The sequence below is a fragment of the Mytilus trossulus genome, chromosome 10 (assembly GCF_036588685.1).
Source record: "Mytilus trossulus isolate FHL-02 chromosome 10, PNRI_Mtr1.1.1.hap1, whole genome shotgun sequence".
NCBI classification, from domain to species: Eukaryota; Metazoa; Mollusca; class Bivalvia; order Mytilida; family Mytilidae; genus Mytilus; species Mytilus trossulus.
The window spans coordinates 73,980,999-74,252,508 of NC_086382.1; the positions used below are offsets into that span (position 1 = coordinate 73,980,999).

Here is a 271,510-nt window from a genome sequence, read left to right on the forward strand (position 1 = left end):
GGAGCGCTTCAAAATGCATATTCATCTAATCCTGTCAAATAACATGCATTACACACACAAAAATGTGAAACCCTTTTCGTTGTGTTCGTATTGCCTATTTCTGAGTTTTTACAGTGTTTGGTAGGCAGTGTGTCTTTTTATTTTTAACATGTTTATTTGTGTCTCTCTTCGACTTTGAATTTGATTCTACTTTTGTAATCGTACGCTTTTTCTAATAAGACCTCTTCTGAAGAACTTTCGTTTCGGTTTGCAGTAAAAAAACTTATAAAATATAATTTTGATTTTAACATCGTCTGAAAAGTCTAAACAATAAACTATTCAGTTATGTTCAGTCTTTCTGTCAATGTCATCCTGATCCACAGCCGTAAATTCAGTACTGTAAAGACAAATCAATGGTCGTTAATTCATTACTGTTCAGTGGCAAAACAAAAAGTACTGAACTTATCTTTATTAACGAAAAAGTACTAAAAAAAACAATGATAACTGTAAAGTTTTTCAAGAGCTGTTCAGATATGAATTGGTTTAATAATGATTATCAATACAAAACGTTTAACAATTTGATTGAAGTAGAACATTTAAATACACCATACTCGTCCTTATAATATTGTGTCGCAAAATACCTGGTCAAAACTACCAGTAAAGAGCAAGTAATGATTAAGTGTTTATTGCCAATGGTCTGATAATAAACTCATCATATATAGAGATACCAGGACTAAATTTGGTTTATACGCCAGACGCGCGTTTCGTCTACAAAAGACTGATCAGTGACACTTGCATCCAAAAAAAGTTAAAAAAAAAAAAAAGAACAAATAAAGTACGAAGTAAAAGAGCATTGACGACCAACATTCTTAAAAGTTTTGCCAAATCCAGCTAAGGTAATCTATGTCTGATATAGAAATTAAAGCCTAAGTTTTTGTCTACCGAAGGCAGGTGGTTCTCTCGAGGCATTCCTTATTCCTCTACTTATAAAAACTGACTGCCACGAAATAGCACCATTGTTTTGAAAGTAGTTATAAACATCAACCAATTTTGTTGATTACGACCTGCATGTATGTTTATAAATAAGATTGCATACAGGTTATAGACCGTTTAAGTGATGAATACATTGACAAAACAGCTGTAAAATGGTTTAGTCTCTTAGAAAACATACAGTTTGACAGTAATAAAAGTTGTTGCAAAGTCTAACTTTAATTGTGTTTTAATCTTAATGACCTACTAATGTTTCAGTTTATAATCAAACAAAACATACAATCTGCACAACACTGATCAATTATTTTTACTTGTCGATTTTTATAAAAATGGTAAACATGTTTTAAGTCATAACTCGGTCGTTTCTACTTCGATGTCTCACACCAACACCAATACATAATACTTTAATGTTACATAATTGGGAACTTTATTGTATATTTCTCTGGAGTGTGAAGTTGCTGTATCTTTGGTACGATTCCAAAATGCAATTTGACCATAATGTAATTGTTTTTGTCAAAACTTCACTGAGAGTATGTGAATGGTGTTAGAAGGCATTTTAGACCTGCAACCTATTGCTTGGTTAGAAGCTTGTTTTCAGTGATGGAAAGATTTCTGTTTACAATAAAAGCATTAAAAACATTGTTATCTTGTACATAATATAATGTCTTGTTATCTATGAAATAAGAATTTTTATTTCGTTTTTAAAGTCATCGTTGATGTCGTTTTCACTGGTAGAATTTAAAAAGGGAAAGTGAGTACTAAAACAGTTGAACCCAACAGGTCAGAAACCTCATAAGTGTCATATTTCCTGTATACCTTAGTTTCTGCGAGTATTTGATATCATATTGTTGCTGGTCTTTGTTTAAAGTAAATAACATGTACATTGGGTACCATTCAATATTTGTTGGTGTGTATATGTTGTTTGTCATTCGCAATCATCCTACGTAGTTCTGTTCTTTATATACTTTTGGAATTTTATAACTTGTCTATGCTGAATCGTGTACATCGAAAATGTTCATGTAACATCATAATGTATTCAATTTTTTGTAATAATTTGCAATGAAATAAAGGATTTTTTTTTAAATTTTCAAGTGGACACTTAATAATAATATATATTTTACACGATGAAGTATCAATTAAATATAAACGTCACTTTGAATAAAATTACACTTGGTATATATATTTAATGAACTATAATAGGACTTTCATGTATACTGTAATTATATTTGACATTTGTGTCACTGCCATGACGGAAGTCACCTTTCCGATTTTGGCATTAGAAGATTCCGTGCTACGTGTAAGTTTCTATTTAAAACGATGTGTTGATTGTCTTCTTTAAACTGTGCATGCAGCAGATTGATAATGTAAAATTGTTTTCCTTTGATTGGGAAATTCAAATATTTATTTTTTGTTTTAATATTCTCTTTATTGTAATTGTACGCATTGCAGAATTAACTTATTGACAAATTTGATTTTTTTTTAAAATCGACGAAATATTCATTGTCAACCATGCATTTGAATGAAAAAAAACACATAGCCCTCTTTAGAAGCGTTAAAATTCATTAGCTTTGTAACATAATCAATTAAATTTGATTAAATTGTGTATCTTGATTATCACTTTTAAAGTTAAAGATCACAGAATGTATAACGTACTGGTAGTTGTTATAGTTCTTCTAGACAACTTTGCAAGTGGAAATAGAGAAGTTGTTGGTAGGGGCTACAATATAGTATTAGGAAATCCGGATGGAGTTAATCCGTTGTCAGGAGGGTCTGATCCAGGAATACTTGAAAAAAAGATACTGGAGACTGAGGGAGAGCTCGATTCCCAAGCTGTCATTTCCGACCTGGCAGACAGTTGTAAAATGTCAGAGTCAGTAGAATGGTATCATGATAGGAAGTCATACCAAACTAAACTTCAGCATTCTATTGAGACTTCAGGTAAGAAACTACATATATAATATGTATAGTAGAATTGTTAACTAGAAGTTCAACATTGCACCTACATAAAAAAATATTCTTATATGGATGCATTAAAAACAAACATTTTTCATAAGAGCCAGACTCGTTAAATTAACTTGACTAGAATGGTTTATAGTATAAATATGCTTAAACAGCCCTAATCTGAGAAGACGTATGCTTTTGTTGTTTTCTCAACATAGCTAAAATAAATATATTAATCAAGCTTTTCCTAAATGGAAATATGTTGATAATTCTTCATTTTGAATTTGCATTCCAGTTTAATTGTAGTATGCTTATTAAGATGCTTAGAATACAGGGGTGATGTTGGGACTTCCAAAACATCATGTCATCACAAGACTTTTTCTTAGATGCGTGATTTTTTATTTTTGTTCCTAGTGTCTTTTTGTTGTTGGAATGTACAAGTACCCGGCCACGTGCACTTGTATTTTTGTCCATATAATGAGTTAAGCCTTTTACAACTGTTTTTTTTTAATAGTTCTTTATTATATTATATTGTTATACCACTTTTCCAGGTTAGGTGAGGGTTGAGATCCTGCTAACTTATTTAACCCCGCCACATTATATATGTATGTTCCTGTCCCAAGTCATGAGCCTGTAATTCGGTGGTTGTCGTTTTTGTCGAGCCTTCGACTTTAGTCGAAAAAGCGAGACTAAGCGATCCTACTTTCCGTCGGCGTCGTCGTCGGCGGCGTCCACAAATATTCACTCTGTGGTTATAGTTTTTGAAATTTTAATAACTTTCTTAAACTATACTGGATTTCTACCAAACTTGGACAGAAGCTTCTTTATGATTATAAGATAGTATCCAGAAGTAAATTTTGTAAAAATAAAATTCCATTTTTTCCATATTTTACTTATAAATGGACTTAGTTTTTTCTGCAGGGAAACATTACATTCACTCTGTGGTTAAAGTTTTTAGAATTTTAATAACTTTCTTAAACTATCCTTGTTCTGTACCAAACTTGGACAGATGCTTTTTTTATGATCATAAGATAGTATCCAGAGGTAAATTTTGTAAAAAAATAAATCCATTTTTCGGTATTTTACTTTTAAATGGACTTAGTTTTTCTTGGGGGAAACATTATATTTACTCTGTGGTTAAAGTTTTTAAAATTTTAATAACTTTCTTAAACTATCCTGTGTTTGTACTAAACTTGGACAGAAGGTTATTTATGATCATAAGATAGTATCCAGAAGTAAATTTTGTAAAACAATAACTTCATTTTTTCTGTAGTTTACTTTTAAATAGACTTAGATTTTCTTCCAGTTAACATTACATACAGTCTGCTGTTAAAGTTTTCAAAACATTTATTAGATTCATTAACTATCCTAGATTTTTACCAAACTTGGACAGAAGTTTCTTACAATCAAAAGTTAGTACCAAGAGGAATACTTTTATTGATTTTTTTCCTCATTTTTGTTGAGCCTGCGATTTACAGCAAAAGTAGGCGAGACACTGGGTTCCGCGGAACCCTTACAAATTTTTTCATGTGTTACATTTTTGATTTTCGTTCATTTGTTTATATAAATAGGGCCGTTAGTTTTCTCGTTGTAATTGTTTTACAATGTCATGTCGGGGCCTTTTGTGGCTGAATATGCGGTTTGGGCTTTGCTCGTTGTTGAAGGCCGTACGGTGACCTATTGGAGTTAATTTATGTGTCATCTTTTGGAGAGTTCCCTCATTGGCAATCATACCACGTCTTCTTTTTTTTATATTTGAACATGGATTAAAAATTACCATGTAGAAATGTATGCCTGTACACAATAGTAGTTACATGGTTTTATCATGAAATTGAAAGTGGAATCTTCAATTTGGTAGTGTGACACATCATTAACATGCCGCAACAATATAAGATCTGCCGGATTATTATATCATCTTTAACTAATTTAGTGTAACTTTAAAAGCTTTGCATTATATCTATAAATGTGTCGGCCATCCTCAAGCAGAATATAGTCGTATCGAGGAGCTAATATATCATGGAGGTGAGCTGACGGAAACTTTTCTTGGTTTTAAACTCATCATAATGCATGATGAATAATTTTTATCTTTATATGCTTTATGTAGATACTGTTGCGTTTGTCTTTATTTCTCATTGTTCACAATATACAGAAAAGAACATTCATTTCATCTTTGTCAATTTTTTTTTAACAGGAACTGGTAATTTTGCTCTTAAAAGATTTGCCTTCGTTGGAAGCACACGTAAGTTTAAGTTGATATTTGACTACATTGTCATACGTCGAACAAGTCTGTTAATTGTGAATAAAAACAGATTATAAAGTGACGTTGTAACACCACGTTCTCTAATACGTACAACATCGAGCATTAACACATTTCAAATGATTAAAAAATTACAATAATCATATAGTACCTAAAACAGATGTAATCATATGATAATTACGAAATCTGATTTGCCCCCGGGAGTCAAGTGGACGGATATCTGATTTAGACATCTGAAACCAATTCCTGAAAAGACTATGACAGATTCCAAATAATTTTGTAATTATCAATGAAATTATGCTTTCTACAAACACAGTTTACAATGGAGAACAGACAGTGACACGAATGTTTGAAAGTCGAAATTCTTTCAAGTAGCAATAAACATTCGTCCTGCCAGTACTGAAATTTAAGTCAATTATATGATTAAAACAACAGAGAAACATAACAAAAAATGAGTGTTTCAAAAACAAACGCCAACATACTGATGATACATAGAAACATACTATTTGATAACAACTGCCATATTCCTAACTTGATACAGTAAAGACTATTGCAGTTAATTGTTTAATCGACGACACACATCATCAAATCAAAAGTGAAATAACATGTCCGATTCAATTAAAAACTAATTTTGCAGTCTGTAACATAATTTTCATCCCTAAATTTAATAATGAAAACATTGGTGTTCTGATTTCCCCTTTCTCTCTTTTTACCAGACTATCGTTACCTTTCTCAGCACACATTCGCTGAATATAATGTTGTACAGGAAAGAGCGGAGACTTGCAGCTACGGTAAAGAACGCTATGCTATGGATGTTGTTGACTGTAAACATTTTACTGTAGGAGACCCGTTTGCAGCAGCTGTGTGCGACCTTAGTCCTACTTATAAAAAGAATGAATACATAGATTTCTTAAACACATGGGGAACGGTGTGTATAAATGATTTAAGTCGCCAGCATATTTTTTCATATCGGTCACTTATTTCAATTTTGTTTTATCTGATGATTAGCTGATGTATAAACTCTGCTATTGACCAACAAACAAATAAACTTCGGAATGTATGTTAGTATGACAGTTACTCAGCTATGTTTACACATATCTAAACTAGAGAGAAACCCGTAATGTTAGGTTGATATGAATCTTAGCAACAATCATTTGTCAAAATCATATGTAGGTCTTTCTGGGTTCTGATAATTTATAGTCATAGATAGTAGCTTTCGCCCTAAGCATACCCATATAACTAGTTATATATTTATAATTAGTCTAGGTTAAATATTCACGATTGAACCGGAAACAAAAATTAATAATGATAACACTTAATTACAAATTATTACAATTATTATTTAAAACTAATCACAATTTTTGCTCCAAGGACAGACTAATTGATCTAGACTTGACAATATAAACTACATAACCTGCCAAATCTACTTTAATGACTCAAAATAAAATTTGTCAATTCTAAATTCCGTACTCAAATTTTAACAATGACACTCATGAACAGCGGTATACTACTGTTGCCTTTATGGTAACAGAATGAAGTGCTCATTTTGTTTTAAGGGTTACTAAAGGCTTTCTGAAAAAATAAAATATGACCCTAAACTATCTTTTATCATATGAATATTTAGAGAGTCCGATAATTGTATTGACACCGACCACCTGCTATATCTGGTCATGTATCATTCTCTTAACATTCCATAAATTTAATCAACTTTAAAAGTTTTAACATAATAATCTAAAGGATATATTACGTTAGAGCTCTGTTAGCTTCCAAAGCATTTGATTGGTGTAAATTTTTCGTGACAAAATTTTCCATAAAAACATCATTGTTAGGCTTTTTTTCGTACATTTGAAACATTGTACAACAAAGCAATATGATGTTCCTTAAAAAAGGTTAAGGACATCAGTGAGTCTTTGTTTACTTTAAGACAATAAATGTTTTCATTGTAGTATTTTTTGTGCTTAATAGTTAAGGTTTAACAGATATCTAATATTTGTAAGAATGTCATGGAAACAATATTGATTACCTCTTGGGTTTTTTGTTTGTTTGCCATTTCATTATGGACTTTTCTTTTGAATTTTCCACGGAGTAAAGTATTATTTTTATTTTACTTTTTATAGCATGTCATAATAGAAGCAGAAATGGGAACCAAAACTATCAAACGGTCACAGGTCAAGGACGTTGATTTGTTTGTATACCTACTGGACAAGGTATGTACAGTTTGTACTTCTATGTTAAGCGTTAATTACAAAACGTATAATCAATTTTGAATGGGTTACTGCAATACTGAATTATTTTTCGTAACTCTTTTTTGATAAATCAGGAACATTGCAATTAATTATAATATAAAAGAAATCTAACATAAGAAAAACCATGTCAAAATAAATACTGAACCAAATGAATAAAATAGTAACTGAAATCAAAATTAAGGGTAAATTTGTCATACTTCCTTATTTACTTTTGTTTCCATCTGAATAAAACAGACCTGTATGAATTGTACCAAATAAAAGCAGAGCATAGTTAATCACCATCAATTTAATTACAGCACATTAAACTCAATAACGGTTTTACCTATTGTTTCAAAAGACGAATACTACAAGCAAATCAGGTGATGCTTGAACTTTTGGTGGGCATTACGTCCGCGTTGAAAGAAGTATTTTATGATAATCATAATGATGTGATTGTTATTTTACTTAAGTGATATATATGAGGTTTTTTATATCGTTTTTGTTTTAGAAGCCCCTTATTTTATTATATAAAAAAAAGTTTTGGATTTTAAAATATTTTGGTCACAAGCATCATTGAAGAAACATTTATCACATGTATGGTGCATTGAATTGACGGTGTAAATGTTGTTGTACAACTTATGAGTGAAAACAAACGTCTAGATTCTTTCATACAAAATGGTTGAAATTATTTGCATGTCTTGTAGATATTTGAATTGTGTTTGAATCAAAGCTGAAATTTCTTTAAAAAAAATTTAAGCATTGTCATTTGAATTTATTTGATTTTTTTTGTATCTAATTTTGCCATTTTTTGTTTTTTGTTTTTTATTTTGTTCTAATAGATTTACGAGAATTGACCAGTAGTTAGTACTGCTGCTTGTTTTAATTATGTTATTTGAACACAATGATATACCATTTATTTTTTTCAGTTATTCAAAATACACAATAAAAAAAACTATGAAATACATTTCATGAATTTTTTTGTAGGTTCCAGAATCAATCATGGAAAAAGACTATACAAGGGTGGTTAAATTTGACGTTTTTGCAAGCAGTCCCCATTATAAAACCAGCTTTGGAAATGAAACAGACACACTTATTGTTGGCACGAAGGACGAACCAGAACCTATCGGATTACGAATGATGAGTATCGATACTATATTCCAGAATAAGTTTTGGAGCAACATGGATAACCTGATCCTAAGAAATATCTGCAGTGAAAATACTAGCATCGATGATGTACTATCAAAAAGATCATTTATAATTCAAGCGCAAAACGATCTGGTGAGCGGCATGATGGCTCCGTTAAAAAGTAAGTTATTCTAAAATGATGTAGAATCTGAAAATGATTTATTTGGACAGTTTCACCATAAGCTCACATAGCAAAAAAGTCAATTATACAACATAAAACTATTTTAATTTCCTTCTTTAATTTTCATGTATAAAAAGATTCAGCCTAAATTTTTATCCAAATATATGGGAACAAAAACAAACTGTATTGCGATACATAATAAGTGATGTTTGAACTGATTGAAAATTAAATCAATGCTTGTAATTATATTTCTGTTTTCTGAAATAAGATAGAATCGTTAATGAATTTAACTAAAACAACTATACGGTAATAAACATTCCATAACATTACACAATATTTACCTTATGCTCCTCACATACAGCTTTAGTGCCCAGACTTTTTAAAATAATATTGTTTTGGTTGTCTTGTTGTTTAAGAGCAGGTTCTTGTATCCATGTTTTGGTCTATGTCTATTTATAAGCATTATCTGTAATAGTTCGTAACCCTTCATTATTTACAAATAATGAAAATAGTTACCTAAAAAGCGTTATATGTTCTTTACATTTATTAGTAAATTAATATTTTTTGTATATCCATTTACTTTGTTAAGATCTTACGCATAATAGTTATATTTAGACATCTATAATACTTTTATTCAGGTAATTTAGCAGTTAACTCAGAATGGCCGAGAGGAACGTATGGTTTTGTACAGGTTAAGAAAGACAATTCCGGGATCTGTCCTAGAGGAGTCAGCAGAGAAGGATATGTGCAATGGGCTACTGAAAACAGGGACTCAAAAAACAAGTTTTCGGATCAGAATCATTTTTCAGGTAATTTTTATCTTTAAGAAGGGTACATTCTTTAGAATTCATTTTTTCAAATGATTGAATCGGCTGTAATCAGATTTGTATGTTTTATCTGTTCTTTTATAGGGTTCATTCATTACCTCTTATATTTGAATAGACGTTTTTCTTGGCATAATTGAGGATGCACTTTATATGGGTTTTTTTCAGTTATTGGTTGTTCTGTCGATAATTAAACTCATCGTATATACAAGGCTTTAAAGGTTGTACGCCGCATGGAAGTTACGTCTACACTAGACTCATCAGTAACGTTCGAATCAACAAATATCAAAAACCAAAATTAAGTACGAATATCATGTAAAACATGTTGTTCAATATTCTGAAATAAGCTCCACCTTCATTAGAATATCGTCAATACTTAATTTATAATTATGATAATTCATGTCAACACAGACAAGCTGACTGCTAGGCAACAACCCGATATGAATTTGTAGGTCTCATATTTTGTACAATACATCATATTTTCCTTTGCCTTTGCGGATCAATGTTTTAAATGACAGTCTCTCTTAACATATTTATAATTCATTTCATCTTAAAATCAAAATCAGAAGTTAATGTTTTCAAGTTAAAGATTATTGATTTGTAGGCCGTTCATATCTTACATGTTTATTATTTTATTAATAGATATAAAAAGATGTCGGTATGAGTGCTAATAGAAAAAACTTTCATACAAATCACAATTTGTAAAAGTACACCATCAAATGTCAAAGTACGACCTTCAACTAAGAGCATTAGCTCACACTGAACAGCAAGTTATAAAGAACCCCAAAAAGATTAGAATAAAACCCTTCGAATTGGAAAAACTAACGCCTTACTCTATTTAAAAACCGAAAAAAAAACATATCAACAAACGACAACCAATAAACATCAGATACCTGAATTAAGACAGGTGCTAACAAATGCAGCAGGTTTAAAAGTGTTAAGATGAGCCAACATTCACTCAAATCTGAAACAATAGTGTAACATCACAAAATTGAAAGACACAGTATAAAAAACAATTGAAATGGCTTAACTCAACCAAAAGACATATGAACAAAAACAAGTGAACATACACTTTAAAATAGATAAATTTGATCTATGACGAATTAAGGGTGAATACAAAATAAATTAAAAAAAATCGATGAGATGTTAAATAATTAAAGGGCATACGATACAGTTACAGGGGAGGTATTGACGTTGCTAACGTAAAATGTTATTTTCGCGACGTCAAACTGTGACATATCGGGAAAAGATGCATTTTTCGACTGATTTTTATCATTCAAACTGATTTAATTTGAAACGAGTTCATGGACCCCTATTTTTCAAAACAGCAATTTGTGTCATTTTGCAGGGAGATTATGTGACCCAAATTTTATAAAACTGTAAATAGAGTTTTGTTTTTTTTTAATTTTGATAAATATGCAGTAAAAAAATACGTTTTTTCATCAATTCATGAACATTTGATATTTCAAAATAAAAAAATGCATATTTTTTTAGGATATTTATAAAATACAGAAATTACCGATTATTTAACAAAAAAACAATTTGTGTTTAACTTTTATAACAAAAAAATGTCTTTCTTTCGAAAAAGCAATTACGGCCACAAATCTGAATTTTGAGCAAATATACAAAATTTCGACCTCATTTTACTCACTCAAAAAGTAGCACATGAAGGTATATTTTTTATTACATATTTGATTTAATCAGGTAAAATATAGTCTCTATGCAAATTTTCATGAACTTGTAAATACAGGATCAAAACTGTATCGTATGCCCTTATGGAATGACTGTAATATTTTTTCTGACTATGAAGAAATAACGTTTAAATGTGGTGCACAGTGAATAAAGCGCGTAGCGGGCTATTTAACAGTGTGTACAACATTTTTTCTGTTGATTCGAATTGAGTGACAAAATAATACAGTTATTTCTTAGAATATAATTCTTAGTTCCATTTAAAACCGGCGTAAATCATAAAAAAAACGTTGATGACATCACGGTCAAATATGTCTATGGGCTGTTCAACTAAACAACGTCAGCCAATCAGAAAAAACTCTTACCGAAATGACATGAATCATAACATAAACATCATATGCGACGGAAAAAACTATTATGCAAATACTTGGGACAAAAATAATATTAGAGAAACAGAGTGTTGTTTTTTTTTTGTTTATTCAAAAGAAACCAAATAAATGTAGTCATGTTAATTAATTAGAATTCTAGACAGGTCATTGAGTCATTTTAAATCAAAACTGAAGCACTTCTTATTTTCAATCTATATTCAAATTCACATTGCAGCAGCTTCGTGTATTGTCCTGAGTTTGCCACATTTTGATTTATTTTACAAAAAAGGATATGACATTGATATCCTTTTTGAAAACCGGAGTTCTGTAAATAGTACATAAATATTTTTTGGTTGTAGACCTCTTTGAATGTATTTGTTATCTTTACAAAAAATTTATAAATGTTGAAACACTTTTATCGACAATGTATATCTATCGATTCGTGATCATCCAATACGTGTTGTAAGGACATATGTTTAAATCGTAAAACTAACAGTATAACACAAGACTTTAGTGCGATATGATATCTTTTATGATTTTAACTGCTGGAATAACAAACACAAGTGCTTAATGCTACTTTTTGTAAATTTATTGTGTAAAAGTGTTACTGAAGTAAATGTGTATGAAACTCGGAAGCTTTTTATACTAAACGCTTTTACAAATTGACTAAAATTACTGAAAGAAGCGTTCATTTTGCTAAGAAAATAAGAACACAATTTCTACCAAATCTTTCTTTTATTTGCATTTGCACTTTATTGGTGAAGCTCATGTCATAATGAATGTTACATTTCATTTTCAAATGAAGATAAATTTCAGAATGACGCGAAATAAATGTAAGCCAATCGAAAATAACGTATTTAAGGTGGTATGGGTGTCTTCCTCCATCTTGGATTGTGAAAAACAGGTCCATATTTTCTATCAAGTTAGCAAAATGTGTTGCAGGAATGCAGATATTTAAAATGGTTGTCATTTAAAAGAACCACTTTATAAGAATATAACTTAACAAATATTATTTTTTTTGCAAATGTTGATTAGTTTTTGGTTGATTTAAAAAAAAAATGGCATTACAAGGGGAGGTTACTCTAAAACAGTGCATTTTCTGAAGGATTCTATATGAAATTTTCCTATTTTGTATTTTAACCGGGAAAAAACGTTCGGTGACCCTATCTTTTGTTTTGATATTCTCAAAGCATTGTCTGAAAGCTATCTTTATCTTAAATATTTTACAATTCTTTTATATTGTTTAGTTTTTAATCACAAAATGGTGTTTTTTCCCGTATAATCCATACTAAATCTGTCATTTTGTCACGTCCTGAAGCTTGAGAAAACGCACGGTGACCTATCATTTTATTATATTTTTCAACATATATCATTAGATACTAAGTTTTGGCAAAGTATGAACAAATTCTATTATTTTTATTTTAGACTCCAATACCATCTTAAATGAAATATATATGTAATGCATTTTTTTGTTTTTAACTTATGTTTCGTAGATTAATCATTTTACTCAAAATGATCACACCATAAATATCGGCATATGATATAATCATAACAAATTTTGAATGTATGTTTTACCTGCAGGTTATGAAAGTCGTCTGCTGCTAAAATTCTGTGGTAGATACGATGTATCACCTACAAGGTATGAGCTGGAGTGGCCACGTGGTAACTATTGTCTTTTCAAACAAGGAGAATGTCCATCAGGTATGCTGAATTGTTCAGAGCATTTAGGGAGTTCAACTCAGAAACATTTATTTTTAGAATAAAAAGCAAAAGGCGCAATGAATAATACTTTTTAAAACATTATATAATTCCTTCCAGCAAAATTTGTGAGGAAGGATTTTTCGCACTTAAAATAATCAAATCGACTGTTTGTTTAAAAAAAAAGTAGGAAAATGTGTTATACTCTCACACCACTTTAGTCTAATTGGGAATGTTTACAAATTAATACTACCGAAGAAATTTTGTGAGAATTAGCGAATTTTTTTTATACATTGCGGAGAAGTACGTTAATATGATTCAATGTTCTATTTGAAATTGTTGTCTGTAAAGTTTCTATTTTCTTTTTAAAGAATACTCTGTCTTGATATTGTAAAAATAATGAAACGCCATACAGTTATATCGGCTATCTGAGGCCCCAACTTGACAAGTATAAAACACATTCAATTGAGAAAAAACAAACAGAATGATTTTAAACATAATATCATTAAAACACATATTACAGACATGAACCAACAACAACCACGAAATCACATTGGCATTGGACAGTCACTTTTGAAATATGACGCGGGCAAACATGTTTGGGAACGTACTAGGTTTAGTAGCATAGTATTTCTATCTCTCAAACATGTCAAAGGGTAGCAAAGGCAATCAAACACATTTTACCTTTAAAAGTCACCAGAACTATTTGTTCAAAAATTTCCTAATATAAAGGCGTAAATTAATTAACACATTATATATTCCATTATTTGACAATTATAAATGTGATTCTAGTCTAATTCAAAGAAAAAGTAAAGATATTTCTATAAACACTAGGGGCAGACAACTCCTATCTCTATGTATATCTTCATCATTGCGTATCCTAAATGGCAGAACAATGGGTGATTTAATGGGTGCACACACTTGCTTCCAACCTTTAGGAAGTAGTGTTGTCGATTATTTTTTAGCATCTGAGGAACTCTTACCAAATTTCACATATTTTCACACTCATAATTATTTACCTGATTTGTCAGATCATTGTCAGATCTCATGCATGTTAAAATGCAACACAAAAATTTATGAAAGAAACTTAAATCTAGCTTTAATGCCAGATAAATATATATGGGATGAAAACTCAGTCTCAGCATTTCAAGATGCCATAAATTCAAATGAAATCAAAAATTTTATTAGACAGTATAAAGATAAAAGTTATGACCAAGATTCAATTGATAATGCCGCAGAAGATTTAAATAAGATTTTCCTAAAAGCTGCAGATTTATCATTAAAGAAAATTATTAGAAAACCAAAAAAAAAGCAAGAAGAAGAAAATTAAAAAGAATAGAGAATGGCAAGATCAAGATATAATAAATTTAAAACAAAATTTATATCGAAAATACAAATTAATGCAAAATCATAACACAGATCCTTATGTACGAGGTCCTTTTTTAAATGCCTGAAATCGTATCGAAAACAAAGAAGAGCAAAAATAAGAAAATTCAAACAAGACATCATGAATAAACTCGATAATTTGTATGATCAAAATCCCAAAGCCTATTGGCAACTACTAGATAAAATTAAAAATATCTCAAATAATAGTCAAAACAAATCTGAGAATACTATTGACCCATCTGAATGGCAGGAATACTTTCAAAAATTAAATAAGAATGAACAATATAGTGATGATTTGATTAAGAAGAAACTTGAATCATTTCAAAATGAAAATGTTTTTAATGAACTTGACTACTTAATAACACCTGAGGAAATAGAAAAAGCAATAAAAAATCTGAAGAATTCTAAATCGAGTGGATTCAGCATGATCTCGAATGAAATGATAAAATATAGCCAAACTGTTTGTATCCGTCTCATACAAAAACTCTTTAATTTAGTATTTTCAAGTAGTATTTACCCAAAGTTATGGGGCCAAGGCTTTATCACCCCCCTTCACAAGTCTGGATCTAATCATGATCCATCAAACTACAGGGGCATTACTATTGCTGATAACATAGGCAAGTTATTTAATTCAATTCTAAATAACAGGTTGACAAAATTTTTAAAAACTAGAAATATAATTAGAAGTGAGCAAATTGGTTTTACTAAAGGATGTCGCACAACTGACCATATGTATGTGTTAAAAACCATCATTCAAAAATTTGTGAAAAATAATTCGAAGCCTCTGTATGCATGCTTTGTAGATTTTAAGCGTGCATTTGATTCAGTTTCACATCTCCACCTTTTTTATAAACTTAAATGTATAGGTGTTGGAACAAAATTTTATGACATTATAAAATGTATGTATGAAAACACAGAAACTTGTGTAAAAATAGACCAACACAGGACAAACCTTTTTAAATCAAATATAGGAGTAAGACAAGGGGATAATCTCAGTCCCTGTCTCTTTAATATATATTTAAATGATTTGCCAACCTATTTTGACCAAACATGTGATCCAATCCCATTAAATACACATCCCTTAAATATTTTAATGTATGCTGATGATGTAGTTCTTTTATCATCATCAGAGCAAGGACTTCAAAATTGTGTTAACAAATTAAATAAATTTACAGTTGATTATAAAATGACAGTTAACACAAAAAAGACCAAGGTTATTGTATTTAACAAATCAGAAAGACTTAAAAATATTAAAATATCATTAGGAAACCAGACTTTAGAATGTGTACAAAACTACACATACTTAGGTATAAATTTTTCATCATCTGGGAGTTTCCAAAAAGCAAAGAAAGAACTTTATAACAAAGGAATGAAAGCATATTTCAAATTAAGGAAGACCTTTTCAGTGGAAAGCCCAAAACCTAGTACTTTACTACACATCTATAACCATACAATCCGACCAATCTTGTTGTATGGATCTGAAATTTGGGGTTATATACCACATAAGTAACAAACACATTTGGATAACTTTATATCAAAAGAAACTGATTATCTTGTACTAGAGAAAATTCATACTAAGCTTTGTAAATTTTCACTTGGAGTTAACATAAAAACATCAAATATGGCATGTAGAGGAGAACTAGGTTCACTCCCTACACTGTATTATGTAATAATGAATATGATAAAATATTGGATCCATCTTATGAAAGATATTGAACCTATAAATATTATTCTAAGGGAAGCCATAAATCTGTCTCATTCTATGGACAAACATAACCAGGAATCTTGGATAGGAAGTATTAAACATATATTTAAATTTCTAGACTTAGAATATCTATTTGTTAACCAGTCAAACTTTAAACAAAACCATATTCTAAAAAAGGTAAAAACATCTTTAACTATTAAATTTAAAGAAAGCTGGTTAGCTAGTTTAGAAAGCAATTCTGGGAAGTGTACTAATTTACAATCTGGCAATAAATTAAGAACTTACAGAAAATTATATTTTTATGTTTGAACCATATTTAAAAATGAATTAAAAAAAAGACCGGCAAATAATCACAAAATTTAGAACTAGCTGTCATGATCTTGAAATCGAAAGAGGGAGGTATTTTGGGATTAAAGCTGAAGACAGAAAGTGTAAGCTATGTAAGAACGCAGTTGAAGACGAACTACATTTTCTTTTAAAATGTCCTGTTCTAAAAGATACTCGATCTCAACATCTATCTAATTTAAATTCCAAATTCAAAAATTTTTCAAGATTATCTGATGAAATGAAATTTGTTTGGATTCTTTCATCTGAAGATTTGTTTGTAACTTCAAACTTATCTAATTTATTGCACTCCCTTTTTGAAGAAAGAAAGAAAATTATAGAAAATATTGTTTAAAAAAAAATAGATAATAAATAAATAGAAGAAAAATATAGATAGATATATAATTATAGGAAATAAAATTGATCAGGAGTTGTCTCCCATAGACGTAGTACTATAAAGAATTATGTTATTTCTCCAGGTCACAGTGGCACCCATAACAACTATGTTTTGTCAATAACTTGGTTTATATCAGGTTAATTAGTGTAAATGTGTATTCATGTGTTGTTTTTGTTTTTTTGTTGTCTAAATGTACTTTAATCATTCTAATCATTTTCTGTGCTTTATTTTGTAATTCATTCATTTGATTGTATAGCTCAAATTTTGGGCACCATGATTGGTTAATAAAAAATTATCGTATCTTATCTTATCTTATGGATATATAGTCATACAATTTGTGTCTTTTCGTAATTTTTGTTAACAATGTTGAAGCATTTTTCTTTTCGATCAAATAATGTATCCCTTCTATATTATTCGCCATTCGAATATTGTAGGATTCTATATAAAATTCAGTTTTGATTTTAAATTAAAATTAAAATTGTGATATGAATATCAGATTGTCCCTTGTGTGTACAAAAAAATATTTATTTATATTTAGATCTTCGTTAATATGATTCCTATTTTTCAGGGTTTAGTGAAGGTTCTGTGGCTTTGGCTTTAGTCCCCACTCGTGAGTCATTCACCGGTTCCTACTACCCTGATGGGATATATCATTCTCCAGATGTAACATTGTTCTTCTGCTGCAGGTAACTAAGTTATCATATGGTTTTTGGTGTGGTCGATTTCTATTTTACTCATTTATAAGATATCTTCCTCTATTCTCTTGTTGCTATTTTAAGAATATTATTCCTTTTAAGACATAAAAATGTATTGCTTAGCTAGCATTAAATTCAATACAATTGCCATATAATGTAGTATCAATAAAGTATGACATGCGGTTTTCAACTTTTAAATTATTGAATATTCAAGTCCATGATTTACAATTTAAGGTCAAGTTACAGTAAATGGGCTATGTCACAGATTTCAGTAAAATTTGGCATACAACTCTGGCTCGATGAACTTCAAGTGAAAATTTTCAGTTGCAGTTCAACGAGCCAAGGTTGTATGCAAATTGTTAGCAAAATCTGCGACATAGCCCATTTTCTGTTCCTTGACCTTAAGGTCTCAACTTTATAGTTATATTTTTATTGATATAAATGTCTTTTGAATATGTGAGTCTTTGTTTACTCCTTGGTGTGATTGTAATCGTCTTCAATTCGTCCTGTTTATCTACATCACGAAAAGTCTCCTACTGAGATATATCGGGAACGCATCAATTACAGTATATGCTAATGCATATGGGAGTTTTGGATTATCAATGCTCTTCAACTTTTTACTTGTTTGGCATAATAAATATTTTGATATGAGCATCACTGATAAGTCTTATGTAGATGAATCGCGCGTCTGGTGTTCTAAAAAGTAAAAACACAAAAGTACTGAACTCAGAGGAAAATTCGAAAAGGAAAATCAAAAATCAAAAGGCAAAATCAAAAGTCCAAACACATCAAACGAATGGATAACAACTGTCATACTTTCTAATTATAATCCTGGTACCTTTGATAAATATAAAATACACAAAATTTAAAAATCAATAAATACATTTATGATGTTAGTTGTGACTGAGGGATGTGTTATTAGTTTTTGGAGAACCCCATGCGTTATTCCAATCATATGCATTCAGTAAAGACAACCGGTGTATAACACTTTAATCACCATCAATTGGCAAATCTGGGTTAATACAATTGATGACATGAACATTTTTTACCCAACACAGACATACAAAGGAGTGAATGATCATCAGCGTAAATGTTTATCTTTTATAAACGGGACATCCTACCGATACTTTCATAAAACATCAGCTGTGGAAATATTAATTTTCATTTTTATAAAACATCAGATGGGGTATGTTCAGTTTCCTTTTTTTTAATGAGCTATCCGTAGTGTGTTTTTTTTTCATAGTAGATACACGACTAAAGTTAATATTTTTCTGTGCTGAATTGTTGGAATCGAGATTAATTTTTTTGTGGTTGTTATTTTGTAATGCTGAATGGTAGGACTTTCATAAAAGTGTATTATATAAAAGTCGATATGTAGTATATACAATCAATAATAATACCTGACTTTACTAGAGAGAATGTAACAGACAACCAGTCGTGATACAGATTAACCCGTGTCGGAACATAATGATTTGTTGTTTTTTTAATTTCAGAAATGACAGTGACGTAAACCAGTCAATTTTCCTTCCAAGAGACAGACCTTTTTATTTACTACGTAACGACGGCTCCACGGGATGCCAACAAGTTTCCGGTATGACGTCACAAAAAGAGTACATAACTTGGGACACAAATAATTTGGTGAAACCGTATACCAGTAGTAACCAGTATTTGAAAGGTGCACACCCTAAAGTAGACCAGACAGATGATAGGGATATTACAATGCACTTTTGTTATTATTTTGTGTAACCATTTGAACAGAGGCATTTTGAAATTGTAGAATTTTGAAATATATTAGACTTAGCAGTAGTTTTTTTTTGTTGTGGTAGTGCTTAACTGAAATTTGGGACACGATTCCTGTATTTATAATTATATAAATACATTACCTGTATGTTTCATTATAATACACAATGTTGATTGGCTAACAGTTATCTCGCATTATTCTTAAATTAACTTTCATTTCAAAATGAAAATTAACATCCATGAAGACACGAGCGTTAAAATAAAATGCACAGGTAAATAAAATGAGACTTTAAAGAAATCGTGAATTTCATATATAATGAATTCACCATAGATACAAGGATTAAAATTTTATATTTACGCCAGACCCGCGTTTCAACTTGTATACACCAACTATTCAAAATACTATGATTGCCGCTTTACGTTCTAAAGAGATCATTGAACCGTCTTATACCTTCGATTATTATTGTTTTAGAAAAAAAATCATCTATATTGGTATAGTGAGGTTACTCAGATGTAATTTTGGCTGTTTTAATGTTTAATGCAACCAGTGCCTCTTCAGGCTATGCTACCATTAGGTGAAGACCAGCAACAATGTGCAATACAATTAGTCAGATTTGTCATCTTTTACTATGGTGGTGCAGTTTTGTGAAATTCTATCATACATGTTTGAGGTCTCTCTACTCGAACCGTTACAATATAACCCTCAATCCTTCAAACTTATAAAGTCATATTACATCTATCTTAAAGTCGTGATTACAATTATATGGGCGGATATATTTCTTATATCCTTCAGTCGTGATAAGCCCTTTGTGGGGTCAAATAACCTCTAATCGTAGTTGTGATGACAATTGAAATAGGCGGCCATATTGCTTCTATCCTAAAGTCGTTATCAACACTTTGTGAGTAGAGTAAGAACCTGTACATTAAAGTCGTGATGATAAATCAAATGAGCGGATTTATTGCTTCTATCATACCGTTATTAGTAACATGTCATGTGTGGACAGAGAACCAATACATTGTAGTTGTGTTCCAAATTAAATGGTCGAACATATTAATTACAGTCATGATAAACCTTTTTAACTGGAAAGAGAACCTTGATCTTGTAGTCATGATCTGAATTATGTGGGTTGATATAATGCTTCTACCTTGTATTCGTTATAAGAATCTGGTGTACATGTATTTCAATGCGATCATATTTTATATATCTATTCAAATAAAGATTTCTTTTCTGTGTTATGTTTGTCGTATGTTTGATGGTTACAATTGTTACTTATAAAAATATTAGATCACATTACCGGCCATGAACACATATCAAGATATGCTTACTCCGTAAACTCACAGATCTTACCGTCTGTAATAAATCTATTAGCTATTTCAAACATAATTTAGTTTAAGATATTTGGTTTTGCAATTGGAATTTAAAATAATAAGTTGGTAACTGGTATATTACATAACAATATTTGGTTATTTCGTTATACACAACTTGTATTTAAAAGTTTACTTGCAAACAGATATTTCTAAACAAAACTCTTATCAAAGAAAACAGTGTCTAAATAAAAACAATTTAACAACCAGTTTTTTCTTTGAGATAAACAAATATTTTAATTTCTGCAAATTGAAGTTGTCCAGTGCCTACGATGTTCAGCTTAACGCAACGACCAAATGTTTTCCCTTCCACGTTAAATACCAGGTGCTCGCCGTCTTTGCCTGGTCCATCGTGATGAGCACATACAGTCATGTTATAAATAGCGTTACCAATACTAACGTCAAGATCATGTAGTCTATATCCTACATATAATAGAAAAAGGAAACACATTGCAGTAAGTTGATAGATTGATATAATTGCCTACATTTGTTTTTTCCTTTACAAAAAACACAGCAAAGTATACCTAACATATATGTAACAGCTGTTACCTCAAACCTTGGACGTAGAGTCAAACAGACTATTATCCATCCAGGTTACTTTCTTTTATAAAGTTAACGTTTCTCTCATTTTAATTTTGTTTTGACAATGATTTATTTTGGAATGGCGACAATGCATTTTGATATATTGGGTCAACATCTTGTTTATATATATATTTTTTAGGAAAATATAATTTGATTGAACACACTAACTGACGGATTAAATGACAAAACGATGACGTAATGGTTCCTTTTTTTGTTTCCGAAGAACACGATAATGTGGGTGAAGTGCAAAAGATTCCCGTTAAGGATGTACACCTCTGAGGAGCCAAAAATTTCTAGAATTAAACTTTTTTTCTTACCCTGTTTTTTGGGTTCATATGACTGTAAAAAAATAATTGGTGAAGAAAAAAACATATGGTGGTGCACTTCTTTCTTTGCTACGGCCCTTTGAAAGTACCCAATTTTGATGATTTTCTCATTTTTCATCAGTTTTTACCTATTTTGGGCTATAATCATGAAAAAAATCACATTTCCACAATTAAACTTTTTGTCATACTTTCAATAAAGATAAAGGGGACCAATCTGAATAAATTTGAATTACAAAAACTATAGGTAGGTGTTAATATAAGAAAGTTTTATCATATTTTGATGCTTTTTTGTGCCAAATTTACCATGTTGTCAATTTTGTAAATTTGTGATTTTTCTCCGTTTTAAGTACAAATTGCATATTTTTTCAACTTCTTTGTTATAAATGTTTGAAAACATACATATCTAAGACATTTGAAAAAAAAGGGATGTGCGATGTACATGTTTCTGGTAAAATAATTTTTTGTATCCCTCACCCATTTTCTCGAAATTTTGGCTAAAAATACTGACTTGATTGGTAATAAAATTTGAAAAATTGATTACTCAAAAACTACTCATTGGAAATACCCAATTTTTTCAAATAGTTGAGTTTGATTATAACATTTTTTAAATTCATTCATATTTTCCACTTGTACCACATGTTTTAGACATAATTCCAGAACGAGATTTCAACGAGACTGAACGAGACTGAAATGTCAGAAGAATACATCCTTAAAACAAACCAATTTGAATACTTTTAACTGTTTTCATTTGACTTGAAAATAACTTGAAATCTAAAATTGCAATTTCATATTGTTTTAAACAAATTTAAAGTAAAACATAACAAAGAGCATATCTAAGGGGAAACATTTGTGCTGTTTTGTTCTTTCATTATTGTGCGGGATAGGGGCGTTTCGTTCTGCAATAAGGTGTAAAAGTATTATCAAATACGATGCATTGTATTTCAGGATTTGATAAGTTTCCAAAGTTAACGTAGGTTTTCGAACCACATTAACGCTAAAATATTGTAGTCTTCATAACTGCACTTATTTATTTCATATTTGTCGTCGAAAGTTTGTCAATACGAAATGATTAAGGACTGGTAGAAAAACTAACTCAGAAATATAATCTCTATCTATTGTTAATATTTAAAAAAAAACAAAAAAAACTACGGTTATTTCTATCCCTTTTTTCCTAAGAATTGTTTTGGCGCATCTTTTTTGTTTTTAGTTCTCTTCAACTTTGTTTTTAATTTTGACAGTTTTGGTGTTCTTATTAGAGTACCACTAATGCTTTGCATGTAAATAAACGCACGTAAGACTATACAATATTTTTCAGTATCTTTTTGTTTTTATAATAAGTTGTTATACTTAACTTAATTTTGTTTTCATTGTTCCTTTTAACACAAACCTTATGAATGGCATGTCATTTTGCTTCCATGTAATATAAATACTGGTATGACAATTACAGAATGATAAAATTCCTACATACCTTCAAAATTTGTATTGAATACATCGATTTGTTTAATGACATAAACATCATTGAGGTCAACTAACCAATACGGCGTATCTCGGGTATTTGTGTGTACGTATGTACTAATGTCATCATCGACAGCATTAGAAGATGGATGACCACTGTGCTCGTCGTCTGCTTGTGTACTCTTATCATACGCAACATTCGAAACATTCATAACCTTATAGTTTTCACAACCTGCAAAATTATTAATTCCTCATTTATCGTTTAGCATTTTATATGTGATTTATTGTCATTGTAATTTCATTTGTAAATCGTTCTAGTGTGTTGTAACTCATGATAGAGAAGAAATAATTGACTTTCAAACAAAATGAACATTGTTTACGAGTGAGTGCAGCAGCGAACAATATGAAATAGCATTTTTTTATGGGGGGAATGTGATATCTTTAACTGCAGTTAAGTACTAGTATATCCAAAGATGGCGGACAATGTATCTAGTCAGTTTTCTTTTTCTATTTCAATTTTGATGGCATTAATATTGTCTGCTCACATGTCAAAATCGTTATATTTTCAAAGGGAAGGACAATTAGTTATACTTTTGATCTTTCTCTTTCTCTTTCTCTTTTGTCCTTACATTAAGATGACAACACATTGTCACATATTAACAAACTAAACAGTATCCTAATTTAGCATTCACTAGTGAGTAGAAGATGAATTCATTTGACACTGCATCAATAAATTAGATATAAGACTTATTTAAAACAAATTATTCCGGTTTAATTGATTAAATGTTAACAAACGATATCATTACACTTCCAATCTCAATCTAAACGTTCAAATGCGTAATAAGTCAGACTATTTATTTAGCAATTGTAATATTCCTTTTAACAGCTTTAAAAGGGTATGATTGGAAAAAGATAAACAAAAATTATTAACAAAGACTCTGAAGTAAATTCAGAGAGAGGGAATTCCTTTGAACCTGATAATCCCAACCACGAGTTGGTTGACCGTTATGGAACAACCGTTTCACAGATTAATCGGATATGTTCCTTATGTCGTAACTACAGTACCTGTCCCTTTTCATGAATGTGACGTAACGAATTAGACTATTTGTAATAACATAAGCAAAACGACGGGTGCCACATGGACCTGCTTACCCTTCCTGAAATCACCCCAAGTTTTTGGTGGGGTTCGTGTTGTTAAGTCTTTAGTTTTCTAGGTTGTGTTTTCTGTACTATTGTTTGTTTGTTTGTCTTTTTATTTTTGGACTTTGCGTTGTCAGTTTGTTTTCAATCTATGAGTGTGACTGTCCCTCTTGTGTCTCTCGTCCCACTTTGTTGACTATATCAACTTATGGAACATGGATATGAGAAGATTAAATAATACGCATGCTTATTGAGATGTTCACGATACTTTGATATGAATACATAAATAAGGTGAAAGCAGATAGACAAGTTTATATTCTATACTTACTATCTTTTATGCAAAATAGCCTTCCGTTCTTTAGACGTTCACACACTTCTCCTTCTTTGCAACGATTTCCAATGCATGTGTCATAAAAAGGATCCTGTGACGTAAAATATAACATAATTTTACGCAAAAACATGCCATTTTCTTTAAGATATTTAAGGCTGGGTTTTTTTATTTTAAAAACTGCTATAAATATGGATAACAATTTCTATGTATTATGAATAATATTAATAAACAATCTTCATTTATTTGCTTTAAAATATTGCAAATAAAGAGCCTTATGTTTCACAACAAGTAAAATTTCAAAACCTTTTAGCAAAAAGTTTTCTGCAACTATTTTACTCTTCAATGTCCTTTAACTCCATTATTTATTGGCTTTTTTATTTTTCGTTTTAACAGTCACTGATGATTTTGTTATCGTAAAGGCGCGTCTGGCATTCAAATTGAAGAGCTGGTATCTATGATTAGTAGCACCAACCCGACTAAATAAAGGCAACAGTAGTAAACCGCTGTTCGAAACTCATAAATCGGTAGAAAAAAACAAGTCCGGGTTAAAACGCATCAAATATAAGAGGAAAACAATGGCATATTAAAATGTAACACACACAGAAACGAACTAAGCATTAGACAAAATCCGATGAGAATAACAAATTTAACATCCGGGGATGATTGAGACTGCACAAGAAATGTCAGCGATACCTGTTCAACATTGTGTAACACCTTATTTGGTGACCTTCTTTGCATAGATTGATAGATTTTATACAGGTATAAGGCTTTCCAATAAGTTTTTGAACATTTGAACATTTTATCTGTTGTATCGGTTTGGTTAAGGTGTTTAGTGTACAAACTATACCATGGATCAACGCATTTGCTTCAACTCTCTATCGTTAACAATTTTTAGGGTTTTGTGTGAACTTAATTATTCATTTGGAAACGTTCACTTAACATTTTATTGGGGATATCTGTTATGTATCGGATATTATCCCTTGATGATCCGTTTATTTTGAGGTTGACATACATAATAGTGATCGACTTACGGAACAGGTGCGTTGTTTGTTCATATTGCTTTATATTTGCCTCACCACAATCCTTTATAATTTGGTTATATTATTCTACAATTCTGTTCAGTTAATCGTGACTTAAGCAAAATGAATACTTGGTGATCTTTCATGAAATGTAAGCATTAACTTATGATAGCACGTTTGGATTTCTGATAAATTAAGTCTGGCATATAAGAATCATCTGGTTTATTTGAAATGAAACAAAACAAAACATCTAATTAAAGTCAATACAATAGATGACTTGGAATTTTCCATATCACAGTATGAAACGATATTGGATGGATTATAGTAGTCTTAGTTTTTGCTGCATCTCTCCGTACTCTATAAAAGTATACTGATTCGACAGGTTGGAATGAAGTACAGAGCAGACAAAGGCTGTTTAAATTGAAATTAGATTCCGACCAAGATAACATTTTTGAAATTAGGGTTTGACATGGGATTTGAACAGCATAACAATAGCTTCTCTGTTATGTGGATTTAACTGAATTCGAAAATCTAAACTACGAATCAATGTATGTATTGTATAGGCGTAACACGATTAGATCTGCACACTCCTCCGGAGAACCATAGATGGCACCTAGTTTTAAATAAGAGATTATTTTTTTTTGTATCTTTTATCTCTCATTTCATCCATTTCTTCATATATATGTTTGCTTACGATATAAAGAATGTTGTTTAAGGAAACCACACTACTTTGACAACAGACTTTCACAAGCTTTATGGTCGCTTTAGAATAGCATCAAATGTAATTTACAAAATATGTTCAGTTGAAACATGTAAGTGTTTGATATATCATTTGAGAAGGCACAAATCCCTTACAGTCATTTGAATTCTTTATAAGTCTTCATTCGCTTGAAAAATTAGAAATATTTACATTGGGTATGTTAAACAAATTTATTTGATAATACTTGTAGATATTTTCAAGGATTTCTTGTTTTAGTCATATATTTCAAATATTTAATACATTCCATGTATTAGTCGTCACTGTTTAGGAACACGTTGTTGGGTCTCAATGCTCTTCAACTTTGTACATATTTGGTTTATAAATATTTTGATTTGAGCGTCACTGATGAGTCTTATGTAGTCAAAAAGGCGCGTCTGGCGTACTAAATTATAATCCTGGTACAATTGATAACTATGTTTACAGATAAAATTTAAAAAAAAAAGATTTCACAATGTTTCTCTATATAAATGTACTTTATGGAAATTTGTGAATTTTTAGTAATGAAAATGATTATTCAGATCTTGAATTTGCAATACATATGTTGCAGTTGCTGTTTTGAATCTCCCAATACACAACAAACATGTGTTATAGGCAATGATATTCAATTAAATATAGATCGAGTGTAATACGATATTTATCCACTGGAGACAGTAAGATTTTAAAATTTAAAACGCAAGGCTCGCCGAGCGTTTTAAATATTTAGAATGTAACTGTCGAGAATGGATAAATATCGTGTTTCACGAGATTTGGTGGTAGAATCTGTTTCTCTAATGATTTACAAACAATATGCAGGCAAACGTATTCCTTCTATTCGAATGATCTGCAAAAAGATGTGTTCTTTCTTCATATGTGTGTGACGTCATCGGGCATGGTCGCCTTTTTTCATGTCATCATAATAGGACATTCAGAGGAAAGCAAGAAATTTCGACGTCATAATATGATTTTAGCCAATGAAAAACTGAGATAAAAAAAAACACACGTTGATTAATTTTACAATGGGTGAAGAAAGGGATAAATTGACGAAGAATTAGAGAAGCAGTATTACAATATTATCAAGGTTTGAAACAACCCATACGAATTTCAAAACAATATATATATCCTTTTGAAATTGGTTAAAAAGGAAAGTGACTATAAAATTAAACATTTGTTTGACATATCTCTGAGTATAAGTTAATTAATTTAGCACTTTTGTTGGTTTATTACAAAACGGTCTTACCCTTTTGTAGCGATCTACTTTCACGTACACACAACTGTCGTCATTGTGGAAATCACTATCAACACCAGACAATGGTTTAAAATTAAGTTCACATTTCAAATGAACTATGATATAGTTGTAAGAATTGCATATTGGTCTCTGTATACATTTGTTGAAGCAACCCCGTGGTGATATTTTATCAAAAGTACGAAAAACATGTCCTTCAAGTCTAGTTTGCAATTTCTCTGGTTTTATGCGAAATATTCCTGCATCTGCTGTACCATTGTTAGCAAATGCATTTGATATTACAAATAATGATAGGAATGTCATAAGATGTATGCATATGCACGGGTTATGTTCTTCTCATATATGTTATGATGGTATGATACTAAACCCCTTACGGGAAGGATTGTGCCTGATGTTCATATGATGAAATCATAATCTTTCAGTCAGTTTAATTGAAGTCTGGAGCTGGCATGTCAGTTAACTGCTAGTAGTCTGTTGTTATTTATGTATTATTGTCATTTTGTTTATTTTCTTTGGTTACATCTTCTGACATCAGACTCGGACTTCTCTTGAACTGAATTTTAATGTGCGTATTGTTATGCTTTTACTTTTCTACACTGGTTAGAGGTATAGGGGGAGGGTTGAGATCTCACAAACATGTTTAACCCCGCCGCATTTTTGCGCCTGTCCCAAGTCAGGAGCCTCTGGCCTTTGTTAGTCTTGTATTATTTAAATTTTAGTTTCTTGTGTACAATTTGGAAATTAGTATGGCGTTCATTATCACTGAACTAGTATATATTTGTTTAGGGGCCAGCTGAAGGACGCCTCCGGGTGCGGGAATTTCTCGCTACATTGAAGACCTGTTGGTGACCTTCTGCTGTTGTGTTTTTTTATTTTGGTCGGGTTGTTGTCTCTTTGACACATTCCCCATTTCCATTCTCAATTTTATATGTTGAAAATCATTTTCATTTTGCGATGAAAAGGATAATGATGCCTAGTATTATACCTCAGTAAATATAAACCTAGATTTTAAAGGCTGATATTTCATAGTTGAATTCCAATGAATATTAAATACCAATATTGATCACATTCGTATAAATCAACTAGGTTTTGAGTGAAATGTAATACTCATTTTCAATTACTTTGTTTTCTTTGATGTGTCATGTGGATTATTATTCGTTTGTCTTTTTATTTTTTACCCATGGCGTTGTCAGTTTATTTTCATTCAATGAAATTGCCTGTTTATTTGACATGCTCTCGCTGTTAAATCTTTGTCATTTTTTGTTATTCTTGTTGGCGTATTTTGTTAGATTTTATTGGATGTTGGTTTTGACTATTTCATTTATTGACGCTTTATATTAATATTCAATGTTTTCACACATTGTGGATGCTGGATACAAATAATTGTCACCTCACTCACACAGTAACTTTCTACAACTGTCACAGAAGTGCAAGATGAAAAGGTTTAACCCACTAATTATTCTGGATAAGATCTAAAACAATTAATTCATATTTCTGCAAAAAAATAAGTCGTCCTTTTACATGCTAACAGATATAATTTGTGTATAAGGATTCAACTTGTTCTCTCATAGTTGTTAACACACAGCAGACTCTGTTGGAACAGCAAAAACTTTTATTTCTGCAAATTGCAGCCGTCCACTGCCTACGATATTCAGCTTGACGTACCGACCAACTGCTTTATTCTCCAGGTTAAATACTATATGTTCGCCATTCGTACCTGGTCCATCGTAATGTGCACATACAACCATGTCATACTGAGTTTTGCCAACACTAATGTCAAGGTTTTGTAGATAAGATCCTGTGAAAAGGAAAACAGCTTATTTTAATTAAAGTGTAATTACAATGATAACAAATGTCCCCTTAAATAAGTTTTCCGATGGACAGTCGTTTTATTGGACCTGCTGTTCATCAATGATGTATTATGAGGAGGGTTTTGTCCTGCACATTCGGTTCATCAAAAGAAAAATTTCCTTTAATGTTCTTTACCGTTGTAGTAATAGCTTTTATGCGTTTAAATACGACAATGTTTCAATCAAATATTTCATAGATATTCATTTTAATGTAACATATTCTTTATTGTTGTATTCGAATTGTCGTACATATTCTTTTTTCCTTTTTAAAGTCACCTTTTCGATATACCCGGCTCTCAAAACTTGAAGCTAGTTTGAAATATGTTTATTGTTCTAGTACATAACAAAACAAAATTTTAGTTTCTTGTGTACAATTTGGAAATTAGTATGGCGTTCATTATCGCTGGACTAGTATATATTTGTTTAGGGGCCAGCTGAAGGACGCCTCCGGGTGCGGGAATTTCTCGCTACATTGAAGACCTGTTGGTGACCTTCTACTATTGTTTTTTATTTGGTCGGATTGTTGTCTCTTTGACACATTCCCCATTTCCATTCTCAATTTTATTACTGACGCTATTATCATTTCACAGATGACGGATATGTTTTTATAACAACAAATCCGTCCTCTTGTCCGACCTGCTAAATTCGACGTATCATCACGTTTGTATTCACATGGGCAACAAGAATAGTGTCACATGTGGAGCAGGATCTGCTTTTCGATGTTGTGTTTTGTATATTGCTATTAGTACTTTTTTGTTTTTTGTTTTCTGTCAGGGAATTGTCAATTAGTTTTTGACTAATGAGTTTGAATGGTTCTCTCATATTTTTTGCATCTCTCTGACTATAAATATCATTTCGACGCGTACTTAGTAAAATGTTTTATATACAAAACGACATATTAAATTATATTACGGATTACAAATGTGTCGAGGTTTGTGATTGGATAACAACACAGAGATGTCAGTATATATTCAGGAAACTGCCGGGGTATATACGACGTTTTTATCCCTAATTGGAACCTCAAAAACGTCATCATAACACCGGTTACTATGTGACGTAATCATAAGCTATCAGACTGTCAGAAGCTCACAGAGGAAAAAAAATGACGTGTTTCAGTCAATAATACATGTTTAATATAAAATCACGCAATTTACACTTTTAATACTCAAATTTTTTCAAAACGTTTTCATTCTTTAACATTTGGGCACATGCTCTAAATATAGTATCAACAATTGTACTTTTGCGTATAGAGGTATGAGCTGGAAAATCTCAAGATTAATACTTGCCTCCAGATATGTAATTAAAAATGTCAATTTGATGTATGGTGTAATAGTCTCCGAGGTCTACCTCCCAGTACGGCGAATCTGCTGTATTTGTATGTGTGAACGTAGTTAAGTCATCGTCGACAGCGTTCGAGGGAATATGATTAGTGTCCTGCCAGCTCTGCTCCGCTGTCTTACCAAATGCAACGTTTTTAAAGTTATGGTTCTGACAACCTGTACAAACAAATTATTTCAGTATATAATTGGAATAAAGGGTATAACGCAAATTGTGTTGATTTTTTTTATCAAATGATAATTGCTTTCTATGTTTACAATACCTTTTCTGATCACACCGGATTGTTCATGTAGCATGAATTTCCTGCCTATCCACGCATGAGTGTTTTATCTTTTTATCTATTTTCTTCGTACAAAATTCTGTTGAATCCTTGCTCATGATAAAATGACAAACAGGAGTACACAAAACACAACAAAGAAAACGAGAGACTGCGCCAAAATGAAGGAATATCAATCAAGCAGATACTGTTTAACATGTTCATCCGTCAAATAGCTCATTGGTTCTGGTTACGACATATTCATCGTTATCTGTTAAACAAAGATTCCATAACAGTCACCCAACTCGATACTGCGTCCACACTTTTGCGAAGGGATGATTTAGATTTCACGACTTGGAACTCTTGATTCAATAAACAGTATGTCACTATCAAGAAAACCATTAGTGAAAATACATGATCAAGAATATCGTATCAACTGGGTCATTTTTTGTTTTCAAGCTACACTTGTCAATATCTGAATGCATTCAAAATATGAGTTGGATTTAATTGTAAACTGTATCCGTTGTATTCTTAATTTAAGGATCGATGGGGAAAAGGTGTGTATCATAGTCAGTAAAACAAAATAGCTCTTAATATTGCAGAAACTTGGCAATGGAAATCTTAATCAAACCATAAGAATATTGCAGACTGAATAATTCAACGTGTGTTTGGTGGACTACTTCACGACAGAATATTCCCATTTCAGTCGTTTGTAAATGACCACCGGTGATCAATTCATTAAACCCCAGCAACGTCAGCTGCTTACAAATCTTCAATTTAAATTAAGTTCTCTAAAATTTGCTGAGCACAACTATATTTTGCACAATTGCAAATGTTTAAAGAGTTATAACTATCTATTAATGAGTGCTATTTTATAAATGTATATGATTTAACAGAGCAAGATAGTGAGATCATAGTGTGTATAATATTTATTTCAAATATGAAAAAGGGATATTAACCCGCTTTGTGACTGTGTTTTAAAATATACTTGAAAACGAGGAACTTGCTTTCAATATCTCAAATTGCACTAGCGGAACTGCTAAAGCATGAATTGATACCTCATTATTATTCAAGACCTTTAAAAAGTAAAATCACAAAAATACTGAACTTAGAAGGAAATCAATTCGGAAAGTCCACAATCACATGGCAAAATCAAATAACAAAACGCATCAAAAACGAAAGGACAAGAACTGTCATATTCCTGACTTAGTACAGGCATTTTCAAATGTAGAAAATGGTGGATTAAAGATACAACCAAAAATAAAGATGTATGTTATTCTTCATCAAATTCTAGATACATTGGCGCCAAATGTATTCGATGTATTATGATAATATACTTACTATCTTGAACGCAAATATTTGTTCCGTCTCTCAAAGTTTCACAAACTTCTCCTTCTTCACAATTATTTTGAAGGCATGTGTCATATAGAGAATCCTGAAATCAATAGAAGTTATATTTCATGTAAATAAACTCATCATAAATACCAAGACTAAATTGTGTATTAAACATTTTCATTATTTTACTTATAAGATAATTGCTTTTTGGTTGTTCGATATGATCACATTATCGCCGTCATTAATTAAACGCAATCTATAAACTATCATAACATCAAAATATCATCTTTTCATAAGACGTTTAAGTTTGTCAGATATTCGTAGTCACATTTACCAGATTTGAAAATTAAAGCAGAAAAAGACGACCAAGTACTGCAATTCATATTGCATTACACAATTCTCGATTAAGTTGCAATAGGATTACAGAAAAATAGACAAATTGGAGAATTCATTCCAGATCAATAATCATAACACTTTAATTTAATTTAAGAAATTAAGTTAATGGATTGTTTTCTGTTTTATAAAAACTAATTCATCATTTTAGAATTAGACAAAAGATAAAAAAAAAAAAAAAAAAGATAAAAGCAAATCGATAAAATCTTCTCATATTTAAGGGTCCGACGCCTGATAAACTTACATCTAATGCTTTTATTTAATGTCTTTAATTTAGGTATACAAGGCTTATAACGGAATATTAATGCTTAAATATCTAGATTAACTGTGGCTAAACAGTTGACAACATTTGAAAACAAAAAAAAAACACCCGCTTAGTTTGTAGACATTCACATTTATGTTTAGGACAGCTTTTAATTTACTTGTGTATTCAGAGGTTGACATACGATAACTCCATTGAATACAATAGAGCCTTTGCAATAGTTCAAACTCTCAGTAATAGTTGTAGAAAATAAATAAAACAGGAAAATATACACTCTGCAACTTTTACAAAATTATAAAAAGAATAAAACAACGATACTTTTTATTTTTAGTTAACAAGGTACTTGATTAATTCACAAAAGTACAAAATGTAGTCAGACGTATACATGCTCTTTTGTGTAATAGAAAAAACTTAACGACAAACTGTATAAATTCAATGAAAAGGGCGTAATAACAGCTTGATGAATAGCACAACGAAAAAACATATAAAATACTTAAATACTAAAATACTAAAATACTAAGACAAACAATACTGAATAGTACTAGCCTTTTTATAAAGCATGATATTCTATCAAATATCTATCCATATTGTTGATACGAAAATGTGTGTTTAAAAATATATTGTTTTTTTTTGTCATGACTACTAACATTTTATCAGTTGGTATAATTAAATAAAATAGATAAACAAATAAAAAGACTAAAAAAAGACAATTTATGATTATTATTCATTACAGGTTTTTAGAGAGGGTCTGGCAATGAAAGCGAAACCAAATTCAAAGATAGTAGGTTAAAATGAGAATTCATTCACAATGAAATATTTTATGTAGGGTAGAATAGTGATGTAAATATATGATATAGCATTCATAGATTTTTGTTCAACTGCACAGACAGAAAAATGATAAACATGTACCAAATGTTTGTTTAGAAATATATTCTATGCTCAGTAGTGATATACTATAATTTCAAGCTTGCTGTGCATTTGAACTAATATTTAAGTGATTTTTTTGTAGGTTTTGAATAATATACCCTTTCTATTATGCTTTATTTGATTATCGTGTTTATCGGTTCTTTATAAAAGAGAGACGTGACATGCTAGATTGACATTTATATCATAAGTCGAAGACAAATAAACAACGCAATGGTTAAAAAAGAAAACCAAAAGAACCACATACTAAACAAAGTACACACAACACAAAATAGAAAATTAAAGACTGAGCATCGCGAACCCTACAAAAAATGTGGAAGTTTGCACATGTTAAAAAATTGAAAACAACACGTTTAATAATTTCTTGCGTCCGCAGCGCTTTTCTGGATTTGCCTTCATCAGGAACGCTCAAAGCCAAACATTTGAAATCCGAAGATGTATAAGTACCGAAACTGTTAGAGAACGATATGTCAAAAATAACCAAAATAAATAGCCAAATTTATCTAAAGCCAACTTTTCTTAAGCAAGTTTAAACCTTCGTTTCTTAATAATTTCAAAATTTATAAACGAACAATTTTAATAAAGTGTGTTAAATCATGTCAGTACCGAAGTACTGACTACTGAGGTGATGATACCATCGGGGACTGATAGTCCACCAGCAGAGGTATCGACCCAGTGTTAAACCTGTGATTTTATGATAATCAGTCGAAACGTTTACGGTTTATATCATTTTTTTATAAGGCTGGTTAAGGAAATTTTCGTCGTCATAACAATAACATAAACCTATTGAATGAAGTTTACAACGAGACAAATTTCCAAAAGCAAAGTTTAAACTGGCATAAGGAAATAAATAAGCCCAAAGAAAACCATGGACTCAGACCAAAGATAGTAGCAGAATTATACTATCTCATGTATAATGATTCATCAGCTATCATACCTCAAGTAACCATTTCAGACTAAGTAGTGTATGAACCTAGAGCATCGCAGAGCTATCTTAAACATTTAAAGGGGAAAGTGAAGTAAAAATTGAACCGATCAACGTAAACAACTATCACGATGTCAAAACTCATTAGTTTAGTTTAGTTTAGTTTAAAATACAAATCCGGGATATAAACTAAAACAGAGGGAAACTCATCAAATATAAGAAGAGAACTACGACACAACAGAAACACAACGCTTAAGTGTAACACTTGGTACATGCCATCTTAAGTAAAACATGGGGGTTGAACCTAGTTTTGCGGCTAGCCACACCACGTGTGTTTATGGCAATGTTAAATATAACATTAAAAATGACAACATTCCAGGTCAGGACTACAGTACAAATAAATGCAAGAGCATTAAGGACAAATAAAAATAAATATAATAGGACATTTCGACAGGCAAATATTTATCAAAGGTACCAGGGTTATAATTCATCACTCCATACGTGCGTTTCGTCTACATAAGACTCCACAGTGACGCTCATTTCAATAAAGTAAAGAAACAAAGTTTAAAGCACCATTCACAGTTTTACGAAATAGCAGATGGTGCATAGATGTAGATTCATGTTACTGTAGTCTTCTTTTTTCTATGTTAAAGTTTATACTATTTAACCGTGTGTCAGAGTCTGTTTCATTTCATTCTGTCGTAAAATTATTCTGTTATCAATATGATACCACATATTTGCTCTCGTTGAATTAGAAATATTTGAGATGTTTTATTTCAATGTTTCACCAGCTGTTTATAAAAACATTTTCATTATTTTATGTAAGCTAAGCATGCCTTACCCCTCTAAATTGATCTATTTCTACATAGACATATCCGTCTTTATTATGGAAATCAGCTACCGACATTGGTTTCACATTAAGTTCACATGTTAACATGGCTCTGTTATAATTATAGGAGTGACACTTCGGTCTTCGTATACATTTATTAAAGCACAACCTTGGTGATATCTTTTCAAAAATGCGAAATACCAATCCATCGAGCCTAGTGTTCAATGTGTCCGGTTCTATGCGGAAGATGCCTGTTCTACTTTCTTCTGCAGATACATTTGACAAAATAAACACGAACGCCCAGGTCATCATATCTATGTTAATGTTTATGATCATTTTCCTTCTTCCTTCAAGCAGTCTATCAAAGTAAAGTTTGAACCAGTTTTGTTATCCAAGACTTTAAAGCACTTATACTTCATAAATGAACACCCGTGACTAATAGATAGTTTCGTTTATTTGATCACGTAAGAATCAATAGTTTTGTCAAGCATACAAAATGATAATTTATCATATTACATAGTTCAAAATGACAAATCGATCAAAAAAAGTTTTACAAAAAGGGGAATACGATCGTGACGAAGGAGTAATAAAAAAATATTAAAGAAAAACGGATAGCTTCTTGACCTACAGAACAAGTTTGGAAAGACTAGAAAAATATGTACCGAAGGATTCAGCACTTCGAACCATTTCAAGTAATATATGGAATTATTTGCGTCTTTAATAAAATTAACGGTACCAATTTTCTTGCACCAGATATTTAATACTCGACTGAATTTAGTGCAAAAAGAACATCGTCTGTACCGTTTCAAAAAATTTAAAGATGTTTTAATTTCAATTGATGTATGTGCTTCTGGTTTTGCCACTTGATACATCACTATGAGTTAGTGGCTCGTAGAGTTTAAGTTGATTTTAAATTTGAAATCTGCATACTTAAATTTATGGCTTTAATTGAAACGTGCAGATCTTTTAATTCTACTAAAAAACTTTTTGAATAAAAAAAAATCCGCTTATTATTAGTGAGGTTGTATCGTTTTAATACTTTTGATATCTTAGTTAAATTAATTATCTGTAAATTGTTTCGGGATTTAAATTTCTAATTGTTTGTTCAATAATACATATTGGTTTATTTTTTATTTACATCAATATTTGCTTGAGCTTACAATTTCATAGTTTACTATTTAAGTTTTGATAGCATATGAAAATAAAATGTGTTATGATTTTCAATGAAGCAACTACCCACCAAAGTTCAAAATACGTTTATGTTAAAAATGTAGGCAAACAATTTGTCTTCAGCAATAAGAAAAACCAATATCGTTTAGTCGGTTATAACAGACCCGGGCATAAACTATGTGAAACAATTCAATTGGAAAAAGAAACAGCCTTGATTATAAAACAAACAATTTACGAAGAGCAAATATTAAAGAAATGGACCAATAACAACGACTTTACAATAGACTCATGTGTGTGACAGGCACAGAAGGGTATGGCGGGGTTAATATATTTGTGAGCATATAATCCTACCCCTAAATTTGGACAGTAGTACACAGCACAACATAAAAACTAACTGTAAAAGTCAAAAGATAGATACGTGGTAAAATAAAACTAACATAAAACTATTGAACTTTGCTCTTGTAATGGGCTCTCCAAAAATAACGTTTGAATCATTACACATCCAAAAAGTAAAATTACAAAAATATTGAACTCTCATGAAAATTCAATAAGGAAAGCCCTTTATCAAATGGCAAATTCAAAAGCTCAAAAACATCAAAGGAATGGATAACAAACGTCATATTCCTGTCTGTGTATAGGCATTTAGAAAATGATGGATTAAACCTGGTTTGTTTTCAAGCTAGCTTAACCTCTTACGTGTATGACAATCGCATCAAATTCAAATTATATTGACAACGATGTGTGAACAAAAGAAACAGACGTAGTAGGTAAAAATGTCAAAATTGGGGTACAGCAGTCAACATTGTGTTATAATCTTTAAAAAAAAAAAACAGTCAACAAAGAAGCACAAAATGGCCTTTAGACCAAGTATATAAGAATAAGCTGGTTTTTATGAGCTAAAAGAATGATAACAGTTTCGACAGGATGTATGATAATATATATAAAAGTATATTCAATAATGATCTATATTTGCAAACCCAAAATCAATATTAATACCAATAAAACAGTATTTTATTACTGTGTTAAGTTGAGAATCTTCATATTGCACTGCCTTTTACTCTGGGCGATCTACCTATTAATTAATTGCAAATGGACGTTTAAGACGTATGGTAAGTTCGGATCCAATAGAAATTTATTGACGATCATCTGCATCCAAGCTATTTTCATCTAATTGTTACATTAATTTACTTTAAGTTGCAAATCCAAGAATAATTCTAATTAATTAGTTTTTAAGAAAACAGGTTTTCGGAATATCATCTAGTTCTAAAAGGACTCTACACGCAAATAATCTGCGTACATAATTGCACCAAAAGTCATTTTAAAAACGAGGAATCTTTGCTGTCATTTTCAATCCAATTAATCAAAGTAATCAAAAATACATCTTTTCACAAAAATGTTTTCGCGAAAACTGACATGTTAGTGACGTCATTTGCTCTCCTGTAACGATAGTGTTTGCCTTCAACCAAGCAAAAATGAATCGATCAATAACTTATAAAAAATAAAATATGTAACTGTACACTTTCGTTTTCTGATATTTTAAATGAAAAATAAATGTAAACTTTTAAAACAAAAAGTTGACTATATAAAACCTTGTGCTACCTGTGTCAAAACAGAAACATTAGAATATGCATACAAATTGATAATTTTACTGATATCTTATATATCGAAACGTTTCAGCATAGTCGTTGTAATTGGAGAAACATTGTAAACAATATCAAAAATGTGCGAATGAATAATTATGCATCTGCAATATGTAACATATATTTACTTGTTTTTGGTAAACATGAATTCTATAATTTGCACTCAATAGATTTGGCAACATTAGTCTTGTTGATACATCGGATAGTTATAGCTGTATGCTGAATTGTAATTCTAATTATAAAATAGATAGTATTTAAGATTTTATAACGTATGAAAATTGTGAAAAAAATATCTTTAAAGTCACTAAAACCAACAAATAATTCATTTAAGTCTTCGAGATTTAAATAATTTTTCCTATGAAGATCTTTTGTTTGAAGATACTTGGAATATTTCTAGACGTTTTCATGTATATATTATGAAAATTATGAAACCGTTTTATAAACTACAGTATAGAAGTCTGAAATACTTTTTGGGATCTGATCAGGTATCATCGCAGGGATATATTTAGACGTATGTTTTCAAAAGAAATATATGTATCCGTTATTGATAACAAACAGGCTTATAATTTTGTACGTCAAACCCCCGTGTCTATTCAGTGGCACTTGAATATAATTATTAGAAAGTCAGATCATATACAAAAGTGAAATACAGACGTATAGGTATTCAATAAATTACAATGGTCGGTGTTGTGTATCAGTGATCACCTACATTAACGTATCAATTGAGGAACGTTTTTCATAGATTTATTCAAGTAGTTAACATGATTCATAATCATTTTATTTATTTTGCATTTGTTGATGTTTTTATTGATTTGTAAGAGTGTTTAAAAGTTATTTATCACATAATTTTGGATTATGTTTAACAGTGAATAATGTTAACGGTATCGTTTGTGTGAAATATTTATGCAAATGTGATACATATAGCTCCCTTGATAATTCATTTCTGTTTTACAAAAGATGTCAATCGTCACAGATTATAAACTGAATAAAGGAATACCAATACCAATTCTCTGTTAACATCAAAGTGAAAAGATTGAAGCTTGGCACGCAGTCGAGGATTGTTTCCGTATTGTTATAATTTGATAACTATCATAAAATATTAAGAAACAAATGGTATTTCACTTAGTTGCTATTATGTTTTCCATGGTCACATTGATTCTGTATGTTATTACAATATTTAAATGCAATGTTGCACAAATTACAGTGGAAAGGTTTAGTCTGCGGTTTATATATTTTCATTGTCTCTTTCAAATCCATTTTTTCTTCTTCAGATTTACCCATCCCATATAAAGGCAACAGTAGTACATCCCTGTTCAATAGTTGTAAATCGATATTGCTCAAATCAGGGTATAACCAAAATAAATCGAGGGAAACACAGCAACTGTAAAAGGAAAACAACACAACACCGGAACCAATGACGTGCAACAAAAACAAACAACAATGCAACATACATAGAAACGAACTATTTGATGACACCTGCCATATGCTACAAATGTATTTTCGGGGGATATATTTTGTTAAAAACTAGCCCGACAATAAAACATTCTACACCGTAGAACAAGTGATCTGTGTATGTTATTGCCAACAAACTGGTTTAATTTGGAGGTAGAATTTTCCAGTATTTCCAGGTTGTCGGCATTCCAATGGAAACCAACTGTGCACATGTTTTGGCCAACATTTGTATGTTCGTTTTTAGTCGGAGTAGCCTTTAGACTTACTTAAACAAGAAGATCACAGAAGCTAGATCATTAACATAAACATACATTTATACTGATGGTGTTCTGGATTCGATTTTCATTAACAAACTTAAATTGGTGCGTTCCATGGGTATAGAGATAAGAGATAAAATAATCAACAGATACAGCTTCTCTGGTCTTATTTATATATATTTACCCCGAATTTAAAAATTAGTGGTAATCGCAGTACCAGAATGTATGACAAATACGACGGTTTCAATTTTGAAAATATGAATGTTCACCTTTGAAGTAATATAACAACTTTATCATCAGTTAGTCTAATGGATTATACATTACTCAACTCACTCATACGGTATACAAAGCTGGCTTGTGTAACTGTTACTCAGCCTCAAACAATCAACGAGCCGAGTTTTTTTCAAGGAACATCTCGTTCTTTTTCCCAAGAAGTTAATTTGAAAGTAACCTAACCTTATAGATAAATATTCAGTTTCTACCTCATCAATAATAAAAGATGGTCATGAGTTATAGATTCTATGTGCAGCAGTTGCGTATCTTTTTATTCTTTTTTTACAGTGTTCCCTGTATTTGTCTTCGTGCTATTATGTTTTGATTAAGAGAACTTTTGGAATGGCACGGTATTCATGCATCCAGCGCACGGGCTTGAACGTTCCTGATGTAGATCGGTTTGGCTGGGATGTGATTCTGACGCAAAAGAAAGACACAATAGAATCAAGTTTAACACACCATATGCTTCGAAACGTACCTTTTTTGAGTCAGGAATTTGACAATTGTTTTTCACTCGTTCCGATAACTTTTGATGTTGTCATATGTTTGTTATTAGATACAAAATGATTATGTGTATTCATTTTAATGTATCAGTTGATACGGTAAAAGACCTTTAACTTACTGTTTAGATGTCAAGTCAGGCATGTGTTCTTAAGATAAAACATATTTGTGTGTGGTCTTATATATGTAGTAATAAATGATTAAATTATCGTCTGGTATGATTTATTGACCGTTCATGACATTATGGTCACACTTCCTGATGAGTCTTATGTAGACGAAACGCGCGCCTGGCGTACAAAATTTTAATCCTGGTACCTTTCTATATTCCTATATTAATTGATCATGTGTGCCTAATTATGTATTTGCCATTACGTATTGATAAGAATGTCTATCTTTTGTTTTAAGTATTAGTCCTTTAAAATTTAGTATTACTTATTATGGGGTTTTGTTCCGTTTATAAGAATATAATTATATGATGTGTAAGGCCAACATACATGAACATATACCGCCTGTAACATCATAAGGTCACGCCCCTCCAAGAAGGTGCTAAGGTTTTAAGACCTGCAACAAACATCTCTCCTTTCTACTAATCTCACGAAATGTTTGATTCAAATGAAACTTAAAATCCAGAGACCGCTTCGAACGCATGAACTTCGAAAATATTGTTACATATTGACCTCAAAACATAGTTTTATACTTTTATTGATTATTACACCGTTTAAAACTGTCCTTCAAAAAGTAGTACTCCGGAAAAAATGTTATATTTTTCACTTGCATAGACATTAGCTTGGTGGATATTTTGAATCCAAATGCGATCATGTTTGGCAAGTTTGACGTTTATTGTGTGTGAAGCCAATTCGAAGCTATCCCCACCTCCGGTCCACAAACGTACCAGCTCTTTGCCATTCTGAACTAACTGCAAATGAATCCCATTGTGTGGGTCTCCCATCAAACTGGCTGATAAACTATAAATTCCGCTAACTGGTACTTCAAATATTCCGGAGGTAGAATCGTATGCGTTGCCCGTGTTTGTTAATATAGTATCGTAACGTATGATTTGCTGTGCCCCAACGGTAATACTATGGTTTAGCAGTGCTGTAAACGCAACAACCTGACTAGGATGTCCTGAAATGTAGATTACACTTAGATTATACTTTTTCGCAAAACAAGAAATTCTATCTTTATACTCGAGACAAATTTAGTTTAAAGTTTTAAAATAAGACCTCGCTGATAAAACTCGTTGAGATCGTAGAATGTTTCATTCTTCGACATAGTCGTAGAATATATGTGTCTCTTTTTTTATATAGATTAGACCGTTGGTTTTCCCGTTTGAATGGTTTTACACTAGTAATGTTGGGGCCCTTTATAGCTTGTTATTTTTTTTGTTGATTTTTTCAACTTGGTACCAAAACCCAAACTGAATTACCATCCAAAGTTTTCAATCAGCAATCACAGAATAAGATTATATTAGCACGTTGTAGTACACACGTATCATCTAATAACAAATAAAGATTGCAAGCTGGATAAGCATATCATATACATTAAACAGAAGATCTTACCTGAGAGACGGAGGCTTTTCAATTCATTGGTTAAATTCATTATCTGTGAAAAGATAAAAAAAATCTATTCAAAATGATAATTCAAAATAGTGCATTTGTAAGAGCCATAAAGAATATGTTAACAATAACGGTACCAATTAATGAAACTACCGGTTTAAAGAGGTGAAAATACGGAATAGTCACAACTATACGTAGACAAAATAAACCACTATAAATGAAGTGAATTCATTTCGTATCGCTGACTAAAAAAAAATAACAATGGCTTATTTTGAATATCTTTTTGTTGTTTATTGATAGTACACAACTTTTAAAACAGTTGTACAGTCAGTCATAAAGATGTGCACATTTCGTTCGAACGCATTCTTTTTGTAGTTAATATAATAAAGACTTCTATGTTGTGATTTTATTTTCAGTTTAGGGTGAAGGTTGGTCGGCGCTGTTGTTCAGTGGTTGTCGTTTGAAGGTGTGGTTTATAAGTCTTTCTCGTCTCTGGTTTTTTTTAAATAGATTAGACCGTTGGATTTCCTGTTTGGATGGTTTAACTTTTTATTTGCGGGGCCCTTTATAGCTTGCTGTACGGTGTGCGCCAATGCTATGTATTGACGGCCGTATTGTGACATAGGCGGATATCAGGGGGCCTGTGCCCCCTTTCACAGGAAAAATTAGGTTAATTATATAGGGAATAACTGAAGCATATCTGGAGCCCCCTCCTTATGGAAAGTTCTGTATTGCTGTAGAGCATATTTAACACTTTTGCACAGAAATCACGTCAAACTTATATGTTGGCATTGCAAACGGTCGTGTTGTTCACATGCCAGGGGCGGATCCAACAATTTTTTGAAAGGAGGCTCCAGCCAATGATAACGCGCGGTCCAACCATATATCCCCATTCAAGGGCATTGGTCGTAAACAAAGGGGGTTCAACCCCTTTCCAACCTGTAGTAGTGATGTTTTTAAGTTTGTTTTCATATTATTTTCAATTAGTTTTAATTTTATGAGCTAAGTCCGACTGTTTTTCAAGTTTCGTTCTTGTCATTCCTATATATTCCTCTTATGTGTTCTGTCCCAAGCCATAATTATGTCCCATAATCTAGTAACTTTCAGACGTTAATGAACATTAAACTCAATATATAACTAATGGAAGACATCAAATCAAACATGGAGTTCCAGTGCATTGGTCGAATAGCCTTATATTTAACGAATGGTACTTTTTTTCTCTCTCACCATTTTGATCTATCGTACACTATCTGTTTTATCATTGTCATGATTATATTAGAATCCTATTTTAAAAACAGAAAAGAAATCATTGTGTCGTACCTGAGCATCTTTTTCATTTAGACGGTTTGTAAGCTGTGCTATTTTCTGATCCTTTGTGGATGACTGCACTATCAAAGTTTGAATTTGAACATCAATTTGATGTAAACGAGATTCCACGTAATCACCATCGTTTACAAGCAATCTTTTTTCCAAATTTGAACAATTTACCACATAAAAGAGTTGATAAACCAACAGCACTTTCAATAAACAAGCAGATAAATGTATGTGTTCCATGTTTGTTCTCCGATTTCAGTATTTAGTCAACATTTGATCTACGATGCACAATATTGATAAGAACGTGCCCTTACTTCAGTCTTATATATTCTTATCGAAATATTTGAGAATAAATCATTTGATTAAGAATTGACATTATAGTATTTATAAAACAAATGTTTGTTTCACATGTAGAAACAGTCTCTTTAAAAGAGAGGCTTGATGCCTCTGTGTTTTTGTTGATTGTATTTCTGTTTGTATCCATCTGATCCGCAAAGTCTTTTTCGTCTGATTTCTATAGTTCGTTCTTATGTTGTACTGTTACACCATTATCCAAGGTTTAAAGGGGAGGGTTGGGATCCTGCTAACATGTTTAATCCCGTCACATTCTGTATGTATTTGCATGTCCTAAGCCAGGCGTCTGTAATTCAGTGGTTGTCGTTTGTTTGTGTATTACATATTTGTTTTTCGTTCATGTTTTGTACATATATATGCCTGTTAGCTTTCTCCTTTGGCTTGTATCACATTTGTCATTTCAGGGCCTTTATAGTCGACTATGCGGCATGGGCTTTGATCATTGCTGAAAGCCATTAAGTTACCTACAGTTGTTTACTTCTGTGTCATTTGTTCACTTGTGGAAACACATCTTCTTTTTTATATTGAAGATTTTTATCACTTCGTCTACGTGACATTTAAAATTCAATTCAAGAGAAGTCCGAGTCTGATGTCAGAAGGTGTAACCAAAGAAAATAAACAAAATGACAATAATACATAAATAATAACAGACTACTAGCAGTTAACTGACATGCCAGCTCCAGACTTCAATTAAACTGATTGAAAGATTATGATTTCATCATATAAATATTAGGCACAATCCTTCCTGTTAGGGGTTTAGTATCATACCATCATAAAATATATGAAAAGAACATAACCCGTGTCATGCCAACAACTGTTTTTTGAATAAATGTGTTTAGTTCCGATGCAAAGACCCTATAAGTGAATCAGTATTAACGCCAAAATGAGCAATCTTTAATGACCTGACATTAGTATCGTAACTATCTATAACCCTTCTTGATAAGTCTATTTAAAGTTTTTCTTAGTTTCTGAGGTGAATGCTGACATTTTTGTGCTTTATAAAGAATATTTCCATAAAAAAATGGATGTGAAATACCTGAACGTATAAGAAGTCTGCATGTTGAGCTATATTTACGAATGATGTCCTTAAACCGATGATAAAATTTAGTAAATGTTTTGACTTGTTTGTGATATCGAAAACCCTGGTGTAATGTTTCAGTAATACATAAATTTCTCTCGTTAAAATCTAAAACATTGTTACATACACGAGCGAATCGTACAAGTTGAGATATATAAACACCGTAAGATGGTGACAATGGAACGTCACCATCTAAAAATGGATACTAGTAATTAACGATAGGAAATGAAAAATAAGTCTCTTTTATCATACATTTTGGTATTAAGCTTTCCGTTAGTGGTATAGATATCAAGATCGAGGAAAGGGCAGTGGTCATTGTTAGTATTAGCTTTTTTAAAAGTCAGTTCAACAGGATAAATTTCTTTAGTATACATACTGAAGTCGTCATTATTGAGAGCCAAAATATCATCCAAATATCTAAAAGTATTATCAAATTTGTTTATGAGATGTTGTTTCGATGGGTTTTTGCTGATTTTTGTCATAATTTGTAATTCATAGCTACACAAAAACAGGTCCGCAATAAGTGGTGTACAGTTAGTCCCCATTGTAATTCCGATAACCTGACGATATACGGAATCTCCAAAGCGAACAAAAATGTTATCTAGTAAAAATTCAAGGGCATATATAGTATCAAGCATGTCCACTTGACACAGTTTGTTTGTTTATTGTTACTAAAAAATGACCTTAAAGAGTTTGAACATATATATTCACATTCTGACTTTTAAAATGTCCATTTCATTAGGTGGGTGATTTTTTTTCTTAATGAGAATGTGAGGCAATGTAGTATACAGGGTAGAAAAATCAAAACTTTGAACAGATTCAAAATCACCAATATAAGCATGCAATTTATTAAAGTACTTCCAACGAGAACGAGTTCTTGACACTCCAAAAGTAATTAATTCCACTATTTTCGAAGGCCTTATTTGAACAATTTATTATCAGGTTTTTGATTGTACCAAGTGAACTGGTAAGAAGAAGACAATTTAGTAGTGGAACAATGGCTTGAAGACGAAATAAATCTATATTTGTAAGGTGTTTGGTGTAGCATCGGAAGCCAATACATAGAAGGGACTTTCATTGTATTCGGTTCTGCGTGTAAAGCGGTAGCTAAAAGTTTATGTTTGTTACAGATGTCGTTTTCTGAAAATTGAATCAGTTGGAATGTTGGTGAATTGGTAATTTCTTTTTTCAGAACCTCAATGAATAATTTACGTCAAACAATAATAATATTATTAGCAGCTTTATCGGCCGGGACAAAAACAAATTCCTTGGCTAGTTCTTTTAGTTTATGTTTGATTCGAGAAATAGGTTTATTGTGGTTATTGTTAATAATAAAATGTTCTTCAAAATGTTGAATACGTATATCAACTAACGGAGTGAGTCGTGGATGATATTACGACACTCATTCCAATTAATAGCTGACGGGGGACGATATTTAGGTCCTTTACTGAGGAATGATTTTAACTCTCGGTCTTGAACGATGTTAAGATCTCCTGTTATAACATGGGAAATGGGTCCATAAATGTATGCGTAATTATACCACCATTACATGAAGTAGGTGTATTTTCACTGAGATTTAAAACATCTTTACACAATTGGTTATAATTAACTACAAATTTCCGGGTAGATTTCTTGTAAATAAAACAAATAAGAGGGAGCTCAGTATTGTCAAAATATCCAGGAATTAGAAGGTTCAATACCATGTTTCAAAGCACTGGGTCACGTGATTGAACCAACATGAAGTGTTTTTTCGTTCCACATAATTTCTTCGAGTTTGGATAGTTTTACTTGTGATATGGAATTTATCTTTCGCAAAACGTAAATATCTTGACTTTAGTATACAGTTTTGTGTAAAATTTGAATATTTTGGAGGTGTCTAATGCACATTTTATAAGAACTTATTAATATTTTCTTTGTTCATTGAGACCTTGGCTCGAATATACCCAGGGGCGAAACTTTACAGATAAAACAGTTCACAACGCCTTGAATGAAGTTGGACTTTGTACCTATGTGAAATGTGTAAAATCAACTAACTGTATAGTAAATTTGACCTATGACCTCTGTAAAAATGTCTCTCATCGAAACCGGTAAACTTATAGAGGAACCCGCAAAATAATTGAGACTGGACAAGATGGCACTAATAATATGGATCTACTTAATATGATCCTAAAAGTTGTAACTAACATTGATTCCAGAGTTCAAGGAATGGAAACGAAACTTGACAAACGTATAGATGACCTTCACCAATCTATGCTGTCAGTGTCTGCAAGAGTAAGAACTTTGGAAACTAAGACAAGTGAAATCAACGTTCAGCTTGCTGATTGTCAGGCGAGTTGTCAAGGCGTAAGCAACCTTTTTGATGACATTCAAACTCGATCCGAACAAATTTTGAGAAAAGTTATTCACCACAATGGAAGAATTACTCATCTAGAACAAAGTCCCAAAGAACAACTAGAGCTTCCTCTCAATGAAATTAATAAACTTAAAGATTCGATCTTAGATCTACAATGTAAGTCAATGAAAAACAATTTGATTTTTAAAGGTTTAGCCTTTGCAAAATATGAAAATTGTGAACAAAAGCTGCAGAACTTCTTGTACGAAGAACTTGATATACAACACCCTATTGAGTTTGGAAATGTCCATAGATTTGGAAAGAGAAGCCTAAATAGAGCACGACCAATCATAGTTCGGTTTCTGTATCATCGTGACCTAGAACACGTTCTTAAAAATGCGAACAAGTTACGAGGTAAACCTTTCGGAATACAGGAACAGTTCCCTGCTGAAATAGAAGAAGAACGAAAAAGGCTTTATCCTATTATGAAATTGGCAAAACAGGACGGAAAACTTGTCAAAATGTTTCGAGACAAGTTATATATCGATGGGAAACTGTTTATTCCAAGATCAAATACAGAAAACCCCACTCCGCAAAACCAAGAACCAGTACCAATAGAAATACAGCGCGAAGGTAGCGGAGAGAACACTGGATACAGGGACGTTCTGATGACTCCATCCAATGATACACAGAATGGACGATACAAACGACAGCGTGCAGGGTCTAGTCCTGAGACACCTCATTAGAAATGCCAAGGAGAATATACATTTATCAGTGTAGACGAATCAGAAAAAGACAATGATCCATCTGTTAATAACATTAATATAAATAACCATAATAATGATACATGTCAAACTAAAGATAATAATGTTTTGAATATTATAGGTCTAAATTGTTGTGGAATTAAGAAGAGATTAAAATATGAAGAATTTGAAAAACTAATAAGAAAAAATGACATAATTTGTTTAGTAGAAACCAAAACTGATGATATTGACACAATTAAGTTAACAGGATAGGAATTTCATATGAAAAATAGAAAAGCTATAGCTAAAACTCGATCTGGGGGTATCATTCTTGGCTACAAAAAAGAAATAGCAAGTAAAATAAAACCTTTATTTACACATTGTAAATACGTGCTTTGGTTTAAAGTCTCATCTGACCTCTTAAATTTAGATCAAGATATTGTTATAGGTATAGTATATATACCCCCTGAATATACTGCATTTTCTTCACATGATGCATTTAGTCAACTTGAGGACGAGTATACAAATTTCTCAAAAAATTACAAATTCGTAGCCTTAATTGGAGACTTTAACGGACGAACGGCCAACGACGATGATTTTTTACATTCAAAAGAAACGCATGGAAACAATGCGGCGAATTTTGTAGAAAACGATGTTTTAACGCTTGACTTATTGAATATACCACGAAAAAGAAATAGTTTAGACCCTATTAGAAACAGGTACGGAAACAAAATTTTAGATTTTTGCAAAGGAAATAACTTGTTTATTGTAAATGGTAGAATAGGTGAAGACAGAATGACAGGACAGTTAACATGTAAAAATGCTAGCATTGTAGATTATTGTATAAGTTCTACAAGTTTATTGAAATATTTTAGAAATTTTTGTGTACTTGATTTTAGTCATTTTTATTCAGATGTTCATTGTGCACTAGCAATTTCATTGTCGGGGTTATCCCTGAAAAATGTAGAGGAAACGGGGGAGAATCGTAATCGTCAAATATTTTCTGAAAAAATTAAGAAATGGGATAATGAAAAATGTCATGAATTTAAAGATCAGATTGAACAAGGCAAAGTTGAAGAATTAAAGATACTATTAGACGAAGTAGAAAGTGGACATCTAGATTTTAGTAAAAAGTACTCGTCAGTTGATAAAACAAAAATCAATACCTTACTTGACCATTTATGTTCAATATTTTGTAAATCTGCGAAATCCACATTCGGGACATGTAAATTTTCGAATTCTAAGAAAAAAGGTAAAAAGAAACTTGGAAAATTGAAAAAAGAATGGTTTAATGACGACTGTCACTTTGAGAGACAAAATTTCAGAAAACGTAATAGAAAATTCAAAACATGTAGAACAGATCAAAATTTTCAAGACTTGAAACAAGCTGAAAAAAAGATATAAAAAGTTATGGATCAAGCTATTCTTGATCACAAAAGAAATTTGTCAAAGAAAATTAAAAATTTTAAATCAAATAATTCACAAGAATTCTGGAAACTATTAAAAAGTGGGAAAAACCGGGAGCAACCCGACATTCCCATGGAAAAACTTTTTGAATTTTTTAAATCTTTAAACGAGGAACCAAATGACAAACAAGACATTTACATACCATACATTGACCCTTACGATATTAATCGTCTGAACGAAAGTATAAATAAAAACATTTCAAAAGACGAGATTAAAAAATGTATTAAAAAACTAAAAAACAATAAAGCCGCGGGAGAAGATTTGATTGTAAATGAATATATCAAGTCAACAGAAACTATATTTTTAGATATTTACAAACAACTATTTAATATCATTTTTGTAACAGGTGTTGTCCCAGATGGTTGGCTGATTGGAAATATTAAACCGTTTTTCAAAAACAAAGGTGACAAAATAGACCCAAAAAATTATAGACCAATTACAATTTTAAGCTGCCTCGGGAAACTCTTTACTGCAATTTTGAGTGAGCGATTAACTAAGTTCTCAGACGAATTTCTTATCTTGAACGAAAATCAATGTGGATTTCGTAAGGGCTATTCAACAATCGATAATTTGTTTATAATTTTTAACTTTTTTGAAATTCTAAAAAACAAAAAGAAAAAAATGTTTTGCGCTTTTATTGATTTTGTAAAAGCTTTCGATAAAGTTTGGCGGGATGGACTATGGTACAAGTTGCTAGTGAATAATATGAATGGTAACATGTATAATATAATTGTAAATATGTATAACGGTACAAAGTCTTGTATTTCTTATAATGATTGTAAGTCAGAATTTTTCCCGTGTAGTAACGGGGTACGCCAAGGGGAAAATTTATCACCATTTCTTTTCGCCTTATTTATGAACGATCTCGACTCATATTTATCAAACTGTAACTTAGATGGTCTCCAAACGATAACTAACGAAATTGAAATCAAACTTAATACATATTTGAAATTATTTGTAATTTTGTATGCTGATGATACTGTGCTAATGGCAGAATCAGCTGCAGATCTTCAAAGGCAACTTGACTCATTTCAAGATTACTGTACTTTATGGAAACTGAAAGTAAATTTATGCAGATAAAAGTAAAATCATGATATTTTCTAAAGGAACACTTCCAAGAAACCTACATTTCAATTTGAAGGGAACAGAATTAGAAATAGTGAATAGTATTAATTATCTAGGAATAGACTTAGCTAGAAGTGGGAATTTTAAGAAAGAGAAACAGTCCATAGCTAATAAAGCTACGAAGGCTTTCTACGAGGTTCTAAAATTAGGCAGAAACCACGGGCTTTCAATCAAAACGCAACTAGAATTATTCGATAAGATGATAAAGCCTATTTTATTATATGGGTGCGAAGTATGGGGTTTTAGCAATAATGAAATAATCGAAAAAGTCCACCTAAAATTTTGCAAATAGCTTTTACATTTAAAATCTTCTACACCATCGTATATGATATATGGCGAACTTGGAAGATATCCTCTAGAAATTGATATAAAAAATAGAATGATATCATTCTGGGGTAAAATTCTTTCTGGAAAGGAGTCAAAATTGTCAAAAGTTGTCTATAACTTATGTTTTCAATTGTCATTTGTAAATGGAGATAAATTTTTATGGTTAGATTACATAAAAAATATTTTGAATGAATGTGGCTTAACATATATTTGGAATTCACAAACGTTTATTAATTTGAATTGGCTACGTCTTACAGTTGGTAGAAACCTTAAAGATCAATTTGAACAGAATTGGCACTTACTGTTAGAAGAATCACCAAAAGCTATAAATTACAAAGTATTTAAAGATAGTTTTAGTTCTGAAGCTTATTTAGATATTTTAGATAACAAAAATCTAGTAGAATTTTGCAGATTTAGAACGACTAATCATAAATTACCCATTGAAGCTGGTAGATGGCTAAACACCAGCAGACAAAATAGAAACTGTACTCTGTGTAAAAACAATGAACTCGGGGATGAATTTCACTTTATTTTGGAATGCAAATTTTTTGAACAGGAGAGGAAAAATTACATTGAAAAGTATAGCTACACAAAGCCAAATATTTTAAAATATAAGTTATTAATGTCATCAAAAAAGAAGGTTAAGTTGAGTAAACTCTGCAAATTTATCAAAATTATAAATAAATCTGTGTGAACTCCTGGCTTTATCTAGTGTGACCCCACCCTATTAATTATTTTTGTAACATGTCTTTTACTAAATGTATTTATTGAATATTGTATATATTGTAAATATTGTACATAATATTGTGTATTTCTCTATACCTTGTCAAAATGATGGTTTATTGAGAATAAAGATATATATACAAAAGCAAAAATCTACACAAACACATATGACATCATCTGACAGTGAAAATAATTGTCAGCAATGTTAATATACTATTTTCATAAATTTGGGTTATTGTTTCAAACCTCTTAATCAAATCAGAATTTGTTTTTGTAGCTTGGGCGTTAAACATGTGGCATTGAATTGCAATATTTCCTACAAAAGGTCAGCAGTTTTTCTCAGGTTTCCTTTATCAATCAAAACTGACCATCAACATTATAGACAGTAGTGCTGAAAGTGGACTTAATCTCGAACAATCAATCAATTCCTATTGTGACATACATCTTCAAACCAAAATCTATTACTTTATTACAAGCTTAAATTCATCAGTTTTCTTATTGTAAAGTTGTTTTTTCAGTAGCAACATACCATCTGCCTCATTCTATGGCACTTACATATATGACTTAAAAAATATTAATACATTATATTTTGGCCTCTTTGACAGTGATGAACTCCTGTTGCAACAAGAGTGCACACGCTGAAATGTCTCGCCTTCTTTACAAATCATTGATACTATGTTGATAGTCCTAAGTATGAAGCTTTATTAAAAACTGTCACATAAACTAAACATTTACCATGATAACTAAACAAAGACCAATGAACCATGAAAATGAGGTCAAGGTCAGATGAACCATGCCAGGCAGACACTTACAGCTAACAATGCTTCCATACAACAAATATAGTTGACCTATTACTTATAGTTTAAGAAAAATAGACCAAAACACAAAAACTTGACACTGAGCAATGAACCATGAAAATGAGGTCGAGGTCAAATAACACCTGTGCGACTGACATATAGATCATAAAATATTTCCATACACCAAATATAGTTGACCTATGGCATATAGAATTAGATAAAAAGACCAAAAACTCAAAAACTTAACTTTGACCACTGAACCATGAAAATGAGGTCAAGGTCAGATGACATCTGCCGCTAGACATGTACACCTTACAATCATTCCATACAACAAATATAGAAGATCTATTGCATAAAGTATGAGAAAAACAGACCAAAACACAAAAATCTAACTATAACCACTGAACCATGAAAATGAGGTCAAGGTCAGATGACATCTGCCAGTTGGACATGTACACCTTACATACACTGAATATACTAGCCCTATTGCTTATAGTATCTGAGATATGGACTTGACCACCAGAACTTAACCTTCTTCACTGATCCATGAAATGAGGTCGAGGTCAAGTGAAAACTGTCTGACAGGCATGAGGACTTTGCAAGGTACGCACATACCAAATGAGAGAATTTAACATTACAAAAAAAAAAAAAAAATTCAAGTAGTCACTGAACCATGAAATTGAGGTCAAGGACATTGGACATGTGACTGACGGAAAGTTCGTAACATGAGTCATCTATAAACAAAGTATGAAGCATCCAGGTCTTCTACCTTCTAAAATATAAAGCTTTTAAGTTAGCTAACGCCGCCGCCAGATCACTATCCCTATGTCGAGCTTTCTGTAACAAAAGTTTCAGGCTCAACAAAAACTGCTCCCCCGCCATTAATAGAAGTACGATTTGACAATACATAGAAGGATATCAGGATCAATAGAGTACAGAAAAAATTTGTGTTCTTACCATGCTTATACACTGGATGATTTATTTGACTGAACCGTTTTTTCCCTTGCATGGGATACTTTCTAGTAGTGGTAAACAACTGTGTCAGGTTTCATTCCCAAAATCCAAGATTATTGAGAGTTAGAGAGCATAAATGATTTTGTAAATATGAAGAGTTCAGAGCTTCTAATAATTTGAAGTTTTTTTAGCCAGTTGTGTCTTTTAATTTGTACAAACAAGCTTTCAGTAACTTCAAGTACTCTCAAGTCATATTTCCGTGTTAAGGATGTATTCTTCTGACGTTTCAGTCTCGTTGAAGTCTCGTTCTGCAATTATGTCTAAAACATGTGATACAAGTGGAAAATATGTATGAATTTAAAAAATGTTATAATCAAACTCAACTCTGTGAAAAAATTGGGTATTTCCAGTGAGTAATCAATTTTTCAAATTTTATTACCAATCAAGTCAGTCTTTTTAGACAAAATTTCGAGAAAATGGGTGAGGGATACAAAAAATTATTTTACCAGAAACATGTACATCCCACATCCCTTTTTTCTTTTTAAATTTCTTAGATATGTATGTTTTTAATCATTTATAACAAAGAAGTTGAAAAAATATGCAATTTGTACTTAAAACGGAGAAAAATCAGAAATTGACAAAATTGACAACATGGTAAATTTGGCACAAAAAAGCATCAAAATATGATAAAACTTTCTTATATTAACACCTACCTATAGTTTTTATAATTGAAATTTATTCAGATTGATCCCCTTTATCTTTATTGAAAGTATGACAAAAAGTTTAATTGTGGAAATGTGATTTTTTTCATGATTTTAGCCCAAAAATAGGTAAAAACTGATGAAAAATGGGAAAAAAAGAAGTGCACCACCATATGATTTTTTCTTCACCAATTATTTTTTTACAGTCATATGAACCCAAAAAACAGGTTTAGAAAAAAAGTTTAATTCTAGAATTTTTTGGCTCCTCAGAGGTGTACATCCTTAATCTGACCTGTTTGTAATGCATTTTTGTTATTTATTTTTAAATTAATGTTTACTTATTTAATTTGCGTTATATCTTGTCTCACTATTTTAAGTTATACATGTATACCACCTTTGATAATTAGTATTTAGTATGACAATACATTTTCACTTCTGTTGTAATACTATAAACAACAAATTTATATATTTTGTAAAATATTTCCTTACTCATTGTGCTCCTTACTACAAAATTATTTTTATCTACCTATGTTATTTTTTTATTTAACAGCATTTAGTCCAGATCTTTCCAATTTTGTTTTACATCTCGACACCCTTATTTGTTATTTTTTTTATTCACATTGTGTCAAATATCAAATTTTAGTGTTTAGTGTATATAAAAAAGAAGATATGGTATGATTGCCAATGAGACAACTGTCCACAAGAGACCAAAATGACACAAACATTAACAACTATAGGTCACTGTACGGCCTTCAACAATGAGCACAGCCCATACCGCATAGTCAGCTATAGAAGGCCCCGATAAGACAATGTAAAAACAATTCAAATGAGAAAACTAACGGCCTTATTTATATAAAAAAAAAAGAACAAAAAGCAAATATGTAACACATAAACAAAGGACAACCAGTGAATTACAGGCTCCAGACTTGAGACAGACACATACATGCATAATGTGGCGAGTTTAAACATTTTAGCAGAATCCCCCCACCTTAACCTGGAACAGTACAACATAAGAACGAACAATAAAAAAAATCAGTTGAAAAAGGCTGAACTAATCAGATGGACAAAAATACAAGTGGACGTAGCCAGGTACTTGTACATCCCGACACAAAAAGACACAATGAACAGATCTGAAAGTACTAGCAGTTATCTAATAAAAAAAAATCATGCATCTAAGACTAAATTATTTAGTGTAGAGTTACTTGGTTTTTGTCTTTTGATTTATTTAAACCATTTCAATTGATATTTTATAGTATGTCTTTCTATGTTGTGATGTTATAGTTATTTTAGATTCAGGTGAAGGCTGGTGCATGTTCAAACGTTAAAACCCACTGTATTTGTCAGGAATTTGAACCTGTTTTTCAGTGGTTGTTAGTTTTTGATAATGCAATAGAAGAATTTGGTGAAACAGAAAATCAATATTTATTGGTCAAATCGAATTAAACTAGAAATTACATTGTTTACATCTCTAGAACATCTTGGAGAATTTTTCACTATTGGAAAATGTCACCAAATAGCAAGAACAATATCAGTCAATATAAGAGACATATCTAGAATACCAGTCCGACTAAAAATCTTAACTGGAACCTACATTCTTCAGGAAAAGGGCTGTGTTCAATAAAGCTATACCAGATGGTACCTGCATGATTTGCAAAAAGAACGAAGAAACTATGAATCATTTCCTGTTGATTTGTGAAGAACTAGAATGCATACGAAAACATCTTATGTTAGAAATAATAAACATTAGTAGTAAGCTATTTGCCAAACATAAAGTAGATGCTGCAGTTCATATTACAACAGTAATAGTCAACCCATATGTTTATTGCACACGGTTGAATTCTCAAGCTCTTATATCAGACATTGATACTCAACTAGAACCATTATGCAGAAGCTTGTGCTATAAATTACATGCTAGAAGATATCAGTTACTGGACATTTCAAAAGAGTCAAAAACTGTTAAAAAATATTCCTTGTTGAGGACTGATTGCACCTTGGTACTTCCCTGTTTCCCTTAAATTTTTTCATACTTATGGATAAATTATTTTCAAACAGTATAAATTATCTCATCTAGTTTTTTTTTTTTTAATAAGTATAAACATTTTAACTTTTTCAAAATCCTTGAGATTCTCAATTTATAGCAGGTAAGAGACAGCGTGCTTAGATGACATTAATAGACTTAAAAGCAGATGAATCTTTCTTTTTTTGTGTGTGTGTAAATAAACCTTGACAATTTGTTTTATTGGTGGAGGATTGTGATATAACTGTAAATAATTCAATGTGTGACCGTTTTTGTTTTTTTATATATATTGGTGGATAGTTTTCATACTCCTATTTGTGGAGGTGTGCCTAAATTGGCAGAAGATAGAAAATACAGATACAGATACTGTACACAAGTGTTTCTTGTTTCTTGATTTTTATAAAGATTAGACAGTTGGTTTTTCCTGTTTGAATGGTTTTGCACTTTTCATATTTGGGTACCTATATAGCTTCCTTTTTAGTGTGAGATAAGGCTCCGTGTTGAAGACCCTACTTTGACCTATAATGATTTACCTTTACAAATTGTGAGTTGGATGAAGGGTTGTCTCATTGGCACTTATACCACATCTTCTTATATCTACAAATACATTTATTTAATACCCAAATCCAATGATTTTGAAAGTTAAAATAGTGGAAATAATTTGTGACCGACAGACATAATCAATACAGGGAGGGTTATCACCCTGATTACTATAGGCTTTTATCTGACTTATTTGCTGGGCCTTATTAAATAATAAAATATTTTTTTACAAGATTTTAATAACCAAAATTTTAAAGCTGCTTTCATCATAAAATTAATACCTTCATATATTCAGCCATTAACACAACATTTTACATTTATAAGGAACAAAAATTTATAAAAAATAAGATATAAAAATCCAAGCTGCTAAAATGCTACCTTAGTAATTCCTGATTATGAATAGAAAATAAAAACATGATCTTACATACAAAATATTTGCCAATTCAAATGATCTTTAACAAAATAAGTACATTACAACATTTCTATATTATTTGATCAATGCTGATGTGGTGTCTTCATTTCAACAAACTGTGTATACTACTGTTTATTAAGAATTGTCTGAGATCTACATCACTACTTTCTACAAGCTAAGGACATCATATAGGGACTATGAACCCTGTTTTTCACAACCATTGTGTCAGCACCATTGGTTCTGGGAGATAATCTCTCATTCGTCTAGTTTTCTCTTTGGTTTCTTAGGATTTCTGGATCTACTCTTAGCTTTACACAGAGGACAGATTGGAGCATTACGATGGATTTGCTGATGACAAGATAAACAAGCCTAGAGAAAAGAAAATAATGTAATGTTTGTGAGGTTCTGTCATGAAGAATAACAATTTAAAAAAATAAATAATAATAACAATTTATACTCCTACAAATAGAGTTAAGAAGTACAGTCAAACCTGAGTAAACCAGACCCTGAATAAATCGGTTTCCTGTCCATTCCCGCCGAAAACTAAAGACCAATTTTTTCCCCTTCAAAGTCTTTGTTAAAATACCCTTTGTAAACCAGACCCTGTGTATTCCAAATTCCTGTCTTATTATGCAGTCTCAATACTCTTAATTACATTAATTTTAACCTGTCAAAACCGGGTTGTCTTATTAATTTCGAGATCCATATGCAATCAAAACATATTTGTTTATACAATATGGCTTTACAGGATAATCAATTAGTCAGGTGTTAAACTATTAGTTTAAAATCGTACAGTAGTGAGCTGTATTTCAGAATTGAATGCTTCTTTTAGTAACTTCATTGGGGTGTAAAAGCGTTGACCGAAGTACATTTGTATGGAGCATGGAGGCGCTTCATTCTAAAAATGTGCGCATGGGCAACGCTTTTACAACCCTATGAAGTTCAGTATTTTTGTGATTTTACTTTTAAATGCTAATTATTTTGTGTACAGATCTGTATTTGATACTTTGGTTATATCATCTTCTGTATGTTACTTTTCTATCTAGTTCAAGTTTTCATCTATTGGATTTTTAAATTTAGATTCCATAACTTGATATCTTGTAGTGCATTTAACAATACTAGTTCTACTGAACCATTGAAAAATAAATGGGGAATGTGTCTATTGGACACAGATAATGCTGCTTGCATCATATAAAATTTCAAAGGGACATAAAGCAAGAATGGTAAAAGTGATGCTACCCAAATTTGTATTTGATCTGCGTTTTAGTAAGGAGCATTGTGTACAAGTTTCCTAAACTTTGGTTGAGGCATACTAAATTAGAGAATGAAATGGAAAAATACAGTAATTTTCTATTTGTAAAGGGGCATAACTTTAGATGGTAAAATTGACACCACCATAATTCAGGTTTGATGTATGTGTTGTGGTAGTAAGCATTTTGTTTAAGATTCACATTATTTGGTTGGACAAACTTAAGTTATGAGAATGGAAACATTTGGAAAATTGGGAAAAGGTAATTATAACTTACAAAGTTAAGCCAACCAAATTCACACTTGATCTGTGTTTTGTGGTTATTAGGTAATTGCTTATAAGAATTAGTATCATTTCATTTTGTGTAGGCAAATTTAAGTTAAGAGAATGGAAATCAATTTCAACAGATGAACAAGTGTAAAACTTAATGCCCCCTCCACTACTGGGTGTAGCATAAAAATTGTAGTCTTTTCAGTGATACTCAGGCCAAAATGTTTGAAAATTAATTGAATTCCAACTATTTGCACTCCAGGAGAAAATCTCATTGTAACCTTCTGAAGGCATGGAAGGTATGATTTTTACAGTTATACATGTATCAATGTGGCCTGGTGACAAGGTGAGCACAAGCAGAAAGTTTTTACAATGTGGAACAACTACATTTTATGTGCTCCATTTATTAAGGTTTCATTTTTATATTAGAATATATAAGGGGGGCCCCTTTTTGGGAAAAAATTTGGTTGCTTATATAGGGAATCACTGAAGCGTGATTGGAGCGGGCCCCCTCTTAGGCAGTCAGTGGGCCCCAACTTATGAAAATTTCTGGATCCGCCACTGTAATTAACAAGTTAAAGCATGAAATGCAAAGAATTTATTATGTTATAATTTTATACAGAATTAATAAGATTGTTTTGTGTGGCATTTAAAACTAATACATTTGTATTATAAAGTGAAAGAAACTTAAAAGGTTTACCGTATGCATATTAAGATATTTATTTTATGATAATTGATTGTACTATATAAGAATTTTATTTCTTATTATTTCAGGGTTGTTTTCAATTTGAATATTTACATCAATAAAAAATCTTCGACTCATGCAACTTGTTTAATTTGACAAAATTGACAACACAAACCTTCATTGGAGGAGGTTGCTGTCTAAAAGGCTGTCTCTCTGTAGGTTTGTTCCGTGGTACAGGTATTGGTTGAGTATTGGGTGCTGGAATGTTCAATGGTTGAGGAATGTTAGGTTCAGGAGGGGCTTCTGTGTTCCATTCTGTACTCTGCTTTTCAAAAAATCTGTAATCACAAAAATTTATCATTATTCTGAATTCATTTAAATTTTGTTTTCATCACTATCAAGAAAAACAATGTCCACTCTTTGTAGTATTTCTATTTGTATCCATCTGATGAGTTACACCTTTTTCAACTGATTTTTTTAGTACGTTCTTATGTTGTAATGATACACCACTGTCCCAGATTAGGGGAGGGTTGGGATCCAGCTAACATGTTTAACCCCACCACAATCTGTATGTATCTGCCTGTCCCAAGTCAGGAGCCTATAATTAAGTGGTTCCTGTTTGTTGATGTGTTACATATTTGTTTTTTAATAATTTTTGTACATAAATTAGGCCGTTAGTTTTCTCATTTGAATTGTTTTACATTTGTCATTTTGGGGCCTTTTATAGCTGACTCTGCAGTATGGGCTTTGCTCATTGTTGAAGGCAGTATGGTGAGTTGGTGACCTGTAGTTGTTAATTTCTGTGTAATTTTGGTCCTAGTGGAGATTTGTCTAATTAGCAATTATACCACATCTTCTTTTTTATATTTACATTGTTGTTGGGTTATATAGAGCAATTTTTCAAATAAATGAAGTAACAGTAAATGCCCAATATGTTTTCAATCTGATTTAAATTAAGAGTTTTATTAAGAATTTTAGTACAGTTCTAAAGTCCTGAAAGTTATATATATATATGAAAATGACTAACTCTGGAGTAAGTTTCTCTTCATCCTCATTCAGACTTGGTAATTTCTCCATTCCCATCAGATTTCTCATGTGGTCTATATCATCTTTTAAGGGTTTAAATTCTTCATACATTTTCTTAGCATTATCTAGACATCTATTCCTGTCTTCTTCAGATTGTTTGATTGTGGTCTCCATCTTAAATTAGACATTCATTATAAGATATTCATCAATACATGTCATACATGCAAAAGTACATAAAGTATTATGAAATTGATAAAATCACCCAAAATAACTTGGGGTAAATATCTTAATTTTGTTCATAAATTCAGTGTTTACAAGTTTTTTTCGTATCATCTGACTATAACATATATATATATAAATTTGTTAACTATCAACATGATCATTGACTTATTAAATTCTTGGATAAGTTATTATATATATTTATTTTTTACAACAAAACTTATATGGCTTTGAAAGGCAGATTTTTTTCATTCACTGATCACTTCAGATCTTCAAGCATCTTTTCATCACAAATACTGATGAAGAATGCTGAATTGTTTCCTAAATGATTCTGACATTCTATCTTTTTTAATCTTAGGTATTTATTTACCAGATTAATATCAGCATGTATGAGTCTGAGTTCCTCAACATGTGCCATTTTCTCCTGTAACAAGAGATCCATTTCCTGTTTATATTCCTCCAATCTTTTCTCCTCTGTTTCTGACCCATCTATCTCATGTCTTAGCTTCCCACGGATCTTCTCTAACTGAACTGTTCTACTTCTACAAACATAGTATTTAAAACAACAGTTAATTGAGAACTTCCCATGGATCTTCTCTAACTGAACTGTCCTACTTCTACAAACATAGTATCCAAAAGAACTTTTAACTGAGAACATTTTCAAACAGGTCTTATAGAACACTTGTTACAATCATGACAACTGATAAAATAATTATCTAACTGATCAATAAATCCAGATGAATTCTACACTATTAACTCAAGTTCATTTTTTTACCTTTAATTTTGTACAAGTTACGATGTACATGTATTTAAAACTGAGAGCATGTATCTACATAACAAATTTATATTGTCACCACCGGTACTCGATCCCCGGTCACCTGCTTGACAGTCAGTGTGTTAACCCACTGAGCCAAAGAATCGATTCCCTAGCTCAGTTGATTAAGACTGGCTGTATATGTTCTACCTGTACTAAGGAGAAGCAACCCTGCTACACTATTCCCCCACCACAAGAGTCATCTGTCATATCTTTATATACAGTCAGAGCTCAGACACAAACAAGTCTATTTTTGTTTTTGACTTAAATAAGTCGAAACATGTATTTATTATAAAATGTAGTTTCAATTTTAGACTTATTTAAGTCAGAAAATGACAGACTTGTTTAGGTCTATTTATGTTGGTGAAAAAACTTAATGTTACTTTGTGGCCAAACTACACCACCTATGTCAGCAAAAACCTGTATGAGAGTTCACAAGGACTTGAGCTATCTATATTTAATTATGTAATTGGACATCCTTACTAAACACAGATGTTTTACCTCATTAAGTGTGATTCCAGGTGGTAGCATTGTAAGGTCAATTAACATTATCTCCGATTTTTTAGACTCTCATTCATATTTTTCTTTAAAAGACAAAGCATTGGCTTTCAATGTTATCATTATTTGATTTAGATGCATGACCTCCTTATAAATATGCGTGGGTCTTGAAGTTAACCAATTTTGATCACTTATCGACTTGTAGGAGTCGATATTTGCAACTTTTTGATTCTGGCCAATTATTTCTTGTTTATCAATATTGGACTTATTCAAGTCGTATTTTGTCTTACATTAAAGGGAGACAAATCCTTAAACTTACAAATTTAGACCTCTATGAGTCAAAAGCAGATTCAGACTTATTTATGTCTGAGCTCTGACTGATATATGACTCTTAACAACACAGACCCTGGCTATACTCCAGATAAACATCGTGGATTTTTTAGTTTGGCACCAAATGTAACCAGAGAGCATGTATCTACTCTAAAAATTCATATTGTCGCCACGGCCATGTCGCCACCAGGATTCGAACCCTGGTTGCCTGCGTGACAGTCAGTGTGTTAACTCACTGAGCCAAAGAATCGATTCCCTAGCTCAGTTAATTAAGCCTGGCTTTAAATGTTCTACCTGTACTAAGGAGAGGCAACCCTGCTACACATCTAATGAGAAATCCTATACTCCTGTAGATCAAGATATGAGCAATGTACTGAAGCTTTAGCGTGAATCCGGGTCCGTTAGCGCCCATTCACGTTCTCACTCACTCTTGTGCGCCCCCTTTCACATTCGCACCCTACATGTTCGCACCCAAAAACCAGTCGCACCCTACATGTTTGCGCCCAATTTTAATTGGTTTTGTGTTGTAATAAAGTTTTGGCAAGTGTATTCTTATAAGTATAATTGTTGTCATTGTCTCAAAATAAAGTGAGACAACATTTTTTTTTGTGTTGAATAAATCTTAATTATATTTTGGATAGTGTATTGTTAAAATAAAAATAATAATCCTTTCTAAATAAAGTGGAATTCAATTCTGTCAATGTTTTATTTTGTGTTGAAAAACTCTTAATCATGTTTTGGTTAGTTTATTGCTATAACTTTGTTTCATTGGCGTGTTTCAAAATGAAGTGAGATTCTGACTACATTTTTTTTTTTGTGTGTTGAATAGATTTTATCATGTTTTGGTCATAATAGTGTATTGCTATATTTCATTGTTTCAGATCAAAGGGACCAAACTGTTAAAACAATTATCTTTTGTGTTTTTCATTTAAAATCTTCAATGTTCCACTCATACCAATCTATAAATACATTCAGTATTTACACCAAAGCAATTTAAAACAACAATCATGATTTTCAAATTATTCAACTGGGATTTGAATTAAAATTGGGCGCAAACGTGTAGAGTGCAAACGGACCTTGGATACGAACGTGCGAGGTGCGAACGTGTAGGGTACGAAAGTGTATTGGGCGCGAACAGACCTGATACCCTATAGCATAGGGGTTCTTCCATCAGACCTATTTGATATAAAACCACACTCCATAGTTGCTCCAGGGATCTCCATGGATGAAAATTGAACGATGGAGGAACTTTCACAATCAGAAACCGTATCTTCGCCGTCCAGTGTAGCGCGATCGAAATTATTTCATCCCTCCACATAAGGATAGGTTAACATGCTAATTCATTGCTTATTTAAATTATATTTATTGGAATTTTCATTATAAATATCTATATACAGTTTATGTTTATGTATATATATATATATATATATAAGTAAAAATATTTTCAATAATTGCCGTTTGTAACCTTTCAAAGGCCAAGCCCTCGTGTCCCCTCCCTTTACCTTAGTCGAGAATGACCAATAGCTATCACGAAGGTCCCCATGTAGTTTTCTTGCTATTTTTTGTAATTGTTAAAAATCATGTGTGGAGCTTATTTTTCACGGACACTGTCAAATTCAGAAGTCATGAACCCATTGCCAGTATGGCTGTTTTGCAGCAAAGACAAAAAGTCGTATTGGTTACGTAAAAGGTTAAAAGATTTGTAAAGCAAATGTTGTCAAATGAAAAGGTTTTAATGACTTTATCTAGCAAATCGATGCTATGCAACATGCATCTTTCAAGTCGAAATAGAAACCGGAAACGCGGATGCATCAATTTGATTGTAAACTACGAAATGAATTCGGAATTACGATACAATATTTCTTAATGGGAAATATTAAAAGTTTTTACTTTTTAACTTTTTAAGTAATTCTATATTATCGTTACAATACAGCAGTACTCGAGTTATTTATGATGGAAATAATAATTACTGTTTTATGTTTTATTTTGTACTTCTTAAAAAGGGGGATGCTGATTGCGTAAGTCAAAATAAAAGCACGTGTTCGACTTGTTAACCTTTGTATTTGGATTATTAATTTATTTATTTAATCTGAATTATCATAGGCATTTGCAGAAACTTTGTTGAATAATTCGACAAATGAATCGTTTAATCTTCAGATAATATTCTCCTGTCAGGTTTGTTGATCTACCTGTACAAGCTCAGGTACAAGTGATTAGCGGTCTTAATCCATATATATCCCTCCGGTGTTAGAACTGTATTGGATTATTCTTTTAAAAAAAGCCTGAGGGTTATGCAATTACATGCATTTGATTATAATTTGCTAAAAAAAATGGCGTCAGGCTATAAAAACAATTACAGTTTTGAATGATGGCGGAAAACAATTGAACGATGGCGTGAGTCATTTGACGATGGCGCAAGACATTTGAACGATGGCGGGGCGCCATCGTCAAACAGGCCATGGAGATCCCTGGTTGCTCTTTGAAGTATTCCTTTATTCTTGTTGGTAGAGCTATTGGTTATTGTGCTAGAGGTAGATTGGTAGACCCGACTGGTACAGTGGTAATTTTTAAGGACAAAATAATTTATATGGGGACGAAGTCCCCAATAACAGTAGAAAATTCAATAAAAAAAAAAAATACGGGAAAATTTCCCGAATTTTTCATTGTACTAATGAACTCAAAATCGTTCAAATCTTTTTTTGTCGCCTTTTTGAAATCCCAGACAGGCGCAGAAATCTACAATGTACTTCCTTTTTCCGGTCTCGTTTGAATGAAACTTTTAGTATTTAATATATATTTATCGGTCTAGTATAAAATAGGAAGGAACGCAATACCAATTTCATTTTTAATAATTGTTTGATATGAAATAAACATACCCTGATGAAAGCATTTCTTTGTTTACATTGAACATGACGTCATAACTAAAATAACGTCACAACTAAATCCATAACAACAGAACCAAAGTCGGGAACGTTACGGTATTTCCGTTTCTTTTAATTTAAACATGTTTGAATTGAAATAAAAACTAATTTATACAAACTTCGTCCCCATTCACAGGTTATGCCTGCCTCATATTAATGCTCTCCAGTTAGTTAACATGCAAGGTCTGAAAGAGTGGATTTAACTGTGCAAAAACTGCCCCCTGTGATATTTAAACGTGATTTGCATTACAAAAAGTCTTGTTAAGGGTTTAATGTATAAAAATATACCTAAGTTCCTTCACATTTTCCAATTTATTCAAAAGTTCGATTTCTTTTTCTTCCATTGTTTATAGCTTTCGGAGTTAGTAAAAAGCTTATTATTTCACAGTAAACTTAGTGTTTTACAAACGTACTGATGATCTATTATAAAATTAAACAGAAAACCGGAGAGAAACGTTTAAAATTCCGGATTCATTGAAATATTAATATTATTGGAAACTCTCCCAACTTTTTGATTCATTTAACTTATATAGTAGTCAAAGAAATAATCTACTACTGCCTACTGGAGTAAAGTTTTCTGTCAATCTCTTATTTTCCCTAATAATTTCCAAAGAAATAAACTTATTGTTGCCCCCCCCCCCTTTCCCCCCCTTTATATCTTTTTTTTTTTTCATTAATTTTCAAATGCAATATCCAACACAAAATATTCATTTAAAAATATTAAAAACTTAGGAAAATTTAAATAATGGTCATTTGCCATACTTCTTTACAAAAACAAAATTTTTGACCAGGAAAACATTTCTCATCTTATAGTGGAGTGACAAAGTCGATGAATTTTCAACTTTAATGGACCACCCTACCTGCAGGCTAAATTATACATTTTTGTATAGAGAAATGATTAAAGTTTAATGTTTGTCTGGTCGTAGAATCGAAATATGGTGCATTTATTTGTAATTTGAGGTTAAAGTGCAGTGGTCGATTTTTTCACCGACGGTACATTTATTTCACACGGGGCTATGAACAATCAAAAAAATAATATCACATTTGCTTTAACAAACAAAATTTAATTCCTAAATGAAGCAATAAACTGTATCAATTTACTTTCCAAAAAAAATAATTAAAAAAAAAAATGGCGATTTTAAAGAAAATTCAGATCAGCAACAGTATTTACACACAAGATAAACATGTGTATGACCTTTAATTGGTATTTTTTTTCTTCACATATACATTTTACGATGTATTTCGTTTTTTTCAAATTAAAAGAGAGTAAATTATGCTTCTGGTATGGTATATGCAATTTGTCAGTGGCAAATATTTCACCAAAGGTATGTGAATGAGATCGAAACAATTAATTCCAATGCGTCATTGTTATGTGTTCTCCATTAAAAATACATATTGTACGGATAGAAAAACAAACTTTCCCTTATTGCAGGACAGCTATGCATACATGAAACCCATAAAACAAATAAAAAGTGGTCAGTCAAAAGTGGCAAGCAAAACATACACAAAAACAAAGAACCAAAAAAATAAACAGGTCCAAATAATCGCATACTCGAAGTGATATTAACCACAAAGAAACCAACTGTAATCATTTTGTTAAAAATATTGTCATGAATATATACAGCTTTACATGATTCACTCAGACGCCATTTTCATCGTCATCTTCTTCACTAATTTGAATGTGAGTAAGATAGTTTCTACAACTCTCAGAACCTTCACACGAACAAAAAGTTGTACAACCTAGATTTTGCTGGTTGCAGACACAATTTTTATCGCAAGCCTTTTTAGCCTTGCATGTGCATATAAGGTCTTGAAGGAAATCTGCTGACATAGGTCCTTCAAACAAAATCGGTAGTAAACCATTTTTACCCTCTTGCCAACCAGAGTTTTTGGGCTGTCTGGTTGCTGGTTTTGCAATGTGTGAATGCACCCAAACTTGCGTCTGTAACATTGCACGGATGATGTGTTGTAAAAAGGACGCCTCACATGGGGGTAATCTAACAAGATTCATATCTTTTGTTGTGTCAAATTTCACCCTTAACTTGTTCAGGTCTTTATGTGAATCACTGAATTTCCTCTTCGGATCGTATAACAAAGCAACAAATTTGCGTCCATCATGAATGGCGGATTCGTGATCTCCCGTTGAAAAACCTATCTGAAGGGATTGGAAATTGTCTGCACTTTTCTGCAAAAGTTTGTACATAGACTTCTTTCCGAAACCAAAAAAAGAAAAAGTCGTATCGCATCCTGTGAGGGCATGTGTGGCTGGCAGTAAATTACAGATTGAGGGTTCAAGTGAGCGACATATTTCGTGAACAGGTAGAAAACACCTTCCATCTTTCAAATTTGATACTGACCCAGTTTGGAACCACATCTCCTCTGTATTTTTAAGTTTAGGAAAATAGTGGACACAGAGCACTAACACATCAGTATCAGATGACTTTATAATAATACGACCTTTTCTATCATTTGACAAAATATTGGCATCTGCATACACCGAATGAAAAATCATTCGTGTATCTGCTTCTTCCTGTGTGCTGTATAAGTCAGTACAATTTGACAGGCCATCATAAAAAAATCTCTTGACAACTTCTGGGTTTTCAAAAACACCCGCGAGAAACAATTCGGTACCTCCCTCTAAAGGAGACTGTCCAAAATACCGTTCGCAATACTCACCAAGTAATCTGATAAGTGACTGTTTATTTTCTGGATTGCAAAGGATCTTTTTCCAGTCCGGAATTGCTCTTCTTTCAATAACCTGATAAACCTTTTGAGCTCCAAATGACAAGGTTCGACGCAATCTTTCTGCTGCTTTGAATGAATGTTTTACATTGTAGCGATCAAAAACATCGACCACTGTTCCAGCATTTAAAAGTCAGAAGCATTGTTACATAGTTTCGTAGCAGATCAACAAATGTGTTGCATTTCTTGACATTCATACATTGAATAATTCCCATACCATCACGTATCAAAACTGTATTTGCTGTGTCATAATACGGAAGGTTGAAGGAAGAGCAGATTTCCTCTTCAAGTAGGTGAATTATATCTGATTTGCAACACTTACGCATGGTACCATCATCGTGGAAAAGTGCTGAAGGTATTGAACCAATAGGATATGCCAAGATCTTGTCTACTGTAACATCTTCTCGAACATCAGCCAGGGCTAAAGTGCGACGAAATATCATCCCTGGGTTTATATGGGCTTTCACAAAGTCACCTGTTTTATATTTGAGTTTTGAAGTCTTAGTCATATCCTCAAATGTCTTTAGTGGAGACTTCGAAATAGGAATGTAGAAAACACGCTTTTGCCACGTTCAAGAGATTTAAGAAGAAATCTTGAACGTCTTTTGAGACTTGCATCCCTGTAGAAATATTGATCAAGTATTTTGAATGATCGGTGATGTTAAATGGATCAGTCATGTTTGAATGCACATAACTAACCAAATCAGACACATTTTGTTCGTCGCGATTCATTGCTGTTGGTTTGTTTTCTTCGTGCTCACCTTATGTGTCGGTCGATAATCCAGATCTTGCTCTCATTTCAGCACTGAAATGCGCAAGAATATGCTTTGTAAGCATCCATCGAAGTAATGCAGGTTTTTTTCTTGTCAATCCTACAATGCCGCCACAACCTTTGGAATCTTTAATGATAGTTGTTTTCTGTGGCCATCTCACTCCAGATACCATTAAAGGTTCCAGGCTTTTGTCTGACTGCAAACTCACCTGACAAAAAGGAGGACTTAACCGTTTCTGGTAAATTTAACATATCCAAAACGTAGGCTGGAGTCCACCTAGCATAGTTTGTCCGGTGTGTTAGTTATGAAGAAGTATGGCAACATTGCAGACACTGATTTCAAATGTAAAAGTCACAAACCATCCCGTTCAGCTCTTATATTCTGTAACAATATTTCAACTGCACGAAGAAACATAGCCTAAAATGCAAAGGTAGGTGATATACTACAATAATGACTTTTTGTGTTCTGAATTCTTCAAACAAAGGTAAAATATGTTCTTTAAAAACATTGAAGAACTCCTCAATATCTTCAGTGCTTTGTGGTGTGCATGGGACAGCAAATGAGCTATGACAGCCAAGGAACACCTTCCACACATTTGGTTGAATCGTTTTCATACGGTTTTCATCTCTACACCAATTAAGAATCATTATGCCTTAAACAAAAGAACCATAAGAGCCTCATATGCCAATGTTAATCCTCGAACACCACGATTAAACTGTTTACCAACTAGCATTTAATCAACTGTATTTGAAGCATAAATTCCAGAGTCTACAAGTAAGTCAGAGAGCCCAGCTGATGCCCATAACTTACCAACTGTTGCTATTAAACAGGAAAGCCCGTGAAACCCACCGAGTCTTATTATATGGGAGTGAAAAACATCCGGCATAGACCATTTCACCTGTTGGGCGACAGCATATAATTGCTGATCAAAAGTTTGTACAGCGTATTGTTGACCAGCACGGTTTGACATATCTAAACATTGTTTCATGGTGGTATATACTGTTGCCATTTCGCTAGGTTTGGCGTCAATGACCGAAGCATAGGCTACAAACGTAAATTCATATTTTGATTCAGATAATCTTTTGTTCAAAATGGGACAATTTTTTCATTACTTTCTACAGAAATAGGAATAGGATCAATGCTGGCCGGTCTCGACAGTATTCGAAGGAATACCCAAGACATGTCAGCAACATCTAGTTTTGAATCAATAAAGCTCGTCACAATCCTAACGTTCTTTTGGCTTGTCGTAAGGTAAGCATGCCATAAGTTTGGTATTAGAATCATCCAACGTCAGAGATCTTTCTGGTCCACGTTTTACCGGAATGGAACTAATACTTGCGTTGGTTGTGTCATTTTGATACTGAAAGACAGCTCTAGCTGTTGAGTGAAAGGTATTCTTACCATCTATAGTTTCAGCATAAATATCAATATTATAAGCCCCCTCCAGAATAATATGACCACCTTCTTCAAAAGTAATAATTGATTAGGTAAATATGATGTGTCTTGGATTCTGCCTATTTCAAAATTTGCTATACTAGTCCGATATCTTCGTACTTCTGAGTATGATGAACAAAAGCCATGTGAATTTAGATTTTCAATCAGGTTTTTGGAACCAAACTCATGGTGGAGTTGTGATGCCAAACCAAGATGAAATGGGGTGAAAATGCCTTTATTCAATGAAACAATACATTCGGCTATTGAAAGGACTTTACCCATCACATCGACAGGAAGGTCAGAAACATTACCCTCTCCATTGTATGACTTATCATCAATAATCCACAACAAAAACTTTGTTAATAAGCAAGGAGTGTGCTGTGTAGAATAATACAACGATATTTCAGATGGTGTTGGGTAACTCTCATTTGATATATCTAAGGACTGCAATTGTCTACGGATTATTGAAGCGGCTGCATGTTAAGTCTGGTCTTCATTTACATGTCCTATTTCAACTTCAGCTTTAATTTCCGAAAGTTTTAACTCACATTTTAATTGGCTAGCTGCTTGAATGGCTTCGGCAATTGATATAGATTCTTTTATTTTATGATTCCAAGCTCTTCATCTCAGATTCTAACCTAGGAATCTTATACTTGGGATTACTAGATTTCCAGGTCTTACACTTATGCTGGTGTTCTCTATGTTTTAGAATTTTTTCATGACATGTATGAGGACTCTTACTGTACTTTATTTCCTACTCTTGGAGAAGATTTCCTATTAAACAGAAAATTTAAATCTTTTATAAGAAAATGATGAGAAAAAATAAGAAGATGTGATATGATTATCAATGAGACAACTCTCAACCAGAAACCACGTGACGTAGAAGATAATAAATTTAGATCACCATATGGCCTTCACCAATGAGCAAAAACCATACCACACAGTAATTAATCTATGAAAGTCCCCAAAATGACATGAGCAAAACAATTCAAACGAAAAAAAAACTAACATTCTTTCATTTTTTTTACATAAATAAGGCCGTTAGTTTTCTCGTTTGAATTGTTTTACATTGTCTTATCAGGGCCTTTTACAGCTGACTATGCAGTATGGGCTTTGCTCATTGTTGAAGGCCGTACGGTGATCTATAGTTGTTAATGTTTGTGTCATTTTGGTCTTTTGTGGATAGTTGTCTCATTGGCAATCATACCACATCTTCTTTTTCATATTAACAGTCTAATTTATGTACAAAACAATAGACCGAAAACAAATCAAATTAAGATATAAAGCAACAAACAACAACCACTTTCAATTATAAGCTCCTTACTTTGGACAGCACATATAGAATCACTTTCAATTATAAGCTCCTTACTTTGGACAGCACATATAGAATCACTTTCAATTATAAGCTCCTTACTTTGGACAGCACATATAGAATCACTTTCAATTATAAGCTCCTTACTTTGGACAGCACATATAGAATCACTTTCAATTATAAGCTCCTTACTTTGGACAGCACATATAGAATCACTTTCAATTATAAGCTCCTTACTTTGGACAGCACATACAGAATCACTTTCAATTATAAGCTACTGACACTGGACAGCACATATAGAATCACCTCATTTTAGTTTTAAATGTGATCTGGCTTTTAGAAAAATCCATTTTATTAAAATACTGCATCTACATTAATCGAATACTAAAGGGCCATGTGTGAAATAAAATACAACAAATGTGAACATCTTTATTTTATATTATCACAGATAAAATGGAAAGAATTAAATAAGTATAAAGTTTTATAATAATAAATTTTATATTTTTACATCTGTTAACTTATTGTCTATTACAGCTTCCATATGACTATTTATAGAATTTGGGTACACATGCACTTGTTTAGCAATACTGGCATAGTAGACCTGGCCCTGCTGGAACGGAAGTAAATTATCTTGAGAAGTCCTCTGTGGTGATGGTGAGGGTGGAGGTTCAGATTCAACACTCTCCTGTTTGACTATTTCTGTAAAATAATATTGATCATAAATATAACATAACTCTAGAAGCAATATGTTGTATGCCTCTGCATATGGATAATAAATATAATAAGTCAATGACAACAATAGAAAATCATTATCCTGTTAAACCTGCAACAGGATTGCTTCCCTTAGAACATGTGGTAGATACTTAGTCAGCGGTAAGCAGTTGAACTAAGAAAGCACTTCTTTAGCTCAGTTGGTTAACGCTCTGCTTTGTACCACAGAGGTCCTGGGTTGGATTCCCTGGGAGACAAAAATGATTTTGTATGTAGAATCATGCTCTCCTTTTACATTGGCTCCCAACTGAAAAACACACGGTAGTTTAAGAGGAATTCTAGCTAGGGTAATGTGTGTGAGAGTCATACTTGTATGATGACGCTTGAGTTTGGGGAAGTGTGACAGGATTGCTTCCCTTAGAACATGTGTTAGATACTTAGTATGACGTAAGCCGGTGAGCCAAGGAAGTACCTCTTTAGCTCAGTCGGTTAACACGCTGCCTTGTACCACAGAGGTCCTGGATTCAATTCCCAGTGGAGACAAAGATGATTTTGTATGTAAAATCATGCTCTCCGATTACATACTTCTTATACAAATTAAATGTAAATCATAAAATAATATAATGCTACAATCTTCATCTTCACCAATGTCATTGTTTTCTAATCTATAGTAATAAATATGCAATTTCCATTGACAGTTTTATTCTTAAATTCACAACAAGTCCTATATATTCCTAGTGTATGGTTTGGTTCTGGTTTGTTTAAGCAAGTTCAAGGGTTTTTCACATTTTTTCATCTGTGAATTTATATATAATAAACTCATCATATATACCAGGCTTAAAATTTTGTTCCTTGAAGCAGAATGTGTTTATATATGACTCATCAGTGACTCTTGAACCCCAAAAAGATATAAAGTAAGAAGTTGAAGAGTTGACAATGTAGGGTCAAGTTGAAAGACAAGATATAATGATGCCAGGTGAATAACACTTAAAAAGGAAATAATTTGAAATATGAAAAAAACCTGAATAATTCAATACAAAAACCAGTAAATTTCCGATGTACTCATATATCTTTATCAAATCTGTAACTCAAAGTAGAAATAAAGAGCCTCCTTAGACTGGCTTAAAGCACCAACCTGTGTTCTCTTTATATTGACATAAAGTAACTTTAGGTAAAGGCAGGTGACCTGCAGTTATTGCCATCACATCAATCTCTATAGAGCCGTGACCATTGGCAATATTTAGTAAACCTACAAAACAAATGAAAGCTTTTTATTATATTTATAATTTTAAACAAAAACTTTTTCATTTCTTCATAATCAGATAAGAAAAAAATCTTCTCAACAATAAATTAATCAGGAAAACAAAAACAATATACATGCACCTGTTTATAATGATCCTGATGGCAAACTGTTCTTCAATGTCAAACAGAAAATTAAAGCACATTTTTATAAGTTTTGAATATGAACCCTGCTATGTACTAGAACAACCCCCATATGCTGATCAGGATTTTTAAGATCTTTTAAAGGTTTAATGAACAAGAAACCAGTTCTCGGAAAGGCATGTTATCCTACTCTCACACATTATTCTGACAAAGCTGACCATTCTTTGCTCTTACTCCTAAAAGCCACCTGCTCTTAAAGCTAACAACCAGCCACATGATGTATATATATAGATTCTACCACTGCATCGTGTGTAATACGATATTTATCCACTCGAGACAGTAAAATTTTCAAATTAAAAGTCCGAGCCACCTCGGCGAGAACTTTAAAATTGATAATTTAACTGTCGAGAGTGGATAAATATCGTATTACACTAGATTTGGTGGTGAAATCTGTTTCTCTAATGAATTTCTAAGATTATGCAGGCAACCTTATTCCTTCTTTTTGAATAATCTGCAAAAAGATGTGTTCTTTCTATGTGAAGTCGTCAGGCATGGTCGCCTTTATTCATGCCATCACAATAGGAAATTCAGAGGAAAGCAAGAAAAATCGATGTCACAATCCGATTTTAACCAATGAAGTACTGAGATCAAACAAACCACACGTTGATTAAATTTTTTTTATACAATGGGTGCAGAAAGGGATAAATTGACGAAGAATTAGAGAAACTTTTATAACACATTCACAGTATACATGTCCATCTATAAACTTAAATCAACCTATATTAATACATTTATCAGGAAACACAGGCTTGAAATTTATAGTCAAGTGTTCTTCCCACAAATTTCATATAGGATCCTGTAGAAATTAGAAGTTTGTGATATAACTGTTTTTACTCCCACCCAAGATTGGATGAACAAATAAAATGGCAATTGTCCTCCCTATACTTTTGACCTTGCATCTATTTACACATATAATTTTCAATGAATATGAAGAATACAGTGTTTTTCAGCATACCTGCACTTTTACCAGACACTGCCCAGAATGAGTCATCATCCACTCTATATAGTACTCTGTCCTCAGTATAATTGGAGTACATTGATGTTACTTCTATTTTCATACAGGACAGGACACTCATTTGACAGTGTTTATTGTCTCCCTGTGGTGTTACTGTAACTCTCACATGATACTGAGTCTTAAATACAAAGAAATCATGAAATATACTGTTTATATAGAAACTACTGAATCATATGAGTAATGCATTTAATATGTAAGATAAGTACACAAAAAGTCTGCAATCATTTTGCACATGCCATAGAGGAAATGAGTTGGCTATGAAAAATTTTAACCACAAAATTAATCAACACTAAAAGTCTATTAAATAAAAAGGAACACATATTAAACATAATATAATCTCAACTTAAGTATAAGTTGCAGTGGCGGATCCAGGGGGGTTCCGGGGGTTGGAACTCTCCTTTTTTTGGACGATAAGTGCATTTGAATGGGAGCATATAGCTGGAACCCCTCCTTTACTCCAGGTTGGGAACCCCCCTTTTTAAAATGGCTGGAACCGCCTATGAGTTGACAACATATTTGCCTGTGAACTATTCTAGATATCAAATAAAACAAAAGTCAGAGGACTATATATATCCTAGATTTTTGACTTCAATTTGTATGATGCTCAATGTATACTACAATTTTTTTGATATAAACCATATGAGGTAAATAATTTAATATCTTACCCTAAAGTTATCTATTTGGCATGTGTAGCTGAATGTCCTTTGTTTCTGTTCTAGAGAGCAGATATAGTTGACATGGAAGAAGACAGGAAGTGACATCACACTTTCTGTATTACACTTCAGTTCCCAAAGGTAGGACACACGTTGACTTTTATACACGTTCTAAAATAAATAATAATGTTTTGTGTGTAATGTTTTTAAAATTTCTACTTTTCACTTCAATTACTACATAGATCTAATAATCGTATTGTTTCATAGTTTCTATAAAATAAACATGAGATGTGGTGTATCATGGTTATTGTCATCAAAATAAATATTGTATATTTGATAGTTCTTATAATTACAACTTTAAAATGCTTTCTAAGTGAAAGTAGTAGATTGGTTTACAAATTAATTGCAATGTTCCAGGGAACATCAGTCTTATAAAATGCTATTAAATAAACAACATTACACCAATGTCATAAATTAATTATTATCTAATAAATCTGACTGTAATCATCATGTCTTGTAAAATTAGAATCTGTTGAAGATTATTTAGGAATCCTTCCGTAACTTTTTGATATCCATCCATTAATTTCTGATCAACCTTGGTAAGGCATATAAATTCTATTAATATTCACCCATTTCTGATCTGGCTTGCTGAGACATATAAATTCTACATCTTTGTTAGTTGTAGATGCTGTTGGATCCTGTAGAGTGAAACTACTATCAGAATGTCCTTCCAGAGCTATCTGTAGATATTTCCTGTTGAACAAAAATTATATGCATGCCAAAAAACGTTTTCGAATTTATGGTTATTATTTTCTATTTGAGGATCACCTAAAGATAAGTACTATGGTTAGCCAGCTGGCAAAACCTTTGTTTTGTGATTAATGGTATTGTGTGCTTGTTATTCAAATTGTTGTAGTTCATGTTTTCACAGTTCATGAATAAAGAAAAATATTTTGAAATGACGAAGCCATCAAATCAAATTGTAACTTCTCATGCTTTAATATTCTCTTGTCATCAAAATACAACCACCGAATGTGATGTTTAATTTATACACACTTTAACAACCACTGAATGTGATGTTTAATTTATACCCACTTTAACAACCAGGATATATTACCTTTTGTTGGCTGTATGCACTTTGTGTGAAGCGAGCAGAGGTGAAACAAATGTTACACCTGTAAGTAATGGCTGAGGAAAACTGTCACAGGCTATTTTAATCTACAAAGAAAAGAAAAAAAGAAAAAGCAATGAGAAAGTATTTTCATTCATAGGGTACCAGCTTCATTAATAAAAGTCATGAAAATTCACTAAAAGCATTTATATCTTTCTAGAATGTTGTATTTTGAACTGTATGAAAAGATTGATTTTATAACTGAGGAGGAGTAATGATCTCTCCATAATCACCAATCATAAACCGTTGGGACTTGTCTGATTGAATTACCTAGATAAACTTACTAGTAATACAAAATACAATGTTTGCATTTATAACTTCATCTTCACAGGACCAATAATGCTAGATTATAAAATGTGGTTCCTGTTCATAGTGATGTAGAAGTACAGTACATGTATGAATTAATTTAACAAAAAATACACCACACACTTTGCATATTTTTCTTCATTAAATTTTTCACATTTAAAATAGCATGGTTTAAAATTTTGAAATAATTATCATGTAAAGTAAAGGAGATGACAAGAACATACCATAAAATCAATACTTTCATTTTCAATAATATCATGATAGAGTGTGAACTGAAATTTCAATGATTTGTCTTTTGTACTTTCATCAATGGTAAGAAATTTGCTACCATCAGATGTTTTAACTTGTAGGTCAGAGGAGGTCACAACTTCTAATTGCTGTCCAGTTTCTAGATTAAGATTGCTATTTTCTATGTTGAGTTCCACCTCATTTTCTATACCCATTATCAATTTATCTGAAAAAGACCAATGACAAGTAACATTAACAATATATAAACATGATAAAGCATATCTTCCCCATTTCTCCCATTCATAGTTATAAACATTATAACTCTCCAGTTATCAAATACATATTTGTAAAACATCAAAATAATTTGTTAAGCAGATTCCTTTAGTATTATATGCAATTATTTTCTTTTATTCCAAAGTTAAAAGTTGTGATATTTCACTGTACCTCTACAAGTAGGGTTAATCTGACATAGAGGTTGGTGGTAAGATGAGGTAAAACTGGTCTGTACATCCAATGTCTTTATCAAATCTAGGTTTCCAATCTTCACCCAAAACTGATTTGTTCTAAACACTCCCACCTTTTCAATCTGAAAATAAAACAACAATTCATTTTTCAATATCAGATCATATAAATGTTTTATGATTAAGACGAATTTTTTAATAATTCTAAATGTTAATAGATCATGATCTATGAAAATTGTTTGGTAGTAAACCTGTGCCATCGGATTAGAAGAGTTTTATAATTAGTATTGATTTCAAAAGGTTTGTTGAATCTAAAGCAGAACATATACTTTAAAGGCAAGATTTGTAATGAGAATTGTACCTTCTTTGACAAAACAATGACATTCTCTCCAGGTTTCAGAATTATATCTTGTCCAGAAATACACAATGCATAATCCTCCTTCTTTACAGCTGGTTGTTTGGTAACTGTCTTACTACCAGCACTATCTACCCTTCTAAGTAAATCTTTAGACTGAAAACAAGACACCCCACACAGTACAGGACTTTTAAGACTCCCTTCAATGTTCTCTTGTAACGGTATCATATTAGCAGTAGGTTTAGATATAGGTCTACAGTTTGCTACATTTTCTGTCAGACTTGTGTCGCTGGCTTGTCGACTGACTACTGGCTTAGTATTCTGACTAGATTTGACTTGAGTGAATGACAGACATATTTTATCACATGATACATCACATGGTCCTTTGTTTTTAATTTTTAACTCCACTTCTACCACATGGTTTATATAAACTTCAGGTTTTGTAAATGACATTTCCTCCACTGTAATCAATGGACTTGCTTTCAGGGGACTAGTTTCTATAAAAGAAAAAAATCGAACATGTCTTACCATTATATAATTAAAACAGAATTTATCACTTCAAAAAAATAATATGCATATTGCTTTTGCTGTAAGTGTAACAAAAAATTTGTTCCGGCGTGACATTTGTTCCACGGGAACAAATTTCATAGGAAATATGTTCCACCGGAACTTATGTCACAGAAAATATGTTCCAGCACTATAAAATTTGTTCCAGAACTAATTTTTTAACCAAGTGTGAAATAAGTTCCAGAACAAAAATTACAGCACCATGACAATGTATATGTTTTGTTATCTTTTATGTGGTATTCCACCTCCTTGTTTCCTGTTGATCTGTCATGGGTGTTCTAATCATACATGTACTTAGCTATGGTCATTGCACATTTTTAAGAGAGTGTGTTTTTTGTTTCTCTATGTCTTTAAATATAATTGATCAGTCACTTTGTCCTTTTTGAAAACGTACAAATGTTCATCTTTAACTATTATAATATTTTTTTTCCTGAATGACTTTTATTATTATTTCTTATTCTACTCTTTCCTGGTTCATAAGTGTCATTTTTAGTATTATTAATTGAGTATGTTATTAACTTTTGCTTTACTCCACGTACATGATCCAAATTGGATGTTTAAACTTTTTCTATATTACCTTATGATGGCTTATCAATTAAGTACATGTTTTTTATAATGACTTTAAACTCACTGATGACAAGTGCTCAGTATAAAAGAAAACTTGTTTAACCAGGGGAACATATTTCATAGACAAGGAACTTATTTCACCAGGTGAGGAACAAATCTCACGAACATGGAACTTATTTCACTAGATAAGGAACAAATTTCACCAACCCAGAACTTATTTCACCAGGTAAAGTGTGGAACTTATTGCATAGAGATGGAACAAATTATATAGAAATTGTCTGTGAAAAAAGTTCTCCCAGAACATATTTCCTGTGACATTAGTTCCCCTGGAACTTTTTTCACAGGAACAAATTTTGGCTCACATAAGCTTGTTCTTAGTTTTTTGGTCTTTTATGATTGAACTACATGTACTAACACAATATTATTTTTGCACTTCATAAAATCATACCAATGAGACAACTCTCTACCATACTAAATGACATGAAAGTTTTAATTCTATTCTAAATTTAAACTTCATAGATAATCTGCTGTGATTCTGAATGTAAGTTGCTCAATTTTAATGATGTCAGAAATGTAGGCATGAATGGGCAATGGTAGAAATATAACTCCAGCAAAATAAATATACCAGTATAAAATGTACAGAGATGATGATAATGAAAGTCTCTATTTTCACAAAGTAGCATTTATTCAATACTGAATGCCTGATATTTCCTGTTCCGTACACAAACATTATATGCACAATATCAAATTACACCTATTTGCATTGTAATTTTATACCTGTACTGTTTTTGGCTTCTTCATATAACCTTTCCAAGTACTGTCGTCTATCTGCCTCTGGTAATGTTAAACTACTTGCTATGTATACTGCTGTTTGTAAAAATGTTTTTTTGTCAAGGTTAATAATCTCTACACCAATTTCAATAGTTTTTTCTCATTTCAGAACAAAACAGCAGGGTTTTTTAATCAGGCAACCAAAATAAACTGCATTTCCATAGCTGCTGCCAAGTTTAATGACATATATATTTCATTAATTTTTCCAAATGCTGTGGACTCATTATCATTCTTTGGATACCCATTATCGTGTTTTTTTAGGGTAAAGGTGAACAACGAATTCAAATGTTCAATGCATATCATATTTTTCAATAGGCTTTGCATAAAGCAATTGGCAAAACCACAAAATCAGATATCCCCCCAATATTCAAGTTTACAGCAATCCACAAAAATTGATGACCACAAAAATAAATGAATCCACAGTAATTTGAGTAAGGATGCAGTCATTAAAAGTTATTTCATTAAAAGTTATTTCAGCTCTGAAATGCACCAAGAGAAAAACTGAGAACAAAAGGATATTTATGTTTGTTTTTGAGCTTCTCTTGACATCTAGCTAGATCAAGTCTGGTACCCTCGCTCAACTGTGACCATCCCTCTTGATGGTAGCTCTTCACAGCCTCTGATAAATAATTTTCAGCTTTCTCTGGATGACCCATTCTCCTAGGAATTCAAACAAGATGTTATTTATGCTTATTTATATATATATATTAAAATATCTCCTTTGAATTAAAAAAAAGATGCATTTACATTTACTCTAATATACATGATATTTAAAGATTATCATTGATCATTTAAACGAGATTGATTTTCTCGCTTGACCGGGGACTGCAAAAGCAAGATAAGCAATCGAGTTGAGAAGACCAATGATAATCTGTTTATCACTATTTTACCTATGACAATGTTGTCAATTTCATTAGCAACGCCACATGTTTCCTTAGTTTTTGGCGATAATTTTCCATCGCAAGTGAGAAGCAGGATATGAAAAATTATCACAAAAAAAAATCAATAAAAAATAAAAAGCATTAAAAGTAATTATCAATACCTAACAAGCCAATACATTTCATTTGAATTGGAAAATTTGTTTGAATCTGTCTGTGTTATTTAAAAGAAAATTATGTTACACTATATTCTTTATTCTTTACTTAAAATAAAATCTTTCTAATAAATTTTTTTTTGTATTAAAAATAGTTTATTCATTGTCTGGAAAACTTTTTACAACAAATATATGTGTGAAATTACAGAGCATTCACAGAAACTGAAAATTAAATTTTATAAAAATGATTTCTTTCATCAGAGGGCATACAATCTGTCTGTAAGGACTTACATATAAAACAAAGCTAAATCTTTGGTTATAAGACGAGCACATCTGTATCTGCCGATATGTTTAAATGTTCCCATTGCTTGCTCTAACAGTTCCTGTAATAAGTACAACAAATATTTGATGTTCTTTTTCAAAATATCCAAAATCCACATTATTAGCTCACCTGGCCCAAAGGGCCAAGTGAGCTTTTCCCATCACTTTGCGTCCGGCGTCCGTCGTCCGTCGTCGTTGTTAACTTTTACAAAAATCTTCTCCTCTGAAACTACTGGGCCAAATCAAACCAAACTTGGCCACAATCATCATTGGGGTATCTAGTTCAAAAAATGTGTGGCGTGACCCGGTCAACCAACCAAGATGGCCACAAAGGCTAAAAATAGAACATAGGGGTAAAATGCAGTTTTTGGCTTATAACTCAAAAACCAAAACCTTTTGAGGAAATTTGACATGAGATAAAAATGTTTATCAGGTCAAGATCTATCTGCCCTGAAATTTTCAGATGAATCAGTCAATTGGTTGTTGGGTTGCTGCTCCTGAATTGGTAATTTTAAGGAAATTTTGCTGTTTTTGGTTTCTATCTTGAATATTATTATAGATAGAGATAAACTGTAAACAGCAATAATGTTCAACAAAGTATTATCTACAAATAAGTCAACATGACCGAAATGGTCACTTGACCCGTTTAGGAGTTATTGCCCTTTATAGTCAATTTTTAACCATTTTTTTCGTAAATCTTAGTTATCTTTACAAAAATCTTCTCCTCTGAAACTACAGGGCCAAATTAATCCAAACTTGGCAACAATCATCTTTGGGGTATCTAGTTTTAAAAATGTGTGGCGTGACCAGGTCAACCAACCAAGATGGCCACAAAGGCTAAAAATAGAACATAGGGGTAAAATGCAGTTTTTGGCTTATAACTCAAAACCAAAGCATTTAGAGCAATCTGACTTGGGGTGAATTTGTTTATCAGATCAATATCTATCTGCCCTGTAATTGGAAGATGAATCTGACAACCTGTTGTTGGGTTGCTGCCCGTGAATCGGTAATTTTAAGGAAATTTTGCTGTTTTTGGTTATTATCTTGAATATTATTATAGATAAAGATAAACTGTAAACAGCAATAATGTTCAGCAAAGTAGGATCTATAAATAAGTCAACATGACCGAAATGGTCAATTGACCCCCTAAGGAGTTATTGTCCTTTATAGTCAATTTTTAGGAAATTTTGCTGTTTTTGGTTATTATCTTGAATATTATTATAGATAAAGATAAACTGTAAACAGCAATAATGTTCAGCAAAGTAGGATCTATAAATAAGTCAACATGACCGAAATGGTCAATTGACCCCCTAAGGAGTTATTGTCCTTTATAGTCAATTTTTAGGAAATTTTGCTGTTTTTGGTTATTATCTTGAATATTATTATAGATAAAGATAAACTGTAAACAGCAATAATGTTCAGCAAAGTAGGATCTATAAATAAGTCAACATGACCGAAATGGTCAATTGACCCCCTAAGGAGTTATTGTCCTTTATAGTCAATTTTTAACAATTTTCATAAAATTTGTAAATTTTTAATTAACATTTCCACTGATACTACTGGGCCAATTTCATTATAGATAGAGATAATTGTAAGCAGCAAGACTGTTTAGTAAAGTAAGATTTAAAAACACATCACCATCAACAAAACACAATTTTGTCATGAATTCATCTGCTTCCTTTGTTTAATATTCACATATACCAAGGTGAGCGACACAGGCTCTTTAGAGCCTCTAGTTTGTAAATAAGATGAGAGCTCTTTTTTATCTCAAAGTTATCATTCTGCTACATTTTCTTTGCAATAAAAGGCGAAATTACTTGAATGAAAACTTTCAACCATTTTCTAACTTTTAGCAGATTAGACACAATATGAAAAAGACTATTTTGAAAATCAGAAAAAGAAATACATAATTTTCTTTTAAGGTCATTTTTTTTCACTAGACAGACAATGTATAATATAAACACTGTAGAATTTTCTTTAGAAAAGTATTATGAAACATATCGTTATATTTTCTGTATGTTCATTAAAGAGAACGCTATTTCAGACTATCACTCCAAGTCTATACTAAATAATTCCTATGCACTAAGACAAATAATCTAAGTTCTAAAATTTTAAAATTCTGAAAATTGTTGACAATGTAATGGAATTTGATGTGACTGTCATACAAGTGAGAGGTTTAGCTAGCTAAAAAACCAGGTTCAATCCACCATTTTCTACATTAGAAAATGCCTGTTCAAGTAAGGAATATGACAGTTGTTATCCATTCATTTGATGTGTTTGGACTTTTGATTTTGGACTTTCCTTTTTGAACTTTCCTCGGAGTTCAGTATTTTTGTGTTTTTACTTTTTTCTACACACTTGTTGTAAAGCTATTGCAAATATTACCAAATAAATTTTCTGGAATGAGTCCTTTGATGAAAGAGCCTCCCTCAGTTTATCCCTAGGTCTTGGCTGGTTGTTTACATTAACTGGATAAAAAACACAAAATGGATATTCAATAACATAAAAATGAAATTTTTTAAGCGAAGATAATTTTTCTTTATGCAATAAAATTAAAATGCACGGTTTATGAATTGCTGACTTTAAGCATTTAAAAAATCATTTCACTCCTGTACTGCCATTTTCATGTCATATAACAGATGGGTTGTTTTAAATGGATGTCAGTACACCTTGTTAATATAGATGGAGCAATTATTTCAACAAATTATAGAATGCATTTAATATTACGATTCTTTTTTTTTCAGTATCTTTCCATATTATTTTTCTTGCATTCAAATTAACATCTAAATAAATCTTAAAAAAATATACCTGCATCATTTTCTTCCGCTATTCCCATTCCGGAGGTTAAGTCTAACACCATTGTCAACTGTTCTGACCTAGGCTGTACATCATCCTCGGGCATCAAACCACATAGTTCTCCCAAACTGTACAGCTATCAAATAAAATAATAAAAGTATGGTTTGGTGATCTAATATGGTTTTCTTTTCTTTCCATGCTTTCTGTCTTATCTGAATCTGAAGTCTATGAAAGCTGTATGAGAACAGGATTTATATTCAAATCGGACTTTAAATCAATTCAATAACTGTGGATTCGTTATTATTCTTTAGATACCAATTTTTGTTGGTTTCGTAGGTACAGGTGAACCTATCCATGAAAATGTTTCGCCACAAAAATAAATAAATCCACAGTAAATGATGATTACTTTTTCGGGAATCCTAGAAAGAAAGCTATCCTTTTTTTTAGGAATTCTAGATTTAGTTTTTGTTTTTGATTAACACCCCTTCTTAACACTCCTATGTTTAAATTAAATCCTGAATTTTCTCTAGCATTGAACCACCGTTGAGCTCTGTATAAATAGAACCCTTACCTTTTTCCTAGCATGATCCCAAAGTGTAGCTCTGTACAAATAGAACAGTTCTGGATTGTACAAGTCCTCGTATTTCTCACAGGTCTGTAGAACTTCTAAAGCACTTACAAATGACCAACAATCTAAGGCTCCAGGAATGACACTTATCTAAAAAATTAAAGAAAATTAAAATGATTAAGGAATGGTTTATCTAAATATGAAAAAAATTGTGCATCATTTATCTACATTTTACATATTACATATTTTTAGTAATAAAAGTATATAAATAAATTTGGTGTTTTTACTGTCTTCTGATTGGTTAAAAGAATTAGCTTTATTTTCACAATGTTATCAATTTTTATGGCGACACACCCACTCTAACGTTGTGTATTCATATGCAAACATCTGTGTACGTTGTTATTCAAATTAATATATATCTTTGAGCCTCATTTTTTATAGAAATTTATTTAAAATGAATGGCAATAATTTATTTTGAATTTATTGAACCATAAAATTAATTTTTTACTCTTCACATTTAACATAATCCGCTTCGCATTATTCAATGTGAAGAGTCAAAAATTAATTTATGGTTCAATAAATTCAAAATAAATAACAGCCATTCATTAAGTGTTCCTATCATTATAAAAAAAAAACAATTGAACAATTCAAGCAGGATTTCACAGAATCTATCTAAATTCACAAAAAAAGATATGTATGTATTTTTATACAAGCGGGGAATGAAAACCATAAAATCTAAGAAACAGACAAAGACAAAAGGTTAACATTTCATACCTTAAGTTTCATGACTTCCAGAACAGTGTTATACAGGAACTCCATGGCTCTTCTGGACACCTCTGATGGCTTCCCTAATAAGAACAACAATGCACATTGTCTAGAGAATAAATAATTCCTAAACTCTATCAGACTAGCCTTATTGTCTTTTATTTGGTCTCGCCTGTCACGGTTGATAGCTTTCTGTAGAGAGATACCAGCCCACGATTTACACTCTAAGAAGTTATTTGTCAGCCAGGGTACAGCAGCTGTGAAAATTATAAAACAGTCTACAATAATAATATGTTTATGCAATCAATTCATTATATCATGGGTGATCTATATTAGTTGATTTGAATTTAATACTTTTGTTCAAGGCAAGGTAGTCCTAAAATCTAAAAACAATCAATAAAATTGAGAATGGAAATGGGGAATGTGTCAAAGAGACAACAACCCAATATAAAGCAGACAACAGCAGAAGGTCTTCAACAGGTGTTCAATGTAGCGAGAAATTCCCTCACCTGGAGACATCCTTCAGCTGTCCCCTAAACAAATATATATACTAGTTCAGTGATAATGAACGCCATACTAAACTCAAAATTGTCCACAAGAAACTAAAATTAAAAATAATACAAGGCTAGCAAAGGCCAGAGACTCCTGACCTGGGACAGGCGCAAAAATGCGGTGGGGTTAAACATGTTTATGAGATCTCAAACCTCCCCCTATACCTCTAGCCAATGCAGAAAAGTAAACGCATAACAATATGCACATTAAAATTCAGTTCAAGAGAAGTCTGAGTCTGATGTCAGAAGATTTAACCAAAGAAAATAAACAAAATTGAATTCCAGTCATTGGTATTCATGATTTTACCCAAGACACACTTTTGTTCCTATCGGTAGTTTCAATAACTGACAAATTGGATCTTATGTTTATCTTTTTTGTAGGGTGTCTGTTGAAATGGATAGAAATTATTCCATCATAGTGTGCATACAGAAAAAAAGACAGTTTTATAGTATATTACAATTTGAATGTAAACTTACTGCCTGATACTTTAGTAATAACAAACTGACTAAACAAAGCATCTAACTCATCATACTGTATCATAGCATCATCATACAGACCTAACATCTCAAACATGAAGGCAAGCTCCTCCTGAAAATACATTATAATTTATTTTTAATATTTATAAACATAAAGAAGGAATGTAAAATATTTACAAAAATAGCTTCCCCAAAAATCAGAACTTAGATAGAAATATGATAGACCTTGGAATTAGCTTAATTAATTCTTAGATCTAATTAACCACAGAAACATAAAGTGCTCCTCCAAAAGTAAAATAACCATCTGCGAAAAGAGAACATGATACAGAATATAGTAAAATGGTTTTGCAGTCAAGCTTGAAGGAGGATTTCATTTGGCATACAAATATTGTGTCAAGTACAACTATTTTCATAAATCTTGTATTATATAGAAAGTAAGCATTACTTAATACGTTTTGCCACTATTTTAGCAATATAAAACCGGTTAAATAGCAGTAACTACTAATGAACTAATCAAATGTATGAGAAAAAACAAAATGTTGACTTTATTTCATAACACTAGATTGGCAACTGTCAAATTTTCTGGGAACAATGTGATGTTATCACAAATATGTAAGCACAATATTTAGCGTGCACAACACCTGTATTAGAAAGAACTGTATAAATCCCCATCCAGGTTCATTCCTCCTCTCCCTCATCAGTCTCATGTTCTCCTCATATTTAGATAGATGTCGATTATAAGCTTGTAATAATAGGTTTCTCAGCCTCTGTAACAAGGCTGTCCAGCTCTCCTGGCCTTTTTGTTCCTGTTTCAATGGATCTGTGATAGCAATACATCTGTAAATATTGTCAAATCAGAACATTAAATTGCTCTTTCAAAATTTCCATTAGGGAGCCTCCATAGAGGAAACACGGGTTGATCCCTACAAATAGTGACAGTTGGTAGGTATGGAGTTATATATATCTAACAGTTTTGAAGCAACATTTGCTTGCAACTCTGCACTTGTGAAATAATTGATAAATTAGGTCTCAAACTTTAAGACCTATCTTAGATTTCATAATAAAACCTTAAATCTTATAGTATGAATACCAAAGGAGTAGGTTTTTTGGCCCCAAAATATAGCAGTTTTAGAAAATTGTGAAAATGTAATCGTTACGATATTTATTGGAAAGTAAAATGCATCCACTACATAAATATGGGCTGTTTTTGACAATACAATGCACATATATCGGGTACTAGCATCATTAAGTCATGCTAAATTATTGAAATCTTCTCAATTTGATCATTTTAGCTAAATTTTAGACGGTTTCCGTCTTAAATGAAAGTGGCCGCATTCATGTTCATTCATAATATTGAAATGCAAGTTGTATTTGATGATGATACATAATATATATAAAGGTTTAGGATGAACACAGATGCGGCCACTTTCATTTTTGACAAAAACCATCTGAAAAGTGACTTTTTTTTGCATATTTGATAGATTTTTCATATTTAAGCTTGAATCGGAGCGTTTTTAATGATTTAATCAGTTAAAATCTTTCACACAAAATAATTGAATCATTTGAAATAGACACTTAACTGTTTAAAAAGTGTCTTAAATCTTTCGTTAGATGAACTTGAAAATTGAGGCCGAAATCAGCCCTTACCGGACCTACTCCTTTAAGCTGATATATTGTACATAACATTCAAAATATAAACTAATCAGTTTCAATGATATTCAAACTAAGAAACTGGGTCCTAATAACTACACAGTGTTTATTTCTTGTACTGATTTGTACTTTAAAAATACTAAATAGATATACAATATTTAGTTGATGTTGCCATGCACTTATTTGTAGCATGTTTTCAAAACTTTTTGGAACACCTTTGATTGCTATTTCAGAAAAGTTAAAACAGAGGTGGTGCATTTATTCATGATGTATAATCCCATGACAAGTCCAACCAGATGCTCCGCAGGGCGCAGCTTTATACGACCGCAGAGGTTGAACCCTGAACGGTTGGGGCAAGTATGGACACAACATTCAAGCTGGATTCAGCTCTAAATTTGGATTGTGATTAAATAGTTGACACAGCATACGTTTCTGACACAGAATGAATGTGGTCTAATGAACTTAAAATTTTTGTTTTGCCTTTGAGCAATTCACTATGCTGTTGAATATTAATCCTCTCAAAAAAATGTTTGAAGAAATTTTATTTTTATTTATTAAATTTCAAATGAGAAAAATTTAACCCCCCCCCCCCAATTTTTTTTTTCACACCCCCTATCCTTTATTCCAAAACTAATCTCAATTCAAATTTCTAATTGAGTTTGCAACAATAATTACTCATTTAAATACATCATAAAATATTAAAATGTTAAAAAGTGCTTGTTATCACTGAATGGTAAAGATTGTTTTAATTTATCAGTTGGTAGTAAAAGTGAATATACATTGTATATTGAATAAAACAATGATTTAAGTTTATTCAACTACCTATTCTGGACAAAGAAAGATACTATGCAATTGAAAATCTCTTGCTATTGCACAATACTGTGCAATTGAAGATTTCTTGTTATTGCTGAGTACTGTGCAATTGAAAATTTCTTGCTATTGCACAATACTTAATATAATAATTTTAGATCCTGATTTGGACCAACTTGAAGACTGGGCCAATAATCAAAAATCTAAGTACATGTTTGGATTCAACATATCAAAGAGCCCCAAGAATTCAATTTTTGTTAAAATCAAACAAAGTTTAATTTTGGACCCTTTGGACCTTAATGTAGACCAATTTGAAAACAGGACCAAAAATTAAGAATCTACATACAGTTAGATTTGGCATATCAAAGAACCCCTTTTATTCAATTTTTGATGAAATCAAACAAAGTTTAATTTTGGACCCCGATTTGGACCAACTTGAAAACTGGGCCAATAATAAAAAATCTAAGTACATTTTTAGATTCAGCATATCAAAGAACACTAAAGTTTTAATTTTTGTCAAAATCAACCTAAGTTTAATTTTGGACCCTTTGGACCTTAATGTAGACCAATTTGAAAAAGGGACCAAAAATAAAGAATCTAAGTACACAGTTAGACTCGGCATATCAAAGAACCCCAATAATTCAATTTTTGATGAAATCAAACAAAGTTTAATTTTGGACCCTTTGGGCCCCTTATTCCAAAACTGTTGTTGGGACCAAACCTCCCAGAATCAATACCAACCTTCCTTTTGAGGTCATAAACCTTTTGTTTAAATTTCATAGATTTCTATTTACTTTTACTAAAGTTATGGTGCGAAAACCAAGAAAAATGCTTATTTGAACCCCTTTTTGGCCCCTAATTCCTAAACTGTTAGGACCAAAACTCCCAAAATCAATCCCAACCTTCCTTTTGAGGTCATTAACCTTGTGTCAAAATTTCATAGATTTCTATTTACTTAAACTTAAGTTACAGTGCGAAAAAACAAGAAAATGCTTATTTGGGACCTTTTTGGCCCCTAATTCCTAAAATGTAGGGATCAAAACTCCCAAAATCAATCCAAGCCTTCCTTTTGTGGTCATAAACCTTGTGTTAAAATTTCATAGATTTCTATTCACTTTTACTAAAGTTAGAGTGCAATAACTAAAAGTATTCGGACGACGACGACGACGCCAACGTGATAGCAATATACGACGAAATTTTTTTCAAATTTTGCGGTCGTATAAAAACAAAGGAACTTAAATGCTGCTCTTCATCTTAAAGCTAGAACACAGCACAGAGGAACTGGACTTTAAATAATGATTTTCATCTTCAAGCATGGACACAGCATAAAGGAACAAAGTGCTAATTGTTATCATAAAGTTAAAATCAGTTACACACTACATGTACCTATCTGGTTGTTTGCCACAGAAATCATTTTTGACCTTGTCTATGACAGATGACCTTGGAAGTAGTTTAGTTTTAGCTTTAGAATCATCGTTACTGACAACTACAATCAGCCAATCAGGAATGTTATTGTTTTTCAGTGCAGTATGCCATTCTGTTAGTTCTTCTTTGGCTGTCTGTTTGTAGGTTTCTAAATCCTAACAAAATATAAAAAATATCTTAAAGAACTAATCAACATTGTAACGATATCTGTAAAAGATTGTCAACAATTATTTCCAATTGACAATGGCACTTTAACTGTTCATTTCAACTTATTAAGAAAGCAGGAGCAAAAAATCATTTTCAATTATCTATACAAGTATTGAAGTCATAGAAAATTCATCATTATCAATTCCAGTTGAAAGAAATTTTTAGGGAAAAGCTGCTGTATTTTGCTGATATTATTAGCAGAGAAAGAATAGTTACATTCTATGCATTTTTGTTTAATAAACAAAAGCCGTACAGTGACCTATAGTTGTTAATCTGTCATTTTGGTCTCTTGTGGACAGTTGTCTCATTGGTAATCATACCACTTCTTCATTTTTATAAATGCTATTAAATTGTACAGACAATGACAGAGTTATGCTGAAACAGATAATATCAAATCAACAGTAAAGTTTTTTTTAAAGAAATTGTGGCAAATATTACAACATACAGAATCTACCCAGAAGACATGGAAATAAGGTCTGCTGACTAATGTTTTGTCTGTTTCTTTTGGTAGTATATCTTCATCATAAGGTACAAAACTGGCTTCAATGTGTACTGTCTTTGGTGGTCTACCGTATGACCTATAAAAATTCAAATGTTTTAAAAAACATATTTTATTATCAACACTATCTCAACAAGGTTATTATAATATATATATCAAAGTGAATAGCTGGTTCATATTTAAACATGTCAAGTGTTTCAGAGTTTTCTCATGGAAATATAATGCTACATTTATATTGCTCTAATGTGATCCTGAAATGATGTCCTTATAGATAGTGATGCTTTAAGTTCTACAAACAGGATGGTACTTCATAATTTTCTGTTCATCAGAATACTATATGAAATTTATATGGAGACCACTGTTAGGTTAACAATTTTTTAAATAAATAAAAATGCTGGCATCTTTTTATTATAAATTTATGTATTTCAGATTAAGTGTCTTAGCTAACACATTTAGTACTGCTGCCTGCTGGTATACATAAGTATCATGGAGGAGACCTGTATCATCTGTCTATACATGTAGGCTGTGTCTGGTCACTGATATGATTTAAATGATACATTTGTACTTGAACATTATAACTTCTAATTTCTAATTAAATTCACTAACTTTAATGTATGTAATATATTACCTTCTCCATTCTGTAGTCTCCTTTGGCAATGTTTGTACTAGAGTTGGATGTAATGATGAGAATATTGTCTGATCACCATGACCTGAAAAAAAATTCTTTTGATCATAAATGTTAGTATTGCATTGTTCATGTAGGAAAAATGTTTAAAATGCCAACATCCTGAAATGCTATACTTTATATAGCCATAATAGGATTGAGTTTTCTTCCTTGATAAAGGTCCCATGATGAAATATCTTTTACACATGATATACATTGATAAAGGTGTTTACATCTTTGTCTACTTTATTCATTTTTTTGTTTTTTTTGTTTTGAGCAAGTTTCTGATTTGGCTGACAGCAGAATCCTAAAAGAAATTAAGCTTCACATCCCAATACATGTAAAAATTATAGGAGATATTTCACAAATTTGACCTACCGAAAATAAGACTATTCAATGAATTTGTAATAATATAAGTACAAATGTACCATGACGGATGCCGCATGTAGAGCAGGATCTGCATACCCTTCTGGAGCACCTGAGATCAACCACAGGTTTTGGTGAGGTTTGTGTTGCTAAGTTTTTAGTTTTCTATTTTGTGTCTTGTGTACTATCATTTGTTCGGTTTTTTTTCCTAATTTTTTACACAGGTGCTTGAGGACAGGATCCTGTATGAGCCCCATATAGTCCCTCCCACTTTTTTTTTTTTTTTTTTTAATCATTTATCTCAGATTTTTCGATATATATCACTTATTTGTACCATATATATACTAATATACCATATTTATACTCTAAATATGCATGTTTAATATCAACGTGAATCTCGACTATAGAGCGAAGCGAAAGGTTGCCAACTTCGTTTAAAAAAATTGGGGCAATGGTCAGGAAAAATTGTTTTAAAATCTAATAAAATATCTCTTACCGGTCTAGTCAACGAGTACTTGCTGTTCCCATATAATTATCCTTATTGAATATCAATATCCAGACATAATATATTACTGTTTAAACACTTTTAAATAGTTTTTTCGCTGGCGGTGTTGCAGTTTTTTTGTCCATTCAACTTCGATCAACGGAAGTTACAAAACAACAACATCTGTGTGGTCTTCAGCTCAAGAAGGATAACTCCACCTGAAAACGCAGGAAATTAGATGAGTTCCGGGGTAGAAAAAGTCAGAGATTTTCGAAATGTACACATTCGAAATTCTCGTATGTTTTCTTTTCCTGCATTTACCCCGAACTCATCTAATTTCCCGCGTTTTCAGGTGGAGTTATCCTTCTTGAGCTGAAGACCACACAGATGTCGTTGTTTTGTAACTTCCGTTGATCGAAGTTGAATGGACAAAAAAAATGCAACACCGCCAGCGAAAAAACTAATTAAAAGTGTTTAAACAGTAATATATTATGTCTGGATATTGATATTCAATAAGGATAATTATATGGGAACAGCAAGTACTCGTTGACTAGACCGGTAAGAGACATTTTATTAGATTTTAAAACAATTTTTCCTGACCATTGCCCCAATTTTTTGAAACGAAGTTGGCAACCTTTCGCTTCGCTCTATAGTCGAGATTCACGTTGATAGTAAACATGCATATTTAGAGTATAAATATGGTACATTAGTATATATATATGGTACAAATAAGTGATATATATCGAAAAGTCTGAGATAATGATAAAAAAAAAAAAAAAAAAAAGGGGGGAGGGACTATATGGGGCTCATACAGGATCCTGTCCTCAAGCACCTGTGATTTTTTAGCCATGCCCATGGTGTTGTCAGTTTATTTAATTTTCAATCTACATGTATGAGTTTGACTGTCCCTCTGGAATCTTTCGCCCCTCTTGTATCAATACCAACCACACTATCTATAAGAGTTTAAAGGCAACATTCAAGATGTTTGGTTGCTGTCTAACTGACTAGCATCTATATTTCATCTCCCTTTATTCTTTATATTATAAGTGCGTACAATGGGAGGCAACTCTCATTGTACCTAATTGATAACACCTTGTAAGAGATTGCTTCCCTTTGATACTTCATCCGGGTTTATATAACCATGTGGGTTTAAGCGAAAGAGCATGTTCCAGGCCACTTTATTATGTAATTGATATAAAACATTTTTTTTTTTCTTTTTCTTTTTATTGTTAATTTTTTCTAATTACTTTTATTATTACCCACATTGGGGTTCAGGTGCTTCATATTGACATTTTGTTCATTGTAGCTTATTGATACCATGCTTGGTATAACTATATATGCATTACTATAATAAAGCACCTTTCGCCAAACACTATTAGTTGTCAATTAAAGGCAAAGCTGACAACATAAAATCTTAGTTTTATCTAAACGATTATCTGATTAGATGCCATGCATTTGTTATTTTTCTAAGATTTGCATATTAAAACTGACATGTTACGATTGGCTTTGCTTCCATTAAATATGTAGTATTAATGATGATCTAAATCTATATCTAAACTGTCAAAATCCAACCCAGTACAAATTTAACCGGAAGTTGATTAATAGTATTTAAAAAGTAGAATATATCCGGTCTGGATATGCATATTTTCCGACAGGTTTTATTAAAAAAAAATATTTAAGATTTCGTTTAAGCTTTTAAGTTATTATTTAATCTAAACTGCCTTTTTTTTACCAAGGCTTGGTCAATAAAACTCAATAAAACAGTGAAGCATGATAAGAAAAAACAATAATAAACACTAAACCAAACGCTTTTATTTGTTTTAAAATATCAAATCAAATAGTTCACTGAGTTCCATATTACATGTATAATCTGAGACTACTGCAACACAGAGATTGGTCAATACCGATTTATTATAGTAGTCTCAGGTATAATTTAGTATATACTTCATCTTAATAACAACAGGTTTCAGATATGTTCTTGCTTTTTTGTATAAGTATATTTTATTTTACTTATATAATTATAGAATATCATCGTAAACAGTTAGGTTTAAGATATGTTTTTTGCTTTATTTGTACAAGGATTTTTCAGTATACGGTCACTAAAAATACCAATTAATAATCCTTGACTGTTCTAATACAATTAAAGCCTCTCCTGCCAATCCACAAGTACCTTTGTTTGTGTGTGACTGTTCATTTTGGTGTGATTTTCGCAGTCGGTATTCAAACTAAGTCGATTTCATTGAAAAATCAGAGGCAAGTGTTTGAGATATTGATAACTAAACGTAACAGGTATATTTACAGGATAAAACAATATGTGCATGATAGTCGAAAATATAATCTAATTGATAAACACTTTATTTGTTCTTAGTTTAGTTCGTGTATTGTCGACAAAGGTAGTGATCTTTGATAACACATGTCTCTTTGTAAGATAACATGATAAGGATATAAACAATAGAACGAACTAGCCAAGATCAGGTATGTTATCAGTGGAACATGCCACACTAGATAAGCTAAAGCCGAACATTTAATTTTTGCTTGATACCTCGGTCGGCTCATGCTTTATTTGGAATTTAAAAGTATTTATCATATGTTCGTAACTGTCGGAGATGCACCCACCACCATTACGGTGAGTAAGTTTGAGTCCATATTATAAAATATCAACACATGTATTATAGACTATTTTAAGGTTAGATTAAATTATCTTATTTCGTGGTACTTAAAGACCTAGACTGAGATACTAATATTTTGTGTGTAATTATGTTGTAACGTTTACTTATATTCATTTATTGTATGTTCATTGAATCTCATTTATGTGGAATTAAAGATATGAATGAATTAATAAACCATTACATGTGTCTTATATTTTGGCGTATAAAAACATATCCGTCAGAACAAGCACGTTACGCAAATTCATAAAAAAATATTTGTAGGATGCCTACAAACTCTTGGGTAACCGCTGTACGTCTCTTATTCAGTACATGCATTTGTAGTTATATTTTGTGATATGAAAGTAATATAATTTTTGGAAACTATTTCAAATTAAGGATTACATCTTCGAATTCCTCGTACAGAGTTATGGTTCATTCAACCTATGCCAACATTTTGAAATTTAGGTATAAAATTGTTTGAAAAAATGTTGGCATAGGTTAAATAATGTGTTGCAGATTAAGTGTTACAAAAACATAAATTAATAAGGGGCTAATCAATTTACAACCAGTTTAAACCTACCGTTAAAGTATAAAGGTTTTACAAGTACAACACAAGTGAAAATGTTGTTATAATTGTGTGTGTTGAGGATCTCTTTTTCATATAGGAACTAGTTAAAAATTAATATAATGAAATGATGAGGAAAAAGAAGAATTTTATGGAATTTTATTAAAGAAGCAAGCATCTTGTCATATTAAATATGTATCAGTATCATTTTCATAAATACATGTAACATAAAATATATGATCAAAATATTAAATTTTATATGAAATAGTTTTTTTCAAATACAATGGCATACTACATTACATTGTATTGATACTCGTGTATTTAATAAGCACTGAATCATGTAAAGCATGTACATGTATAAATTACATAAACAAACGACAACTACTGTACATAGAATTAGAGAAAAAAAAATACTATTATGATTGTCTCAAAAGTCATACTATAATATATGATGCTGCATCTGCACAATCAACTGGCGTCATGTTATCCTTTGGTCTCTTGTGCAAGTTTCACAAAGATATCTCAGGAGTAAGACATGTCATAGAATGATTTTAAGTAAGGACTACACAAGCGGTTTCTAATGATGGTCTTAGGATAGTCACAAGTTTGTTTGTATAAATAACACTCATTTTTTAGTAGTTTTGCAAATTATTTCATTATCATCATTTTATCAACAAAATAATGAGAAAAAAAAATGATCATAAAAATTTGCACCAATAAAATAGCTTTTTATCTCTTTTTTTCTCAAGTATTGTTATATCTAAGTGTTTAATTTCAGGAAGATAGTATTTTTTTTTCATTTTTCCATTTTTTTATTTTTTTCAACACAATTTTGCTAGTATCAAGGGTTTTATTTAACAAATGTGTCCTTTTAGAAAACGAAATATTCCATTTTTACTACAACACAATTTTCCAAATACTTTATTTTTGTTTCTGAAATTTCAAAGAGTATTTTCAATGCTTAAATATACTGACTGTATTTTACCTTTAATTAATTAATAATTGCTATAACAACACCTATTGTATTTTGTTTGTAGGCATAGATTGAATATGTTTTTTATCAAATGTTGGCATAGGTTGAAGACACCAGAGTTATGATGCTTTGCCCAGCTTTTATAATTTTTTCATATTCTAATAAGTTTCGGATTTTCGGCCACGAGCACCAGTGAGGGAACATTTCTTGCACATCTTGTACGAATATCCACTGGAATATCGTCCAATTTCATTAATATCAGTGCCGTGCAAAATATATGCGGATATTTTGAATAAAAGATTGACAAATTGGTTAGAACAAAATGACATGTTAGCAGAAGAGCAAAATGGATTTAGACGTAACCGAAGCTGTTTGGATCATTTATATATACTTACAACAATTATTAAAAATAGAAAGTTACAAAGGAAAGATTCGTTCGTGTGCTTTGTGGATGCGAAGAAGCTAGGCTTTTGATAATGTTAATCGGGACATGTTGTGGTACTCTCGGCTAAGCTGATGAAAATGGGTATTAACGGAACGTTTCTAAAAGCAATTCAGTCTCTTTACGATGCGACACAAAGTGCTGTTAAATTAGGAAACAACTTGACAGATATTTTCCCGGTTCAATACGGTGTGAAACAAGGCTGTAAAATGTCTCCTACTTTGTATTCTATATATGTTAACGATCTTGCGGAGGATATTCGCTCGCTTAATGCTGGTGTAGATATTGGTGACTTAAATGTGTCTATTCTTCTTTACGCTGACGATGTTGCGTTGATAGCTCCAAATGAGCAGAATTTACAAAAGATGTTGGACTGTTTAAACACCTAGTGTAGGAAATGGAGAATGACTCTAAATACAGAAAAAACGAAAGTTATTCATTACCGTAATAAAAACATTGCTAGATCTGCCGTTGAATTTAAATGCGGAGATATTTCAGTTAATTGTATTCCATCCTACAGATATTTGGGACTACATTTGAATGATTTTTTTGGATTATAAACATACAGTACGAGAAATTACTAAATCAGCAAGCAGAGCACTTTCAGCCTTATATGCTAAATTTATTTCGTGTGGTGGAATGACTTATGATGTGTTTACGAAATTATATAGGTCGGTAGTTGAGCCTGTTCTATACTATGGTTCTGGAATATGGGGACATACAAATTGGAGAGAGGTACAAGTTATACAGAACAAAGCATGTCGGTTATTCTTAGGAAGTGCTTCAAATGCGTCAAATATAGCCATTCAATGTGATATGGGACTTACAAGTACGAAATCAGCAGAAATTTTGGAAACTTTTCGTCTATTTCTTAGAGTGAGCAAAGCTTATGATACAAGACTTACGTATAAGGTTCATATGTGGAGTAAGGATTGTTCTAGGTCATGGGATAAAAATTGTATAAAGAAAGCACAAATTGTAGGTATTGAAAATGTTATTAATGATACTTTTTCCATTAAATATAAACTGCAAGATATCAAATCTAAACTATGTGAAAAAGATAAAAATGAGTGGGTTGAAAAATTGTTTAATGACAGAAATCAATGTAATGGTAATAAATTACGTATTTATAGAGAGTATAAACATGTTTTAGAATTTAGTTCTTATGTAAAATTAGTTCGTAACAGGCAGCATAGACGTGTTTTGTCAAATTTTAGAAGTGGCTGTTTACCACTGGCAGTTGAAACGGGTAGATACACCAAGCCAAAAATTCCCTTTAAATGAGCGCACTTGTATATTTTGTACAGATAACTGTGTAGAAGATGAAAAACATTTTTATTAGGGTGCGATTTTTATGCAGATTTTAGATATGATTTCATGAAAAAATCTGGTGATATTTGTGATTCTTTTAACGATCTTGATTTACAGGAAAAATTTATTTTTTTAATGTCAAATGATGCTATTCAACCATTTTTAGCTTTATATCAAATGTTTTATCGAAGAAGGTATTGTGTATAGTAATATTTTAGTACATTAGTATTAATTGTTTTATAATATGTGTGATATTTTTAAAGTGTCTCATAAGTCAGTAGTTTGGCTGGGTACCAATATTTTAATTGTAATATTTAATAATTTTTAATTGCATATTATGTAATTATATGTATTCATTGTGTTTTATATTGGTATGTGACACTATAATAAATTATTCTGATTCTGATTCTGATTCTGATATGTACGAAGAAGATAAGAGACGTTAATATATCAAATGAAGCAAAGACGAAACAGAAGCAAATAACATTAGATTGATTCAGTTGGATTTTACTGACAAAACATTTAATTGATGAATATTGATTGATTGATTGATATAAAATTGAACAATTAATGTCTCTAAATAGATATACATTATCATCTTAACATCACAAAAGTTAATCTGAAATTGAAACTGCATGTGAAAATGTTCTATTCACATCATTTCATTTCTGTTTAAAAACGAATAGAAAGTTGGGAAGAAACATAAGTCCGTAGGAGAAATAAATATAAACACAAATATAATAAAACACTTTTACATAATAAATATTTGTTTAAAATTCTAACCACGTCAAAAGCTTCTATTTTTTTTTTTAACAAATTCAAATATTACTCGATAAAAAAATGACATGATAATTGTGTCTAGTACTACATATTTCTAATTATATAAGGAAGATGTCCATTACCCTCGGGCCACCCGAACAATTACTTCCTTTCCGTCCTCAAATATGGACATCGTTAGTTTTATAAGAATATGTGAACATGGACTAAAGATTTAGAATATCACCATACAATTATTGGAACCATTCTAATTGGATAGGTACATTATATAGGTCTACTATTATTAATGAAAGGCTTACATTGTGGGCTAATGAAAATGACATTTTAACTGATGCTCAGTTTGGGCTTCGACCCGGTCATGGCACAACTGATGCTATTTTTGCTTTACAATCAATTATTACTAAATATTTGGGACTGAAGAAAAAACTTTATTGCTGTTTTATAGATTATAAAAGTGCTTTTTATAACTTGAATAGAAATTTTTTATATTATAAGCTTGCCAAATGTGGTATTAGTGGTAAGCTTTTTTCAATTATTAAATCTTTATATGACAATTCTATGAGCTGTGTAAAATTTAAAGGTGAATTTTCTGACATTTTTTCTGTAGAAAAAGGAGTATTGCAAGGGGAACCATTATCACCTATACTATTCTCAATGTTTTTAAATGATTTTGAAAATGAGTTTATCAATAGCTTATGTTTACCAGTAGACATAAAAGAACTTTCATTGTTTTTATTGATGTATGCAGATGACACTGTTATATTTTCTGAAACTATTGATGGGTTGCAAAATATGTTGAATTCATTACAAAATTATTGTAAAAAGTGGAAACTTATTGTAAACACAAGCAAAACTAAGGTGGTTGTTTTCAGAAACGGGGGTAAATTAAGAAGCGATGAAAAATGGTTTTATAATGGTGAAATTATTGAAGTTGCTGATCATTATTTGTATCTGGGTGTTATGTTATATTACAATGCAAAGTTTAATCAAACTCAGTTAAATATTGCTGCCAAAGGCAGAAAATGTTTATCAATGTTGTATGGTAAATAAAACATATGTGTTTAAATGTACAAACAAAATTGTATTATTTGATGTCTATGTATCACCTGTTTTATTATATGGAAGTGAAATATGGGGTTTTCATAATGCATCTGATATAGAAAAACTTCATATAGAATTTTGTAAAAGCATTTTGACTGTTAAAAAATCCACTGCTACCGCAATGGTTTATTCTGAGTTGGGAAGATTTCCTTTATTGATATCTCGGAAATTGAAAATATTAAAATATTGGGTTCGTCTATTACGGACGAGAAATTGTATTCTTAGTGCTATATAAAATGATATGTATGACGAGTGTGAATCAGGCAATAAGTCATCATGGGTTAATAATGTTAAATGTATGTTACTTAGCCTAGGTTTTGGACATGTGTGGTATGCACAGAATGTTGTATGCGAAGACGCATTCATTATTGTATTCAAACAAAGGCTTATTGACCATTTTATTCAAGAAAGAAATATGTTTTTCGATTCATCATCAAAATGTACTATCTATAAACACCTTGTGGATAATGCTCAATTGCAGTTTTACTTGACAAAAAAATTAAGTCCATAATGTATTAGATTTTTAACTAAGTATAGAATGTGTTCACACAAATTAAATATTGAATATGGTAGATTCATTAAAAAAGCAAGAAATGAAAGATTATGTATCTTATGTAACCAGGGTGACATCGAGGATGAGTTTCATTTTATTTTAAAATGTCCAAAATATGACATTATTAGAAAAATGTATATAAAAAGGTATTATTATACAAATGCATCTGTTTTTAAATTAGTTCAATTATTGTCAACAAAGAATGTATCAGAGTTATCTAATTTAGGAAAATATCTGAAATACGCCACAGATATAAAATTTTCATGACATTCTTCTGAACGAATTATACAATGTAGTCTTGCCTCCGATTGTATTTAAAATGTTCTGTTATGATATACATGTACATATTTATGATATACCTATAAGCTGTATTGCTTTTGGTTTGAAATAAACTTACAACAATGAAAATTTAGAACAAAGTAAAAATTGTAATTGTTGTCTTTGGTTTCAACGTGAGCAGGAACAGATATTCTCCTCCCAGGGGTAAGTTTAAACAAATATCAATTATCATGTACATTTTTCCTCTGAAGATATTCCTTTTTGAAATCTATATAACTATGCAACATTACTATACAAATCCTTGACAATTTTCATTATTATTCTATCCGATCTACTCGATTTAATTTTTTAATTAAAAAACAGTAGTATCGTATTTCACCACAAAAAAAATCAGCGGTTACCATGGTAACTGCTATGATAGAGACACTGCATGGAACCCGTTTTGGTTCTCCTATTTTATTTGTAACTATGTTGAGATTTTCCATTAAAGAACTTCATGATGTCTCTCTCTCTTTCAGTTGTTTACAACCGTTGCAATACTGTTGAAAGCAGGAACTCACGTAAATCATTTACAAGTTAACCAACTATTGGGTACTACCCCTATACATTTACGGAGGTTTACTTACACGGATGGAAGTATATTATATTAGTACCATGAAAACAAATTAGTCATGGATGTTTTCAAAATATGCACATGTACCAACAGACGAAAACTTGTATTCACCCTCATGTTTGCATCAGCACTCATTTATACCATGCAAAATCAAGGTACGTAAACTCATTTCTTCTGATATCGACTTTATTAAGTTAACTGACTACCTCTATCGATTTCATGTAATTTCTATGAATGTCCTATGCCCTTTCAGTGAAAGATGTGTTTTTAATAACTACTATATATACCTGAAAATATTTTAACACACAAAATTGTTCAATTTTAGATAAACAGAAATTTTATTTCTATCTAATGAAACAGTGATCATCTGATTTTTCACCAATACGGAGTATAGCGAAATCTATTTTGTAAAATTATCCTATTATACAAGATTTTTGTCCTTCCCCCTATCGACTTTTATCTTCATTCATAGTTTTACGAAAAACATTTACTCAACAATTAAATACGCATCCGGGTGCGGGATTTTCTCGCTACATTGAAGACCTGTTGGTGACCTTCTGCTGTTGTTTTTTATTTGGTCGGGTTGTTGTCTCTTTGACACATTCCCCATTTCCATGATTATGCTTGATTTTCATATGAAGTCATAATCTTTCAATCAGTTTAATTGAGGTCTAAAGATGGCATGTCAGTAACTGCTAGTAGTACTTTGTTAATTTATTTATCATTGTTATAATGCTATGTTGCTTGGTTGCCTTTTATGTCATCGGACTCGGACTTGTTTTTAACTGAGTTTTACTGTTGGTTTTGCTGTGTGTTTCTTTATTCTGAATTGTCTAGAGGTATAAGGGAAGGGTGATCGCACAGAACACGTTTAACTTCGCCTTATTTTTGCGCCTGTCCTAAGTCAGAAGCCTCTTTTATGTTTTTAAATTTTAGTTTATATATATGTTTTGGAGTTTAGTATATATAACATCCATTGTCACTGAACTAGTACACATTTTTATTTATGGGCCAGTTGAGGCCCGTCTCCGGGAGAGGTATTTTCTCTTCTGCATTGAAGTCCCATTAGTGGCATTCGGCTGCATGTTTTTTCACTGCTATTTGGTCGGGATGTCGTTTTTTTTAACATATTACTTATTTCTATTCTCAATTGTATTATTCTACATTTTACACTTTTGTTTCAGGATACAATATATTTTCTCGCAACACGATGGAAAATTTACAAACCAGCACTAATGTGGAGAATACAGTTCTAAATATGTCTATACACAGTTATACTGACACATATACCAATCAGAATACAAAAAGGATTTCAGCACAAGGTCCTAGAGACATTTTATTATTCGGTTATCAACGAGGAGAAACAACGTTTGTGGGACATATTCTCGGGTGTAGAAAGGACACGTTCTACTTTTACGAGCCTTTCTGGTCAATATCGAAACAAAAATATTTCACGAAATCTCAGAAGTGTGACACACACAAAGATGTATGTAGGTAGGTAGTATAAAACAGCGACAAGATGAAATATCAATAAACATTTGTTTATGGGTCAACTGAAGATCGTCTCCGGGTACGGAATTTTCTCGCTATGATGAAGACCCATGGGTAACTTGAGTTGTTTTCTGCTCTTTGGTCGGGTTTTTGTCTCTTTGGCAGATTCCCGATTTCATTCTCAATTTTATGACAAACAAATGACAACAAAGCTAAGCAACACTAAGAATAACCAAATACCACCGCAAATACTGACAGAAAAAATATTAAGTTTTTTTAATTTTATAGAAAATAAGAACTCTAGTTGTGTTCCTACTTTTTCGATCATCGGTTGCTGTGTCACATTGGCGTTTATCCCATGTCTTTGTAATATTGATATCTTTAGTATGCTTAATGTAATAAAAAATGTAGAAATTTTACCGTCAAGGCAATTTAATAAACTTGACATAATCGTAGATAGAAATTATGTCTTAAAAAAACATGGTAAAACAAATAAATATATCATTTGTTTAAACTTTGGTTCAAAATTATGAAAAATTCATATTCACCACATATCATTTTGTTTATATTCCAGAAACTATGACAACAACACACTTAACATTTCTAGACTGGTTAGCTCATTGTATGCCTGTGATTCCGATACAATAGGAAAACTTGTATCAAGTGTCCAATCAGAACATTCCTGTACAAGGAACAGGGAAAAGTTCAAGAGCAAGGATGTCCAAAAACTACATAATATCTGCAAACAAGCTAAGTATAGAGTTACGAAAATGCTGAGAATAAGTGCGGAATTTATTGAAAATCTTCTTCAAATAAATCCTAAATTACAAATTGTATATTTGTATCGTGATCCAAGAGCAATTATATCTTCAAGATTGAAAAGTAAGGCCAGACCAATTAAAGATTTAGTGACTGCAGTGTGTAACAAGATGGACATAGATAGTAGTACGGTTATTCAAATAGCGAACAAATATCCACAAAATGTTATTTTAGTATCTGCAGAAAGTATTGCAAAGGATCCGGTTAATATTTCACGTAAACTGTTTGAATTTTTGGACCTTAAATTCACAAAATCGGATGAAAATCAAATAAATAGTTTATCAAACTGGAATAGCAAGCGTAAAAAGATGAGAGAGGGAAATTTCAACCCGTATAAAAATAACGGATACGCCTCGTCAATGAAATGGCGGACAGTTTTATCACGTGATATCAAAGCCATTGCTGACAGTCTATGTCAATCTGTGTATCAACGTCTTGGATATCTAAATATGACATCAGCAGAATATTTCCGAAATATCAATGAAACTAACATCTTTCTGCCTAAAAAAATAAAGGAATTCTCTTTGCATTAACAAAGTACGCCGGCTTGTGTGTGAAAATTGTTAGGGCCCAAAAACACTTATAACAGTTTTTATCGTTTTTTTGTTCATTTTTCCTTTGATCTTTTTTTGTGATAATTTTCATATCATGCTTCTCGCTTGATATGGAAAAAATATCGCTAGAAACTAAGGAGGCCACGTGGCGTTGCTAACGAAATTGACATTGAAATTGACAACGTCGTCATAGGAAAAATAGCGATAAACAGATTATCATTGGTCATCTCAACTCGATTGCTTTTCTCACTGTACCAACTCAAGCGAGAAAATCAATCTCGTTGAGATAATCAACGATAATCTATAAATATACATCGCTTTAGTTAAAAAAAAATACATATTATGTTACTTGATTTTTTATCCTTATTCAGATGGGAGAGAAATATTTTTATATTGTCCACATTAAATATGGCAGATTGCACTGCAAACTTCAATTCATCAAAGTTACAATCATGATGCAGTTGTACAATATTATATCGAAAGCAGTTAAGAAATGTTTTTTTTTCTCTTCAATTTAAGAAATAATATATATGATGTATGCCATTTAGATGTTGAACACTACTATTTATCGATGAACAGGAATCTTTTAGATGTAACGCTTTAAAAAGAAACACACATATCATGACTGTTCAAAAACGTATCATAGATAACAGGATTTTTTTTTTACACTAGACGTGCATTTCGTCTTTAAAAGACTCCTCAGAGATGCCCGAATCAAACAATAAAAAAAGCCAAATAAAGTACGAAATTGAAGAGCACTAAGGACCCACAAAAACAAAATAACCAAATACAACTTAGATAATCTATTACTGGACTAGAAAACCTTTTAGTATTTAGAAAAATCAAAGTTTTGTAATTTATATATGTATATGACCATATCACAAGTGGCATAGAACCTATGGTTTTAGATAATTCATCAACGATACCAGGATTGACATTTTCTTTAAAATTTTACTTTATCCAACGGAGACATCTGTGACCAATACATATACTCCTCGATGTCTCAAGTAAATCAAAATACCACAATTTTAACGACATGCAGTTTCAGTATTTTTTGTGTGCTTGTTTTTTCTGATGCTGCATTTATTTTTCTTTTATCATTTATAGTTTTGTTTTAAATTTTCATTCATTTCTTTGTGTAAATGATTATAATTTGTTTCTTAAAACATGAAGACACCTTAAACTGGCCACTCATATTTGACATCCGATTAGTTTAACTTTTATATTTAGTTTAATTCGATTGGATGACTACCTATTCTAATGTTACTTGCACTAAATTGTTTTAAAAATTAATACAGCAGACTAACTTTTATGTCATGATTCCCGTGATTTAATATTGATTCCTGTATACAAGGAAGCTTTTGAATCAAAATGTCCTGATCAAGTGATTAACACGAACCACTCTTCTCTCAAAGAACGTTTCCTCCTTTTTCTAACAAAAAAATTCATCGGAAGATACCAAGACCTTGCTGATAATTATTCAGTATAGACTTCGAAATTAATACACGATGGTCTTGAAGTATAGGTTCTAGGTAGACGTTGTTTATTGTATTTGTCTTTGTAAATATTATTTTAACTGTTTAGTCAATATTGGTTATATCCATTTGACGCGGCTACGCGGTATTTATACATCTCGTCATTGTGTGATTGTGCTATGGTGAAATTTGTTTATACTTGTCTTTCCCTTTTGCTAACATGCTTGGTCTATATGCCTTTTTGTATTTCTTTGTTAACATATTTGTTTGTTTTAATATATAAGTTAAGATTATATCACAATGTTGACTGCATGATGAACTCCTATTTTTGACATTTTTACCTACTAGTGTAATGTATGTTTGTTTCGTTCACACATCGTTGTCAATATAATGGAATTTTATGCGACTGTCATACAATTGAGGGGTTTAGCTATCTATAAAACCAGGTTTAATCCACCATTTTCTACATAAAGAAGATGCCTGTACCAAGTCAGGAGTATGATAGATGATATCCGTTCGTTTGATATGTCTGATCTTTTTATTTTGTTATTTAATTAGGAACTTTCCGTTTGAATTTTCCTCGGAGTTCCATATTTTTGTTATTTTCTTTCTTTTTTTTAACGTTAACACGCCATAAGTGGTAACCAGTATGGAATATATATATCTAAACATATATGTTAAATAAGAGACCAGGAATATATGATTTGCTTGTCACAGTCCTTTCCAATCCCTCATTTTATGCTGTTGTCGTTTTTTGTATTTTAACTTAGTACTTTTCTTGTCTTTCGTTTTTGCTTATGTGCTTTGTTTATACGTTATTTTGTTTTTCTTTGTTAACATATTTGTTTGTTTTTATAGTGATTAAGAGTATAACACAATGTTTACTGCTTAAACTCTACTTTGGACATTTTTACCTTTTGTATATGTTTGTATTGTTTAAACATTGATTTCAGTATAATGAAATTGTATGCGACTGTCATACAGATGAGATGTTAAGCTAGCCATAAAAGCAGGTTGAAACCATATTTTTTACCAGGTAAGAAATATGACAAAATAAGCTTTTGATTTTAACATTTGATATGGGACTTTTCGAATTGAATTTTTCTTGCAGATCGGTATTTACTTCCTATCATATAACGTCATTGAATGCAACTTATTATCGTATAGTAATTAATGGTACCATGATTATAAGCTGTAACACCAGACACGCGTTTCGTCAACAACAGACTCACCAGTGACGCTCATTTCAAAATATTTTTAAGGCCAAACAAGTACAAAGTTGTAGAGCATTGAGGATACGAAATTCCAAAAAAATGTGACAAATACGGCTAAGTTAATCTATGACTGGGATGAGAAAATCCTTAGTTCAAAGTTTTGTAAACAGAAAATTTATAAAATGACCACATTATTGATATTCACAGCAGGTGTTACTGGTGGTACAAGGGAGTGCATTTTGAAGCATTTTAGTCCAACATATTTTAAAAAGGTTCCGTCAGTTTTCTCTGTGTGATACTTTATGTTATTCCATATTGATAACATTTTAGTAGGTTTGTCTATTTGTTATTCTCATCGGATTTTGTCTAATGCTTAGTCCGTTTTTATGTGTGTTACATTTTAATTTTGTGTCGTTGTTCTCCTCTTATTCAATGCGTTTCCCTCAGTTTTAGTTTGTTACCCCAACTTTGTTTTTTGTCCATAGATTTGCGAGTTTTGAACAGCGGTATACTACTGTTGCCTTTATTTATTTCTATATGAATGGGATTTTGAGTAAATAAGCATATTCACCTGCATAAAAAGTATATTGATCCCGCAAAATGTCGAGAGCTTTTACCTGTATAATTTTGGTAAAAAAACGTTTGATGAACAATTGGTTTTGGTAAATATTTTCCATAACATTCATTTCTCTCGGAATATGGAATAAAACATTTACTGTCTTTTGTTTCGGTAAATATGTGGTTTAATTGACCTTTGAAAAATGATATTCTCTTAGGCCGTTGGCCTCAGTGAATATCAGTTTTTCAAAAGTCACACCACACATTTACCTCATTAAAAGACAGTAATTGTACAATATTCGGATATTTACATCTAAACAAAATGGTCTGGGTTATCTTTCGTTCTGGTAATTAACCTTTGTTTTGTTAAAACGTTTTAATTTGATTGTGAAAAAGAATTAAACTCGTTATGTTTTTTTAATTTTTTTCATGTATTTCGAATCTGAAATTATTTCATGAAACAAATACTTTTTTTTTATTATATCAAAATAATGAAATCATTAATAGTTTTAATCTATAAAACTCGTTCCGTACACATAAATCTGTTTTGCCTTTATACAATATACACATTTTGCACAACTTAGATTTAGTCCTGGTATCTATGATGAGTTTATTGAAAACAATTATTTTTCATTGCCAACAAATATTTCAAATTAAGGTTGTGTTACATAATGTTAAAATATAAGAGTTATATTCATACACTTTCATGTTTGTTACAAAAACAACATGTATTCTTGTAATCGTAATCGTTTTCAAAGAATAGAAACTACAGTTATATTTTCAGATATATGAATGCATCTAAAATATGAACTATGAAAGTCTATCTTTCCGTCTTGTGCTCAGCTTTGGTTTTGGCCTTGTCTCTCCATCCACAGAGGCCTTTGGATTTCGCCTTGCCTCTTCATCTTCAAAAGCCTTTAATGATAAAATACATAAATTTTGTAGTTAAGATTAAAGTCAATCAAAATTTTCGACTACACATTTAGCGATTTTCTTTTCATATATCGTTACGTTTTATTGAGTGTGAAGTGCAGTTTTCATATTTGTGTGTGCAAGAATAATCATGTCATGCAATTGTGCAGTATAAGACAAACTAATTTTGTCCATAAAAGAATTTTTCTTCAAATATCAATTTTATGATTTCATATTCTCCGACCAAAACGAGTAAAATGTAAGGAAAGATGTGTCTTTAAATGTAGTGCACAAGACGCTAAGGCTAGTTAAAAGGCACGACTGTAAAGCACAGTAAATAGTGCAAAGAGAAGTTGTGCAAAATCTTGTATCATCTCAAAACCAGGAAAATATACAACTTACTAGTATCATAATCGTATGTACATATTTCCCGATAACTAATTTATCATAAATATTAAGTAATAAGTATAAGTCAAATAAGCATACCTTGATAGTAGTGACATCTTTGTGGTACAGTACAAAAACCACTTTATTGACTGTGGGTACATGCTGTAGCTGATGTTGAAACATACCGTACATTTGTGTCATATTTTGTTGGTAAGTGGTACTGTTTTGGAATGCCTGTAAAGGATTCTGGAAATACTGTCCAACAGCCTTAAACATCTCATTAGCGACCTCACCTGGTGGATAATTTAACCTTCCAGTACCAACAGAAGGAAACGATATTGATGTACATCCACGCTGTGTTGCTGCCACCATGCAGTTATTTATAAACTTACTAAGTGTCTGTAAAATAAAATTCATATCAAATTAAATGCAGCAAGAATGTCATTATTATAGAGGACTGTTTACATATCTATCAAAGTGAGGATTTCTGAAAATAGAAAAAGGGGGTTTAATGGCAAGACAAAGTTAAAAGGGATACTTGTAAAAGGTTTATGCATAATTATCATATAAACGCCATGCGAGGAACGCCCCTACCCCCTACTAGGTCTACCTTTTCAAATTTTCATCAAAGGTCACGTTTAAACAAAAAGTCTCTGTGTAGTGATATTTGATTGATTTTTTAGTGATTTTTTTTATGATAAAAAAGACTGAGCTGAACCATTTGTGTTAATTTAGAAAGCAGGGGAACACGGAATAAATGTGTTAAAACTATGGAGTTATTTAATGTATTCAAAGTCTTAAATTTTCAAAGAAAATTGTTGTGTAAAAAATGGGATTTCTTACCAGGAGGAGCCGCATAATAAAAGGATACTCGGGTTTTGCTAATTTACGGAAAAAGTAATCTCACTTCGTGCCCCGATAATTTATGTGAAAATGTCTCAACTTCAAAACGAGCCATCATACATGTCCAAGTTAACGATATGGACTGAGCAACAGAAGAAAACGTTACCATTACGGTCCATGGAGAAACTGGGAGCATCTTGACCCATCTGAAATCTATGTTATATAGCGAAATAATGAAATACACTTTATTCATCAGTAATACTTAAGTATATCCAAAACAGAACTACCCCAAAATGGTCTGTTGTTACAGTTTTGTCTTTGCACTTTTATACATAGATACGTTTAGATGAATGTATAAATAGCTTTTTGTTTGAATAAATGAAATGAAATCCAGTAATTTTAAGTGGAGTATAAGAAAGACTTAAGATTATACTTTTCTTAAATTCTTCGTTGATAAAGAAAACGAAAGATCAAAATACTCTTCCGGAGCACCTGTAATCAACCCGGTTTTTGGTGGGGTTCTTTTATTCTTATTCTTTAGTTTTCAATGTTATGTCTTGTGTACTGGTATTAGTCTGGTTTTTTTTAATTTTTTAGCCATGGCGTTGTTAGTTTATTTTCAATCTATGAGTTTGACTGTTCTTCTGGTATTTTTCGCCTCTTTTTCGCTATATAGGGCCTCCCGTTTTCTTTTATTCGTACATCTTTGATTTTCAAATATTTGAGTTGGACTAGTGTTCCTTACATATGGAAATCAAGAAAAGTGCTTTGAATGCATAAAATTAGTCTTTACCTGTATTTACATATTATATGAAAGAGATGGTGTATTTATATGACTTAATTATTTGTACAGATAAAATCGCGAGTTTTTTTAAAGTTGTACCTGCAACGACGAGCCATCCCTTTTCCACTGTGGCAAAGCTCCATGGAATATATACTGGCAATTGAGTAACCCACCAGAGGTAACAGCAATATCTCCAAATGCCAGGTTTGTACCTCCATACTGGTCCTGACATTCCTGAAGAATTGAGTTGCCGCCATGTTTTAACAACGAAGCAGACACTGCACCGCTTTGATTAAGTTGTAAATCTTGACTTGTGGTATTTACAATGACATCAACCTAAAACGATTCAATAAGATATATTTTGTAATTACATCATTTGCATATTTAGTGGGTCATACTGAACGGGTCATTTTTAACCAAAATTACCTTTTACTATACGTTGAAATTTCAATTGAGTAATATAATTCAAGCCTATCGAACATGCAAATTATAAAAAATATATCAGTATCTATTATTTAATTTAGGCTTCAAATATCCTGCATTTAACTTATAATGCAAACAAGAGGCGAACGATACAAAAACAAATTCAAATTTATTGATGATAAACTGACAAAGCAATTGCTAAATTAAATTATCCACGGGATTCAGCTACATGTGATCGTAGAGGTGGAACCCTGATTAATTGGGGAAGGTATGGACACTATAAGGGAAGCTTAATTCAGTTCCGAATTTTTATTTTTATTTAATATTTGACACATTATAGGTTTCTTGCACAGGAAAACAGTTGTCAGTTAACTTTACAAAATAAATTATATTTTACCTATTATAGCCTAATATCCATAGTATAATTATACACAGTAAGATTCAGTATTTTCAAGAATGACCATTGATCATATCTGTGTCATATATACATATACTAGAACACACCCGTGATATCGCGGGTCCGTGACTGAATTAAGGTATATAACTATGCTCAAGCCTTATTTTAGTATTAGTATTGTCATCTGATAAAGTCATGCCGATTATAAGATACACAGTTTTTCTCTGCTTTCAAATCTTTCTGTTTGAACCCGTCGAACTGGAACTTATCAATTATTGGTAATATTAACTATTTGGAAAACAAAAGGTCCTGGAATGGAGTATTTTTTAATCAACAACATTGTCCTATATTAGTTATAAATACAGATGAATTCTTTGATTCGCGGTTTTACGTCATGTATGCCCACTAACAAATTGAAAACTGTTCCTCATTTTTAGTCTTGTTATCTTAGAAAGTCTTACTGATTAAAATACTACAATAGGTAGCTATTTGACAATTTAGTAGTGTCAACCCTGTGATTATGACCCGTGTATATAGCATACTAACCCTGAATACACCGTTTGGTGGTGCGCCTGTCAGATGCGGAACGTACAGATTAGGTAATAGGTAACAGGTGAATATACTATTGGTATCGGTATCGGACTCGACCCGGAACTTCTTAATTATTGGCAATATTAATTACGTGGAAAACAAAAGGGCCTGGAGTGGTGTAATTTTCAATCTACACCTTTGTACTATATAAGTGATATATAAAGTTGAATTCTTTGATTCGTCGTTTTTACGTGATGACGGCTGAAAAATTGGACTTCGTAATTCTAGTATTATAGATGTGTTATCACAGATTTCCAAGAAGTGAAAACCAAATCATGATCATGCGGCCATGAAATTTCAAATTGATGAGTATATCTCATTGAAATCAGCTGTTCTTTAGTCTCTTAGAGTGAGTTTAGCGTGAGACAATATCTGACTTCATTCAGATAAGATTTTAACGATCCTACTTTGAGCTTTTTGTCAATTTAAAATATACATTTGAACTTCAATGTACTTTTCATATGAATCGGCTATTACATTTGTATATCGTAAATCATTGACGAAATGAAAAAATGAAAATGAAAAGAATTGAAAAGGATTTCCAGAGAATGGAAACGGCAGAGTGTCAATGAGACAACCACCCGACTAAAGAGCAGAAAACAGCCCATAGTTAACATTCAATGGGTCTTCAAATTAGTGAGAAAATCATGCATCAGGAGGATGGACGCAACAATAAACCTCGAATAATATAAATGAACCAAAGTTAAAGACAAACACATACCAGATGTTCTTGACTTTGGACAACCACAACAAGCGACAAGGATACATATGCTATGTGAGATCTTCACCCTCTACACAATTGAATGATATCTTTCATCTGCTCGGTTCACTGAGCTAACGTTTCACTAACACGTTAATTTCAAGCAATAAATTAACTTTTTCAATGCTATACTATTTCGGCTATAAAGCAGGTACAACACTCATTTATATGCTATGCGTTAACTAATTGCAACAATACATGTACATCAAAAATACTTTAAATTTTTCAAAAACTAAGGATTTTCTTATTCCAGGCATAGATTACCTTATCCCTATTTGGCACAACTTTTTGGAATTCTGGATCCGCAATGCGCTTCAACTTTGTACTTATTTGGCTTTTTAAATATTTTGATATGAGCGTCACTGATGAGTCTTATGTTGATGAAACGCGCGTCTGGTGTACTAAATTATAATCCTGGTACCTTTGATAACTAATTAAACATAAACTTCTAAAATGAAAAGTACCATTAGTAGCATTGATACCATATTCTAGTTTGAAGTAAAAGTTCAACATATAATTCCAAAAAAATCAAAATCACAAAAGTACTGACTAAAAAAATTCAAACGGAAAGTCCCTAATCAAATGGCATAATCAAACGATAAAACATATCTAACGAATTGACAACAACTGTCATATTCCTGATTAGGTACAGGCATTTTCAAATGTAGAAACCATTATTCAAAAGTATTTTTCTATCATATTTTGTGACATTATTGGACTGATATTGCGTATCAAATTATAAGCCTGTTACCTTTGATAACTTTTACATATTCCAAATTACAAATAAAATTCCAAAAAATACTTCAAGATAAGAAGGACCAAAACAGATTTTAAAGAAAATAGAATTGCTATTAAATAACCTGTTTTTGATCGTCTTTATTTTCAGAATATTCTTTTGTATATGTTTTGGCCTTCTGGATCTTAAAATCAAGTATACAAACTCATCATAGGTACCAGGATTACACTTTTGTACACTACTGTTCTACAATAAAAGCATATTCATCCATACATGTATGTCACTTTTGTTATGAACCAGCAAATTGAGCTTCACTTATCAGATATCTAATTTCACCCTAAAAGTGATATTAAAAGAAAAATATTTATTAGTGATGCATCTGTGTTGAGCAGTATAAATATTCAAACACTTAAAAAAATCATGAAGTGCACATTTCTTTACTGATCTTGTTGATTGAAAACACGAAAAATTTAACAAACACTCGGGCAACTTACCTGCATCTTGGCTAAATCGTTTATAACAACTTGAATCTGTGGTATATGTTGTGCAACTAAAGTATAACAAACACAAATATGTAAAGCTTTTCCAAAAACCTGTGCTGTAACTTTACTGTTACTAGTATTTTGAAGACATATGCACGGTTATCAAAGTTTATCGAATATCTTATCTTCTTCTTTTTTGCATTTTCTTTACAAATTCAGGCTTTGCAATAATCAGACATTTTGGTAATGCAAGATTCTTACATTAATTTTAAGTGTGATGTTATACTAATCCAGAAGACAGTGATATTTATTTCACTAGTGAGTATTTTTTTTTTAAATACAAGCAGGCAGATCCTTGTTAAGATGAAAGGCTGATAAATTCACACATAGTGTAGACCAAATGAAGTATTTGATACAATTTCACCGATTTAAGAATTATTTAGTATATAAATATAACAATTATTGTTTCTCATTGACTAAAACTTTTTATCACTGTGGAAAACAGCATGTAGTTAATATAAAATTTGGAACACCTTAAATTTACCATAAATTTTTATTTTACAATGGCAACGTCAACAACGAAGCTTTATGACTTTACGAGCATTCTTGTTTATCTGCGTCTTGTTATTTTCAATGTTATTCTGCTTTACTAAATGTTATTGTATTTTTCAACTTGAAAATGAGCAACTGCTAAAACTATCTCTAGATTGATAAAAGTCAATAATTATACATAAATACCTGTATAACCGTCTTTATGACCTTTCGATGATATTGGTCTTTTATCAGAGCTTTTGAATATTTTGCTAGCAACGTTGACAAAAATATCCGCTACTTTAGCTGCAATGTCGCAAAAATATACAGTTTTCAAAGAACTATCTGGATTTTTTCTAAAATATCCTCCAACCGCCAGTGCTATAATGTTAGCAGCTTCATTAATGGGATAGTTAGATGTTCCTGTAGAAAGAGCTGGGATGGCTAACGTCTTAAAATGTTTTCTGTCTGCTTCACTTAAAATCGCATAAACGCATTTTGTCATGAGTACTTTTGCATTAGACCGTTGGTTTTGCCACACAGGCCCAACAGCATGTACTACCATTTTACATTTAAGTGTTCCAGGACTTGTACTGAAAACATCGCCTTCATTCAAAAGTCCATGACTACGTCGGTAATCTTTGCACTCTCTCTGTATATGTGTTCCACCTTCAATAAACATAACGAACAGATATAAGTTTTAAAAAAAAGTAAAATCACAAAAATACTGAACTCCGAGGAAAATTCAAAACGGAAAGCCTAATCAAATGGAAAACACATCAAACGAATACATTTCTGATTTTTGTATAACTATTTGTCATGCAGAGTTAGAAATGAATTAATTTCTATTAAGTTTGAAATATTCTCAAATGTTTTGATATCCTTATTGCATAACAGTTTTTATTTGCAAAAGATATTGGCATGTAACTTAGAATAACTGATACACAACAAAAAATTGAAACAACTTGATTTCAATTTACATCTCTATCCGTTGAAAAATACCTTCGTCAGCAATGATTTTAGACAGTCCACCACTATTTGATAATTGCTGGTCAGCGGGGCTTACAATAACATCCACATCTAATCCAGATATATCACAACACAGTACCATCACACATTGGCCATCTTCTGTTATGAATGACTCAACAGCACTACCAAAACCTAAACCGCCTGGAACCATTGGTCTTACATCTTCCTTCTTCATTTGTGATTGCATCAATTTTATTATTGGACCAAGTTCATCCATTGCAGCTTTTTTACCTTTTTTGTTTCCTTTTACCACAATGCAGTCGGAGTCAAAGTCTACATCAACATTATTTGCCTGAAGATGCATTTTAGCTAAATCTATTTTATCCTGATGACGATGTTTAATGAACTTCATCTGGTGGGCTGAAAAATGAATAGCTTGCTCACTTCTTCCATTTTCAAATATGAAATCTTGTATTCTTTCCCGAATACTTTTCGCTTCTATCTGCCCTGTACAAAGAAGCATAATTTCCTTACCGCTATGTGCAGTTATCTGAATAAAAACATTTTGATCTTGATATTCTTGTTTAATATTTTCCACAAATTGTTTCCAGTCTTTAGAATAGCACAATGTTTTATTTTGATCCTCAACAGGAATTTTCATACATATGATTTTATTCTTGAAAATCTTTTCTATTGTTGTTGCATCATCTGCCGTAAATGAGTATATAGTTATTCTATTGTCATCAAGTTCCCAAATACCACTTATCCCACAATCTATAATTTCATTTTTAATCAATGTCTCTATTTCTGGCTGGCTTAGAAATTTTACAAAATCTAGAGATACTTGTCCAATACAATGCTGTTTAACACATGCTAGTTTTTCATACATTTCTATTTTCACCATGTTAATATCACTTATCATTCCTTTCAGTTTTACCACCGGTTTGGTCATTAATACGTCTATTTCAAGTTCAGGGTATTTATTTCCAATATCAGACCAAAAGTTTATGTCTTGCAGAATGGACTGCTGGAATTGTTCTATTGGCACATCCGCACAAATGAGCTGTCGCGTTTTGTTAACTTCATCGGTCTTTTCTGTAAGGATTCTTTCAATCTTTGTTGATATTTGTAAAACAAAAGATTTCTGACCAACAACATGAATTTCACAGGCTTCAATATTGAATGATATGATAGCACTGTCCGTATCCTTAATTTGTTGTGCATTCATTTCATCTAAAACACCCTTCCATATTTCTCTCACTGTATAATGTCTTTGTACTGTTATATCACGAATTAGCTGTTCAAAACTAAATCGTACGTCCTGTTCCCATGTCTCTGCAATCTGTTTAATATCTGGATTATCTCTTGAAAGCAAACATTCTAGTTTGATTGGTTCAAGCGTTGATGAAGGCCATGTAATGTTTGCATTCACGTTATTCATTTCTCGACTGACAGTGTCTTGCGAAGTTCTAGAATTCATTAGAAATTGAAGTACGTTAGGGTTAATACTGCTGAGAATGATAGGCTGTATATTAGTGCCCAAATAATCTACCACAGGTTCAATATCCTCCTCCTTAGCATCCGACAATGGAGGTCCTAAACACTCATAAAACATTCCAACTTTTAGTAGACAGTTGTCGATTATGTGTGATCTCCGACATGCAGCTTCTGCATCTACAATGACAAGTTAGAACAGTAACAAGTAAAACATAAATTGTTCGTCCATACAACTATCTCAAGTATATGAGAGATATTCCATACATACTGAAAAGCTAAATTTGAATACAGCCTTCCACTCAAGTAGCATGTAACCTGCTCTTTGGAGATACATAGTAATGACTAGTTTTCAAGGTATAAAAAAGAAGATATGGTATGATTGCTAATGAGACAACTATCCACAAAAGACCAAAATGACACAAACATTAACAACTATAGGTCACCGTACGGCCTTCAACAATGAGCAAAGCCCACACCGCATAGTCAGCTATAAAAGACCCCGATAAGACAATGTAAAACAACTCAAACGAGAAAACTAACGGCATCATTTATGTAAAAAATGAACGAAAAACAAATATGTAACACATAAACAAACGACAACCACTGAATTACAGGCTCCTGACTTGGGACAGACACATACATAAATAATGCATCTTTTCCGGTTGAATCATTTTTTTTATGAAAATGATTTGTTTAAAAAAAAATCGTTTAAAAATGAGTTCTTTGAAATTATTCACAAAGGACTGACGAAGAGCACATAGTGATATGAAGGTTTCAATTTAAAGTATTATTTACTATTACTGTTGTTCATACAGTTGCTACTACTTATCTACTACTTTAATGTATAACCTTTTCTCCATATTGATAAAAATGAAATGAACATATCACACATCTTGTACCAATCGTTTATAATGAAATGTTAAATGAACATGAACGGTACCAATTTGACTGCACTCTAAATTATTAAGTTATTATGAAACTTTCATCAACTTTGATCAAACAAAAAAACTTTCTCATTGAAGTTCAACAGATCGGAAAATAAGTTATTAGCTTTGTTTCTTTCTATAAAATAACACCTGAGCCTGAAGATAAGAAATACGTTTCATGTTAGATATAATATAAACTCTATTGTAAAGAGTTTTTTTCATTCTTTATACCACTAATGTTAGCGTAATTACCATTTGGATCCTCGAAGTAAACCAAACAATAATCGTTTTCCATTTGTACATTTGCAACCCCTTCAACACCAGACTTCCTTATATTGTCAAAATAGTACTCTAGCGAATCGTCTGTTGTCTTCTCGCTAAACTCACTAACTATTATACAGTTACTAACAATAACTGGTTTAATTTGTAAGTTAACTTTCTCCAAAGATTTCTTCTCACACGCTTGCTGAATTTTGTCGATCTCTGTAAATACAAATGTTGTTGTAAACGTGTAAAAATATATCAGAACTTAAAGACCACTTTCGAGTTCATACGTCACCATACAAAAATCGTCAAATATGCGAGCCATTATGACGTCATTTACAATATAGAGGGGATTGCCTGTATCTCTGCACTATTAGCGTTCATCAAGCGTCTTAGTGATCGTCACTGTGCAGGTTAAACTAAAAATAATGTTTGCTTTGTAAGTACTTATCACAATTCCCTAATGACAGCAGTGCTTATTGTCAATTATGAGAATTTAATTTGCCGCAGAATTCATACAATATAAAATCACAGTTTTCCGACCACTAGCTCAACACGAATGATGTTCACTAAAACCAGAGTTTTTGTCGGAAATGCATCAAACTCGAAAGTTGCCTTTTGCATCAAACATAACATTATAATAGATTTGTCTGAAAAATTACTTCAGAGGAAATATAACTAGCGTTCAATTAATTCATCAAAGAATCCAGGCTTCCAAATCGGTATGCTAGAGGCGAGTTATGTCTACATAAAAATCAAATGTGACTCGTACTTTTCCTAATAAACCTGATTTAAAATTTGTTGAAAAGAATGTGCGTATTAAGGTGGATCGGGACTATTAGACTGCGCATAATTTCACGCATGAACTACAATGCACACGAAAAGTATTTTTCGTAAATTCGATATTTGTTTTATATTTTGATTGATGAGAAATGTTAAATCATTGTAGTTATGTCACTTAAAGAATATTTTCGTTATTATGTATATCTTTTAAAGGCCTAAAACGACATTTCACGCATCTTCACCATGTTCCCGCCAAAATTTGGGTTTAAATGTAAAATATTTTCCCCCTTATCGGTGACCTATGTTTTATATTTGCTTATTCTTTGAAGCTATATTTCAACTTGCTATATTACAGTTTTTGACCAAGTGTCATAGAACGTTATTTTGATATTCCGATAAAAATACGTCAATGTCTGGCGTATAAAATTATAATCCTGGTACTTTTGATAACTGTCAACACCTCTATTTTCCTTATCATTTCATTGAAAAATGGTCCCTGTAGAAAAGTAAAACTTTGAGCTTAAACGGTCCGTGACCCTCTACTTTTTTCGACCAATTTGATTCACTTTCTTTAAACAAAAACATAATAAAAATACGGCACTTCTGTTAGAAAAATCGAATAGACCCGAGCCACTTAATCAAAATCTGATCAAACAGTGTTTGGGATAAACGAATTATATCGAGATAAGTTCTTCAGTCTCCATCAGAAATTGTTGGCCGATACGAAGTGTTTTGTATTCTTACTACACTTTCGCTGTTTAATATCTTTTGATAACATGACAGCTGGTTTTTTTTTATCACAGAATACCACAGTAAATTGATATTATCATTATATGACTTTTCATAAATATCAATACTTACGAATATCTTCGCAGAATGTTACAACAGCAGTAGAAGGATCACTTTCACTAAAGTTGACATCGTCCACATCTAACTTTGTTCTTCCTTCCATGTAATTTATCAACACTTCCTTAGTTACTGTAGACTTTATATCTTTAACTAAAACTTTGTTCGGATATCTGTCAGGAGGGACATATTTTCTTACGTCTAATAAGGCTTTATCTATTGTATGTGTTTTTCCAACTATTTTGTCTACAGCTGAAAAAGTACATGAACTCGACATTATGACACTGGTCTGGTATGAGTGCCATGGAGACAATGTGTATTTAAAACTATGATCTATACTTAACAATTCTTGTTATAAATTAAGCGTATATTTTTTAACATTTAAGTTTTAAAAAAATCTTACCGGACTCTGATTCGAAAGTTAACAGGTAAATGTTCTTTTCTTCATCAAAATCGATATCTATGATGTCTTCATCAGCTCCATGTTTGCCCTCAAAATAATATTGTAAAGCCATCTTTTGAGTCGATGTTTTCACTCCGCGGACTTCTACCACACAGCTGGAAATATCTTTAGATAAACAGTGTTCCTGATTCAAGTCTTTTCTGGAATCTACCTGCACTTTACGCGAATCCACAGGCTTGTAAATTTCAACACCAATGTCTGCTTTCAAAAACTGGAGAGGGGATCTTGCCAAAATGGTTTCGACGACTGAAAAAAGAACTATATAAGAAGACCAAACTATTGACACAAACACACATATTTACACAATCCTGACATTTCTCGTCAAACAAAAGCCGAAAGGAATCTGGGACATACCCAACCATTCACAGAAGTGGGAAATACCGATACAGATACATATACATGTTCCAGACCATATGAGTATTTGAACCGTACGCGTACGTTCTCACTTATATTAAAAAATTGGTCAAGTTTAGTAGATAAAAATGCATATAAAAGATCAACATAACTATACTCTAAAATAAATTAAAAAAATTACAATTGTAATTGAAATAAAAACTTTATATTTTAAGTATTTAAAACATTCACGCTAATTAATTCTGTTAATCTCTTATATTAAGCATGTCGATAGGTAACACATTAATTGAAGTAAGATCACTGAATCTGTCGATATTGAAGGTAAACATAATGTGGGAGTACAATTATTTTAGAATATTTTGTAACTTTACTTTAGGTACCACCTTAACAAGATATTGACACATTTTGTTGTATATAAGAAATATACATTGTACTTAATAACCTCACCATTGTCTTCTACAAAGGTAACAACAGCTGATGCATTATGGGAATCATAGGTTACATCATCTACGTCCCCTCCACCAGATCGCCGTTCATTCTCGAAGAATAGTCTTAAATTTTCCTCTGTTGTTTTCAATGGAAGTTTTGTCACCTTTATTGCTTTTGATTTTTCTGGTATTTCCTTTTGTACTGCAATAAAAAGGAATTAGTCCTAAAACATAAGGTGATACATGATGATAGGGTAGGTAGATTGAATACAAGCATACCATAAAATAAAAAGAAGCAATATTAAACTGCTTATGACAAATAAGATATCTAGGAGTCGTTTCCAAAAATTAATGACTCTGCCACATATAAATGATAACGCAAATAAGTAATCTTGACAATATTGGTATTATTACTATTATATCATCAAATATTTATTACTTTATTTCCAATACGTTACTTCAGCCTTACCTATATTCTGAACTATATTTGTTTGTTGTGATTTCTGTCGACGGTAAATGATTTCAGGAGAGTCTTGTTGTCGATGTGCAGTTACCTTAACAGCCGAATCTTTGCTGACAGATGGATTTTCAACTGATTGTTGTCTCATTACTGTAGGTATTTGATATGCTGGTGTCTGCATCCGCACGTTCTGATGATATTCAATTGGATAACCAGGAAACTGAGCTCTTGGAGGAAAAACAACCCCTTGTGGAATGTATCTAGGATCTAACATAGGAACCGGAGGAAAATTAGGTGCATACTGATAAGGTAAAACAGGATTCTACAAAAGACGATATATATTTATGAACTTACTGTCCGCTTTATGTATAGCTGATAGATTAATTTCTTCGTTAACAACGGGTTTGAACGTATTCGTGTTACAAATTTATCACAACATTAAAAAGGGTCATGTTTTAAATTGATTGCCAAGTTCAAAGGAATATAGTTAAATCGATGTTAGCGGTATGTCACTGTTACCTTTGTTAGTATACAGTTTCTTTATGACGAAGATATAAATCCTTTTATTTTTAGATAAGAAACATCTCGTTTTTCGTATTTGGCACAACTTTTTGGAATTTTGATTCCTCAATGCTCTTCAACTTTGTACTTGTTTGGCTTTATAAATATTTTGATTTGAGCGTCACTGATGAGCCTTATGTAGACGAAACGCGCGTCTGGCGTACTAAATTATAATCCAGGTACCTTTGATAACGATTTTCTGGTAAATTTGAAATCATATTTGTAGTATGCAGGATAACAACAAGCTGATAACAACCCATTAGTTTACTACCATTTTTTCCTTTTCAGTTTAGATTTTATAATTGTTTCCCGATGTACACACAGTTTGCATTGACAATTGTTCCATACCATGATTTTTGTTCCAAATATAAGCATATTATATAATTTTACGGAAAGATGAATACTTAAATTTATGATAAAAGAGATGATTTTTCATTTCCTATCGTTAATTTTTACGGTGTTTATATTTCTCAACTTGTACGATTCGCTCGAGTTTGTAACAATGTTTGATATTTTAACGAGAGAAATTTGTGTATTACTGAAAAATTTATACAAACTGATTTATACGTATTATTCTGGATATATTGAAAGCAAATACCAATTTTAAGGTCTGAATTAATATAGTGTTTAAAAATTATTCAAATTAGTAGTTTTCACAACTTATTAAGTTATGAATTTAAACTAATGAAATGTTATGTTGTATAATATTTTAGTTTCATAATACAGCTTTCCAGGAAAAACCCTATTATATATGTTTTGAATCACTTGTATGTATTTTTAGGCTTGTATTCATCTCAGCCCCATCTTTGTTACGGAGGTTAATATCAAAACAGTATCTAAATGCTGATACATAGTAACACTTAACTCTTTAATGCTAGCTTTTCTAAACAATTTATTGACATTACAAACTAAAAAACAGTTTTCTATCAAGTTATATGTTTCTTTTAGTCAAATGGACTTGTTCTAGTCAAAATCTCCGCAACGATTCATGAACTTTCACTTAAAAATATTTTTTACCTTAATACCCGAATAATGTTCAACTTAATTGTATTAGCTCTATACAGATAATGTCATCTTCCATAATGTATATATTACACTCAACTATGAAGTTTTGGAGTCAAATAGTTTCATTTCGAAAATTTCTATCCTCCGTAACGACATTTTAAACCTCCATAACGGACAATTCAAGTTCTTACCAACATCAAACATATAAATGAATGTAAATACTGGAATTAATTGACAAACAAGACAACAGAATTACACATTTTTCTTAGTAAATCCTTATCGAAGAAGAGTAATGTCCTGTTAGAGAAAAAAACTTGTTTTCCTTAAATTTCTATCCTCCGTAACGCAAATCAATGATGTCGTCTATGATTGACATCACCTTTTGATATTTATTAGTGGTAATTGATGGACTAATTTGGTATCTATAACAATGTGCAAGAATTTCAATTGGTATGATCGTGTTTACATGCATGTTTAGATCTTTTTTTATTTGCATAACCTCCGTTACATCCTAAATAATCTTGAAAATGTTTGAAAATGTTTGGTATAAACCGCTGTTAAAGTTATGATTGTCGTCGTAATTACACAAGTTGTGTTGTAGAGTATTTTAAATCTAAGAAAATGGCGGATATAATGTTTATTAAACGTTATAATGTTGCTCATATAATAGGGAAAACAAGTTAATCTACCTTTCTCAAAACAAAATATTTTCTCTCAAAATCTGTATTTTGTTTGTCTGTTTCCTTTCTTATAAATGCTGTCTGCTACAAAAATGACGTTCGGCAGTCTCAGCAGCCGCTGATACTGATAAAAAAGTCTGACAACTTAACTGTAAATAACTGCGTCACGGAGGTTATTTAAACGGAGGTTAGTTTTATTTACATTATACATGGAAATGTGTAACAATATTGTTGAGTTGCTTTCTCAAAACTGATTATTGAGAAGCTTTATGCGTGCTTTCAATGAAATAATCATCATTTTGATTTGTTCTTGGTTAGTTCGTTCCAGAATGCGCGTTACGTAGGTTAGATTCTTATATGCGACAATCCAAAAAAGGAGAAAAAGAAGATTTTTTTGATTTTTCGTTTCATTTCAATAAAAGTTCAAGGCAGGATTTTAAAATTTGATGTATCAACTTTGCTTAAATTCACTTTGGGCATGATTTCCATTCATATAAATATGTTTTGACTGTATCTAAAAATATGTTACGGTAGGTTATACGTTTATCGGCGACATTGGTTTAATGGGTAAATCAAAGTGTATATTACAACTTTTGATTCTAAAATATTTTTGTGGATAAAAATCAATATAGTGTCAAATAAAAAGTGAAAATCTAATCATGATTTAGATGAAATAAAGTATTTTAATTCACACCGATATTTGGAGTTTTTGTTGGCGACATTCGGAATTCGTGTGATTTCCGTATATTGAATAGAAAATCACACTAATATATTTACGATTTACATCACAAAAGAATATAATTGTATTTCAATATACATATTAATCACTTAGAACACGAAAAAGATTATCTGTGACATTATGTTAAGCTTGTTATTTTGTGGTTATTTGCCGGCGACACTGTCATTTTGTAATTGTACCCATTTTTTGGGAATGACTGATTTTGTTTATTTTCTTTGGTTACATCTTCTGACAACAGACTCGGACTTCTCTTGAACTGAATTTTAATGTAAGTAGTGTTATGCGTTTACTTTTCTACATTGGCTAGAGGTATTGGGGGAGGGTTGAGATCTCACAAACATATTTAACCCCGCCGCATTTTTGCAACTGTCCCAAGTCAGGAGCCTCTGGTCTTGTTAGTCTTGTATTATTTTATTTTAGTTTCTTGTGTACAATTTGGAAATAAGTATGGCGTTCATTATCACTGAATTAGTATATAATTGTTTAGGGGCCAGCTGAAGGACGCCTACGGGTGCGGGAGTTTCTCGCTACATTGAAGACCTGTTGGTGACCTTCTACTGTTGTTTTCTCTATGGTAAGGTTGTTGTCTCTTTGACATATTCCCCATTTCCATTCTCAATTTTGTATAGTTTTATATGAATCTAAACCTGTATCATTGGATACGGTAGTCCAGCACCTTTATCTTTATAGTTAATTATCCAATCGGTGGCCACGTGTGCATCTCTGTTTCCTGTGTGAAACAGTCCCTGGAAAAAGGGAAATAACATGAATAGTTTAAAAATCACTAAGTTATTGTTACACACAATATTCTAGTTCAATTTCATAGCTTATTTACACGTATTACAAATATAGAGAAAATTATAATATCAATAGAACCTAAGAGAAATTAACAAAATAAAGGTTGTATATTTTCCCTTTGGAACAGTTTTTTGATATTTTAGCACACAATAACATGTATGTTATTTTTCTCTAATAACTTATTTAAGTTAGACCCTTGACTGAATATTATCGAAAACTCATTACTGACCATTTCTTATACAGAATGATTTTTAACAATTGAATAGTGATCATTTTTTTTCTGGTCTTTATCCTTTGTTTACTCATGAAAATGAAAGTGCCCGAAAAAATACAAATATTCTGCTAATATGCATGGTGAATATGCCAGTTTGTGCTTCCTTGTTACATACTTGTTTGTTTTTAAGTCATTAAGATTATGACACAATGTTGACTACTGTATTTTCGATATTTTAACCTATTATGTCTGTTTGTTTAGTTCACGCATCGTTGTAAATAGAATGAAATTTGATACAACGGTCATACAAGTGAGAGATTTGGCTAACTATAAAACCAGTTTCATTCCACTATTTTCTACCTAAGAAAACGATTGTACCAATTAAGGAATATGACAGTTGTTGTCCAATCGTTTGATATGTTATTGGCTTTTGTTTTTGCCATTTGATTAGGCACTCTCCGTTAGGAATTTTCTTCGGAGTTCAGTATTTTTGTAATTTTACTTTTTCACCTATATTATTGCGTTCATAATAGATTCATAAAATGTATAATTATTACTTTATTGTCATTATAACACAATGCTTCCCGATGGTCCTCAATGCTCTTCGTTTTGTTTCTTTATTTAGTCTTGATAACTTTTTGATTAGACCAACATTGATGAGTTTTTGTAGACGAAACGAGCGTTTGATATACTAGTTCAAAGTATCAAACCTGTTACCCAGGATGAGTTTATCTATTATAGTATATTGTACGAAGGATAAATAAATGGAACAAACCTTAATTGAATCGTCTTTAGAGAAACCCATGTTAGTTAATTGTTGTAACAAATGTTCAGCCGGTATAAAACCTCCACTTGGTGTCGGTCGTCCTTGAACATTCACATCTTCACAGGAAGGCACTGAATCACTATCCTCCTGTATTTATATAAAAAATGATATAACATTGAGATTGAAAAAGAAATGATTAATTCTATATATTATGGTAAACTTCTGTCCCTTAATGAACGTCGCCTCTATTGATATAAGTATTCATGTATCTTCTGATGTTTTTAAAAGAACGTTTTTGCTCGTTATAGTCTTTATGAAAAGAAAATGTTGTATGCTTGTCTATGATACAACTCTCCAAAAGAGACCAAATGACACAGAAATTAACAACTATTATAGTTTAGTTTATTTGTATCATCCTAGAATTTAGTATGTCAATTGATAAATATCCGATGTATTGTCATTGATATTAGGAATGTGTATTTCGCTCTTTGGTGAATGTCTTACTTTAGAAATAAGAGCAGCATTGGAAAAGATATGTGTTTCATTCCGTTTGTATCACTATTGTGCATTATAAATTAAGCCATTCTCTGAAAAGTTTACACGGAGAATTTTATAAAAGGCTTTACTAGCGAAAAATATTTTTAAAACAAAATATTTAATGTGATTAAATACAGAGGGAATTTATTTACGATAATGTGGTTACAATACCTTTAATATCGTTCATTGCATTTTTAAAAGAAGTTTCAAAGTTTTGATATGAATCTAAAAAATCTTAATCTTAGGGTCATATGGTCTGGTAAACCATGAGCTAATTTGAGTATTTGTAGGTGACATTGACTTACAAGAATCCATTCTTCAGGTATGTCACAAGGACAGTCACATGGGCTGATCACAAGGTGTCCCTCCGAACAGTTTACAGATTTCTGATCTATGTAACTTCTGGCATCTGAAACAAAGCAAATTTATTTACTTTCATATTGAAATGTGTCTCTAGTTCAGAGGCATTTCAACATTAAACATTCATCAAACAACAATTTTCGTTGATTGCTTAAATCCTGCGAATTCGTGGATATTTCTTGGTTTTGTCAATCTCTGTATACAAATCATATTAAAAATATGTTATTCGCTGAACATTTTAATTTGTGGTTCTTCTGTTCCCTAGAATTCTATGAAATTTGTTATCCAACGAATAAAAATGAACGCACAGTACATCAGTCAAACTTTGGTTTTCATCTTAATCATTATAAAAACAAACAATTATACCGTTAGTTATCGTTTCTCAACGACAATAAATGACTACACAGTATGTATTACATGGATTCTTATAACTTCATCTGTTTTATGAAAAATATGACTCATTTAGTTTAAATTCGCTTTGTCAAGATGTTCCTGTTTTCATTGTGATATCTACTGGTATAGAGGTGTGTTTTAGAAATATTGAAGAATATGTGACAGAGGTGAATCATCTATATGAAATAATTAATATTAACAAACTTTACTATAGCAAAAACCAATAGAAAAATTAATATTTAAAATAAAAACCACAATTATTTTGTATGCTTTTCAATGAGCAACTAACCATCAAGTGGATGTAAACAGACCTAAGAAATGCAGTCGAAAAAATTTAATTAAAGCTATAGACATGATAGAAGAGGGACGAAAGATACCAAAGGGATAGTCAAACTCATGATAGCATGCTTAGGTATAAAAACAAAATACTAAAAGAAGTCGGGGACCAATTTTAATAATTAAACAAATCTTGTCTTTCCGTCATTTCTGCAATTAAAGATTCTTTATATTTGTTAAAGTTCATAAAGAAAACTGGCAATTTGGAATTAAAAAGGTAAAAATCGACCTGTAAGGACAATTACACCTTTATGTAGACGATTGGCTGTTTTAGTGCATATTTGACAAAAGGTAGAGGTCAAGTTTCTAAAAACATCCTAAATATCAGATTTATATGTCTATAGCAGTATTCAAGATGATACATAAAACCTGTATATAGTTCTCATTTACATAGAAATGCAGGCAGAATTTATCAATACAAAAGCTGAATCATATCGTTTGTCGTAAAGCGTAAATTTTAAACGACCCTCAAAGTCAATTTGTAGATGTAAGTCAAGATATAGGGTAGAATTACTAGACTGAGTATATGTGGTTTCCTTAATAATTAAACATGATAGATGCAGCCAAAATAGCAATCAAATTTTGAATTTTTAAGTTAAAGCTCATCATCTATTTGACGGAGTGGGAAATTCAAGGATTAACTTGAGCCAGTCTTGCTTTTTTTACGGATCTTCTGCATGCAGTCTTAAAAAGAATAATAATACAATTCGACAATCAGAGTTGTAAAAGATGAGTTTTGACTGGCTGTTGAAATGTGTGCCCTCCAAAGGTAACAAACACCTTAGCAATAAGAAAATCTAACATTTTGAAGATGTCAGTGTCGGTGAATTTTTTAAATGAATCTCAAAAGATCTCAAAACAGGGTATTATTTTAGTTTGGCTGTTTTGCATGGTATGCAAAAAGTGTTAATGCACAACTATAAATCTGGTATCTTTGGTGTGAATTTTCCATAAGTAAGCATATTTTATCCTGTAGAAGGTCATCGATATTTAGATTCCTTTATTAAAGATCAACACTTTTCGAGTCCAGTTTGAAAAGTTAAACATATCTGTTGATTTTAGTCAGGACTTTGACGATTTGTTCCCCACGACGGGTCATTGAGTAAATTACTTTTTTATTCAATGATAATACTTTTTTGTGATCTTTTTTCAAGTTCAAAGTTATTTAGACTATTTTGTATTTTATGATATTTGGACTATATCCCTATATGATTTTACGTGTTAATAACATTAAAGGTGAAATTGGACTGCATCAGATACGCTTTTCGTGTTTCATTTTTAGCTCACCTGGCCCAAAGGGCCAAGTGAGCTTTTCTCATCACTTTGCGTCTGTCGTCCGTCGTCTATCGTCCGTCGTCCGTCGTCCGTCGTCGTCCGGCGTTAGCTTTTACAAAAATCTTCTCCTCTAAAACTACTGGCCAAATAAAACCAAACTTGGCCACGAACATCATTGGGATATCTAGTTTAAAAAATGTGTGGCGTGACCCCGCCAACCAACCAAGATGGCCGCCACAGCTAAAAATAGAACATAGGGGTAAAATGCAGTTTTTGGCTTCTTACTCAAAAACCAAAGCATTTAGAGCAAATCTGACATGGGGGTAAAATTGTTTATCAGGTCAAGATCCATCTGCCCTGAAATTTTCAGATGAATCGGACAACCCGTTGTTGGGTTGCTGCCCCTGAATTGGTAATTTTAAGGAAATTTTGTCTGTTTTCGCTTATTATCTTGAAAATTATTATAGATATAGATAAACTGTAAACAGCAGTAATGTTCAGAAAAGTTAGATCTACAAATAAGTCAACATAATCAAAATGGTCAGTTGACCCCTTAAGGTGTTATTGCCCTTAATAGTCAATTTTTACCAATTTTTCGTAAATTTTGAAATCTTTTACATAAATCTTCTACTCTGAAACTACTGGGCCAAATTTAACCAAACTTGGCCACAATCATCATTGGGGTATCTAGTTCAAAAAATGTGTGGCGTGACCCCGCCAACCAACCAAGATGGCCGCCACAGCTAATAATAGAACATAGGGGTAAAATGCAGTTTTTGGCTTATTACCCAAAAACCAAACCATTTAGAGCAAATCTGACATGGGGAAAACTTGTTAATCAGGTCAAAAATCACCTGCCCTGAAATTTATTATTCATTCGGACAACCCGTTGTTGGGTTGCTGCCCCTGAATTGGTAATTTTAAGGAAATTTTGTCTGTTTTCGCTTATTATCTTGAAAATTATTAACGATATAGATAATAAGTAACCAGCAGTTATGTTCTGCAAAGTAAGATCTACAAATAAGTCGAAATTATCAAAAATGTTCAGTTGACCCCTTTAGGAGGTATTGCCCTTTATAGTAAATTTTTATACATTTTTCGTAAATCTTAGTTTACTTTTACAAAAATCTTCTCCTCTGAAACTACTGGGCCAAATTTTACCAAACATAGCTAGAATCATTATTAGGATATCTAGTTTAAAAATTGTGTTTTGTGACCGGGCAAACCAACCAAGATGGCCGCTACGGCTAAAAATAGAACTTAGGGGTAAAATGCAGTTTTTGGCTTATAACTCAAAAACCAAAGCATTCAGAGCAAATCTGACCAGGGGTAAAATTGTTTATCTGGTCGAGATCTATCTGTCCTGAAATTTTCAGATAAATCAGACAACCCATTGTTGGGTTGCTGCCCCTAAATTGGTAATTTTAAGGAAATTTTACTGTTTTGGGTTATTATCTTGAATAATATTATAGATAGAGATAAACAGTAACCAGCAAGAATGTTCAGCAAAGTAAGATTTACAAATAAGTCAACACCACTGAAATGGTCAGTTGACCCCTTTAGGAGTTATAGCCCTTTATAGTCAATTTTTTACATTTTTCATAAATTTTTGTAGATTTTCAGATAATATTTTCCACTGTAATTACTGGGCCAAGTTCATTATAGATAGAGATAATTGTAGCAACAAGAACGTTCAGAGAAGTAAAATCTACAAACACATCACCATCATCAAAACACAATTGTGTTATGCATTTATCTGTGTCCATTGTTTAATATGCACATAATCAAAGGTGAGCGACACAGGTTCTTGAGAGCCTCTAGTTTAAAGTCTTAAATGTATTAAAAATGCCTATTCTACGCGTATGGATGCAGATTGGATTTTTTGTGAATATATTGTAGTATACTTGTGTGGATGCAGATTGAAGTTTAAGTAAATACACAATTAGCCATTTACATAAAATTTGGTATGTTACAATAATATTATTATTCAATTTATATGTTATTTGTTTGTTTATACTGATAAATCCACACTCAGATAGGTTTGTATGTCATGGGATGCTATTTATAGACACATTCATATATTATATATTTTATACATGAATAAAAGTAAATACACACCAACAGTTAAGCAAAAAATCCTATTTGTGTCACATTTATTAGATATATTTTATGCAGTAAAAAGCGCTAGGTTATATGTCAATGTACGTATCTTAAATCAATATATATACATTACCTTTATTTGTAGGAAAATTCAATATCCAAGATCGGTTATCGGACAAACTTAGTCCTGCAGAGATAAGAGGTTCTCCGCATCTACTCTCTGGGAAAATTGGTTGAATTTGGTCGAATGGTGTTTTCGAATGAATCCCTGTAACAATAATACATTTTGAACAAATATTCCGTCGTTTTTCATTTGCATTCATTTTTCTTCCTACTTCTTATTATGTTGTGCGCATGTTTTTGATTTTCAGAAAATGAATATGAAAGTTAATTATAGTAATGTTCAGGTACATTATAACTGTTGACTGACCTGATATATATAAGTCAATAAAGCATAGATGTGATGTATATTTCTTTAAATGCATTACTATCTTATAGATGCTAAATATATATTATGTGAAAATACAGATATGTATATCTTATAGTTATCTTGTTTCTTGCATTTGATCGTTCGATACATCATATTCTGCATTGTAAAACAATGATTTGTATATAGACATCGGATCCTATCATCATGATCATGAATGTGTTACGTACACTTTGTTGTTAAGTCGCGTTTTTTTCGTTTATCAATAATTATGTTTTCCTTGGTTTTTTATATACAGTTAGTTTTGCGTGCTCTCGAAGAAAGTTAAACCAGAATTGCACGTGGGTTTACGAAATATATTAAGCTTTGTTTTCTACTACAATATATTAAAATATTTGAAAAAAGAGATGGTGCATACAGATCGTCAGTCAATAAAAGAATATTTACTAAATAAGATATCAGGGGCCGGTTTCACGAAGCTATCCTAAGACATGTCATAAGATATATCTTAGGACATGTCTTATGATCCTCTTATGACTATCCTAGGACATATCTCAGACCTCGTCTCGAAGCTGTCTTAGGATGATCTTAGCTAAGACATCCGAAACCTGTCGCAAGTTCTTTAAATTTTAAATATAAAATTAATATGATTTACGGGAAACATCATGTAAATTTAGTATGTCTTACCACAAATTATTCTAAACGTATTGATTAATATAATGACATAATTTGCAAAATAAATATAAAAAAATAAAAGTAATTTATATATAAATGATCTTTAAACAATACATCAATATAAATATGAAATTTTTAATGCAAAATTAAGAAAAAATAATATAAAATGATAACAAGTTTTTGGTATAAGTGAGTTGAATTCAGTTTCGACTTTAAAAAGGTTTCGGGATAAAATCGTGCAATCTTGATACAAATACATCGAATTTTCATTGTTGACAAATCATGATAATCCGTCAATCTAAAAAGATAACGTTATAAGCAGGAACAGGAGAATAGATAATTAGATGATAATAAGATATTATTTTTAATTAATATAAAAAATGAGTGTAATTTATATTAATAAACGTATAACTATCCTAAGACCATCATAAGACACCTCTCGCGTTGTCCTAACTTTATGACCAACTTTAAGAGATGTCCTAATTTAGGACTACTTTGTGAAACCCACTTAGGACTAAGATATGTCGTAAGACCATCCTAAGACATGTCTTAGTCCTAAGACAGCTTCGTTAAACTGGGCCCAGGTGTTTATCTCTTATGAATATTGACTATGGAAATTCAATGCAAAGCTACCGACACCTATATGCAATATAATTAATGTGCACCCATCAATTTAATCTAGAAAAACCTAATCCCATTATCATCTGATCAGATATCATGGTAAACAAAACGTGTTGAAGCCAAACGCGAGGTGTGTTGAAGACCAAAAATCCAAACAACGTACGAAGCAAATGTTAAGTAAAACATGTACAGCTCTAACCACATGAACCGTTCATTTGTGTTTTCCAGGTGGATTGCACATGTTCCATGTTAATAAGTTTTGGCGGTCGACGCAACAGGTTTAAGTTGCTTCTATTAAAGTTTATAGAATCCTTTTTTTTGTGTGTTTCTTTGTTTACAAGAGTACTAACTTACAAAAATATCGAATTGATAAACAAAATATATAATTTGTATCATACTTATATTGACCCCCCTCTATAATTACAAGCTACTTTTGCAGAAGTACAGAACGAAGGGGAATAACACTTCACTAACAGTATACAGCTTACATAAGACAGAATTGATGCCTCGCAAACTTCATACAGATCCTTCTCATTAACAAAACGAATGGCCTCTTCTTAATTGTTTAATGTCATTTTTTAAACGTTGATCATATGCTAGCTACTACAATATTGGCCTTGTCATATTTTAGATTTATGAGTTTGACTGTCCCTCTGGTATCTTTCGTCCCTCTTTTAATTGATGTTCATGCATGATCAAATTACACAAGATGCTGATGTTGTTGGCCTAGCAGTGATGCTATATATTTATCTTTTAATTTTCTTTTACATTATTGTAATTCTAGTATAATTTCTAATAGCCATAGATACAGCAATATTATTCAGCAGGAACAATATTCACTTCTGTGTTGACTTGAGTTATCATTGATATGTTCATAATTATAAATTAACTGTTATCAACATTTTGAATTTTTGAAATACTAAGGCTTTAAGTCCGACCTCGGGATTTGATTACCTTAGCTGTATTTGGCAAAACGTTTAGGAATTTTTTGGTCCTCAATGCTCTTCAACTTTTTACTTTATATGGCCTTTTTAACATTTTTGGATTCGAGCGTCACTGATGATTCTTTTGTAGACGAAACGCGCGTCTGACGAATATATGAAATTTCAATCATGGCATCTATGATGAGTTTATCAACTACGTCTTTAATGCTTTTCAATTTTGTACTTGTTTGGTTTTCTACCTTTTTTATTCTGAGCGTCACTGATGAGTCTTATGTTTACGAAACTCGTGTCTGGCTTATTAAATTATAAGCCTGGTACCTTTGATTACTATTAACATCACTGAGTCGATGCCGCTGCTGGGGGACGTTTAGTCCCCGCGGTTATCACTAGCCTAGTAGTCAGGACATCGGTGTTGAGATGAATATCAATTATATGGTAATTTTATTAATTACTGTTTACAAAAGTACCAATTATTCGAAATGATAAGGATTTTTTTTTTATCCCAGACATAGATATCCTTTGCCATATTTTGCACAATTTTTTGGAATTTTAGATCATTATGGTTTTCAACTTTGTACTTGTTTGGTTTTTGAACTATTTTGATCTGAGCGTCACTGATGAGTCTAATGTAGACGAAATGCGCGTCTGGCGTGTTAAATTATTAGCCTGCACCTTTGATAAATATTTGACGTCTTTGTACCAAATATTAAACTAAAAGAAAACATGTGATAGGTTGCAGACCAGAAAACAAATGAAAGGAATGCAATACTAAAGAGTTTCTTTCTACTTTGAACGAAATTATATATATTTTTACCAAAAAGAAGTTTTTAGGTCGAAAATTGTTTATTGGGTTGTGTAAAAGTGTTGGAAGAAAAATTTAAAAGAGAACGATTTACCATTTAAAACTCCTTTTGTTACTTCCATCTTTCAAAAAGCTCTATGATAGAGATGCGAAAGATAAACAAAAGAGACATGCTAAGTATTAAGTCGAAAATAAACTGACAACGCCATGGTTTAAAAAGGAGAAAGACAAACCAACAAGTTAACAACAACACACAAAACACTACACGAAATAGACAACTCAGGGCTGAGCAACAACTAGGGGTGATCTCAGGTGCTCCGGATTGGTACCATCCTGCTCCACATGTGGAACCGTTAGAGTTTCTCATGCCAGTACAATCCGAGTGATAAGTCTTTTTCCGTAAATCAAATCTTGTAGTTTGGACAATTGGGACATATCCGTCGTCATCTGTGAATCAGATATTCCTAAACGGTTGAATGACTCGTGATAGACTCCGTTACAATTTTAAAGGGAGGATTTCAACTTCATTACTTAGAACGCATTGTTAAATAGGTCCATTGTGAGCATCAATCTTTTAAATGATTTTGTCATTGCTGTCATTTTCTAGAATTGAAATATAACATCTTTGGTGATTAGTTTATTATTCGAATATAAACATTGATGAAACAGGATGAAGTGAAAGTAAGATAAATGTAAAGGAAAAGGAAAAATCGTAATTCAGATTCTACAAAAAAAAACGTGAGAGACAAAATAAGTAATGATAAATCTATTAATTAATTAAAGTAACATTTATTGATATAATGATTATTGGTATTAATTGCCACTTTCAGCATTATTATTTTGATCAGACTTCAATCTTTGCGACAGCCTAACGAACAATTGCCTTTCGCCTATAAACTGACAATCCTTTAGGGTCAGTTCAGATTGGAGCTTAAACCACGTCATGAGCAGGGTTTAATTGCACAGACTCATTGTTAAAATGATAGTGATACAACAGAAACTAAAATAAAAAAAATACTGCACTCTGATGACATTTCAAAATGGAAAGTCCCTTATAAGATGGCAAAATGTACAGTAATAGGGGTATAGCAGTCAACATTGAGTTTAATCTTAATCACTTTAAAAACTTTCTTAGAACACTCTGCTACTGAATTAATTTTTCATATTTTTACAAAATCAATAAAGAAGACATCAAGACTGGTTTTCATTACTCACCATCATTTGATTTTATCCAATATTTTTTGGGTAGACACATCTTATTGTAAAAAGCTCATTGGGCAAACTTTCATTCTTTATATCATCATGATCATCTGTAAAAAGGGCAACTATAAATGACTACAATATATGCAAAAATTCTTATATTGAAATAGATGTTGTCTGTAATCTGCATTCTTATGCATCAATACTTCAAACTATTTTTCCAAATTACCATATGCAGAAATCATGGAAATATTTAAATGTGTGCTAAAAATGTTTAATACTTAATGTTAAATGCATTTTTACTACGAAAACTGTGTATTACAGATATTAAAAAAGCGTTCAAGTAACAAAAGCGGGACAACTGACAAACGAACGGACGCACAGACCGAAAACATAATGCCCCTAAATTGGCATTGAAATATATCAAACGAATGGATAGCAACTGTCATAATCCTAAGTCGGTACAGGCATTTTCTGATGTACAAAGATGTGGATAAACCTGATTGTATGGCAAAAGGTTCCTAAGATTTCTCCAGTAGGCATGAGATACTTCCTAATCGGTGTTATGAAAACAAAACAAATCAGATCAGGGCATGAATGTGATACACTGTTTAACTACACAGGAAATGTAAATTACCTCAAAAGTGCACAGATAATTGTATATAACCTTCAAACTACAGAGACATTAATATAATATATAAATTTGTTTTTTCCTTTAATATGTAGAAACAAATATTGAGAACATGCTTATTGTTAAATGATTGCATGAAATGAATATTGGTTTGTAATTTTTGTTATTATCTTGGGCATAATTATTATAGCTTGTAAAAGTTTACTAAATATTTTTTATGAGTATAGTTTCAATATCTTGCTTACAGTGCTATAGAGCGTTTCGATATAATTTCTTTGGACTAGTTATCAATAAATATACCCTCAACTACAAATGCTAAACTTACTAGTGGGAATATACGTAATAATTTCCTTTATTGCAGTTCGGGTAAATTACTTGTGATTGTTAATTCTGTTATGTGCAAGTGGCGAACCCTTATATATATATATGTATTACGTTACGTCTACTATCAATGGTATTGTATTTAATTGTTTCTTTTGATAAAATACCAGTAAAAATGTCATGTGTGCAATACATTTGTAATACATTTCACTACTGATCCTGTGGATATTCCTAACCCTCTATGGCTCTGAACGGAATCAGCAGCAAACCATACAACTTATAATGTTTGGATAGCAATAAGTAAAATTTAATGTTAATAGAAATTTAATCTGAAAGTACACAACTTGAAGAAAAAAGAGCCACCTTCTGTATGTGCTTGTCCCAAGTCGTGAGTCTGCAATTCAGTGGTTGTCTTTATTGCTCAGATCCAATTTTGATTTCTTATTTTGCACATAATCAGAGTGATTTTTGTCTTATTTTAATTGTTCTACATTTGTCACTTTAAAGCCTTTTATGGCTTGCTATGGGGTATGTGTTCTGCCAATTGTTGAAGTTCATATGGTGACCTGCAGTTGCTAACGTGGTATGTAAGTTGGTCTCTGGTGGAAAGTTATCTCAATGGCAATCCTACAACATATTGTTATTCTTATATTACAATAAGGGTATAGAACAGAACATTGGTTACATACATGGTCTCTTTTAATATGAGTATTTACTAGGAAACGAATGGTAAAGAACAATACATTTGCCATTAATACATCAATTGTTCTGACCATTACTAAACTGAAATCTCCTTCTTCTTTGAAACTAAGTTTTGACATTTTAATAAATCTTCTATCAAAAATATAATAATTGAGATCGAAAATTGTTTACTTAGTTGTGTGATAAGTGTTGCTTAAATTAAGCTTTCTGTCAATAAACACATAAAAGAGGATGAACTTCCGATTAAAACTCATTTATCCCAACACTCTAACGAAAATTACCACATCCAAAATTATAACTCGAAGACAAAGGATCAAACTACATTACAAACAAACTGTAGACTAAGCAACATAAATCTTATAAAAAATTGCCAATGAAAAGTAGTGAAAAACAAAACGAATGATTGACTGAATGAATATTTGTATTAAATGCCACTTTCACAACTATCGACAAGGAGGAGGTCTAGTTGCCTTAAGCTTTAATGAAAATAAACTCATCATAGATACCAGGACTAAATTTAGTATATACGCCAGATGCGTGTTTCGTCTACAAAAGACTCATCAGTGACGCTTGAATCCAAAAAAGTTAAAAAGGCCAAATATTGTACGAAGTTGAAGAGCATTAAGTACCAAAATGCCTAAAAGTTTTGCCAAATTCAGCTATGAAAACATCAATACTAGTCAAGCCAGATTGAGTAGGGTTTGACAGCACAACATCGGTGTTGAAAGTTAGTGATACAGTATATGACATACTTAGACCACTGTACCAATGAGGCTCATAACCAAAAAATAGCTTGAAATCAAAGACTTAAAACACTAATTTAGTACTTTATTAATTTGATAATCTGTGGACAAAATGTTTCGTTTTAAATTGTGTTTTATAACATACATTCTAATTGTCATCAGCGTAATATTTAGTCTTAGAATATTCATGCTGCTTTAATTGATTATTGTGTGATATTACTAGATAGAAATAAAGCTTTATAAATATATAGGATATACATAATGAATTATACATTTAAAAAAATAAACATTTGTGTATTTGTGGTAAAATAAATCCCTATACTTAATTTCATATATTCTATGTTATCAATATAGTTACTTATAGAATAGTTAATGACTGTTTTTTGTAGCTTTCCATCATTAGATAACATCCAATATATTTTGCATATACAAAAAGCAAATAGGACAAACTTTCATTCTTAATATCATTTGTAGAATAGACAACATTATCAATAGAACATATTCAATATAGACATGTATGATCTGCATGTAATCTGAAATCTAATGCATTAATACTTCAAACTTATTTTTTTCATATTTACCATATAATTATGTGGAAATTATAATTCAATCATCAATTCATGTAAATTTGTGTAGGAAATGTTTACTATTTTACTTTGTATTTTTACAACCAAAACTGTCTGTTACAGGCATAGAAAAGACATTTTTAAAGGTACAATAGCAGATGATACATATTTTATCTTTAACAATCAAAACTTAAATAAAACAAATATTTTTCTAGACAAAAATATTGAAACATGTTTAGATTATGTACGATATAAAAACATAGTTATATAGCGGTATACTTCTGTTGCCTTTATTCATGTCAATGATAAGTACAGCAATCAAAGGACATATAATTAAAACAACATCTAGAAGTACAAATATGGTCCTCAACAGTAATATAATTGTTTTCAATCTCTGCTGATCATATAGAAAAGGGTTTCATATGAAATACAGTTTGGTTTACTTTTGCAGACTTGTCAGATTAATAGTAATATCATTCAGGTATATATAGTAACTGAGATTAAAATTTAGAAATTTACAGCTTAAAAATGTATTATTTGATAAATTCTAAAAGGGTTTCTATCTTTGTTCAAATATTCAAAATGATACATCAAATCAATATTACTAATTCTGATTAGACTGGTCTGTCAGCATACTAGGTAGAATTGAGAATGGAAATGGGAAATGTGTTAAAGAGACAACAACCAGACCACAGAAAAAACATAGGTATACTGTTCTGAAAAAATTCTCATTTAACCATACATTTGTATTCTGGAAAAAAAAGTTGGGCACTGACGCTCATGCAACCAGATCTAAAGGCAGAATCAGGAGACATGAATCTAAAATGAATGTACAATGTAGTAATTGTTTAAATAAAAAAAGAACAAGAATGTGTCCATCGTACAAGGATGTCCCACTCCCACTATCATTTTATATGTTCAGCAGACCATGAAATTGCGGTCAAAACTCTTACTTGGCATTAAAAATAAGAAAGATCATATCATAGGGAACATGTGTAAGATCATCATAAACTACCTTGACCAAATGCTTTAACCTGAAGGACCAATAACTTAAACTGAAGGGGGGAAGACAGAAGAACAAACAGACACACAGACTAAAAACATAATGCCACTAGCTTGGGCTTGAAAATGAATCCATAATCGATTTTTTTAATTATTGTATTCCATTTATATACCAAGAAATAGGATAATAAATGGAAATTCGTTTTAAGCATGAGTTAAAGTGATTTATTCTCCCTGCTTTGATGGTCATAATTTGCAACAAATCTCTTGTCTAACAACATTTGAAGAAATATTGATAACACTAGAAAAAAAACATCTATGTATAAGTATTTCTCTACCTAGTTTATATGTAAAAGTAAATAAAAGAAGTATATATTGAGTCATTTAATATCTTGATGTTTCTCTTTAAATATAAAATTATAAAGTTTTGGTATCATTATTTCCTCTTGAAAGTAACCAGATATTCTGGAAAAGCTTGTGAATCATGAAAAATCACAAACATGATTGGATTGCTCACACTATTAGTAACTGTGTCATATAAAATATGGCTTCCAGCAGCTCCCTTTTTGGCTGGTGGTACTTTCATACCATGGGCACCTGGGCAGTACTCTCCTGTCAGGACTCTACACAAAAACATTCTTTTATGTCCATGTGTATCAGGCCTTGAATATGTATCATTGATTGAATAATTGACATTTACTGCAAAATATACACCAGCACCCAAAGCAGTAGCTGAAATAAAAATATAAAAATAAGGATGATGCCAATAAAACCATATACCAAGGAAGATGTTAATTATGTAAGGTCTTTAACAGCATTAATTCATATATCATTTAATATGGTCAGCTATACACTTTTTTTGAGAACAGAAAGTTTAGTATAAATCAGTCTATCAGTACATGGCAGTAACAGCAAGTTGTAGTAAGGAACAAATATATATAACTAACTACTGTAGAATCTAGAGATACAGTGTTCTAGCCTGCATCTTCAAGAATGTCTACTATTTTGATAAAATTATCATAAAAGAACAATTACTCTAGTTAACTGACATTTTCAGTCATGTTGAATAATTTGTAGATCTTGTTCTGCTGGTTACGTTTGTTTTTTAAAATAATTACACCTTATGTAAGAATCCTGGATTTTGATTGGTTGATAGCTAGTGTATTTTTCACCAATTCACTGTAATAAAATTAAAATCGTCCATTTTTTAACGCCCCTGGGGTATTTGCCAAAAGAATATGCCTTTTTTACCCTCTCTGCCGTGGTATTTGCCAAAAAATACTCTAGCAGACTGGACGCTTGTAACATCACGTAACATCACGATCATAAATGCATTTTCAAGTGAACATTAACATTTGGTGTAATTAAACAGATATAGCATGTTCTTGAGGGGTATTTGCGAAAAAAATACCAGTCTTGAGAATGAATTTCCCTCAATTTTGCACCAGGTGTTCTGAAAATATCAATCAATTAGGTAAGAGCATACATGTGATGCAATGTTTAACTTTACAGAGACATATATAGTACTTAACTTTTTATTTTGCTCTAAAAATGTTGAATTAATTAAGAAACAAATGCTAATGATAATGATTGCATGAATTCAATATCTAATTGTTATTTTTTTTCAGGTGTAAGTAGAATTATTATAGCCTAAATATAGGTTTTGTTTTCAAGTTTGGTTGTACCATAAAATAAAGGGGGAAAAAGGAAAAAAGAAACGTATTTTACACAGAATAGCCCATCCCAATTTTTATGGTGCTGTTGTTTACCGTGCCTGAAAATTTAGATATGATCCAGTTAAACTTATCAACACTTATAATATTAATTCTATAATGGTCTTGGAATATTGATTTCATTTGTAATATGGGGCAGGTATTACTTGTGAAAAGGGATGAAGTTCATATTATGTTTAATAACAAAAATTTAAAAATATTTTAATATTGGAAAAGAAACAGAAATAGCAGCAAAACCAAAGTTTGTCCTGTTGTTATCCTGCAATCAAACCAGGATCATACTCATACCTGCCAACTTTTCAAAACGCCCATGGGGGTTTTACGTGCAGGATGGCTGTCATAGTCCTTAAAAACCTTCAAGGGGGCCTGCAAATACATTTTAATGTTGTTTTTTTACTTCTTCATACTTATATAAGCCTAGTCATTGTAAAACTAATTGCTATGTTTTAATTGTGGACAAAATTGCTCTTTCAAAATTTAAATTTGGGAGCCTCCATGGGGGAAATCCCCTGCAAATAGTGACAGTTGGCAGGTATGATCATTCTGCAATTAAATAAGATAGAAAAAAGCCATCTTGCATGGTTCTTATTGCTATCAAATAGCTAACTTTTAGTCATATCTGTTTTTGTTTATTTGAAAAATCAGTCGTCATGTTACAAATTTCATACCATTTTTTCCACAGTAACTTCTGTTAAATCCATATCTTTGTATACTATCAAGAGCATCTACTGAGAACCCATGCCAAAGAGGTCTTTCATTCTGGACTGTCTTAGGATTGGTATCATCCATAGACTTCTTCTTGGCAATAAATTGTTGGTAAAGTACTTTGTTCTGGATTCTTTCAACCTAAAATTTTTACATAAAACTGACTAATTCTATAAATAAAGGCAACAGTAGTATACCACTGTTCAAAACTCATAAATCCATGGACAAAAAACAAAATCGTGGTAACAAACTAAAACCGAGGGAAACGGTTTTTTGAAGAAAAAAACAGGTTTCACATAAATAAATTCTGTGAATAAAAGGTAGGTATTAAAAACACTAGATGTGTCAGAACACAAATTGGCCCATTTCCATAAAAAAAAATTGCAATTTCAACAACACAAACATGAATGGATAGTATCCAGCTCTCAAGACCAATACTAGTTTAATGAAATAGTAGTTAAATTTCAAACTATCATCAAACAGGATGTGGATGTAGTGAAGATTTAACAAGATGTGTTGAAACTACATGAAAATCTAATTGGCTTTAACTGGAGTCTATGAGTTATATGTTACATTAACAGAATTTGGAAGCATTAAAAAGATTTTGTGAAATTTTGATCTCTCTTTTTTAGCATGTAATTATCTTTTAAAAGAGGACAGTGCCATCACATTTGGAGTTATTTAAAGATAACTACATATCCTTCTAAACTTGCCTTCACAAATTCTACATTTGCCCCAGCTGTACTCAAAAATTTAGCAGTAACATCTTTGTATTCTTGGTCTTTGGGTTGTAATTGCACTACTTTCAAATTCTCTTTTTCATCCATGGGAACCCATGTCATTGGCGGTTCATATGCTTGGTCTAAAGGAAGAAAATAAACAACCTGCTAGTATTTATTGCATGTTTACAAATCAAAGATATTATATATATTTAGATACTTGGTATTAACAAGGATACTTTGGTTTATCATGTATAATTAATAATAGAAGATAACAAAAACTAGCTTGTCAATAAAATAATTCTCCTATGGTATTTGTTTTCTTTCATTTTATTCCAATTTGAAATACATTTTTCAATTTTCTACAATTTCAAACTTGTTTCTTTTCCTAAATATGGAATATCAACTTGTTAATAAAAGGATGTGTACACACCATCTAACATTGTAATAATATCATGTAGAGAGCAGATAGGACATATAAGTCATCTTACCTACAAGTTTAGACTTTCTCAGTACTTGAACTTTATCTGTTGGGTCATCTGCTGGATACTCCTCATAGGCATTCAGATCTACTATGTATTTATTTCCATTTGTATCAGAAAATGAGGCTACTGTTTTCTGATCTTTTAGTGCTGATTCTAGTATCAGATTTACATCTGAAGGATATTCCACAAGTTTTTTCTTCCCCTGGTCTTCTTCCATGTAGTACCATTGAACCATGTCTGTGATCAACTTTGCCTTTTGCATGGTTTGTTTGGCCCTTTCTGCATCTCTGATTATAGCATGTACTTCATCAAATGCTTCAGAAATATGATGTTTCAAGCCTCTGATTTTTATTTCACCTTTGGTAGTATCTAAAGTAACTTTTATCTTTCCAGCTGCTTCCAAATTCTTCACTTCAGATTTCTGCAAATAAAAACACATTTCTTGCTTTACATTCAAAAAATAAAAATAAATTTCAGATCTTTGCATATATTTAGTATTTTTGTGGTTTATTAATACTAATCTAATGAATTAATCCCTTATCAACAGATTTGTAGTCTGTTTTTATGCTGTGCTGTTATCCAAATGTTCAAGGTTAGGCCAAACATGTTTAACCCTGCCTCATTCTGTATGTAAAATTGAGAATGGAAATGGGGAATGTGTCAAAAACAGCAGAATGTCACCAACAGGTCTTCAATGTAGTGAGAAAAAGCATGATGGATTATATTTATTTTGTTACCTGATCAGCATTGAACTCTTTTATAATCTTTGAAGATATTTTTTTTTCGTCACATTCGCTTTCTATGGATTGTTCTAGTAATCTGATGGCAATCTGAGCGGCATGTTTGTCTCTGGCATAGATCACAAATGTCACAGAGGTCATCCTCACTTTATCAACTGGTGTCTGTGCACCAATAAGTTTACGGTCATGTCTGGATATGCTTAACTTCTTGTCACCTGTTTGAATAATAAATGTAATATGTATCAGAAAATCAATAACATGCTCTGCAGGGTGAAGCTTAATACAACCTCAGAGGTCAAACTCTGAACATAGGGGCCACTATGGACACAACATTCAAGCTTGATACAGCTCTGAGTTTGGATTGTGATTAAATATTTGACACAGCATAGATTTCAAACACAGAATGAATGTTGTCTCATGAACTTTAAAAGTTTAAATTAACCTATTAATTATGGTACAATATCTATAATCTAAATATTAATACATGGATTGATTTAGCATATCAAAGAATCCCAATAATTCATTTTTAAATCAATTTTGGACCCTTTTGACCTCAATGAGAACTAATTTGATAACAGGACCCAAAAATCCAAAATCTAAATACATGTTTAGATTTAGCATATCAAAGAACCCCAAAAAATCATCAAACAAAGTTAAATTTTGGAACCCAATTTAGACCAACTTGAAAATTGGCCCATAATCAACAAGAGGCTCTCAGGGGGACAGCAAACCAGATTTATTTTAAAACATTAAGTTGTGTCTTGGCATTTTTCAAAATCACAACAATCATGAATGGTGAAAGTGAAAATTGTAAGTTTAAAAGTTGACCTCAATTTTGTCATCATTTAATTTACTAGTTAGATCAAACTCTGTTTGAATTGTTTTACACTAGTCATTCTGATACTACTTTGCATTTATTAGTATATAAAATCTGGTGCTGAGTATCATCTGTATTTCCCACTTCAGTAAATGGATTGGTACGTCATCTTCCCGCTACAAGATTTAAAATAGTTGCCAGGCATTGAGCAATCATGTTATTGCAATAATTACCACCAACAAGTCCAGTCCAACCGAACAGCTTTTCTACGTAGCCTTTATCTTTAGTATTACTGACACACTTTTGGATTGCAGCCATAAAATCTTTCATCATATCGTGTTGGAAAATAACTACATGAACCTGTTGTACATGTTTGCTTTTGCTCTGGAATTTTTCTACCACTTTGAACATGTCTTCAGCTATATCACCAACTGGTACATTGGCTGTCACAGATGTACCTAGGAAAAGATGATCATTTCAATTTGTCTCCTAAAAAAATTTATCATGTGAAATAATGAATACCCCTTTTTTTAAATCACATGTCAGGAAATACAAATATGGAGAGTCTGTTTGGGCTGGGAACAGTATATCTAATGGGAAATGAATCTAATAAGCTTTTCAGTTTAAAATTGATAAAATCTCGGACTCCCTGAGATTTACGGATTTTGGTAGCATCTGACTGAAAAAGTATCAGAACTGCTCAATAAAAAAAACAAAAGTCTCTAATCGAAAAAAAAATACATGTTTAATCAAATTGCAGATATATTTTGTCTTATATAATTCCCAAAATAAGTTTGATTTATTTGATGTGAAGTGTTTTGTTATAGTTGGGAATTGTTAAATCTTTGATTTGATTTTAAACATATTTTATTCATTAAGATATGAAAAGGATTGAGCAACAGGCACAGCCTATAAAAGCTCTCTCCATATTACATGTTCAAGGTATAACTCAATTATAACAACTGTATTTAAAATAATGCAATATAGTGGAACATGCATGCTACTTATGAGCACACACGAGAAAATAAATGTTTACAGTGTTACTTACTAAATGCAAAGTATATTTACAGTGACTTGAATATAGGTGTTACTGTAAAATTCTACCTGTTGTCAAACCAGTTTATGAAATTGACAATACAACTGGGACATTTAAATTGACCAGTTGCCAGATTTAAATCTTATTGAACCTTGTTAGATTTACCTATGAAAATCCATGAAGTGACTTCACCTGTTCAATGTTTTTTTTTGGGTGGACAAACTTTAAACTGACTATTGTTGATTTAAAGATGAAAACAGCAAATTTTTAGGAAAATGTTATTTGATATTATAGTTAAGTTTGTATTTAAATTAAAAACTATGATATGAGAAAAGAATTTGGGATTGGTGTACATTTTTGTACTTTAGAAAACAATCTTAATTATGCATGTACATGTATGTTAGGAATATCACAGAACAACAGATTATTTCTTCTCTACTATCATAGTCAAATACTTATTACAGTAAGTAAATAATTTTTTAAACTGTGTCTCCTAGCCAAATGAAAACTTGAACAAAAATTAAGGGAAAACCTTTTATTTGTTTAATATCTTTAATTCTTCATACATCAAATCAAGAGTCACAACCTTCCTTGATTATCGGATATATCCACAGTGTTGGAAAATTCTTTCAGATAAAGATTGGTTGACACTATTTAAAACAGAGTCAGCTATTGCAAGTTCCATATGATATTCATAAAAATTATTTTCTCTTTTAATTCCATCCTTGATAACTTTAAAACAGTACTCGCAAGTATTTAATTCTGGATGATATGGTGGCTGATAAATCAAAGTAACACCATTATTTGCAAATAAATACTCAAGATTGTTTTGAATCAGTCTAGCATGATGAAATCTACAGTTATCCATAATAACAATATCACCAGGACTTAATATAGGTGCACCATATAAACCATGGTTAAAAACATCACTAAAAAAGTTTAATAGATGCAAACTATTAGATGCGCCTTCAACTAGATTGAAATAATCTATTCCAGTTCGGCTGTGTAATAAATTTAGTGTCAAAGTAGCATCAGATGCAAAACGTTGTATTTCTATTGCCTCATGTCCATACAATGAATATCCATATTTTCTGTTACAAGTGTTTTTCAAAAATGAACTTTCATCAAAAAAATGCAAGTTGAAAGAATTTGTTGTAGAAATGAAATTTATGTAATCATCAAAACTGGTTTCTACATTCAGTGTTTGTGATTCCTTTGCAACAGGTCGAATTTTCTTGCGAGTTAATAAAAGGTCATTTCTTAAGGCTCTGCATATTGAAGATTCAGTTGGACAAGTTTCTAATGTACAAACTCCAGTATCTACTAACTTATTTTGGATTTCTCTAATTTGTATTGAGGGACGGTTTTCTACAAAAAATGCAATACACTCTATCACATCATTAGTCATAATTGGTCTGGAATATTCTCTAGGTCTTTTGATTGGTTCATCCTTATAAAAGTACTTTTTGACTGTAGGCACACTAACTCCAGTTTTCCTAGCTATTTCAGATATTCCTTTACCACTTTCCTTTAAATGATGTATTTGAAATTGATCTGTTTCATCAAGTTTAATTCCTTTTTTATAGAATCTACATGTATTTGATTGTGAAATCATCATCATCCTTTTTTTCCAATAAATGAACTGTATTGAATAGCCTATGATTTTACCTGTCTTTTTTGTTGTATAAAAAGAATTGGCTCTGTGACAAAAAAACTGACACCTTGCTTTTCACCTGAAGTCCAGAATGGATTATTCTACTTAAGTTTGTGGAAAAAAAGTTGAACATAATTTCATTTTTGTTTGTCTTTTTAAGTTATATTATCCTGGATATATTCAAAATTAAGAAAATAAAAAAAATTCAAAAGTCAATTTTAGTTAATTTATAATTCACGTACAGAAAAATCCTAGTTGAACTGAACTATATAACAAGCTACAATTTCTGACCCCTCTTCTCTAATAAAATAGATATTCCCAGTGAACAATCAACCATGTGTTTAGGTGACCATCTTTATTACAAATTTATTTTTCAAAGTGTAAGGATGGATATTTCTGTGAGTGAATTTTTGCAACAATTAGGACCTGAATTCATGAAATATAAACAAACTTTTATGGAAAATGAATTTTGCGATTCAAGTTCACTACGTGCCATGAACATTGAAGTTGATTTGGACTACATGTTTGAAACTAACCCACTACCATTAGGACATAAAAGAAAGTTGCAATATGCACTAAAAAACTTAGAGTCAGTTACTTGCACTGAAAAAAATGAAGTCTATATTGCACCCCCAGAAAGTTCATGTACTGAAAAAAAAAACATGGACAAAATAAAAGAAAAATTGGAATCAAATTTGCAACTTAAAGAAAAAGAAAAAGCAGATTATGTTCACAAAAGAAGGCAGATGGACATGATAATTAGTGACCCCGAACCAATAGGGCCATTAAAATCCACAAGATGTGGCAACTGTCACATGAGGGGCCACAAAGCAGATGGAAATAGGGGAAACAAACCCTGCACACTCCCGCCATGCAATTCCTGGAAAGACTGTGGTCAAAAAGACAAACACACAGACTATAAAGTCCAATGTAAACAATTTGATAAAGATATAAAAAGTGCTGACAAAGAGATAGAAGAAATGTCGGGTGAAATTGCACGTTTGACTTCCTTTCAGGAAAAAGCCAACTCCTCCTTTATTGGTGTTATCAAAGAGAGACTGAGACAAACAAACAAACAAAAGTACATTAATAGCAATGTGTTAATGAGAGATGTTATCTACTTGAAAGACTTTTTCAATAATGAAATTCCTAATCATCCTCAAAGTCTTGATGAAGAGGAATTTTCCCAAATTTTGAATAATCGAGCTAAAAAGACTCTTGCAAGATATCAAATTAAAAAAAAAACAATTTATGAAGATATATCAGATGAAGAACCTCCCCAAAAGATTCAGAAGGTAGTAACATCCAAGCCTGAAACCCCATTGATAACCCCACAAGCTACCAAAGTACAACAGATGGATTATTCAAATCTGTTTATGCAGAATCCATTGCAGAATTCATATCAGAATCCATATCAGAATCCATATGGGATGTATGCAGCAGGCTATTATGGTTATAATCCATATATGTTGTATCAACAAGGTCTTCAGCAGAATGTGGAAGTTAAACCCCCACTTCCACTTGGACCTCCCCCAGACTCTGATTAATTAACCAAGCACTAAGAATTCAAAAAGTGCTTCAAATGGATTTGAATTAATGTGTGATTAACTTTAGTTTTTTCAAAAATATTCCTGGAATGGAATTATTAATTTCTATATTTTAATGAAATTGGAAATATTGATTATTTGGGATTTACTGATTCACTCTTTCAAAGGAGGTGGTATTACTGATTCTAAATTTATAATGATATGGAATATATTTTCAAAGGAGGTATTACTGATTCAAAATTTATAATGATATGGAATATATTTTCAAAGGAGGTATTACTGATTCAAAATTTATAATGAAATGGAATATATTTTAAACGAGGTACAAATGTATTACTGATTCGAAATTTATAATGAAATGGAATATGTTTTAAAGGAGGTATTACTGATTCACAAGTTTATAGTGAAATGGAATATATTCTAAAGGAGGTATTACTGATTCAAAATTTATAATGAAATGGAATATATTTTAAAGGAGGTATTACTGATTTGAAATTTATAATGAAATGGAATATATTTTCAAAGGAGGTGATATTACTGATTCTAAATTAACAATGAAATGGAATATATTTTAAAGGAGGTATTACTGATTCAAAGTTTAAAATCAAATGGAATATATTTTAAAGGAGGTATTACTAAGTCGAAATTTATAATGAAATGAAATATATTTTCAAAGGAGGTATAACTGATTCTAAATTTATAATGATATGGAATATATTTTCAAAGAAGGTATTACTGATTCAAAATTTATTATGAAATGGAATATATTTTCAAAGTTGCAGTATCTGAATGGAAAGAGATAATGAAACAGAATGTATCTAAAGTCAGATATATAATGAGAAAGTATTAGTTTATTCCAAAAACAAGTGTTTTGTGTGAATTTCAATCTGGTTAAAACGGCTCTGTTCTTTAATTTGGATAGGATTTACAATTTACAATGAGAAAAACTTATATTGGAGAGAATTTGAAGAAGTGTTAATTTAATTTTTAATCTTGTGATTTTGAAAGAAATTAACAACCACAATACAGTATCTTATTTTCAAACTTGCAATTTGGAAAGGATTTTTAAATAACAGAATATTATTTCTGTGTGTATTTCAACATGTGCTAGTAATCTCAACCCAAGACTTGATTTATGAATTTGAAAATTAAATAAAATTTTGAATCATTATGAATAAAATTTATTGTCTTCTTACATGAATACACTTTCATACAAAAAAACTGCGACAGTTTCCTTTCTTCTCTCTTGATGTTATTTAAGTATATTTTTGCCAGATTATATTCAGATTATCAAGAACTGAATTTGAGTTATCTCCCATTATAGATGACAGAAAACTAAGTACAGTAAAAAATTCAATTCTTTTATAGTGAATTAATGTCATGCAGAACAATGTTTTAACATTTTAGAATTAGTGTGGATATTATGCTAAGATTTAAACTATCAAATTAGAATTTTGTTGATCTGAATTTAGTCTTTCCTTTACAAAAAATACTTGTATAACATTCAAACAAATTATGTTCTTGAATTGTACATCTCATCAAAAGGTTGATCTTGTGGATTTGTTGGAGGCTGTTCTCATTCAAATGGTATGATTCTATGTTGTTTTTGTGAGTTATTTCAGAAATGATATGAATAATGTGTAAACACCAATGAGAGACATCAATCACTTATTTCTTAAACTGGTAATTGTTATACCAGAGATGTTTAGAATTGGATGAGGTCATCATGGTATTATTGGTCAACTTTCTGAATTGATAGCCTTGACAATTAAATGTTTGCACAGTAGTGCTCTAAAAAGTTTAGAGCAAATTTCCATATATTATGCAATATGATTTGTCTGGGTTATACACATTGATTAATCTAGTTGTTATATTCCGGAGATATAAAATTCTACAAAAACATGTACTGTTAAATTTACAGTTTGAGCTACTGTAAATTGACTTCAGCATTCAGATACAGTTTTAGTAAAAACAAGCACATTACCATTAATCCCATTTGTAGTTAATTTACCATCATTTTCATCAACATTGAAATTTTTAGGCTCTGAATGAATTAAATCTTTTTAAAGAAATTTAGTAAATATTTTCTTTTCCAAGACTAGCAAATCTGAGTTATGTATGTGATCAAGGAACACAGCTATTGTCCCTTGATTTTCCTTGTCCAATATAGTCCCTAGTGCGGACAGTGTAGTACTTCCTTGCCAATCTTTTTAAAACCCACTTCAAATTTATTTCTTCATGTTTTATGCCTCAAATAGCAAGTAAGATTAAACTGTCAAAATAATTGATCCATGAATTTTAAAGTAAAGTAGTGATTTGGTTCAGCTGCAAAAAGGTGAAATATTAGCATTCCAGAAACCGTCAACAGATTTTAAAACCCCTTTGCAATATATTGTCCATACTTTGAGTTAGAGCCAATGGAGTTTTCTATAATTTGTCCCAACACATTGTTAAGATATGATTGAGAAAGGGCAGGTGGTATATCTTTATATCCATTTATTGTATAAAAGATATGCACCACGAAATAACTGTGTTCTCAGAACAAGTAACTGAACATGTGATCCTCTTAAATCATGCTACCAAGACTTAGGAATCCAAATTTCATCTTCTCCCCCCCTTGATTTCAAGTTGATAGTCCTAAAAATAACGTTTTACTACAAGTAACCCATAAACAGAACATGATCAAGGGAAATGAGATCCGGATCAGATGAATCAAGCCAGAAATACATGAACACCTAAAAATCTTTCCATACACCAAATATAGTAGACCTAGGCTTATAGTATACAAGAAACAGACAAAACTATGAAATCATTATATTGAGAAGAACCAAGTGAAAATGAGATCAAGGTCAGATGATAACTGTCAGACAGGCACTCATATACACCCCACAATCACTCTATACACAAACTATACTTGACCTATTACTTGAAGTTTAAGAAAAACTTACCAAAACACAAAAGTTTAAAAATGAGCAATGAACCACAAAAATGAAGTCAAGGTGAAAATAAACCTGACAGACTGACATATACAAAGTACAATATCTTCATATATCAAGTAAAATTTTGCATACAGTTCTTATTAAAAAAACAGACCAAAACACAAAAAAACTAAAATTTATTCACTAAACCATAAAAATAAGATCAAGAGCACGCACTTAGACATGTACATCCTACATTCAATAATTATCAAAGGTTCCAGGATTATAATTTTATATGCAAGACACATGTTTCGTCTACATAAGAATCATCATTGACGCTCAGATCCAAATAGTCAAATAGCCCAACAAGTTCATAGTACTGAAAATGGAATAATTATTATCATGGAAAAGAAACAAAATGTTAAATTCATAAAGTGTATATAGTCTAATGTACTGGTAAAGTGAAAAGAAAAAAAGACAATGGATAATCAAATATTGCAAAAGTCTGTACCTGTTTTTAGGGATATATCATGGGAAATTTAACAGAATATTGATATAGAGAGAAAATCTATAGTTATATAGTGAAAAGCGTGAACAAATATTCAAAAGCTTTCATCAGGTTCATAAAATCAGAAAAATGTAAAAAAAATATTTCAGATAAAGAAAATGGAATACTGGATGAGATGTTAAATGTGTAGAGTAAATAAAATAGTTCATTCAAATATGATTTTGATATTTCAATACCAATATACATAAACAATTTGTACAAGGAACATATCAAAAACAAGTTATTTTGACTTATTTCCCATTAGAAAAAGCCAAAGAGATATTAAAAAGTTGGGTTTTTTTTCAACAATATATGGCTTGCCTTCTTCTAAAATTTTAAATGATAGTAAAAAAAATCTCTTTTTCTCTCTAAATGTTGTGGGTTTTTTTGGCATTTGAATGACCAATTATTTCAGGGCAAACATCCATTTCCATTACAAAAAGACTAATAACAATTTTAATTTCTTTAACTGTTTTAAGATTCTCTAATAAAAAAAAAAACATAAGTTTGAGTCTTGTTATCATTTATAAGTGGTCATATTCTAGCATTATTCATACCATATAATCTAATTTAGACTAAATGCATATTATGTTTGTTATTCAACAAAGATAAAAACTGAAGCCTTGATGCCATATTTATGAGTTAAAAAAAAACTATCTCAATAATAATACAACAGTAAAAAATACACAGGTGAAGTGAAAGGATAAGAAAAGCTTCAGGATAAAAGCATGCTGAAAGTTTTGGTTAGGTGAATAAAAATCTTTACAGGTAGCATCAAGGTAGATTTAAATCTACCAAACCAACTGGTCAATTTAAATGTCCCTATTCTATTGTCAATTTTAAAAACAGGTTGAGCTACAGGTAAAGTTTTACAGTAACACCTATAGACAAGTCACTGTAAGTATATATAGGCAATTACTCATCATGTATTCAAGAACCTTGAAACATGCAAATATCCTTTATAAGTCATTAGAAATATATATTTATATATATATATATGGCTTGAAAGAGACACTAAGATTGCTTAGTGGATAAAATGAATTAATGTTTAAGTGGAGAAGAAGAAAAATAAAAAATAAAAAATAAATGAAACAAAAAATAGGTAAGTTTTAAACAAAACGATGAGTGTCACTGATATATTTATGAACAGATTTAAAAATAGCAATATTCATATCATATGAAAATAATCTGTTTCTAAAAAGTAATAATTCAATATTTATATCAACATTATCAGCAATGAAGGTAATGGAATCAAGAAGGATCTGTCTGACATCATTGTAAAATCTTTGTGGCAATGGCTGCCATTTAATGTCCCTTCAATATATATGTTCCTGGTTTGGAGACCTTCATTTCTTTATTTGTTTATTTATTAATTTTATTTTTTCAGATTACTCAAATAGTTTAACTCTATAAAGGACAGATTCAAATTATTCTTGGTTCAAATTATTCTTGGTTCAATTATTTCTGAAATGAATATAGGTTTAATTATATTTATTCCTTATACTGTAGCACACTTTAATTCTCTACTCTTTTATATTTTGGGTCCATTAATTTGTTTGTGTCTAATGACTGTTAATATTTTAATTAGGTGGTACAAGTTAACATTACAGGGAGATTACTCTGTAAAATCAGCTGAATGTTTTATCACATTCTATTCTGAGGGAAATATTTAGCTTGTTGAATGATCAAAATTAGTGTTTCTCAAACCGATTTTGCATCCAATGATTTTTTTCTGATAAAGTGTGTGGTTAATTTTTATTTTTTTTTGTCAATAGGTCAAAGTTAATACTTTGTCAAAAATTTATAAAAATTAAATGAGCCAAATAATTTATTCAAGGTGTTTGGTACCACCTTAGGAGTTATAATTGTGTTATGCACACTATTCTCCTTTAATAGTTAATTCTTCATGTAGATAGAAACAACAATTAAAATTTGCTGAGGAATGCCAAGAGGCATTAAAACATTAGCAAATAATTTGATATTTTAAATGAAGACTTTTGCAAAATTTGTTCTAAATTCATCCTAAATTATCATCAAATCACTAGCTGTAAAACTAGGTTTAATCCACCATTTTCCACATAAGAAAATGCCTGTACAAATCAGGATTATGACAGCTGTTATCCATTTTTGTTTGAGCTTTTGATTTTGCCATTTGATTATGGACTTTCCATTTTGAATTTTCAAAAGATTTCAGAATTTTTTCAGTGGTTAAATTTATTTTTATGCGACACTTAGAGTGGGGCACTCATATTCGCTGTGGACACAATTTCGCCATTTTATGATTTTGAGGTGTAAAACTTCAAAGGATAATTAAATTATTTTTTTAAAACAAATATGATTATTTTTGAAAATGAGACCAAATATCGGCACTTACCATAAAGGACCGAAAAATGGACAAAAATTTTCAGCCAATTTTCTGAATGAAAAAAAAAACGATTTCAAACAAGTATTTGTTAATAATTCTTAGACTGATTGCCCTAAATTTCATTTTTTTTACACCTTTCAAATGTCTGCTATTCATCTATAATGAAATTTATTTGATAACTATTGTTTAAAGCTGCAGTTATTTGGTTTTGAATAGATGTGTAAAAACAGCGAATATGTGTCCCCCATTGACAAATTTTAAACACCCTTTAGTCCAACTTTTCAGATGATTTTTCTCAAAACAAGCACGTTTCAAAGCCAAGAATATTTTGCATTTGAAGTTTTCTTCATATAGAAATATCAGTATACTTCAAAAACATACAGACCTGCACATAAACTGAAGTAATATGGAAAGATATGGCGAAAATGAGCACCCCACTCTAGGTACAAAATGTTTTTTTGGTCTGTACGTCCCTTTGTTCGTCAGTTCATCTGTTTGTTTATATCTTTATCTGTTTTTGTTGTTTGTTCGTCCATTTGTTTTTTGTGCGTCTGTCCCGCTTCAGGTTACAGTTTTTATACTATGTATATAAGAAATATTTGAGAATGTGATGTATGTTCAAGTTATTTATTCTATTTACTAGTTTTAAATTACTTACCTAAAGCAGGAAATGCAACAGTGGCCATCTTTATTTTTTCAGCCTTATCAAGAGCTAGTTTGATTCTTTCTTTTAGTTTAGGACCAGGAGAGAACGCTGAGACATAACCTGATGGGTTCACCCCTGTCATGTCAAGATGTATCACAGCTTCACACAACATTCCATGTGTGTGTTTTGTTACAGCTATTCCATCATTTTTCATATGTTTTTCTGAAATGATTAAACATTTTATTTTATTCACTTGATCCTTTGGTATAAATAGTAGCACTTTTGTAGCAACATGTTGAATGTGATATCCGAAATTTTTTAAAAGATAAAGGGAGGTTATCTTAATAAAATCAGTAACCAAATTTTAATGAAAACTGCTCAAAGCACTATAAGGATAATGTCCTTATTTTAGAAAATCCTCCGTTTTGTAATGAATAAAACCCTACAACTCAGAAATGTAAAATCTAAAATTTATAAAATTCCAAAGGGAGCTTATTTTATAATGTATAAACAATTCACCAAAGTTTCTTGCAAATTGGTGAAAGTGGTTTTGAGGAATTGTTTGAAAAACTAGAAAATCACCCTTTTTTGTAATGAATAAAACCCTAAAACTCTGAAATGTTAAATCTAAAATTTATAAAAAACCAAAGGGATCTCACATCAATAGATAAACACATTTCTCCAAAGTTTTTTTCAGGCTTTGGTGATTATGTGTCAGGCCAACTCTTATGTACACAATTATACCCAGAAATTTGTAGTTTTTCCTTACTTTTTTTTCTTGATATATTTTTTTATATTAATGCTACTTTTGAGAAATCATAATTGTTTACACATAAAGTAGGCTATTTTGAACACTACTATATAGATAATATTACGTTGATCCTTTAGTTGTTTCTCTAATTCTTTTCCTCCTTTCTTCTTTATAGCTTGAGCAACAGCACCTTAAATTAATATAAAACAATAAAAAAAAATCACATATTTATCAGGAACTCATCTTGGTTAACAGTTCAAACTTTACATTTACATATTTTTCTGCATTTCAAGTTAGAACCTTAATTGATCATCAGCTTTATAAAATTGCTTAGGTTGAATTGAGGTTTCCAGTGCATTTACCTGCTCATTATTTAATTTATGGAGTACCTATTATAGTTACAAACCTGATCTTGAACAGTACCAAAATAATTCCAGAAATTAAGCAGTGATGTCACTTTTGTGGCATTGACCCAGTTGTGTGAAAGACAGTTCATGATTTCTGTTGTGCTGTTTTGTGAACTGTCCTATGTTGTCATACATGTTTGTTTTTTATTCTATGGTTAGCAGGTCAAAATGTACTGATGTACTGTTTATTTGTGTAGTTCTCTGTCCTGGATGTTCTTGCATTTATTTGTACTGCATTCCTGTCATGAAATGGTGTCATTTTGATGTTATATTTAACATTGTCATAAAAGTGTGAGGTTTGCCTAGCCACAAAACCAGGTTCAATCCAATATTATTTTCTTAAAATGTCCTGTATCAAGTCAGGAAAATGGTAGTTATTATCTTATAGTTTGTATCTGTGTGTTTTGCAATGTCTTATATTTTTTATTCACTCCAGTGTTTCTGTTGTTCCGTTGTTTTTCTCTTATATAGATGATGTGGTTCCCTCATTTTAATTTGCTACCCAGATTTGTTTTTGTCTCAATTGAATTATGGTCCTGAACAGCGGTATGATACTGTTGCTTTTATTTATAGTACCTTTGACATAAAGTCACATTTAGTCATGTTTGGCTTTCCACTGTGCTGTTTATTTTCACTCATTTATGAAAGCTTCATGGTCAAGTGCTTAATTCCATGCCAACAAGACTCTGGTAGAGAGTTTTCACATATATGTGAAGTTTACAATGTTAACACATTTATAAAATACATAATATAAATAATTAAGTAACTGTGTATTAATGGTATTAAACACTTCATATATATTAACAGTGAAATCAATTCAGGATGTCAAATAAGTTTGATGGTAAAACAATATATCCTAAATCAAACCAAACTGTGATTGCAATCTAATTCAATTTTACAGTTTATTATATTAAGTGTGAAATTCTTTACCTATGGTTAAATCTAACTCTGTGTTTGTCCCATTTATAATGGCATCCACTTTGACATTAGTTATGTCCCCTTGGTAGACTTTGAACACTACATTTCCCATATTGACACTGTACTCTTTGTCTGCAGCTGAGCTGTACTGGTTTCCTGGTGGTGGAGTCTGCTTCTGATGCTTTTTGTCAGGTCCTTTCTTTGCACTGTTAGCTGAAATGTAGCAAATGCTTATTATTGATTATGATATATTAATGGTATATAAGGTAGGTGTTCTTGGTAAATTTGATGAACCCAAACACATTGTTTCTGTAACAAGCCATTTTATCTGGTTGGTACCATTAGGTTTAAGGTCTCTTTCTTTCAAATGAATTTGTGTTTGATGTGATTTGTGAGGTCCTGTCCAATGGCAATCTCTTTTGTTCTGATACCTGACTTCATTGGTAAGCATGTACCTAAAACACATTTAAACCCGCTGCATTTGTTTGCTCCAGTCGTAAGTCAGGAATCTCATGTTCAGTAGTTGTTGTTTGTTTATGTGGTTCATAAGTGCTAAATTTTCTTGTTTTTCATTTTTTATATAGATCATTTTTCCTGTTGTTTTACACTAGTCATCTTATTGGCTCATTTCATCTTGCTGTTCAGTGTGAGTGCTGGTTCCTTTTGAAGACTCTACTTTGACCAATAATGGTTTACTTTTCCAAATAATGACTTGGATATAGAGTTGTCTCATTGGTACTCGGAACATATCTTCTAATATCTAAGATAATGCTTTACCATTACTCATACTTTATCCGAATCATCCCTTATCTAGCATTATTTAATTTGTAATCTTATGTCCTAAAGTAAGTACACCAGACAATGGACACCCTACCTGTCATGTCAGGTCAATTTAACTAAAACCAAGATGTGGTATGATTGTCAACAAAAACAATTATTGAATAAAGACCAAATCAAGTAGAAATTAATCAAGTAGAAACAAGCAACTAAAGGTCACCCAACAATCTTCATTGATGAGCAAAACACAACATATAGTATCAAAGCTATAAAAGGCCCTGACATCACAAAACAAATAAGAAACTAAAAAAAGAACAGCCTTAATCATGATTAATTATTCACAAAAGCAATCAAAAATGAAAGACAGCAACCAATGACTTAACTACTGAATAAAATCTTTGGAATAGGATCATGAAGAATGTGATGGTTCCATTCTCAATTTTATTAAAACACACCATTATTGCATTAATAAGGTAAAAAAAAAAGGGCACATCTGTATTTTTTGTAAAGCAAGGACGAGTGTATATAAAATAGGAAGCTAGCTAAAGTAGCCTGAGATGAAGGTTGAAGAAAATTTAATCTCCTCACAAGATTTACCACCTCAATGTTTGCTTAATATAATAAGCTGTCTCATTGATATATTCTCCTATCCCTTCATTCATTTGACATTATACAAAAATAAGCAAGAAATTTGTTTAATAAGATAATAAATCAACAATATAATGACGTAAAAATAGAAAGCCCTGTAATAGAAACCAATCATGTCTTTTTTTTTAATATGCTAACCAAATGTTTTTGGATCGCAAGTTTTTCATGTTGTTTTACTGAAACTAATGACTGAAAAATAGTTCCTTTAACTGCCTTTTTGAATCAGTAGGATCAATTATTACTGTAACATATGGAATCAAACAATGGGCATAATTTTAATTTATTTCCCAATTAATTTCCTGAAGTTCAAAGGGGACATCGGTAGTATTGTTTCCCGGCCGTTATTGAAATTCTTGACTATAATATTTGTATATTCTGAAGGCATACTGAGTGTTTTACGAAGGGGACCAACCTAGGACTTTGGTGGCCCAGTGGTTCCAATAGTTCATCTACTGTATTACTAGCCTGTTAAAATAGGATTATGTGTTCACTTCCACATTGCAAAATTGTTCAACTCCAATCTAAATTGACCACTACTTCTATTTTATGGCCAAAGGATGCAGCTATCAATGCAAATGAGTACTACAGCTACCTTGTCACCAATATGGCCCACTTAACAAAGCCAATAGTGCTGAAAATAGTGTTAAACACCAAGGATCAATCAATCAGACAATCTCTATAGTATTGGCTACTACAGTAACGGTTTCCAATGGCATGAGATGTAAATCAGGAATCGAAAATATATGTTTTGATAAAAGGAGTCTTACTACTTAAAAAAATGTGTAAAGATTAATGCCACTTTAAGGATGTACTTAGGTGAGGTTTTGGAATTTGTGTCAAATGTTCAGACAGTGAGTCCTTGGTGTTTTTCCATACAACACAATGTAAAATATTTTGCCCCATAACACCCTTTTATTTTTTCATATAAGATTATATACCTCATGAAAGGTCATTTACCAAAATTTAAGAAGATTCTTAATTTTCTTTCTTTTGTTTTAAGACCCAATAATACCAATGCAAATATAAGGTAAAAGTCTGAGTCAGTCTTTTCCCGTCATATTTCAAATCTCAAATATCTTGAAAAGGAGGTCCATGAACTATCAATATTTTTAGCTTATTTTTATCCTTAATTGATGCCTTACCAGCTTATAGTATAAACTTTAACTTCTTAATTTATTAATGTTCGCCTAACCTCACCGTAGTACATCCTTTAAACAACATACAGACAGAAAATGTTCATACATTATAGTCATATATATATATACTAATCATGTTCATACAAATTCATAAAAATACATATCAAAGCTACATAAACAAAAATTCAACATTAACTTTTTAAAGTTAATACATTATACCTTTAACTTAAAAGAGTTCAATATATTAAATCATCAATATCATTTATAAAACAAATCTAACTACAAATAAAACATAAATATCACAGATTATTTGTTTTCATTTCTCTTTAGAATTAATGTAATGGAGGAAAACTTGTTTCATAGCTTGATAAACAATTATGGCCAAGTTTGATTTTGAATCTAGATGTTATTCAATAAAATGTCATATGTTAACGGATTGTGTAAATTAATAAAAAGAAATGGGTAACAGACAAAATTATGTTTTTTTTTTCAACTTTTAAATAAACATTTATAGAACTCAAAAATATGTTACCAAATATGATACAATATGTTTTATGAGCTTTCTAATACATAATAATTCTTTTAATTTTGCTAAATTTTCCATCAGGATACAGGGGGAAAAAATTATATATATATTCAACAATTAATTTAGGATTCATAAACACAACACAAATCTTAAAATTTAAAGTAAAAACTTGGTAAAAGTATTTTAAGATCACTAATTTCCTAATTAATGCCAACTTTATCTTTTTTTCACTTTAAACAAATAGAATGCAGTTTAAATCTAAAAACCAAGCAGCACAATGTTCACATATACTAGTCTCCTATGATTTCCATAAAGTAAAACTTAGTAGATGTACTCTATTATCAAGTAAAATCCCAAAGCAAAATATAAGAGGTTATATAACCATGTTTTATCATAATTCTTCAGTTATAATTTATACTTATTAAATTATTGAATAATGCCAAACATCCAGAAAACAATGCAAGTTGCACAATCACAACATTCTTATTTCATTTTCAAATTTTAAAAACTTTACAAGCTACATATCATTTATAATTTATCTGGACATTTTCTACATGCAGTTTCATCTTTCTCACAAAGCATCTGCTTGCAAAAGGGACATACAGTCAAGACAAACGTTTTCTGTGGCAACATGCTTGGAGGAGAATCTTGATAAAGTGGAAATGGCGTCATCTGTGATTGGTTTAAGCATTGTACAAAGTGAGATCTTAACAGTCTTGTGTCCCAGATAAGTTTTGAAGGATCTTTTCCATAGGCAATGGCCACCATAGAAGCTACAGCAAATAATCCACAATCAACATTATTTCTCTGTCGCTGAAAAGGACACATATCAACAGAAACCTGTCCATTGCTATCTCTATCTACAATAGCAAAGATGGCTCTTTTGGTATCTCCATGTAAATGTCTTTTCCAGCTATCAAATACTCTGACCGTATTAGGGGGACAGCTTATATCAGACAGTGTTAACCAATGTCTACCACTGACATTTATAATTTGTATAAATTGGCCTCTTGGTTTCTTATATCCTTCAGCCAAAGCTACTGTGACTGGCTGAAGTCCATCAATATTTGGATGGTTATTTTTAATCAATTGCATGGCCAATTCTATTTCAATGTCTTCTAGCCAATAGTTTGGTTTATCTATTTTGTCCCATGTTTTTATACTATTCTGAGATTTAGATTTAGGCATAGATGTATGTGCTGGCATTGAAATAACCGGAGCAGACTGCATACGCTTAATCTGAGGTCTTTTTTGTGCAGTAGCTAAACCCCGTTTCATTTTTGAAAGCTCGCCTGATTTAACTTTGTTCAGCACATTTGTCTTTCTTTGCGGTGTCATGTCATTTTCAGTTGGAGTTTGCCTATATATATCCTCCCTTCTAGCCGCTGAAGTCTTTATTCCTTGTACAGTGTGAGGTTTCATTTCGTCTTCTACAAGACTAAATGCAGGCCTTCTATAAACTGGCACTGTAGCATTATATTCTTCTGATTTTGCTAAATATTGTCTAAACTCATCATCTAAATCAAACCTTTGTTGATGAATGGGTTGCAACTCTTCCCCCATATCCAGAGAAGAACCTAAAACAATATAAAAACAAATGCTCAATTAAATTATACCCTTTCCTTATATTTATTTCTCCAATTTCTATTTAAATTTGCAAATTGATTTTGAATATTCATAGTCAAAACAGAAAAAGAATGAGCATTTGTTTTTACATTTCAGCACAAAGCAAGACATAAAGGTGGAGTGATTTTGAATATTAGATAGTTGTAAAATAAGTGTATTAAAGTTTAAGTAACAAAAACATAAGCCATTATTCCCTCAAAATATCAGTAAGTCCATAGATGCATTACTGGGACACACTCATCACTGCTGGAAGGAACAGAAAATTAATCATGCTTTAAAAAGTCTGCTGAGATCTAATTTTGTCAGTACAAAAACTACATGACCATTTTAGAATCATGCAAAGCAGGATTTGTTTGTCAAAGACCAGTGATTAAATTTAAAGAATTAAACTTTTTGTGAAATCATGCATTATTTTCCATTTTGATCTTTACCATGTGAGATAATAATCCTATTGAATGCACTTTTAAACTCATACAAGGGAGATAACTCTGTTAGAAAAATGTATGTCCAAGTATTGGAGTAATAGAGGATAATTATTTTTTCAATCCATTAATTTTCCGACCAAGCGCTCTGATTTGAATGTATTCCTGCCAAGGTTCCCCTAGATTATGGAGCTTTATTTCACCAGAAAATAGCACTTGTTCTTAAATCAATTGATCTTAATCTATGCTATAACATAGCTGTTGAACATTTTCTTTAGATCATTCTGAATACTTTTAAAAACATGATTTAAAAGAAGATCCCTCTCTTGCAACCTTAGATTTACATGATTGATTATTGGTTAATGCCACTTTAAACACTATTGTGGTATTTTATGGCACCCAGTTTTATTGGTGGAGGAAGCTGTGAACCTTGTAGATTTAAATGAACCTTTTTAAAACAACATGTTGAAATTAGTTCAATTGTATGTACATTTTTTGTAAGCATAGCAACATGTAGTATATTCGACTGTCATAGGCAGATCCAGTGGGGCCCTGAGTGGCCCTGGGCACCCTTTTTTGTGAAAAAATTTTTGTTGATTACATAGAGAATCACTGAAGCGTGACTAGAGCAAGGCCACCAGAATGCTATAAACAAAATTCAGTGTTATAAGTTAGATATATCACACTATAAATGTTACTGACCTCTGCCTTGGTATCCTGTAGGTTTATCTGTTAAGTCCCTGTCATGTCTGCCATGATGACTGCCTTGTCTATTTCCCTCCTCATCTTCAAATGCCTACAATATTCAATAGCCAACATCATTATTAATAAACAAAGCTTTAAGACTATAAATAAACTAAACTAGAGATTTTTGACTAAATCATTAGGATCTTACTCTCAATACCCAAGTGATGTTGTAATCCATTATAGTATTCAAGTTAGTTCTACAAAAATGTTGATCTCTTTTATATATAATTAGTTACTTTGACTTTGACCCAAATCTCTTGATTGAATTGATGAAAGAAAAGACAGAGTTAGGCAGTAAAAGATCCGCTTTAGCCATCAGCAATGCAGGTAAAAATATGTATTAGTTTTGTTATGAAAACTAATAACACTGTATTACTTTTTTTTAAAACATATTGTACATGTATCAAATATTTTAACCTGACATGGAACTGAATCATGTTATTCTAAATCAAAAACTTTTCTGTTTTGAACATGAACCTATGAAATAAAAATTTCTTATTTTACAAGAATATTACTTTCCATTCTTTGGACTTTATTTTATTCTATCTATTCTAAGTAAACTATACCTTAACTGTTTGATAATCTTTATCATACAGCACAAACAAGACTTTGGTAATACAGGAGTTTGGGTTCTGACTGGAATACTGATGTACCATGTCATACATATGTTTGGCTACAAGAGCTCCTGGATATCCCAGATTCCCTGTTCCCATGGCAGGCATTGCTATAGATTTACACCCTTTGCCTTCAGCTTTAGAGAGGCAACCATTAATGAACTTTTCCAGAATCTATAAGTATCAACATACTTAATTGTGTATTGTCTATTATTATTTCTACACAATGATATCCTTAATTGTCTTACCTCCTATACATTTCTTTGAATATGATTGGTTAAAAGCAACCACATAGACCTTGTATGTTCCATATTGGGTAAGATAGCTGGTATTTTTCAATATATAAAAAAGAAGATGTGGTATTATTGCCAACATCGTTTGTAGTAGTCTTAAGTCCCTTTATAAAATAACATGGTGTGGATCAATATCTGAAAGATTTCAACAGACGAAGAATTTGATGAATTTAAAGCTAACAAGTTAGTTGTTATATAAAGTTGGCCTTTTTTTTTTATGTATAGACCAATTGAAGTAGGTTCTTAATAGTAATTAATAGTAATGGTTTTGAAGGCTTGGTCACTTTGTCTAAATACCACATGTTAAGATAGTTAGTAAGATAAGTTTGTTACAAAGTGTGCTAGAGCCCCTATATATGTGTCACTAGCACACAATGTCACTAATAATATCAGTTGCGAGCAATGATATGAAACTTTCAAAAAGCTAAGAATAATTATGATTTTAAATTATATTTAATGAACATACACGATCAATATACATCTAAACTTTTAAATGTTGATATAAATTTTACCTTTATAGCACCTTGACTATATTTGTTCAAACATCCATGACAAACAATATCACAATTTAAGTTTCCTCCTGTCGTTACAGCCACTTCTCCGTAGTCAACACCTTTGGGATATTTCTTGGAACATTCATCTTGTAACTTTTGACCTCCAAACTTGAGTAAGGAATTTGAAACTGCACCTTGATTCAACTGTAATCCCTTAGATGTGGTATTCACAATAACATCAGCCTATAATATGACAAAAATACTTTAAGGTCAAGGAACAGTAAATGTCACAGATTTCATTAAAATTTGGCATACAACTCTGGCTCGATGAACTTCAACTGAAAATCGAAAACATAATGCATTTATCTCAATTATCATTTGAAATATTACTGATTGAATTCTTACAAAATGGGTGAACATTTGTATAGAAAGCACATAAAATCGGCGAAAACCCTTTTAAAATTTGTCTTAAAATCGCCAAATCTGTAATTCTACTCCATAGATTTTTCTTAAAAAACTATATGTTGTTGATACATAAATTTCCGTTATAATGATGCAAAATAAAGATAGGGTCACCGACTTCGTTCTTACGGTATACATCATTTAAAGTTGCGTTCTATGTGGAAAAATCAAACAAAACGTCGAAATAATCGTAACGTTATCGCGTTGCAGGCCGTAAAACGTTGATTTTTGACGTTTTTCACTACAAACAAGGTTACAAATTGAGTATTAGACAAAAACGAAGTCGGTGACCCTATGATTATTTTATATCATTAAAACAGAAATTTATGTGTCAACAATATATAGTTTTTTAAGAAAAATCTATGGAGTAGAATTCGAGATTTGGCGTTTTCAAGACAAATTTTAGAAGGTTTTTCGCCGATTTTATGTGCTTTCTATACAAATGTTCACCCATTTTGTAACATTTCAATCAGTAATATGGGGACGAAGTCATGTTTTGAAATCCCGGACCTGCGCAGAAATCTACAATGTACTTCCTTTTTCCGGTCTTGTATGAATATTTGAGTAAAATATTTATTTATCAGTCTAGTATAAATAGGAAGGAATGCAATACCAATTTCATTTTTAATAATTCCTTGATTTGAAAAAACGTTACCTGATGAAAGCGTATCTTTGTTTACATTGAATATGACGTCATAGTTAAATAACGTCACAACTAAAATCCCTAACAACAGAACCGAAATCGGAAACGTTACGGTATATTTCCGTTTCTTTGTTGTAACAAATATTTATGTTACACAAAAATAATTCATACATACTTCGTCCCCATTTACAGGTAATGCCTGCCTCATATTATTTCAAATGATAATTGAGATAAATGCATTATTTTTTCGATTTTCAGTTGTAGTTCAACGAGCCAAGGTTGTATGCAAATTTTTAGCAAAATCTGCGACATAGCCCATTTACTGTTCCTTGACCTTAAGATGTCCTTCTATCAAATACTTAAGGTGGTACCCAACACTACAGGGAGATAACTCTGTAAATTCAGCTAAACGTTTTAATTCCATTGTGTTGTGAAGGGAATATGTAAGCTTCTCAATGATCAGAATATGTGTTTGTCAAACTGCTATATAACCAGTGTTATTTTTCTGATAAAACAGTTGGTTCAATTTTTTTGAAGTTTTTATATTTTTGTCAAAGGAGTCAAAGTAAATACTTTGTCAAAATTTAAAGAAAATTAAACGAGCCAAATTAATTTTAGTTAAAGTGTTGGGTACCACCTTAAAAACATTTTTTTATTCGTTGATTAATTTCATAGATATAAATATGAATTCACTGAGATTATTAATAAGACATAAACATAACGTAAAATAAACATCCAAAAAATGAAGATGGCAAAATCTAATTTTAATTTTAAACTGCTGTCTATACAATACATAAAGCTGTTAATTGTCTTATTATATGTTAAATGCGTACACAGTTTTCCCCAATTCAGAAATTGTGTCATTGATACTATCATGCAATCAATGTGTTTGTTGAAATCAGGTTCCAAGCAACACAAAACTGTAATGAAGAATCGTGCAGATTTGTCAGACATACAACTAATAAAATATGCTCACCCTCATTTTTGCTAACTCTCCTTTAACAATCTTGATTTCTATACTTCCTGTTGAGATAGGACCAGGATGTCCAGATGACATTCCACCTGTGAAATAATAATATAATTTGAAACACTTAGCAGACAAAGTCAAGCTGAATTAACTATCCTTCTGAATAATTAATGTTAACTTCAATCCATAAAAGCTTCTTAGAATAATTGTCTAACTGTTTGTAAAGGAATTGCAATAAGAGCATACTTTATTTGGTATTAATTTCCAATTGAAATATAATCTTTTAATTTCAGTTCTGTCTATATTCAGCTTGAGACCATAGACACTTATAGTTAGAGGTGAAGACATCATAATAATATTTTGTTTATATGATATCATGGAAAGGTCTGATGCAAAAATTTTAAAGTTAAGGCAAATTGGAAGTATAATGTGGCGTCCAGTGCTCTTTCCTTGCACTTATCACAGTTAAGCTGCTAGCTAAACGATGCTGTTCTTTAGTACCAGAGGAAAGTAGAACTGTTACAATAACATTTGTTTTACAAATAAAAAGGAAGAATGGAAGGAAGGAAACATAAAGAGTTATTACCCTTTTGTTGCTATTTTTGAGATCTATATGTACCCATTCCTTCAAAATCAACGTTCATTTTATGATAAGTGCTTTATTTTTTTAAATGTTGTTCTCTGAGCAGTTTTAGTTTCTTTAAGCTTTGCTGATTTGGCCTTTTCAGAATCTAAAGGACTATGGGTAATCTCATTGTTCGTACACCAAAATGAAAATAAAGTTATGTCATTGGATGGATTTCCATTGTTTAGAACATTCTAAACCAATCATAACGTTTTGGTGTACGCTTTTAAAAATATTCACCCAGAATGCATTAGATTCTGAAACAGTGAATTGATCACTATGATATATCAAAGATCTCTTAGTTTCGTTACTCCAAAATGCCTACCAAGGCAAATAACTCAAACCAAAATAACTTCATACCAATACCATATAGTTTTACATTAAAAGTTACCTGATTGTCTTCCACTAAACCTTTGTTTCCTGTCTTTTGCCTTATCAAACATCTTGTCCCCAGCCTTTACAAACAGGTCTACAGAGTTCTCATTGACATCACAAAGGTAAACAGTTTGAACAATGCTCGACTTGCTCCTTTTGAAATAGTCCCTAACTGCCTGGGCAATGGCTCTAGTCGCCAGGTGTGGAGGATAACCAAATATTCCTGTACACAAAGCTGGTATGGCAATGCTGGTGTGTTTATTTTTCTCTGTTTCAACTAAGGCAGTTTCAACACACTGTTGTAGTGAGTCTTCCTCATTGTTAGAGCCACCTTGCCACACTGGACCAACAGCATGGACAATCATCTGACAGTTCAACATGCCTGGTTTGGAACAGTAACATTCACCCTCTGTTAACTGACCATTAAAACTTATGAACTGGTCACATTCATCTTGAATAGTCTTGCCACCTATTAAAAGATATTCAATAACCATTTATACATTATATAAATTATTAAGGATATACTCACGATTAGGATTTTATCTTAAGGTGTCATCATATGAATATAAGTGCATAATATACAAGTAGAATATAGAGTTATGAACCTTAAAAAAATATTTTTGTTTCTCAGTGTTAAGTATCTATTAGTATAAGTAGAAAATGAGTATGTAAAGTTCTCAAACAACCTGACCAAATTCTTAGAAGCGCTTTGGCATACAATGCAAATAATTACTGGTTATCTTTTGCTTCATACACATAATATCTCGTAAAATCAATAATCTTGATGAACGTAAATCAAGAAAAGGGCCTCAGATGCACCAAATACAGAAAGTGCTCTCCCCTCTAGAGAATATTGCTTTATTTACAACCCAAACAATTTCCATTACAAATTTTAAATACATAATAGGTCAACTTTGTTTAACAAGCTAAACATAAATTTAACTTTTCTGATATGAGAGGGATTGATAATTAGCCCATACAGTATCATATTGTAAGGATCCGAGTATCAAATGTACCGTTACAAAAAGGAAACAACTGGTACCGTACATACCTTTATTAACCAGCACCTTGGCAAGACCACCACTATGAGCCAGATCTTTATTAGCTGCATTGACAATAACATCCACATCCAGACCAGTAATATCACCCTTGACCACAATGACCTCCTGACCTCCAGCTGCAGAGTATACTGCTCTCTCTTTTGAACTAGCACTTTGCCTAGGTCTAATTTGACCTGTTGACCTTTCGTCTTCATCACTATCACTACTGATAACTACTCCTGCCTGTTTACTAACTTGCTTCAGTTTTGACTTTCCATGGCCAGTATTCATTAACTCTTTTAAACCTGGTTTGTCCATATAATGCTTGGTTTTATATATTTTCTCTACTAATGCCTCTATTTCATGTTCAGCGTCTTTGATTCCCTGAGGATTACCTTTAATTAGAATGCCATCACCTTTCACAGCCACAATGATTTTTTGTTTTCGTAGACCTTTTTCAAGGTCATCCACTTCATCCTTCATTTCTTCTTGAAGGAACTTCAACTGAGCAGGTGGTAGGTTTATTGTTATTTCTTTTTCTGAATTATCCAGGAAATAATCTTGTATTTTCTCTCTAATCATTCCTGCTTCTCCTTTTGAAGTACAATACAGGATTATCTGCCCTTGTTTGTCCTCTATAATTTCTGTAATAATTGATTTTCTCTCATACTCATCTTGTATTGCTTGAATATATTGGGCCCATTTAGTAGACCGCATTACAGACTTTTGTAGATTGTCAACATGGACCTGGGTCTCCACTACACAATCTTTTAAGATCATAGAAGCCCCCACAGCCTCTTCATCTGACATGGAATACATTGTTATTGTGTTGCCTTGGATATCCCAAACTCCAATCAGACCTTTATCTTTAATTTTTTTCCCAACATATTTCTTGACTTCCTGTCTATTCAGAAACTGTATATAAGCTGGTGATTTTGTTCCAATAGATGCTGATGTTATGTCATTAATTGTTTCAAACATCATTACTTTTGCTGAACTGATGTTTCCAGATAACCCATTAAATGTTATAACAAGTTTTTTTGTGTCTATTTTTACATCCATTTTCTCAAACTTTTGTTTGACCTTGTCTTTGAAGTGTGTATAAACCAGAATCAACAACTGGTGATACTTCAGTTTAGTTTCTTCTTGAATTGATTGTTTCTTTCTGTCAAGGTCGGCTGAAACTTCATCTATTATCTGTCTAATTTTATCTGAAACTTCTTTGACTGGTACAGTATAACCAGCAATGATGATTTCACAAACGGGTGGTTTCTCCACACTTACAGTAACACCATCAGGATCAGAAATGTTTATTTCCCGAAGTTTATCCATGACAGAACCCCAAGCATCTTGTAATATTGAATGCTTCTCAGTAACCAGTGCATCAACAAAGGTATTTATACTTTTCCTGACTTCTTCACCCCAAGACTTTGCAAGTTTACGACAATCTTTCGTTTCCTTTGTCAAGGTGCAATCAACAGATATTTTGCTATCATCCTTGGAAGATGGCCATGTTATTTGGGCATAGATGTCCTGAAGCTGTTTTTCAATAGCAGCTCTCTTTGTAGTTGAATAATTCAAGAAGTTGACCTTATATTTGTCAATGTCAGTAATAACTAAAGGAGTCAATGGTTTGAACTTTGGCCCTTCATTATCAGCTGGGACACCAAGACAATCATAGAAGACTTGTACCTTTAGTTTACAGTTGTCAATGGTATGGGATCTTTTACAGGCTAATAGTGCATCTACAAAACAAGATTAAAAAGATCTTATAAATAAGGAATCTTACAACAATTTGAATTCCAAGATAGAAAATGATAAACAAACTCACATACTAATGATGCTTTATATAATGTTTCTCAATTTCAAATTTGGAAAAAATGCTCCAACTGTAATAAAACATATTTTAAAAATCCTTAAGCAAACATTTTTGCATGTGTACTTTTGTAGTACTTTATATTGATAATGTAGATATGGTAGGACTGTTTTAGAAAATAAAAACTATTGCACTATTTAATCACCAGAATTTCACAGTAAAGAATTTGTACTTCAAGCTTAAACATTCATTTGCAGAACATTTAAGGTACCTATACTTTTTAAATTATTAAATTTTCAGTTAAATTTCCTCTCAACTTATAGTAAAAAAAGTACTATAGATTTATTGTACTTTCATAGTACTACACTACGATGCCGATGGTATAATATTGGTTCATGAAATTTACAGTAAAATTCAGTACGTAAAACTATGGTACTAAATTAGTAAATAATTTAAAAGTAAATTTTGTACTTCATCACTTCTACTTTACTTAGCCGTATAATTCATATATATAAAAAAAAGTATCTACCTTCAGCATTTTCAAAGTATATAACACAGTAATCCTCATCCTGATTCATTTTGACATCAGTGACGCCCTCTACACCAGATTTCCTTTTATTATCAAAGTAATATTCCAGTCCACTTTCTGTTGTCTTCTCACTGAAACCTCGGACAACAATACAGTTTGTTACAACCACAGGGTGAACTGTCAAGTAGCTGTCATCTAATGCTCTCTTCTTACAGGCTGTTTGGATATCTCCAATATCTGGAGAAAGAGAAAAATATACATTGCGATATGAGAATAATTAAACACAAATCATGTGCATTAACAAAGTCAGTCTTGATCTGCACAATATCTTTAAGGTGGTACATAACACTGTAGGGAGATAAATCTGTAAAATTCAGCTGCACATTTTAATCCTTAAGAAAATATTAAGCTTCTCTTAATGATTAAAATGAGTGTTTGTCAAACTGCTATATATCCAATGAAATTTTTCCGACAAAGTGTATGGTTTCAGATTTTTGAAATCATTATATACAATGTATTTGACAAAGTTTCAAAGTAAATATTTTGTCAAAATTTCATGAAAATTAATCAACAAAATTAATTTTGATCAAGGTGTTTGGTACCATCTTAACTGATCAAATATAATTTTTAGCATGTGTTTAGATTTAAGCAAACTGTGTTTTTTATAACTTAAGGAGGCTTGCGGGTATAAGATTTTCACAAAAAAATTAACATTTATTTTTCATTATAAATTTTCTTAAATATCTTCAGTAGTAGTTACTTTATCATATGGTACAAAAATCATTCCAAAAAATCATTCGTGTTGGCCCCAGGTGACTTTTAAAATGTAGATATCATTGAAAAGCTCCAAATTATCTCCCTTTGGTGCAAAAATGCCATTTTGTGGCATTAAAATCGAAATATCTTTTCTTCCTCATCGGTGACCTATATTTTTTTTTTCCAATAAGCTGTACATAAACTAATTTATTATTAAATTTAAGCAATTTCTGTAATTTAGCTTTTTTTTATTCTGATAATACAGATATTTCTTCTATTAGTTCAACAGAAAAAAAGGACATTCACAAAAATGTATGCTTCTTTCGACGGCAGAGTGTGAGGGTAACTGAATGGTGACCCAATTTTTTTATTTCATTTTGCTATCAAGTATAAGACAAAGTTCAATTATGGAATTATAGAAAAATATAGCGAAATCCTATATTAAATAAAAAAAATTGAGTTAGACCTGTGAACCCCCTTAAAACAACAAGAATGTGTCCAAAGTACATGGATGTCCCACTTGCACTATCATTTTCAATGTTCCATGGACCATGAAATTGGGTAAATATCTAATTTGGCATTAAAATAAGAAATATTATACTATAGGGAACATGTGTAGTCACTGTACTAAGTTGATCGGACTTCAATCTAATCAAAAACTACCTTGACCAAAAACTTTAACATGAAACTCCTACTTTCTATTTTAAGTGGACCCTGAAATTGGGGTCAAAAGTCTAATTTGGTTATAAAATTAGAGAGATCATATCATAAGCAACAAGTGTACTAAGTTTCAAGTTGATTAAACTTCAGCTTCATCAAAAACTACCTTGACCAAAAACTTTAACCATGAAACTCCTACTTTCATTTTCTATGTTCAGTGGACTGTGAATTTGGGGTCAAAAGTCTAATTTGGCTTTAAAATTAAAAAGAACATATCATAAGCAACAAGTGTACTAAGTTTCAAGTTGATTGGACTTCAGCTTCATCAAAAACTACCTTGACAAAAACTTTAACCTGAAGCAGGATGAATGAACGAACAAACAAACGAACGAAGGGACGGACAAAAGAACGAACAGAGCAACAGACCAGAAAACATAATGCCCCTCTACTTTGGTAAGGTGGGTCATAAAAATGTGTCCATATTACATGTGTGTACAAATGTCTTGTTCTCACTATCATTTTCTATGTTGAGTGCACTGTGAAAATGGGGTAAAATCTCAAATTATGCATGAAAATTAGAAAGTTCATATCATATCATATCATGTGTAGCAGGGGGACAGAGGGTCGGACAAAGGAAGGAAGGGTGGACAGACAAACACAAGCACAGACCAGAAAACATAGTGCCTATATAAAGGGTATAAACATGGCAATGGTTTTATGTAGAAGAATTTACTATAGCGCTTAAAATGTTTTCTTATAATGTTTTCTAATATTACAATGTTTTTAATCCTTTGACTGTTCTCTAATTCCTAATTAAGTATACTATGTTAATTAAACAGATCTAACAGATTGAATGGATACTGAATGTGTGATTTTCAGCTTATAAGGTATTAGATATATAAGCTCTAACAAGTCCAGACAAATTTCTATGTCCCTGATAACTGTCCATATATACTAATGGTTAATATAACAAACCTATTGGTTCACAAAATGTAACGATAGCCTTCCCAGAATCCTCGTCACCAAAGTCTACTCCCTCCACATCAAATTTCGTCCTGGCTTCCAGGAAATTAATAATGCCATCTTCTGTTGTCTTTGGACTAAAGCCTTTAACTAATGCCTTATTTGGATATCTTTTGGGTGGAATATGTTTCTTAACTTGTAACTTTGAACCATCTACTGTATGGTTTTTCTGTAATGTCCTATCCACAGCTTTAAAAATCAAAATACATTTTTTAAATAACAAAAGAAAATTATTACAACCTTTTTTCATCACTAATATACTATGCACTTTTTTGTATACATTATGGTACATGTACCAGACATGTTCCTTTCTGTTATAAAAATGACTCTGTTGTCTTGTAGTAAAATGTAGGGGCTGTTAGAATTCAGCTAGTTCTAACTTAAGATGTTAAAACTGTTGTTTGCTGATATTTTGCAAAGCATACAAGCATTACAAATAACCAAAGACTAGTCAGTTTGCACCCGAAATAATGTCTCTGGATAGGTTGACATGTTGTCTCTTTAAATTAAATTGATTGAAAAATTAAGTCTTCTTCATATGAAAATTAAACACAATCCCTCTAGTTTTGTGTTTGGATAGGTATTTTGAGTGGTTTTTTTTTTTGTTATTTATCTTCTCAAAAATCAAAGATTGTTGTCTACCGATTGGCTTGCTCATGTGACATCTTTAACCATAACATTACCAGATGACTGAAGGATTTTGACAGAAATAAAAACAGATAAACCTGTGTTTGTATTGCTTAGCTTAAGTTAAAAAGCGCCAGTCTGCTAATAAATACCTTTGAATGAACATCAAAAGTTATTCCTTGTATTTATGGTCTGACATTCTTGAAATTTACAGATATAAACTAGCTTATATAGGCTTTGATAAAAGCTATAAACTGAACATTTCAGGGGTGACAACTACAAATCAGGTTGACAATTTTCCTTGAAATATTCAGAATTGTTAGGTTTAGTCATTCTGATCATTTTTTGCATTTTTACACTTTTACCTTAACTCATATTCACAGTGTAGATACTATTCTGTACGCTATCCGAAGTCGCGATTTTTGAAGCAAGGATTTCAAACTGGCTAACAGAACGGTTTTGTTTTGGTGCATTTTCTCATCATTTGTTTACTCCTATATCTATAAAGTGTTTTGCACATCTTAAATGTATGTATAGCATCATAAATATTAGTAACTGTAACAAAAACATGCAGTAGAATATAAAATATACGTGTGCATCACACCAACTTCATAGAAAAAAGTGGAATCGATGGACAATTTTGCTCCCGTAGTACAAAGCAAATGATCTTTTATTGCAAATATTTGCATCAGTTTACAGTTAAATATATACTGTTTCAATATTCTTACCGTATATAAGTAGAATGTTCGTATTTCAAATTAAAAATATGCTTTCCGTGAGGATCCCAAAATAATTTACTGTACGATCAGTCTAAAAGTAACTAACTGTATTCTAGTAGCGATTTCATATTTTTTGTCTGTATGACCAGTCGTGATTTTGAAGAAAAAAAACAAAGGCAATTTGAAGGTATATACGTGTCTATGTGATATTATGATGGTGTCCATGGAACTATAACGTGTAATTTCTTTCATCAGACAATACAAATATATTTATGATGATTTTTGTAGACGGCAAAATAATTATATTTTGTTCCGTCAGTCTTATTTAAAATCAAATACCTAAAAAGCGATACATGATTCGCTTGTGAACTTTGTATTAGTGTGTCGTTGCAGTATTCTGTTTAACTATTACATTTTTAAAGACTATTTACACCGTCTGCCGTTGACCAATTGGTGATAACATACATCAAGCTTTTCTCTTTTAAAAAATAGAAAGAGAAAGCTTTGTTTAAAAACTTACGGTATTGAGCAAAGAATTGACGAAATTATATCCCGCCACTTCTATATTCCATGTTTTGGAAAAAAATAGACCCCCAAAAAAACTAAATTATAGGTGCACAGGGGCATCATTCAATAACGAATATGTGGAAGTTTTATTAATATATGGTAAGTTTTTGAAAGTTGCGTATAGCAAATTGGTATCACCCAATAATGTAGTGGAAAAGTCCTTATCATGGAACTAGAAAACTGCTGAATTTTCGAAAAATAAAAAAAGAGGTGCACAATTTAATTAAATGATAAGGAATCTGAAAAAGATTCATTAAGTTATGAAAAGTGTCTGAAGGAAGTTGTGGATATAAAATATGTACGCCCAATATAAGGTTATGACAAAGTCCGTATTTTAGATATAGAAACATCAAAAATATTTTAACCAAAAAATCGAAATAGAAGATCCATAATACATTAATTGATTAAAAATGGAGCAATTTTAGAAAAGATTAACAATTGGTTTTGGGGGTGACGGTTGGAAATACCTGCTGGGTGCCCCCATATAATGCAATGTTCAAGTCCGTATCTTATACAAAGAAACCCCATAAAAGCAAAAGATTTTTAATAAAATTCGAAATACATTCCTTTTTTTTTATATAAATAGGGCCGTTAATTTTCTCGTTTGAATTGTTTAACATTGTCATTTCGGGGTCTTTTATTGACAATTGGGATCCGGCGGTTTGAAACTTATTTTTAACTTTCAATGCATTTGTATGTGAACATATATTTGTAATCCTCTATTCTCCTGGATTGGACACCCTCTCCATTTAAAAATGTCTGGAAACCCCAATGTATATTAAGTGGTTTATAGGAGATGCGCTTACAAAACCGTGAAACATGTTGTACTGGTCCAACGGACGAACGGAAAGACGGACTTCATTATCACTATAAACCATCGCTTTACAAAGAGGTGTACAATTGCGTGTCAAAGAGACAGATCTACATCCAAAACAAAGTGAAGGAACTGTGATCAACTATAGACTACAGTACGGCCTCGAATGTTTGTATAACAATTAAATCTGTGTGTTTGTACAATTTTAAGTATAACGGAGGACATTTCTGGAACTTATATAAACAAACAAAACTTCCTCTTATTTCAGCAACATTCAAACTTCCTTATATATACTTAATGAAGTAAGTCGAGTACACCCTATCAAGCTTAAACATGATTCATAAGTTTTCAGGATGTGAATTTATTGAAATATATTTGTGTTATTTATAAAAATTTCCCCCTTCTAATGTATCGTAAATAACTTTGAAATCACCACTAGAATACAGTGAAATAACGACTGATCATACAGTTTCAAAATATACAAGCTAGACTGATCGTACAGTGAGAAATTCAAACAAGTGTAATTTTCTTATTTCTGGCTTCAAAGATCTGGCTGAAACTTTTACCACCACTTAAAATATACTTTATTTAGTTAATTAAGTCTGGGTTTTACGTTAATTTGTACAGTAAGGGTGCAAAAAGATTGTTTTTAGGTTCACCGACTGATTTTCCTTAGTGATGCACTTGAAAATCTCTTGATTAAGGCAAAGATACGAATAATGAATGTGCTAAATTTAATTATAAACCATTTGTGAATATCGTTGTCAGCTGAATTAATCATTAAGCAATGTACAAATGAACATCCTACCGTGTAATATAGTATATCCAACAAATTTAGAATGTGATCCAAAAAGTTCTCGCTTCGAAAATCGCGACTTCCGGATAGCGTACAGAATAGTATCTACACTGTGATATTGTTTTCAAGACTGAAATAACCAAAAATAGAAAAAGCATCTGTTAGAAAGCTCCTATAGTTTTTTAAGCTTTGTAAAAACTAACCTTTCAGGGGAAACAACTCAAAAAAGGATTTACAATTTTTACTTTAATTTTTGGGTAGTTAAAGCTTATTCAGTATAGATAGATATAGGAAGATGTGGTATGAGTGCCAATGAAACAACTCTCCATCCAAATAACAATTTATAAAAGTAAACCATTACAGGTCAAGGTACGGCCTTCAACACAGAGCCTTTGCTGTTTTTACTTATCCTTTTAATTATTCTCTGATTGCTATAGTTTTAAAGATATTAGAGAAAAACTGCAAGTTGCCCCTATGTTTTGCTTTATATAGCCACAGTGGCCATGTTGGTTGATCAACCTGGACAAAAATCACTCAATTCAATTCAATTCAAAGCTTCATTTATAGTGGGCTTGTTACACAAAGTTTATAGCAGACTTTTATATAGAATCAGACAAACCTTTAGTTTGATCCTTTGATCACTTTCACAGTTAATGGACAAAATATCAGACATGTGACCAGATTAACAGATGCAAAGTGATTGCAATAGGTAATAATGATTAATTACCATTCATTGCTAAAATCGAAAACATAAAAAAGGCTAGCAATAGAGTCCACATAACATCAGTCCTAAGAACAGAAAACAAAACAATAAATTACCTTCTTCATCTTGAAATGTAACTAAATACATGTCTTTATCCTCTATATACTCAATGGTCTCTACGTCAGCGTTAGCACCTTTCTTAGATTCAAAGTAATACATAATGGTATCTTGTGTTGTACGATCTGTCATCCCTCTGACTTCTATTGTACAGGTCGGGGCAGGTTCACTGGTACTTAGGTTACTCTCATATTCTTCAGTAGTATCCATAGGCTCTTCCACATTAATGTTATGGGCCTCCACTTCTATTACTTTATTATTAAACATTATAGGCATTTTCTGTAAAACGATGTCAACAGCTGAAAAAAAAAATATGTAAAAATCTTCTTCGTTTTTAAGATTTAAATATTAACTAGAGGCTCTAAAGAGCCTGTGTCGCTCACCTTGGCATATGTGAATTAATCAAAGGAAGCAGACAGTTCTTGACAAAATTGTGTTTAGGTGATTGTGATGTGTTTGTACATCTTCCTATACTGAACATTCTTGCTGCTCACAATTATCTCTATCTATAATGAACTTGTCCATGTAGTTTCAGTGGAAAATGTTAGTAAAAATTTACAAATTTTATGACAATTGTTAAAAATTGATTATAAAGGACAATAACTTCTTAGGGGGTCAATTGACCATTTTGGTCAAGTTGACTTAGTTGTAAATCTTACTTTGCTGAACATTAATGCTGTTTACAGTTTATCTCTATCTATAATAATATTCAAGATAATATCCCAAAACAGCAAAATTTCCTTAAAATTACCAATTTAGGGGCAGCAACCTAACAACCAGTTGTCCGATTCATCTAAAAATTTCAGGGCAGATATATCTTGACCAGATAAACAATTTTACTCTGTCAGATTTGCTCTAAATACTTTGGTTTTTGAGTTATAAGCCAAAAACTGCATTTTACCCCTATGTTCTATTTTTAGCCATGGCGGCCATTTTGGTTGGTTTGACCGGTCACAAAACACAATTTTTAAACTAGATAGCCTAATAATGATTCTGGCTATGTTTGGTAAAATTTGGCCCAGTAGTTTCAAAGGAGAAGTTTTTTGTAAAAGTTAACTGAGATTTAGGAAAAATGGATAAAAATTGACTATAAAGGGCAATAACTCCTAAAGGGGTCAACTGACCATTTTGGTCCTGTTGACTTGTTTGTAAATCTTACTTTGCTGAACATTTTTGCTGTTTACAGTTTATCTCCATCTATAATAATATTCAAGATAATAACCAAAAACAGTAAAATTTCCTTAAAATTACCAATTTAGGGGCAGCAACCCAACAATGGGTTGTCTGATTCATCTGAAAATTTCAAGGCAGATAAATAGCCTGTGTCGCTCACCTAGGTATATGTGAATTACACAAAGGAAGCAGACAGTTCATGACAAAATTGTGTTTAGGTGATTGTGATGTGTTTGTACATCTTACTTTACTGAAAATTCTTGCTGCTTAGATTTGCTCTAAATGCTTTGGTTTTTGAGTTATAAGCCAAAAACCGCATTTTACCCCTATGTTCTATTTTAAGCTGTAGCGGCCATCTTGGTTGGTTTGCCCGGTCACAAAACACAATTTTTAAACTAGATAGCCTAATAATGATTAAAAAAACACAAACTTTAGACTAGATACATCAATCATGATTGTGGCCAAGTTTGGATTAATTTGGCTCGGTAGTTTCAGAGGAGAAGATTTTTGTAAAGCATCATGGATATTTATGAAAAATGGTAAAAAATTGACTATAAAGGGCAATAACTCCTAAAGGGGTCAACTGACTATTTTGGTCATGTTGACTTATTTGTGAATCTTACTTTGCTGAACATTATTGCTGTTTACAGTTTATCTCCATCTATAACTAGAGGCTCTAAAGAGCCTGTGTCGCTCACCTTGGTCTATGTGCATATTAAACAAAGGACACAAATGGATTCATGACAAAATTGTATTTTGGTGATGGTGATGTGTTTGAAGTTCTTACTTTACTGAACGATTTTGCTTCTTACAATTATATCTATCATAAACTTTGCCCATTAGTAACAGAGAACTATATTTGGTAAAAATTTACATAAATTTACCAAATTAATGAAAATTGTTAAAAATTGACTATAAAGGGCAATAACTCCTTAAGGGGTCAATTGACCATTTAGGTCATGTTGACTTATTTGTAGATCTTACTTTGCTGAACATTATTGCTGTTTACAGTTTATCGCTATCTATAATAGTATTCAAGATAACCAAAAACGGCAAAATTTCTTTAAAAATTACCAATTGGAGGGCAGCAACCCAACAACCAGTTGTCCTATTCATCTGAAAAATTCAGGGCAGATAGATATTGACTTGATTAACAATTTAACTTCTTGTCAGATTTGCTCTAGATGCTTTGGTTTCATAGTTATAAGCAAAAAACTGCATTTTACCCCTATGTTCTATTTTTAGCCGTGGCGGCCATCTTGGTTGAATGGCCAGGTCATCGGACACATTTTTCAAACTAGATACCCCAAAGATGATTGTGGCCTAGTATTTTCAGTGGAGATTTTGTAAAAGATTACTTAGATTTATGAAAAATGGTTAAAGATTGACTATAAAGGGCAATAACTCCTAAAGGGGTCAACTGACCATTTTGGTCATGTTGACTTATTTGTAGATCTTACTTTGCTGAACATTATTGCTGTTTACAATTTATCTCTATCTATAATAATATTCAAGATAATAACCAAAAACAGCAAAATTTCCTCAAAATTACCAATTCAGGGGCAGCAACCCAACAACCGATTGACCGATTCATCTGAAAATTTTAGGGCAGATAGATCTTGACCTTATAAACATTTTTATCCCATGTCAGATTTGCTATAAATGCTTTGGTTTTTGAGTTATAAGCCAAAAACTGCATTTTACCCCTTTGTTCTATTTTTAGCCGTAGCGGCCATCTTGGTTGGTTGACCAGGTCACGCCACACATTTTTTAAACTAGATACCCCAAAGATGATTGTGGCCAAGTTTGGATTAATTTGGCCAAGTAGTATTAGAGGAGAAGATTTTTGTAAAAGATTACTTTAATTAACGAAAAATGGTTAAAAATTGACTATAAAGGGCAATAACTCCTAAACGGGTCAACTGACCATTTTGGTCATGTTGACTTATTTGAAGATCTTACTTTGCTGAACATTATTGCTGTTTACAGTTTATCTCTAACTATAATAATATTCAAGATAATAACCAAAAACAGCAAAATTTCTTCAAAATTACCAATTCAGGGGCAGCAACCCAACAACCGATTGACCGATTCATCTGAAAATTTCAGGGCAGATAGATCTTGACCTGATTAACATTTTTACCCCATGTCAGATTTGCTCTAAATGCTTTGGTTTTTGAGTTATAAGCCAAAAACTGCATTTTACCCCTATGTTCTATTTGTAGCCGTGGCGGCCATCTTGGTTGGTTGACCGGGTCACGCCACACATTTTTTAAACTAGATACCCCAATGATGATTGTGGCCAAGTTTGGTTTGATTTGGCCCAGTAGTTTCAGAGGAGAAGATTTTTGTAAAAGATTACTTTAATTAACGAAAAATGGTTAAAAATTGACTATAAAGGGCAATAACTCCTAAACGGGTCAACTGACCATTTTGACCAGATATATCTTGACCAGATAAACAATTTTACTCTGTCAGATTTGCTCTAAATACTTTGGTTTTTGAGTTATAAGCCAAAAACTGCATTTTACCCCTATGTTCTATTTTTAGCCATGGCGGCCATTTTGGTTGGTTTGACCGGTCACAAAACACAATTTTTAAACTAGATAGCCTAATAATGATTCTGGCTATGTTTGGTAAAATTTGGCCCAGTAGTTTCAAAGGAGAAGTTTTTTGTAAAAGTTAACTGAGATTTAGGAAAAATGGATAAAAATTGACTATAAAGGGCAATAACTCCTAAAGGGGTCAACTGACCATTTTGGTCCTGTTGACTTGTTTGTAAATCTTACTTTGCTGAACATTTTTGCTGTTTACAGTTTATCTCCATCTATAATAATATTCAAGATAATAACCAAAAACAGTAAAATTTCCTTAAAATTACCAATTTAGGGGCAGCAACCCAACAATGGGTTGTCTGATTCATCTGAAAATTTCAAGGCAGATAAATAGCCTGTGTCGCTCACCTAGGTATATGTGAATTACACAAAGGAAGCAGACAGTTCATGACAAAATTGTGTTTAGGTGATTGTGATGTGTTTGTACATCTTACTTTACTGAAAATTCTTGCTGCTTAGATTTGCTCTAAATGCTTTGGTTTTTGAGTTATAAGCCAAAAACCGCATTTTACCCCTATGTTCTATTTTAAGCTGTAGCGGCCATCTTGGTTGGTTTGCCCGGTCACAAAACACAATTTTTAAACTAGATAGCCTAATAATGATTAAAAAAACACAAACTTTAGACTAGATACATCAATCATGATTGTGGCCAAGTTTGGATTAATTTGGCTCGGTAGTTTCAGAGGAGAAGATTTTTGTAAAGCATCATGGATATTTATGAAAAATGGTAAAAAATTGACTATAAAGGGCAATAACTCCTAAAGGGGTCAACTGACTATTTTGGTCATGTTGACTTATTTGTGAATCTTACTTTGCTGAACATTATTGCTGTTTACAGTTTATCTCCATCTATAACTAGAGGCTCTAAAGAGCCTGTGTCGCTCACCTTGGTCTATGTGCATATTAAACAAAGGACACAAATGGATTCATGACAAAATTGTATTTTGGTGATGGTGATGTGTTTGAAGTTCTTACTTTACTGAACGATTTTGCTTCTTACAATTATATCTATCATAAACTTTGCCCATTAGTAACAGAGAACTATATTTGGTAAAAATTTACATAAATTTACCAAATTAATGAAAATTGTTAAAAATTGACTATAAAGGGCAATAACTCCTTAAGGGGTCAATTGACCATTTAGGTCATGTTGACTTATTTGTAGATCTTACTTTGCTGAACATTATTGCTGTTTACAGTTTATCGCTATCTATAATAGTATTCAAGATAACCAAAAACGGCAAAATTTCTTTAAAAATTACCAATTGGAGGGCAGCAACCCAACAACCAGTTGTCCTATTCATCTGAAAAATTCAGGGCAGATAGATATTGACTTGATTAACAATTTAACTTCTTGTCAGATTTGCTCTAGATGCTTTGGTTTCATAGTTATAAGCAAAAAACTGCATTTTACCCCTATGTTCTATTTTTAGCCGTGGCGGCCATCTTGGTTGAATGGCCAGGTCATCGGACACATTTTTCAAACTAGATACCCCAAAGATGATTGTGGCCTAGTATTTTCAGTGGAGATTTTGTAAAAGATTACTTAGATTTATGAAAAATGGTTAAAGATTGACTATAAAGGGCAATAACTCCTAAAGGGGTCAACTGACCATTTTGGTCATGTTGACTTATTTGTAGATCTTACTTTGCTGAACATTATTGCTGTTTACAATTTATCTCTATCTATAATAATATTCAAGATAATAACCAAAAACAGCAAAATTTCCTCAAAATTACCAATTCAGGGGCAGCAACCCAACAACCGATTGACCGATTCATCTGAAAATTTTAGGGCAGATAGATCTTGACCTTATAAACATTTTTATCCCATGTCAGATTTGCTATAAATGCTTTGGTTTTTGAGTTATAAGCCAAAAACTGCATTTTACCCCTTTGTTCTATTTTTAGCCGTAGCGGCCATCTTGGTTGGTTGACCAGGTCACGCCACACATTTTTTAAACTAGATACCCCAAAGATGATTGTGGCCAAGTTTGGATTAATTTGGCCAAGTAGTATTAGAGGAGAAGATTTTTGTAAAAGATTACTTTAATTAACGAAAAATGGTTAAAAATTGACTATAAAGGGCAATAACTCCTAAACGGGTCAACTGACCATTTTGGTCATGTTGACTTATTTGAAGATCTTACTTTGCTGAACATTATTGCTGTTTACAGTTTATCTCTAACTATAATAATATTCAAGATAATAACCAAAAACAGCAAAATTTCTTCAAAATTACCAATTCAGGGGCAGCAACCCAACAACCGATTGACCGATTCATCTGAAAATTTCAGGGCAGATAGATCTTGACCTGATTAACATTTTTACCCCATGTCAGATTTGCTCTAAATGCTTTGGTTTTTGAGTTATAAGCCAAAAACTGCATTTTACCCCTATGTTCTATTTGTAGCCGTGGCGGCCATCTTGGTTGGTTGACCGGGTCACGCCACACATTTTTTAAACTAGATACCCCAATGATGATTGTGGCCAAGTTTGGTTTGATTTGGCCCAGTAGTTTCAGAGGAGAAGATTTTTGTAAAAGATTACTTTAATTAACGAAAAATGGTTAAAAATTGACTATAAAGGGCAATAACTCCTAAACGGGTCAACTGACCATTTTGGTCATGTTGACTTATTTGAAGATCTTACTTTGCTGAACATTATTGCTGTTTACAGTTTATCTCTAACTATAATAATATTCAAGATAATAACCAAAAACAGCAAAATTTCTTCAAAATTACCAATTCAGGGGCAGCAACCCAACAACCGATTGACCGATTCATCTGAAAATTTCAGGGCAGATAGATCTTGACCTGATAAACATTTTTACCCTTTGTCAGATTTGCTCTAAATGCTTTGGTTTTTGAGTTATAAGCCAAAAACTGCATTTTACCCCTATGTTCTATTTTTAGCCGTGGCGGCCATCTTGGTTGGTTGACCGGGTCACGCCACACATTTTTTAAACTAGATACCCCAATGATGATTGTGGCCAAGTTTGGTTAAATTTGGCCCAGTAGTTTCAGAGGAGAAGATTTTTGTAAAAGTTAACGACGACGGACGACGACGACGACGACGGACGACGACGGACGACGACGGACGACGCCGGACGCCGGACGCCAAGTGATGAGAAAAGCTCACTTGGCCCTTCGGGCCAGGTGAGCTAATAATATTCAAGATAATAACCAAAAACAGTAAAATTTCCTTAAAATTACCAATTTAGGGGCAGCAACCCAACAATGGGTTGTCTGATTCATCTGAAAATGTAGAGTCAGATAGATCTTCACCTGATAAACAATTCTACCCCATGTCAGATTTGCTCTAAATGCTTTGGTTTTTGAGTTATAAGCCAAAAACTGCATTTTACCCCTATGTTCTATTTTTAGCCATGGCGGCCATCTTGGATGGTTGGCCGGGTCAAAAAACACAAACTTTAAACTAGATACATCAATGATGATTGTGGCCAAATTTGGTTCAATTTGGCCAAGTAGTTTCAGAGGAGAAGACTTTGTAAAAGTTAACGCCGGAAGGCGGATGACAGACGACAGACGACGGACGCCAAGTGATGAGAAAAGCTCACTTGGCCCTTCGGGCCCGGTGAGCTAAAAATTGAATGATAATTTCCTGTCGATATGCACATCTACGTAGTATGTCCTTATTATCTACAAAGTTTCATGAAATTCTGTTGTGTGGTTTCAGAGGAATTGCGATGACAAACTGTTGCAGTATTTTATTGATGCAATTTAGTTTAAAGGGACTTAACTCCTAGAACAATAATTGAATCATAATTTCTTGTCGATATGCACATCTACATTGTATGCCTTTATTATCTATAAAGTTTTATGACATCTGTTGTGTGGTTTCAGAGGATTTGCTGTGACAAACTGTTGCAGTGGTATATCTAAGAGAATAAGTTCAAAGGGGTATAACTCCTAGAAAAAGTTGAATCATAATTTCCTGTTGATTTGCACATTTAAATAGTATATCTGTATTATCTAAAAAGGTTTCATGAAATTCTGTTGTGTGGAGTTGTGATGTCAAGAACAGGACTGGCAGACTGAAAGACAGATGGAGTGACCAACAGACAGACGGGTCAAAAAACATTATAACCTGGGCAACTTTATTAAGTTTATTAAGTTAAATACCTTAAATTTTTACCAAAGTACATAATTGTCATTGGCCTAATAATATCAAACTATTAAATTTACTACAAGCTTCTAGTAAGTCTCTCACAATCAAATTATGTAAAAGCTACAATGGAATATTAGATCTTATATAGTCTCATAACTTTATTTATATGTCATTGTATTATACTATTGATCTCTGTTGATGTTTTATATTATGTAATATATATGTTATTAATTTTGCCATAGCATGTCTATGCTTTGCAAAAAAGATTCAATCATTCATTCATTCATTCATTCATTCATTCATTCATTCATTTATTCATTCATTTATTTACCTTCATCTTCCTGGAATGTAATAATAGCAGATGCTGTGTCTTCATCATAATCCACATCCTCTATGTCTCCACCTCCAAACTTCCTTGTGTTCTCAAAAAAGAACTGCAAGCTATCCTTGGTAGTTTTTGGGGGCAGCTTTGTCACTTTCAGCATATTGGTCGTAGTTTTCTTTGGTTCTTATAAAATAGCAAACATAAATTTTAAAAATATATAAAATATAGAAAATAAACAGTAGATTGAAAAGCGTATAATTTTTTTGTTTTTTTTCAAAATTGCAATGCACATTTCAAGGCTCATAAAATAAGGAGTTGTGACAACACTCTACCAGAGACCAAATGTTGTAGAGGTGAACTTAATTAAATATAGTTCGCTACACAGGCTTTAATGATGAGCAAACATTTACTGTAAAGTTAGCTATAAAAGGCCACAAATTGACAAATGAAAAACAATTAAAATGAGATAACATAAAAAAAACCAGCCTGATTTATAATGTCAAAACAATAAATAAATAAAATATAAGGTATACAGCAACAATTCACAACCACTTAGTTGCAGGCACCTGATGTTGGACTGTCAGTCACAAATAGAATGTTTTGGTGGCCAGTGTTACATGTATTTATTTCCTTAGCATGGTTCCCATACATTTAATCATATGTATAATTCAAGGTTCATGCATATATGGTAATAATTCACTTGTCCTGCAAGTCATGTGTGAACAAGATGTTTTACCCTCAATATTTGTGATTTTCTATTATTTCTTTATATTTACTGTGGGTTTATTCATTTTCATGGATACCAATTTATTCAACATTGAGGACCTCCTGAAATATTTAGAACCTCCATTATTCAATTTCAGGACCTCCATAAATCAAAATTATAGGATATTCGGAAATATTTCAAGACCTCCTAGGTTTGATCTCAGGATATCCTTAATTTTTATGGAGTTCCACATTCATTTTAGGACCTTCACAATTTGAGTTCAGGACTTCTGTAATTGATTTCAGGATATCCTGATGTCAATTCATAGATATCCTAAAAATAAATTGGGGAGGTCTTGACATTTTTCAGGGAGTCCTGAATTGTTTAAATATAGCATCAATTCGAATTATGGGGTCTTGAAATATTTCCTAAAATACAGCATAGTATCTACCATCATCTTCAAGTATGTCCTCTTCCTCATCCACCTCTTCTTTCACTTCTTCTTTCGCTCCTTCTTTCACTTCTTCTTTCGTTCCTTCTTCGTCTGATTGAATAGGAGTTTCTGTATTTGACTGTTCAGCAGATGAAGATGGAATATCATTTTCTCCATCATTTATAGAAATTTCTGGTTGATTGGTAGGATTCTGCTTGGCACCAGGCTGCTGTTCTTGTTGAGGAACAAAACCAGGAGGGTAGCCATAGCCTGGATAACAACCATACTGACCATATGGATAATATCCTCCATATGGTGGCCATCCATACTGCCCTGGATATCCAGGAACATGGGGACCTTTCTCTTGGTCTTGAGGTGGATCTCCTTTTTTTGAAGGTTCAGGCTGATATGGTGGCCATCCCATTCCTGGATGGTAGAATTGATAAGGATATTGAGGATTTGGTCCATGTGTCATGCATCGTGGATCAATAGGTGGACTAAATGGTTGAAATCCCTGGGGACCACCTTGTTGATGTAGGGGTGGTGCTGAAGGATTGGTCCCTGGTCCTTGGCTGGCGTACTCAGAATATGGTGGAGGCTGTGCATTGTCTGTGTAAGGGTTGTTCCCCTTGCAATCTGAAGCTGAGGGATCCCTGACATCTGAAGTCTGAAGGGAAAACAAAATCATCAATGTAAATTACTGTCTTAGCACTGGTAACTAATGTTTCATATTTACAAATCAAATATAAAATATGATAACAGTCTATTGATATTTAGGTTAAGGTACTCTGATTTAACTATATGGCCATCTTTTCTTTACTTCGCAATCTTAAAGTCACTATACTGTTCATTCAAGATTTCAAAGATAACAAAAATTTAACCAATGTTAATCTTGACATAAATTCTGTGGAAAATCACTGACAGTGACTGACATATGAAGTTATGAACCATTGGGTCACATAACCTTCTTCTAAAGGCATAACATAGAAATTTCTGAAATAAAGTTTTACATTCATCATGTTCATTAGTTTGAGTTAGTCATGTTATTTGTATCATGCAATTCTTAAGGAATGACTTATGAACACTAAAGGATGTACAATCATGACACTGCAACTTTCATAAAACCATCTATTTTAAATTTGAAGCGTCGACTTTATAGGTTTGCAAACCTGTAAAGGGTTGATTCATATTATATATCATAAATCACTATAAAGGTGAAATATACTTTTGGTAGTATATCATATTGCAAGTGAACAAAAACATTGTATTTTTATAATAAAATCAACAAATAAAATAATAATTTAAACATCCAACCTGCAACCATTCATCTGGTATATCACATGGTAATTCACAATCACTTATGGACAGATTTCCTTCTGGTGTGTCTAATGAGCCTATCACTGTTATATATCCTTCTGCAACTGTAAAGAAAGAAAGAAAAAAACAACACCATTATTTATAATTATTGATCAATTTTATCATCAATGTATAATTTTCAGGCAAACTTATTTTTTTTATTATCTCACAGACCACTTTCCTCTATTAGTTCTTTATAACTTGGCCTAATCTCTCTTTCCATATAAAAAATCGGTTAAAAAAAAATAATTAAAAAATGTTGTTGCATTAACAAAATTTTACCTGCTTTTTTTTTGTCAAATCTTTTGTGTGTGTTATGTAAAGTGTAAGTTAAAAAATATATCATGCTTTCAGAATTTTTTTTTTTTAAATATAACAAACTTTAGCCAATTAATATTCAACCATACCCTTATAGACAAGTCAAGAGATGGTCAACTATAAATATTACCTTTTTGCACCAGGCACAATCATGACAATCACTCTTTCCATATCAAAATCAGTTAAAATAAAACATCCAAAAATTTATTTCAGTGTTCTTCTTTCATTTCCACCCCACAAAAAACTAAGAAATGTATGAGATTTCATGGGTAAGAAAAAATACTCTTTAAGTAAAGGGAACTATATATAAAATGTCATTGACAATGATAGTGGGGTCATTCAATGTTGTCTAGGAGTGAAAAAACTTGAACAATTCCAATAAAACTTTGCATGGTTTAAGCTTGGGGTAATATGAGACAGTTTACACAGTTTCAAAGTCATATGATATCAATTATATAAAATGTGGTTTTTTTTATATCTGAACTTTGGTTGCTGAATTGTGACTTTGAAATAGAACAATTTCAACTATCAGATTTTAGCTTAAAAAACAGAAAAAAATGTGCATAAAATTTTCTGAAGTTGTTGAGTTTGAAACAAGTTGCTTTCTTTAAAAAAGAAAAGCAATACATGAACCTAAGACCGCTGACTACCGTGTCACCAAAAGATCGTTGCTGAATTTGTGTTTGCTTTTGTATTGAAATAACTGAATGTAAATAGAAGATGCTAGTTGAAAGTATATATGTTTTCAGCTTTTATTTGAATGGGCCGATTTGAATAGTCATTTTGAAGCTCAATTATTTTATTTATTACTTGGGAATGTGCATAATTTTTCCAATTATAAGCATTTGGCAAATTGTCATTTCTCCTAACCGGATGACTTATGCAAATTGCACAAACCTATCGCAGTATAAGTTTATGTTCTCACTTTGCTTTATAATCTGGAATTCTGGATGCATTTATTTTATATATCATATCTTTATATTTTGTTTCCTACATGAATGCCTTTATGACCAACTCGTATTTGAAGCTGTCTTTACTCATGGTAGATGTTTTATGCGGTGAAACCTGTGACATGCAATTGATTGGGACCTCTTGTGAAGAGACTTATTTTGGTCTCATAAAACATCTCAAATTTTAAGGATTTCCTGATTTTACTTTTAAAATCAATTCAAACATTATACAGGGAAACTTAGTATTGCTGAAGAATTTCTTAGTTCAGAAGTTTATGACTACCTGTATACACTTTCAAAATAACCAATTTATTAAAAAGGTATGTAGTTATAAAAATATACCAGAATTAAAATGATGTACACCAGACACGAGTTAAGTCTGCAAAAAAAAGCATCAGTGACGCTCTAATGAAAAAGTTAAAAGGCTAAATACATTACAAAGTTAAGAAATCTAATCTTTGGGTAGACAATCCTTATATAACATTTCGAAAATGTCAAAGTTTATAATAGGACAGTGCCTCAAAAAAGAAACAAAAGAGAAACATCTCGAGGTCAGAATACCGTTAGTTATGATGACCGTGCTTGGAAGTCACATGTAAAGCTCTTTCTGCCGTGTTCTTAATTTAGATAACAAAAACGAAAATAAGCTTTCACGAGTGAACTTAATAGTATTGCATGCAAGTTGTTTTTTAGGGCATGAAATAGTAAATAGAAAGCATCTCACTGATACTCAGGAAAAGAATACGCATTTGCGTTATCACATATCTTAATATCATAGTTGAATTCGAATGTAAAACGGCCTACATTAAATGTTTTGACTTCGGATTCATTGACATTGGCCTTTGACATGTGATTTATAAAGTGAACGAATCAAGACGTGTAGACTAGTTGTGCAACACAATGAACACAATTATTAAAACCGTACCATAGTAAAAATATGTAGATGCTATAAGGTTAAACTTTGAAAAATTGAATCACAATTTTACAATTAACTAACGTTCAATCGATCCTGTTAGTAATCTTTTCCAAATTCTTTTAGATATATACTATATAATATCAATAAACACGAACGTCAAATATTTGCGGATGGACATTGTATTTATCGAATGAATCTAAATCATAACATACCACTATATATATGTGAATATATTACTATACAAAATATAAGCAAAGACTACTAAATCCATACTAAAACAGTATAAAATAATCAACATTATGGTTGTAATTAAATTTTGTTGTGATTATTGTAAATTATTTTTTACGGTTGTTGTGAGCTGCAAAGATTTGAAATAATGCTTTATGTAATCTATTATCAATGATTATTGAGAACACACAAGTATTTTTATTTACGACCGTTTAAAATTTAAATATTTAATAAATTCATCTTACTTTCCGTTTTATGGATATATTACAATACAAAAAAATAAATAATTACTAATAAAACCTATTAAATATTAAAACGGGATGAAATAATAAACGTAGAAATATAATAATTATTGTTTGTACACATTTTTTTTGTAGGATTCAAGAATTTATTTAAATCTTATTTGTATGTTTCCTTTACAAAAAAATATTTAAAAATATCAAAGCAGAGTATCTTGTCATATAAAATATTTATTCCTTAATTGTAGCCCTGAAAATATTCTGATTTCAATCATGGTTAGTTTCTTCAGAAACATAAATACAGTATATTAATTTGGTAGATATTTCTTTCATTCCGATTGAATTAAATAAGTTTGATTAGAATATCATCTTTCTGTTTTCCGATCTAATATAAATAGTTTAACCAGAATGTTCTCCACGTAAGTCTATGATGAAATACACTGTCAGTATGCCGTGGATAAATCTTCAAACATAATTAGTTTACATGTTATCGAGACAACGTTATAATTGACCCAGATACACACAGTATACAGTGGTCGTTTTAAAACAAATATAATTGCTTCGTCAAGGGCCATCAGGGGACCATATCAAAGACGTAGATAACAACCTGTTTAGATCTGTATAAATGACCGAAAAATTTCGAGATGTTCCGAGAAATTTATTCTGACTTCCGGCCGAGAGATATCGAGTGGCCCATAGACACATTCAAAACTCACCAATATATAAGCATGAACCCCTCAGGGGGTTTATGCAAAAAAAATTCTAAATATTATAAAGAAAAAATACCCTTTATAGCAAAGCTCTATTTTCATGGTATTCCTGAACAATGAAAAGCAGCTAGGATCATAAACTGTGGTCTGGGGCCTGGTGGTTAAACTGATCATTTGTGTTGATTGATGCTCTTTGCAGATTTTCCAGCTGTTATTGCTTTTAATAATGTATTATATATACTTCTGCATTGTTCATTTTTTTTTTATATTATGCCAATTTGTTTGAAGAGACAGATTTTAGGGTGGAGGAGGAGAAAACAGGGTTGTATGATTTTGATGAACTACATTAATTCTTTCCAAAAGTTAAGATAATGGTTAAGTAATTGTAACCTCTGACAAATCATGATACAGATATTTTGATGAATCATGATAAAAATGACCGTTTGACTTCTGATAGTTTATTAGGGCATATATTCCTACTCTCCTACAGCTCTATTTTTAAAAATCTTGCCAGGCTGTATCTCGATTGGTTTATTACAAGATATATTGAATTCTAAGAAACATCATATATTAATCAAATGATTACGAAAATTTGCTTTCATTTCCACATGTACATGATGTATGCTTTAACCTATAATGGTTTAATTTTTAAATTGTTATTTGGATGGAGAGTTGTCTCATTGGCACTCACACCACATCTTCCTATATCTATATACCATTCCAAAGCTAAACCGAAAGTAGATCATATTTACGTTTCAGTTTAATATTATTAAATATGCATTTAAAATAACTATATTCAAAACTGGTAAATTGAATTTTACCTTCTGGTGAATGGAACTGAACAATCCATTCTTGATCACTGACTCCAAAGCCAGCTGTCCTTGTAGCTAACGTTCCCCGCCAAGACTCGACAAAATTTTGTCTTATGGCATTGAAATTTGTCTCTGTGTTAAAACCTTTCACCAAAATACACTTTTCACAGATTTTCTTTCGTAAATCAGCATTGCTCATATTAACTCTCTATATAGATTCCTTTTACACGGCTACTCCCTTTCAACTTCAACTTCAACTTCTTTACTTGTGAAAATCCATTCTTGACTTTCGACTGCGTATTTTACTTTTACTTTCACTTTCGTTTTCAATCGATTGGTAAATTATAACTACAAGCTTCACAAAAAGCTTGTCTGATTTAACAATTCTTTGTGTAAAGAGGGTAACCTTATTGGTTTTCATTTTCTTACTTGTAATCCTCATTAAGTAAGCACAAAATGATATGAAAAAGTACAAACAAGTCCCATGTAGGATAGGGAAGCAGGACAAATCGCCTCACTGGAAAAACGCACCACACCAAATCGCCCCACTTTTTCACCAACTCGCCCCACACAGGTTTACCAATTCGTCCCAGTTTTAAAAAAATGCCTCACTTGTGAAAAGGGTGAGATCTCGTAATTTTTTCCCATGTCAACTCGCTCCACTTATTGAAAAAAAGGAGGTTATTTGTCTTACCTCCTATACATTTATAGGAATACGATTGGCAAAAAGCGTACGCGTGGAGACCGTGTATATTTCCTATAAGGTAAGCAGGAAAGCGGGGCTTATTTCAATACAAGGTTAGTAATGATGTTCTATTCGTTTATAAAAACAAAACGGTACTGAGAAAATAGAAATTTATGAAGCCGGATTGAAATAATTTAAAAAAAAACAACATTTAAGTTGATATGGGAGTCTAAAATAAGAATGATAGATTTTTTTTGTTTATACTTTGCCAAAACGTAGTATTTATTGATACAAAAATATAATAAAAATGATAGGTCACCACGCATGTTCTCAAGCTACCGTGAGTTTGTGACAAAATGACACATTTTGTATGCCTGGATTATACAGGGGGAAAACACAATTTTGTGATTATAAACTAAACAGAATGATAGAATTGTACAGCAAATTAGGAAAAGATAGCTCTCAGACAATGCTTTGAGAATATCACAAGAAAAAATAGGGTCACCGTAGTTTTTTTTCTATCTAAAATACAAAACAGGAAAATTCCATGTAAATTCCTTCAGAAACTTCACTGTTCTAGAATTACATCCCCTTAAAATGCCAATTAAAACATTTTTAAAAAAATCCAAAAATAATCACATATTCTTATAAATTGGTTCTTTTAAATGAAAATTCACTTTAAATATTTGCATTCATGCATCAAATTTTGCTATGTTCTCTGATTTTACAATCCAAGATGGCGAAAGCAACCATACCCCCTTAAAGCTAACAAGTTGTTATACTGTTGGCATCTTTTTTTGTATGATCAATGAAAAAAGTTTCTTAATGCTAACAAAATTGAAGACTTGATTGCCTATCTGAGCTTCGCTCTCACTCCATATGGAATTTACTGACCCCATATAAACCGTATTAGGTCACTAGCATGATACTATGTAACTAATATATAGTAATCAGTATACTAGTACATACCGATGATTTATAATTGATATATCTTATTAAATATAAGAGATATCTTATACAGTATATATATATATATATAAAAGATATATTATGTAAAAACAAAGTCAAACATGCCACCTTACCTAGATATACTATTCAGTCTCTCCTATCATTATCAAATGTCATGCGGTACTTAACAGAGAATCAACAAATAACAATGCACGTGTTGAGTGCCTTAAAACTCACACTCCGCATGGTCAGCACGACGAACTCCCTCAATATATCTGCAGTAGTACTGAGACTGTCAAAGCTGTGTAGCAATTTCAAAATATCCCCCCACACACAAAACAAAACACGTATAACTACTATATTTCTTACAAACTGTGTGACGTGAACAGCTTGTGGTTTTGTTGCTTTATATATCGCCCAACTCCATCGAATGAATAACAAGACGACAAAGGTTTCTGTAAAAATCATTACAGGAAGTACCCTTGATCACACAGCTATTAGACCAAAAATAACTAAAAAATAACAAAACCAATTGACAAATATGTTTATGAGAAGTAAAAATGACACACTAGCGTATATTTTGAAAGCAACTTCAAAGTACAGATCAGTACATGTTGATGTATAGCGAGCCTGAGTGCACACGCTGTTCAAACTGTCCCGCCTGTCTTACTTATCAATGAATACATGTAGCCCCGGAAAGTCTGTAACATGAAGATTTTACCACAAGTATCACATACACTTTAATTTATTAATGTTCTGTGATAATGATTGAGGCCGTGGTCAGATGAACCAATCAAGACAGACATTTACATCTTACAATCATTCATTCAAACATAGTTGACCTGTTGCTTATAGTATCTGATAGACTAATAAGATTACTGAATGTACCAGTGATGATTAAAATTAGGTCAATGCCAGATAGTATATGCCAGACAGACATGTACAACTTACAATTAGTTCATTCGCCAAATATAGCTGATATGTTACTTTAAGAATTTGGGAAACACTACAAACTTAACTTTTATCAATGAACCAAAAAAATGAGGTCAAAGTCATATAGTACTAATTAGAATGACGTATATACCTTACAATTTTTTATATTCTAAAAATTGTTGAACAATTACTTATAGTATACTTGAAAAACTCAAAAACTTGACATAAACCAATGAATCATGAAAATGAGGTCAAGGTCATATTATACCTGCTAGACAGACAGGTTCACATTGCAATCAATCCATACACCGAATATAGTTTACCTTTTGCTTATAGTACTTGAAAACAGACCAGAACACAAAGCTTAATATTGACCATTGAACCATGAAAATCAAGAGGTCAATGCCAGATGATACCTGCCAGACTGACATGTACTCATTACAGTCTTTTCATACTACACCACAGATCTGTGAAATGAGGTCGAGGTCAGATGGGTTCTGGATGATATTCACGTTGACGTAACAAGGAGTCACAGTTGTCCTTATACTAATAACAGGTGAGAAATTCACATTACATTAAAAAACTCTTTTTTTGTTTTCAAACAGTTACTGAACCATGAAAACGAGGCCAAGGGATTCGGACATATGAACGATGGAAATTTCGTGACTTTTAAAATTATCTCTATATAAGATATGAAGCATCCAGAAATTCTACCTTCTGAAATACAAAGCTTTATATAAACAGATAGTTTACGCCGCCGTCGCAGCCGCCACAAGATATTTATACTAGTACCTATGTCTCGCATATAATTTATAAATACTACTTTCGTCGCAGGCGTCACAAAAATCTTGTTTTCTATAGCAATTTTACATTAGTGACTGAACTTCGGAGGAGATTCCTTTCACATATTACAGCAATACTTTATATACTATTAGATACACCATGATCGCGTAAAATGACAATTAGAATAAATTTTGTGAAAATTTTGACAGAGAAGACAGTTTAGTCCTTATTTGTGATTTATCGATTTATAGAATGAGACTTGACCAATTTATAATATATAGTTTACTGTATCTTTGTTATAAAATTAATGTTGTCGACAATATTACGCTCATCAAATGATAATCTAGCCTGTTTTTGCCGGCATACCGAACCACCTGAGTGTCATCTTAGATTATAATACACCAGGATTAGCCAACGGGTTATCCGAACATCGTCATCAGAGATAAACAATCGGAAGTATACATTTGTCCCGTTATACAAATGTTTTGGGATGAAGATACTCTAAGAAGATAAAAGATGGATCATAACATTAGAGCAACAATTATAATATGAGAGGCCCTAGGGACACAAGCATTTATTTTTGTATAAAATAAATGTTTTAATCATTTCTATGCATTTAGTTATTTCACAGCGTATAAAACACTTTCAAGAAATTTCATTTCATGGAAAGATTAAGCGAATACGAATAAGAATTTTATTAGTTTAAAATCCAAACAATATGATTGTTACTCAATAAACAAAACAAAACAGACAGGCTCTTGAGCAGACAGACAGGCATATTAATGACAAAACGATAGACATTAAACAATACAAATTGAAACTTGAAAAAAAACATTGCATATAAAACCGATTATACGGCTGTCAGAATATTTTTCAGGACTAATAAACATGGTATTTAAATGTTCCGACATATTGGAGCGAATCTGAAATCTCAAATTTTCTTAAATTCCTAGTAAATTGATATTTTCTTAAAAACATTTATATATAATATCGTTAGTGTATTAAAACGAAAGTGAAAGTAGGAAGTTCGTACCTTGGTCTGGCTGATTTGAAGTTAATCAGTCCAGAAGCTAAAATGAGCAATGCTGAATTACGACAGAAAATATGTGAAAAGTGTATTATGGTCAAAGGTTTTAACAGAGAAACTGCTTTTAATGACGTAAGACAGACTTTTACAAATGCATGGAGGGGAACAAGGGCGACTCGAACAGCAAACTTCGATTTCAAAAACCAGGAATGGATAGTTCAGTTTTTTTCAATAGAAGGTAATGTTTTTGAGTTACATTTCATACAAAATAGTATCAATCTATTCAAAATAAAAGAAAATTTGATAATATCTACTTTCGTTTTGGTGTTATATCAATTTGATTTATATATATGAAAAAACAAAGGAGAAATTTATGTAAAGTTTTTCAAAATTAATGTTTTAAATTAGTTAATATATTTTTCACAATACTTTCAATAAAAATAGTGTAGTGAAAATTGAAATCTTATATTAATATCTGTTCTATTGAACTTCCTGGATCATTCATTGTTTCCTCCTCCTTTATCTTTATCGGTTTTCGCTGAAATAATAATGCATAAACTCGTATAGTCTGTCCAAGCAATTGATCATAACTTTAAAAAAAAAAAACGTACGAATTTATCAGGAAGCATACCACTGTCCCAGGTCAGGGGAGGGTTGGGATCCCGCTAACATGTCAAGTTAACCCCGCCACAGTATGTATATAATACTATGTGCCTGTCCCAAGTCAGGAACCTGTAATTCAGTGGTTGTCGTTTGTTTATGTGTTACATATTTGTTTTTCGTTCATTTTTTGTACATAAATAAGGACGTTAGTTTTCTCGTTTGAATTGTTTTACATTGTCATTTCGGGGCCTTTTATAGCTGACTATGCGGTATGGGCTTTGTTCGTTGTTGAAGGCCGTACGGTAATCTAAAGTTGTTAATTTTTGTATCATTTTGGTCTCTTGTGGAGAGTTGTCCCATTGGAAATCATATCGCATCTTCTTTTTTATAATCTATAAACATTTTAAGTACTTAATTCACAGCATTTTGAAGGGTCCATTATAGGTACTTTTCAGAGGACCAAATGGGGATGGGAATTAAGCAACACTGACAAAAAAGAACCAAACGACAGTAGAATAAGGTTTCATCTCGACCTCTAGTAAGTGTTCTACAACTAATCTTACATTCAGTGCTCATGCGCGTAGATACGTTAACGTCAAAACGCCCGGGCGTACATTTGAATTTTGTTAAAAAAAAATATTTTAATCTCAATAAATTAAAAAGATCTAGTTTACATATCATCAGTTTGTAAATTTTTATTCAATGAATAGCTGTTATTGCTTATAAAAGTAACGAACTTTACTTTCGATCAAATGGTACCGTATAAGATTTTTAATTTTTAATTTTCTGTCAGTAGGAGTCTAAATCTATTGGGAATGTTTCTTACTGTGATTTGATATGTGGCTCGACTTTTAGGTGGTTAAAGTTGGTGACACTTCAATTATTGTCAACTCTTCAACGAATTTTATAAAACTCTGGCAAAACTTTTTTTTCTGATATTGATATCTGGATCAAAATGTTCATTTTTTTTTTGAATTTTCACGTAGACTTATCTTTTAGCAGTTAAAGTCATAAGAAACGAGTGACCGGTGAAAAATAATGTTCTTCCAATTCTTGAACCAACGCATACAAACATCATAAACTTAGTCTTCTGTACTCGAATTTATCATTTTTTTCGTGTAAATTTCGTATAATCGTCAATTTTTTTTTCAATCGGTCAGTGTTGTTGTAAAATATGGCAGGTAATTAAAGTTCGTGTTTTGAAGCCGAAGTTTAACGATTGTCACCTGTTTGTCAACAATTGACGAAAAATAAACAAAAAAGCATGGAAATTGAGCACGTGTTTAACATGTAAATACAGACAAAAGTTTATTTTAATGACATCCATGCGTATTGTGGTCACCGGATTTTTACGAGATGGGTCACACTGAGGTCACCTTGCATACGGAAAATATGTCAGAGTAATTGCTTGCTGGAAGGAAGCAATTCAAATAAAGTAAACTTCTTCTAAATATGAATAAATTAAAGAATTTTCTTCAGAAAAAAGTATATATGTACATAAGTTTTATAATGAAAACTATTCATTGAATTATTAAAAACATATGCATTATTTTTTTTTGACTTGAGGTTTCTTATGACTTTAACAGACGGTCTGTGATTAATATTTTTTACATTAGAATTTTGTAAACCTTCCGATCATGATTGTCATGAAAATTGGGCCGAACTTAATATTCCAGATCAAGAAAAAAACTCTAAAGAAAATCCTATAATGAACTGATTAATGGATTCAATTTAGATCAATTTACACAGCAAGAATGCATTGTGCGAGAACCACGGTTCCACGGAACGCTAAATATGAACAATATTTCATAATGCATCTAAACATCTAAGCAAATTTATCATTTTATATTCATTAACGACATTTGCAGAAAATAAAGCGGTTTCAGTTGAGTAATTGCTTAACCCAGTCCCTACGGTTCCCTTTCACGCGGCATATGTTTTGGCCATGATATTTTCTCTAAAACCAATGACCATTAGATTCCAAATCAACACAATGAATATATATAATAACATTTATAATAAGGAAATATTCTCTTAATTACATAATGTTCAACTTGCAATTGGTTAGTTTTTAATGACAGGAATTGGTTTCCATCTCGAATCCACTACTATAGGTGTTACAACCCGTACGAAATAAGTAGTAGGATTCCACCCAGACACTAGTAGGAATGAAGTAGGAATCCACCTAGATTCAAAGATTCTATATAGAAAGTAGACGGACATGGAAAATGAACAAAAGTCTGACTGGATTTTTTAATATTCCTACTTCAAAAATCCTACTACCTAGGTGGAATTGTTAAAGTCTGTATAGATTTTTTTCTGATTTGAAAATCTGAGTTGATTATTTATTTTCCTACTACATGTTTAAGATTCCTACCAGAATTTATTTATAAATTCCTACCAGAAAATCTTTCTACCTGGAAAGTTATCTTGAACTGGATTCCTGTTTGCAAATGACACACATTTTGCAATGTTAAATGCAAGCAAGTTCCAGTTCACAAATTCAAAATTTGGAGGGGAAAGATTGAAAAGTTGTGTTGGAAAAATAATGCAAGCTATAGGGTCACACAACGTAACAATGTAGAAATGTAAGAAAATATGGATAATCAAGACTAAAGGTAATTCTTATACATTCAAGATGATTTTTTTTTATCTGCCTGCCAAAAGTATTTAGTAATCAATTAATAATTCATTAATACACTCATTATTTGTTCTTTGAACTAATTTAGATTTACATGTACTTTATGTATAACACTTTCTATAGCTTGCATATATTGCATGCAGTTTCCTTAAACATTTCAAAAGTCTATTTTTTTAAAAAGGAATTGATTCCATGAATTTCCTTTGTTCTTTGTTGTTGAGATTCAAACTTATCTTTGACCCAATTGTGTATTTTTGAATATACACTTACATTTTGTATATTTTTAGATTCCTACCAGAAAATATTTTTTTCTGGGTGGAATTTTGAAAAATTCCTACCAGGTTTTCTAGTAGGAATTTTATTTTCCTACCAAATTATTCCTACTAATTTGCATATTCCTGGTAGGAATATACAATATTCCTACTAAGAAATTCCTGTTAATTTAAATTTTTCGGCTATTTTCCGTGTGGATTCCTACTACTGTCTGACTGGAATATCACTCTTTTCTGGTAGGAATTCAAAGCAATTTTCCTACAATATTCCGTGTACATTCCATACAGATTGTTTCATACAGGAATCTGGATTCGATTGGAGCTCTCAAGACAACCCCTTCGCCGAGGTTGGGGCGTACACTTAAAAATAGCCAAGCTACGGCACTGAATTATTTTATCCCGGGGTGAAAAAGGGTGGGTCATTTTTACACTGGAGTGATTAACCAATAAGATTGATAATGGGAGTTTTAACAACCTTGACTGGTTAAACAACTGAGCCCTCACACGGTCAAAAAAATTACTGGGTTTTTGCTGCATAAGAACAGGGACTTCTACAGAAATAATAAAATTTATCCATATATCGATATGAAAATACAATTTCAAGATGTTGACGGATTATGTTCACAATCTCTATGATGGTTATCCCGTAAGGACATCAAAACTTTGCTAAAAGTTTTCACGTGCGCCTCATCAAATGAAATATTCAATACTGATCGAGTTAAACCAAGAAGGTTAATCGGTATGAGATTTATAAGGGAGCTACACCATTTGATTTTTATGGGGGGGGGGGGGGGGGGGGGGGGGGGGGGGGGGGGGTGGCTAGGAATTTGAAAAAAAAAGGCAGGACAGGATTGTGAGTAAAAAAAAAAGGCAGGATGAGTAACTTGGCAAAAAAAAAGACAGGTCTGGATGACAATTGTAGGATAAGCTAAGAAAAAAAGGCAGGACCGAATAGACTGAAAAATAAAAAGGCAGGACAGAGATTACAAATAAAAAAAAAGGCAGGACACAATTTTTCATCCTAGCCCCCCCTCCCCCATCCCCCATAAAAATCAAATGGTAGCTCCCTAAACCCAAACCGACAGCGCCGGGAAATTTAGACAAGGGAAGTAACTCTATATTTTCTTTCTTTCTTCGATCAGCATCAACAAATGAATGCAAAGTATTGGTTTTACTTGTAATGCATAATTACTAGTCATGTTTACTTCCATGAGTACACATGACTTAGACACGGATCATATAGTTTAGAAGGTACGATCCTTCCCCACATCTATTAGTATTAGACTATTAGGGATCGACCAATTAACTTTAAAAATGGGGGAGGGGGGGTTCTGTTTTTTTCTTCTGAAATAGATTCTGATCCCCAATTTAATGAAAAAAACATACTGACTACTTAGAAGGTGGTCTGTTTCAGTCATGCTTCATTGATCATAAATCATAAATTCAACCAAAATTTTCCCACAAAAGGGGGGTCAGGGGGCTATAATTTCAACCTCATTAAGTATGTATTCATGTGAACTTCAATTAGACCTCCTTACCTAGAAATTGATAACACATGAATTGTGCATGTTAAGTTATTTCAAGGAAAAGAATATCAACAAAGGAAATTAGGTAAATCATTTGATCCACAAAAAAATCACTCTTTTAATACATGTAGGTAAAAACAATGATTATCATATATTTATATATAGTTAATCTATAATTTTAAATTAAACAGACCTAGAAAAACACTATTGCATAAGTTTACTAAATCTCTTTACCGGTATATCCACAGTATGTTTATGTTTAATTTGTATTGCTTATAAGATAAGATAACTTTATTAGCGCTAACACATGACAATAAATGGTTATGGCTGAGACTACTATAACACAGTGTTATAGTAGTCTCAGGTTATGGCAACAAATTAAAGACTAACTACAATAACATATATACAATGAAGGAGTGACAGAAGATAATTATGAGAGAAATATAAAAAAAAAAAAATGAGAAGCATATTATATACATTATTACAGAAATCAAGTACCTTTTAATAATGAGTTTCTCACCAACAAGCATGCATTCAAATAGTTGACAACAATTTTTAATATTGTTTGGGAATTACTATTTAGAATTGATATAAGCAAGTTATATGACAAGGAAGGAAATTTGTTGTTCAATAAAACATTATTTAATTTTTTAATAAGGTTATCTCTCACATATTTATAGGAGGAACATTTTAAAAGAAAGTGAAGTTCATCTTCAATGTCTCCATTGTTGCAGCAAAGACATACCCTACTCTGCTTTGGTATTTTTAGATATCGCCCTCTTTCAATAGATAAAGTATGAGCACTTAACCTCAATTTACATAATGTTGATCTATCACTTTTGGATTTGCATTGATCAACATACGAGGGTCTTTTATTTGGTTTATAAAGTATATTAAAAAAGTTCAATTTTTTATTTTGATTGATGTCAGTCTCTTGCTTTTGGAAGGCTATATCATTGATTCTCTCTTGAATGGGTTTTAAATACATCTAAATATCAATAGGATTTAGATTTATAAAATGAAATCCAAGTCTTGAAATGAGATTTTTCATATTTAATATCCAAGAGTTATTTTTTTCAGTTGCTTTATATATTTTTAGGGCAAGTGAATTATTTGATTCAAGTATATGAAGTCAATATTTTATTGCTGAAAATTCTATTCTGGTATATAAAGGCAATCTATTTAGCTCGGCTAAACATGCAGCATTTGATGCTTTACAATGTATTCCTAGAATTTCTTTTATAAATTTATACTGCAAGTGTTCAAAGGGATCTGAATCCCTGTGTTGTTTGCCGATTCCCCAAACTTCACTACCGTATAGAGCAATAGGCACAACTAGGGTGTCAAATAATTTTTCTAATAGCTTGCATTGGTTATTTAGTCCAATTGTTTTTTTTATTTTAAAAAGTGCTTTTCTACCCTTTTCAACAAGCAATGAGCTGCACAGATTTAGATTTCCTGTGTGCTGCAGTGTCATGCCAAGGTAGCAGTATGATTTGACAGTTTCCAGGAATTCGTTATTATACATTTTTGTATTTAAAAAAAATATTATGGGTTTTTCCATTTGAGTTAAATCAGAGACATATAATATTGTATTATATGTCTCTGGTTAAATATAATGACTTTTGATTTGTTAGTGTTGACTTCTAGTTTACAGAGTTTACAAAAATCACTAAGAACATTTAAAGCTGTTTGTAGTCCCTTTTCAGAATTTGATAATAAAACTATATCATCTGCAAATAATAGGGAATTAATTGTTGTATCTCCAATTACAATGGGATCTGTGTAAGCATCTTGGAGACTTTTTACCAAATTATTTATGTAAAGATTAAATAATAAAGGACTGAGAACATCTCCCTGTTTAACGCCACGGTTGGAGATAAATTCTTCACTGAGACCATTTTGGAATTTAATTCTACATGTAGTATCGTCATTGGTAGTTGGTATTGACTATTTTCGAGCATTTGTTGGTATTGACTATTGTTATAATTTGAGTTTTCAATTGGTGGTTGGTATTGACCATTGTTATTGTATGGATTCCTCAGTAGTGGTTGGCCTGCATTATTGTTATAGTACGGATTTCTGTGCGGCGGTGAGTATTGATTGTTGTTATTTATGTCAGCCTTGTTTTGTCTGTAATTTTTTGTTTCGCCATGATACACACTAGGTTTGTTACTAATCCTTGGTGGTGTGTTAGCTTGCGTGAATTGGATCTTCATCAGGCGCTTCAAAAATTTCAAAATTGCAGGTATACCTCTGCTGTCATTGAGGTGTACATACTCGAAGAACATATCGTCTGTGGGTATAAAACCTTTGAGTATGTAATGAAAGAGCATCAGAGGTCATCAGTGGTCAACAGCTACATAAGGGACAGAATTTTGATTCATATGCTACAAATAAAGTTGATTGTTATTTTATGACATCTCATTACACAAATGTAATGTATTTAAACAAGTAATTAGTTTTAAGTTGATGAGTGATCTTTTCAGACTCTTAAAGCCATTTACAATATATGCAGATCCTGGGCTAATTATCATGATTATGTTTTTGACTTCAAAATGTTTTAGACAATTTTTACCACATTCTATAGACAATTGCAACTATCCACCAGAGTTCAAATAATGTGGTAGTAAGCAATTAAAGATGTAGTTACATAACAGGTATAACAATGTTTGTAAGCTCTCAACCTGTGACAATGATTTAAAGGGGCACTAGCTGTCAAATTCATGTTTACTATTTGACTCAAATTCTCATATAAATTGATCTATAGGTGTAACACCACTAATTCGGGCCCGGCCAGAAAGCACATACCAAAAAGTAGTACATATTTAACACAAAATAGTTCCTACGCATGAGTGTAACTTTCAAAATATGTAGGATATTTAGGTATTTTTGGCATATAATGAAAGCTGAAGGACTGGTGATCATTGTAGAACACTTTTGGACTTTTAATTTTAAATATTTAAAAAACTGCAGCAAATTTTAAAAAGAGATTACATTTGGTCTGTTTGTCAGATTCCAAGTACCTGTTTTGGTACATCCAAAGTTCCAGAAACCAGTTCTTTCTTATATGCCATGTAAGGTATGTTGATTTTTTCAGTAGAAGACACCATAAAGTGTTACTTTGACATGAAATAATTGCCACTTAATTTGAACTTAAAATGAAAGAGGTGTGCCTGGTTGAAATGGAGGAATTTAACATAGAAAGTAATGGGACCATTAATTAGTGTTGTACTTCCTATTACAGAGAATCATCAGAAATCCAATTTTTAGAAGTTGTACCTATTCCAATGAAAACAAGTCAAATATGATGTTAGTAATCATGATCAGTCATCTTTTTTTGGTTAACAATTTTGTTTAAGGGAAATTTCAGCTCTTAAATTGGCATACTAAGGCGTCAAAGAAAAAAAATATAATAGCCTTTCAAGACGTCATAATTATTTGGACTAGTCATACACCATGCATTCAGTTTAGACTTTACTCCAAGTTCATATTTTAGCATTATTTGTGATTGAAATCAATAAAACATGTATATTATGACTTGGGTATGGTACAAAAAAGCTCTTGATCAAATAATCCTATGATTTTTTAAGTTTTATTGTTTTTCTTATGGTAGCCTTTTACAATCTAGACAAATGGTATACTCATATAAGAATTCCAAAATCTTACTGTACACAGTGGCCGATACAGGAATTTTCATAAGTGGGGGCCCACTGACTGACCTAAGAGGGGGCCCGCTCCAGTCACGCTTCAGTGATTCCCTATATAAGCAACCAAATGTTTTCCCAAAAAGGGGGGGCCAGGGCCCCCTGGGCCCCCCCCCTAAAATCCGCCTCTGGTACATGCAATTTTGAACCAGTTTAGCAAGTTATCTAGCTGAGGGATATATAAATTGCTCTTAATAATCTATGTTTAACCACTTAAGTATGGTTTATACAAAAAAAATGCCCTTTTTCATTTTGAAGAAAAAAGGGGGGACAATATTCTCAATTATGTCTGAACTTTGGATTAATATATTTTTATTTAATGAAGAACCTCTGATAAGAATATGACTATTGGTAAGCACATAGCCTTCCTAAAAGATATTAAAAGATAAAACAATGATATTGAGAATAAAAAAGTATATTGACCAAAATCTAATATCCATATGCAGTTTTCTTTGAATAACCCATATATTACTACCAGTCCAATTTGAGCTTAAAATTAGTAAAATAGTATTTGGACTAAAGCTTTATATGTTTTTTATTGCTTGAAATAGATCATAGAATGAAATAAAGTAATGCTCAAGTCAGTATAGCAAGTTTGGTTCTGTTATAGGTGTAACACCACTAATTCGGGCCCGGCCAGAAAGCACATACCAAAAAGTAGTACATATTTAACGCAAAATAGTTCCTACGCATGAGTGTAACTTTCAAAATATGTAGGATATTTAGGCATTTTTGGCATCAATGCAGCAAATTTTAAAAAGAGGGTACATTTGGTCTGTTGGTCAGATTCCAAGTACCTGTTTTGGTACATCCAAAGTTCCGGAAACCAGTTCTTTCTTATATGCCATGTAAGGTATGTTGATTTTTTCAGTAGAAGAAACCATAAAGTGTTAATTGCTTTGACATGAAATAATTGCCACTTTATTTGAACTTAAATTGAAAGAGGTGTGCCTGGTTGAAATGGAGGAATTTAACATAGAAAGTAATGGGACCATTAATTAGTGGTGTACATCCTATAGCAATGCAAAACAATTATCTAAAAAATAAAAGTATCAAATAAAAAACTAGCAGGGCATATGTAGATTCATTTTCTGTGTATTTTAGTCTACAAGCCTTCTCATTAACTATCAAGTAAGCTTAAGGAATTGATAAATTATATATATAAAATTGAGAATGGAAATGGGGAATGTGTCAAAGAGACAACAGCCCGACCATAGAACGGACGGGGTCGTCCTGATAGTCAGACACGCATTAGTCCGACACTCATTGGTCCGACACTCATTAGTCCGACACTCGATAGTCCGACACTCGATAGTCCGACACTCCACAATGGTCTGACACTCGATCATTTTCCACTACCTTGAAAAACAAGTGTGGACACACTGAAATGTCTTTGCCTGTATAACGTTAAATTTAAATGATCAATGTATAAGATAATAATCCCCCCCCCCCCCCCCCCCCCCAAAAAAAAAAAGGATACATTTTTACATAAAGACCAAGTTTCTCATTTTACTTCTTTGGTTCCAAGAGGCAATTATGTTGTTTGGTGCATTTTGTATGTCAAAAACTGCAGTTCGTAAAGGGGCTCTGCATGTGTTCCTCCAACACTGCCAGTGAATTGCGTTTTTCTGGTACCTGCATCCTTCATGTATTAAGATTTTTCAACCTCGACTTCCATGTACAACATAAGCCATGCTTCTTCGAACGTCTTAGTTCAAATGCCACATGGTTTGAGAACGCTGCACTTTTTTCAAGACTGACCAGTAATAATTTACTTTTCATGATGACATCAGCATCAGCTATCCCAATATTTGATTAGCTTATTTCAGCTTCATTTGCATATTGGCCCTCTTTCAAACTACCCGGTTATGTTGTCAATTGACCGAATTTTATATCTACTAAAACTGCACTCACACAAATTAAATATCATATGTAGATGTATGTATGCGTTATAGTCACCAAAATATACACTGTTGCGCTAATACGTTGTTTTAGACGTTTTGCACGACGTCGAGTTTATCTGTGCCATTTAAAAAAAACGGAGGAAAATCAGTTAAGCTTTAAATTAACAGATCAGAAAACATGGGTTTAAGGCTTGTGCATATTAATATAAAACTCAAAACGATGTCAATTTTGCTACAATGACATTTTACTGATTCTTAGTTCATCATTTACTTTATATTTCTGTATAAATTCTAGTTTTTTAATATCCTATTTTTCAAAGATCCATTAGTTAAATGATTAAATAGGGACACATTAAATGACCCGCAAAAAATACGTGTTTAAAGAACGGTGCATTGAGTGTCGGACTTATGCATGTCGGACAAATGAGTGTCGGACTATTGACGTTATCCCGAACAGACAACATCAGAAGGTCTTCAATGCAGCGAGAAATTCCCGCAACCGGAGGGTACCTTTAAATAGCTGGCCCCATAACAAATATATATATATACTAGTTCAGTAATAATGAATGGCATACTAAACTCCAAATTGTACACAAGAAACTAAAATTATAAATAATACAAGACTAATAAAGGCGAGAGGCTCCTGACTTGGGACAGACGCAAAAATGTGGCAGGGTTAAACATGTGTATGAGATCTTAACCCTCCCCTTATACTACTAGCCAATGTAGAAAAGTAAATTGACATTATTGTTGCTTCTAAACCAAGTTGATTTTAAAAGTAATAAGTTTAATCAGTCAGTCAGTAAAGGAATGAAGAAATCTGATAACACACTTTGGAGAGATATTTGACAATCAGCTGGTCGAAAAAGTTTTTGATTGCACAATACATGAAGAGTACATGTGAAAGATTGACAATAATCTTTATAATATCGAAAATTATAATTGTTATCTTATAGATGCACAGAAATTTACAAGAAAAATAAAAGTAATAGACCGTTCGCCCAATGAGATCCTGTATATTAGTGATTGTGAACTGCCATGTGACATACCAGATGAATGGTTACAGGTAAGTGATTGTGAACTGCCATGTGACATACCAGATGAATGGTTACAGGTAAGTGATTGTGAACTGCCATGTGACATACCAGATGAATGGTTACAGGTAAGTGATTGTGAACTGCCATGTGACATACCAGATGAATGGTTACAGGTAGTGTTTGTGAATTACCATGTGACATCCCAGATGATTGGTTACATGTAAGTGATTGTGAACTGCTATGTGATATACCAGATGAATAATTACAGGTCAGTGTTTGTGAACTGCCATGTGACATACCAGATGAATGGTTACAGGTAATTGATTGTGAACTGCCATGTGACATACCAGATGAATGGTTACAGGTAATTGATTGTGAACTGCCATGTTACATACCAGATGAATGGTTACACTGGTAAGTGATTGTGAACTGCCATGTGACATACCAGATGAATGGTTACAGGTAAGTGATTGTGAACTGCCATGTGACATCCCAGATGAATGGTTACAGGTAGGTGTTTGTGATCTGCCATGTGACATACCAGGTGAATGGCTACAGGTAATTGTTTGCGAACTGCCATGTGATATACCAGATGAATGGTTACAGGTAAGTGTTTGTGAATTACCATGTGACATACCAGATGAATGGTTGCAGGTAAGTGTTTGTGAATTACCATGTGACATCCCAGATGCTTGGTTACAAGTAAGTGATTGTGAACTGCTATGTGATATACCAGATGAATGGTTACAGGTCAGTGTTTGTGAAATGCCATGTGACATACCAGATGAATGGTTACAGGTAAGTGATTGTGAACTGCCATGTTACATACCAGATGAATTGTTACAGGTAAGTGATTGTGAACTGCCATGTGACATACCAGATGAATGGTTACAGGTAAGTGATTGTGAGGTGCTTTGTGACATACCAGATAAATGGTTACAGGTAACTGATTGTGAACTGCCATGTGACATACCAGATGAATGGTTACAGGTAAGTGTTTGTGAATTACCATGTGACATCCAAGATGATTGGTTACAAGTAAGTGATTGTGAACTGCTATGTGATATACCAGATGAATGGTTACAGGTCAGTGTTTGTGAACTGCCATGTGACATACCAGATGAATGGTTACAGGTAAGTGATTGTGAACTGCCATGTTACATACCAGATGAATTGTTACAGGTAAGTGATTGTGAACTGCCATGTGACATACCAGATGAATGGTTACAGGTAGGTGTTTGTGAACTGCCATGTGACATACCAGGTGAATGGTTACAGGTAAGTGTTTGTGAACTGCCATGTGATATACCAGATGAATGGTTACAGGTAAGTGATTTGTGAACTGCCCTGTGACATACCAGATGAATGGTTACTGGTAAGGGCTTATGAGCTGCCATGTGACATACCAGATGAATGGTTACTGGCTAGTGATTGTGAATTACCATGTGACATACCAGATGAATGGTTACAGGTAAGTGATTATGACATGACTTGTGAAATACCAGATGAATGGTTACAGGTAAGTGATTGTGAGGTGCATTGTGACATACCAGATGAATGGTTACTGGTAAATGATTGTGAACTGTCATGTGACATACCAGATGAATGGTTAAAGGTAATTGATTGTGAACTGCCATGTGACATACCAGATGAATGGTTACAGGTTAGTGATTGTGAGCTGCAGTGTGATATACCAGATGAATGGTTACAGGTAAGTGATTGTGAACTGCCATGTGACATACCAGATGAATGGTTACAGGTAAGTGACTGTGAACTGCCATGTGACATACCAGATGAATGGTTACAGGTAAGTGATTGTGAACTGCCATGTGACATGCCAGATGAATGGTTACAGGTAAGTGATTGTGAACTGCCATGTGACATACCAGATGAATGGTTACAGGTAAGTGATTGTGAACTGCCATGTGACATACCAGATGAATGGTTACAGGTAGTGTTTGTGAATTACCATGTGACATACCAGATGATTGGTTACATGTAAGTGATTGTGAACTGCTATGTGATATACCAGATGAATAATTACAGGTCAGTGTTTGTGAACTGCCATGTGACATACCAGATGAATGGTTACAGGTAATTGATTGTGAACTGCCATGTGACATACCAGATGAATGGTTACAGGTAATTGATTGTGAACTGCCATGTTACATACCAGATGAATGGTTACACTGGTAAGTGATTGTGAACTGCCATGTGACATACCAGATGAATGGTTACAGGTAAGTGATTGTGAACTGCCATGTGACATCCCAGATGAATGGTTACAGGTAGGTGTTTGTGATCTGCCATGTGACATACCAGGTGAATGGCTACAGGTAATTGTTTGCGAACTGCCATGTGATATACCAGATGAATGGTTACAGGTAAGTGTTTGTGAATTACCATGTGACATACCAGATGAATGGTTGCAGGTAAGTGTTTGTGAATTACCATGTGACATCCCAGATGCTTGGTTACAAGTAAGTGATTGTGAACTGCTATGTGATATACCAGATGAATGGTTACAGGTCAGTGTTTGTGAAATGCCATGTGACATACCAGATGAATGGTTACAGGTAAGTGATTGTGAACTGCCATGTTACATACCAGATGAATTGTTACAGGTAAGTGATTGTGAACTGCCATGTGACATACCAGATGAATGGTTACAGGTAAGTGATTGTGAGGTGCTTTGTGACATACCAGATAAATGGTTACAGGTAACTGATTGTGAACTGCCATGTGACATACCAGATGAATGGTTACAGGTAAGTGTTTGTGAATTACCATGTGACATCCAAGATGATTGGTTACAAGTAAGTGATTGTGAACTGCTATGTGATATACCAGATGAATGGTTACAGGTCAGTGTTTGTGAACTGCCATGTGACATACCAGATGAATGGTTACAGGTAAGTGATTGTGAACTGCCATGTTACATACCAGATGAATTGTTACAGGTAAGTGATTGTGAACTGCCATGTGACATACCAGATGAATGGTTACAGGTAGGTGTTTGTGAACTGCCATGTGACATACCAGGTGAATGGTTACAGGTAAGTGTTTGTGAACTGCCATGTGATATACCAGATGAATGGTTACAGGTAAGTGATTTGTGAACTGCCCTGTGACATACCAGATGAATGGTTACTGGTAAGGGCTTATGAGCTGCCATGTGACATACCAGATGAATGGTTACTGGCTAGTGATTGTGAATTACCATGTGACATACCAGATGAATGGTTACAGGTAAGTGATTATGACATGACTTGTGAAATACCAGATGAATGGTTACAGGTAAGTGATTGTGAGGTGCATTGTGACATACCAGATGAATGGTTACTGGTAAATGATTGTGAACTGTCATGTGACATACCAGATGAATGGTTAAAGGTAATTGATTGTGAACTGCCATGTGACATACCAGATGAATGGTTACAGGTTAGTGATTGTGAGCTGCAGTGTGATATACCAGATGAATGGTTACAGGTAAGTGATTGTGAACTGCCATGTGACATACCAGATGAATGGTTACAGGTAAGTGACTGTGAACTGCCATGTGACATACCAGATGAATGGTTACAGGTTAGTGATTGTGAACTGCCATGTGACATGCCAGATGAATGGTTACAGGTAAGTGATTGTGAACTGCCATGTGACATACCAGATGAATGGTTACAGGTAAGTGATCGTGAACTGCCATGTGACATACCAGATGAATGGTTACAGGTTAGTGTGTGTGAGCTGCCATATGACATACCAGATGAATGGTCACAGGTAAGTGATTGTGAACTGCCATGTGACATACCAGATGAATGGTTACAGGTTAGTGTTTGTGAACTACCATGTGACATACCAGATGAATTGTAACAGGTAAGTGATTGTTACAGGTAAGTGCTTGTGAACTGCCATATGGCATACCAGATGAATGGTTACAGGTATGAGTTATAATTAAAAGATGTGAACTTTTAAATACCTACTTCAGGACATGCTGTATTTACTTAGTATTAATGAAAAAAGGCAACTTTTATAATGTCATCATTACTCTAGTCATTGTGCTCTTTCAAATAAAATATTGAATTGAATGAGTAGGTACCTGTATTTGTGATATGAATGTTTGTTGTAGAAATTTACTGTGATCAATAAATGTTAATATGACATACTTTGTGATGCTAAAATGTAAACTCCTAAGATATGTAAGAAAAGAAAAGAAAATAAACATGCAATGTTGGAAAATTAAAGCCATTTTAAGTTCCTCAAGTACTTAATTCTCAGAAACACATTCCAACCAATGAAAAAAAGAAAAAAAATGAATGCCAAAAAAAGGCAATGTAGGAAAATTAAAGCTAATTTATGTTCCCTTAAGTCTTAGAAACACATTCTAACCACTAAAGAAATAAAATGATTTCCAAAAAACTTAAAATGTAGGAAAATTAAAGCTCTCATGAACACACCCTTAACTTGTTCCAGTTTTCATCGTATTTAGTATGAAAGATTTTAGTCTTTTTTATAGGAAGGAATATTTTGTTACAAAGTAAAATCTGACCAGACTAGACAGCTTTGTGAATTTTATTACTTATATTTCCTTCTGTTTTGTAGACACCTGACTGTGAATCATCTTATCCAATAACAGGTCCACCTAATCATCCTGGTCCATTCACAGGATTGCAACTTCCACCATCATATTCTATGATATATGCCAACCAGGGAACAACAGCTAATCCTTCCAATCAAGGACCAGGGACTGATCCATCAGCACCTCCTCTACACCAACCAGCTGGTCCCCAGGGATTTCCACAATATAGTCCACAGTATGATCCAAGGTACATGCAGCAGTATGGGCATAACCCACAAAATCCTCATCAGCAACAATTGTATTCACATGGAATGCAATGGAACCAGTTTCCTCCAGGAAATCCAAATACAGGTAGTCCATCACCAAACCAAGAAAAAGGACCCCCTGGACCACAACAACAAGGGCAATGGGGATCACATCCATATCATGGAAATAATATGTATAATAATCCTTATAGTCCATATCAAGGTCAAGGTCATCCTTATGGTTTTGACCCTCATCAACAAGTGCAGCAGTTTGTCCCTCAGGAAAATCCTAGTTATAATCCAGAACAAACAGAAAACATTGAACCTACTGAAGCACAGTCATCATCACCTAATACTGAATATTTAGAGGAAGAAAATCCTGTTCAGCAAGAAGAAAAAGATGAAGACAGGGATGAGGGAAAACCAGAAGGTAGGTCTATGAGGGTTTGGATGGGGTTAAATGATTAAAGAATAATGCCCTTAAAAAATGAAGATTAGAGAATAACGGGCAAAAAAAATGAAGATTAGAGAAAAAAGGGGTTAATTTTTTGAAGATTAGAGAAAAAAGGGGTTAATTTTTTAATGATTAGAGAAAAAAGGGGTGAAAATTAAATGTTTACAGAATAACAAACCCGATGGGGGATCCAGCCCCTCGTCTATATGCCAAAATATCAATGAAAAACACCACCATTCCATTTTTTAACCATTTCAAGCCCTTGCCTTGTCAAATGATATTTTGAATTCATTTTCTTACTATACTGTTTCAAATGGTAGTAGTATCTGATGACAAATAAGCATTTCAACTTTAATACTTAGATGTACAGTGTAATACTGATTAAAGGATTAAAATATGTTAAGCGGAAATATTCTCTAATTTCACAAGAAAGTGCTATTTCATTTTTTTTATGAATTAAATGTGGTCTAGCTCATACAAAACAATATATAGATTCTACCACTACATATCAAGTGTGATACAATATTTATCCACTTATAATTTAGACAGTTGAAAATTAGAAATTAAACTGTCAAGAGTCATTGTAATGCACAAGATATGGTGGTGGAATCTTTCTCTAATGATTCTTAGACAATATATACAGACAATTTTAATTCTTCTTTTTGAATGATCTGCAAAAGATGTGTTCTTTCTATGTGACGTCATCATGAGCATGATCACCCTTTTTCATTAAGTCTAAAAAGGAATTTCAGAGGAAAGCAAGAAAATTTGACATCATTAAATTTTGACCAATAAATAACTAACTAACATCAAACCACATGTTGATTCAATAAAAATAATCAACAGATCTGGAAAGGGATAAATAGAGTTAGAATTGGAGTAATATTATTAGTTACATAGTGTGTTAGTGACTTAATATGATATACAGGGTCAGTAAATTACATATGGGTGAGAGCGAAGCTTGAAGAAGCTCGAAACCCCATATGGAATTTACTTACCCTGTATATATCATATTAGGTCACTAGCACACTATGTAACGAATTTATCTTACCGACTATCTTTATTTGTTGAATTTAGACTAAAGTGGTCTTATTTGCTATCATATCACATCTTTTTATTTCTGTATTAAAGTGTTCAAGTGTTCAATTTTAAGAACCTTCTTCAATTGGTCTGCACTAAAAAAACTTATGTAAATGATAAATATCTGTTATTAACAACCTTGATATAACAACATTCAATAGAACTTTCAATACTTTTAAATAATCAAACAGTGCCTAAGTCATAAATCCACTACTAACTGTGTATTGAAATAAGCCCCGCCTCCCTTCTAGCCTAATATGGAATATACACGGTCACCACGAGGTCGCTTTTAACCAATCATATTCCTAGAAATGTATACAACCATGCTGGTATAGGAGGTAAGATAAATATATATATGTATATCTGATTTCAAACTTATATTTATCACATGCCAATTAACAGCCACCATTTGAATATTGCAATCTCGATACAAGCTTGATATTTTCATGATTAAAAAATTTTGAATCTTTTATTCTCTCTTTTTGTTTTAGAAAAACTTAGAAAAACTACAACAAACATGCTTAAAGTAACAAAGCTGCCTCCAAATACTACAGCCGATTTTTTAGAAAACTTTTTTGAGAACACAAGGAAGTTTGGAGGTGGAGACATAGAGGATGTGGATTATGATGAAGACACAGCATCTGCTATTATTACATTCCAGGAAGATGAAGGTATTTCATGTATTATTTATTCATAATTGACATGGATTTAATTAAACACATTCTTATTTTTGTAAAGATTTGTGGAAAGCTGATAAAAGATGTTAATATATATTGGTTGCAATGAAATAGCCTTATTTCTCAGGGAACTGAATTTTAAAACAGATTATTTCAGTGGGAATCAAATCCAAAAATTTCTCTTCTAGTGCCTTTCATTTTCAACCTTATTTCCATTAAAAAGTCCATAATCAGTGTAATAATAAGAATTGAAATATTAAAAAATATTTAATTTGTGACTGAACAACACTGATAATTTACTCCTAAGCTACACACATTCCTGAATTGGTGTGGTCAGTCACTAATTGATTATTTTGATAATGCCCTCGCCGTAGCAGAGGGGGCTTAAGTTTTTATACAACCGCAAAATTTGAAAAAATTTTCGTCGTATATTGCTATCATACTGGCGTCGTCGTCTGCGTCGTCGTCGTCGTTGTCGTTGTCGTCGTCGTCGTCGTCGTCCGAATACTTTTAGTTTTCGCACTCTTACTTTAGTAAAAGTGAATAGAAATCTATGAAATTTTAACACAAGGTTAATGACCACAAAAGGAAGGTTGGTATTGATTTTGGGAGTTTTGGTCCCAACATTTTAGGAATTAGGGGCCAAAAAGGGCCCAAATAATCATTTTCTTGGTTTTCGCACTATAACTTTAGTTTAAGCTGATAGAAATCTATGAAATTTTGACACAAGGTTTATGACCACAAAAGAAAGGTTGGGATTGATTTTGGGAGTTTTGGTTTCAACAGTTTAGGTATTAGGGGCCAAAAAAGGGCCCAAATAAGCATTTTTCTTGGTTTTTGCACCATAACGTTAGTATAAGTAAATAGAAATCTATGAAATTTAAACACAAGGTTTATGTCCATAAAAGGAAGGTTGGTATTGATTTTGGGAGATTTGGTCCCAACAGTTTAGAAATAAGGGGCCCAAAGGGTCCAAAATTAAACTTTGTTTGATTTCATCAAAATTGAATAATTGGGATTCTTTGATATGCTGAATCTTACTGTGTATGTAAATTCTTAACTTTCGGTCCCGTTTTCAAATTGGTTTACATTTAGGTCCAAAGGGTCCAAAATTAAACTTAGTTTGATTTTGACAAAAAATGAATAGGTTGGGTTCTTTGATATGCTGAATCTAAAAATGTACTTAGATTCTTGATTATTGGCCCCGTTTTCAAGTTGGTCCAAATCGGGGTACAAAATTAAACTTTGTTTGATTTCATCAAAAATTGAATATATGGGGTTCTTTGATATGCCAAATCTAACTGTGTATGTAGATTCTTCATTTTTGGTCCTGTTTTCAAATTGGTCTACATTAAAGTTCAAAGGGTCCAAAAGTAAACTTAGTTTGATTTTAACAAAAATTGAAATCTTGGGGTTCTTTGATATGCTGAATCCAAACATGTTCTTAGATTTTTGATTATGGGCCCAGTTTTCAAGTTGGTCCAAATCAGGATCTAAAATTATTATATTAAGTATTGTGCAATAGCAAGTCTTCTCAATTGCACAGTATTGCGCAATGGCAAGAAATATCTAATTGCACAATATTGTGAAATAGCAAATTTTTTTTAATTAGAGTTATCTTTCTTTGTCCAGAATAGTTTGCAAGAAATATCTAATTTCACAATATTGTGCAATAGCAAGAATTTTTTTTAATTGGAGTTATCTTTCTTTGTCCAGAATCAACAAGAAATTTCTCAATATTGTGCAATAGCAAGATTTTTTTTTAATTGGAGTTATCTTTCTTTGTCCAGAATCAACAAGAAATATCTAATTTCACAATATTGTGCAATAGCAAGAATATTTTTTAATTGGAGTTATCTTTCTTTGTCCAGAATCAACTTAAATCTTTGTTATATACAATATACAATGTATATACAACTCGTCTAAACATCAACCCAACAATGTTAGATCTGTAAATTTGCTTTCGCAAATTTTTGGTTCTTCCCTCACCGGGATTCGAACCCATGCTACTGTGATATCGTGACACCAAATCGCCTGCACTGCAGCCGTCCCGCTAGACCACAAGACCACCTGGGCTCTCAAAAAAAGAGCTTTCGGTGGCCATATGTTACCTTTCCACGTCAGTTTTAATCTAGCGGCGTACTACAGTACATGATATATAAGGCATGAAGATGTTATTGTTACAGATCAGCTAAATTATCTATAGTAAAGGATCCTACAAATTAATGTAAGATACAGTCACAGAAAATAATTATATTCATAAGTACGTCTGAGTCGGTGACAACCCTACAACAGATGTATCCATCGGATCGCCATCAATGATGGTGATACATGGCTGTGTACATAATGTATATACAACTCGTCTAGACATCAACCCAACAATGTTAGATCTGTAAATTTGCTTTCGCAAATTTTTGGTTCCTCCCTCGCCGGGATTCGAACCCATGCTACTGTGATATCGTGACACCAAATCGCCTGCACTGCAGCAAAACAATATACAATGTATATATACTTTTTACTACCAACTGATAAATTAAAATAATCTTTACCATTCAGTGATAACAAGCAGTTTATTTTATACGACCGCAAATTTTGAAAAAATTTTCGTCGTATATTGCTATCACGTTGGCGTCGTCGTCTGCGTCGTCATCGTCGTCGTCCGAATACTTTTAGTTTTCGCACTCTAACTTTAGTAAAAGTGAATAGAAATCTATGAAATTTTAACACAAGGTATATGACCATAAAAGGAAGGTTGGTATTGATTTTGGGAGTTTTGGTCCCAATATTTAAGGAAATAGGGGCCAAAAAGGGCCCAAATAAGCATTTTCTTTGTTTTCGCACTATAACTTTTGTTTAAGTGAATAGAAATCTATGAAATTTTGACACAAGGTTTATGACCACAAAAGAAAGGTTGGGATTGATTTTGGGAGTTTTGGTTTCAACAGTTTAGGAATTAGGGGCCAAAAAAGGGCCCAAATAAGCATTATTCTTGGTTTTCGCACAATAACTTTAGTTTAAGTAAATAGAAATCAATGAAATTTAAACACAATGTTTATGACCACAAAAGGAAGATTGGTATTGATTTTGGGAGTTTAGATCCCAACAGTTTAGGAATTAGGGGCCAAAAAGGGACCCAAATAAGCATTTTTCTTGGTTTTCGCAACATAACGTTAATAGAAATCTATGAAATTTAAACACAAGGTTTATGACCATAAAAGGAAGGTTGGTATTGATTTTGGGAGTTTTGGTCCCAACAGTTTAGGAAAACGGGGCCCAAAGGGTCCAAAATTAAACTTTGTTTGATTTCATCAAAATTGAATAATTGGGGTTCTTTGATATGCTGAATCTAACTGTGTATGTAGATTCTTAACTTTGGTCATGTTTTCAAATTGGTCTACATTAAGGTCCAAAGGGTCCAAAATTAAACTTAGTTTGATTTTGACAAAAAATGAATCGGTTGGGTTCTTTGATATGTTGAATCTAAAAATGTACTTAGATTCTTGATTATTGGTCCAGTTTTTAAGTTGGTCCAAATCTGGGTCCAAAATTAAACTTTATTTGATTTCTGAAAATTTAATAAATGGGGTTCTTTGATATGCCAAATCTAAATGTGTATGTAGATTCTTCATTTTTGGTCCCGTTTTCAAATTGGCCTACATTAAGGTCTAAAGGGTCCATAATTAAACTAAGTTTGATTTTAACAAAAATTAAATTCTTGGGCCTCTTTGATATGCTGAATCTAAACATGTACTTAGATTTTTGATTATGGGCCCAGTTTTCAAGTTGGTCCAAATCAGGATCTAAAATTATTATATTAAGTATTGTGCAATAGCAAGTCTTTTCAATTGCACAGTATTGTGCAATGGCAAGAAATATCTAATTTCACAATATTGTGAAATAGCAATTTTTTTTTTTATTAGAGTTATCTTTCTTTGTCCAGAATAGTAAGCAAGAAATATCTTATTGCAAGAATTTTTTTTAATTGGAGTTATCTTTCTTTGTCCAGAATGAACTTAAATCTTTGTTATATACAATATACAATGTATATTCACTTTTTACTACCAACTGATAAATTTAAATAATCTTTACCATTCAGTGATAACAAGCAGTTTTTTTACATCTTAATATTTTATGATGTATTTAAATGAGTAGTTATTGTTGCAAACTCCATTAGAAAATTTTAATTGAGATTAGTTTTGGAATAAGGGAAAGGGGGATGTGATTAAAAAATTGGGTTCAATTTTTCTCATTTGAAATTTCATAAATAAAAAGAAAATTTCTTCAAACATTCTTTTTGAGAGGATTAATATTCAACAGCATAGTGCATTGCTCTAAGAGAAAACAAAAATTTTAAGTTCATTAGAACACATTCATTCTGTGTCAGAAACCTATGCTGTGTCAACTATTTAATCACAATCCAAATTTAGAGCTGAATCCAGCTTGAATGTTGTGTCCATACTTGCCCCAACTGTTCAGGGTTCAACCTCTGCGGTCGTATAAAGCTACGCCCTGCGGAGCATCTGGTTACATATTAATATATTATGATGTATTTAAATGAGTAGTTATTGTTGCAAACTCCATTAGAAATTTTAATTGAGATTAGTTTTGGAATAAGGGAAAGGGGGATGTGATTAAAAAAATTGGGTTCAATTTTTCTCATTTGAAATTTCAATTTCTTCAAACATTTTTTTGAGAGGATTAATATTCAACAGCATAGTGAATTGCTCTAAGAGAAAACAAAAAATTTAAGTTCATTAGAACACATTCATTCTGTGTCAGAAACCTATGCTGTGTCAACTATTTAATCACAATCCAAATTTAGAGCTGAATCCAGCTTGAATGTTGTGTCCATACTTGCCCCAACCGTTCAGGGTTCAACCTCTGCGGTCTTATAAAGCTACGCCTTGCGGAGCATCTGGTTGTTCTCTAACTTTAGTTTGCCTCAACCAATTGTTATGAAACTTTAACACAATGCTTATGACCACAAAACATAAATCGAGTTTGAAGTTTGGTGGCGTCACTTTTGCTGTTCTTGAGTTATGCCCCTTCAAAAAATGAAAAATTGCTGAAATTTTGTTTTCATTCCCTAACTTTAGTTTGCCTCAACCAAATGTTATGAAACTTATTCATAATGCTCATTACCACAAAACACAGATCAAGTTTGAATTTTGGTGGCGTCACTTTTACCATTTTTTAGTTATGCCCCTTTACAAATGGAAAAAAATTGCCAAATTTTTTGTTCAGTTCTCCAACTTTAGTTTGCCTCAACCAAATGTTATGAAAATTATACACAATGCTTATTATCACAATCACAGACCTAGTTTGAATTTTGGTGTTGTCACTTTTGAGTTCTAGAGTTATGCCCCTTTACAAATGGAAAATTTGCTGAATTTTTTGTTTCTGCTCTATAACTTTAGTTAGTCTCAACCAAATGTTATAAAATGTAAACACAATGCTTGTTTCCTCAAAAACACAGATCAAATTTAAACTTTTGTGACTTCACTATTACTGTTCTAGAGTTATGCCCTTTAAGGAATGACTGTAATATTTTTTCTGTCTATGACAAAATAACATTAAAAATGTGGTGCACACTGAAAAACCAGCGTTACATGCTTTTTTTAAAGTGTGCATCACATTTTTGATAATATTTCAATTAGACAAGAAAATATTACAGTCGATCATTCCTTATAAACTAATTCTAAATTCCATTTTAAACCGGAGTAAATCACGAAAAACATTGATGACGTCATGGTCACATGACTAAATTATGTCTATGAGCTGATAAACAAACACTGTCAGCCAATTAGAAGAAGCCTTACATCCAAAATTAAATTATTTAAAAATGGAAAATTTGTTCGATTTTTTGTTTTGGTTCTTTTAACTTCAGTTTGCCGCAACTAAATGTTATGAAATGTATACAGATTTCTAATTCTAATGCAATTTGTATGTAACAATTTTTTTCATTGGCTAAAAGTTGCCGTCAAATCCACAGTTGACCAGGCGTAACTATGGAGAGACAACTATTTTGAAATGATTGAATCAACAAATGTTCGTTTACAACTATACAATGGAAAATAAAACAACACCTACCTCGAATTCGCCGTTATAATGTAATTTTATCCGAATTTGAAGCGTACAGGTAATGTAATAACCTCCAGTTTGTAAGTTTTCATTTGTATGACGTCACGTTTACCCATGACGTCTTTGCGCCAAAATCATTCATCAAGTTTCGCAGATGTTTTTTTATTTGTCAAAATTAGACATTTTTCAAAGTTATATCGTATTATTTCTTTTTGTAATGCATTAGAATCGGAATAACAGTACTGTAGTTGAAGAGTTGCCACAGTCAATTTTGATTAGACAGTCGCAAATCTCCGTTTTACTGTCTCCGCTACGCGTCGCCAGTAAAACTGCATTTGCGACTGTCAAATCTACAATTGAAGGTGGCAACTCTTCAACTACAGTACTGTTATTCCTTAATTACCACAAAACTCAGATCAAGTACAAATTTGGAAAGTGTTCTTGAGTTATGTCCCTTTATAACATTATATGCAAGTGGGGGCATCATCTGTGTCCCATGGACACATTCTCCATTATTTCTATAATAGTTCATTCCTTAGATTAGTCATGATATAAATAATATATGGACGATTGAAATGATAATGTATTAGAAAATATTTCAACACAGCAATAAAGGTATTTTTTTTTTTTAGATCATTATATTAAACAACTAATAAATTATAACATTTTTCAGCTGTGGAAATAGTATTAAAGAAAATACCAATACTTTTCAATAAGAAGGCAGTAGAAGTTTCAGCCCATATAATTAATCAAGAAGAAGCAATGGATATAACTGAAGAATATGAGAGTAACCTAAGTACCAGTGAACCAGCCCCGACCTGTACAATAGAAGTCAGAGGGATGACAGATTGTACAACTCAGGATACCATCATGTATTACTTTGAATCTAAGAAAGGTGCTAAAGCAGATGTAGATACCATTGAGTATATAGAGGATAAACACATGTATTTAGTTACATTTGAGGATGAAGAAGGTAATTTTCATATTGCTAAATGCCGAAATTAAAGTTTTACCCCAATTACAATGTTTTAATTTGAACAATATGCCTTCTGCACCAGAGAGAATGGTTGAAATGCAACGATATCTCAAAAAAGTATTAAAATCCTGTTCATATTACAACCAAATCGTATAGCCAGTTAAGGTCGTTAAAAACTTCCATCGTCATCATAACACCAAATTCTGTGGTAAGTTTGGAATATGACGGTTTTGATCTAAGGATTTCATGAAACTATTAAGTACATCTGTAACTTACATTTTGTTTTTACCTGAGATAATTAAGAAATATTTCATGGGGGCTTGAATATATCATGATTTTACGACGGGTTGGCCCTTTATGACAAATATTTTACCCTGAGCATAGTAAAATTATAGGCATTAAGGGGCAACCCGTGGTAAAATTACTATAAATTAAATCCCTATGAATTATATTGATTCTAATAGGACAAATACTGCAAATGTTTTGGATTGAAACGCTCTAGGTGAAGGCATTACTTGCCGTTCCCATAAATAAAGTCACTAATAAATTGATGTAAAGAACAGAGTAAACTGAATAAGTGACATGTTAAAACCATTTACAATAACATATTTATGTTTAGATGTATCTAAATGATAATTGTACTTATATGACTTATATGTATACAAAAATGGCTTATTATAACGAATAGCATCATGAGTTTATGTTTCTTGTTGTGATGATTTTTGATTTCACAAGCATGTATTTTCCTGTAAAATGCTTATATTCTGACGTCATCGTTCTATGACGTTGGGTAGGTCATTAATAAAAAATGCATATGATCGACTGTTTATATTACTTGACGTGGTAGAACGATCGGAACAGCCCAAACAATATATTCATAATTTACAACGGGTGTGAACTCAAAACATTTGAAGACGTCATGTTAGAATTTCTGCATGATAATCATAATCATGTCACTTATACCCAGTTATATATGTATCTTCACTCTACCACTATTATTGTGGAGTCAAGGAAAGCAAGACCTATATTGATCCTGCATTCTATTGTCTCTTCAGCAGTATAAACATTTTAGGTTCTGTAGTGAGTGAGTGAGTGAGAGTCTGTGGTTAAAGTTTTTTTTTAAATCAGAGCTTTGTCAAAATTTCATGGAATTTTATTAAGCAAGTATAGAATTTTTCTTTAGTGGTCATCAGAAAATATCTTGAAGATGGACTTTTTTTGGCCCTCCAACAAAGTTGTCAGTGCCATATAGTTTTACCCTTGTCTGAATTCCGAAATCCGTCATTCCGTCATTCTGCAACAAACCATTATACAGAGTTTTTTTCTAAACCCCTTCAGATATTGGGCTTATTTTTGGTATGTGAGTTGACCATGATGAGTTACAGATCAAGTTTAAGTTTAGTTTTGCTCCGCTAATTTTTGCAGAAATAATGGGCTTTGGACTTAGATGAATCATTGAAAATCACATTTATACAGACTTTTTTTCTAAACACCTTCAGATATTGGTCTGAACTTTGGTATGTGAGTATCACAAGTTAAAATTTTGATACTGGGTGTTAATGCAGTTTCCGTTTAATATTGAAAAAATTAACTGTAGCAACGAAGTTACAACACGACGCCAGAAATACTGCGGTTCATACAAAGAAAAAAAAATCAACAAAAGAAAAGAAGACAGAGATTTCGCAAATCTATGCTATGGCGAAGACAACATGTTTTCAGTTTGTTTTGAAGGTCTTTTAATAGAGAAATATGGGTAAAACAACAAACCTCTGAGATAGTTTTGCCCCTATACACATGCGCATACGTTATTTTCGATTCAATCGTACTAGTTTAAACTGATCTTTGCGTTCACATCTAAAGTTAGATCGGTTTACTTTAGATCGATTCAAACTAAACTACCTCTTTTGGTGTTTTAGTTTAGACCGATTGAAGATCGATTCAAAGCATTCACATTAGCCCTTAAAGTTAAACCGATCTAAAGAGAACCGGTCTAGTTTAAATCGATAAAAATGTCCTAGTGTGAACGGGGTCTTACTCATGATGAGTAACAGATCAAGTTTTAGTTTCATTCTGCTCCGCTAATTTTTGCCAAAATTAAGGCTTTACAACTCTGAAGATTATTGAAAGTCACAGTTATACAGACTTTTTTTCCTATAAGCATCCAGATTTTGAGCTGATTTTTTATATGCAAGACAACCATCATGTTTGTGTCCACTTGTGTTATTGAATTTGCAAATTTTTCAATTTTTTGAGACAGTGGGCCATTCGTGTCGCTTTGACACATCTAGTTTTCCAGTTGATATACAAATACAATACAGTCCTAAGTTTAAAGTTTTTCGCAGCGATTTAAGTTATGCTGTCTCTTCCATCCATGGCAGATGAGTCAACAATTTCTTATATAGTTATAGTTTGTGATTTATATAGTGTCAGGGGAACTACTAGATCAAAATCATTGATATTTGGTATGGTGTTTTAGCCCATCTTAGGTTATTTGTCTTCTTCATCTCAGTCCTGATCTATTGACTTCAAAGCTTCTGACTAGTTTAAATGAAAAGGTTTGTGATTATGTCAGTTGAAGGGTAATCACTCATGGTAAGTCAATAATATTAGGTGTGTAATTGTATCAGCATGAATAAATAAGTATATTCTTTGGTTGAAGCTATTAATAGAGTGCTGGAGAAATCTCACATGGTAGATGGTACAAAGTTACTAGTAAAGAAACACATTCCACCCAAAAGATATCCAAATAAGGCATTAGTTAAAGGCTTTGATTCAAGGACAACTGAAGACAACATTATAAACTTTCTGGAAGCCAGGACAAAGTTTGATGTGGAGGAAGTAGACTTTGGTGACGAGGATTCTGGGAAGGCTATTGTTACATTTTGTGAACCAATAGGTCTGTATTTTGTTTTGTTTAGCAAAATAAACAAGAAAGTTTGCTAAATTTTTCAGATTGGTACACTGTGAGTGAGTGAGCATGAGTTGTAAACTTTGAATGTTCTTATAAATATTCTAGAATATTTGAAGGCTCTGGACTGAAAACTATGGATTGAATTACTTCCTCAATGTTAGTGCTCTCCTGATTTAGAATGTACCTGAAAAAATCACTTAAACAGGCATAAGCTTCAAATGAGACAAACGTTAATTAAAGTAGGATTTTGTTTCTTTCATGTCTTTCAAACATGAATAGAAAGGTAAATATTTGAAATAACACAATGTAGAGCCACTTTTGTTTAATTTTAAAAGAGAAGCCCCACTTTGTTAATTGATTAGGCCCTTGAATTTTCTTTCTCATACATGTAAAAAAAATGATAAATGATATATAAAAAATTGAATACAAAACATGTTAAATAATTTCTTGAGTCTGAAGCGCTTTTCAGGATTTACCTTCTTCAGGAATGCTTAAAGCAAAACTTTTGAAATCAAAGATGTATAAGTACAGAAACTGTTGAAGAGCTATATGTCAAAAATACCTAAAATAAATAGCCAAATTCATCTAAAGCCAACTGTACCTGATGGAGTTGAAACCTTAGTTTCTTTATTATTTCAAAATTTATAAATGGACAATTTGATATATGAAGTAAAAACAAACAGACCTAGAACAATTATTAAACTACAGAATTTATCTGTCTATTAATGATTATGATTATTTTTGGTAACATTACCATTGTATGTCTTTTAAAAACATGTGACCAGCGGGGTCTAGTCCTAAAATGTCCAAGAAATGCTGATACTTAATAGATTTCATTCATTGATAATTGTCCAAATATTTTTTTAGTATGTTTTAGATAAGATTTGAGAGTTTGAGCTTATTTGGTAGTTTATAAAACTTTTAGGTTAAATGTTTAATTTTTCACCAGATATTGGACATATTCAAACAGCCTGTCAGAAGAAGGCATTAGATGGCAGCTACTTGACAGTTCACCCTGTGGTTGTGACAAATTGTATTGTTGTCCGAGGTTTCAGTGAGCAGACGACAGAAAGTGGACTGGAATATTACTTTGATAATAAAAGGAAATCTGGTGTAGAGGGCGTCACTGAAGTTACAATGAATAAAGATGAGGATTACTGTGTTATATACTTTGAAAATGCAGAAGGTATAATAAGAATATAAAGTATTGAGTCTTTACGTTTTATGTCAAACAGAATTTGAAAGAAACTGCATTTTTAATTTCTGTTTGCATATTTCATGATTTTCTGCATTCTTTAACATTTGGTTTGCTTATATGTGATATATTTTCAGTTTAAATGTAAATCTTTGTAGGTTACAAGAAAAATATAAGTTTTTTGGTTAGCCTTCAGTACACTTAATTTGTACATGTATAAAAATCAAAAGAATCTGTCATGGTTGTTAAAATGTTAAAGGGAGATAACTCCATAATATTTTGAGTTTTATAAAAAAACACATTGGACTAGATCTTTGTTTTTTCACTTTGAGAAATGAAATTGGTTGCAATGAATATTGCTGTGATTTTCCAGTGAAATGAAAACCAGTTATTTCACTTGTAAAACAAGATTGATGATTTAATCCAAAGCTTTGACATCATAAAACAATGTATCTTGTCAATACATTGCATCAAAACAAATTGGGACTATAATTCTCTGTCTTTTCCTCCTTCATTAATTTCATAATTGTTTCTCTGTTTTGGGTATTGAGGATGATTGAATATTTGGTTATGACCTTTAAATATTGTTGAGTTATATAAAACAGGATTAAAACTCAGTGCTGACATGCTAATGATACAGAAGCTGAACAACTGGGACCATTTGGCAACCAAGTCCAAGGCCCATTCTGCAAATTAATTGATACATAATAAAAAGGATAAGGTTTCTATCATTAAGTGTTTCCTTCACCCTCTGTTCTTCTGTCTTCCCATATTTCTGCCTTTGTCTTTCTTTGTCTTTCCATCTGTCTGTCCCATTAGTTGATTGTTTCAAGCATGGGAATTAATTGTGTCCTCAGACACATTCTTTTATTTTTATTTTCCATGAGTATTCTCTATGTTGAAAGACTTTATTGAAAGTGGGAAGAATCTGAATATGCTTTTGATTTAATTTGATTTTGTAATGTGTATCATTCCTCAAGTTACAAACAACCATAATTATAAGAAACCATTATTGTATTGTAGATGCTTTATTGGCCTGTAAAAGATCCCATACCATTGACAACTGTACACTGAATGTGAAGGTCTTCTACGATTGTCTGGGTGTCCCAGCTGATAATGAAGGGCCAAAGTTCAAACCATTGCCACCTTTAGTAATTACTGACCTTGACAGATATAAGGTCAACTTCTTGAAGAGTTCTGCCCAATATAAGGAAGCACTAGAACGGCAGCTCCAGCTAAGTCATGCTAAAATAACTTGGCCCTCATCCATGAGTGATTCTAAAATTGTTATAGAGTGCACCTTAACCAAAGAAACAGAAGACTGTAGAAAACTAACCAAGTCCTGGGAAGACGATATCAAAAGGCATCTTAGTTCACATGTTGATGCCTTGGTAACAGAGAAACATTCTACATTACAGGAAGCTTGGAGTGGTGTCATGCAAAAACTACGGAAAATCAATATTGCAGATCCTGAAGATGTAAGCGTCAGTGTGGAGAAACCACCTGCTTGTGAAATTATCGTAGTTGGTCATAAAAAAGCAGTAAAAGAAGTTTCAGATAATATAAAGCAATTCATTAATGAAGTTTCTGAAGATCTTGATAGAGAGAAGAAATTAGTTACAGAAAAAGTCTCCTTGAAGCATCATCAATTGTTATATCTTGATTTTTCTGACTTTATAGACAAAATCAGACAAAATTTCAATAAAATGGAAATATCTATCAATACCAGAGAGGGTGTTATAATATTTCATGGGTTGTCAGGAAATGTAAACTATGCAAAGATAAACATGTTTGAACAAGTACATAACTTAGCGTCAGTAAATGTTGGTAAGAAGTCACCAGGATATATTAAGTTTCTGAATAGAAAGGATGTGAAGACATTAGTTGGGGAGGAAATAAAAAAACAGGGTTTCATTTCTGTATGGGATATTCAGAAGAACACCATTACAATGTATGCTGTGTCTGATGAAGAAGCTGTTGCTGCCAATGTTATACTGAAAGACTGTGTGATAGAAACAGAAATACCTCTGGAAACTCCACAGAAACCTCTACTGGGGACCAATAAATGGAGCCAACATGTCCAAGCAATTAATGAGGAATACCAGAGAAAACCTGTTATAATAGAGATTGTTACAAATAGTCATCAAGGGGAGATAATTGTGTATTGTACATCAAGAGGAGAAGCAGGACTTTTGAGAGAGAAGATTCAAGACTTCTTTTATCACAATACTGAAACACAGATCAGGATCGACTTTCCACCTGCTCAATTAAAATTTCTACTTGAACATATGTCTAGTGAAGTATCGAAACTTGAGGGTGACCTAAGACGTAGACATGTCATCGTTACCGTCAAAAGTGATGATGTATTGGTCAAGGGTAATGCACAGGGAATACAAGAGGCTAAAGATGAAGTGGAGGCCTTAGTAAACAAAATACTCAGAACCAAACACTCCATCGACCAACCAGGACTATTTGACCTAGTTAATAGTGCCAACGGAAAGTCTAAGTTAAAGCAAGTCGGTATACGGGGTGGTGTTGTCATCAGTAGTAGTGAAGATGAGAAGTCATACGGTAAACACATTCGATCAAAATCAACAGGTTTAGAAGAAAGAGCAGTGTATACAGCAGCTGGAGGTCAAGAGGTCATTGTTGTCAAGGGTGACATTACAGAGCTAGATGTGGAGGTTATTGTCAATGGAGCCAATAAAGATTTGAATCATAGTGGTGGTCTGGCCAAAGTTTTGATAACTAAAGGTTAGTTATATATATATTTGAAAAATTATAACTGAAAAAAACACAAAGAATTACGTATGTTTATAAAAAAAATGTTAGAGCTTTCAACAGTTGTTACATAATAGGTTGGCCCTTCAGACGGTATATGAATGTTACTTTTATATGGTTATGTAATTTGGGTTATATATGTGACATTCAGCTATCATATTCAATAATATAAATTTTATAACATATTCAGAATAGATAATCTTATATTACCCAAATGGGGAAAAAAATCTTTCTTTTCCAGATTTTATAAATTAAGATACACAATGTATTTTATTTTAAAACTTCCAGTATTATTTTATTATTATAAATGTTCTTCAAGAGGTCTTATTGTCCATTAAAAAATGATATGAGCAAATCAGCATGTGCAATACTGATGACGTTGCCTTCAGTTATAAAAATCAAGAGTTGATATTGCTTTTTGTACATGCAGGACCAATACAAAAAAAACGGCCAATAAAAAAAAAAGTCGTATTGGCCCATGGGCTAATATGGGACATTCACTTTCAGAAGGCGAGACACTTCAGCATGTGAAATCTTGTTTGTACTCTAAAGAGAGTGGCATATCGATATGTAGTGATTGATACACATGTCTGTCACAAGTTTGGTTTTAAAATGCCATTTAGGTGTAATTGATATCATGGTACGTCAAATCTGGTTGTATACGAAAGTAGGTCGAAAAAATATTCCCTTGAATTTGACAATTGTAGGTAATTAATCCTTCATTTTATTGCAGTAAAACAATTCTGTGTCGTAAACATATGTCTTGGGTATTTCAAAACACCAGTATTTTTTATTCGGGATTTCTATAGAATATTTTGTAATCTTGAGGTTACATGGTGACTAAACCTTGTACACAGATAAAATTAGGGGAGACATTTGATTGGTTAACTTCCAATGATGGTTATTTTCTTATATGCAATGAAATTCTATTGGACAGTTTTTCTATAGTACTGTACAGGATAAAACTTTACTCATGCCAAGTATTTTTTTATTTGAAACAAAGATAAATTCTGCACATTTTTTTGAAAAGTGCAAATTTAACAAAGACTAAAAGGGGAAAATCAATGTTGGTATAACTAATAATAATTACACCTTTAAGTCCACATGCATAGACCAAAGGTTATAAACATTTTAACACAATGTCTTTATGATCTTAAAATACAGGCCAAGTTATGGTTATATTTTAGTGGTTTTGACATATTCACTTATTCCTCTTGTATACTACCTTAAAGGTCATGTTTTCTTTGAGTTTTGGATGATAATGATCATACTGATTGACCAAATTGTTATGATTCGTGAACACAATTACAGTGACCATGAAATACAGGTCATCTTTGATTTTGATGGTTTTTGGGACACGATTGCTTTCAAGCAATCTGTATACTTATACCATTGGCTTAGGGCAATGCCCTCACGTCAACCAATTTATTCTAAACATTAAGGAACATCACAGATTATTATCATTGTCTTGCTTTAAAAGGTAAAAACAAACAAAGGGATTTTACTTAAACAACTTTCCTATAATGTCCTTTTCATAATCTTCATGTTTGATAATGCCTTTGACTTATATGCGTGTTTATAACAACACGGAAAATCAGAATTAAGCAGTATTTATATTTAGTGTTTTTATGAAACTGATATTTGAGATTGTACTTCCATAAAGAAATAGAGAACCATCTAGGTCGTTTAATAAAACATTTAATATACGTTCTTGCTCCAGGGTTTGTTTTGGTAATTATGTGCATGCATAAAGTTTTCTTGACTTCAAGGGGTATTAGATTGAATGGTTGCTCTGGGTTCCCCACTCAATTAATTAATTTATAACTCATGGGATCTTTTCTATGTATGTCTGCTATTGAGGGTTATTGTTGTTGCATAATTTTAAATCATATGCATCATTTAAATTAAAATAAATGTAGTCCACATCGGAAGTTGTAACTTGAACACCCCTTCAGGCGAAATGGAGTCTTCCATATTATCGTTTCGAGTTGTCTCCCTTCCAGAAGTAACTTCTGTTAATTCTGAATCAAAACAACATGTCGAGTATTAGCTTATTCCGTCCATAAACATCGTATTATATTAAAAACGATCGCAATTTAAACTGAGGAATGTGTACGGAAAGGAGTCATGATCACTGACCCAAAGGAAATTAAATATTTAAAGAGTTAGGAATGGGGTTCCTCCTAGAATTAACCTAGGAAAATAGGTGATAAGATAGGAAGTGAAATACCTTCTCTCACTCTGAGTCTCAGTGACTGCTGTGGAAAGTAAACTTGGAATTGATAGTACAAAAATAAAACACAATAGGCCCAAGTACATTGTTCATACACTTTTATCCGGGATTGGCTATTTTGTAACTATTCAGATTACGTAAATTACATTTTACATGTGCAGTTGAATTAGTTTTGAAAATAATATTATCCAGCTACATGTATACATGTGTCAATGAAACAACGGCAATTGAATCCCTCAGAGCAATCTACAGTTCAAAAGTATAATGCCTCATAGTTGTCTTAAAATTTAGTTTTTTTCATGGACTCCAAGCAATCTTATAATGAGAGTTTTGTTTGACAAACCTTTTAGATTTGAACACTGTGAATGTTATGAAACTAAATATATATATGTATTTTGATAAAGAATTTTGGTTACCTTTTTGCTGCACACCTAATTGATCCTAATAACTGTTTTAATATGATTGATTTATAATTTTATGATTGTATAGGTGGAAAAAGCATACAAGATGAATGTGACCAATATATAAGTTACCATGGTAAATTATCAGAGGGAGAATGTTTCAGTTCTAAACCAGGAACATTAAAATGTCAGATGATCGTCCATGCTGTCGGTCCATCATGGCAGGGGGGATCTAATAGAGAAGAAGACCTACTTCAGAAATGTGTTGAAAGAGCAATAGTTGAAACAGAAAAGGATAAATATACTACCATCGCAATCCCAGCTCTGTGTACTGGGATTTTCGGTTACCCTGCAAACCAGGCAACTAGAGCTATTGCCCAGGCAGTTAGGGACTATTTCAAGAGGAGCAAGACAAGCACAGTTGAGACTGTTTACTTATGTGATGTCAATGACAGTTCTGTAGACCTGTTTGTGAAGGCAGGGGACAAGTTGTTTGGTCAGGGAACAGATGGAGGGAGAAGACCATCTGGTGGTGGAAACAGGCATTCAGGTTCATATCTGATAGCTGTTTGAAAATTTTTCATAAATTGGAAAAATATACAATTTTATGTTGGTTATAAATCTTTGAGAAAAAAATATCATCTGTACTGGTTTTTGTTAGCTACAATTTTCTGGCATAACCGTTTGAATGGTCATGCATAAGCAATTAGATAATAATAAGCAGAGATTGATTGATTGATTGATTGATTGATTGATTAGTGTTTAAAGACACTTTCAGAACTATTATGCTATTTTATGGTGATAAAGCAAGAGTGCTCAAAGAAAAATGAATACGGAGAAAAATATTTGAATTTACAGTTAATCAGTCACATGAAATGAATTTCACAAAAAAACGTCAGAGAGTAAAATACTTTTATTAAGTCATGAACACTTCAGTAAAAATACACTAGTACTAGTATTATGAATTTCTGTCATTAGATATTTATTTTAGAAAACATGCAGGTAATGTAGCTATCACTAAAAAATTGCAATATGATAATTTTAAAGAGAACTCCTGTACCACTGAGTTACCTGTATTATACATAAATCTGTACCTATTTTTCAGGTGGATGGTCAAATCCCTCTGGAGGTATTCCTAAAGGAAATATACGAATTAGAATTGAAAAGGGAGAATTAGCAAAGATGGACGTAAGCCTGATTTTATAAGTTTAAAATTTATTTTGCATTGAACCTAATATTATCACTTAGAAACAGTGTTGTGAGAAGCCACTTATAATATAAGTTTATAATAATTCTAAAAAGCAACTGTATTCAATAAAGGACAACACTAGACATGTAAAACAGCATGATATTCATGCAATAACCCTATTATATTGCATAAAATGTAACAGGGTTGTAATCGCAATAATTTAAACTTGCATTTTGTAATTTTGTATATGAACTAAACAGGATTTTTCTCAATATTGTAAAAATTGAAATTGCATTTTAGTCTAAACTGACAAAATCGCATTAATAAATGCATGCAATAATTTCGAAATTTACAATATACAAACTATGCATTGCAAAAGTTTGTCAAGAATTATTAATAGTGAATATTATACAATTACTGTCTTTTGGTGAGGTAAATGTGTGGTTTTATTGACTTTTGAAAAACTGATATTCACTGAGGCCAACGGCCGAAGTGAATATCAGTTTTTCAAAAGGTTGGCCGAAGTGAATATCAGTTTTTCAAAAGGTTGGCCGAAGTGAATATCAGTTTTTCAAAAGTCAATAAAACCACATATTTACCGAAACAAAAGACAGTAAATGTTTTATTCCATATTCCGAGAGAAATTAATGTAATGGAAAATATTTACCAAAACCAATTGTACATCAAACGTTTTTTTACCAAAATTAAACACGTAAAAGCACGCGACGTTTTGCGCGGTGAATATCCTTTTTCCGCAGGTGAATATGCTTATTTATTCAAAATCCCATTCATATAGAAAAACCTACCAATATCTTATCAATATGGAATAATTACTCATATTAATATTACAGATTGATGCAATTGTAAATACAACATCAAGAGACTTAAACCTCTCTGCAGGACTTGTATCACAGTCTTTACTGAGAGCTGGAGGATCTGGTCTTCAGGATGAATGTAATCGGAAATATCCAAGGGGAATTAACTCTGGGGAAGTTGCTGTTACTAATGGTGGTAATTTAAAATGCAAAATTGTTCTTCATGGTTGTTTAGAACCATGGCGTTCAGATGGATCAACCATCAAGGTATATTATAAGTATTAAGAATATAACTGATGCTCTTTCAAATAAATCAGGTTGCCTGTTGGTGTGTTTTAATTAATCTGATAGAAAGTGAATGTAATTGATAATAGAAATAAGGGCTATAATGTTTTCTTATTATATTACCTAATACATATTGAAGACTGAACAAAAATGTGAGATTAATTGATTCAAGAAAAGCTTCATACAAATAAGGTACCAGTATCAGATATCAGAATAGTAGTTTAAATTCTTTTTATTGCAATTCTCACCCAGTACATAATATTGCATTTAATTTTACACATTGATAAAAAAAACTCACAATAACATTGAATTATAGAAGTTGTCTGTCAGTACCATATATGAATCAATTTTCAGGTTCTTGAGACATTTGTAAATGGTTGTCTTACCATAGCTGATAGTAAGAATTGCAGCTCTGTAGCAATTCCAGCTTTGGGGACTGGCAACCTAGGCTACCCAAAAGATCTAGTTGCCAAGCATATGTTTAGCTGTGTAGAGAATTTCTCTGGACGGACTCCAAAGTCCAGTATTAAGGAGGTTAAGTTTGTGCTGTATTTTAAAGATGACCAAGTAGTAAAGGTAAAGTTTATTTAGTTATGCATATAGATTACAGAATAGGGTATTATTCTATCATATGACAATGTATAGGAACAGAATTAGATTATATTCTATTTTATTGTATAGCAATATAATATTTCCCACAGATAGTAACCAAAAATTAGCGTGCAATAAATTCCAATATTGCACTAGTGTAATAAATCTTCAAAATTCATGATGTCATCAACGACAAAATATTAGTTTAAGGGCATACATACAGTTTTGATTCTGTATTTACAAGTTCATGAAAATTTGCATATAGGCTATTTTTTACCTGATTAAATCAAATATGTTATAAAAAATATACCTTTAAGTGCTTCTATTTGAGTAAAATGAGGTCGAAATTTTGTATATTTGCTCAAAATTCAGATTTGTGGCCGTAATTTCTTTTTTTCGAAAGAAAGACATAACTTTTTTGTTATAAAAGATAAACACAAATTGTTTGTTTGTTAAATAATCGGTAATTTCTGTATTTTATAAGTATCATAATAAAATATGCAATTTTATTTCAGAAATAACTCATATTTATCAAATGTTCATGAATTGAGGAAAAAACGTCATTTTTTACTGCATGTTTATCAAAATTAAAAAAATCCTCTATTTACAGTTTTATAAAATTTGGGTCACATATTCTCCCAGCTAAATGAAACAAATTGCCGTTTTGAAAAATAGGGGTCCACGGACTCGTTTTCAAATTAAAACAATTTGAATGACAAAAATCAGTCGAAAAATGCATCTTTTACCGACATGTTACAGTTTGACGTCGCGAAAATAACTTTTTACGTTAGCAACATCATTACCTCCCCTGTAACTGTATCGTATACCCTTAAACCAATTTTAACTTTCATGAAAGTACAGTTATTAAACTAAAAGAATATTTAATGTTGTAGGCATTTGAAGATGAGGAAAAACGTAGACAAGGATCAGACAGACAAAATCAGGATTCTAAAACTCAACAGCCAGGAGGATTTGCCCACAGAAGTATGGGTGTACTTACTTTAAGTTTTTAGCTCACCTGGCCCGAAGGGCCAAGTGAGCTTTTCTCATCACTTGGCGTCCGTCGTCCGTCGTCGTCCGTCGTCGTCCGTCTTCGTCCGTCGTCGTCCGTCGTCGTCGTCGTCCGTCGTCGTTAACTTTTACAAAAATCTTCTCCTCTGAAACTACTGGGCCAAATCAAACCAAACTTGGCCACAATCATCATTGGGGTATCTAGTTTAAAAAATGTGTGGCGTGACATGGTCAACCAACCAAGATGGCCGCCACGGCTAAAAATAGAACATAGGGGTAAAATGCAGTTTTTGGCTTGTAACTCAAAAACCAAAGCATTTAGAGCAAATCTGACATGGGGTATAAATGTTTATCAGGTCAAGATCTATCTGCCCTGAAATTTTCAGATGAATCGGTCAATCGGTTGTTGGGTTGCTGCCCCTGAATTGGTAATTTTGAAGAAATTTTGCTGTTTTTGGTTATTATCTTGAATATTATTATAGTTAGAGATAAACTGTAAACAGCAATAATGTTCAGCAAAGTAAGATCTACAAATAAGTCAACATGACCAAAATGGTCAGTTGACCCGTTTAGGAGTTATTGCCCTTTATAGTCAATTTTTAACCATTTTTCGTAAATTAAAGTAATCTTTTACAAAAATCTTCTCCTCTGAAACTACTTGGCCAAATTAATCCAAACTTGGCCACAATCATCTTTGGGGTATCTAGTTTAAAAAATGTGTGGCGTGACCTGGTCAACCAACCAAGATGGCCGCCACGGCTAAAAATAGAACAAAGGGGTAAAATGCAGTTTTTGGCTTATAACTCAAAAACCAAAGCATTTTGAGGAAATCTGACATGGGATAAAAATGTTTATCAGGTCAAGAACTATCTGCCCTGAAATTTTCAGATGAATCGGTCAATCGGTTGTTGGGTTGCTGCCCCTGAATTGGTAATTTTGAGGAAATTTTGCTGTTTTTGGTTATTATCTTGAATATTATTTTAGATAGAGATAAATTGTAAACAGCAATAATGTTCAGCAAAGTAAGATCTACAAATAAGTCAACATGACCAAAATGGTCAGTTGACTCCTTTAGGAGTTATTGCCCTTTATAGTCAATCTTTAACCATTTTTCATAAATCTAAGTAATCTTTTACAAAATCTCCACTGAAACTACTAGGCCTCAATCATCTTTGGGGTATCTAGTTTGAAAAATGTGTCCGATGACCTGGCCATTCAACCAAGATGGCCGCCACGGCTAAAAATAGAACATAGGGGTAAAATGCAGTTTTTTGCTTATAACTATGAAACCAAAGCATCTAGAGCAAATCTGACAAGAAGTTAATTTATTAATCAAGTCAATATCTATCTGCCCTGAATTTTTCAGATGAATTGGACAACTGGTTGTTGGGTTACTGCCCTCCAATTGGTAATTTTTAAAGAAATTTTGCCGTTTTTGGTTATCTTGAATACAACTATAGATAGCGATAAACTGTAAACAGAAATAATGTTCAGCAAAGTAAGATCTACAAATAAGTCAACATGACCTAAATGGTCAATTGACCCCTTAAGGAGTTATTGCCCTTTATAGTCAATTTTTAACAATTTTCATTAATTTGGTAAATTTATGTAAATTTTTACCAAATATAGTTCTCTGTTACTAATGGGCAAAGTTCATGATAGATATAATTGTAAGAAGCAAAATCGTTCAGTAAAGTAAGAACTTCAAACACATCACCATCACCAAAATACAATTTTGTCATGAATCCATTTGTGTCCTTTGTTTAATATGCACATAGACCAAGGTGAGCGACACAGGCTCTTTAGAGCCTCTAGTTTTTTTCTTAAGATGGTCTGGATTGGGGTCCTTCTGTCTTTAATTTTTCGGACTGTTTTTCTACATTTTTAGCTCACCTGGCCTAAAAGGCCAAGTGAGCTTTTCTCATCACTTGGCGTCCGTCGTCCGTCTTCGTTAACTTTTACAAAAATCTTCTTCTCTGAAACTACTGGGCCAAATTAAACTAAACTTGGCCTCAATCATCATTGATGTATCTAGTTTAAAAAATGTGTCAGTTGACCCGGCCGACCAACCAAGATGGCCGCCATGGCTAAAAATAAAACATAGGGGTAAAATGCAGTTTTTGGCTTATAACTCAAAAACCAAAGCATTTAGAGCAAATCTGACTGGAGTAAAACTGTTTATCAGGTCAAGATTTATCTGCCCTGAAATTTTCAGATGAATCAGACAACCCATTGTTGGGTTGCTGCCCCTAAATTGGTTATTTTAAGGAAATTTTACTGTTTTTGGTTATTATCTTGAATATTATTATAGATGGAGATAAACTGTAAACAGCAAAAATGTTCAACAAAGAAAGATCTACAAATAAGTCAACATGACCAAAATGGTCAATCAACCCCCTAAGGAGTTATTGCCCTTTATAGTCATTTTTTAACAATTTTTTCTTAAATCTTAGTATAATCTTTTAGAAAAATCTTCTCCTCTGAAACTACTGAGCCAAATTAAACCAAACTTGGCCACAATCATCATTGGGGTCTTTAATTTAAAAAAATGTGTGACATGACCCGGCATACCAACCAAGATGGCCACCACAGCTAAAAATAGAACATAGGGGTAAAATGCAGTTTTTAGCTTATAACTCAAAACCAAAGCATTTAGAGCAAATCTGACAGGGGTAAATGTGTTGATCAGGTCAAGATCTATCTGCCCTGAAATTTTCAGATGTTGGACAACATGTTGCTAGGTTGCTGCCTTTGAATTGGTTATTTTAAGGAAATTTTGCTGTTTTGGGATATTATCTTGAATATTACTATAGATAGAGATAAACTGTAGAGAGCAATAATGTACAGGAAAGTAAGACCTTAAAATAAGTCAATATGACCAAAATGGTCAATTGACCCCCTAAGGAATAATTGCCCTTTTTTAGTCAATTTTTAACAATTTTCAAAAAATTTGTAAATTTTCACTAACATTATCCACTGAATCTATTGGGCCAAGTTCATTATAGATAGAGATTATTGTAAGCAGCACAAATGTTTAGAAAAGTAAGATCTACAAACACATCCCCATCACCAAAACACAATTTTGTCATAAATCCATCTGTGTCCTTTGTTTAATATTCACATAGACCAAGGTGAGCGACACAGGCTCTTTGGAGCCTCTAGTTTTATTTATTTTGCACCTCATTATTCTCTTATCTTTATTTTTGCCTATTTTTCTCAATCTTTCATTTTGTACCACCATCCTTTGGAAATTGCAGATTTTTTTAATAGGCAAAGGTGGGTTTCTATCCAGGAAAGACAGATAAGGAATGTCAGAGACTGTAAATGATTGATTTATTAAAGAAACAAACACTACAGAACTGCACAGAATAAATAAATGTTAGTTGAAATATAAAAACAAAGCATTATAGATATAAATGCCAATGAGACAACTACCCAACAGAGTCCAAATGAATTAAGCAGCTATAGGTCTTGTTATTAAATACTGATCTAAAAAGTATTCACAATTATGACAAGTTCAAGCCAATAACAACTAATATATCCAGATGGTTGTATATATTTTGTTTTCATCAGAACCTTAACTAAGGCATATGTCATTATTGGTTTGATTTGAGTTGATTAAATAGCAGTACAATGTGTTTGCTTTTCACATTATAAAATACAGTATTCACTTTGTAAAAAAAAAATTTGAATGTATATTTTGTAGATAAAGCTGGAAATCAAAAGCCAAAAAATGAACCAATACAGCCATCACAAACAAAAGCTGTAGATTCCAACACAATGTATAGTGTTGATATAGGCAATCTGGTATTACAAATCTACCAAGGGGACATAACTGCTGTCAAAGTGGATGTTATAGTTAATGGGACTAATATTGATTTAGATTTAACTAAAGGTAGGTAGAGTATGATGTACTGAAATGTGTCCAACATTGTATTGTTTAGTAACTAAATATTAGTAGTAAATAATTTATATTAATTTCTGGTACAAATTAATTAAGAGAAGAATGGAAATTTATGTTCTTTATTCCTGATAATGGGAGATAACTCCAAATCAAAATATTTCCTATTAAATGTATTGCTTGATCAATTGTCATGTTTAATTTTGATATCAAAATTAGAAAATGTGGTAGGATTGCCAATGAGACATGTACAACTATCTTTCAGAGACTAAATTATATCAGCAACTATAAGCCATCTTATGGTCTTCATTTATCAAAGAGCAAACCTGAAACCAAATATTAAGCTGTAAAAGGCCCTGAAATGAAAAAATGTAGAACAACTCACACAAGAAAAACAATGACTCGAGAACAAATCAACAGTAAATTAAAAAAAACATTGTGACTAACCTAGACTGCAAGCAAGAAAATTAAACCACTGAATTAAACGCTTCTGACTTGGGACAGCCTGCACATACATAATTCATCAGAGTTAAACATGTTTTTGAGAGCCTAACCCTGCTCTTAACCTTAGAACAGTGGTGTAACAGCACATCAGAAAAACAAACTGTAGAAATGGTTTGCAAGGTACTGACTTCTCAGAGAAATAACCTACAAGAAGATTGAAGAAACAAAGTACCTGTCTAAGAGTTGCCTAATTTATACTGTTCAAATCAGAATATAGAAAAACATCAACAAAAGAGAGTGTAAAAAATCCAAATATATTATTGAAAGATTGTTACATCTATTTTTAAAAATATTCAAAGTTGATTGCCACCTTAAAAATAAATGTATATTTTTTTTAATGAATATGATAAACAACACAATCAAAGTGCTCCCAAGCACTGAAGGGTAAAGATAGCTTTATCTGCTTCTAGATCAGGAAATAAAAAAAATAAGAAAATTACATTTTAAAGAAATATCAGAATCTAAACACCAAATTTTCTGCATTCATTCACAATTTTGGAAACCTAATTATTTGAAGCCAGGTCAAGATGCTCATTGTATTCCTCTCCAATAGTTTATATTACAAGAATTGAATGCAAGTTATCAATGTATTTATAGGTGCAGTGGCTAATGCAATTAGGACCAAAGGGGGAAAAGAACTAGAACGCCAACTGAAAAGTCAGAGTAAGTTCATGTTTGAAGTCATGTTATTTGTAATTTATTGAACTTATTGATGAACACAAAGATCATAAAATACAAATACTGTGAAAGTACTTTTATTCATGGGGAGAGGGGGGGTCCAATTTAAATGATTTTTGCGAATGGCTTTATCTACAAATTAATTTGCTCAAAGACAAATAAAAGCTTTTTCAGAAAACTAAAACCCACTTATTTAAGAACCCACAAAATAAATCTTTTGCTCAAACCATGAACATTGGAACCCATAAATAAAAGTACTTTAGCAGTATCCAAATATTAAGGGTATTTAGTTTCAATACTCCAAACTCTATTGCTTATATAAGATTACAGAAGTAAAAACGCTGCATCATCCAAGTTAAGATCTATATTGATTTTTATTAAAAGAAACATGGTTTTTGCTTGTGATGTTTAAAGCTGTACAGTCTTCTGAAAATTAATGTAAAATAAAGTAATTGCACTCACTGAAGTTAAAGGACATGCTTGTAGACATTCACTGACAGTTAGGGATTAAATTACGCTACCAATGATATCATTCCAATTTTTATTATCAGGAAAAGCAATGGGAAAAGAAGGTATAGCAGTAACAACACACACGCCATCAAAATCCTTTCCATGTGGTGCTGTGATACATATAGATATGACTGATCTTAATCCAAGTGGTCATGCTGCTCTTAATCCAGTCACCTTGACAGGCAAAGTTAAAAAAGCACTGAAAAAAACTGACGAGTTAAAGAAAGCAACCGTAGCATTTCCAGCTTTAGGTATACAATATTATATTGTTGTCAGCTTCTGACGTAGTCCACAAATGTGTATTTTGATATTTAGTCACTTAATTCAGGTTCAGTATCTTTAGTGAAAGAAAACTTTATTTGTAGAAGGGAAAATAAATGTCACAAGACTTATAATCATGTTAACAAACAAACAAATAAGGTGAAATTGAAAATAGTGGCTAAATTTTACTAGATGTCTTTTATAAATTAATTTGATTATGAAATTATACTCCAAGGTTATAATTCTTCAAATACAAAATGAACTAGATTACTGAGGATTCATTATTAATTGTTGGATACCAATTTTCTCTGGATTTAACGGTATAGGGCAACCACAAATTCAAATGTTCAACAAATGTCATATCTTCAATAGGCTTTGTATACAGAGATTGGCAAAACCACGAATATGCAAGTTTTTCAGCGATCCACGAAAATTGATACATGTACCCACAAAAAGAAATGAATCCACAGTATTACTTATTGTTTCAAATTTCATTAAATGTTTTTAGAAGTATTTAGATAGTTCTTAAAATCATGATGTAAATGTTATATCTATAACAAAATCTTTAACCAATATAAAAAGCATGTCTGGTGTATATTCTAAATTTAGTCCTGGTATCTATGATGAGTTTATTTACCTACCCAGGTACATCAAACAGTAACATAACTACTAAAGAAGCATCAGAACAAATGTTTAAAGCAGTGGAGAAATTCAATAGTAAACCAATCAACCATGTCAAAGAAGTTCATGTGGTTATATTCCAACAGCAAATGATGACAGATTTCATGGCAGCCATTAAGGAATGTGTAGACAACAGTGCTAGTAACAATAAAGGTTATGTTGGAAGGTTTCTTAACTGGGTTTCTGGAGGATATATTGCAGGTACTGCCATGTTTTGAAGTCACATCAATTTTACATAGTAACTTTTTTAGCTCACCTGACCTGAAAGGTCAAGTGAGCTTTTCTCATCACTTGGCGTCCGGCGTCCGTAAACTTTTACAAAATCTTCTCCTCTGAAACTACAGGGCCAAATTTAACCAAACTTGGCCACAATCATCCTTTGGGTATCTAGTTTAAAAAATGTGTCTGGTGACCTGGCCATTCAACCAAGATGGCCGCCATGACTAAAAATAGAACACAGGGGTAAAATGTATATTTTGGCTTATATCTTTGAAACCAAAACATTTAAAGAAAATCTGACAGGGTAAAATTGTTGATCAGGTCAAGATCTATCTGCCCTGAAATTTTCAGATGAATCGGACAACCCTTTGTTAGGTTGCTGCCCCTGAATTGGTTATTTTAAGGAAATTTTGCAGTTTTTGGTTATTATCTTGAATACTATTATAGATAGAGATAAACTGTAAACAACAATAATGTTCAGCAAAGTAAAACCTACAAATAAGTTAACGTGACCAAAATTGTCAGTCAACCCCTTAAGGAGTTATTGCCCTTTAGAGTCAATTTTTAACTAATTTTCATCAGTTTTTGAAACTTGTACAAAAATTTCTTCTCTGAAACTACATTGCCAAATTAAACCAAACTTGGCCATAATTATCATTGTGGTATATAGTTTAAAAAATGTGTCAGATGACACCGCCTACCAAACAAAATGGCCGACATGGCTAAAACTAGAACATAGTGGTAAAATGCAGTTTTTGATTTATATCTTTAAAACTAAGACATTTAGGGCAAATTTTTCAAGATTTAAATGTTCATCAGTATAAGATCTATCCCCTTGCAAATATTCAGATGAATCTGACAACTCGTTGTTGGGTTGCTGCCCTAAAATTGGTAATTTTAAGGAAATTTTGCAGTTTTTGGTTATTATCTTGAATACTATTATAGATAGAGATAAACTGTAAACAGCAATTTTGTTTAGCAAAGTAGGATCTACAAATAAGTCAACATGATAAAAATTGTAAGAGTACCCCTTAAGGAGTTATTGCCCTTTATAGTCAATTTTGAACAACTTTTCGTCATTTTTGTAACTTGTACAAAAATCTTCTTTTCTATAACTATTGGCCATATTAAACTAAACGTGGCCACAATCATTACTATAGTTTCTATTTAAAAAAAGTGTGTAATGACCCCACCTACCAACCAAGATGACCGACATCAGTAAATACAGTAACAGGTGAGCGACACAGGCTCTTGAGAGCCTCTAGTTATATATTCTTAAAAAAGGAAAATTTAGAACACTTTATAGTCACCCAAACTTGTTTATTTTTTTATACTGTATATATAGAGTTTAGCTACTGGCCATATGTAGATTTTACCAGATTGTTGAATTTTTATTATGGTGCATGCATGAGTCTTATTATATGAGACTGCATTAATGAAATGAACAATGGAAGATAACTCTAATATTGGCTATGCTAGTGTTCTATTGCTGAATGAAGGAAATCTTTACACTTTGACTACAAACACTTTGTTTGTTTTCTGCCACATTTATAATGTTTTGGGAGACATTCAACTTTTAATTGAACAATCTTTATAAATAGTACATGTACTGCAAGGATTTAATTATTTAGAATTGTTGCCCAGATGATCTTCTGAAGTTAAAATGAGACGTGTTTATTCTAGTGATTTCTATGTGGTGTGATTATTTAGATATATATATTGCCTTTCAAAATATTTTTATTAGTAAAATCTTTTGTAATATATCTTCCTCATTTTTACTGCATAGCTTAAAATAGAAAAGTCTGATACTAGCTGAAATAAATATAAGCAAAATATACAATTTCAAAGATATTTTGCAGAATTTAAGATTTGCTTTAGATACATTTATCTTTTCATCTGTTACTGGAGATTTTACTTTATACATTTTATAACTTGGAACAAATAAATCATTCAATTTTAAACAGGCGAAAAAGAGATAAAAGTTTCTACAGAAGAAAGACACTCCAGTGCTCAGGCATTGGGTCCAAGACATTCTGCTGCTCAGGCATTAGCAGATAGAAAGATTGATGACAAGGTGACCTTTGTAATCTACTCTAAAGATCAGAGGGCTGCTGATGGTGCCATTAAATTGTTAGAAACAGCAATAGTAGAAGATCATATTGAAAAATCAATTTCCGCCAAAATCATAAAAGATTTCACTAATGATCAGGTAAAGCGTTCAAACATTTATCCTGTAGATTGAATTTTAACAGGACAAAATTAATTTTTTTTAAGATAAACAATCAGAAGTCTGTGTATCTCACGTTTAAATGTGAGTACTATGGATTCATTTATTGTTTGGATATTAATTTTCTTGGTTTGAGGATAAAATGTATTTTCATGTATATTCAATTTCATGGTTTTTCCAAAGTCTGCATACAAGCCAATAGAAATTTTGTACTTCGTTGAAAATTTAAATTTGTGGTTCACATTTAACCAAGAAATCCATGAAAATTGGTATCCTACAAATATTAAAGAATCCTCAGTATGTCAAATTAGAAAATAAACTGGACTAACTCTTCAAAATTGCATCCAAGGGAAATAACTCAAGTATGTCATTAAAAACCTGTTTATTTAAAACTTTTAAAATGATTCCATTACATGTATGTTTCATTAGAATCCATAATTTTGATTGGCTGACAACAGCAGCAGGGCACTTTCATATATTTTTTCTTTGACCATGGTAAAATAATGTAAGAAAAAACACTTGAAAGCATTAAATAACTCTTAATTCCATTGTTGTAGCATTTTATTAAGTTTATAATAAGAATTGAATGGTTTATTTTATATCTTCATTGTGTTGTTAAAAGCATTGATCATGCACACACTTTTAAGGGCATACGATACAGTTTTGATCTTGTATTTACAAGTTCGTGAAAATTTGCATATAGGCTATTTTTTACCTGACTAAATCAAATATGTAATAAAAAATATACCTTCATGTGCTACTTTTTGAGTAAAATGAGGTCGAAATTTTGTATATTTGCTCAAATTTCATATTTGTGGCCGTAATTTCTTTTCGAAAGAAAGACATAACTTTTTTGTTATAAAAGATAAACACAAATTGTTTTTTGTTAAATAATCGGCAATTTCTGTTTTTTATAATTATTTTAAGAAATATGCAATTTTTTATTCAGAAATAACTCATATTTATCAAATGTTCATGAATTGAGGAAAAAACGTCATTTTTTACTGCATGTTTATCAAAATTGAAAAAAATCCTCTATTTACAGTTTTATAAAATTTGGATCACATAACCTCCGTGCAAAATGAAACAAATTACCGTTTTGAAAAATAGGGGTCCATGAACTCGTTTTCAAATTAAATCAGTTTGAATGATCAAAATCAGTTGAAAAATGCATCTTTTCCCGATATGTCACAGTTTGACGTCGCGAAAATAACATTTTACGTTAGCAACATCATTACCTCCCCTGTAACTGTATCGTTTGCCCTTAATATGTCCTGCTTTCATGCTTTATACAAAATGTGCTTCAGTCACACCCCAATAGAATTAAAAAAAGAAGCATTCAATTAATAATAGAAACCAAAATTTGATAACCATGTTTAGTTAACATTGATTTATTTCAGATTGCAGAAGCTAAGAAGCTAGAACAAACAGATAAAGTAACAGTTAATGTTGACAAAACTAATGAAAAAATAACAATAAAAGGAATGACCAAGTTTGTAGCTACAGCTATGGATAAGGTTAATGAAATTGTTAGGAAAGCAGAACAAGGCAAACAGAATATTCAGAAAGCTACCCTGGTTAAGGATATTGCTCAGTGGTACTTTATGGACGACAATAATGGAAAGACAGAATTGAAGGAGTATCCTGATGATGTAATTGTAATACTAGAAACAGCATTAATGAAACAAGAGCCACAAGCTTCATTCTTTGACAGTGATGGAAACAAATACATTGTTGACTTTGATTCTTATGAAGAATATCCTGAGGCTGACCCAACAGACACGGTTAAAGTTCTGAGGAAATCAAAACTTGTTGGTGAGTTATGATAGTATATACCTTAAGGAGTTCTGAAGGTTTATGATTTCAAAATACATCTTATATATGACCTTATTTAGATGTAAAAACTAGTCCTTATACAAGTTTGTCATCAAATCTACTGTTTTAAAGTATTTTCATAAAAATTACCTAAATTTTGTTAACATTCAAGGATTTAATTGCTAATGACTGTTTTGATAAAGGGTTTTTGGTTAAGACTTTTTGTGAGGGAAAAAACTCAAAACAATTGTTTAATTATATGAAATAGTCAGCATGGTACATTTCAGTCAATATCTATCTGTCAATCATAAAATGATCTAAAATGAGGTATAAAGTTAGTCTGGAAAAAAGTGCTGTTTAACTCTGCTAATGATAAAAGAATAGATAAAAAGTTATAGATTTAAAGAAAAACAATATGTATTGAAATTGATCTAAACATAAAATACTAATAATTATTTGTATACACATTCTTTTGATTATTAATAATTAATTTCATCATTAATAGTTATCATAAGAGATACTTTTGAAATTTTATGTCAGATAAAACATTTGAGCCACCAGCAACATGGACACATATGGATGAGAAAGAAAACTTAAAAGTTGTATCACTAGTATCTACAGATCAAGAATATAAAGATGTTGTTAAGAAATTTACAGACACTGCACGTGGAGTAAAAGTGGAGTTTGTGAAGGTATTCTTATATGAATGTTGACATATTGATATAATTTTTGATTTAATTGTGTTTTTGGTTTTGACTATTCACATACACTCTTTGACTAAATTGTTATTTTAAACTTTTAAATGACAAGTCTGCAAGAAAAATATCACTGTGCTTATTCAGTGGGCTTTGGGGTATCACAATAGGAATGACTAAAATAGTTCACCATATTGCAGTTTGAATTCTTCCCCCACAAACTTATCAACTGGTAATTTATTTTTACAAATTAAAAAAGTGAAAGATTGTTAGTACATGTAGTATGAAGCGAGTGCTGTGAAATAAAAAGCAATTCTTACCATACAGGTACAGATAGTTGATGTCTTTTTCATTAATTTTAAACAAAATAATAACTTACCTTAATATATGTCACTGATTTAGAAGGTCTTACTTTAATCTGTTAACTTCTATCATAAATATATTTTACATTTTATGCATTTTACTTTATGTAATTGCCCATTTTGTCTTTTAGATTGAAAGAGTTCAAAATAAAACCCTGTACCAACAATATATAGCTAAGAAGAAATCTGTTGATGCTACAAATACTCCAGGACATCAGAATGAAAGATTATTATGGCATGGATTTGCTAAGGATGCCATGGATAGTATAAATAGATATGGATTTAACAGGAGTTATTGTGGTAAAAATTGTAAGTGATATTTATTTAAAACATAAGTGTGCACTTAGACTTGCTACATGTCCCTTCCTAATTATGTTTTTTCTCTTTTTTTTCAATTTTGCCCCTTTAATAATTTTACTGATATAACTAGGAGATTACAATTATACTGACATCTGCAGGAGGAAGCCTTTCTCCAAGGGTAATCAGTAGGCTGGCACTTATCACACATATGAATTAGTAAGAGAGAAATAATAAAAAGGGAATTGTAGCAAGTCTAGTGTACACTCTGAAATGTTCCATTGCTTTGTACTGATTTTAAATTTTTAATGATCAGGATATGATTTGTTAAATATATGATTTGTAAGTTATATGAATTGCAATTATCTGGTAATTTTTGCTTATATTCTACAAGATCCACACTGTGAAATGTCATATTCCTTGTTGTTGATATATTTTATCTTAATGCATGCTCATTTAAATTGTTATGTGGATGGAGAGTTGTCTCATTGGCAATCATACCATATCTTCCCATACCTTTTAGAAATAGCTTTACTTCATAGATCTACTATGTTACTTTTTATCTACAGTAACTGCATATGGACTTGGAGTATACTTTGCTGTGGAAGTAGCTTACTCCATTCGTGACACCTACTCTGTACCAGATGAAAACAAACACAAAAGAATGTTTTTATGTCGTGTTTTAGTAGGAGAGTATGCACAGGGAAACCAAAATGTCAAAGTTCCTCCTCCAAAGGCTGCAGGAAGTCATATCCTGTATGATACTGTCACTGATAATATGGTAGCTCCTGCAATGTTTATTATATTTCATGATTCACAAGCATTTCCTGAGTATCTTGTTACCTTCAAGAAACTTTAGTTTTCTTAATCTCATAAAGAAAGAATGCATTCCACTATAATTATTTAGTCCACCATTTGTAAGATGTGCTCAAGCTTTGACTGTATTTCAATGGTTGTGTTGAAGATATATATATATATTTGTTGTAACATATAATGGTGATTTATATATGAATTCCAATTGTGATAATAATATGATAGTACATATGAAATAATATGATAGTACATATGAAATCCTTCATCTATTTTCCTTCCCATTCTTTAAGTGAGCCCTTGCTCTTGACTTCTACAGTTCTAGAGAGTATTTTATCAAATTGTTTTTCTGTTATTAAATACAGTAGCCAATATAAATGCTTTAAAGTTCAGAGATAGCTGTTAAATAGATCTTGGTAATCTTTTTGCGTAGAACAAGAAATTTACATTTCAGCAAGAACCCCCTTGTATTCTTTTGTGAAGATAGCCATAATATTTACTTAAAACAAAGGCCCCATTTACTATTCAGCCTGACAAATAAAAGTATGTTTGTTTAGAATCAGTACATTATCCATAAGACCATTATAATTATACTCCAAATCATTGCATCTATTCTAGATTGATGTGATGAAAGAGAGTTCAAAGTTTACACAGAGGTCCAACTCAATAATTCATCAGAAATATTATGATTGCACTTGTAAGTTATAACAAAACGATATGAAACACACAAACATTATTATCGTATATTAAATCATCAAATCATATTTTATATATTTAGATTATAGATTTGTTTGTCCATTTGGAATCTTCTTGCCTTTAACTATTGTAAATGATTGGGTCTTTGCATGTTGTCTTCTTGTTCTTAACAACTATGTCTATGTCTGTTTTTGGTGGTGTTTTTTAAAGTCATAAGAATTTGTTGATATTTTCTTATTTATGTTGGGAAAGTCATTTGTAATGGTTGTTGGTGAATAGCAGTCTCTTTGGTAATTATGCATTATAGAATAGTTGTAAAAGAATTAGGCTTGCAAATGGATTAAAATTGATTTTGAAAATTGAAAGAGTGGATGATATACAGATATAAATGTAGAATGGTTTATTATTATTTTTTAGTGAATAGCTCTCTTATCAGCGATTATCCATCAGTTGCAATTCTTGAGTTCATAAATCTTCACTAACATGTATTTCAGATAAGGTTGGAACTCCAAAAACAAATGTATAAATTTATATTTATTTGGTTCTTTATCAAAATGTTTATGTTTTTATTTTTCAAAAATTACACACAATATTTAAATAACTTGGTCATTTTGATGGAATGTTAAATTATACAACACTGAAGGAAATATTTACTTTGAATGATAAATAAATAATGTATCTTTAAAATGTTGATTACGCTGAGCTAACATGCTTATAATAGTTTTACTCACTTACGTAATTCTCTTCGTGCATACTTGCACATGAGGCCACTTATAATAGTTTTACAGCGTTAATAATAACAGAGTAATCAAATTGTTACTTAAGGTGGTACCCAACACCTTGACTAAAATTTATTTGGCTCGTTTAATTTTCATAAAATTTTTACAAAATACTTACTTTGACCCTTTGACAAAAATATAAAAATTTCAAAAAATTTGAACCAACCGTTTTATCAGAAAAATTATACTGGTTATATAGCAGTTTGACAAACACTAATTTTGATCATTGAGAAGCTTAATATTCCATTAACAACATAACGTAATTAAAACGTTTAGCTGATTTTATAGAGTTATCTATACCTGTAGTGTTAGGTACCACCTTAACTTCAGTTGGGAGGTAAGCAAAAACATAATCATATGAAAAGAAAATATCGCCATAGTTATTGTCTTGACTGATTTATATATATATTTATATTATTTTCTAGATATAAGTTAGCTTTACCAGATGTAATATTTTAATAAAAATGTCCATAAAATACTATTTTTTTTACTTGTATCGCTGTGTTCAATTTCTTGTCCATGGCATTCAATATTAAAACAAATAGCTATGTCATTTTATATAAAATGGTATTAAGTAAAAGACAATCTATTCAATGAACAAAAACAAAAATGACAGGCAAGAATACCATAAATAGCCTTGGTACAATAACACTGGAGTGTATAAATACCAAGTTACGCTAAAAAAATATTACCAAAAATGGAATAAACAGTAAACAGGGTTGGCGAAGTATTACCCGCCTGGGAAAACCCAGGTGGGAAAACCCAGGTGGGAAAACCCGGGTTTTCCTGGGCTGGGCAATACTAACTGAAAAGGGTTTTACTGGGCAATACTAGGCAATATGACTTTTTAAGCTTATTTCAACATGTTCAACACAAAAAAGTAAAGACTTGTGTTAGTTTCATAGTGTTATAGCTAAATATATACTTTTTATGCATATTACCATTGAGAGTCATTGCTACAAGATTGAAAATTCAATTTCATTCTCTTCTTCCCTTATTCTATGTAGGCAGAATATAATGTTTGCACATTTTGGATACCTTATTAATTTCCTAGCATTGTTTCAATAATTCTAACTTTGCAAAAAAATACATTTTATTGCAGTGTGGTTAATTCAAATAGAAATACAATCATATTGCTGAATAAACATCCTCCAGGGTCATGTCATTAATACTTATAGAAATGAAAAGGCTGTTTATTGTTATATAAACATATCTGTATTCCAATCTGAATAATTATTTCTTCTTCATCTATATGTATATTCTTCCAATTATGGAACACCTCCTCAAGGGATATTATCCATACAGGAGTTAATTAAAAACAAATATTTACAGACTGAAAAAATAATTTAAAAGAAAATTGGTACTGTTAATTTTAATACTACCACTGGGTCGATGCCTCTGCTGGTGGACTATCAGTCCCAGAGGGCATCACCAGCCCAGTAGCCAGTACTTCGGTGAAAATTAAAATTTGCTGTTACAAAATATTAGAAATTATTATAACTTAAGGAATGTATCTCCCTCTTGCAAAGCTCTGATTCCTTTCACGGATTTGGCTATACAATTTTGGACCTTTTGGATTATAGCTCATCTTTTATATAAGCTTTGGATTTCAAATATTTTGGCCACGAGCATCACTGAAGAGACATCTATTGTCGAAATACGCATCTGGTGCAAGAAAATTGGTACCATTAATATTATTACGCAATAAAAGGTAAAAATATCTATAGGCCCTATCAATATTTATTTATAATATTTACTGTACACAACTAAAATCTAAAAATATAGGATGCTTTATACAATTGAAAGCAGGAGACCCCTGCCTCTACCTATACACATATGTACATAATGTTCATTTCATATCTTTCCTTATATCAATGAATGTATTGTCTATACATATTGAACTACGAGTTTACAGATATTATTTTCCTTGTAATTTGCATACACGCTGAAAATGGAGTCTATAACACATGTCCGTAGCCAATCTTTGAATAGCAATGGCCGTAGAAAAGATCTGTCAACAATAAGTTTTATCAGATCCAAATGTCCTTTAAATTGCTTAGACCAATATCTCGCACTAATTTCATACTTATTAATTAGTGATGACTGATGTACATAGATATTTATTAAAAGGAATTTGTTCTTGCATTCAATAGTTAATTCTTAATATTAGTTATATTTGAAATAAATGAATTCTTTGGCTTTACATGCATGTTAACAGTCTGACCAATCTAAACCTGTAAACAGAAGGTTGATTAATAAATATTTAGGATAAATATTGAGACAGGCTTTTTGCTATTTATGTTTGTCTAAAGTCTATTCTTGTACACTTGTCTCAGAGTTGCTTGAATAATACATTTTTAAATGTATACACTTGTATCATAAGTCTCTTAAACATGTATGATACTGATTTACAAATCAAAATTATTTTTGATATTTTAAATGTATTGCATTTGTTTTAAATCACAAAATCCTTTCAAAATTCAGGCCAGTATTTCATATTACCCATTATTGCCCAGTATTACCCGGTAAAACCCATTAAAACCTGGGTTTTCCCAGTATTTCCCGTTGAGCTGGACAATACTTATAAAACCCGTTTTTTCCCAACCCTAAAAGTAAAGATAAAAGATATACAAATAAAAATAAAAATAACACTATAATACTTCACTAAGATAATAAACACTATAAGTACACATGGTACATAACATATATGTTCCAAGACCATCATGTGTTTGTTTTAAAAAAATAGGGACGAAATATACCAAAGGGACAGTCAAATGTTAAGTCGATACGGAATATTAATCAACAATGTCTGTATCTTTTGATACTCTCTGCTTAGAAGTTTTATAAAGTCTGAAGAAATTTGCAAACATTGGGGTTTAATTTCAAACAATATACATACACTCGAAACAAACAAACATGTTGGCCTTTGAAGTCGGAAGGCATAGCAAAAACTGAATAAATAAACTTTGATATATTTTACTCTTCAGCAAACTTACTGGGGTTTAGAGATTTCCTTTTGATAAATTTTATTAATAGGAATATTTACACACGGAAATTCTCGCTACATTGAAAACCCATTGGTTGCCTTCGGCTGTTATCTGCTCTATGGTCGGGTGGTTGTCGCTTTGACATATTCACCATTTCCTTTCTCAATTTTATTAATTTTACATGTGTATATATGTCTTTATTATAACTTAGATATTTACTTTTGATTAAATACATTCTGTTGAAATGTATCGTTAAGTTGCACGGTTATTGTCCCTATGATGGACAATTAGGCGTAGTACAATATATTTAAATAGATTGAAAAGAGACAATAACTACCAACTCGTGAAGGTAATCTCCGAGATCTCGTATTTGTAACTAACCCAACTATGAGTTAACCTTCAAACAACCTACCAGGCATAGCAGACCATGATATCATGGTCACCGACCTTAAAATCCACCACCAAAGAATCAAGCCAAGAAAAGGTACATATATATGACATTTATTGGAAAGCAAAATGGAATCATATTAACATAGGCCTAAAATATAGTTACCCTAAAACAGCAATAGGTCAAAAGCCGAGGTCAGAGAAAACGTAAACAAGTATCTTTAGTACACGAAATAAGAAATAAGATTGAGATACAACATCCCATGGATAAAACATAAAGAGAGAATAAATGTTGGAAGAAAAAACAGAGGCTCATAGTAACGCAAAAAGCCAGGAAAACATTAAATGGTCCAACTTTAACAGCTCCTACCAACAGGAATGCAAGAAACAACGCAGGAAAGCAAAATATGAATAAGTCAACCAAAACATCTTCGAACAACAACAATACAAAGCAGTTTTGGAAGTATACTTAATCAAAACGCCAAGACTCGTGAGGAATCAGACCGCGTGTTACAAAAGAGGCATACAACTTGTTAAGATATGCTGCATCATATACAATGCCAAGTCACACTCAGTCAAACTTTCACAATCAGCTGAGACTACTAAATAGTCTCAGCAATCAGGAATAAAACGCACTCGGTTTAAAATAGTTAGCACGATTTCACTGGTATCTAAATAAAATCAACGGTACCAATTTTGTTGCACCAGATGCGCATTTCGACAATACATGTCTCTTCAGTGATGCTCGTGGCCAAAATATTTGAAATCCAAAGCTTATATAAAAGATGAAGAGCTATAATCCAAAAGGTCCAAAAAGTATAGCCAAATTCGTGAAAGGAATCAGAACTTTGCACGAGGGAGATACATTCCTTAATTTATAATATTTTTTAATATTTTGTAACAGCGAATTTTAATCACACAAAAAATCCGTATTATCATGCCAGTACCGAAGTACTGGCTACTGGGCTGGTGATACCCTCGGGGACTAATAGTCCACCAGCAGAGGCATCGACCCAGTGGTAGTAATAAAATCAACGGTACCAATTTTGTTGCACCAGATGCGCATTTCGACAATACATGTCTCTTCAGTGATGCTCGTGGCCAAAATATTTGAAATCCAAAGCTTATATAAAAGATGAAGAGCTATAATCCAAAAGGTCCAAAAAGAATAGCCAAATTCGTGAAAGGAATCAGAGCTTTGCACGAGGGAGATACATTCCTTAATTTATAATAATTTTTAATATTTTGTAACAGCAAATTTTAATCACACAAAAAATCCGTATTTTCATGCCAGTACCGAAGTACTGGCTACTGGGCTGGTGATACCCTCGGGGACTAATAGTCCACCAGCAGAGGCATCGAACCAGTGGTAGTAATAAAATCAACGGTACCAAGATGTAATGACAAAATCAAACGTATACCTTTTCAACTAATGGAACGAATGCAAATTACTTGGTACAGGCAATAACTAAGTAAATGGTCAATTAAATCTGGTTCCATAACTACCTAAACCTCCCACCTGCATGACAGTTGTTCTACATCTGCGAAAACATATCTCGAGTAAGTTGAGACACCGACTTATGGTATTAAAACTGAGAATAGAAATGGGGAATGTGTCAAAGCGACAACAACCCGAACATAAAGCAGACAACTGCCGAAGGCGACCAATGGGTCTGCAATGTAGCGAGAAACCCTCGCACCGGAGGCGTCCTTCAGCTGGCCTCTTAACAAATGTGTATACAAGTTCAGTGATAATGGACGTTGTTTAACCAATTCGTAAGGGTGTCGTACATGTAGTGTCGATTGATTAAAATTCTTCACCTCATTTGATTGAAAGTCTAATTCAAAATAATGTCTAACATTTGTAACAGCAATTTGCAATAACACAACATGCGTATGTACTGACAGTACCGAAGCAGTACTAACTACCGTGGGCTGATGGTACCCTCTGGGACTACCAGTCCTCTTGCAGAGGCATCGACCTCGTCTAGCTAGTAATACTCATTGCATAAATAGATCGCAATAGTTAAAAAGCCAAACAAGTATAAGGTTGAAGAGTATCGAGGACCTAAAATTCATGACAAAAACATGTCAAAAACAGATTGTGCGTGAGCTTGTAGTGTTTTATTTAAATAGATGTGGTTGGTTGATAATTAAACAAAGCCTATCGAAAGGCGTGCAATGATACCATGTACATGTAGAGTAAAGGAGAAGGTCCAGTAAGACCCCTTTTTTGCCCCAAAATATTGCAGTTTTACAAAATTGTTAAAATGTAAACTTTTAGTTATTTATTGAATAGTAGAATGGTTCTGCTACATAAATATGAGCAGTTTTTGACAATACAATGCAAATTTATTGGATACTAGCACCATTAAGTCATGCTAAATGACTGAAATCTTAACAATTCAAGCATTTTACTTAGATTTTAGACGGTTTCTGTGTAAAACGAAAGTGTTCATCCAGAATATTAATATCGAAGTTGTATTTGATGATAATACATAACATGTATAAAGATTGATGATGAACACGGATGCGGCCACTTTCGTTTTGACAAAAACCATCTGCAAAGTGATATTTTTTTCGCATATTTGGTAGATTTTTCATATTTGAGCTTGAATTGGAGCGTTTTTAATAACGAAATAGGTTAAAAAATTTCACATAAATTATTTGAATCATACAAAATAGACACTTATGTGTTTAAAAAGTGGTCAAAATCTTTCGTCAGATGAAACTGAAATTTGAGGCCAAAATCGGTCCTTACCGAACCTAATCCTTTGAAAATAACAAACAAAAAAAGGTTGATTATTCTATTTTTCAATATTCAATATTATGCATGGTAGTGTTACTTGCTTGTGTTCTAGCTTCATGTATCATTTCGACTTTGCGGATATCAAAAACACCTCAATCTCCTTTTTAATGCTTGTCTAAGTTTTTCACTCATAATCATATAGATTATGAAGTTAGACGCACAGCCAATAATCATGGAAATTTTTAAGACTTCCATTAACAGCTTCAAATGATAAAGACTAATGTTTATATTACCCCAGATAATGTTCAGTATATAGTTCATTGGCTCAGCATAAGGAGAAGATCCAAGAATTAAAAATGGTAAAATATGGTACAACGAACGAAATATGCTCACTTCACAATCAATGTGTCTGTCTTCATAATGCATATCTATCCAATATACATCATCTTCACTCAGTTGGTTGCAAAACAAGGTAGTATAGAATTTTCTTATTGTCCTTCTTGTGCTGCTTTCAAGTAATGCGTCTGTCAACTGTCCCGCATTACTTACTAGGTCATAATAATCACTCTTGATTTTATCTTCGATTCCTTCTATAATTAACCACATATAATTTGACCATTCGCTTGACCACCCCACGTAAAATTCAATTTCAAACTGAATATCAGAGCTATTCGCTACTCGGTCACATGAAGATACCTCCTTTTTTATATTGTATTCGGATATAAACTGATCTTGAACTTTCCGATGACACGCCAGCATTCCAAATTCTATTTCCTTATAAGCTTTTCTTGATGCTATGTTTTCATTTTGTGACTCAAAGATAAAAGTTTTTAAAACAGTCCCGTAAATGAAAAGTCGAGGAAGTTCTGACAATAGAAAAATCATCACTACAGACAGAATTAATACGCATGACTTTTTTTCACGTTTGGAGATTGAAGGATGACCTCTGACCTTTTTCCGACGACATAGAGTTATTACAATGTAACATGCAGATGATACCATCATTGCTATTGCTAATGTCAGCAAAACAGAGAACAAGACTGGATAAATAGTTAGAACATACTTCTCAACCAATTTGTGTGGTTGAGACACAAAACATGTATCTCCATTTTCCGACTGAAAACTCACTACAAACATCCTTGGGACATTTAAAGTCATAGAAAACAAAAAGTAAAAACTGCACAGAATGGCGCACTTCCGAATTGTTATCTGGACTCTGCTCCATATTGGAAATACTATAGCTAATATCTTTTGAATCCCAAGTGAAGCCGTTAGTAGAATGGACACGAGGTGGAAGCTTTCCGCCAGGTGACTCAAAAAAAAATGTACAACGCAATATGGATATTTCAGGTCTACAAGATTTTGTGTTTCTAAAATTGATGTGAGTGTTGGTTTGGAATGATGAAAATAATTAGAAACTGTTGAAGAAGAACCAGGTATACCAATTTTGGCATAGAATAAATTGAAAATTGGCTCCATACCGTAAGTAGATAGCGCTGTTAAACTATCAGCTATAGCCAAACCCTGCATTACAACAGTGGACGGTGATCTTATTTTCTTATCGAGCAAAATCACAAATATCATCATGTTCATGACTGTTGAAATGTAGCATATGACAGGTCCAACAACAATATGTAATCCAAAAGGAACTCTAGCATACAACGTGAATAACATTGCAAAATTTTGATACCAAACTGCAAACCAGCCTGGAAAGTGAAAGAATGTATTTCGACAAATATCAATTGTGTAATATATCTCGCTTATAAAATATTAACAGGTTAAATTTAATTTCATGCATCCTGAATGAATTTTTAAAAATGAAAAAATGTTTGTTTGACATTTAATTGTTTTTTTCTCATTGAAAACCAACATAGTACCATTATGCTGATTGCATCATATATAATGATTTCCAAGAGAAGTTGTATTGTAAAATGTAAAAGTTTCATTATAATGCAATCCATAACAAAGGTTTATTTGTGTATATAAGATTTTTAATCAATTCATTCCAATTAAATATATTTATTTAATAAAATTAAAGAGCTGATTGCCCTGAGGTGGAAGAAGATGCAACAAAGGTTACTCAGTTGACTGTAAGTGCTAGACCCATATCATAATTTGTTTTTTAACTTATATTTTTACACAAATGTCAAAAGTGACAAATGCATTAGGGTGGGAATGTCTTTTTCCCATAGAATGTCTGACACAAGTCTTCAAATATTTCAATCCTTTATGGTTTGATTTAAACCTAGTTTTTATATTTGATAAATGCTTTTTGGTGCTTCTTTGTTAAATATTTGTTTGTTTTTATTCTAATTGAGAATGTGACACCGGCCAAATGCTGTAGGTCGAGTAATTTGTCAAAACAGCAAAGAAAAGTGCAATAAAGATATTATTTTAGAAAAAAAAAGAGAATGTGACACGGTGCTGACTTCTGTACCCCTATTTTGATAATTTTACCTTTTATGTCTGTTTTGTTTACGCATCGTTGTAAGTATAGTGGAATTTGATGCTTGTGTCATGCAGTTGCGAGACGTTTATCGCTATAGAATCAGGTTCAATCCACCATTTATCTACATTTGAAAATGCCTGTACCAAATCCGGAATATACAGTTGCTGTCCTCATGGTCCATTATTTTTTTTTTCTGATTTTACTTTTGATTGCGATAACATATAGAGCATATCATATGGCTTTTTCAATATCGCATCCGTATCAACCCGAGACATAGTCTAGTCTGTCTACAGATTCAATCTAAACAAATTGCAACAGAAAAGATTGTTTGAATATCATATGAGATTATCATAGCACATTACCGTTAAAAAAGTCTAACAAAATCGTACGGTCGGAAGACGGCAAAAATTGAAAATAAAAATAACGGTGATGTGCCTACCGATTCATGTAAGAAATGGTCCGCCCTATTGATCACAAAAGGAGAAGACTCTTACATATATGAATTTATAGAAACCAACTGAGAAGATTATATAACTGAAAGAATCGCAAACATAACTTTATGTTATTATAAAAGTATGCTGGTAAGTGTTTTTTTTAACATACACTTATGTTTTACGTGTATTTAGACATTCGGATTGCGCCAAGAAATGAATATTTATAAGACATACAAAATCCTTGACGTAGGTCAAACGACAAAGATCGCTGTATTATTTTTTTTTTATGTCAAAGAAAATAAATAATTAAGATTAACTGTGATAGTCCTGTTTTACGGGGGTTCCATAAACGGCAAGTTTAGGGTTCTTTGATATCACTTTATTAAGTAAACATCGGAATAAGTAACCTGCAATAACAATAGCATATGATTGTCACATTTATCAATATCACAGTCTTATTAAAGTCTTATACTATAAACATATAAATATTATACTGGCGTAATAACAATGTCACAAGATCGTATATAATATTCTATTCCATATACAATAAACTATACTGAGTCTCAAGAATGCGGTGACATTCACATTATGGAATAAACTTGAAATTATATCTTTCTAAACACAAATACATGCTTTTGATAAGACGTATCAAATAGTATATCATTATAATTAACCAAACGTATTATAAACAAGTCGAATGTATCGTACTTCATAAACAAGTGTCAATCATAAAACCTTTAGCATACAGAGTTTATTATCTGTTTACTTTAGTATATATTCTATTTAGTTCATATACACTACTTTAATGTATAATATCTATGCAGGTACAATATAATATAATATGACCCTTACCTATCTGTGGAACCAGGTTATAAATCTAACATCTACAGTACAACCAGTATGTTACAGGGACATCATAATCTATGTGTCCTGAAAATAATACACAATAGTCAATACTAGGATCTAGGGAAATAGTGATCCCTTATATAAAATACAACATATTAAAGACTGATATTATAAAATCAATCTATTACACAGAATAAGCATATATGACAATATGAATGCAATTGTCAATGTGAGGTCAAGGTCACTTTCAAAATCATTCGAAAATCTCTTTCTACATTCAAACTACAGATTTAAATCATATATACTTAGATTAATACACCAACTATCTTACTCCCATCATATATAAGGTCTATGTGCATACTTACCTATAAATGGGCAGAATTGTATAGCATGCAGTGCATACACCTTTCATACACCACAAAGAATATAAAATTTACATACCAGATATAAAGAATGTAATTGCCAATAACTTCAGTTGTTCCAAAGTATGGAAACTTCAGTGAGTATCCACGAGCACTAAATACAATCAATGTCTCTATATAAGTTTCATCACTATATACTGTTTAAATAAGAAGTATATATTAAATATGTATGTCTCCAATTTTCAAGAGTTAACCACCATTACTTCTTTTCCTAATCTGAGGTGTGTCCAGAATGACCATTAAGAACTGACCTTAAAAGTAAACAAGGTGTGACAATTAATTTACTAATGAGTTGGACAGGTAGATACTAGTACAACTATGTCCAATGAAGTATGACTGACTAGAACTTTCATACATTTTTAAGTGTGAAGAGATAATAGACTATAAACCAAAATATCAAATAATCAGTGGCGTAATCAAGTATAATATCTGGCATATGATAAAATGTAAAATACTAATAAATGACATACGTAAAAATATACTCTGTCACATTCTCCCCCTGCTGCGAGAATATCTTCCATGACATAAGTGGAATCATGTTGACAATAAACAAAAATATATAACAATGATATTCCCCCTGTGTGTAATCTCTTTCTAAATTCCACGTTTGCCAAATCATGTACTTGATCATCTAGTGATGTTTCGTGCTCTGAACCTCCTGATTCCTCAGGCAATGAAGCGTCCTCCTCTAATTCAGAATGTTCCTCGGTGCGGTCCTAAACGTCATCGACATTACCAGGAACAGTAGCCTCCTCTTCAACCGGTGCTGTTCCATCATCTGCTTGGAAAACGTCATCCAGCTGAATATCTTGTTGAACTTCTTGTTGAGGCTCTTCAACCACGACAAACACCATTGATTCATTATCACTCTCTGTGTTGGAGTCTGTTGAAACTTCTTCTGGAGCAAGTTTCTTCTTTGGTGATGCTGGTTTTCTTTTACTTCTTTTTGGCAAAGAAACTGGTATCTGGTAAGTTGTGTTCTCTTCCACAAGTTCCTCGTTGAAGCTTCCAATGGGAAGTAGATGGTTCATATGAAGCGTTCGTTTTCTTCCATGATAGATCGAGGATAACATATGGGTCTTCTTCCCATTTATTCTGTGACTTGTGGGTTCCATCGAAAACAAGAATCTTCACAAGTACTCGATCGTCTTTATGTAAAATCGTTCCTTTAAATCTGATTTCATAAGCTTCTGTTTATCCTGTGATTATACTGCAGCTGATGATGCAAGTTCATTTGATTTCTTTAGTTTCTGTCTCAGATCTTCAACATACTTCGTCATACTTTTTGGTTCTCTATCACTGTCAAACCGGAAAGCTTCATCTACTGGTAGCTACGGCTGTCGACCAAAAATCCGCTGGAACGTTATGAAGCCTGAAGTGTCATGCTTGGTCGAGTTGTAGGCATGGACAATAGGACCAATGTAAGACTTCCAGTCTGCTTTCTTATCTTTCTCCAGAGTTCCAAGCATGTTTATGAGTGTTCTGTTGAATCTATCGCATTATCCGTTGCATTGTGGATGGTATGGCGTCATACGAGACTTCTTGATGCCAGTGATATCGCATAAATCTTTGACTAGACGACTCTCAAAGTTAGCACCTTGGTCGCTGTGTATTCTTTCTGGAAGTCCATAATGTACCACGTAATTCTTGAAGAAAGCTTCAGCAGTAGTTCCGGCTGTCATGTTCTTTGTTGGAATGGCCTGTGCGTATCGAGTGAAATGGTCTGTGATCACCAATACGTACTGGTATCCGCCCCTGGAAACTTCTAACTTAAGAAACTCCATACAGACTATCTCCATGGGTTGAGTAGTTCTGATACTGGTCAATGGAGCTCTGTCGTTGGTTGGAGTCTTACGCAATATACATCTTGGACACCACTGGTTCCACTGCTCAATATGTTTAGTCATACCATACTAGAAGAAACGATCTTTGACTAATGTAGTTGTCCTGTCTCTTCCTTGGTGTCCCATATTGTTGTGCTGTGATCTGAGTACTGTTGAGATCTGAGAGGTTGGTAGTACAAGTTGATCTTTAGTAGTGTCGTTATCAGTAGTTGTTCTGTATGATATACCACGCTTGCCAAATTTGGTATACAGTATATTGTGGAATTGTAACGACGGTACATCTTGCTTTCTGGGTTTCAACTTACTACTGACTTTGTCTATCCAGTATCTTATTGTAGAGTCGTTCATCTGCTCATCTCTGATGATGATTTGATGTTCTTTGAGCATATCAGGTATGCTGTCTGAAGCATCTTGTTGGTGCGATAAAAACTCTACGTATACAACACGTTGTACTAAACTGCCAATGGCCTTGACAGATTCCTCTGAGTTGTCTGTTGTCTGGTTTGGTGTAAATAACAGGAAAACGTGACAATCGATAAGCATATGCGTTGTTTTTATCTGGTCGATACACAATGTTGAAATCGAAGGATGCAAACGCTGCAAGCCAACAATGTCCTGTGGCATCTAACTTCGCTGTGGTAAGTGCGTACGTCAGATGGTTGTTATCTGTGTAGACTGTTAACTTCTTGTCATATAGGTATTCTTTAAGTTTCTCTGTGACGGCCCATTTTAACGTCAGGAATTCTTGTTTGTGTACTGGATAGTTTCTCTTTGATTTTAACAAGCTTCTACTGGCATAAGCTTACACTCGCTGTTTTTCTCCCTGTGTCTGATAAAGAACAGCTCCAAGTCAATTTATACAAGCGTCGGTATGCATCTCAAATGGATGTTCGGAGTCGGGAAAGCTTAATATCGGCGGTGATGCAAGGTGACTTTTCAACTGTTGAAAGGCTTTCTCTTTTATTTATTCCTTTGCCATGGTTGTTGCTTATGATCTTTCTTTGATTTCTTTCCTTTAACTTTTGTGTTTTAGCTTTATGTATCATTTCGACTTTGCGGATATTTTAAAAAACTCAATCTCCTTTTCAACGTTAAAAGTTTTTCACTCATAATCATATAGATTATGAAGTTAGACGCATAATCAATGATCATTGAAATTTTTAAAACTTCCATTAACAGTTTCAAATGATTAAGACTTATTCTATGTTGCCCCAGATAATGTTCAGTATATAGTTCATTGGCTCAGCATAAGGAGAAGATCCAAGAATAAAAAATGGTAAAATATTGACCAACGAACGAAATATGCTCACTCCGCAATCAATGTGTCTGACTTTATAATAAATATCAATCCAACATACATCATCTTCACTCAGGCGGTTGCAAATAGTTATCAAAAGTACCAGGATTATAATTTTATACGCCAGACGCGCGTTTCGTCTACATAAGACTCATCAGTGACGCTCAGATCAAAATAGTTAAAAAGCCAAACAAATACAAAGTTGAAGAGCATTGAGGACCCAACATTCCAAAAAGTTGTGCCAAATACGACTAAGGTAATCTACTCCTGGGGTAAGAAAATCCTTAGTTTTTCGAATAGTTCAAAGTTTTGTAAACAGAAAATTTATAAAAATGACCATATAATTGATATTCATATCAACACCGAAGTGCTGACTACTGGGCTGGTGATACCCTCGGAGACGAAACGTCCACCAGCAGTGGCATCGACCCAGTGGTGTAAATAGTTATCAAAAGTACCAGGATTATAATTGTATACGCCAGACGCGCGTTTCGTCTACATAAGACTCATCAGTGACGCTCAGATCAAAATAGTTAAAAAGCCAAACAAATACAAAGTTGAAGAGCATTGAAGACATTCCAAAAAGTTGTGCCAAATACGGCTAAGGTAATCTACTCCTGGGGTAAGAAAATCCTTAGTTTTTCGACTAATTCAAAGTTTTGTAAACAGAAAATTTATAAAAATGACCATATAATTGATATTCATGTCAACACCGAAGTGCTGACTACTGGGCTGGTGATACCCTCGGGGACGAAACGTCCAAACAAGATAGTATAGAAATTTCTTATTGTCCTTTTCGAGCTGCTTTCAAGTAACGCGTCTGTCAACTGTCCCGCATTACTTACTAGGTTATAATAATCTCTCTTGATTTTATCTTCGATTGAAAACTCCACGTAAGATTAAAATTCAAACTATATATCAGACCTTTTCGCTACTCGGTCACATGAAGATATCTCCCTTTTTATATTGGATTCGGATATTTATAGAATAATAGGTAGTTTCGTTTTTGATACTGACTATATCATATGGAATATCAGGACGAGCCCGTTAGGGCGAGTAAAGATATTCCACATGATATAGTCAGTATCAAAAACGAAACTACCTATTATTCTGTTTATTGGTAATTATGACGTCACACTCTGTATTGCCTAATATTTTCAGTGATACAGGACGTTCATACTCGAAAATATTAGTAACATCAAAGGGAAAATATACGAATTGCCGATAAAAACTGATCTTGAACTTTCCGATGACATTCCAAATTCTATTTCCTTATAAGCTTTTGTTGATGCCATGTTTTCATTTCGTGACTCAAATATGAAAGTTTTGAAAACAGTCCCGAAAATAAAAAGTCGAGGAAGTTCTGACAATAGAAAAATCATCACTACAGACAAAATTAATACGCATGACTTCTTTTCACGTTTGAAGATTGAAGAATGACCCCGACCTTCTTTTGACGACATAGAGTTACTTCAATGTAACCTGGTGATGATACCATCACTGATATAGCTAACGTCAGCGAAATGGAGAACAAGATTGGGTAAATAGTTAGAACATACTTCTCAATGATGTTTGTGGTTGAGACAACAAAACATGTATCTCCATTCTCAGGCTTAATATTAACTACAAACATTCTTGGGATATATTTAAAGTCATAGAAAACAAAAAGTAAAAATCACACTGAATGGCGCACTTCTGATATGTTATGTGGACTCTGCTAGATATTTGAAATGTTATAGGTGATATCTTTGGAATCCCAAGTGAAGTCGTTAGTAAATTGGACATGAGGTGGAAGTATTCCGCCATGTGACTCAAGCAATTATGCTCAACACAATATAGATATTTCAGATCTACAAGATTTTGTGTTTCTAAAATTGATGAACTTGTTTCTTTGTTGTCATAATGAACAAAAATAGAATCATGAAGAAGAACCGTGTAAATATAAAAAAAGAAGATGTGGTATGATTGCCATTGAGACAAATATCCACAAAAGACCAAAATGATACAGACATTAACAATTATAGGTCACCGTACGGCTTTTAACAATGAGCAAAGCCCATACCGCATAGTGACATAGTCAGCTATAAAATTAAAACGAGAAAACTGACGGCCTTATTTATGTACAAAAATGAACTCAATTTTAATATTGGAAATTGGCTTCATACCGAAAGTAGATAGAGCTGTTAAACTATCAACTATAGCCAAACCCTGCATTACAACAAGGGATGGTGATGTTATTTTCTTATCACAAATATCATCATGTTCATCACTGTTGATATTTAGCAAATGACAGGTCCAACAACAACATTTAATCCAAACGGAACTCTAGCATACAACGTGAATAACATTTGTAAATTTTAATATTTGAATGCGATAAAATTGAGAATGGAAATGGGGAATGTGTCAAAGAGACAACAACCCGACCAAATAAAAAAACAACAACAGAAGGTCACCATTAGGTCTTCAATGTAGCGATAAATTCCCGCACCCGGAGGCGTCCTTCAGCTGGCCCCTAAACAAATATATACTAGTTCAGTGATAATGAACGCCATACTAATTTCCAAATTGTACACAAGAAACTAAAATTAAAATAATACAAGACTAACAAAGGCCAGAGGCTCCTGACTTGGGACAGGCGCAAAAATGCGGCGGGGTTAAACATGCTTGTGAGATCTCAACCCTCCCCTATACCTCTAACCAATGTAGAAAAGTAAACGCATAACAATACGCACATTAAAATTCAGTTCAAGAGAAGTCCGAGTCTGATGTCAGAAGATGTAACCAAATAAAATAAACAAAAAGGCAATAATACATAAATAACAACAGACTACTAGCAGTTAACTGACATGCCAGCTCCAGACTTCAATTAAACTGACTGAAAGATTATGATTTCATCATATGAACATCAGGCACAATCCTTCCCGTTAGGGGTTTAGTATCATACCATCATAATATATATGATAGAATGTATACTGCAAACCAGCTCAGAATGCAATAGAATGTAATTTCCGAAAATTATCAATTTTGTAATATGTATTATAATAGATCTTTAATAAAATATTTACAGCTTCAATTTCGTTTCTTATTTTTCCTGTTATATGTTTGCCGATTAAAACGTTAAAAATGGCATTTGACATTCCATTCTAAATGAATTCAAAATTAAAAAAATATTTATGGCAGAAATAAATTGTTTTCCCAAACAAACACATTACCATTATGTTGATTGTATAATAGGTAATGTTTCCCAAGAGAAGTTGGCAGTATTGTATAATGTAAAAGTTTCATCATAATCCAATAATTTATTCAAACCTGTTGTATGTATAGTCAGTCTGTATAATAGTCTCATATTGTAATGTTCTTGTAGTCTCTAATCTTTTCTGAAATCTGGTTAAATGTAAATATTTCCTGTAGTTTAATAAGGTGGTTTTTATTATTTGTGTCTGAGTTGTATCCAAAGTCTGTTATCAATGTAAAGTGTCAGTGAAAAAAACGTTGTAGGTCACCAATGGCAGGCTTACTAAATATTTTGAGTTATATTTATTTACCTATTCCAAAGAGCAAAGGTTTCATAATGTAAGCCTTCCATTGATGAAACGAAGAGTTTAATGATCACATCAACTTGTATTTACAGCTGTAATGTTGGTAAATTATTTCATGTGTGTATCGATAAGAAGTCCTGATTATGTCCTGTGTGTACTGATCGTGTTGGTGTGAAGTCCTAAATCCCAATATTTAGTTAAGTAACTCTCCTTATTGGGTAAAATTCTCCTTGAGAAACACGCAGCATACTAAATAAAAGTTTGAGTTCCTGCTTGAGCAAGTGTGCTTGCAACCTTCAGTGAAAGGAAGAACCTGCCTGCCCGACAATGTGCCAGCCAGGAAGTGGAGTGTTTCCACAGAGAGGATGAGAATATACATCTCATCTGCAGCCGGGTTGTGCAAGGTCTGCAACAGGGGGATAGCCCATGTAGCGCTACTACAAGAAGTAAGTAGCAGGGTATATCAAATTAGCGCTGGAATAATTTTGATCAAATTTGTCCCCGAAATGCTTGGGGATGAATGAAATTTTAGAAATGACCAGTGATAAAATTCCATTTAGGTTAAAAAACACAGATGGAACAGCTGAGTGTCCCAAGGATTTACGAGGTGGATTTAATCACCTTCAGTAAAGTCATGATAATAAAAACATTATATAATAATAAAATACACCTGTTGACATATAAAATCATAATGATAAAAATATATATTGTAATGATATCATAATGTTTAGTGTAACGAATTACCTAACAAATCTTGTGCATACTTAATCGAAGATGACCCTTTTATATCCCTGCAGTAACTATCAGAGGACCAGTGTCCTAGTACTTTGACCAAATGGTCTTTAATATGTGCTTTACCTGTAGTTGTGGCAGCTCCAATGCGTAGGCTATGACCATTATAATGATCGGGATTAAAGCCACATAAACTAAGTACATGTTAAATGCAATTGATGAAATAATTTCTTTCTAAAGCTAAAGAATTTTGTGAGATAAAAAATAGATCAAAAGGGAGATTAGGGACTAGATTTTTTCGAGTTCGAAAATATTTGATTAAGATTTTATAAAGACAAATCTGTTTTTGTACTGTATGAAGTCGAATATCTTTACCGTTCCAGAAGGCATCTGTTTCTGACTGTTTTAGTTTCAAAACGGTCATATCTTTATGAAATGTAATATCTCCAAAATAAATTTACAGATGAGTCACATTGGTTGGCATTCAAAACTGTGAATTCTCCACATCTCAAAAAGCCATAACAAAACTAACTTACATGTGTTTCTAGCATTAAATCAATAAAAGGGGTAAACACCCCACGTCTAAGACGAAATATGATTTTTTTTTCTAAAATCTCAAAAGTAATAGGTAATCTCTTATGGTTCCTAGGTTTTTGAAGTTTTTTTGACAGAGTTCAAAATGTAAGTGAGTCTATCTAAAGGTGTGTTGTTGTGAGATTCTAAAGGGTCTTTACAACTATTTTGCAAATACCTGTGTCTTATTCCGCATAAGTACAATTTAATGGCAGAATACTGCAGTTTTAAGAAATGGAAACAATATGCTATAAGAAAATTAAAATGTCTTCTAAAATAGGAGGCAAGAAATTATATTTGAAATTGCTCAGCAACATAAATCTCTCAAAATATTTGAATCCAGTTTCATATGCACTCTTTCTTTTGCTTGCAATAGCAACGTCCCAAATTTAGGTTGATTAACTATTTTGTTCAGAACCACATTACTTCTGGATTGTGTGGGCACTGATGAGGTTCTAGTGCTGCGTTTTCGAGCCAGTCTGCGAAAACGGTTTATCTGTAAACGAGACAAGGCGTCACTTATTTATGATCATATCCCGGATATGTTTCGCACTAAAATGAAAGTTATATTTACAGGCCCACCATGTTATTTGTCACATTAATTTCATGATCTGCAAGCAAAAAGAGCGACCTTTTTCACTATTGACTGTTGCCTCATTATCACACAAGAATAGTATTCGGTTGTTTTTTACCATCTGGAACCCCATAGATTAGCTGCCACTGCTACTGGATAAAGTTCTAGGAAAGTCATGGAATAGTTTTTTTTCATATGGTAATTCCAAATTTTCTGACCATGAAGAATAAAACTTGTCCCCTTTATGATAATCTCCAAAACCTTTTGTTGCTGATGCATCCGTATAAAGTTCCATGTCGAAACCTTAAGTATAATATTTGTTGTAAAACATATTTACTCCATTCCAATTACTGAGAACACGCAACAAAAAGTATAAATCTGTTCGGCACTCCGGATCCATACTTAGGTAATCATAATGGTGCAGATTATTGACGGTAGTGGAAAGATTAACTAGATATGACACACAAGAGCAGCCAGGAGGAACCACCCTTGAGGCAAAATTCAAATGACCTAAAAGCTGTAAAAGACCCACTTTTGTGCATTTCCTTTTCCTATACATTTTTGATATAAACTCACAAATGCGATCAAATTTATGAGTAGGCAGACGAGCTTCCATTTTTTCGGTGTCCAAAATAATACTTTAGTTAGATATTCCAAACATTTTACTGGACCTAATGTTTTATGACAAGGTATGTTAAGTCTCTTAAAAATCATCATCATTATAGCCATTGTTCTTTCACCATCTTCTGATGGTGAATCAATGGTTAAAAAATCATCAAGCAAATGTAATATGTTTGAAATTTTGTTGTAATGTTTTGTAATGTGGCAAACAGCTTAATTGTGGCACATGATCAAATATCTTGGACTGGAACGACAACCA

The 271,510-nt window shown here is 32.0% G+C and overlaps 9 protein-coding genes across 11 annotated transcripts; 4 read left to right on the forward strand and 5 right to left on the reverse strand.

The window, feature by feature from the left end:
* The first annotated feature begins 2,158 nt into the window (after positions 1 to 2,158).
* LOC134688546 (uncharacterized) lies at positions 2,159 to 20,760 on the forward strand. Its single transcript, XM_063549344.1, has 10 exons — positions 2,159 to 2,266; positions 2,596 to 2,907; positions 5,102 to 5,149; positions 5,884 to 6,095; positions 7,285 to 7,374; positions 8,377 to 8,698; positions 9,337 to 9,507; positions 13,161 to 13,280; positions 17,658 to 17,775; positions 19,278 to 20,760. Exons 2-10 carry the CDS (start codon positions 2,610 to 2,612, stop codon positions 19,528 to 19,530), a joined length of 1,632 nt encoding a protein of 543 aa, XP_063405414.1. The 5' UTR covers positions 2,159 to 2,266; positions 2,596 to 2,609; the 3' UTR covers positions 19,531 to 20,760.
* Positions 20,761 to 41,815: 21,055 nt separating this feature from the next.
* Positions 41,816 to 44,276, reverse strand: LOC134686632 (cerebellin-1-like). Its single transcript, XM_063546307.1, has 3 exons — positions 44,006 to 44,276; positions 42,689 to 42,731; positions 41,816 to 42,254 (listed from the first exon to the last, which is right to left on the reverse strand). The coding sequence occupies exons 1-3, from the start codon at positions 44,237 to 44,239 to the stop codon at positions 41,848 to 41,850; spliced, it is 684 nt and encodes a 227-aa protein (XP_063402377.1). The 5' UTR covers positions 44,240 to 44,276; the 3' UTR covers positions 41,816 to 41,847.
* A 13,132-nt stretch (positions 44,277 to 57,408) lies between these two features.
* LOC134688547 (zinc finger C4H2 domain-containing protein-like) lies at positions 57,409 to 66,006 on the reverse strand. 2 transcript variants are annotated; one of them, XM_063549345.1, is made up of 5 exons: positions 65,870 to 65,989; positions 61,389 to 61,635; positions 60,801 to 60,973; positions 59,949 to 60,111; positions 57,409 to 57,938 (listed from the first exon to the last, which is right to left on the reverse strand). In XM_063549345.1, exons 1-5 carry the CDS (start codon positions 65,923 to 65,925, stop codon positions 57,825 to 57,827), a joined length of 753 nt encoding a protein of 250 aa, XP_063405415.1. In that variant the 5' UTR covers positions 65,926 to 65,989; the 3' UTR covers positions 57,409 to 57,824. The 2 variants fall into 2 exon arrangements, with proteins under 2 accessions (XP_063405415.1, XP_063405416.1); XM_063549346.1 differs by having other exon boundaries at positions 57,419 to 57,938; positions 61,389 to 61,560; positions 65,870 to 66,006.
* Positions 66,007 to 72,262: 6,256 nt separating this feature from the next.
* On the reverse strand, positions 72,263 to 94,370 carry LOC134688548 (trafficking protein particle complex subunit 10-like). The gene is made up of 22 exons (XM_063549347.1): positions 94,258 to 94,370; positions 91,881 to 91,962; positions 91,199 to 91,331; positions 90,508 to 90,701; positions 87,303 to 87,498; positions 86,662 to 86,773; positions 85,643 to 85,890; positions 84,872 to 85,018; positions 84,313 to 84,436; positions 83,890 to 83,972; positions 81,475 to 81,566; positions 80,668 to 80,810; positions 80,097 to 80,198; positions 78,192 to 78,682; positions 77,814 to 77,955; positions 77,366 to 77,595; positions 76,782 to 76,882; positions 76,294 to 76,417; positions 75,677 to 75,835; positions 74,952 to 75,129; positions 73,689 to 73,802; positions 72,263 to 72,541 (listed from the first exon to the last, which is right to left on the reverse strand). Exons 1-22 carry the CDS (start codon positions 94,280 to 94,282, stop codon positions 72,339 to 72,341), a joined length of 3,423 nt encoding a protein of 1,140 aa, XP_063405417.1. The 5' UTR covers positions 94,283 to 94,370; the 3' UTR covers positions 72,263 to 72,338.
* Positions 94,371 to 99,611: 5,241 nt separating this feature from the next.
* On the forward strand, positions 99,612 to 106,341 carry LOC134688550 (carbohydrate sulfotransferase 3-like). 2 transcript variants are annotated; one of them, XM_063549348.1, is made up of 4 exons: positions 99,612 to 99,741; positions 101,934 to 102,183; positions 103,213 to 103,522; positions 104,094 to 106,341. In XM_063549348.1, exons 2-4 carry the CDS (start codon positions 102,087 to 102,089, stop codon positions 104,869 to 104,871), a joined length of 1,185 nt encoding a protein of 394 aa, XP_063405418.1. In that variant the 5' UTR covers positions 99,612 to 99,741; positions 101,934 to 102,086; the 3' UTR covers positions 104,872 to 106,341. The 2 variants fall into 2 exon arrangements, with proteins under 2 accessions (XP_063405418.1, XP_063405419.1); XM_063549349.1 differs by lacking the exon at positions 99,612 to 99,741 and adding an exon at positions 101,067 to 101,619.
* A 2,432-nt stretch (positions 106,342 to 108,773) lies between these two features.
* Positions 108,774 to 132,079, reverse strand: LOC134688551 (protein mono-ADP-ribosyltransferase PARP14-like). Its single transcript, XM_063549350.1, has 15 exons — positions 131,873 to 132,079; positions 127,581 to 127,684; positions 126,748 to 126,885; positions 125,608 to 125,706; positions 121,985 to 122,297; positions 121,535 to 121,717; positions 120,674 to 120,979; positions 120,286 to 120,522; positions 118,630 to 118,860; positions 115,988 to 117,628; positions 115,193 to 115,654; positions 114,467 to 114,522; positions 111,165 to 111,401; positions 109,538 to 109,837; positions 108,774 to 109,054 (listed from the first exon to the last, which is right to left on the reverse strand). Exons 1-15 carry the CDS (start codon positions 132,060 to 132,062, stop codon positions 108,950 to 108,952), a joined length of 4,602 nt encoding a protein of 1,533 aa, XP_063405420.1. The 5' UTR covers positions 132,063 to 132,079; the 3' UTR covers positions 108,774 to 108,949.
* Positions 132,080 to 140,797: 8,718 nt separating this feature from the next.
* Positions 140,798 to 194,087, reverse strand: LOC134688158 (protein mono-ADP-ribosyltransferase PARP14-like). The gene is made up of 24 exons (XM_063548631.1): positions 193,805 to 194,087; positions 189,581 to 189,687; positions 188,285 to 188,933; positions 187,134 to 187,310; positions 178,883 to 179,182; positions 174,493 to 174,729; positions 172,102 to 172,338; positions 169,768 to 171,501; positions 168,733 to 169,185; positions 167,726 to 167,811; positions 165,663 to 165,887; positions 164,810 to 165,031; positions 164,199 to 164,292; positions 161,979 to 163,025; positions 158,374 to 158,574; positions 157,161 to 157,226; positions 156,298 to 156,507; positions 147,221 to 148,183; positions 145,806 to 146,030; positions 144,753 to 144,970; positions 144,022 to 144,436; positions 143,525 to 143,673; positions 142,775 to 142,952; positions 140,798 to 141,105 (listed from the first exon to the last, which is right to left on the reverse strand). Exons 1-24 carry the CDS (start codon positions 193,992 to 193,994, stop codon positions 140,810 to 140,812), a joined length of 8,679 nt encoding a protein of 2,892 aa, XP_063404701.1. The 5' UTR covers positions 193,995 to 194,087; the 3' UTR covers positions 140,798 to 140,809.
* Positions 194,088 to 213,648: 19,561 nt separating this feature from the next.
* Positions 213,649 to 248,169, forward strand: LOC134688159 (protein mono-ADP-ribosyltransferase PARP14-like). Its single transcript, XM_063548632.1, has 18 exons — positions 213,649 to 213,686; positions 214,461 to 215,112; positions 216,708 to 216,887; positions 223,648 to 223,947; positions 226,610 to 226,846; positions 227,811 to 228,047; positions 229,080 to 230,810; positions 233,560 to 234,021; positions 234,577 to 234,659; positions 235,512 to 235,742; positions 236,115 to 236,336; positions 237,245 to 237,335; positions 241,069 to 241,257; positions 242,365 to 242,430; positions 242,997 to 243,206; positions 243,862 to 244,098; positions 246,081 to 246,325; positions 247,744 to 248,169. Exons 2-18 carry the CDS (start codon positions 214,551 to 214,553, stop codon positions 248,167 to 248,169), a joined length of 5,709 nt encoding a protein of 1,902 aa, XP_063404702.1. The 5' UTR covers positions 213,649 to 213,686; positions 214,461 to 214,550.
* A 507-nt stretch (positions 248,170 to 248,676) lies between these two features.
* LOC134688552 (protein mono-ADP-ribosyltransferase PARP15-like) lies at positions 248,677 to 250,557 on the forward strand. Its single transcript, XM_063549351.1, has 3 exons — positions 248,677 to 248,850; positions 249,347 to 249,524; positions 250,082 to 250,557. The coding sequence occupies exons 1-3, from the start codon at positions 248,692 to 248,694 to the stop codon at positions 250,369 to 250,371; spliced, it is 627 nt and encodes a 208-aa protein (XP_063405421.1). The 5' UTR covers positions 248,677 to 248,691; the 3' UTR covers positions 250,372 to 250,557.
* Positions 250,558 to 271,510: the final 20,953 nt, after the last annotated feature.

What these genes read in the sequence shown, in the direction of transcription:
- LOC134688552 (XM_063549351.1), top strand. Translation starts at nt 248,692, where the DNA reads ATGTCAGATAAAACATTTGAGCCACCAGCAACATGGACACATATGGAT. An exon ending in TAAAAGTGGAGTTTGTGAAG is followed by an intron (nt 248,851 to 249,346) that starts GTATTCTTATAT and finishes TTTGTCTTTTAG; the next exon opens with ATTGAAAGAGTTCAAAATAA. An exon ending in GAGTTATTGTGGTAAAAATT is followed by an intron (nt 249,525 to 250,081) that starts GTAAGTGATATT and finishes TTTTATCTACAG; the next exon opens with TAACTGCATATGGACTTGGA.
- LOC134688158 (XM_063548631.1), bottom strand. Translation starts at nt 193,994, where the DNA reads ATGAGCAATGCTGATTTACGAAAGAAAATCTGTGAAAAGTGTATTTTG. An exon ending in GGACATACTTGAAGATGATG is followed by an intron (nt 187,311 to 188,284) that starts GTAGATACTATG and finishes CTATTTTATAAG; the next exon opens with AACCAAAGAAAACTACGACC. An exon ending in TACAGGATACCAAGGCAGAG is followed by an intron (nt 163,026 to 164,198) that starts GTCAGTAACATT and finishes ATATTGTTTTAG; the next exon opens with GTTCTTCTCTGGATATGGGG.
- LOC134688546 (XM_063549344.1), top strand. Translation starts at nt 2,610, where the DNA reads ATGTATAACGTACTGGTAGTTGTTATAGTTCTTCTAGACAACTTTGCA. An exon ending in GCATTCTATTGAGACTTCAG is followed by an intron (nt 2,908 to 5,101) that starts GTAAGAAACTAC and finishes TTTTTTTAACAG; the next exon opens with GAACTGGTAATTTTGCTCTT. An exon ending in ACAAGGAGAATGTCCATCAG is followed by an intron (nt 13,281 to 17,657) that starts GTATGCTGAATT and finishes CCTATTTTTCAG; the next exon opens with GGTTTAGTGAAGGTTCTGTG.
- LOC134686632 (XM_063546307.1), bottom strand. Translation starts at nt 44,239, where the DNA reads ATGGAACACATACATTTATCTGCTTGTTTATTGAAAGTGCTGTTGGTT. An exon ending in TAAATGAAAAAGATGCTCAG is followed by an intron (nt 42,732 to 44,005) that starts GTACGACACAAT and finishes ATCTTTTCACAG; the next exon opens with ATAATGAATTTAACCAATGA. An exon ending in GAAAAGCCTCCGTCTCTCAG is followed by an intron (nt 42,255 to 42,688) that starts GTAAGATCTTCT and finishes TCTACATTTCAG; the next exon opens with GACATCCTAGTCAGGTTGTT.
- LOC134688548 (XM_063549347.1), bottom strand. Translation starts at nt 94,282, where the DNA reads ATGGAAGCAAAGCCAATCGTAACAT. An exon ending in GAGACTACAGAATGGAGAAG is followed by an intron (nt 91,332 to 91,880) that starts GTAATATATTAC and finishes GAATTTTTATAG; the next exon opens with GTCATACGGTAGACCACCAA. An exon ending in TACAGTTCTTTCTAATACAG is followed by an intron (nt 86,774 to 87,302) that starts GTGTTGTGCACG and finishes ATGTATTTTCAG; the next exon opens with GAGGAGCTTGCCTTCATGTT.
- LOC134688159 (XM_063548632.1), top strand. Translation starts at nt 214,551, where the DNA reads ATGATATATGCCAACCAGGGAACAACAGCTAATCCTTCCAATCAAGGA. An exon ending in TTCTGGAGGATATATTGCAG is followed by an intron (nt 244,099 to 246,080) that starts GTACTGCCATGT and finishes AATTTTAAACAG; the next exon opens with GCGAAAAAGAGATAAAAGTT. An exon ending in AAGATTTCACTAATGATCAG is followed by an intron (nt 246,326 to 247,743) that starts GTAAAGCGTTCA and finishes GATTTATTTCAG; the next exon opens with ATTGCAGAAGCTAAGAAGCT.
- LOC134688550 (XM_063549348.1), top strand. Translation starts at nt 102,087, where the DNA reads ATGGATGTTTTCAAAATATGCACATGTACCAACAGACGAAAACTTGTA. An exon ending in TTATACCATGCAAAATCAAG is followed by an intron (nt 102,184 to 103,212) that starts GTACGTAAACTC and finishes CTTTTGTTTCAG; the next exon opens with GATACAATATATTTTCTCGC. An exon ending in ACACACAAAGATGTATGTAG is followed by an intron (nt 103,523 to 104,093) that starts GTAGGTAGTATA and finishes TTTATATTCCAG; the next exon opens with AAACTATGACAACAACACAC.
- LOC134688547 (XM_063549345.1), bottom strand. Translation starts at nt 65,925, where the DNA reads ATGGAAGAAAAAGAAATCGAACTTTTGAATAAATTGGAAAATGTGAAG. An exon ending in GAAAATGTGAAGGAACTTAG is followed by an intron (nt 61,636 to 65,869) that starts GTATATTTTTAT and finishes CTATGTTTGTAG; the next exon opens with AAGTAGGACAGTTCAGTTAG. An exon ending in AGCAACCTCCTCCAATGAAG is followed by an intron (nt 57,939 to 59,948) that starts GTTTGTGTTGTC and finishes TCTTTTCTCTAG; the next exon opens with GCTTGTTTATCTTGTCATCA.
- LOC134688551 (XM_063549350.1), bottom strand. Translation starts at nt 132,062, where the DNA reads ATGAATGCAAATGAAAAACGACGGAATATTTGTTCAAAATGTATTATT. An exon ending in CTAAAGACGATTCAATTAAG is followed by an intron (nt 125,707 to 126,747) that starts GTTTGTTCCATT and finishes CCCTTTTTCCAG; the next exon opens with GGACTGTTTCACACAGGAAA. An exon ending in AAATATAGTTCAGAATATAG is followed by an intron (nt 121,718 to 121,984) that starts GTAAGGCTGAAG and finishes TTTTTATTGCAG; the next exon opens with TACAAAAGGAAATACCAGAA.